At 29.4% G+C, this 228,087-nt stretch overlaps 1 protein-coding gene and 2 long non-coding RNA genes across 5 annotated transcripts; 2 read left to right on the forward strand and 1 right to left on the reverse strand.

Moving 5' to 3' along the window:
* Nucleotides 1–9,792: 9,792 nt before the first annotated feature.
* On the reverse strand, nt 9,793–209,661 carry LOC121121574 (acetylcholine receptor subunit alpha-like). 2 transcript variants are annotated; one of them, XM_040716538.2, is made up of 10 exons: nt 209,345–209,661; nt 171,277–171,747; nt 123,128–123,282; nt 103,313–103,493; nt 83,289–83,573; nt 62,879–63,015; nt 43,872–44,018; nt 32,180–32,461; nt 21,543–22,152; nt 9,793–10,617 (listed from the first exon to the last, which is right to left on the reverse strand). In XM_040716538.2, exons 2-10 carry the CDS (start codon nt 171,478–171,480, stop codon nt 10,417–10,419), a joined length of 2,202 nt encoding a protein of 733 aa, XP_040572472.1. In that variant the 5' UTR covers nt 171,481–171,747; nt 209,345–209,661; the 3' UTR covers nt 9,793–10,416. The 2 variants fall into 2 exon arrangements, with proteins under 2 accessions (XP_040572472.1, XP_071745953.1); XM_071889852.1 differs by having other exon boundaries at nt 209,075–209,647.
* Nucleotides 43,179–48,501, forward strand: LOC121121576 (uncharacterized). Of its 2 annotated transcripts, none has more exons than XR_011781055.1 (4): nt 43,179–43,220; nt 43,886–44,653; nt 45,415–45,760; nt 46,440–48,501. It is a non-coding gene; the product is annotated as an uncharacterized lncRNA (long non-coding RNA). The 2 variants fall into 2 exon arrangements; XR_011781056.1 differs by having other exon boundaries at nt 45,423–45,760.
* Nucleotides 91,236–92,753, forward strand: LOC121121577 (uncharacterized). Its single transcript, XR_005865529.2, has 3 exons — nt 91,236–91,701; nt 91,753–92,395; nt 92,454–92,753. It is a non-coding gene; the product is annotated as an uncharacterized lncRNA (long non-coding RNA).
* Nucleotides 209,662–228,087: the final 18,426 nt, after the last annotated feature.

Genomic DNA, 228,087 nt, shown 5'->3' on the forward strand with positions numbered 1-228,087 from the left:
ATTTGTTTTGAAAGTAATTAGCAAACTATGTAGAAATATTTAACAATTATAATAAATAAAAAAACAAACCCAAAGGGAAATAAAACTCATTTTACAAGAAGAAAAATGTTGAAACAAAAATATGAACTAGAAAGAATTTAGAAAAGAAAAAATTCTCTAATTTTTAATTTATTTTTGAAGAAGTAAAATAAATCATGCTACACTGATTTTAAACTTTATGTAAATTGAAAAGTTTCAAAAGAAATATTAATTATTTTTAGATCAAAGTAAAATTTTTATCTTCATCATCAAAGCATACGACATTAATATTGTCTTAAGCTCATCTGGTTTTGTAAGTTTTATTTAAATATTAAAAAAAAAAAAGATGCAGGGCGTGTAACTACTAGGATTTCTCTCTCGGTATCCTGTTTTGCCCAGATTTCGTAGGTTCTTCACCCATGATAAATTGACCAGAAATCCTACACTTAATAAAGTATAAAGTTCTTAACGTTTTTTTACTATATATCTTTAGTGAACTATATCTCATAATTAATACATTGCATCAAAAAAGGCTTAAATGTTATATACCACATAGTGTTTTGCTTTGAACATAAAAGGGACGGCTTCTTGATCAGTGATTACCATAAAGGGGTTTCCTAACAGAAAATGAGGCCCCTTACAAATTGCCTCTATGATGGCATAGGCTTCTTTTTCTATAGATGAATGTCTAATTTCACTTTAATTTTAAGTTCGTGAATAAAAAGCTACAGGTCTTCGTTTTTGATTTAGAGCCGCTTCGATTGCGAATTCTGAAGCAACAGTTCGACTGTCATTAACTCTTCCGGGTCTATGGGAGCAAGAATTGAATTTGCAATTTCTGTTTTTATTGTATTAAAGGCTTCATAGTCTTCTTTTCCTATCGGAAAACGATTGATATTTGTAAGTGGTCTTAGCTTTTCATAAAAATTATGTATACATTCGGAATAGTGAGCAAAAATTCATATTACTTGTCTTATTCTAAAAATATTTTTTGGGATGGGAGTACTCAATAACGGACGTATTCTATCGGCATCCCAGCAGATTTATTTTCGATAGATTATATTTCCTTTTTTCTTAATGAATTACCAGACTATACTTTTCAACGGCTTGTTTAAATTTAATTAACTTTTTTTCATGTTTTTCTTCACAATTTCCATTTAGAGTAATATCATCTATGTTTGTATACCTGTATTCCAATTTTTCAGTAGAAATGATATAATCTATAACGCTCTGGAAGCCAGACACTCCATTGGTAACACCAAAAGGAATTCTTGTGAATTGATAGAATTTCCCATAAGATTCAAAAGCTGTGAAAATATTCTCTTTTTTTTCAATGGCCATCTAATATGTGATAAATTATTCTATTGCTCAGGAACTGAAGATCAGCCAGAAAACCATTTGTAATAATCTCAAAATAAAGCGAAAAAAATTCTTAACTATATTAAATGTATGTATACAATTTACTATAACGTTGAAATAATTATATCATATCCAACGAATACTGTTTAAAAGATGAAACTTTACTAGGACATATATATATTAAATCTAGTCCAGTGAAACGTACAATAATTGAGGACTAAATCTTGATTAAACATTTTTTTTTCAAAATGTCTTTATTTGTAAAAATATAATAATCAATAAATTAAAAGAAAAAAAAACTAATGATAATGAGAAAAATTGGGAGTTGACGAAAAAGAGTTTTGATGTTTGGAAATACCATCGTGCAATAACGCTTAAAACCGAGGATATACTAAAATTTGGGTCGACAACGTACTCGGAAGAACTTATTCAACTGAAAATCTGGGTTATGAGCTCGAATCCTAGTCGGTCCTAAAGAAGAAAGTTTACATATTATGATAAAAGATGGTGATACTGTTACATTGCAGAGTGCGTAAATTAAAATAAATAAATTGATAACAGAAAAATTTAATTGACTTTATTAATTATTACAGCCTAAAACAATAATGAAAGTGGAAAAACATTGCAACGCTATTGGTATTTGTATTAGATTAAGGAAAAAGTAATTTTGTTTTTCCTCAACCTTTTTTAACTAAGAATATCTTCTTCAGTATTGGTCACATCGGATCATACGATAAAACGTTGCTAAAGTGTAAGTGTATAGGACAAACGCTTATTGGAAAGTAGTTCAGTTTGCAGGTTAATTCCTGAATTATCCTGGGTCGGTTATGGAGGTCTCAAAGGAAGAAATTTGCCATATTTCACATTTCTACTAGCTAAAAAAAACAAAAAAACGTGTCGATAGCGACCAAGAAATATTGCGATGAATACACTCTCCGGTTTTGTGTTACCAACAATGGTACGAGCAATTTCCCCCACCCTTCCCCACTCAATTCTGCATCTACTGTGAATAACTTCATCGTTTGAAGATAACGATCGAACAGAAGTGGCCTGAATTGGTGTATAGGAGACAACAAGGCATCATCAAGACAACACCAGGCCGCACACATCTTTGATGACGCTCCAGAAGCATCAGGAAATCGGATGGGAAATTCTTAAGGATCCACCCTAACGTCCGGACCCAGAGTCAAGTGACAACTACAAGTTCCTGTCTATGGACAACGCGCTTGGAAACACAAATTGGCTCTCAATAAGGGCCTGTGAAGATTGGTTTTCCATGTTGTTTTTTTCCAATAGGGACAAGGGCTTAATCAAAAAGGACCTTTTGATGTTAGACTCTTGTTGGACCATATTTATCGAACAGAATGGGACATACTTGGTGTAAATCCGATGATTGTAACTCTTCTTATAAAGCATTGAAATAAAGCGAAAAATACGAAATTACATTTTCCCCAACCTATTATATAATAATGGTCGTAGCGACATTTCTTTTTACCTCTAGCGGCCTCATTAATTAACTCTTTTAACTTAATATACAAGGTGAGTTTTGCTAAATGAAGGGAAAGTGGCATACATAATCAGAGGAAAGGTTAAAAAATGTGGAATCATCAAAAGCAACATCTAGTAGGGAAATATATTTTTACGACCACGAATATGCTTCAACTAACACTCGCGTTCCTCCACTTTGTTTCAAAACTTTATTCTTCCTTATTTTGAATATTCCATCGTATCATCAAGCAAGGAACACTATAGTTTATATAACCCCACACCAAGTTAATATATTTTATATGACATTATCTAAGGCATGATTTTTACCCTCACCACAATATTAACACAATTCCCATCCCTGAGTATAATATGTAAATTGATTTCAAAGTATATCCAGGTCCGATAGGGGGTGTAATATAAGAAAAACAAAATTGCTTTAGATCAAGTTGTTAGTAGCTCGAATTACACGCATATATCTATTTTTCAATATTTTAAAAGTTATACCATCACTAAAAAAAATACTTATTTTTGCAAATAATTTTTATATTTAATTTTTTAATGGAATAACTTGTTTTTGTAGGAAATATTCAAAAGAGTCAAAGTCTTATTTCCTTTAAATGATATAAAGTATACCATTAACAAAATGGCATAACCTTTTATCAAGTTACAAAAACAATATCTCAGTGTATCATATATAATAATGCCAATTATTTGCAAATCATGCCTATGCTCATTTGTGTACACACCATGACAACCAGAAATAATCCTTTTTATGAAAAGGTTCTCGAAAGTAATATTATCATATCAAATGAAATCATGAGGCATGTAAGATCATGTTACAAAAAATGTGAGAATATGTTTTGTTATTTTTAGAAATTTAAATGAGTTAACCTTAAAGATGAAATTGTCTTCCTTGTATTAAATATTACTTTTATATTGTCTTACGTTTAAGATATCAGAGCAAGAATAAAGATGACCTTTTTTACGTGTGATTGATCGAGTAATATTGTCAATACTTTTTACGTCCTTTTAAAGACTATTTATAATTGTAATAAAGTCATTAACGATTTGGATCGTCTTCTGAATAGAGTTAAAGTTAGTGCGCAAAAAAGAAAAAGAGATGATGGCTTCATTGACAGTTTGAATATTAAAATAAAGTCTGACCCAACCATCTCAATGCACTTCCTAGCTAAATAAATCAACGTCAGAGAAAAGCTTCATTAGAGTCTTTCAACGCATTTAAACAGCATCTGCGGTTTGAAAGATTTTATGAAGAACTTAAAATGCTTACCTTTTGCTGAGGTGAAGGTCATCATGAATGATATTGAAAACAAGACCACAGCAAAGGTCAAGGTAAGGGATAATCTCCCTAATTTTTACACACAAGTATGAGATATATCCTTCTGATTCCTTTTGTTTAGCTTAGAAGATTTTTATCAGTCATCTTCAATGCTCTCCTGGCTGTTTCAAAAATAAAATTTAATAGGAATAATTGAAAAAAATCTCCAAACCTATTGACTTACTAAAAATAAACAAACAATTAAACTGCTTTAACTTAATCACCCTCCCTATGTCGTAAATGAATCATTTCATCAGAATCAGAGTAAAATTGAGGATCGAGATAATTTCTGTCAATAGCATTCATAGATATGGAGTGTGTTTGCTTTAATGTTCTTCATCTCAATACTTATCGCAAACATTCTTCTATTTGTGATGGTAACCACGTTAATTTTTTTTTTTTTTTTGAAATACCAGTTTTTTCATGTTATTTGAATCTCTGTCGATTCCCATATCTGCCTCATCTCCGAACAGTTTCTAAAATTAGTGGCCAGCGTTTTTATTCGACAGCATGCCTGACATATTTCTTTCGTTCTTGTGAAGTACACCCGGAATAGGAGAGGTCAAAAAGCGGTTTTATCATGCTCACGTCTTCTTTCATATTATTTGAACCATGGTACACTTTCATTACTGATAGGTATTTAAAAAAAGAGGGACGGCTCTTATCTTTTTTCTCCCTTCACGTATTAAGTTGCTTGAACAACTGATCGATAAGAAGTTTTGTGATGCATAAAGTGCCATAATTAAATTCATTCAAATAATAAATTTGATGACTTTTTCTTGAAAACCTTACAAAAATTTACGCAAATAATGTTCTAGAGCGTTTAAACTATATTAGTATTGTAAAAATTCAAGAAAAAGTCGCAATATACAGCTTAATTTAATATCTTAAAATGACCTCTAAAATTGGCTTCGACGTTATGGACAAAAAATGACCTTCTAATTAATAGATAATTTATTTTTGAATACTAAAGTATCTTGAACATTTTTGTATTCATTAGTAAAAAAAATATAAAAATTGATAGACAGGGTCAGTTTTATGAGATGAAGCAGTTTGTAGTAACTAATTTATTGATGATGTAATTCACTACGGATTTGCATTGCAGTTGAGGGCAACAAATAACCCTTTCCAGTAGACAAATAAATTTTTTAAAACACCTATCAAGGCTTGAATATTTTTCTATTCATCGGTGAAAAAAATATAAAAGTTTATTCATGGAGTCAGTTTTTATAAGATGAAGAAGTGAGTAGTTGCTAATCAATAATAGACCTATTTTTTATCTTCCAATTGGCTACGACGTTTTTGGCCAAAAATAACCCTTATAATTAATAGATTTTTTTTTAAACCTAAGGAAGCTTGAAGATTTTTCCATTTATTAGTGAAAAAAAAATACAAAAATTAGAAGACGGAATCAGTGTATTTGAAATGAAGAAGTTTGTTGGCCCTTATAAATTATAAAAGGAGTGTCATGTTTGTATTATGATTATTCTTTTCTAGTCACTGAACTCCGAGCATTTCACATCTAGGAAAGTGAAGGTTCAGTGATTGCAACTACAACAGTCCTAAATGAGGAGAACCATAATTTGAGCGAAATGATAATAAACTAACTCCGTGCGTCATATTTAATACACCAGTCTTAAGAAACCAGCTCTTAGTACGTGCCATTGAAGGAGAAAAGGGATTTATTTTTCGACCACGAACCTCCGGATTTCTTAGTGAATAGCCAATGGATTTTAATAATTGAGGTAATTATAGGAAGAGTCATTCCATACACAACGTAAGAGCTCATTTTCAAATTCATATTTTGACTTTTTTGAGACTTTGCAACATACCATTAGTAAGCATAGATTATTGGAGTGGAGTTAAATATGAGTCATGTCCAGCCTCCCAGTGGATTCGGGAATATTTATTTTTTGCTGTCCAACTGACTTTGGAATTCCCACGAATTATATAACTCTTTTTGTCTATATCTCCACTTGTTTTTTTAGCTCCAATAAGGACCAATATATGTATGTTCTCATCTAATTTTCCAATGCTCTCCATTCTTCAATCGATGCTACGTTTCTAAGGACCATAACATCCGTTAGAAGAGATGAAGAAACGAAACGAAAAAAAAAAAAAAAAAATTAGTGGAATTATTGGATTCCCTTTAATGGCGTCTCTGAAAACTCTTGGAGATCCCATGTTTTTCATTTCTCTTAAGAATTAGAATACTTGATAGGAACAAATATACGTATGGATTAAAAGTGAAAAATGATACATAAATTAATAAAATTAATGATATCAATTCAGCATTTATTCATATTCACAAAAAAAAGACACTCTGCACCAAACATTTTCATTTTAAATGTGTTGCGTTGTCATATTTAGTTTGTATATAAAAAGTTGTATTTCAATTTAAAAGTTTTAAATTAAATTTATTATATAAAGAAGTTTGAAATTAAATTTGTTGGCATATTGTACCTCAGTAAAAAAGTATTTGATTGTGATAAAAATCAAATACAGCGGGGTTTTAAGTCATATTACTTACCCATTGTCTATTGGAATAATAAATGTCTCATTACTGATTGGTCCCTGAAAATTAGCAGTCTTCAAAAGCTGTAACAAGTCGATGCCTTTATTGTATTATGTAACCTTACCTCCAAAAAGTAACATAAAAAATGGCCCAAAATCACTTCATAGGAAGGTAAGTACTCGGCATTTCTCCACAATGGATATTATGGGGGGGGCTTGAGGGGGAAATGCTATTTTCTTCTCCAATTGATTTTTGTTCAAAATTGTTTTTATATTGACGTACCACTTATTCAAACTTTGATAATATTTTGTACATACTTGGTTGTGTGAGTAGTTATATTATGAAAGTTCCGTTGTTGTTTTTTTCCACCCATTTTCCATTGTCTTTGTGTGTACATTTTGAAAGTCTAAAACCAGTGAGAAAGACATTTATTTATAGACGAGACATAATAATTTTGATAGCAGTATAGTATTGTGTGGGGGAATTTGCTTTGAATACACAGCTCGAGTAAAAGAGAGTTCAGCTGCTATAAAAATAAAACGGCTAGGGATGTCCTAGGTTTGAAGAATAAGTTTGAACTAATTAACATTACCCCTCTTATTACTTTTTATTACATAAGCTGAGTTGATTGGATTGATGATGTGATTGGCCAAAACAATATTGCAAAAGAAGGAAATTTAAAAGTGTAGTTAGAGAAATGATTGTTTAAGAATAATTGATTATAAATTGGTGCATAGCTTTCCTCTGGCACCTCACTTCTCTCCTCAAGTCTGACGAAATTAATAATAAATATATTTGTTGTCATAAGTAAAGTCATCTTGAATATCTGTTTGAGTTTGTAGTCCTCCATCATCATTTAAGCAAATTACCAGAGCTGCTCATGGACCTATTTTTCGAAAAAATTCCGTATCCTTTCTCAGATAGTAGTTTCGTACTCCATATACCTCCACTTCCGTATCATTTTGCTCTGATCCGTCGTACAACACTTCAAAGTGATAGTTTGTACCAAATATCGGTCAAGTTTCTTCCGAGATTGTCAAAAAAAAAAGAAGTTTATTTTTTGTTCACTGTGAAGAAGGAAAATAAGACCAGCCTTTAGCTTGTGCCTGGATAGAGCTATTTACATATAGTTACTAAATCAGAATTCAATTCCCATTCCTAAATTAATGGATGATTTTGAATAATCAAGTTATTATTTCAATAAGCTACATTAGCTGTTAAACTTTTTGGTTCAAAATTAGAGATAGTAGATCTCAGGCTGTTTACATGTTGTCGCAACTTTTCTTTTAGAGCGATGCAGTGAACATGCTAGAAATTATCGGTCTTCAATGACGTCATTAATATTCACCCTCTTTTTTATCAGTGATGTGTCGTAAGTCAACTTGGCTCATGGATCTAAATAACGAGTTTTACTAAATAAAAACCTTAAATTGACGATTGCAAAAAGTTATGACCAATCACTACTTTTTATAATTCGAGGTTCCGAAAGATTAACCAATTACCGATATGAAGAGTACAATTTGATAAATAAAATGCAATACTCATAGTTTTGAAATGGACTTAATTTCCCTTTATTGTAAATCCATACCATACCATTTTATTTCAGATAGTTCCTTATTATTACGGTAGTGTGATCTTGATACGGAACCGTCATGTCCAGCAAATGACTTATTAGTTATTTGTCCTGCTATAAATACGATGGAACAAATTATTATCCATTGGTGAGACACGTATAGGCGATAATGAATACCACAATAGAATTTACTCAAATTATGGATCCATCAGTGATAAAATAATGAAAAAACTATATTATATGTATGAACAGCTGAGCCCCTTCTTGTAGCTCATGAGTCATGATACACCTCTTTTTATAAAGAGCTGAAATTTTTGACTCCCTATATTGTAGTTATTTTAAAGGTTTGCAATTTTCTTTGACCTCATTCCATTCCCTGCATACCAGTTTTAATACATATACCCACTTATGGAGAGTAGGTCCGGTACGAATGTTACACCACCTAGTCACTTATTCATTATGGTTCCTTACAATAACATGCCCTCGTCTTCTTATAATGAGGAACCAAAAGGTTGTGTACTTTTGTGCAACATAAATAGAAAAAAGAGACAACACATTTTTGGCTAAAGTGGTGAGGTGCACTACTCAATTCATTCAAAAAACGTGTTAAGCAGGACGGTGAGGACCTACTGACAATTATTTCCTAATAGCCTTTTCACCCGAAAGCGGCCAAAGTCGTCCAAAGTCCTGCTTACTTGAGCAAAATAAACAAAAAATTTGAGAAGAAATCCGGCTAATCGATGGATGTGATCGCTGACAGCATAAATGTAGCGTACTGCTCAACTGTCTATCGTATCATCAATGATGACCTATGGTACTACGGTTAAGGCTTTGATAAAACTAAAACAGAAGCCTCACAGAAAGTCTAGTCTAGTTCTTCTAAGACGATTTTTTATTAAACTCAGAAGCATAACTCAAGGAATAATAGATGGTTGGAATAAAAGTACTTCTAACGTCACTAGCATCCTTAAAGTTAAGTACCCTTAACTAATTATGGTTCTTGGCGTTTGAGAAGTGTGGATCACGTTATACTGCCCTTCATATTAAAGCATGGAATGAAGGTCAATGCCAAGGCTACATCAGTGTTCTTCACACTAAAGTCTTTTACAATATCTACAGTATCATGAATGACATACTTTATTTGTGGAAGCAAGACAGGTACTCTGTTAATCCACAAAAAGAGCACTCGATTTTCTTGATTATGGGAATGTGATATACGTCCTGCCGAGTTATTGGCCTCACTGGAATGAAATATTTTGAGTATTTTTTAATAATAATGTCACTCCAGTGTTTTACTTTTATTTCTCTGCTTGCAAACGTTAATATGATAAAAACGTTATACGTTATATATTTCTATCTCCATCCCTAAAAAGATAAATGAATAGATATATTTTGTAAATTAATATTTATATATTTTTTTAAAATATATTTATAATATATTCACATGTATTAAATATAAATATGGATCTAAGTATATAATAATTTTGGTCCTTCACTATATGAAAAGAAAATGAATATATTTCACGAATCCTTTTTTTCGTTCATTTCAAATACATGACGTTTAATAATAGGTTTATTATATAAATATAAAATAACATTGAAATACTAATCAAAGAACTGGGTAATGATAATGGTAAAATGCGATGGGTTGGTGGTTGGTATCATTGCTTTGAACTGGGTGCATCATGGATTTTTGTAATAATTAGAGATGTGTTTATATGTTGTATGTGTAAGGTTGTAATGTAAGTATATTCATTGCTAAAAATAAAAGGAAACCTTTCGAAAAACGGAAATATTCATGCAAAATACTCTATATATATAATTATAAACTGACTGAGTGAGTTGTTGTAAAAAAAAATCATAAAATCAATGTTAAAAAGGACCTCATTTATTCATTTCCTTCCATGAATGAACCTCAAAAACCGATTCATTCTATTATATTTCTTATTTAAGAATTGATTTCAAGGAAAAAGTTCTTTGATATCACTAAGAGAAAATGACATTGACATAGAATGACTAATAATATTATTATTTTAAAAAGGAACCAAAAAATTGACGAAAAATAGAAATGTATTTTTTGTTTGGGTGTATGTAGAGAAAAAATCTATTCATCATAATTATTTCTTAGTCTTTATTAACTCCAGCCATGGGTCTAGCCGTGGCCAATCCTATTTGCGAAAGACGAATATCCAGAGGTTGCCGGTCATCATAGAGTGTAGGAGCTTGCAAAATGATTCCAGCTGTTCCAACTAAGACCGCTACGGTAAATATCCAAAGGAATAAGCGATCTAGAACCATAGCCACGTATTTCCAATCCTCAATGACCTACAAATAAATTTAAAAAAATAAATAAATAAGTATTTGGGTTTATGAATTACTTAGGTACCATCTAAAGGAAAATGTAAAATATTTTACATCTTAAGATCAGTTAACGAATGACATAAGGAAATGTTAAATCGATAAATTGAAGAAACAGATTTTTAAATATCTTATTCGCCAGACTTGAACTCAATCTCACGTTACTCTTCCGATAATTTCTTTCCGTTCATTCATTCAACTTTGTTAAACAAAACGCGACCACGTGATCAATATTTGGCTAAATTAATTTTGTTATAAAAATATTTTTCTATACTAAAAGTCTGTTAGGAGGATCAACAAATGACGTCATTTAATCATTTGTCGTACGCAGTTTTTTGCCAAACTAACTTTCATGAATTTATGTAATTGCTTTCTTTAGAAATAGAGTAATTCATGATTTTCTTGGTACATCAAGCGGAGAAAAATATTCCCGTAGACAAACAATCTGGGCAAAATTGATCATGTAGTAGTCGTTTCGCTACTTTTTTTTTTAAATCTTGGGAAGGAGTATCTTTTTTGGAAAACAACTTTAAAAGTAAGTAGAAAAAAACTTTTTTAAGGCGTTCAAAAATGAACAGAAAGTATTTTCTTTTATATATTCAATATTTATGCCTGGTATAGTCAAACAAAGTAAATTTCTCATTGTTTTATTGAAAGAAATTCAATTCATATACCCTTTTGTACTTAAAGCTTGTATACTTTCGACCTAAAAAAACCCAACTGACAGATAACAGTAAAAAACTATAATGAAATTTTAATATTGCATAATTGTCGGAAGAAAAGACGTGTCAATTTGCAATATACATGAGCAAAGTTAATATATTGACTAATAGCGGTAACACACGTAATTGCATGGAGTATTAGCTGTCAACGAACAAACAAACTTTGATTTCTAGAAGATAATTGTAGCTATTTATAGCTAGGATAGCTAGGATTGAATAATATTTTTTTTTTAAACAAATATAATACTAAACGATAATTGGAATCTAACACATCGTTAAATAAGTCCCGAGGCTAACTAAGTAAAACTCAATATTTTTAGCAAAATTCAACTTTATTCATTTACATAGTCTCCTTCAAGCATGATAAAATTTGTATTTTTATTTTATAAAAATTTGTGTGCTTTTTGACATATTTTTGACATAATGCGTCGAAACAGCTCAAAATAACACTCTGAGTCCTTGATACGTTGCGGTTTTTGGTTGACTCTGAGCTAACGCAGCATCGACTTTGAGATTACCTTTTTCATACACATTTTTTCATGCATAATAGTAAACAAACTATCATTTAATATCTTTAGGATGTCAGCTATTTTGTGCACCTTCATTTTACGATCAGACATAAACATTTTGTAAACTTTTTGTATGTTTTCAGGAACAACTTCAGAATTTGTGCAACAAGAGCATTCAGCATCATCGGTGTCTGTTGGCCACATTTAAACTCAGTATATCAACGTTCCACAGTAGCTTTCGATGGACAGTTCGGATAATACTTATCATGCCAGTCTTTTCCGTTGCGGTATTTTTTCCCATCTAGAAGCAGTGATATATGAATAAACGTAATTGGTTTGAATCTATTTCTTTACAACCACCATAAGTAGTGTCACTTCAAGCACTGTAACTTGTAAGCAAATAGTGCGACTGTTATAAAAGTTTAATATATTTCGTTGGAAGGCTAGTTCTACGTAAAAAAATATAGATTTGGCAATTGTGGCCCCATCTGTAAGAAAACCTTGGGACTTATTGAACGATGTAATATAATAATAAGTTCTAGCCAGACCCCTTCTTCTTTAAGCTTAAGCTATCTTGTCTTTTACAACGCCCACTTTGGACAACAAAACACAAATATAGTGGATTTTCGTTTTAATTGTTTTAAATAATTTTCCCAATTTGACTCTTGTATGGTATTAAGCAGTTGTCTCTACCTAATATGAAATCAACTAAAGTATGAGATAGAGTATTTATTCGTATATTAATTTATGTCAATCATGGATCTTCGTTTAGAATTCGTGTCATTTGATACTCAGTGCTATAAGATTATCAAATAATGTTAAATAATAATCAATAACTATTTTCTAAATGATCTTTAATAGTTGCCAACAAAAAAATTCCAGAAGACTAGCCACCATTTGTTTTTTAATTTTTCCTTTTCTTTTTGACAGTGGAGGTTAAGTGTTGATCAAAAAGTTATTCATATTAAGAACAGTTGGAAGGACATATATACTAACTACGCCATTTAAGCTGTTGTAACTAACATAAAAGATAGATCAGGACCAGTTCTAGGACTGATAAATTTTATTTGGACCGAACTGATATGACTGAAGTCTTTTTAGGTTTTTAACAGGTCCAACAATACATATTATTCCTTACATTCTGTAAAAAGTTTGTTGAATCAAATAAATGAAAATCTGAAATAGCCTTTTTTTATATTAATAAAAGTATCAAAAGAATAGAAATGAAATCATATCTTTATTATGTTCATCAAGTTTTGTTCCCCGGAGGTGTAAAACCGATAAATCCCGAGAAAAGGGATCATGAAAGAAAAATCATAATATGAATTTAATGTAAAGACAAGCAATTTTATGAATATATGTTTAAATTAAATTTTTTTAACTAAATAGATAAATAATCATTTCGTGTTTTTGAACTTTTACATTATGTAATTTTTTTTACTGCTTTATTATGTATTTTTTTTCATTTTTCCGAATACGTTTTTGTAGTTTTTGTAGGTAATAAAGTTCTTCAATGCAACTATCTAGCTCATAAGAAACAGAGGAATATTAAGATTAATGGCACATGATAAAAGGATCTTCTCAAAAAAAACTATTTTTCTTTGAAACTTTTTTTTTCTTTTATTTAAATACCTGCATGTGCCTAAAAGGCATTATTAAGTCAACAAAGATTTACCTTCTTTTTCGTAAAGACAAAAGGTTTCATTTCTAATTTATTTTTAATTACATTTTGCGTTGATCCATAACCGGTTCAAGTTTTTTTTTTTTTTTTTTTGTATTAAAACTGACTTTTGAGTATTCCTGTTAATTTTTTTAATATTGAATTATTTATATATATTTAGCCAATTTTTGATTTGTTATTACTAATTTTTGTAAAATAGTTTGTAAACAAATGTTTACAACTCCTGCAGGATCACCCAATGCTAAGGGATCCAACCAAAATTGTTGATGCTTTTGAGTAATTCTACTCCTTTGACTTTTCTCCTTTAGCATTGACACCTTCTGACACAGTAAAGCGGTTTTTTTCCGAATTTGGTCATGGATACGGCTGGGTTGGCCTCCAAAGAGTGTATGGAACTTGGGGGGGGGGGTGAAGGATCTTCTCTGAAATACTATTTCTTATGGTTTTAATAAGAAAATTGATATAATATCGTCAATTTCACGCAAGTTCAAAATTTTAGACTCTGCATTTAATTAATCTAAACAAGAATCAACCGTCAATTACTCTAAGGCAGGATTTCTGGTCATATTCATACCGATAAAAAACGTGTCCCTTTTAAAGTCAATAATTATAATCATTGTGATGAACGTCCTGCCGTGTTATTGACCTCCTTGCTCAACGGAATCGAATCATTTCGACTATTTTGTCTAGGGCAATGATGAATGGATTTCCAAAGAAGGTCTCCATAGCACCACTAGATACCTAAGAGCTGGGATAAGGAAGTCTTTCCCGACTTTATTTATTGGGACTGCCAAAAAGGTAGTGGGGCGTTTCCAGGAATGTTGAGAAAGTATGATCCAATCTAATGGGGATTTTATTAAGTTATGTTTTCATACATAGCCTAAATTAATTTATATTTAAATAATAAAAAAAGTAAATCATTTTATATTTAGTTAATATAGTTAAAAATAATTAATGAGTATAGAACATTTTATTAATAACATAGTGAGTTATAATCTAATAAGCTATTCAATTTTTGAAGATTATTTTATTAAATTTCTTACTAAATATTAAAAACTAAATTGACAAAATCAATAGAAAAAAAAACCTTCCTTTAGTTAATTTAAAAAAATTGAAATGTAAGGTCTATTCTATAACGTCAGCACGGATGAAAAGCACTTGGCGAAAAAGTTAAAAAGATATTAGTTGCTATGTAAGTTCCTCGATTTTTCCGTGGCTACATACATTTTTATTTTTATTTCTGTAGTTTTTTCATGACTAAATATGACATTGAATAATAGTTAAACCCTACAAACTTGATTTAAAAAAACAACTTTAAAGGCCAAACCTGCAGTGTTTAATGTAATGCAAAAAAATTTATAGGACATTTTCGTGTTCTACGGCTTAAATAACAATAATTAATGTGGGGTTCAGCATGCAGGCGCTCTATTTTTCATTTTTCATTTTGTTACATAGCGTAATGGAAAAATTCTGGAAATAATGTTCGAATTTAAAAACTTTTAACTAAGATTGTCATAAATACATAATTTAACAGTAAAATTACTTTGATCTATGTATTTTTTAAAATAAATATTAATTGAATATTTAAAATATAGTTAAATATTTGTACTATATAAGTCTCAAGAATTTAATTTTCAAGTATATATAAATCTTCAAAGAGTAAATAAATTTTTTTCATCATGCGTGAAAGAAAAAAATTCTCTTTTACAATGTGGACGTATTTATGCTTGAATATTTATTTTTTCATACAATAAGAAACTAGAACGGGCACTTGGAAGTGCCAAAATCTCTGCCTAAAGTCATCTTCCCTACAAATTAACATTAGTTTCTGCTATATGTTAGTAATAAAAAGTTTGCAATGTTGAAATTTTTTGTCTATCTAAAAAAAAACAATTATTTGAGTGATGTACAGGGGGTGGACTGGAGGGAGTGTACCCCCCCCCCTCCCCAAATTATTTATTTATTTTTTACTAGTAACTTTTTTCGTCATTCGAATAAATTATGCAGCAGAGCAAAATCATTAATATATATACATTTTTTTTTACAAAATTTAATTTTTTTTCGAGTAATTATGAATTTTTATACTTATTTAGAAATAATGATTTTTTATTTGTTTTAAAAAGATTAAAAAAAAATATTTTGTTTAAATTGTTTTTCCAAAAATTCAATTTTCTATAAAAATCTCTGGATTTTGAAAAAATTTCCCAAAAATTTTAAATTTAAATTTCAATATTAAAATATTTTAATACAAAACATTAAATTTTAAATTAAAAAAGAAGTTAATTTTCTCTGAATAGCTAAAGATTATTGGAGTATTTTTTTCCAAAAATTAAAATTTTTGTGAATAGCTATGAATTTATAAAACTTTTGGATTTTTTTTTCAAAAAACAAGCCCCTTGTAAAATATAATCTTCCGGACACTATTGATGTCTTTCTCAATATTTGCTGAAGTTATGATCGATTATGCGATTTAAATGTTCTGTGTGACCTTGGCGTCTAAAAAGGTGATAACCTCTAACATAAATAATCTTCCTTCCAAGTTAACCAAAATCGGTCAGCAACTTTTTCCTGAAATCCTGCTTACAAATAGAAAAACAAACAGAAGCGAATGCATAGCCTCCTTTCAACTTTGTTTCCGGACGGAAATATAATTTGAGATTCAATAAATACAAAACGCCGGTATGTTATAAAAAAAATCAAACATTTATGTGATCTCCAATTATAACTAGTGTTGGATCCGAGTAAAACAACTATACAAACATAAGTCTTCTTGGTCCAATTCTGGTTAATTTTGTCAGTCAATCCTATGGACCGATCTTCATCGGTCTTTTAGTACTACGCCATTTCAACTATGATCATAAATCCTAACATTGCAACTAAATTTATATCAACTTCATGACTTGTAATTTTGCTGCAAATATTTTTTATCCTTGGAATTTTTTATGAATAGTTATAGATTTATCCTGTATCATGTCGTAGAAGATATAACTTATAGCTGAGATTCATTCTATCCAATTACTCTTAGTATTTAAAATAATTTAAATTTATGAAGAGTCTGAGGATTAGGATATTATCCTAAATTTATGTGATTCTTAGGTTAGAATAAAATCATTATAATATTATCTAAATATAAAATAAACTAATAAAATTAATTTAAAATCATTTGATATGTAATCCCGTTAAATATCAGAGCTCATTGAAACTTTTCATAAAACTAATCTGAAAATAATTAAGAGGATGTAAAAATATATCATCCTTATCTACATATTTTATTAATCAACACAAGAACGATTAGGACATTTGACGCCTCACACTCAAATGCAGAAAAAAAACCCACTTATTATTAGCACCTTCTAATTATATTGACGTATCCCCTATGTTTACAGTAGATTAATATTGTGCCATCTTTATTTAGGATCGTGGTACATCCGCTGAGATACGTGCCTTTTTCAAAGATGATGTGTGAGAGCATATATAAATTAAGGGAAGATTTATTATGGGGGCTTGTAAGAGCAGCATACGTTACAACAACCCCCTGGGGCTTTGGTTCAACAAACATAGAAGGTATGGGGAAGGTGCTGAATCTCTCATGGTTAAAACAACTCATCATAGGAGGAAGATTTGCTCAGTATACAGCTCTATCATTGAGAATGTCCTCCCTTTAATAGGTACAAATGAGCCACTTAATTATAATCCTCGACTGAACAGTATGAGTGAGTTCCTTAGTAATGCAGGGTTTACTTCTGCAAGCCAAGGAATAACTTCCTTTCTCCCATAGAACAAGGCGGTTGTTCTTTGTACGAGATTTCAAAAGTAATTATCTCAGTCCTCCAATCCATGTATTCATTCCATTAGAAGTTGTTCTTACTAAAGTGATAAGGCAATCTTCAACTGTTAATATTACTTGTGAAGAGAAGTACACTTCATCGATCACAAGGCGAAGGTTTGAACGGCTTGTTATTAGCAATGGCATGGAACATGCAGATCCAAACGTCATTTTGAAGATCCCATTCACTGAGAAACATCAAAAATGGCTGAGTTACAGACTAGGGTTCCTCTGTACTTTTACAAACAAGTCCCGGGAAGATCCTAAGGAGATAAATGTTATTTTTGCCAAAAAGAATTGGAGACGTCTTTTCATATGTTCTACCAATATTTAAAAATTAACCCAATCCTTAGGATTGTGGAGGAAGAAGTCTGGATACACTTTAATGTGAGATACAGTCCCTCATATTGGCTCATTGTAACATCCTCATAATATAAGGATCTCCAAAATACAATGTATGCAAGTACCAAGATCTCCCTTCATGGCTCCATGATTACGTCTCTAAGGCAATATTTATCAACAATTTTTATATAAAAGATTTTGAGTATAAACATATCTCCATTTTAAAAGATTTTGTGATCTCATACAGGACCACCAGTAGAGAATAACTTAAGGACAGACAGTCCTAAGGATAAAGTAAGGACCGACTCAAAACTACTAGGTTATTCTATGTGAAGTGTACACGCTATTACAACATCATCGTCATTGATTTTGATCATTATTCTTTAGGGTACTTAAACCAAAAAAAAAAACTATCGGACAATGTAACTTGTGAGAGTACGAGCCCCGTGGCCCGTTTAGGAGTCCCTTTTCTAAGGATCCCGAATTTTAGTGGGACATATCTCAGCTGAGAGTCTACTGATTTCAAAAGTAGTTACTTTAAAATACTCATAAGATGACCAAGTGATTAAATTTAAATTATATTACAAAACATCATTTGTGCTAAAAATACATTGAAAAAAATCATTGCGCAATATTTAGTATGACACAAATTTTCTCAAAAAATTTGTGTCCTACTAATGGAATCAATATGTACAAAAAAAATGTCTTTTTGCACATACATGTACGTATAAAAGTATTTTTCTCGCATGGACATACTTAAAAATTGACCTTTTCTCAAAATACAAATTCATTTTGTATATGTTTGTGAACATTTAAAAACAAAGCCCATTAATTATAAGTATACACATGTAAATAATGACTTAATGTTTTTTTATACTACAAACATACTATTTAAGGAGTTCTCATTAACACCAGCTGTTTTTGAGACTTTTATTATGTTGTTTGTTTTGTATTCTTAGTAAGAAATAATATGTAATATATTTAATCTCCTTTTTTTAGTAGATAATAGTTTAGTTTGTTATGTGGTGTATCTTTTAAAATTAAAGTAACATGAATGGCAGTCATAATTGCAAAGTGTTTCACCATAAATCTTCATAAAAAATTCGGGAAATAGCCTCTGCAAAGATGTTTTCTGGAAAGTTTCCTAGAACCGTTATGTGAATATAAGTATAAAAAGAGAGTTTGTGTGTCCACACCATTTATCCGAGGAGGCTAAAATTTTGTATGGACACCCCCTCTGAACCTGCCCAGGCATAGATGGAGTTTACGATTTTTTTCTTTAAAGTCTTTTAAAAAAAATATAAAAAAGAATGACATTTTCTAATTTTATTCAAAATCAAAACGTCAATTTTGAATTTTTAAGAAGAAAAACCACAAAACAATCCATTTTGGACTTAAAATTAAATTTTCTCTGTCTTATTAAGTATTTGCGATTTCCAGAATATTTAATTAAATATTTTTTGGAATATTTGCATAAACAAATCAGTTATCAAGTGTTATTTCTTCAACAACATTATTCTCCATTCCTTTTTTTTTCTAAGTAGGAAAAAAATCTTGGTAGGTTTGAGTTCCTCCTCTCTACAATTCCAATAAATACTATTTTTTTAGCAAAATAAATGTAGGAAAGTTTTTGGAATTTTATTCGCGAATTTTGATTTAGCAATTTTTTGACAGGAATATTAGATGGACTTCTCACCTAGACAATTTCTTTTGATGCTTGTTGAATTCAAAATAGAACGTTTATTATTATGCTCTCCCGCACGGAGGGGTGTCTAAAAATTGAAAATAAATAATTCTGACCATATTCAATGTGAATTCCCGCTCGCTCCAATGTCCGAGAAACACCGCATAATCCTTTGTTAATATATGTATCCTTTAATTGCATACAGTCACTTTTTAGTACATAACGGCTTATGCATGACAGGAAATTTTACTGCAAAGAGATTTTGCCACATTACATATTAACCGTCTTTTTATATTATTAGTTCAAACTTTCACTTTCATCTTGCTACATAATTTGTTTGAATGACCTTTTTTTCGAAAATAAATCCTTATAAAAATTTTCTACTCACCGAAATTTGTTTTTAGGATGTAACAAAAAATCCTTTATTTCCTTGGTGCTACAGACGGCAATACCAAGGGTTATTGAAGCCCTTGCTAATATATTTCATATTGAAAGATTATATTGATCTATGAAATAGTGATCGTTTCTTGATAAAGTGGAATCTGAAATATCCTGTACTGTCTCCCTCACACTAATCCTAAAAAAATCTTTAAATTGGTAACCTGTCACACGTCAACTGGATGACATCAATAAATGTATGACCCCAATCGACAAATATGTTTACGGGAAAAATACCTAGAACCCGGGTTATGATGGATAAATACCGAACGAACTGACTCTATCAATTTGATAACTGATATGACATATTGTTTTACTTTTGAAAACGGCCCCACATAGTTTGACCGGGCCAACCCAACTATTAACTACGTTATAAATTAAAATGTCACTCAAAGTACGTAGTTTAACGCCCCGGTTGTTCCTAGAGAAGTAAATTTACTTTATGTATTTGGACTTCCAAGCAGATTCTAAGGTGAGATTGAGTAAATGTAATACTAAAATATGTACTCATACATAATCAGTGCAACTCCATCTGAGGAAGGTAAATTATTCTGATACTGGTTACTTTTATAGTTTTAATGCCTTATGACAGGAAAAAATGAGTAACAATTAAATATGGAATAAGTACTTTGCTTCTGTGTTTTCTGTATGTTTTCACTTTATAAACGTTCTCCCATATATTGGAGAAACCTAGTTTTGCCTTAATAATTTTTATTTATGTTAATCCCAATTTTATATCGCTTATGTAGAATTTCTTGAAAAAAATTGAGATTTTTTTTGTTCGAAAAATTAATCATGGATTTCTGGGAGTCAGGCTGCGAAGTTGGTGCCTGAATAAAAATCACCACATTACTTGCCATTATTATGCACTTACTATTAATAAAACATATAATTATGTGAACAAAGCCTCCACGTGAAGTCTCTTTTAAAATGGAGCTCAACTCCCTTCAGGATTGATTCTCAATTAAATAACCTGTAAGGCTCCCAGTTAAAGTTATATAATTCTTCAGTGCTTTTTTTTTGGTAGAGTCAGAAAAATTATACTGAGACCACTCCGGCTACAAAATATTATTATGATTTATGTAAATAAAACTTATTTATAATCTAACTCTTAGATTGAGTGTTCGTAAAATGTTTTCCTAAATGGTTATAAGTTTTACATATTAAGTACCATTAATTTATGAAACTTGAAATTTAATTCTTTCTTAAGTTTACATCACAAATTTCGAACGTTCTCTATGCTCTATACAATCACAATTCCAGAACTTCTTTAAAGTCTAAATTCTTATGTTTGGTAGAGCATAGCTACAATCCATGCTAGTTCATTACTTAGCCATTGTGAATAGTCAATGTCATCAGAGTAAAGAGTAATGTTGCATTAATTTGGTTACGAGTACATATATTTTGTTCTGAAACTTATGAATGTATTGCATTTGTTGTTTATCTGATTAAATATCTTATATTTTAAATATTTACTTTATATCTGGCATAGTTATTTAGTACATAACACCAATAACTACCTATAGCTAGAAATTAGATCTAAATTTATAGCCTGTAGACTCAAATGACTTATAAACTATAAAATATATTATAATTTTTTTTTGTTGGAGTCTGTGACATTCAAAATACTTGAGTTACTGACTAACTCCACTACCATTATTTTAGGGGTAGTATACATTATATTTCTCACCTTTGTACTTTCTTCAAGGCGTTTTTTCTGCTCTGCTATAAGCATAACACCAGAGAGAGCCTTGCTAACCTCTGGACAAACATCACTAATTCGATTGTTCGTCTTGTTTAAATGATTATTATTGTTGTTGGAGGAGGAGTGCTTCCAATTTTCTCCCATTTCCGAGTCAGCAGTTGGAGATCCTGCTGATTTAAAATTATTCATCCTATCAAAACTATTGAACTTTATACGCTGTTGATTATTTGATCGAAGAGGTAAATGGTCTGCGGATTGACCATGAAGACGGCAACTACCGTTCAACGGTAGTCCTTGTAATTCGTTTTGATCATCATGAAAACTTCTAGAGGATTTAAAGCTATGATGAGACATCGAGGACTTGGCTCTGGGTGGGAGCTCCACAAAAGGGGGTATGATATCGTCAAAGGAGGATGACGTTTTGTTAAACTGCTGAAAGACGTTGCCTCGGTTAATGGCATTATTCGTTGTTGTTGTTGTAAGGTAGCCACCTCCGCCACCACTGGAGTTTGGGATGTAGGGAGGGTCTCTTAGCTCCAGGCCGTTGCATGTTCGTACGAGTATTCGATTATGTGTTTGTGGAGGGGATGTAATGCTAGAAAAAGAAAGAAAGATAATGTAATCAAACAGTTAATCTTATAAAAAAGTTATGATTTTTTTTTTGCTCTAAGGAATTGTGTGACTGTTTTGCAGATACTAATAAAATATGAATGATTTTCTACATTTAAGACTTATATTATTGAAAAAATATATTTGGGAAAAACACCTGGTTTATGTGATTTCTTCATGAAGATTATCACTATGAAAATTGATTTTTTCCTAAAAATTTTTGAGCCCTAAGTTGTCAAATTACTCAAATTGAGGATTCAAAACTCATATATCAAATTTCATAGCTTTTGCTCTATAGGTTGGAGGGAGATACAGATGGCAGCATTTTATAGATTGGTAGTATATGTTTTACAGTAGTGGTTCAATTATGGTACAAAATACATCTGTATTGGTAATTTAAGATAGACGTAACGAGATTCGTACAATTTTTATCATTTAGTCACTTGGATTTTTGGCTTGAATCATTTCTATGTCAAAAATACTATTAAAATATTCTGAAATTGAAATATTCATACCCTAATTTGAATTTCAATATTTATATACGAGCTAAGAATCAATTTATAGTAAAGACAATACTTAATATGATTTACCCACTTCTGAAATAAAAAGTTGGTCACTACATATAGCATAGGTGTACACTATACACATTTTTGTGTATTTGATATTTCTCTACTGCTTTAAGATCTAAGAAGCTTAGAAATCATTTTTTAAGGTATTGAATCATGTCCTATACCCTGCTTCATAGTCCTTAAAATTTTTCCAAAATGGCATATTTTTTGTATAGTTTTTAAACAAAAAGAATAGATAAAACTTAAAATTGAATGCCAAAATAAACATAAAAATAAAAAATGACTATTTTCGAATAATAATTTATATATATACATTATAATTCTTGACTATCAGGATTGCCCAAATTAATGATGGTAAAGAAAAATATTTAGGTGAGCGGTTGGCAGTTCTAAAAATATTTATTTATCAATGGTATTTTCTCTTATATTTACCCATTTTTCGGGGAGAAAATATTAATGTGCAGTTCTAAAAATGTTTATTTATCAATGTTATTTTCTGTTATATTTACCCATTTTTCGGGGATAAAATATTAATGTTTTGAAAGATTATGCTTTCAACTCAGTTTCTTATTTTCGGATATCAAAAAGTACTTTACAAACCTTTCAGTATTATAATCTTCAAACATCAACCACGTGTAATAATACCAGGATAAATTAATTTAGAAGCATTAAAGTAATCATTTTGAGGTTTGAAGATTATAATACTTAAAGGCTTATAAAATAAATAGCGTGTACACGTATAATGGTTGTAGTAAGCATATTCATTTATGGAATTAATGGTGTTGTGTCGGTCACTATTTATTCGGTCCAGTCATTAATAGTCGTAGTATCAGTCCATGGAACTGCCAGAACTTAAAAAAAAAAAAAAAAAAAAAAAGAATCGAGTGATGTAGTCAAGGACCAAATTTGATAAGTTTTTAGGGCACTAATATGCAGTACTGAACTGAAATGCAATCTTTCGTCCTAAATACATACCAACAGTTTTACAAGCTATAAAAAAATAACAGTACTGGTGTTAAAAAATGAATTACGGTTAAGTTTTTGTGATTTTTTTAATAGTCTGTTCTTTAATAGATAGTCGTGGTGTTTTCAATGATGGATTCCTTCCAACTTTTGCTATTATTTTTTTAATGGTATAATCAAATGATAATATATTTATTTAAATATTGTTTTAAATTATTTCCTTCCTAATGCTACAATTAATGTTGAAAATCTTTCTCATTGTAGTAGTAGTATATTTTCTTCCTCCAGAATAAGTGGTAGCTGATGTGAACTTGGGTATTTATTCAGTTGTAACATATATTCCTCCCCATCCACCCGTACTCTCCGAAATGCCCAACCTTACTAATTATTGAACAATGTTTATACTTAACTCATTTAAATCAACAGATCTTGATTTAAAACAGAGGATCGTTTTTATGTCATGAAATATATTTACTATGCAGGGAACCAAAACTTGCAGTAGTATTCATACTATTGCTGAATAAGTGTTTTCGGGGGGTTTGTATGGAGCTGTAATGTATTTCTTGATGTTGTAGGTAGTCTGGATGGAGATACTGACAGTATTAGCATTCTTGAAAGAGGCACGGGTACGGAGGAGATTGCGAACGTATCACCTTTTTTGTTATTCCTCCATCATGTCCACACTTAAACTTTGTCGGACTGAATGGGTACAATTGTTCCCAATTTATTATTAAAGTATGTCTTACTTTTTTTCAAGACATCTGAGACCTCTAAGATTTCTTGCTATCTCTACATTTTTTAATTAAAATATGCAAATATCTGGTAAGTTACGGAGACTAGACTGTTTTAAAATTTATACCCACAGCTTTGGTTTCTGAATGTTCGTCACAAATACAAATAACGCAGGTTTTCCTGGTCTTACGACGATTCTGTTTCTGATCTCAGCAAATATGACAATTGCCAACAATTGGCTTAGCTCCACGATTTCCATAGAGTACTTTTGACTTAGCTGTTGCCCCTTCTGGCGGTATGATAGTGTGCTGATATAAGACCATTTCCACAGCAAATTGAAAATAACAGTTTCTCATACACATCCGGTTACTACAACAATTTTACATAGCGCAATGTATAGCTGATTTTGAAGATCCTTTAGGAACTTTCTCCGTTAGTCTTTTTTCTTAAGCCCTGGGGGTTCCCCCCTGTAAATTTCGATCATGTTACAGAAAAATGTCAAAACCCAACTCATTGTACGGTGTACTCGCCCGGTATTTTGTCTATTGTGTCCAAACCGCTTATGGGTTTGTTATAATACATGATAATCTTTGGCTTTCTTGATTGTGTGGTATCAACTTCTCCAGTTATTTATATTCATGATAAAAGAACAACAGATTTGTACAAATAAACAAACAATTTCCTTTTATGGTAGGAAAAATTGGTTAAGGAAACTACCCTTTCTTTTATTGATTGCAAATTACATGGTAGGAATCTTCTTGTTATAACTGTTCCAACTAAAGTAGTATACCAGCTGTTCAATACTTTAGTCAGCTCCATACGTGTAAAAAAACTGTCGGTGGTTGAGTTTCTTCCAGACCCTTTATAAATTTTATAGATAAAAAACTGTTTTCTCACCAACATTCACTTGTTGGGGGCATTCTACTGGTTTTCCAGTATAAAGTTTAGAATGTAGAGGATCCATCACAAGCCAGAAAATCTTAATACCATACTTAGCCAATTTAGATTGTATAATTTGCGCAAATTTTGAATGCCCTCGAAAGGGAAATAATTGTTTATCAATGGTCATATATTCATAAGGTCATACATAGGCTGTATACACATTTTTATTTAGTATAAGTCAAACATCTCGTATTGGTGCATCTCTATCACTATGAGCACGCTATGCACGGGTATTTTAGTTGCCAAAATTAATAAATCTGAGCATATTCTTGAAGCATGCACAAGACATAGTTACACGTAACAGGTGGATCATCTATTTTCCGCTTATCTTCAAGATTCTCTTTATTATTTTAATCTAGAACATCAGTAATAAGAATACCACAAAATGAGCTGTTATCTTATTAGGAGGCATAAAGAAAAGAAGAACGATGGTCGTACATGACAAAAATTAGCAAAAACTAGTACTTTTTTTTATAAAAAAATATTGAAAAAAAACCCAGCTATTTCAACAAAAATAAGTGTGGGTAACATTGCACCAATGCCGTTTGTTAAAGATGTAAAATTATGCAGTCTGACTGAGGTTAAAGACATTGGAAAAAAACAAAACTTATTCATCCTTGTTTTAGTTTGTCGTTTGGTTGCAATTTATAACATTGTAATTATTAATAACCTTTATCAAAGTTTTTATAAATTTCTACTGAATGTTTTGGGTCCCCACTTTGTAGTTTGAAAAATGAATGAGTTCATTAAATTTGATTAAAGACAACCTAAAAACATAGTCAGTTAATTTTTTCCCCTTATATTTTAAGATACATTGTGTATTTTTTGTTATTGTTTTAAACGTATAGTTTTTCTTCTTAAGAACTTTCTCTTTTTTCATTCCTTTAGGCGTTTTAATTAAAGAGATAGATTAAACTTTTTTTCCCTTTACTTTTTTAGTTCTCATCTGAATAAATTTGTAAGAAGTTAGTTTCATACTTTGTTCAATTATATTGTTGTTATTTTTACTTCAACATTTTGCCCTGAGGAAACAAAATAATGAACTTGTTCCCCTGATGTTCCATCATTGTTCAATTTCTCATTCCTTCTTAGTTAAACAATGTATAAAGTCAATGTGGATCGAAAATCGAAAAATCAATACATTGGGGCAAATATCCAATGACTGCATAAAATTCTTTTGAATTTCGAGATGTTCTCCGATATTTTATATGATGTAATCAGAAAAAAAGAAGGCAATTTGGAAAACAATATTTGTTAAATTTTCGTAGAAACTTGTGTTTAATACACACAAGTTTCATTCATAGACGTGTATAAAAATATTCCCTATGAAGGAAAAGGGGCCCTAATTTGGACCAATGGGACTGCAAATGGAAATAAATATAAGCAGAACCGTAGCCCCCACTATAAGTACTATCCCTAACAGCTACTTTGTGTGGGTGAGTAGATCCAGACTCAAGATGGAGCCCCTTCTGAGAATGAGTGAAACTCTATTTGAACAATTGAAGAAACATATGGGAAATTGGGAAATATTTTATTCACCCCATGTTTTGTAGAAAGTTTTCTAAATTTGTAACACATTTGGTAATAAATTATCATAAAAAAGGCTCTACGCATAGTTTTTAAAATTGTTTTTTTCTGCTATGTGTCGACTCTGCAGCAGAGATGGAAAAGGAGAAGAAAATGAATGAAACTTATTTTTCCTCCGTTAGATGCCACTAAGATATTTTAAATTAATCTTTTATTTATTATAACCCAAATGAGAAAACTCATTGTTAACCTTTCAATATGTGTGCTTTTGATATATAAATATACACTACGCTAAGTATTGATATCAGTAGGTTGTCAGTTCTATTTAATCATGTCATATTTATTAAGACATGATTGCAAGAAATTATACAAAAATCAATATTTAATCTTCAATTTTCTCCCCTCTTTTAAAACCCATACTACCTTGACCAAATGTCCTTTTTTTGAAAAACAAATATCCAAGCACAATAACAGAGTTTAAGATTAAATTTTTATAACCAAATTGGGAAGAAGACTAGAAAGATCTTTGCTAAAATTTGAATATTGTCATTGCAGAAATGTAATCTGATAATTGTACATTGTCAAAAAATTAAAATGGCCATTTTTTTCTTAGGCCTTCTATTATATGGTCACTGAAATAACCTTTTCAAAATAGAGTTGCATAAAGAAAAAAAATCTAATATCACTACCTTTTCCAATTTTGAACGTTATTTATTTATGTATTAATAGGTTTTTTTTTTGCAAATAAATTGCTTTTATGGTTCTATTATGTGTGTGGGAGAGGAGGGGGGGGGGATCGTTAATCGATATTTTAATGCATATTTATTCAAAGAATGTAGTTTTGCAATATTTTTTTTTTCCCCCAAAAAGTAGAACTTACCACAAAAAATAATATATAAGTACATACAAAACCATGAATGGAAAATTGCATTTATTCTTTTTCCATACGATTTCATCGTTTAAAAAAAAACATATAAAAAACTGCTTCACAATGTTTGTGTAGACTGTTTAATTAGTGCATATACATATTATTAAGCCTTTTCATGTTAAATATAAAATACATAGTTGGTGTTTCTATAAGATTATACATTTTTAGCAAAAATACTATACTTTTGGTTTCTCATGATGCCAATATTCTTAAACTGGTTCCCGTACAATGCTTTCACTAAAAATCCCTAAATTTTTATGGTCTCAAAATTAGCCAACAATACGTTTTGAACTTGTACATCTATCGATGACGTAAATAAACTACTTAGATGAAATATTTATTTGAATATATACGTATTTATTGTAACAATAGATGCAGTTGCATTTATCCAAGTTTTGTCAAAACAATCCATTTAAATCATGGAAAAATCAGAACTGTCATCCACTAAATTAAAAATCATCGCCCCCGCCATCACTTTTTTTTTTTTACAGGACGAAGTTTTTGGTACTATTGATATTCCTAATTACTAAGATATTATTGGTTCAAACAGTTTCCTTTTAGAAAAGAGTACAAATAAAAAAATTCTTATAAGGGATAAGCGTAAAGAATTCTTTTTCATTAAAAATATTATTTATCCCTACAGCAGATTAAATTCCCCTTTAGTGGTAGTCTGTTTCATTACTTAAATAAGTATCGTTATTTGAGAACCATTTTTGACTAAAAATGTTGCTATAGGATAACTAATAAGCTCTTGAGGAGGAGTCCACAGGATTTTTGATTGAAATAGACGGTTTATTGATTACTTTTTTGTTATATAAGACAATTTTACTCCTTAGTTTTTTATTATGGTATATAAGGACACCGTCGTGTAGGGCATATGTCATTAACAGACCAATTTTTATATGGTAAATTGGCTATGCATGCACCTACTGGTCCCAATATCAATTTGGTATAATAACACTTTAGAAAAGTAACTACAGTATTACCACTATTGGGTGGTCCATTGAAATCTAAACACATTCAATTCAGTAATTAATTAAGGTTGAGTGATTTGAATTAATTCATATTTCGAAATATTAAAGCATAGACAAATAATTACAAAACAAAAAAAAAAAACATGACCTCTCTAGCTTACGTACAAATCGATAAAATGACACATGAACGTGATCAGCGAATATCCATTCGCGCACCCCCAGCAGTTGGGCGGCTCAAGGATAATCTTTTACGGCGCCACCAAGGTAAAAAAAATTGGAGAAGAAGAAGGGCTCTGTCAAAAGGGCCCAACTGGACACTGAAGAGTGAAAGAAAACAGCCTTGGCCAATCAAACTCAAGTCCATGAGGGACCATAAAGGGTAACTCGGGGTTTTACTCAAGAATGCCTACAAATCTTTGGAAAAGTAGGTGGAAAGAGCCTTATCAGGGCGGAGATGCCCCTTTTTGACATCATCAATGAAATAAATCCGTATTTTCCACTGCAAGACTAATTTGAATGAGTCTTTTCAGTTCTTTTGAACTTTTTTGACTCTTTTGGCACCCTATAGCCTGATACTAATCCCGGTTGAGTATACTATTTGGGTGCGTCATCCAAACTCAGAGACCCTCAAAGCCACCCTAAGCCAGCATTGGGATGCTGTGACATTGGACTCCGTCTGCAGTGGTGCCAGGCTTTCTGCCTCCACCTGCAAGCCGTCTGGGACTAGATTAATGATTAAGAGAACTCAGACAAATATATATTTATAATGTTAAGTTTGTTGAAATTCTATTTTTAATTAATTAATTATATCTTGTTGAAGTTTAAAATTCAAAGTGTTCAGATTTTAATGAACAACTAAGTGTATTTAATAGTCGTTGAAATATGTTCATTGGTAAATAAAAAATCATTCGAGTTTAAAAGATCCAGGTTCAAAACACAAATACAGAGAGAGAAATGAATTTGTCCACAGATGAATACAATACATTGTAAATTTTCCAGTTCATGAGATAACTCCGTGGGATAATAATAAACAATGAAACAGCTGACAACAAAATAGTATTGAATAAATAATATACTCCTGTGTATCCTTCCGAATCGTGAACAAAGTTTCCCAAGCTCAAATTTATCAAGATTCTCAATAAGTACAAGTTGTAAGACAATGAGGCTCTGTTATATTTATTTTAATTTACAGAGTGTTCCATTCAAATCTGAAAATTTTGAATTTTAAACTTCAACAAGATATATTTTATTAATTAAGAATAATATTTCTACAAAATGAATGGCTTGGGGTGTTTCTTTAACTCTTCCAGGTACAGTTTGATTTTTTGACAGAGCACTTCCTTCTTTTCAACTTTTTGGACTTGTTGATGGTGTAAACGGTGATCCTGGAGACAGCCATCTGCTTGGAATGAGGAAATGGAAATTTGTCATTGCGTTAAAGTATCATCTCCTTAACTTGTACGTAAGCTAAAGAGCTCTGGTTTGTTTTGTTTTGTAACTAATTGTTTATACTTTAATATATCGAAATATGAAATTATTTCAATCTCTCAACCCTAACTAATTATTGAATTCGTATGTGTTCAGATTCAATAGAAAACAATGTATGTAAACTAATAAATATCAAAATGACCATTCTTGGCCTTCACCATGGCCAGCTGAAAGCCTATCAAGTGACCTTCACGTATTCCTCCCACATGTCAGCCCACTCCTTGGCATTCTTTAGCACATTCCCATTAATAGAGGGTTTTGCACATCATTCTTCTAGATTACATAGTCAAGAGGGTTTTATTCTGGTGAGGATAGAGGCCTCAATGACTGGGCCATAAATTAACCAAGTTGTATTTTCCCAGCTTTTAAGTTTTTCAGCCTTACTCAAAAGGAGCTATCTCTAGTCGTTGCCCTGCAACTTTTTAATCTTCGTAATAAGACCATTGGAGGAGGGGATGATAAAGGAAATTTTCGTCATCACTCATTCTTGAATCAAGAAGCGCCAACACGGGACTTCTCTGGCCTCCATCTCCATTGTACTTTGTCTCATGAAGAAATCTGGTTCTCATTAATTCTTAGGTTAGATTGCTACACTTTATGATATTCCAAGAAAAAATCAGTAAATTATTTGGTAAGTCAATGAAACCTTTTAAAAGTTTCATTCATGGTTCGTTTAGACGTGCTGTGTGTGTTTTTATACAAAAAAGTCATCAAATATCTTAATCTATTGTCCCTTCATCATCAAATCCAGCTAACAGCCATGTACTAGAATTTCTGTTTTTTTTTGTGATATAGTATCAAAATATCAATTTTAATACCTGATCTCCTACAAAAATATTGATATCGTCACAATTCTAGAAAAACATTGCATGACAGATTTGTGTATTAGTGGGAGCTCTTAACTTTGCACAGAGTAATTAGGCATTGACAAAAAGAGGGACAAATTCTGCTTAGAAAATCTAGTCAAATAAATGGACTTACCTTTTCCGTTTAAAAATGAAGTGCAATGGATGCTTGTTGCTTAATTATTAAATTTTTAGATGAAGCAGTCAATAAGTCTTTATAAGAGGGGGTTACTCAAAATCAAAATGAGGTCTCCACAGACAGATAGACAAACTTTTTTTCCCTACAAGATCTGGATTTGCACTTTGAAATCATGTGTAGTCCTAGATTAATCTTGAACACCAAAAATTTGTGTCCAACCTTACTAATTCTGTGATGGTCTCAAAGTACTTTTCGTTCTTAACCAAAAAAATGTTCTAGGATCGATTCCTCAAAATAAAAATAAAGTTGTTTTTAGAATAAATATTTGATAAAGAATATAATCAATTTTTTGTTGTGAATGACATTTTTTTTTACATTTTTTCCCCAGTTACCTCGTTTAAATTTTATTTCACTTCATTAAGATATTGACCAAAATGTTTTTACAGAAAAAATCACTCAATACCGAAACAGAGAAAAAATCGGTTTCCATCCATTTCTCAACACTCGTACTAACTAGGGTTTCTCTCTCACAATCCTGTTTTACCAGGATTTTATACCTACGGAAAATTCCCAGAAAATCCACCATTTCACAATATAAGTATCCTTTCGTGGGGTTTCAACGTCATTTACTTATTTTCGTATTTAAACTAAGAGACTGAGAGTGCTGCCATTTTGCGTAAAGTAATAATTATCCTTGAATGATAGTATTATATAATTAAATATATAGATATTTATTACAAAGATAGAGTTTGCAGTCAAAATTCTTCTCTTCATTTGTCATTTTTTTAAAGAACAATCTACATATCGCAGCTACACTTTGCGTATAATATATTTTTTTTTGGTATGATAATTATCTGTTGATCCTCATAAAATTGACTTATTCGTAAAAATATTCAAAGTACTTACCCTTCTCCCTTCCTTGACAACTGATGATTCCCATACCTAGAATAGTTTCGATTATGTAATGAAGAATTATTCATCCGCGTATTGTTTGGCACAAGATTTTGTTTTGAGGTTTGATAATGATGATGATACTGGCGATTCGAGGACATTTTCTGATATTGACGTTGTTGATGAAGATAGTCTTGCATGTCTGATGAATTGAGGAGCTCTGCAACCTGATGTTCATCCAAATATTCATTGTCTGGCGTCATAAATGTATAGCGGGGATTTTTCATTACCTCGGATCTATATATCATATTATATAAAAAGAAATATTTAAACAATTTAGTCACATACAAAAATGTCTTTTAAGACAAAATAAATACATTTTATTATGTGTATAGATATAAGATTTCAAAGAAATGGGATATTATGTATAAGGTTTTAACTGAGATGGGGAAGAATGCATTAAAAGGGTAAAAAGCTGTTTCAAATATAGTTTTGATTGGTATTTGACATAAATTATTGCTTATAAACTGACTTTTCTACCCTCCTGTTACTATTAAACATACAACAGTTTTTTGAAATGTTTTTTTTTATATAACATTTCAAATTAATGTAAGGATCTATTATACTGAAAACAAATAATTTAATAATAAACAAACAAAACTGGTTCCTATCCTCAAATATAGTAACTAAATTATGGCCAATATACAATTAAAATTTCTTCCCAAAGAGTTGAATTGATTCGGATGGATACATCCATGTTCTCCAGACGTTGTAAATTCCTGGATAGATGATAATTACACAAATGGGAACTATATTTTGTGGCCAAAGGGAGTAGTTCTATGCCATACCAGCAAACAAATCACAAAAATAGTATTCGGACAACTTTGGGAGATTTTGTCAAAGATAAATAGCTGCCCAAATATTTAAGTTTATAATAATACATATATATATATATATTAAATATTGGCGTCATATTTATGTTATTATAATGCTCACCCCAAACAAAAGGGGTTAAACATTAAGAAGAAGTGACATTGATCATTGAGTACACATCTCCAGTATTTAGTGGTGGTTTGTACAAGTTCACCGATGAACAATTTCATTGAGGAGGAGGCAATAAGTAAGCTTTATGATCTCTACCGTACAAATTTACAAAACTAAGAATAATTAATAATTATTAAAATAAATCTAAATCATTTTTTTTTCTGGGAATTTCGAAAATAAAAGTAAATATCTCTCTGCAACTGTACGGCTTATTTTTTTAAGATCATAGTTGCTTTCTCTTTTTTAATTGAAAACAAATTTGTGTGTATTTATAACGGTTCAAGGATGTTTTGCCAAAGAGATTTTCATACTGCCAATATTCGCTATGCAGAAGTTTTGCCCTGGGTACTTTCACCTACATTTGTATATGTATTAAGGAAAAAAATTTAAGGTTTATAATGGGTCTCTTTCCAATTGAGGCATTTGTGATGCTAATTTTGCATTCATCTTAAAATATACCTTGCTAACCAAAGGAGAAAACTTCTTGCTATTTGACAGCCAGCTGTTGGATTAATATCATATATTAATTTTTGGATATATTATCAGCTTTTTACAATAATTGCAGTTATATGACGAAAATTTATAGTAGTATTACTATTTTCGCGTTACTTTCATCTAAATTGTTGGAGACATGCTACCACCTTATCCTAACATTGAAGAGACTAAATGAAGCTCTATAATCGGAATACTTAATGTTAGATTATTAGAAGGACATTTTAATTAATTCAGCAAAGTTTTTCTTGTAAAAAATTAAATTACAAAGGACTTCAATGGAATGAAGACCCATTTCTAGACCGAAAAAAATAAATGCAAGGATACATTTACACTATCATACACGTATACTGGGTGGTCCATTGAAATCTGGAAACTTATTTGTTCAATTTTTAATGGGGGTTGATAGTTTGAAATTAATTGATATTTCGATAAATTAAAGCATACACAATTAGTTAACAAGCAAAGAAACTGGAGCTCTCTAGATTGCGTAGAAGTCGAGAGAATAACACTTGAAAGTGATCGATAAATTTCCATTCACACAATCCAAGCAGTTGGGTGTCTCCAGGACATCCTTCTACACCGTCATCAGGTCCCAAACGTTCTAGAGGAAGAAGGACTCTGTTAAAAGGCCTAACTGGACCTGCAGGAGTTAAATAAACAGTCCAACCCAATCCTTTCAAGTCTATAAGGGCCCTTTTGAAACTGTAGAATGTTCAAATACCACGAATCAAATGTTTCATCCATCCCATTTTCTCATCATTATCGGTTTTTGAGAAGCCATAGAAAATATCCAGATCTCTTATTTTTTCAGTTTCCTTGTGATTCCCTTCAAAGGCTGTAAAATGCGTATTAGAGATAGAATAGATATGCAGTTTCCAAAGTTTCTTTTGCAAACCACTATTCTCTGGGTAAGGAAATCTTCTTATATAGGACTCCTGCAGTAATTATTATTTCTTCTTATCGTCACACTATATATGGAACATGTACATAGCTTCACATGCAGTGACAAGTCTCTTTGACAGATCCAGAAAATGTTCGATCCCATCAATTTCGTCCATAGAGTCCAATCAATTTCTTATAACTATTCTTGTATTCAGACAGCCATGTAAAAACCTTTTTTAAATATCTCTACAACTTAGGATAATAATTAAAGAAAATAGATTTTTTATTAATCGTTGAGATGCAATTGCGAATCTGCTGCACCTTCCAATCACCAAATTCGGTTTGTGGGCATTATATGGCGAGTACCTTGACCTTGGAACATCTCTTTGATCCTTCCTTGTTGACCATTGATATTAGATAATATGCTATTAGCTGTATCATAGTCCTGACTCCTAATATCATCAATTTTCAGACCCAGTGAAATTAACTTTAATATATCTCATCCTGATATTCTCTCCGGTTATTCTCTCCACATATGATTAATCTAGGAATTTTTCATCAACTTTTATTTCATTATATCCCTAACAATATTGTGAGTCAAAAGATGTTCATAGCTCAAGTAGAAAATTGTATTCCTATTAATAATCAATGTGATCGTTTGATTTTTCTATTGATGTGTATGTTGTCTCTCTCCTTAAACTATCTTTAGAGATCACGATCTACGGTAGTAGATTTTATATTTACTTTATCTCTTTCAAGGGTGAAGATTCAAAATAATATACTATATAAATGAATGGCCTACCGTTGTATATGATTAATTCCATGTAAAGTGGTCATACTTTGTACAATTTACAGCATGAGAAAATTTTCTTTCAAAACAAAAATTTTTTTTACTTAAATTAGTATATCCTAATTCTACTCAAAATTCATTAAGTGAGTTGCTTTGCTTATTTTTGACTTGAATCTTCCTATTTTTTGGAAGGAGTTTCAGCTTCCCCAGTCTCTCTCTGCGCACGTCCCGCTCTATCCAACACATAGTAGTCCAAGGGGTTCAGATCCGGTGAACTAAAAGGCCCCTTTTCCTTTGTCCAGAACAAAAAAAGTCTTAAGAATGTTGGATTTTTGGGAATAAAACCGGTTTCATTTACCCGATTTAAACAAGTTGCACCAATTTAAAATTTTAACGTGAAACTAGATCTTTTACAATTTGATAAAACTATCAAACATAATTATTTATGAAGTTTATTATATATTTTGGCGTACTGCACGGGACTCGTATCTGTGTACATCTCAAGGATTTTGTAGTTTTTCTAATACAGTTTTGTCAGATAAATCTGAGAAGCACACTTTTATAAACATAGAAATCAGGGTTACGCAGATATTGATATCAAAACCTTTTCCGGATCTAAAATCCTCACCCTGTATATGTATAATATATAACTGCTTAGAAATGTCGTGATGAAGAAAGGTATATCCATATTTCTATATTTTTATATCTGTACACATATGGGGAAAAATAAGTTTAAGCTCGGTGTATTATGAAATGGGTTTTTTCTTCAATAAAATAAACCAACAGTCTTTGCTATAGTTGTGTGTCGTTTGATTAATTAATTAATGAACATTCTCTCTAAGCATGGTATATAACGCTGTTTTTATATTTTATTAATGATGCCAAAAATACTTTAGAGGAGAAGAAAGTTTGTTATACCTACCAACCTATGGGATAGAAAAACGTCTTAAGGGCATTTTCAATCGAAATTTTTTGTAAAGCTTAGTAAGTTTGTATATAAAGTTTTCGTCACATCACTAAAAACTTTGATTCTCGGCTTTCATCTATATAGAATGAACCAAACAATATAGAAGAGACACGAAACCTCATATTGCGTTTTAGTACGCACTGACATGAATATGTCAGATATCCTGAATAAAATAAAGGTCAATAAAGGCAATGTCTGTCGACTCATAAATATTTCGCCGTTGGGAACAACCTTAAGGAAACCTTAATTATGATAGACCAACATGTTTAAGGCCAAGCAGGTAATGTTGGCTTTTCATACGATCCTGACTATAAATCCTTCTAAGTATGCCAAGAAAAAAAGATTGACCGGAACTCATTTGGTAAGGCTTTTAAAAAGGCTGGCAAAGTCATTCTAAAGAATTGAGGACCCTTTTCTTTCACCACAACAGCCAAAGCCAGGTAACTGGCGTTGTTAGCGACTTCTGAATGACTTAAAGCACAATGGAAATTGGATAATTGTTTTTATTATGAAAATAAATTCACTGTGAACTCTTTTTAAAACTAGAAAAATGATCTGTAGGTTAATTTCGGTAATCTTAACAGCAATGTTAGAACTCTCACTCTATTTGTGTGATTATAATAGAGTGTAGAGACTCAATAGGTGAATAAATATCGATCTTGCCAGTGTGGAATAGAATATTATTTAAAGTACTTTTTTTCTTTCGTCGTGGTTATCTTGCTTATTTTTTTATGTGATCTATATATCACATGAGAACCAAGGACTTTAGCTTTTAGTTAAGTGACTGAAACTTTTTAATTAAACTAATTAAACTTATCCAAAAATGCGAATTAAAGTTTTCTCAATACTTTTTTCTATCCCAGTACAACTTTAAGCCTAGCATAATTCAAGCTTATACTTTTGTAAACCCCTCTATATATTTGCCAAAAGATACATTACAATGAATGTTGAATTTGCATTCGTTTTGGAATTGAGGATAATCTTATTGACAAGCCTAAGTGTTGTAGACTTACGACGAAAATGAAGCCTAAGGGAGTAAGGAACGATTTAACATAAGAACTAGCGTTGAAGTTTGCCAAGTGCGTCATGAACAAATTGATGTACCTGTTCGTAGTTGGCAATGCCATGAAAAAGTATCCTAGTAAGTCACTCAAGATAATCTAGAGTCATCTTAAGTCAGCAGTAACATAATCACTGTTCCTAAGACCAAGAAGCCTACCCATGTGATGAGCCTAAACTTGACACTAAATTGTAATAAAAATATTTATCTTGCAAACGATTATTATAGTGTTAATACAAATTTCTATTAAAATAGTCAAAAATAACACGAATAATACATATATGGTCATCTAGATGTGTATTAACAACGGTTCTTGATAACCCCCATGAGCAAACACTATGACAGACAAAAACAGTTCAACAATTTCATCAACAATATTTTAGTCCTAATTTGGTTTACCTTTATCTTTGCTAATTTTTCTAGAAGGATGTGACCTAATTATTTTTAGTTGGATTGCCATTTCAGAAGTTAATTTTCTCGAAATTTATAGAATAGTAACACGTATTATTAGATGTCTATTTGATATAATCTTTCCTATAATTAGCAACATCCACAAATGTTTGATAAAATAAATTAATATTTTATCTGAAGAAGCTTTATTTTGAATTGAAGACAATATATAAATCCCTGAGATATCTAATATACATTCCATCCAGCTAGTCTTTCAACTAACTCAAACATAATTGTAAATGTGATTGCTTTCTTCAACAGCTCACAAGTACATATTTTCTATCAATTTTCGTGTTAGTTTAATAACTTTGTAATGTTTGATTTCAATAACTTCTTAAGTGCAATCGGACATTTTTATGGTATTCATAGCTATAATACAATTGATTTTCTTTAATAACTTTTGTTTACTTTGACTCAGTCCTTTTTTTTTTTTTTTTCAAGAGTAATTTAAAATTAGTTATTTATATACATACATATATGGCCATTGAATAACGTATTAAAGGCACAACTAGTTTGATATTCTATTTTCGAACACAAATATTTACATAATATTTATTCCATCTTATATCTATTAGACTCTGTTTACATTAAATAACCCATATGTGTCTTACATATTATGTATATAATCTCCGATGATCTAGGTCAACAGGTTGAGAAGTATAAGCTTTAATCCTCGAAGGAGATAAAAAAAAAAAAAACACCTTCACCTTAAGAACTATGAAGGGCCCTCTTAATTTTCCAAATACTTTTTACAATAAAAACTTTGACGGCTCCAATCTACATTGTGGGAGGTAAAATTGTGGATTTTTGATAACAAACAAATATGATAAACTTTTTTGAGAATGAAAAGGGGTACAACATTCTTTATTGATATAACGTATTATTTAATAAAAAAAATTTCTTTGGCTGCTACAATGACCTCCAACATAAGCTTAAAGACCACTGCTGCTCCATAGAGGCTTTGACGTTGCCCAAATTTTGATGAGGGATATTATAGGCTCTTTTTTGACAAAGTCCACTACAGCATAGTCGAAAGAGAGAACAATTTTGAGAGGAGATTTGCCAAACCGACCCATATTGCTTTAACCAAGACAACAATTTATGCCCTCTCTTGACTCAGTTGGCCTTGGTTGCTATTTAAAGCAGTTGATGATGTCGTCGTATATTAGAGGCCTTCTCTAAATTCTTCACATAGCTTTCACAGTCCAATCACTGAAATTGAGAGTCTTGGCTGAACTTCTGATAATTGGGGTCTCCACATCCAGCATGATCCCGATTTTCCAGCGTCTACCGCTGTCAGGGTATATCATAAGCGTCAGAACTCTATCCACTATGCTTTTAATCTTGTAAAAAAGACTTCAAGGGCACTCTCGAATATTATTTTTCTAAATTGAATTAAAATATGCAATCGCATATAATAAATATAATTTTTCGCCTGAATGTTCAAAATGGTCTTTTGATAATATAAACATTATGCAAATTGTCCTTTGGCAAAATTTATGTTTTTCAAATTGTCCTTTGAGAGAAAAATCCCCAAATTATCCTAAAATTGATCCCATAATAATTATATTGGTTTGTGACATTGATTGTAACTTAGCTTAATATGATTTAACTGAGAGCAAACTTCTTAGAACGCTTTAATCAGGTGACAACTAAAATAGGCATGACTATATTTCAATATATTAAAAAAATGAAGGTTGCTATTATATTTTACATTCATTTTTTTGATCATCTAGTAACTATGTAATAATAATAACCCTTTCCATTGTAATGATATATAATTTAATTAAAACAATGCCTTCATAGATTTGTTTTGCAAAAAGAAAAGTTACACAATTTTTATTTGCACAATATATATAAATTTATGTTATAATGTTTGTTTTCTGGGATTCAGTTTTTCAGAACTTCTAGGAATTTACAGTTACGGGAATCCAACATTTAAATTTATTATATAAATAACTTTATTTATTTATATATTATTAATTAAATTACACATTAAATAAGTGTTCAATAATTAATAATTCGGTGTTTTACTTTGCAAATAAAGCCGTATTTACCTACGTAATATATTATTCCCAACGAAGTGAGTTCTATCGGATCTAACAAAAAATAAGCCACACCTTATTAGTTATATTCTTATGTCGACACAATCACAGCTTTATTAAAATTTTACATGAACATATTATATACAAATTCAGTCAATTTGATCGTGTCGTATTTGAACTTTAAATCGAATTTTGATATAATCAATTTCGGTTGCCGAGTCTTGTCCTCAACAAAAGCTAATCCTTTTGTTATTTTTATTATTCTGACAACGGGATTGCTTATACACTCTTTGTTACAAATAGTTTTGACGTCATGACATCTCCGTATCTTTTATGATCAGTGTTACCAAATGAATAAATTTTACCAGGTTCAGTACTTATACCAACAGATACGTTTATCACACTGTCGCAATATTGAGCAAAATTATTCCAGCTTGCTTTTATGTTATAGCTTCACAAATACTGTGACAACTGTATTAGAAGACGTACAAAACAAAATCCAAAGCCATCTTGGGCACTTTTCTGCAGATATGGCCTCTACGACTGTCTGTAACTCTTTCCCTTCCGTGGATACACTCCACAAATGTATATTTTGTCTTTCAGGAAGGAAGCCGTTAGAGTGTGCTCCTCCTATTTTGCAGAATACCTTGTGACGAGACTCCTGCTGTTTTCTCGAGTCTTCTGCATTCCCTAAAGTCGTGTTCTAATGTCTGTGTACATTACAATGCCTTCAGAGCCTCGTGGAATACCCTTTGTGTGAAGTAGAGACCCAATACCATTTTGCATTTCATATCTATTATTTACTAACGGGATTCCTATTATTTTTCAGTATCTGGAAATGATAAAAAATATTTCCCGGGATTTCGTTCAACGAAAACTTCCCGGAAAATATGAAATCCTACTCCATATTTATGTATTTATCAAGGAAAGTATAATATCACCTAACAACAACAATGAATGTTGCTATGATATTAATTACATTTTATATTAATGATAAAATATTTATCATTTATTTGTAAGTAGGAGCTCAATTATTATTACTAAGAGATGGTACTTCTAAGACACGCCAAAAGTATTACAACATATTTTCATTTTCTTGTTAGTAGATTAAATTTTTTACAGATAGTTCCAATTATTTGTATTTTCTATAAGTTAGATTAGAGGCAATCTATTAAATGCAAGCTTATCAACAGGAAATTAAAGTGTTCTCAATATTTTTATATAATAGTAAAAAATTCAACAGTGAACAAGGAAATACAGAATAAACTTTACTTTTCAAATTAAACGTTTTGAAAGATCGAAAATCAGGAAAAATCTACATCTCCATAGATTCAGAATGAAAAACATAAAAAAGTTGCTCCTTAAGTACATACGTAGCTTAGCTTGAAAATATTGTTTCATTTTGAAAACGTCCCTTTCCTACATAATTCTATCGACCAAAATCTATTCTTCTCGGAGGTCTGCTGTACTTTTGAGTTCGAGCTAATGCAACTCTACCATAACCCTCTTTATAATTTAGTAGGTCCCATAAAACACCATTATACCAATTGGTTACTCAGTTTACAATTTGGAAACGCTTTAGGTTTGAAATTACGGTCTAGACAGAAATATCTGTCAAAATCGGGTTATAGAGTTGTGACCCAAAACTTTCAGTAGCATTTATTTACAATTGTATCCCTATCATTTTAATTTACAATGTTTCATGACACAACCAAGGAACAGTTGAAACAAAAAAGTTTATTTTTTATCTATTGTTCCTCGTCTAAAAAATGTTGGAGAAGTAGCAAAGAGGGCAAACTGTGTGCGACCTTGTCCGTACCAGTGGCACTGCGTAGAAAGCTGCAGATACAGTTAAAAACTTCATCCAGACTGCCTACAATATTAAAAATTATATTTCAGCCCCATACAGTCAATCAGAACCAAAATTTCTGCAGTAAAAATATGGCTAACTTCTGGCCTACTTCGATGTGTCCCTACTTTAGTGCTGACCTCAACCCCTGACTCTACAGTTTGGAGCTTCTTGGGAAATAATATCAGTTGCACCTCTCATTGCAATTTGGATTAGCTAAGAGCAGACATCATGACAGCATGATACTCCGTGAATTTTTATTGTCTAGATCTACTCATCTCTTGGCTGCACTGTGAAGGCTTTTATTGCTTTTAAAGGAAGACAAATGGAATTAAAAAAAAAAACTATTTATGGTATTTTAACATCTCACAAATTAGGGTTGAGCTGTTTTTTTGTCTTGATTCCATAAAAGTCACGATTTTGTAACTAATTAGGTGGTGGTCCATTAAAATCTGAGCACTGGATTTTAAAATTCCACAAGATATAATTTATTAATTAACAATGAATTTCAACAATATTGATTGTATAAATGAATGTGTGTCAGAGGTCTCTTAATCATTCATGTAGCCTTACGTAGCAGTAATGATGACTTCCAGGCGCAGTAGATGCCCTGCTGCAGATGTAGTCCGCTATCATGGCGCCCAAGTGCTGGATGATAATTAATTTGAGTGCTTCGGTGTTTGTATCACGGACACTACAAGACTTCACCTTGACATGTATTCAAAAGGTCTAATTTCTGGTATCAAAAGTGGCCTTTCCACCCTCACAAGACTCTTGCCTCCCACTTTTTTGATAGCACTTTAGACCGTATGATGTGAAACCTCAAGATATCTTGCATGGACCCTCATGGGTTGAGGAGATTGGCTTAGGCTGTTTTCTTTAACTCCTCTGGGCACAGTTTGGCCTTTTTGAGAGATCCCTTATTCCTCTCAAACGTTTCATACTTGTGTTTGGGCATAGACGGTGTTGCTTGTGACCCCCAATTGCTTGGAGTGGGCAATTAGAAATTCGTCGATCACGTTCACGTTATTTTCTCGACTTGTACGTAAGCTAAAGAGCTCAGATTTGTTTTGGTTTGCAACTAATTGTGTATGCTTAAAAATATCGAAATATGAATTAAGTTCAATCACACGATCCTCTTTAATTATTGAATTAGAATGTGTTTAGATTTAAATGGAGCACTCGTGCTTTTGCAAATTTTGGTTTCCAACTCTGTAAAAAAAATTACTTAAGACCGAATTGAAAAAAATTTCGGCTCAACACTAATAATACATATATTCTTTTTTATATGGAGTAGTTGTGGGTATAATGATAATAAAATAAAAAAACGGAAAAGGGAGTTTCATTGATAGCGAAATACGGAAATGATAATCTATATATTATACATACAATAAATTGGTAAAAAAAAGTTAATAGGTTAATTTTTTATTATATTCAGAATGAAAGGATGTGTAGTAGTGCGGCTCATTTCACTGTAAGTTGTATTTCAGCCAGATTTTATAAATATAAATGTATAATGTTTGTTGGAGTGATCAATTTTGGAAGCACAATAGTGACTAACTTGACATTTTTTCATACCAAGCAAGAAACATTTTAAAACACATTTTAAACCACAGAACATTAGCTACCAATTTTTTGGTGTGTGACCCGTACTCAGGAAGATTTTATGCCCTAAGCCTAGAATCTCGCTGCGAGTCTATCAAAAAGCAGCAATTGCTTGATATATTTTTAAAAGTTCATAACAGTAGTTACTTTTATAATTCCAGTTGATCATAATTTTATAATTCCAATTAATTATAACTTTTGGTACGTAACTATTAACATGTAAATATATTCTGTAATTTAATGTACTTGCTTCAAGGCATGTTAATTAATTAAATTTGTATTAAAGGAATTTATTTAATTTTCATGACTAGATAAAATGAATTATATATAAAAAAGTAAAATATATCATTGAAAAGCTATTAAAGGTATTTTTGATTTGTGTTATGGAAAAAATAAATTAAACATGACCGTATTATTTGAATTTAAATATTGTAAGGTCTTTGATTTCTTTTAAATTCAATTAAAAACTTTCTAGTCACAACATACATTTTTTTTAAAAGAATGTACTGTCAATACATACCTATGTTTATCCAGGTCATAATGTGGTCTTCTCATGACGAGAAGTCGTGGTAGTATATGAATAAAGACTCTGCGTATCCATGGTGCCATGGTATGCGTTTGAGGTGTTCGAAAATGGACGTTAAGGACTACCACTGTTACGCATATACTGTGAAAAAATAGATAAAAATGCAAGCTTTATGTTAATTTATTGATAAGAGACTTTGTGAAAATATAAAAATATTCTCTGCAAAAGAAGATAAGAGATATTTGTATTAATTTTTTGAAAAAAAAAAAAAAAAAAAAAAGTAGCAGAACAAGAGCTTATTCCCAAAAAAATATTGTATATTTTATGATAATCCATAATTTATACATAAACCGTGTTGTAGAAAAGTTTTAAGAGTAAAATGAAACAATAATGTATATTTTTGGTACATATTCAATATCCTAAAAAGTTTATGAATATAATTGATATTAAGTATAATTAATATTGAATATGGCACACATAGCCAGTGCTAACTGCATCCAGGTGGCAGCGTCGGAAATTACTGCAAGTCTCTAACATGGAAGCTTACTCCTCATTAAAAAAGTCATTTAAGGCCTCAACATTTGGGTGTTACATTCTTCAAGTTAAACACTCTAAAATCCACAAGTTACTATAATCCTACAAATCCTTATTTCGTGATTTTAGAGGCCTAGAGTTCTTGCGTGAGACTTTGACTACAACTTCAGTAGTTTTTCTTTGAAAAAGCACTCTATAAGCTTCTCCGTGATCATCATCCTTATCAAGATGCTACTTAACAGGTTAGATAATTGCCTTTGCACAATTGTAAAAACATAATATTTTTTGTTGAAATCGTTACCAAAATTTTTGAAAGCGTTCAAAAAATGTCTATATTAATCGATTTTGAAACAAAAAAAAAAAAATTATCAGACCGTTTTTGATCAAATCGATGTTTTTTGTTGAATTTACTATTTTTATTGTATATAAAAAAAGGCGTTTGAGCTGTAATAAGTCCTCAAGAATTCCAATTCTAGACAAATTTGTATGATTTCAAAAGTGTAGTTCTGCATTATTACTAATAAATATTAAAGTTTCAATAATTCAAAATGTAAATTTCATTAAGGTTGTTGAATGTAATTTTTTTAGTTAAAATTAGTTACTTTTCTTGAAAAGTAATGTATTAATAAAGTACAAGGAACTCAATTTTACTTTTGAAAAAATAAATATTACTGAACTTGACCTAATCTGTCATTAATATATTTATGTTATCCCTGAAAAATGGCTTCTTCTTATTCAAAATAGGATAAGAATTATGTAGACGTTGTTTTTGTACTGCGTATAGCGCTCACTTTTTTGTAAGCTACACATATATATCAGCATATTTTTCGATTTAGTCAATACAATAAATATAATATATATAAAAGTTCGAATTTAAAATTTAATCTAATAGGGGTAAAAAATATTGATATTTTTAATCTCATTTTTATTAACTTTAAAAACTTTTTTTCACTTTTATGTCTATGACGTCACTATTGCTATAATTTTCCAACTGATGGGCAAGAAAAACAGATTTTGAGAAAATAAGCAACCCCTCATCTACTATGACGTCAATATTAAAGGCGTGGTGGAAGTCAAACATCAATGTACACGCGTTATGGTATAACCTTATATTTTATCAACCTTTGGGAGTATATGTAGTATAAAATATGGGATGCCCTAAACGCCTTGAAGATTTTATTCATTTTGAAACAACAGCAGTTATATGTAAAATTCAAGATCTAGGGAAAAATCCAAGAACTGTTAAGCCCCGGTACAACAAGTCTAAAAATGGTAAATATCGGCCCAAAATCCAATTTTTCAAATTCAAAACGTCAAAAATGGCTTGAAAAGTTTCAAACTTTTCCAAAGTGAGTTTTTTTTATTATCCTCTATAGAATTTTTTTTTGTACAGGGATAAACAATATTAACCCGCCAAAAGGACATTGAAATATACATAATTTATATTAAGTAGCTATTAATGTATTATATACACATAGTGTATACCTATTCATAAGTTTATTAAATTGTATATATAAATATTAAGTAGATACTTTCACATGATGTACAACCCTTATTTAACATATTTGTAGATACAAGTGTACATATTTACAGTAAATGTAATAACAACTCACTTCTATTTGAGATATGTGGCTCGTCTACACATAATCAAGCTAGAAGGATTTTTATAAAAATTGAGCGTAAATTGCTTTTGTATTCTTTCAAAAACTATCTTCGATTTCTATCAACAAACTAGTTTTTCTAACCACTTAAGTGTTCCGTAAATGTCAATATATGTAGTTTGATATGATAAATTTTATATGAAATGCCATCTTGAAAATAACTCAATTCAATCACATAGAGGTTCTAAACTATATTAACAGTTTATGGGTACCTTAGATCATCCAAGAAATTTGAAAAGGAAGTCTATAATTGACTAAATTATTTTTTTTAAATTTTGGGGTAAATATATAAATTCATGTGTGCACGTCTAAAACTGAATACTCTGAAACTTTTAAAAATAGTTTAATAATTATGTAATTATTAAAGGGGTGGACGAATTAATTTATTTAACATGAAAGATGAGAGTCTTGGACAAATGTCTTTTCAATATGGCCGCCCATGTTCTCCACTACCAACTCCAGCCTGGACCGGAACTTGCTGCATGACTTGGCGATGAAGCTCTGGTCGAAGTTGGATCAAGCATTCTTGAGCAAAGTCAAGCGGCAACAATCAGGTTAGTGAGGCGGCTTTCTTAAGCTTGTTGAGAAGAATCTTTGACCTTGCGAGGCGTTCTTCCTTGTCTACATGCTTAAGAGCTTGACGAGGGGTTCTCTTATAGACCTTAAGGACAAGATCTTTCATAACTAGCGGGTCCATGGTCCTTCTGCTGACGTGGAACTCCCGGAGAGGCCACTGACGGTGACCTTGCCTCTCTTGTCCTCGACAGTCTTTTTCACGACAGCAACCATTTCGTCCTACATTCGAGGCCTTGACTTAGATCTTGTGGTCGCCTCAGAAGTCCCTTTGGCTACCACGCTGTAAACGGTGGCTGCAGTTCAGAACCTTGGCAATTTTAGTGGGATTTTTCCCGCGCGGAAAGTTCAAAAATTACGACTCGACGTATCTCCATATAATCGGCTGTTGTTTCAGTGTTACTATTTAGATCTTGCTGGAGTTTTGTTTATAAGTAGTCAAGACTCTTGCCTCGAAGTATAAACAGGTTTCAACTCAATAAAATCACAAATATGTGCATGGCGTAAAATTTAAAGGAGTGTTCAGTTTTAGAAGCGAACACTTGTATATTAGGTACAAAATTAGTATCATATTACCTGCCGACATGTAAAAATAACAAAAAACCGTTGAAAATTATTGTTGGAACCTTAACAAGAAAAATAATGATATGGAGGAAATTAGCCTACTTTCCAAGGGCTTTTTTTTTAGATTTGCTAAGAATATCTATGAGATGAAGGACTTAAATACAAATTACTCGCAACAAATGGTCTAAAAGAACTGAAAATGACTACAATAGCATAAAATAAGCTTAAAAAGGTGGACCTTTTTTCATATTTGTTTTGAACAAAAAATTAAAAGAATGTAAAAATTAGTCCTGTAAAATTCATTAATCTAATTTTTAAGAAATTATTTTAATTCAATATCAAGCCTATCAGAGGCCTATTTTTTAATAAATGTATACATTCGACTATTTCAATCTAATAAATATGAGTATTTTTTGATAAAAATATGGCAAATAGTTGACAAATAGCCTTATGAAATTATGTTATGTCGTTTTTGTAATTTCTCAGTTATTCTATCGCATATTAAACGGGCATGCTTGAACCTTCAGTTACAGGAGGATTGTAGTATCATATGCAGAGTGAAAAATAATGCTATCCACTGGTATGCTAAAAACAAAAGAAATCGAAAATTAACGTGGTACCCCTGACAATTGAAAAATGTTGGGGAGAAAGATCAGCTTAGGTTTCATGACCTATACTGTGAACAGAAAGAAAGTAAATACAAATCCTTCTCTGGATCTACAAAAAACAATACCAAAAATTACTTTGGAGTCGATCCTAAACTTTAATCTCTGTCCAACTGGGATTTTTTATCATAACCATAATTATAACTTCCTCAATAATGTTGTATAGTTAAGAATGTTTATAATATTGATCCATTATGTAACTCAATATTTTTCAAGGTTGTTTAAATTTGATCATTTGTGTCCTAAGATGGTCAAACTCTCAATAAAGGTATGAGAAGAGTTGAAAATATGGACCCTTGATATTATAATATTTGAGTGCCATGTCCTCTAAATATTGAAATCATATTAGCTTCTGAATTACAAAATTATTATTGGCTAAAATCGGATTCAATATAGGACGTCAAAAAAAAAAAAAAATCAATCGTCATCAGTAAAACCCAAAAAAAAGGACAACTCAAATTGTTTTAATGTATAATTGTAATCAATATTACCGAAATTGAAAAAAATAAATGTAATGATGTCAAATTTAAAAATAAAAATCTATGTTAACTTTATAGAATATGTATAACATTATATTAATGTAAGATCACATTTATCAACATTTCCATTTGTATAAAATATAACGCGTATATTATAGGTAATTTAATTTTTTGAGGCGTATTTATTCTACAATGGATTGGACCTACAACTTTAATATGACATACTTTTCTTATGAAGAATTCTAACAGATTTTAAAATAATATTTTGCATGTCACAAGAAAAAATAAATATAATTAATATATTTTATTTTATAACATTAAAATAAATTAATTTTCAGCGTATAATTGTTTTATATAATTTTAAATCCTTTTTTTTTGATAAAAAAGGAGATAAAGTATAAATTTATGGCAAGATTTAAATATTTTTGTCATGTATCCATGGTGGTTTTGGGATGCAATCCCTATGAAATTTGGCATTTCAACAGCATAAAAAAGTGTATTGACGATAATAATTATTCAAGGAATATAATTGAATCAACTCCTGCTGTTTTTAATTTTATGTCAGATATGAAGAAGATGCATGTCTCCTGCAATGCTTCACTTCATATTGATAGCCGTCCAAATGTTGTAAAATTTATGAAACTGTTTACCGGCAATGCCATTCCTTTTCGCTACACCATCTCAAAGTCATTTGATTCCAAAAGCTAATTATTTTCGTCGAATATTACGAAAGAACCTGTAGGAAGTAATAATCTTCTTTGCCTTGGACGAAAATAAGATCAAAATAAAGTATTGATTGGTCCTCTGTATGGTCATTGTCCCTTATTTAATAATCGAAAATACCAATTAAAGTAAACATTTTGTTTCTTAATTCTGGTGATCGAAAACGATCGATTACTATGCCAAGCACTTCATTTCAGTCTCAATGGCATGCAGGAAAAAAGTGATACAATCAATAAATCAACAACAATAACGTTATCCATGCACTGCATATAAAACATTTTTTTATAGTGCCACTTGTAAGCTGCACAACTTAAATATGAACTGATGTCTGAGCCTCTAAAATTATCGTCAAGGTTATCATCAATAAAACCTACATAATACAATCAATATAAGAGAGTAAATATTAAGATATAAAATATACTCTTATCTACCTAAATTCATAATACTTCTCATTAGTTATTTTGCATCTTCATTATAGATGCTCTTCATACTCAATAAATAATAATTAATTACTCATTCTAAATAGTAAATACGTAATATAATAAAAGAAAATAGTAAAGATCCAATATTTAGAGCTGTATTTGAGTCCATATATTCAGTATTACTTAGGGTTGTTTTGGCCTGGATTTATTATGGCCTAGGCTTTTTGAGGTCCAACTACAAGTCCTCAAGCTCCGTGTTGATAGAAAAATTAGAAATGGCTGGATCTACCTGCAGTTTCGTCTAAGACAAGATATAATTTCCCAAGTTCTTCCATAATCTTTGACAACCATAATTTACTATTGGACTCCATTGACTTTGATTTGTCATGGGGTGGATGAAAAAGAATAATGATGACAGCTTTCGTAAATAAGCACATATATTAAGGCAGGGACCACTTTCTCTGATTCAGGTACATCTATTAAAAAACAATGTAGTTCCTCTCTATGTTCTTGATTATTTATTAGGTATAATTTCTGTTGATTCCCTTTTCTTTTCATAACTGTTTGCAGCTTATCTAATACAACTTAAAGACAGATAATATGTTCTCCTCTAAAACATTATTCGAATTGTCAGGGTTACAATGTTAATACTTTTTATAAAAATTTAAATATCCCAAATCCTTACGATTTTACAATTACATTAAAACAGCACGAATAAAAACAAAGATTTACGGACGTGTGAGGTCAAATATTGCAGGATCCAATGTTACAACATTTTGAAATCACTTATGTTGAAACAAAACAAAAAAATAAATAATATTATTTCAATTCTTATAGAATTTAAATAAACTACAGTGCAGTGTTCATCATTTGACTAAAATCATTGTTAATTATTTTGAAAGAGTGAACATAATTTATACACGTGTTTTTTTTTCATTATTATTAATACTATGTTGTGGCCAAATAATTGTCAAATTGAGCCTAGCGTCTTCACTTTTTTAATGAATAATTTCAAAATGAAAGGACAATAAATTAAATTTACAACCAATGGGAATTAAGGGGTCATCAATGCGAAAGCAAAGATATTGAAGTTGAAATGAAGAGAAAAAAGTTACCAAGTACTATAATTAGGATTATAAATATAGTTATTTTTAGCGTGTGAGTTATGTTTCTGTTGGTTAGTTAAAGAGTGTTGCTTTTTCCAACACTGTTATAATTAGTCCTTAATTGATTGATTTGATTTAATGATGAAGAGTAAGACTGGAGATCAAGAGGAGGTTGTGGAATATAAGTGTGAGTCCTTATTGGACTCAGAGTAAAATTGAGCATTGGAAACGGGGTTGGACTTGTCTTTAGTTCCTTACTCTCATAGATGCTAGCAGCTAATAATAGGTTCGGAAAAAAGTAATTTCGTATTTGTCTCTTTATTTCAATACTTGATAAGAAGTGTTACAATCCTCCGGGTGTCAACGAGAATCCCACTTCAACATGCCCTTCTCGTAGAAGACCTTTTCTCTCTCAGCAAAAAAACTCGCACCATCAACTTTTACTAGCCTCCATTCAGGCCAAATTTGTACCTCCAAGCCTATTGGCCATATATAGGAACAGATGGTAATCACTTGGTGTCATGTCTGGACTCTAAGGCGGATCCAGAAAAACTTCCCATCTAAGCTCCCAGAGCTTCTGACGCTATCATCTAAATAATGTGTGGCCTGGCATTGTCTTGACGATGTGTTATTGTCTCTTATTTGCCAATGCTGGCCACTATTTTTAGATCGCCACCTTCAAACGGTTGAGTTGTTCACAGTAGGGGGCAAAATTGATTGAAAAAAAAATAAAATTGCTTTAACCACGGTTGTGGAAGACGAACTGAAAGAGTCTGGATCCTGAATACATTGAAAATTGTTTTGGACTCTTAGGACCCGTTTTTTCTTTTCGTATAGTAAAATTTAAAATATGGTGAATTTCTTTCTTTAAGGCCTTTATACTCATTGCACAATCATTCATGACTGAACTAGACAAGCACAATATTGTCAGAAAAGAGTTTGTGCTATAAAATTATGCCTTTACAACATCGTACACGATGATACGATCAGACCAATAATGCACCAGATATACTTAGTTTAAAAAGAAGTGCGGGAAATACGAAATTACTTTTGTCCTAACCAAATATAAGGAAATGTCATGTCAGCTAAGCTGCTCTCCTGCAAATATTCTTCAAATTAACTGGGTTATCATGTTAAATTTCCGGGATTATTTGATAGACTGAAAATGCTTACGAATACTATCCCTAATCATAATTGCTATAGGGGAAAAAGGCTGATCGCAGTAAAAAAAAAATTATTTTTGTAGATCCTCAGTAAAAATAAATATTTTAACCAATTAAACTGATTTAAAGAAGTTCTTTTCCAAATTTTATGGCTTTTTTTTTCATATGAGAGAGGAGGAAACATTTTTAATTGACAATTTATGAAAAAATAAAAGAATAATTTTTTAAATTATTCAATTTCACTAATTATCTCTTTTCTTTACTTCTTTTGTAACAAGATTAATTACTTTTATATGCACTCCCCTCTCTTTACTTTTTCATTTTTTGTTCATTGCTTCCTAACTGCACATATGGTTTCATTGTTAAAGGTGGTTCCTTTATGTATGATCAAAAGAAAATAAATTTAAAAAATACCCGTCAAAAGAGACTGTACAGTATTATATTATATATAACCTTGGATTTTGTAATTCTCCTTGTATAATGTGACACTTGAATTAAGTAATGAGATGTTAAATCATTATCAACCTTTTAAATTGATTATTTCCTTCTAAATATAACAGCAATTACACAAGTAACTAATAATAGTATCCTGAGTTATTCGGCGTAGTTGAACAGACACAAAATGCAGAAGAAAACTTCTCAAAAAAACCGTTTTCATTAGCCCACAAATACGTAGTTACTTAATTACTCGGACCAGGGGCTTTGCTATTTTTCATCATTGCGAGGCAAAAATTATCAAAGCTTTTAAATAATTACTAATATAAATAGGTTTAATTTATATCTACGGTGTAGGTAAGCAAAACATGGATTGTTAATTAATTTTCTCATAACTATGAAAAGGTTTAGTAATTATATTTTGATATTCTGTTCCTACCGTTCTTTTGAAATAAGCAAACAATACTAATCATTTAGTCATTTTATCATCATGAGCATAATTTAAAGAGAGATACGAAGTGTTTGTTAAGTTTTGAGAAAAATATAAAGGAGGAATTCATTAAATCGATAAATCGCCTCCCTAACGACTTCTCTATGGCTATTTGGACAATCAGGAGGGCTATAAATCCCCACCTTGGGATTTGTTTCTTTCACAATGACCCATGCTACCTTCTGACAGAGGGCATGAAAGCCAGGAGGCTCGAGAGTTGCAAGAAAACCCTCACATGGATCAATTGTGAAAATTTTCTGAGACACGAAGATTTTCACGGTTGATCAATTCCACAGCCCCCAGTACAACATCTGGGTTGCAGAAACAAAATAAAAGGTCCAAGAGGTTTACTACCCCAAACATCCAGCCTAAGCAATAGTCCTTGGCGTTGTGGCCTCTGATGGAAAGAAGATGCTTCCGTTCTTTTCAAAGCTTTACATAAAATTGCCCAGTAGGCTTACTATAAGGTGCTTTAAACTTCAGACGGATTTGTACGATCATTTTGGATTCTATGTGTGATAAAACCAAAAATATACTTATAAATATATATTTGACAGGGTACTAGGAAAGTTATCCTGGAGAAAATTGCCAGTATTTTGTTCAAACTTTACAATTTATTTTCCATATTAAATTAAGCAATTTACAAGTCTTTTGTTCTTACATATAGAGGTCCATACAAGTGAAGTCAATCACTCAAACCAACCATCTCCAGCTTCAACCACTGTCTTAAACCTGGCCTTGAACCCAACACAAGCCAAGAAGTACAAGTACATTCATTTTTATCGCATTAAATTATTAAATATGATGATCACACTTTTATAAACATAAATTTTCGGGTTGGGCCAAGATATTGAGGTCTAAAGTAGTTACAGATTTACATTCACCACCATTTATACATATGATTAATATTATCATAGAATTATAATTTTATTTGGTTATAAGTCTAATGTACATATATAAATGAAAAAAATAGAATTTTTTCCAGTGGTAAAGTATCATCATTAGGAATGACTAATGACAATGTCTAAATGTGATGGATGAACATAGTCTCGAAATGGAAAAATAATTAATTAGAAACTAATTTATTATTATTATTGTTATAAGAAGAAGAGTGGTTATTTGTTGTTTTGTATTTGACTTTATAATGGCAAAAATATATTATACAACATTTGACTTATTATCAGCTTTCTAAAAGAATTAATTTTAATGTATATAAATCACAATCAGATCTGTATGGGATCTCTAAACCTTTCCTACACCAAAAAGAGTTAGAATACGTTTATAAATTCTTACCAAATTTTAGACTATTCGTACTATATAAATATTTAGTAGTAGGGAGCGTCTGCAGATTAGTATTCGGGGCGGGGGGTGTCGATTTTTTGTTGAAAACAAATTCAAAAATCCCTTGAAATGCACAAAAAATTTTAAAAATCCTAAATTATTCACAAAATTTTAATCATTTAGTAAAAAACGTTTCGAATGTTAAATGTCAAATGTTCATTTTTCTGAAAAAAGTTCAAAATCTACAGCTTTTCACAACAAATAAAAAAAAAATTCCAACAAAATTCAAATATCGACAACTATTCACCAAAAATTAAATTTATTGGAAAAAAGTTTCAAAAATCCATAGTTATTCAGAAAAATTAAATTTTTGGAAAAAAAAATTCAAAAATCAATAGTTAATTACAAAAAATTAAATTTTTCCATATCTAAAATTTAATTTTTAGTGGGAAAAATTTAAACATGAATTTTTTTGCCCCCAATAACAAAAGTATTATAGTAAAATACCCAAATTCGTTATTTTTTTTATTTGATGACTGTCTCCTGTAGGAGATTTTGGAAATCTTACCGGATTCTAGACATCAGCCGGGATTTTGTATTACTGAAGGATATGTATCGCTCAACTCTACTTCACACAAATTAGTGCACGATGTTGAGGTCCAGTGAGCTTGGAGTCCAAACAATACGTTCAACAAAAAATTCGAACAACCACGTCTACAAGTTTTGTCATCAGGTGTTGATTCATAATCACCTTCAGACTCTTCTAGTTCCAGTTGACTACTCAAACAATGGACCTGCCCAGGTTTAATAAGTTAGCAAGGTCAACATATTCTAGTCCAGCGCTGATCACAACAAGGCCTTTTTCAGTATTTTTAAATAAATACTTTGCTGATCGATGCCTTTTTCTTTATGCTGACACCAAACACAAGCGGCTGGGTGGCAAAAAAAAAAAAACGTGCTACCTTCGCATACACTTAAAGATCGTATACAAACAACAGCTGCATGTTGTATAATATGTCTAGTAAAAATAAATCAATTACATTTCTAATAGATGGCTTTAGTAATGTGTATATCGCGCTGTGTAAGTGAAATCGGTTTACATTAGAAATTGTTATAAATATAATATTTCATATTAAAAATACTTTTTAGATAGTTTTGTGATTGTTTGACTCAGTATTGTTAGAGCGTGTTTCAAAGATGGACACCAGCAAATAAATTACGCTATATTTCACAGTTTTTCTTCAGGTGAAGAAAGAAGCTAGGGAGCTAAAAATATGTATAGTGTTTATGTTTCTGATACTATAAGAGCCAATCACGGGCAATTTTGGTTTCATCATTCCCTTCTGGTAATTTTTAAGTAAAGTATGTACCACTTTATGGAAGGCAATTGTCAAAAAATGTGGATAAAATAGTGGAAACTGTCTAGTCTGACCGGTATGTAAGCACTGTTTTGATTACTTGGGAGATAAACATTTATGAAAAAAAATATGTATATAATAATCAAAAATAATGGTTGATAATTTAAGACTGAGTTACTAATTACGCCCTTGCAGCTTTTCAGAAGCACCTGTTTCAAAGGGATAAGTTAAGGGATGGTTAAAACATATATTATTAAAGTGTTGGACATTTTAGCTATCAAATTTATTATATTCTTCGTAATTATATTCATCAATCCTAGTCTGTAGAGAAAAAAATAAAAAGGTAGCTAGGACTGTAGGATATAAGTACCGACTAATGGATCCTTAGGACTGTAGATTAGAAAAAAGATAGGACCGATAAAAATCAAGACTGAAAAGAGTGAGAGATAAAAAACCAAAAAAAAAAACAGATAAGGAAATCAGTCCAAAAATCAATCCAACACAACATACAACCCGATATCTAATAGAATATTTATGTCAAAAAAAGGTTTTGTATTCAAATAAATAGGATGAATTGTATGTAAATAGTTTTAAGGTTTTTGTGTTTAATTTGACTGTGTCTATAAAATTTAAGAACAAAACTGGATTGTACGTCAAAGATTAGAACCAAAGTTAATTCTAATTTCTATGTACAAATTAAAAAATATATTAAGCTATTAACATTATTTATAATTTAATAAAGAATAAATTTTATTTGAAGCTAATAAAATTATTCATTTCCAGACGTTTTAATACTTTATCATTGTTATAATCAAAAGAAAACAAAAAAAGGATATAAATTGTTTTTTCGGCTGTTTTATTAAAATAATAAATATTTAATGCATTGCTGCTTTTAATGTATGTATGTATTTGAGTGAGTCCCTTAGTACTTATTTCAGATATTAAAATAAAAAAATCATCCAATAAATATAGTTTTTTTTTTTAAACTTTTGAAAAAAAAAACTTTTTATAAGAGCAAATATAATATAAACTAAATTTACAACACGACGTAAGAAGAGATGTTGCATAGAAAATCTTCTACAGACGTCATCTGGCTGATTTGCGCAATTAAAAACTATGGGTATGCAACTATTTTACTCTTGTAGCTATGTAAAAACAAAAATACTCCTTCTTTTTCTCGTCCATAAACATATACAGGGTAGATCTTATCTAGTGGTATACTTAATTTAAATTTAATACTACTATAACTAGGCGCGTATGGAGCAGAGGGTCTGTACTACTTCTCGCATTGGAGTGCCCAGTTTTTAAAATCTTCCACCAAGAAGGAGTGTACCAAACAAAAAACAAAGTAGTCATCACAAAACCTCTGGTTATAATTTTTACTGTTGAACAATAAAAAAAAATAATGGGTACTAATATTTTAAGATGAACCCTATATTTGTACATAATCAAAGAAAGAAGCATTGACTATGTATACAGGGTACACTGTATATAGTACTCCCTGATGTAAATCATATAAATATTTTGGATCTTAAATGATTTTTATTTTTTTTTATTTGAGAACTCTAAAAACTAAAGTACTCATAGTATATATATTTTTATCAATCTCCTAATATTATTTTTTGATTCCAGAGGAGATATATATGTAATTAATATAAGTTTTGAGTAGATACGTGTGAGTGTGCTCATCAAAAATAGAGAAAAACTCTGAGGGTATCTGGGGAACTTATCTTCTACACTTTTAAAGCAAAATTTGTCTTTTTGTTTATTATTTTGATACATGCTGAGTCCTACTGCTAGTTATTTAATGAAATACAGATATAAGTTAGGACAAATAAACAAAAAAAAAAGTTTGTAAGATATGAAATAAAGTTTATAAAATGTTCAGTTCTCACTTTGCTAATGTACACTAATTGTTCACTCCACAACGGGTATTAAAGCTTCTCTTTTTAAAGCTCTCTGACGTAACGGCCTTTCTTTCGTCGTATCGAAAACCATAAATATAACTGTTTTGATAAAAATATACTTTTAAAAAATGGATATGCCAGTGACTATACCTTTAAAAAAGAAACCTATTAGTTTCCTAATAATTTAAGTGTAATCTTTTCCTCCTTTTTTATTAATAAACTTTTTTTAATAGTTTAATCCATACTTAGTTCGTTTTTTTAAGTAGTACATTTATTTAATTCCACTTTATTTTTCAAATTTTCTTTTTTCAACATTTTTTGGACATTTCCCATATATTTTTAATCTTTGTCATCATGTTAACTGCAAGCATAAAAATCACTTACCCACCAATCTGAGTACGTTTTCACTCTGACTAATACAATTTAACAGTCCCTATCCAATGGGCAACCTAACAATACATGTATACCTAGGTTTGTAAATAGTTGGCAGCCTCAACAGTGATTTTTAGTTTCTAAAGCTGTTACAATTGTAAATCCCAAACAAATCATCCACGTTGCTCTCCATCATTCATGAGCACACACAAAATTGAGGTAACAGTTTATGACTAGATGTATCTCATCAAGAATTAAATAATAATTATAAGACCTAGTTTGACACAGAATAGAACTAAGAATCCACATTGGAGTACTTTTTATCTATAACTTTGTTTGATGCAGAGTGGGACTTGTTGTCTATCTTCATCTCCAATTTGATTAAGGCTAATCTAATAAAAAATGCTTCATATCAGCTAAGCTGCTCACCTCTCAAATATTAATCAAATAGATTAGCATGTTAATTTTTTTTTGGCATACAAACAGCTTTTCTTTGTTAGTTAAAAATCGATCTTTAAACTCAATAAAAAACGTTACAGGTAATTGATACGTTCTACTTTCCCCGTTGGCCAATAAAAATCAACCTATTTTATACAGGTGCTCCTTGGTCGTTGTTAAGTTATAATATTTAAATTAGACAGGAATAACAGAAGAAAACAATTAGGGTGGAGGAATGAGTTTTGAACAAATAAATTGAAGACAATAATCGATGAATCTATGAGTGCAGATCTTACTTTTATTTTCAGTTATCTGAATTCTAAATTATCTAAAATTATAGTAATTCGAGACTATTATCATTCTGAGTAATTTTTTTCCCTCAAACGATCCCCGAATTAAAAGTAGGGGTTATAAAACTTATCTAAAAGTTTTCTTATGATAAAAAAGTGTTGTTATTGATTCTGTATCTTGTTAAAACCTGGATATTTTTCCATTTTTAGGCTGAAAAATGATTAAAACCAACACTCTTCTTTAGACCCCTATAACTTATTTATAATACATACTGATGAAAAATATATTATATTATAGAAAAATCTTCCATGTATAAATCAAACATAGATCTTGTTAAAAAATGTACATCCCTAATTTTATAGTGATTCCATTTGTAAGGGATGTACTAGCAAATTTTCAACATTATCATCAAAAAAAAAAAAAAATAATAATAATACCAATTTCATGAAGTCATGCCCTGTAAAACGAAGATAGAGGCAGCCATCGAAGCAAGATACTTCTAATTTGATCATCCATCTCAAGAAAATTTCGCAGGAGGATTCCAAAATCCTCCCAAAGGACGGAGGAGAATTCATCCGAGGAAAACTCCAGGACCTCATAAGGGAGTAAAGTGAACTCCTTCCTTGAAAATTATATTCTTCAGTACGGAGAGTAACAATGATGGGTTACTTGATAGTTATGAGTAAAATTCCTTCCTGGACTAGGAGTGAAATGGAGTATCAACATCGTCTTTTAGTCTTTCCTTTGTCATTTCTAGATACAGAGTGATGCTAGTGTATATTTTCTTCATCTCATAACTGCTTACAGCTAATTACATGAAACTTCATGACAGCTAAGCTGATTTTACAAATTGTCAGGGTGACCACGTTAATCTTTGTTTTTTTTAATTTTTACATACTGGGAGGGCATATTTTATGCATTACTCTCGCAACAAAGACGTTGTTTGCAATTCAAGGAACTATTATACATTATTTAGATCTTTTTATCAGTATGCGATAAGATATTTTTAACAAATCACTTTCATCGAAAAAGTTCTTTTGTACAAAGTTTTACTTTTGAATGACTTTTCTCAAACACTTTTTTTCGCTTCTTATTGTTAATCGTTAATTGATTGGAAGGAAATTAGAACACATTAAGAATGATTTTTAATGAAAAAGTAATGTTTCACCGATTTTTTTCAATGGGAGTTTTTGATATATATATTTGTGACTTTGATTTGTTGATTAGTTGTTGTTATTCTGAATACTAGTTTATATATCGAGTAGTCAAATATAACTTGAGCCTGAGATATTTGGAAAAGAAAAGTTAATTTTTTTGCTTTTATTTCAAAGAGAAAAGGAAGACATAAAAATATTTTTTTTTTAATTTTGCAGATTATTTTATGAAGTATAAAACAAAAAATATTCCATTCTAATTTTAAAATTTAATTATAATTTAATTATTAATTTTAATTAATTATTTTTACTAATATTTTGAAAGGTAAAATGAAATTATATTTAAATCTTAAAATTAGAATGGAATATTTTTTGTTATATACTTCATAAAATAATCTATTAAAAAAATTGTAAGCCTATTGATATCATTAAATGCATATGATTATGTTAATACATTATTACAATAAACAATTTAGTAAATAATAAGTTTTCTTTATAATCATAAACATTTTGACAACCGGGTGATTTTCTTCTCCGATGAAAAGTTTACGGAATGTGTAGTTACTTCACCAATAAATTATCTATAATTCATAATTGCAATAGAAGGAAGTTTGTTGTACAGATGATTTATGTGTATATATAAGATATTTTAAGAGTTTGGGTCGTTTCTTGATTGTTTTTTCTAAAATGGTTCACTATATTGTAAAAGTTAGGACCTACTTGTCATGATAAACTTTCTGTGCCATGTGAAACTTTATTTTCTCTGCCGCTCTGAATTAAAAAAAAATGTTCTGATGTCTTCCTTTTCTCTTTGAAATAAAAGCAAAAAAAAAATTAACTCTTCTTTTCCAAAAACATCAGGGTCAAGATATATGTATGAAGAGGGGTGACTACTTTTCATATATTTTGGGCACTGTGATCCTTTTATGGTTTGAAGCCAATTCATATAAAACGATTAAGGTGACCTCTCAGCAAAATGAAGCTCCAATACATACCAACGTTCAATGCCAAGTGAAGTGTAAAGCAAATAATTCTTTGAGGACAAATCCATGTGGCCCCTTCGAGTCCCGATCTTAACCCCTCAACTACTTTATTGTGGGTTATCTCGAGTCGAAGGTAGGACCTCGTTAATATCTAAATTTTAAAGAGTTCCATACCTCAATTTAGATGGAATGGGCGAAACTTGCCAAATCTAAGGTACATGCAACAAGGTTAGCATTCAATCACATATAAGGGAGGTAATTGATAAAGTAGGCAGTTTTTTTGAATAATTTATAAAATATGGAATGAAAATTGATAGATTTTCTAAAATATTTAATTCAAGTGTTTTTCTCTATAACCAATTAATAAAAATTAAAAAGGTTTAAAACTTATGGTCGCCCCTCTAAGTAGGTAAAAATAAAGTCATGCTACGTTTCTACAACAAAAACAAAAAAACCTACAAACAATTTATCTTGTGTACACATATTGGCATATTTTTAATGCTAGTTGGATGTTTCCAAGACTACAAGAAAAGTAACTGTAAGCTTATTTGAAGTCATTCATTCAAACGAAAATTAATATTATTTTTATGTATTAAAAAAAAGAACACAGAGACTCCGATTAAATATTCATAGGTTGAAATAGCAAAAATTGCTATGAATAATTAATTAACATCACCAAGTTGCTTTTACTCTCTGAATTAAAGTAGTTTTTGACATTTTCACAATATATTACCTTATGTAATACTAACAAAAAATGAAATTTTATTTTATACTAGCAGAGTTTTTTTCATTTTATTTAATTAAATTTTGTGGCCCATTTTGAGAACATAATTAATCCCAAAAAAAATATTAACAGACACAAAAGTTGTTTATTTTTTCACACCTTAATTTTGTAAGTTAAATATATATATGAACTTTTCATTTCAGGATATTTTTGCCCCTTACAATCTTATGGGGGAATTTGGATCGATTAATATGTTTATTAGACTTATAGTTATACACTATTTCAGTCTTAATTTTATTAAAAAATTCGTTCAAATGCAAAAAGTAAGACAAATTTAGTTGACTGGGCTACAAATGATTCATTAAAGTATTTACTTTCAGAATTTAAGCCTGATAAGGAATCCCGTTTGCTATTTTACCCAAAAAATATTTAGACCGTGATACAAAAATACACAATTTTTATTTATAGAAATATAATTTAATTTCTTGATATTTTGTGATTGTTGTGAATAAAAAAATTGCTGGATTTAAAATAATTGATTTTTTTTTAATAAATCTATTTTAAAACCGTTGGGTATATACAACTTACAATTTTTCCCTGATTTTTACCCCCATTTTTTCAAGTTTATATACTTTAATAAACTATAATTCTTATTTTTCAATGCTGTGTCAAAGATTATATAATATATCCTATGTTCCATAATAGAAACAACTCTTAAATAATATTTCTAAATTATTTGAAATTTTGAAGGGGCCGCATAAGGCATCATCACCATGTTGGAAAATGTGTGGATTATTCTGGAATTATTTTTTTTTATCCACGACCACTTTCATTCCTTAATAATACCAATATACACATCACTGCTTTTTTTCATAGTTTTTGAAAAAGATAGGTGCATAGACTTTGTTCATTTGAAGCAAGGATCCCCAAGACCATGATTGAAGCAGCATGTTTATTTTGAAAGTGAATTATATTTTGCCCAGCTCAATAGTGGTTATATACCCGTTTCTCCTAATGACTATGTCAACACTGAATAACTTATTGTCATAAAAAAACGTCACAGGGGATCTTTCCTTCCTGTCTTTTTGATCTGGCTATCCTTTGTATTGCCAAAAATAAAATAATTTTTCTTCTACGTCTTAACTTAGTTTCAAGGTCCACTCCTATGATTCTATGTATGGTTGTTGGTATAATACTCATTTCTCAGGAATTTGTCTCATCATACATTTAGATTTCGTACAATCCGATCTTTGATGTCCTTAACGACAGCCTTACTATAAATATTTAGCTTTCTTCTTCGGCCAGATTCTATACATTTCAAAGAGTTTTATTGTGGCTTATAATTCAGTAAACTAACGGTTTGAGGATAGAAAAATCCCAGCTAAGGTCCATGCCAGATATACCGCGGTAGAACATTTCCACAACTTGTTTTAATTTAGTTTTTATTTCGACTGTGTAGTCGATAGAATAAAAAAAAAGAGTAAACCTTAACCTAAGACATTATCACGTAATCCCATCAATAAAAAAATCTATTTCCAGTTATGCAACTATTTTACTTTCAATATACATAGAAGATGGTGTACCTATATAAACCCTTATTATTGTTATATATGTTCTCTTTTGATAAAATATGTTTGTTTATGGTAGAATAAAGAAAAACCTTTCAGCTCTTACTTACCTGAAAGTATCTAAAATCATTGTAAACAGTACAAATTTCCCTAGTAGTGGCACCACGAGTGAAGTCGGAGGGATGATTTCTGCCAGCAGGAGGAAGAACACAGTCAGAGACAGAAGAATGGAGATACTTAAGCTCACCTAAAAATAGAACGATTTTTATTTTAATGTTTTTGAATGTTGTATAAATTTTGCACATAGATGACAGATTGTACTTTATCAAAGGATAATTAAAAACGCTTGACATCATTCTCTGTTTTTGAGTAAAGCTTTAACAAAAGGGTCATTATTTTTAATTGAATAATTCTTTATACCAACATATAAACAGTATTATATTAGTATAATTTGTAAATATGAGAAAATAAGTCAGTTCAAATATTTGCCTTTATTTTTTACTTATACAGAGTGCATAAGTGCTTATTACAAAATATAGGTATATAAATAATCTTTCTGAAATTTTTTAGTAAATAAATTTAAAAAAAATATTGTCAATAATTTATAATTTAATTTTTTCATATTAACTCTCCTCGCAATGATAACTGTCTCAATATACGGACAAAAACAACTAAACTCATTTTTATAATTTCATCTGGAACCTTGTCCTAAGCACGGGTAATGTACAGGGTTGTCCAGATAAAATTTTTAAGGGCTTATAACAAACGAACTAGATATGTTGAAACCCTTTTTGTTTTATTTGAATGCTATACTTAATGAAAATTAATTATCCATAATGAGATAATCGTGATAACCTCAAGCACATAACGTCGGATGTTTCGACATGCCCAGGCGAGATCTAGTGCAGATCAAGATTTGCCATTGTACTGGTTTTTGCACTTTTAATTTGCATTCCCGGGATAGATGAAATAGCCCAAGTAAAAAATTAAACCTTCCACCAAAACAGTGCACCGGCTCACAAAGCCAAAAAAGTGCAGGATGTCTTGCTACCAAAATTTCTTCACATTTGGAGCCTGTAGTTTTGGCCAGCCAAAGCTTTCACCACCTTGTTGCCGAGGATATCAAGAGAAGCAGATTTCTTTAAATGTAGCTTTTAAATAATAAAAAAAGTATATGTCTCTATCTCATCTAGTTTGTTTGTTATAAGCCTTTATATATTTCTGCAATTTATCCTTACCAACCTGTATTCTTTGAGATAATCTAAATTTTGGACTCCCTCTCGACAACTATATATATTTAGGTCAAGGAAAGATAGATTCAAACTAGATCCAATATTTTCTAGACTTTTTCAATCATTTTTCTTATTGCTGATGTATGACTCGAACAATGCATGCAGATAATTGAGATGTTTTGGAAAGACTCTACGAATTGTGATGAAGGTCGACATATCTCTTTCTGTTTTGCACTCTCAGTCCAAATTGACTCAGAAGATAGGCCAAAGTATGGATAATATGATTAGGTTGACTCAAAACATGCAATAGCATGAATACATTAGGACAAATGTGATTATCATTCAATTAATAAAATACAACTCAAAATACATTTATGATACGTGTAAATAATATATTTGGCTATAATTTTTATTTAAATGTCTTTCTTAGCATGCTATAACAGCCTGGACATCCCCATTTGGCAGCTTTTGACGATAAAGAGTGTATTGATGGTGTACCATGCTGTCATGCTAACAGGCTTGAAGCGAATCCAAATTTGTTTGAGAGATGCAGAAAACATCATATTTCAAGACACTCTAAACTAAAATGTTCAAGAAGTTGAGGTTAGTGCAGGAGAAGGACATATGGAACAAAGCCGAGTTCAACTATGTTGTTAATGCAGAAGTTTTGAGTTTCCTTGACTGAAACGATAACTTACCAACCATGCATTTGAAGTGTACAAGTTGTAAATGTAGCTTATTGCATTTCGGAGATGAAATATTTTGAATACATAATTTGAGGTATTCGTACATGCAATATGTATACAGTTACTGTTTGATGTACAGTAATAGCCAGTTGGGTACCCTCTATACAATAAAAACATGAAAGAATCTCAAATTTTAAACACTGAGAGAAAGTATAAATTCAATCAAAATTTCAAATTATTCCAAAGCATCATTTTCTTATGATATAAACTTTACATTGAGGTAAAATTTTTCAAATATTATAATGTTTTCAGTCATAATTATCATTAAAATCTTTTGGAGTTATGCAAAGATACTCCTACTAACGCCTAGAATCTGCAGAATAATTACATAATGAAAAAGGTTACTACGAAAATAAAAATTATTTCATTACAATACCAGTGCAGTTGATCTATTTTAATAATTACGCCATTTAATGTTTGATCATTTAAAAAAAAATATTCATTCATTTTGCTGTTTTAAATATCTATTAAGATGATAAAATATTTGACTGATTCTAAGAAACGATACAAATGAAATCTAAGAAATTATCAGAAAAAACAAATCTATAAATAAATCCTAAATAAGGCATTATCAAGATAAATAAAGGCTGGTATATAACCAAATTTAATATTTCAGGACCATACTGAAAATTATTGGCAATATATTTTTTAGATTCAACTGAATTATATTTATTTCTGTTAACCTTGGTGTCTGCAAAATTACAGTTTACTCACGCAGGGTTATGTGTTTACAGTGGTAACCTTGATAATTGAAAATTACATGCCTTTATATTTTTACCCAGGGTGGCTGCAGGAGGGGAGGCGGGTGTTGGAGTGTGTTCTTTTTCCATCAAGGAAAACTTGTTGTTTTGAAAGAAATTTTTATATGTATATATTATCCAGCGGACGCCCCTGTTAATTTATACAAAAATACTACACAGTTTTACTAAAATTGGGTCAAAGCATTTTCTGCTTACAAACAAAACGAACCAAGGCAAAAACAAAATTGCTTACTGAATCAAAATGAAATAAAATTATCAATAAGTAGCTGATAACTAAAACATTTTTTGTGTATACTTAAAGTGCTTTAAGACATAAATTGAAGCATCTACAATCTCCTTTCACAAGTTACAAATTAATAAATAAAATAGGTAATTATAAATGATATTATTTTGCCAAAATGAGTTTCTTATGGACACATTTGTTTCATACCTTTAATAAAAAATTGTGTTCGAAAATATTGGCAATGACTTATTAATTTAAAGACAAATACACATCCGCTTATGCTAGATAGTAACAATATAATACAATTAATACAACAGTTATCATTAGTAATTTGATAGATTACAAATATTCTGTGTGTCTGAAATGTTTTTTAATCGGATATTATATTATTTTTGTTACTACAGTAATTATTTACATATTTACTAAATTCAACAATTATCTCAAAATTAACTGAATACTTCAAAAAAACCATGTTTCCTTTTTGAAATTATTTGAGAAGGAGAAACATTCACCATGGAGCATATAATGCATCAAAGTGATTAAGAGTAAATACTTTACATCTTCTGAAATATGCTTCAAACATTGCTTACTCTCGGGAACGTTGGAGATTGGGTCCAAATCCATTAATGACCAATGGAGTACTTACTCACTTTGCAATGTAGCGAAGCTAGATGACTGGTCATCTCTTCTTGTGCTGTAGGCTTTTATGATAAACTTCTCGAGAATTTCGGTTGAAACAGCTGATAGATATATATTTTTAAGACACTTTTGGAAGCCCAAGTCAACAAATAATCCTCACATATTTTATATTTGAATTATATCAAAGTGTAAATATTTATAAATTTACGTCAGCTGGCCAAAAAATATCCAAGAAATCTGGAAGAGATCAGGGGAACACGGGAGATAAATCAAAATAAGTGCTGATATACATATGTTAATCAATTTCAAAATTGAAAGCTATTTAGAACTTTACTCATTGTTTTAGTGGCATTCATCTATCTCTTCTTTTACTTTTTATTTATTCTTCTTTAAATGTAAGATAGAAAATTATACTCATTTACTGAGTTTATTTTTACTAAAAAAGAAAACGAACAATGGAAAAGAACAATAAGAACAAAAACGAGAAAAAAGAGTATTCAAGGCTCTAGATACAATTATAATCAAATGTTTTGCTTTTCTCAATATATTAATATTACTTTACAGAGAAATACAATTTCCTATTATGTAGCTAATTGATTTTACAGGATTCTGAATACACTATATATATCGGGTGCAGCGAAAAAATCTATACACTTCGTTTATGCTACATAAATAAAGGTTTTTGTAAATGCCCTCAAATTTTTCTGGCCAAATATTTAAAAAAAGCTTAAAAAACAACTAAATGATCTTCCTAAGTTTCGTAGAATCCGAGAAAATGCCATCTAAACAAGGACACCGTCAACCAAGACTGGGATGCCATCCCTGAAGACTACATTTGCAATGGGTGCAAGGCTTTTTGTGGCCGACATAATTACTGCCAAGGGGGGGCTAAACCAATGATTAGGGTAGCAATCATATTAGTTAATTTTATTTAATTGACATACCTTATTACAACTAGTTGCTGAAATATATCTTGATAAAGTTCTAGATTGAAACTCTAAAGATTTTTGCCACACCTGGTATATATACTGTAGTGTTCAAACTCAGTCCAATATTGAATTTTACACCGGTTCGGTCTTAAGGGATTTTTTTTCCTATATTAATTTGAAACAATGACCAGGATCTTTGACTGTAGATCGATATTCATTTGTTTTCTAATCATTAATCATTTTTTTAGTCTCAATTTATTGGACTGTTTTCTCCCTTAGCCGCCTGGATATTGGGATGTTCAAATTTATTAATACAAAACATTTAACTTTATATGAAGTGCTAATGCTCACAATTTTGATACATGCATGACATTATGAACAATTCATCTATAGAATCACTCTAGAGCGTATTTTAAATGAAACCGAATTTGTCTTTGGAACTGATCTAGACCTTTTTTTTTTAAGATCGAATTTATAAAAATAACCGATTGACTTTGGTCCACCAAGATAATTATATATTTTTAGAGTATTTGAGTAGTTTATTTTGATAAATGATTGCTCAACTTTTTCGAATTTGATAAACGAGATATCGGAAAAAGTTGTAATTTTTTTATGTTTTATATGAGTTCAATTAAGTAGAAATTCAGACTGTTGCACGGCTTATTTGACACTTTTTAGTTAGAAAATTAATTGGAGTCCCAGGAGATGCCTTCATGGGGCGTTTCAGACCTATAAGGAATCTTGTAGTGCATTTTTTTATCACTCTGAGACTTGTTGGATTTTCTATGATATTTCAATTTCTCTTTTCATCGGTCATAGACTGTATCTTTGGATATGCCTCCTCTACCTGCACAACTTGTTTTGAATCAGGATTGTTCAGGTAAATCCAGAACAACCATTTACTGCATCCTGATTTTCAGCCCATCAGTACGTCCGCTGGGGATACTTTGTCCCAGTATTTGATGATGGAGGCCTTCCAGGAGTCGATAATGTTGTGCGAATTGGCAAACATCTTCCTCTCTAACTCCACATAAAAGAAGTAATCCATGGGATTTATATCTTGTGAAATAGAAGGGCAGGCCTGGGGGTCCCAAAATAGCACCTTTTCTTTTGTCAACAAGTTTTTGGTCTTGCTGAATTTGTAATAGGAGACTAAGTCTTGTTAAAAAAAGTAACTTAAAAGCATTAGCTTAAGTTTGTTTTCATCCAATGCATAACTCGATCAGACAATTTTCTTCCTTAGCAGTCTGGGTGGACCAGACGGTAGGGCAGTATGACTTCTTCCTCAGGTCAGTATTTATGACCTTGGAGACTGTTGCACGGCTTATTTGACACTTTTTAGTTAGAACATTAATTGGAGTCCCAGGAGATGCCTTCATGGGGCGTTTCAGACCTATAAGGAATCTTCTAGTGCATTTTTTTATCACTCTGAGACTTGTTGGATTTTCTATGATATTTCAATTTCTCTTTTCATCGGTCATAGACTGTATCTTTGGATACGCCTCCTCTACCTGCACAACTTGTTTTGGATATAAAGTTGTGCAGCTAACTTAAGCTAACGCTCAATTTCTCACTTTAAAATTTAAATAATCTAGTTAAATACTTTTATTATTGTTAAGGATGTAGTTATCGTATTGAAAGTAAAGACTCTTGATATCACCCTAATGCAATGGGGAGATGGTAGATTACTAAATTAAAGGTATGCCAAAAATAACTTTTCAGGCTTAAGTAAACTCAAGCTTCCTCTCCTAAATAAACAGCACAATGAAATGCGGCTTTTGAGACTAGAAAAATGTTCATTCAATGTAAAGAAATTTAAATTAAATCAGAATATGTACATAATTCAGATATGATGTCATTATGTGTTTTTTTAGTGTTGATACTCGGTTCATGACAGAATATTTTTTTTTGATACTGTCCTAATTTTGTTTTTTTGTAATAGATGCAATTTTTACAAATATTTCGGTATACACCGTGATTTTTAAAAATTTTAGCAAAATTTAATCGTTTTCATATCGTAAACTGTGTTTTTTTAAATCTCAATCTATGGACTGATTTATTCCCTATACTGATTAATGAATATACTTAAATTAATATGATAATATTGTAGGTTGGTTTTGATCAATTAGAGAAACAAATAATACCTGCAATCCAGATCAGTTTCGGTCCGATTCAGTTCACTCATGCACATTAGTCCTAAAAACGGGTAAAGTTCCAGTTTTGAGATGACATCACTCAACTATTTATTTAATTTCAAATCATTTCAAGTACTGACAGTGAGGGACCTGTACCAAGGACAAATAGAACTGGTTCGAAGACTGGAGTGCGCCAAAATAGAAAAGAAATGACACAACTCTACCAATGTCTTCATCAACAATTCCTCTATAAAATTGGTCTAGTAGTTTTTTAAATGAGATCGATCCAGATCGGCTTTTTTTTGGGGGTTGAACCGATCTAAAATGATTTTTTTTAAATTCCGGTCCAGATCGAAATTCTTTAACAGATCTTTAAAATCCCAACGATCTCAGACCGGTCTTGGATTTTCAGACTGAGAGCCAACACGAAAATATAGATATATACATAATACACTTTTCAGTACGCGTGGAGTAATAATGTTATTATTATTCTTTTGTGAATTCACTAGAGACCTTTATTTTTTTATTTTCCTATGAGGAAACTTTATACCTTAATATAATGAACACTTGTTCAACAAATTAAAGTAGACGCACACATTGAACGAATCTCGTTTTTTCTTTTTTTTATTTAAAAAACAAAAACAAAAAAAAACTTCCCTTATCTGGTAATGGAAAAGTAAAGCTTATCAGTTTCCAAAGTTTGACGTTTTGTACTACTCATATCTTAAGAACACCTCGAACTTACACGAAAATCCGTCCTACGAATTAAAATTTCCTTACTTACTACTGGTAGAAAAAGTAATTAAACCGTTTATGAAGCTATTTTTCAATATGTAGTATTGATCAAAGTGTTAAAGAAGTTGCTGCATTTGAAGACTTTTGGTTCTAAGCATTTGATTGCTATGCATATTGTAAGGAATCAGATCATAAAATCATAGCAAGAAGACCCTATAATGTACCAAGCGGAATGATTGCGTTGAATAGTTTGGTAAGGCTGACAACAGCATCCAGACAGTTTATAAAATGAACAATCCCTCATCCGTCTATATCTAAACGGAGCCGACACTATGATAATATTAAAATACAAAGTGGTCCTATAGATCGTGTTGACTATTAATTTAAAATTTTTTTCCAATTCGAGTTTGCAATATGGATTTGAATTCCAGTATATGGTTGATCATTAAGTAATTGAAACTCTATCCTGTCGTTTCATCTATTATTTACTATTCTCAGCTCTATTTTTATTCATAACTAGGTGAAGTACCTGGTATTGCACGGAATAATTACGCGTCGGCTATATGGCAAATTTTCCTCCAATAATATAAGAGATAACTCCTTACAACTTTTTAAGTGTTACTCTCTGTTTTTAATGCCCACACTCGCACTCAGTATATAAATCAATTAGTATATGTTCTGTCCTCGAAAATGAAAGAATAATAATAAGTAAAAAACAAAATTTAATATGATCTGATGACTCAGAAGTAGAGTTTACTATTTTGTAATGAAAAAAGAATATTAGGACAAGAGCGCACGCAAAAACCGTTTTTCCTTTTCTAATTTTTAAAAGTAACTTTTTCTTTACAAACTACTCAACTCTATTGGTGAGTACTTTAGTCTATCGAGAGCTCAATAACAAAAGACAAACTAATGTGTGTTCCCCGTATTCTACATACAAAACGCCTGCAAGAGATAATTCATTTTTACAAACCAGACTTTATATTTTATTCAAGTCAGTAAGAAAAACAAAAAAATACATATGTGTAGTGATAACATAACAGCAAGCCTGGATACAATTTCTAAATATTGCGACAGTATGATAAAGGTATCTGTTGATATGAGTACTATAATCTATATTAATTCAAAAAAGTGATAAAGTCCTTAGGAGCCGGGGTTTTTAAGGGTAACTGAGCCTGATAAAAATCGTTTATTTGGTAATACTGGTCATAAACAAAACGGAAACGTCATGACATGAAAATTATTTTAAGGAAAGGTGTATAACTATTCACGTTGCAAGAATAACGAAAAGAAGAAAGATACTCACTGATTAAAAACAAGCCTCAATAACTGAAATTAAAAAGTATTAATGATATCAAAATTCGATTTAGAGCTCAAATTTCGTGCTATCAAATTCACTGAACTTGTATATAATATGTTCATATAAACATTGAGAGTTTTTCCGTGGTTTAACATTTGAATCGTTAAAAATTTTTCTAAAGTTTTTTGTTTAAATAAAAAACTTTTAATGCATTTTTCTCTGTTTGATCAAAAAATTACCAGCTTGCTTTTATGCTATCGCATCACATATGATATACATAAGATGTCAAAATTAAGACATTATTTAATACGAATAACTGGGGAATACATGGGACTGATTTTAGTCCCAAATACTCAAACGATACAACATAAGTTACGGAAATTGGATTCCATAATATTTATTTTGCAATAATTTATTGTTATTTCTTTTGTGAGTGTTTCATTTTGCTTAAAATAAGGAAGTAACAAAAAACCTTTCTAATATTCGAGTTTTTTTATTATTGAATACCATTTGGACATTAAATGGTACAAAATATTAAATTACAAATGTCGACAAAAATATCAATTTACTTCATTTATGAGAGGAAGTGAAAGATGAGTCTACTTCTTGTATAAAAGAAGATAAAGGAAAATAAATACATAAATTTATGGCCATGCACACATTTTGCAATGAACTTTGGTCGTATATCCTTAAAAATATTACGTGTTTAATTAAGAAAATGGTTTGTTTTAACAAAATAGTTCACTAAATTTATCAAATCCGCGCTAGAGTCAGATTTTGAGTACCACTGAATTCTCTGCATGGTTGATTTTATCTAGTAGTTAACATTTTATTATTTTCAATCCAGTATGACATTGGTACAAAATCATAGAAGAGGATAAAGGGAATTTAACTCTGAATAGAGGAATCTGAGACATTTGGAAAGACAAAAGAATATTCTAATTTTTATCAGGGCAAATAAAATCCATACAAAGTTTTGCTTTTCTCTGATTTAAAAAAATTTACTGTTGATGCCACTATTAATAGCAAAGCAGCTGCTATATCACTACTGAAAATGTCTCAGCATCATTGAGACATGTGTTCAGAACAAAAAATCTAGTGTCTGCATAGGCTAAGTCTACCCTCCTATTTTTGTAGAGAGGAAGGAGCGGCTCAAGGAAGATGCTTAAATCGAAATTCTATAGAAGAAAGTTCTCCTTTGGGCCAGACAATAATTCCGTAACATTTTTTTTCCATCAAGATATCGCACTACTAAGACCAAGACCTTCCTGAGAGTCACATTTCCAGACTTTTGGGACCTCAAAATGGGGACACCCTCCTCTCCAGACCCACAATTCTTATACCACACTATCTAGGTGCGTCTGGAGGAGAGGGGTTATGCTACTCCTTGCAAGAGAGTCCAGTCTCTAGAGACTGTCATCAGGAAGGATCGGACCAATCATGAGTTTGGCTACATTTTTAAAGGTCTGCATGAGATTTAGGTCTCGAATCGAATTATTATTATAGTGAGGAGACACACATTGATAAAAAGTTATGCCAAACAATTTTTTCAGTATATTTTGTTAAATTACTATCCAAACAAAAACTTTTACTGTAATCTTACTACAGAAAAATTGAAACTAATATTCTGTGTACTACTAGATAAGATCACCCTGTACTTGTGTTGTTCAATTTAGCGATTTTAATTGGAATTTCGGCATAGTAAGGATTAAGTTGATTAAAATCTTCAATCTGCAGCAATAAATATCATCCATAAAAAAAAGAAGGAGGATTACCTTAAGAACTAAGTGTCACAAAATACTAAAAATTTTTGATGATTCTAGCTGGTCGTAAGTTGACAACAGAATGCGAACTTTAAGTTAATTTTTTTATAATTATTATGGGATAAACTGCTCTGATCTATGAGCTCCATCAATTATGGAATTAAACTCGTATGCCATGGTATTATTAAATACCATTTTATCTCTAAGTTATTACAATTGTAAAGTCAGCTAAAGGAAAACAGTTGATTGAATATTTTTTTATTTCACTGTCAGAGGAATCTATCAGAGTTTGTCTAGTAACAATTACCAATAATGAAATGATAGCATATCAAGCAAATGCTAAGGTGAATTCAAATAAGCTGTGAGCAATCCATTTTTGCAGCTATCTTGTATCTAGTTTTCCATCTTGTAGGTATGACTTGTACTAGATGTCCTCGGTCATATAGTTTCTGATAGTCTTCTCATTGATGTTCATCAATTTGGACAGGGCTCTCTTGGGCCACTCAGCCGTTGTTTTTCATCATCTTTTGAAGCTTATCAATGAATCCATCCCTTTTCTTCAGGTCAAACCTTCTGGAATGTTATTTTCTACAACTTTAGTTCAATGATTTATCTCTTATTTCCGTCGGATATCATCAAAAGCACTGGGTGGCGATTCTATTCATAGGGGATGGTAAGAAGGCTAGGCTTTCTTTAAAAGACTGAAAGTTTCGGAATTGATACGCTGATTTGGTTCAGGGTTAATATTCAATCCTATTTTCGAAATATAAGCTGCTACACTCACGACTCAAACACCTTTCCTACCTTTTAGATGTATTTTATTTAATGTTGGAGTAAATTTCATGAAATAATGAAAAAATAACCTTTTTGTTAGAACGATAAAGTTGCTCCTCCTCCAAAAGATTTAAAAAAAGTACTTTAAAAATATATATTTATATTTTTTCCTTATGGAAAAAAGTTAAAAAATAAATTATTTCTCTCCTTCCAAAAAAAAATCTTCCCTTAATCCTTCCATAGATAATTACGACCTCATTGAAAGAAAATTACCTTCCAACATACTATTAAATCCATACTATAGTAAGCCAAAACTACTGTGTATTATATAATGACTTCATATTTGGGTTGGAATATACATAGACAAAAAGTTTAATAAGTTTATTTAAGTTGTTACTTTAACCAACTTGTAAATTAAAAAGAAAAGAATCCCTATAGTTTAATCCCTTATTCAAAATAATATGGGTAAAAATAAATAAAAATGAAAAAAGCTTATAGCATTTTTATCTGGCAGTTATCTAATTTTATATGTTTACTTACAAGGGGATTTGAAAATTTCATATAAAATTCCGAATTAAAGTTAAGGAATATCTAGAAAGTGATTTATGTACATATATTTTTGAAACAAATTATTTGGTTTTATTGATGTGAAAATATCAAAAATAGACCAAGTTTAATAGAAATACAAAGTTATACTATCATACAATCGGCTTGCCAGAATTTTGAATTGTATTTACCGCTCCGACAGCTTAGCAAGACAGACTTGACGTTTGAATTAAGATCTCTGCATTTTTCCGGGCAAGAATAACTCACATTGAGAGTTAGGAGTAGCTAAATGTGTTCTAAAACACAGTCTTCCGGGTTAAGAAGTGTCTAGCCGAAAGGAAGAATGAAGAGGAAGCTAGCTTTTAGATGCTAAAAATGGAAGTGGGGGTAGGAAAAAGATGACATGATTTCAGGATCAATTTGATGTGGCCCTACCCTCCATCACTCAACAAGGTGAGGGTATGATCAAGGAGACTATTACCAACGGTTGTGCAGGCTTTAGACGCCTTCTAAACGTTGTCATCATTGACAAGAGTGCCTGCATTATAAAGTAATGTTCTCAAGGAATGTTTGAAGAAAATTGAAAACTACAAAGTTGCACAGATTAAATTTAGTAAAACATTTTTGAATTACAATTGTTCCATCTGCCCTTGGAATTTTCTTTGAAGTACATATACATATTTTTGTCTCTAGGAACAACCTAGGCAAAATTTACGCAAATTCAGTTGAAGAGAATAATTTCTCTTGAGTGCGTTGTTCATTCAGCTATTTTTTATTGAATTTGTAGTTAAAAATGTTATCATTTCCATGCTACATTACGTAAAATATAATAATATATAACAGATCATGTTTGTAAAATAAATTGAAAAGTATATTAAAATAATACTTTGTTTTATTTGTCAAAAAGGGGAGAAACGTTCACATTACTCAAAGTTTTGCGTTTGATAAAAAAATGTTTTATATTCTGCCTTTTTATCAAATATGTCTAGAAAGAGTTTCATATACAGAATAAATAAAAGCTCTGAAATTTATACTTTTTTCATCTTAATTTAATGTATTTTTTTTTCGTTACAAATGCCATCATTAAAGTTGAATAAAATATTACCTTAGATAAACGTGATACTTTTTGTAATTGCTTCTTGAACAGTGTTATTTTTTTAATGCTATATAATTAGCCAGATGGAGTGGCACTGATCAAATATAATTAGACATTATAGAATTACATTTTTTTCCATCTGATCTGCAAAATTTCTTTAAAGTCCATATACATAAAGTATATTTATGTCTCTAGGAACGATCGGGGTGCGAATTTACACAAATTGAGTTCAATAGAATAATTTCTCCTAAGTATATGCCCATTGAGCTACTTTGTTTGATTATTCGTTTCTTTTCAAAGAAGGAACATCTACGTCTAAAGTAATCACGTGTACATTAAAGAAGAACTGTCACGTTGAGCTTTTTTATCAACTTGTAATCTCGAAAGACAAAAGGGAATGGAAAAATTAGAAAATACATATTGTCTATCATAATGTGTTCAAAAATGAATTTACAGGTTTTCATTTAATTATTACTGGCTATTTATTGATTTTTTTTTCATTTTTCTATCTTGATAAATTGTTAAACATGTTGTGCTAATTTGATTTTCCTCATATTGTTAGTGTTTGAGTTATTGAGTAGATCAAAAATTACACTATTTCGATATCATTATATTTTATTAAATGAATATCTCTCATTTTTTTATTATTTTTTTACTTGTGCTAGATTTTACTATTCTAACCACTTCTTTAATTTGTATTTGTGTCTTTAAACCGAATAAAATATTTGTAAGTAGCTGACAATTTAACCAAATATGTAAAGCTTGATAACTGCACCAAACAAATATTAAGTAACATCACATAATAATAAAGTTTTTTTTTTTTTTACATTAAAAACATATATAAATTTGGTGTTAACTTAATGGGCCAAAAGAATTTACATGCATCGTGCGGTATTTGTTTATTTGTTTTATTTTTAAATCTTGTAAAATATGTGTATAATGGAGTCTCAATTTAACAAATCGACATGTAGAAATGAAATAGAGACGATACGTCAGGAAATATCTTGATCGAAATTGGAGCTGTTTATGAATGGAATCAAATAGAATGTACAGAGTGGGGACCCAAATTTGAAGTAGCATTTGATTACATGATTTCATTACGCACCAAAACCGCAATTGTGAAAAAAAAATTAACTGTTTTGTTTTTATCGAATATATCCAATTGTAAAATTGTCCAAGGAATAATAAAAAGGCAATGTGTATGGGATCTCAGTGCTGAAAAAGCTGCAAATACCATTGGCATTCAAGACTGCCTACAACATTGAAAAGTTGATTACAACCCCATACTATCAAGAAGATCCAAAAATATAAAATGACATAGCCCAAAAAGACAATACAGTTGGGATAACTTATTCTCTTAAACTCAATTTACGTGGGTTTGCACACCGGTCGTTCCTAGAGAATATAGTGTACATTATGTATATGGACTTGAAATAAAATTCTTAAGTTAGATCGAATAATTATAGTAAAATGTTTACTTATAATTAATCGATGCAACTCCATCTGACCAATTAAGTGAACATTAAAAAAAAATAAAAAATGGAGAGACGTTGCTAAATGGACAACGCCTAGTGGAAAATCTATTCTCTTAAACTCAATGTCTGTTGGTTCACGCCCGGGTGTTCTTAGAGAAGAAAATACTTCATGTATGTATATGAACTTTAACAATGATTCTTAGGTCAAATGTAGTAAAGGCAATACTAAAATATTTCCTAATACTAAAGCCTTGCATTTCAATCTAACCAATTATGAAACAAAAAAAAAACCCTTTAACAATCTTTATGCTATACCTTGTGACAAAGTATGTTGAAAAAAAAGGGAAACTACAAATCATTACAACCTAAACAGCAATGATATGGCCGACGCCTAGCCTGCCTCTATATAACCCTCCTCCAGCTCTGACCATCAACCCCTGGGCTTTGCAGAGTGGGGTGTGTCAGAGAAAAAACTTTACCACACCTTGCATACACATTTGGATTCATTGCAAGCTGCTATCATGACGGGGGTAGGGGTACACCATGGAAACAGCCTTCATGGTCAAGATATTCCAATATGTTGGCCGACGTATTGACTGTTGGTATCTCCATTCGGATTGCATAAAAGATAGAGAAGCCCATTACATCCTTATACATCCAAGAAGAATCAAAAATTCTGAAGCAACAATATGGCTAACTTTGGGCCTGTCTCAATGTAGTACTCCGCCAGGAATGAGCTGAGCTTTTTAAAGTCAAAATCTGTTAGCCGGCGTCTTGATGCTGTTATTGCTTCTAAAATAGGACATAAAGAATAAACATTATGTTTAAATATAGTATATAAGCATTTCCTATATTGGTTTTGAGTTGTCTCGCTTGATTCCATAAAAATCACGTTTATCGTAATTTAATAATGCTACACAAAATTTTAGGTCCCATTCTTTTGTGAAGAAGAAACTGAGAAAGAGAAGTTTAAGAGAAGAGGAGAAAGTCACAGAGTTAATCATCTGAATGAATATTTTTTCCCCTTCCTTTTTGTTTATTGTTTTGTTCATAGTTTAATCAATTTAAAAAACTCTGCGCATGTAAAACAACCAAAAAAGTGTAGGGTTAATTTTGAAACGTCCCTGATTGTTTGCCAAACCAACCACATCCTTACCCATTCTATTATTGAAGGAGGTGAGTTTTTCTACATGATCTTATTATTGAAAAGTTTATGCCTTACAATTACAATTTGCCATCAAAAAATAACTTTTCGACTATACAAATATAAATTAATAACTTTTTTGAAACTAATTTTACATTAGTTTTAAATTAAAACTTATGCATAAAACAAAATATACAGCGTTCACCCAATGTCTAATAACGAACTTTGAGTGTATACGTCGGTAGGACGTTCCTTCTTGTTTTAGTGGTTTGTGAAAAGTCTTTGGCGTCTGTAAAAAAGAAGAATCAATCAATGTATTTATTCCATAATCGTTGAAAAGGCAGATTATCCATGTTGTGATCCAGGCCGGACAAGGCAATGGTGAGATTAGAAACTTCGGAAAAATGGACAATACCTTTTTCTGGAGTGTCAAAAAGGAACTAAAAGAGTCTGCGGATGACTACAAGACTCTGCGCCACGCCATACTGCAGAGAATACGTTGACTTGGCCTTGATAATATTTTTTGGACTTTGTTGCACCCAGTGTTCACCTCCATGCTGACCAAACTTCAACCCATAGACTTTTGTGTGTGGGCTACAATTAAGTAACACAACAACATATCGTTTTGCCAAGAATCCATGAGGAATTTGGGAATATACCAAAGGGGACTATCATCAAAAACTGCTTTAGTTTTAGAGGTCGAGTCAAGGGCAGTATTTACGTCGAGGGGATTAACAATAACTTTTTTTTAAAACTTCCATTGGCAATGGATTTTATTAAAATCGGATTATTGTGTTAGAAGAGTATCATAAAACAAAAACCGCGTTGGCTGTTAAAAATAGTTCGAACCCTATATTCACAAAAATTCCGCCATTTACATAAGTACACCTCTTTTTTTTAAACCTTCGGCAGAATAATTTTACGTTAGACTCTGTCACTATAGAACAATGCCCCTTTTCAGAGTTCTTCAAGTTGGTGTCATTATGGTATCACATGTACTTTTCTCCATTGCGCTCCACACATCCAACGTAATAGTTCTAAGTAATGAGTGAACCCTAATTAAAGTGGACTTTCAAAGTGTGGCATTATATACCATGATGAGTCAATACCCAACTCCCAACCCGTTAAGAAATGTTGAGAGAAGATAAAAAAACTGGCCAATATATATGTATTAGTATTTGATAATATCCGTTTAACTATTTACTCAGATTGGACCAAAGGCTTTTTCATCATTTCAAATAACTCACAATATTATGATTGATTGATGATACTTTAAACTGCCTACACATCTAATATTTGGGCCAATATTTTTTTGATTCCTGGTAATGCCCCTAGTTCTCCTAGAATTTAAGACACAGTTCACAGTTAACATATTATATTTGGTCAACAAACACCAAATAAACTGAGCATATATTTTATTCTGTAGCTCAATTTTTTAAAAACAAATTTAATATTTTATGACATAAAATAATAGTTAAAGCAAATTATTAAACCTATTGAGTCAACTAAACGTCCCTAAGCAGTTTATTATAAATATATGTATGAACTAATACAGAAATTGCTGTTGGTTCAAAAGTATCAGAGCAATTTTGAGACATACTGTACACCATAGCCTGGTCTAACAGTTACCGGGGTTAAGCTTGTCAATGTGGCCATAACTAGTTTCCCTGCAAGATTTTCATATTGTAACAAAGCTGTATTACATATGTCCCTGCAATGCCCGGGTAGCGTTCTCACAAATCATTTCATAGATGTTACTGAGGTTCATGGATGCTTTTAAATGCCACTTTTTTTAAGGTAATGAAACTGTTGAGTAACAAAAAATTGTGATTGACAATCAACTGATAGTTAGACCCTTTTTTTTATGAGAAAATAAATATAATGTGTATGCATGAATATGGTTTTAAAAAATATGACCTGTCGTTATGTTTTATTTTATCAGTTGCACAGTCTACTTTTTTAACCAGTTTTTCCCAATTTTGAATTGTTCCGAAACACCAAACTACTTAATATATGTGGGCACCCTGTATTATTTTTCAGTATAAGTTGAATTTAAATTAGTTTCATGGTATACGTCATAATGGGCTTGTATATTTCCCTACATATTTATACTATGTAAGACCTATGGGAAAAATTCACTTACTATAATAAATAAAGATTTGTTTAATATATATTTATTGAAAATTCCTTTCAAGCACTTCTAAAAATGTGAAATATTTATTGAATTTTCCAATGAATTAAATCACCCTTAACAAAGATATTTATTTGTACATAAAATCCCCATGGAAAAATTTAAAATTATATATATATATAGTCTACTTATTTAACAAACATATAATATATATACTGTGTAATACATGCTATTTGTATTTGCAAATTAAAAAATGGAATGTCTGGGGAAAAAGTAGTCAAAAGTATTTTGATTATATTTTTTAATGATATTTTATATGTATACATATAAATATTTTATTTTCAAAACGTCATTATCGTATAAATCAACTTTATCAAGAGCGAAAAAAATGAAGTATAAGGTCCTTAGTAACCTTTGCATAATTTAATGCATATACATAAGTTTTTACATTTCGTTGATGTTGCAAAAAAAAAAAAAAAAAATGCAGACACCACACGTTTTTAATGGCTATGTATGTACATTATTCAGTGTGGAAAATGAATTTTTTTATTCATTTTCTAGAAAATAAAGCACTCATCAGATCACAAGCCAAATTTGAACCTTGTGATTTATATTTTATGGACCGTATATTTTATGTTTGTTTGTGCATTAATTATAATGCACATATTGATGCTTGCAAAAAGAAATAACTTTCAATGGGATTTATTAAAGGATACAATTTGATTTTGCGTGGATTAATGCATTTTCAATTACTCCAAGGCCATTTTGAAGACAGATACTATACTAAATTGAGCACCTTGTAGATCGTAAAGCCTCTGCTTAAAATCAAATTGAATTATGTTTCTCAATTTGTTTCGAAGTTATGGTCGATAATACATTTCTTATGTTATTTGTAACTTTGCCCTCTTACTTTGATAGTATATAAGCTTTGTATCATGTTTGATCAAAATCGATCCGTAACTTTTACCATAATACAGGTAATTAACAAACAAATAAGAAAATAACAGAGTCAAAAACATAACCTCTGTTCAACTTTTTTGCGGAGGGGGTGATAAAGGAAAATAAGTTGATAGAGTGGAAACCTATGTCCAAAAATTATTTTTCCTAATTGCAATTCATCAAACGTTTGTAAGCTTATGTGTAACACTGACATATTACAGCTTATTTTGAGTAATTTATCTCAATTTGCTCAAAAGTTATTGTCAATTTTGCGTTTATAACAATTTGTTTAACTTAAAATAGACTTTTCAAAATTTCATTGCTTAATGTTAACATACGGATGTATAATTGCCCTACAAAGTTGTATGAAAATTATCCGGTACTTTTTCCGTAATCCCTCTTACGAATCGAAACTATAGTTTGTTGCAAAGTTATGCCATAATATTTGTTACTTACAAAAATATTGTTGTATATTTTTTAAAAGAATTCAACATACTGCTAGAAAATAAAATTTTGCTTTCTTTTATGCCACAAAATTAGAAATTTTGGGTTATTCAGATCATTTTCATTCACAAGATACAAACAATTTAAGAAACCATTATCTTTATTCAAGGGAGTAAATTTTTGTTTAATAAATTGTAATATTCTTTATATATTCATCTTATAAACCATTAATTCCAATGATGTCACATTTTAAATAAACTAAATCTTTATTGAACCATATTGTATTGTAATATGTATGTCTCAAATAGTTTATTCAATAGAATTATCATAAATGATAAGCATTTATGATTATAAAAAAAGATTGACAAAGGAGCCAAGAAACAGAGCAAATGGAAATTTAATGAGATACGTTCATTTTCCTAAAAGAATCCTTTGCATCGGATAATAAATCAACAATAATTACCTACTCAATAATTCCAATTTGTGGGAAATAAATAAACTTAGACACATATTTAGTTCAATGCACTTAGAATCATTTTCAAGTGATTGCAAGAATAAATAATAAAAACTGTTTTGCACAAAATTTCATTTCAATAAATAACAATTATATTTGAAATTATGGATCTTGAAGTAAGCGTGGATTTTTAGCCAAAAAAATAGCTATTTCCTCAACTGATTGCAATCCCCTAAACTTTGCTATTCAGGGGATGGTGGAGAGAAAGACCAATGTTGTACACAAGGCTAATAAGGACCAGCTAAGAGTGCAGCTTAGGCTACACGAAGGGATATACAGAGGACATGGTGTGTGCAAGCTACGTTCATTTGGGCCTTGGTTTGAGAGAGTAGAGATACATTTGAGAAGCTTTTTATCTGTTCTACTATAAAATATTTACACTATACTAACTGTAGTAAAATAAAGTGGATTATGTGTTAAATACATATATTTAACTATATGTATTTCAAGCTGTTTAAGTGCAACTGGTTATCTATAGTTGACATTTGAAAGATAAGATTTCGAGCTAAAAAACTTTTTTGACAGTTTCGTGATGGTTTGACTAAGTATAAGATTGACACTAGCCAAGAGAAAGTAAACTATATTTTACAGGTTTTCCATAATGGAAAAAATGTAAGCCAAATAACTGAAAATGTGATTAGTATATGTGGTCCTGATGGTGTAACAGGTAAGGGGGCAATTTTGTTTTCGTAATTTTGATGCAAAAGATATAAGATCAATTTCGAAAATTTGTATAAGCTTATTAAAATGAGCACCGTTTTGATTACCAGGGGGATAAAGATTAAAGTTAAAAAATCCATTAAAAATTAAAGATATCGTTCTAATACACCTATTTATATATTATTATTTTTATCGCATATATTATAAAATTTAACAATATTAAATGTTTTACTAATTGAGAACTACCCAGTATTCACTATTTTTAATGTAAATAACATTTATAATATAAGAAAATTGTCTTAAAAGCGTATGATCATCTGATACATCGTCTTACCTTTTCTCCCGAATCCGACGGAAGGTAAAAAACTAAAACAGTAAGAAAGGAGATACCCATGCAAGGAATAATAAGGTTGACTGTATAGAAAAGAGTTTTTCTTCTCATGGTTACATTAAACGTAATGTCTAGATAAGGCTCGTCACAGCAGGTATAGTATTTGACGTTCCGTATTGCTGGAACCTCCAATATATCCCATTCTACTGACATATAAAACTCTGTCAAGTCCACTCCAATCTCGACTTCAGGCTTACCCATCACCTCATCGATATGGCGGAGATCAACCTATAACAGAGAAGATATAATTAGTGTTTATATATTGTACAAGAGGCCTTTCTAATTTGTTTTTTGGAGATGAAATAATAATTATGGTTTAGGGACACTAAAGAATATCTAGGAGACCATGAAACACTCAATATTTTGAACACGTACTGTTCTGAATATTAATAAGAAAACTGAAGTAGTTGTTTTCTTCTCCACCATATAGCTAATCAGATAAAACCCCAACATTTTTACAATAATATTATAATTTTATTTTTATATCCTTATTGACATTACTCCAAATATATTTTTTTCTATATAAGATTGTACAAAATAATGTATGGAACATATCTTGAGTAGGAGGTCTCCCTTATCTAAAACGACAAATAGCTTTTTCTAGAGTTCATATTTTTTGGATAATAATATTAACAGATATGTTCATAGATATATATAGTGTAAGCCTTAGTTAATAGATTTTGATATTCCAAAGGGCTGGAAATATAGAGTGAGAGGACTCAAAAATTAGGAAATATTAAAAGACATTTTCATTTCGCCATATTTACGGCAAACTTTTGAAGCAAAAGTTGGTAATTTGACGAATAACTGGGCTTAAGAAAGTACGAAGACATGTTTTTCCACTCCTCCGTGACCATGGCCTTCAGGGCATCGATATTTGGGTGAGTAGACTTGTACATCTTCCCTCCAAAAAGCACCAAACAATGAAGTTAAGGGAGTTCACATCAAATAAGGAAAAAATACTAAAGTCTTCTGCCAAAAAGGCAGTCATGTTTTCCCAGCAGAAATTTTGCACCTTCCTGGACGTGTGTGCCATGGCACGTTTTTGGGTATAGATATAGTTGCCCTTGATGAATATGCTCTCCAACCATGGCAAGACATGGTACCTGAAATATTTGTTAACTTTCTCGTTGGCTTTGAAGAAATAGGGAGGCATCTCACTTCCGTCAGACACCACGACCCCGAGGACCATAATATTCAGCCTAAAATAAATTATTTGTCCAATTGTCGCTTTGTGTGTGAAGGAGATCGCAGACCGTCTGCTATTTTGCTTCTTGTTCAGACATTTTTTATCGCACAAAACAAAATAAACATCAAATTGTAGCTTTTAGTAAGTTCTTTTGAATATTGACAAGTACAATATTGTCAGACTTTTATAACTGAGGCTAGAGGACCTCAAAGAGGATTCTAATTTTTGATTCCTCACCCAATAGGGTGTGTTAGAGTTATATAAATAAGACCACGTACATATTTCTGGTAATTGCAACCTAAACAATTTTTATTCTAAGTTATTGTTATTAAATAGTCCAATAACAGCTTACATTATATTTGAATTTTCTCTCCTACATTATAATAGAGAAAATTCAAATATATTGTAAACTATTATTGGGAGAGCATCAACACAACACAAACAGAGTTCTTGCCTACGGATAGCACCCAAAGTAACTACAAAGTTCTAGACTATGGTGGCGAAGATGGCATATCTAGGATCCAATATCTCAAGAAAAATATCCAGATTGCAATACAGGAGTTTACTTTTTTTTTAAATGCTTTGCCAGAGAACATATTGAGATTGATGCAGTGTTTGTTTTTATTAGGTTGTTATTGTTTATTTATACTTTTATTAATTTATAATTTTCTTATTAATTCCTCGAAATAATTTTTGTAATCGACGAAACCTTGAATATTTACAAATACTTTATCATTCCTAAAGTGGTTTTATTTTTTTTAACAAACTTAATTAATTTATAGTGTGTGTTGATCTATTTATTGTATTTAGAATTGAAATTGGTGCGGAATAAAATAAGAATTACTTAAGTGCTAATTCTTCAGAAATTAATTAAATGAAATACCTATTTTTAAACATTAAAGAGTTGATTGTTAACAAAATTGTTATCACTAGTACTCGTTTTAATAGAAGACAAAGATGAAATTTGATGGTATTGTGGGGAGATATAAGTTTGAGGGTTCGTTAGACTCAGAATTGAGGATTGAAATTAATAATTGCCGTCTATCCATTAAATAAGATAAGGAGTAAGATGTGTGTTTACTTCCTTTCTTCTACAGCTGATTGCAGTTGATCTAATCAAACTTGATGGCAGCTCCTCGTAAACAACATTCAAATGGAATTTTGAGTTTATTTATTTTTTGCGTAGGTATTGCGTATTATTTTTTAAAAACAAAAAATTTAAAGATTTTTTTGAAAATACAGACAGTAGCTTTAATGCTTTGAAGTAGTTAAGAAAGTGTATTTGCAACAAAAAAATTACAAAAAATGGTTTGACATAACATTAGGTTTGGAAAATAGTATTTCGTAGTGCCCACCCTTTTATTAAATAAGGATATCTTGTTCACACGATAGAACGTATTAAAGGTGTGAGTGTATACAACAAACGCTTCATTTTTACTACACGACAGAAACGACACAGAAAATTTGCAATGTATACGCCGATACTTGTCCAGTGGTTAGATTAATTTTTTTCACTTAATTGTGCATCTCCTGTGAGCAACACGACCGTTTAAAGCCCGTGATCGAACATAAGCGGCCAGCATAAACAAATAGGAGACAAGAAGACATCATCAAACAACGCCAGGCCGCACACACCTTTGATGAAGTGCAAAAAGCTCCAGGAGATCGAATGGGAAGTTCCTTCTCTGCACCCATCCTACATTGAATATCTGGTAATAAGTGACTACCAACTGTTCCTTGGGAGGTCATTGTTGACTTCAATTGAGGGCCGTTAAAATTGGTTGACCCAGTTTTTTGCCCATAGGGATAAGGGCTTCAGTAAGAAGATTATTATGAAGTTGGGTTCTCGTTGGAAACAAGATATCAAACATAATATGGCATACTGTTCTTAAATTGGATCTTTATAACACTTTCTATAAAGCATTCAAATAAAGTGAAAAATAAAAAGTTACCTCCTCCCCCCAGCCAATTATTTAATTAAATTAATCTAGTATCAATTTAGCTCCTGAGTTTTTATTATTGCGATTTATGACAAATGACTTTTTTCAATTATTTTTATGATTTGAAATTTATGATATTCTTTAAAGGTAAATATCTTCAAGGCTAATACCCCCAAGGTAGCTAAAACTTGTGCCATTAGATGAGACATAACATACTTCCCAATATTTTTTATCATTAAAGCTTATAAAGTTTCTTAAACTGAGATTTTTGACCCACTTTTGTATAAAGGTCGATTAAGAAGGTGATAAGTATAAATGCATTTTCAGATTTCAAATTTGCTTAAAATATCATTACTTTGACTTTTTATTTTTTGGACAAAATATATCTGCATTCATATAATACATTTATGTCTTAATATTGTACTAATGGAAGTACATGAATATATTTTTTAGTAAATGGCATTTCCTCAATCTATGTATGTTGTTCAAAGTGCATAAAAAAGTTTGAAAAACAGCAATAATAATAACCATAAAATGCATAAAAACTTAACTTTAACATACGCAAAAAAAATTATGTGCATTACACTTTTATAGAAAAGTCTAATTTTCTATGATCATAAATTTAGTTCATTTTTTTTAAATGTATCGAGGGACTTGCATTAAATTTGATGTATTTTTTTTGCTTGCTTTGAAGTTTTTTTTTATAAAGAGGTTATTGCATCGATATAAAATACTTATATTTATATGAAAGGAATATTAATAAAATCATAAGTAAAATCCAAGCTGTTTTTACATTGAGTATACAATGTTTACAACTCATGAAAAAAGTCCATTAGAAAAGCAAAAAAGCCGCTTATTTTAATGAAATTAAATTGACATAACAGCTGAAATTACATTTGTAGTATCATTTTTACCTTAAATTGAAAACAGAGAAATCGATAAGTGCAAAAGACCGACTAAAAGTAAAAAAAACAAAAACACAATACCCTGATTTAAAATTGCAAAATTTGAAAAAAGTTCAAAGAAAATACATTTTTCCAAAAATAAAAGTTACATTTATTCTAAAAATTTATTTCAGGTTAATATTAATCATCCAATAGAGAAAACATTCTTTTTAATACGCGCTTAGTGAACTAGGAAAAATAGAAACCCTCAATAAAATACGAATATAATTACCTAATTTAAATTTATTATAATTTTTTACTGTTTCATCCGTTTTCCATGGGTTCCATCTATTAAAATGTTAAAAATACTTTCAAAAATGTAAAACATGGATAATAAATTAACTCTGATTTTAAAATAATCTTACAAAAATGAGTTTGAGGATGTTACAAAAATAACTTACTATTATTTTAATATTGAAATTGAGAGAAAATTAGAATCCAAGAAAAATAATGACTTGTATTTACTAAACCTAGTTTAAACATTCATCAACATCATTATAAATCTTAATCACTAAAATTTTTAGATGAATAAATAATTGTACATACATATCTTATTAAATTTGATATTTCTGGATCAAACCGAAGAGTATAGGCGATTAAATATAGATTCAAAAGAATGTAGATTAGTTTTTTAAAGGATCGGAGTGTATTATATCCCAGTTCACTAATGGTGGATTAGTGCTGTTTCTAGCATTAAAGTCTTAAATATATGATTTAATGTAATTGAAAGCAATTTGAGGTGCAGAAAATCCGAATTCACAAACGATTGGTTAAAAAGATATCTGATAAAAATAAATAAGCTTAAAATGAAAAAAAGTTTATACTTCATTTTCGTAGCCATATGTAAAAACAGGTAAAATAATAATTTATTTATGAGGAAACAGCGAAAGGATGACAGCTGTGTGGTATTCGATCCTTTCTAAAAATTAATCATTGTATACTTAGATGTATGTATTATATCATATAATGCTAATCAAGAGCCTTTTGAGCCTGTTAAAGAAAAGAAACCTAAAATCAACCCTGATAATTTGAAGAAAGTGGAGAGTAGGTTAACTGACATGACGTTTCATTAGATCAGTTACAAATAACTCTGACGTGGGAGAAGAAAATAAAAAAAGAACATTGACAAGAATGTGGATCCACATTCATCCGGCCAGCCTAGTTTCTCATAGAGATGATTTTGTCGTTGTATATTATTTCTTGCAGGGCCTGAAGCAAGTCTGGTGTGCATTTTTTTGCTCTCGGAACAATCATGAGTCATCCTAGCAGGTGTTTTTGAGCCATAAAACTTATTGAAATCCTAGGCAATACTGTTATCTGTTGATTTCGACAGGTGTTTAAACTTAAACTTTTGGGGGTGCGCCCGGTATGGATGAACCCAAAACTTGATGCAATACGTTCGTATTAGGAGTGCATACCATAGATTTTGTAATATTTATTATTATACACCAGGTTTTATTATTTCCCAGAAAATGGCCTTTGAGTGGGATGCCAGCACAAATCGGTATCCCATTCCTAATTAATAAATACTGTTAAATTTAAGTATTTTTTATATTTTAGAAGCAAATCCTTATCATATATTCTTATTTGTCAATTATCACTTGTTGTTTTTGAGACTCTGCAGGTACGTCTGTAAAAAAATAATAAGTGATTAATGGCTAATTTTTGAAAAGCATGGGGCTGTATAATTGTGAAAAAAGCAACTTGCACAGAGAATTAAAACTCTGTTCACGAATACACGAGAAAAACTAATACACAAATTAATATAAATAAATGTATTCTAAGAAAAACATACTGCTAATTAATTATGTTGATATAACAAATAATAAATCATTTCAGATCCTCTCAAAAATCCACAGCTAATAAAAATAAATATTTAAAATATGTATGTGGGCCGTCAACACATGAAAATGTTGAAATGATTTTTTTCGAAATTGACTCTAGATTGTATTTTTATTTTTCAATGAACTATCGTCAATATGCATCAACAATATATTCTTTCTTATACATAGTTTGAGTGTGTTGCAAATTTCACTTAAAAAACCAAAATGGATCATCACAATTCTATAATGATATATAATAATATATGTAAATCTGGGATTTTCTGTCTACCTATTTTTTATTCAAGATTGTTTTATTATGACGCACCACATGGAACAAACAGTTTTACCTATGCATCAAACTAATTTAAAATTATATACAGCCTTGCTTTTATTTTTCCCAAATAATAAAATATTCTAATTTGAAAACTTTTTACTTAATCCATGTAAAGAAAAAATAACTTTTTTTTCATAGTAAACTTATGTATATTAATTAAGAGATTATCTTTTAATTACCCTTTAAGAGATTAAGCTATTATTGTATATCAACAGTGTCATTTTTTAGATCACTAAATAAAAAAAAAAGGTTGAATACATTTTCTGTTTGTTAGTATGTCGGAATAAAAACAGTTTTGAACAAGAATCAAGAAAGGAAGAAAGTGCAATTTTTTTCTGACTGCATATACTTAATGCCAATTATTTAATAAAAATATTTGAGTTAGTTTGAGGCCTTGTATAAAAAACTTGTGGGAAAGTAAAGATACTCAAGGATTTTAATTACGTCTTAGAACCTATATTTGATAATGATAACTTATTTTGGGCCTCGTGTTGCTTTTCAAATACAACAAATCTATTAATTTATCATTTTTATTATTTTTTTAACATAAAAAGAAAAAACGACAACTACATGTTTAATTAATATTAGGTCAACGAAACAGGGATAAAAAACCAAAACAAAAAATCGGCAAATCTAGAGGTCTGATAAATAAATCATATCATGAAAAGGATATTGAGCTAGTTAGTATTTCCCCCATCGATGGAGTTCTTCTGCTTCACTGCGTATATTGCGTATATTATAGATTGTATTTTGGAGAGGAGCCACTCAATCTTCCACCAACCTAATATCGAGAAGATGTTACAATGAGCAAATCCCAGATACTCAATCTCACATAAAAATTTCTCCTGTCTTCTTCTTCAACCATCCTAAGGATCGAGGTAATTTTTAAACATTGTTTGGATAAATTGAAAAGAGATCTCCACTTCTTTTTGGCAAAAATAACAATTTATCTCATTATGATCTTCCTGGGACTTGTTTGTAAAAATACAGAATGTCCCAGTCTGTATCTCAGCCATTTTTGACGTGTTCAAAATAACTTTTGGATCGGCATGCCCCATGCCAACTCTACTACCAAGCAGTTTAAAATTTCGCTTTATAATTGATGAAGGGTCATCACGACCAATATTAACACTCGAAGCTTGCCTTATCATTTTGTTAGGAACGACTTCTAATGCAATGAATGGATTGATTTGAGGACCGAGATAATTACTTTTGATATCTTGTCCAGAGAACATCCACCGTGTTTTATGGGATAGAAAGAAGATATTTAACAAGGGGCTTATATCTGATATATATATTTGCCTGCAGAAGTAGTCCCTGCACTTCCCAGGAACTCACTCCTACTGTTCAGTCGAAGATTATAATTAAGTCTTTCATTTGCCCCTAGTAAAAAGAGGATATTCTCAATGATGGAGATACATACTGAGCACATCTTCCTCCAATGATGAACCAATCTTTTCACCACTCCAAACATTTCAGATGGACTCATACAGATCGGATCAGCAAATTGAAAACCAATCCGTTGATAGAATTTTTTTATTTTTTTTTATTGCCCAAAAATCACTAGAGGTTCTGAGTTGTTTTAACCACAAAAGATTCAGCGCTTTCCATATACTTCCATGTATGTAGAACCAACACCTCTGAGAGATGTTGGAGATTTAATCCTCGACTTTGAAACTTATGCTCTTGCATGCCCCCATACTAAATCTTCCCTTAATTTATATTTGCTCTCACATATTATCTTTGAAAAATGCACATATCTCAGCAGATGGAATGTTTTTGAGAGGATATTGATATCCCAGGCCTTCAATTTTTTTTATATAGTAAGTGGGGTATTAGTGAAAAATCTGACTCTTTTCTCTATAATAGATTAAAATTATAAATCATTTCTTCTGTCAGTATTGGCATTGCAGCTAGAAACTTCAAGCTCTAGAAGTGAGAAAGACTAAACAAATAATAGCTCGCTAAGACCATCATATCTCTTAAGATAGTCGTCATGGTTGGATAAAATCCTAGTCTTCTCGATATTGATGGAGATATTAGAATTATTTTGGGTATCCTTATTGACTTTAATGGCTTGGAAGATGGAATATGCCAGCTCTTCCTTTGGTCCCGTTAGAAATAAGGTAAGGTCGTCAGCATATAAAGCACTTCAGTGATTTTTCATTTATTTTCAGACCTTCAAGGCTGGAGTTATAAATAGTAATATCGTTCAATCCATTCATTGCGATGAGATAGAGGGACGGGGTAGCAAATCTCCTTGGCAAGCTCCACGCTGAATGACAATGCTCGATGATGAGTTCCTAAGGATGGCCGAAACCATGTTAACAAACACATCCAGCAGTTATTAATTATATAGCTGTCCAGTAATGAACTTGTGTGAGACAGTATTGACTGCCTTTTCGAAGTCGACAAAAATTGTAACGTACTTGGAAGATGTACATAAGTCTATACCATTGTATAGAACCTAGTATGTATATCCTCTATCAGGCATGATGCCATAAATCCTTTCTAATTTCCGTTGATATAATGCGTGGGAAAATCCGGGAAAGGCTTCGATTCAATATTACGGTGAGTACTTTAAATGAGGTATTCAAGAGGATAATGGATCTGTAATTTTTTATATCATACTTTGACTTGTTCTTCTTTTGGGCTAAAACAAACTCTTCTACAATATTTCCTTAAACACTTCATCGAGGATTGGCGAAAGTAAATTTTTAAACCTTTTGAAAAATTCAAAAGGCAACTCCAATGGTCCAGGGCTATTAAACTTTTTGTCAAAATCTTGGATGAACTTTATAATTTCTTTTTCAGTGATGGGTGAGTCTATATCTAAAAATATATCACGATTTAAATAATTTTGATCAGTTTCTTTCAGTTCTATCAGAATCCCAATTTTGAAATAACAACGGTTTCCATTTTGTTGGATCTTTCAAAAACCTCCAGTTCAAACAGAAATCACTTAGTCTATTCGACCTAAAGCCCGAATATCTACATAATTTAGAATAAAATCTGTATACCTCTTCGGATGTTTTCTCGGGATCCTCCGATATTTCGCCTGAGGCAAGTTTTATGGATTTTATTTTCTCTTTTGTTTATTGTGACGACATTAACACTTTTTCAAAATGTTATTAAATATTGTTGAACATAAAATTTGAATAAACAATTGTAGAACTTGTCAGTAATCCTTCTAAAAAAAATTATATTTATACTTAATAAATTTTAAATATATTAAATTTCAACATAGAGAATAACATTCTTTTTATTAGAAAAATGAATGAAATAAAAAACATTTATAGTTAATTTCTTTCAAAACACATTTTCACAACGTTTGTGAGACGTGTAAGTTTCTTATAGAAAACTTATTGCCAACGTTAACGACGCAAGAAACATTTAAATACGCTTTTTATATGTAATTTTTCAGGATATTAATAATTTGTCCATTCCAGTTTCCTCAACTATATCATAATAAGGGACCCTGTTTTTTTGCTCATAACGGTTTGAATTGAAAAAAAATAAAAATGAATTATATTTAATGACATAACCAATTGCTTATCATGACAGGATGTCAATCCCTGTTATAGAGTATAAGTTAAATTGATAAGATGCTCTTTGATTCTGATATGGCCTTCAAATACAATTGATCAATATAAGAAATAAATTTAGATTATTTTGATGCCAATTTACGACAACTTATAACTATTTTTTTATGGTTTGGTTAAATCAAACAAATATGGAACTGTTAGTTTTTTTATTTTCTAGTTCTCATTTAGATTTATTGAACAATGAACTCACTACGATAAAATAGAAAACAATACAATAATTCCAAGTATATTTTTCTAAAATTATTTGCATCGGATAAACCTATATCTATTTCATATCCCGACCTCAATCCTCTTAAATATCATTAATGATGCAAAGTAGAGCACACAACAACATTGTCCACATCAAGTCAGATATCTGGAAGGCATTGCAGGTCCTGTCTACAGAAGAGCATATGATTGTTTCTCATTTGGGTGACTTCTACTGCGTGGACAATTAAAATCTGAACACTTTTAATTTTAAACTTCAATAATATATAATTGATTAATTATCAATATAATTTTAACAAAGTTAATACCATAAATAAATGTGGGTCAGAGTTCTACTAAATATAAATTTATCCAGCTTTAGCATGAATAATGGCTTCCAAGTGGAGGCGAAAGACATGGCACCTGCTGCCGATGTCGATGTTGGTCCTAGAGACGTCTAGTGTGAAGGGAAATTCGCCTATTACGTTCATTTTCTTGACTTGTACGTGAGCTACAGAGCTCAGTTTTGATTTGATTTGTAACTAACCTTTTATGCTTTAATTGATATAAATAATTTCAATCACTCAACTTTAATTAATTATCAAATTAGTCAGTGTTCAGTTTTTATTGAACCCTTTAGTGGAAAATTTCATTGTAAGAAAGTGAAAATACTTTAAATACCTCAAATAGAAGTTATTGAACTCTCGATTTTCAATTCAAATGTCTAATAAATAATAAAATTATGGCTGTGATTCCATTCCTTGATTTTTTAAAGTTCATTTCAAGCCTCTTTGTATGTAGTTTTTTTATTAATTTTATAATTTCTGGGTATAATTCAATTTTCTTCGCCAGATCTGAATATACATTGTCTGAATATAATGAATGCAAATATTTGGCCGAAAAATTTCACAAATAGATATTTTGTTTTAAAAAAAATATCATGGGGCTTTTGTTTAACAAATAACTTTGAGCAGGTTTGACAGCTTTGCAAGCCAAGGTCAGACTTAGTTTGTTATTTGGGGAGCAAGCTGGGAGTGTTCGACAGCAGTTACAAAAAATGCATCCATCAACAATGTATTTATTCCACAATCGGGGAAAAGGCATAGTATCCTTTTTGCACTCCACGCTGGAGAAGACAATATTTAGATTGCAAAATCATAAAACCTGGACAGGTCCTTTGTCTAGCGAGTCAGCAAGGAACTGGAAGGTTCAGAATGTGTCCAAGACTCTGGGTAATGCCATACATCAAAGAAAACGTTGACTTGTTGGTGATATTTTTTTTGAGCGATTTATCGGCCTTCAAACTCACCAGACCTCATCCCAATGAACTTCTTTGGGGGCGAAGTTGAGCGATATCTTCCTGGAACACAAAAACGAGCTGACGTCCAGTATCGGGGAGAAGTTCTGACATCTACTAAATAAGACTCGCGAAACTCTGCTTCCCGTTTCCGTGATCGAATCGAGGTTGTTATTGCAGAAAAATGCAATTATATTGAAAAATAATTTAATTAATGCTTGTTCAGCTGTCTTTTTGTATTGGTTTTTATTAAAAAATCGATAATTCGTTTTCGAGAATATCATAAGAAAAGGAATTATATTTGCTGTTAAATAGTGGTTGCACCCTCTACAAAGAATACTTATGGCAAAAAAAAATAATCTTTAGTATTTCCACTTCATTTAAGTGTAAATGAGAAAATAACAAACATGGAAAATGAAAATATTCTTTAATTATACATTTAACAAAAATCTTTTTATCTTTTTCGTTTAAATGCCATATAAAGATTTTCTGCGGCAAACAGATGAAGACAACCTCTTTCAAAAGAGTTGCAAGAATTGTGAATCAAGATTAGATCCTTGGCAAACCATTCGTCGTCGACGGAGTACTTTATGGCTTTAACGCTCAGGTGACAAATGAAACAGGTCCTCCTGTCAATGCACGGCCAAAAAGAAAATTCGAGGGGATTGACATCAGGACTCCATGATGCCACATTCTCTTGTCTCATAATATGATGTTGTTGTTTTTTTACGAAGGTCTGAGTATTTTTGGCAGTTAGAGCAAGGCCCAATCTTTATGTACATAGCTGCTGTGATCCTATTAACCTCTGGGTCCTTTTTGATGGCGTACGTGATGGTTTTTTTTCTAGAATCTTCTTTTATCTCTATGGTTTCTTTGTGTTTTAGACTTTTTTATTATTGGAGATGGTCTTACAAGCTTTACCCATGGCTTACAAATACTTAAATACAAAAAAAAAAAAAACCTCCGTATTTACTTTTTCATTGATTAACCGAAAATATTTTACTTTCAATATTTTTCTACGTCTTCACTTTGTACAAATAAAAATGATATGTCACAGGAAAACATTTTTTTCTTTTGTCACAAATGTTGTACATATTTATAAAGACGCAAAAATCTTCTATTGAAAAAGCAAATATATATTCAAATCCTTAATAAAATACTTTTCTTAGAAAAAATATGTAGGGAGAAAACAGAAAATACTGTCAGACTAAATGAAAACTGTATTTTTCTATTTTATTAATAAATAAAAGGAAAATATAAATTGATGAAAAAATATATTTGACATAAAAAAAGAAAAATTGACAGATCATAATTTAACCTTTTTACAAGAGAGAGAGAAAAAAGAGGTTCTATTTACTTCCAAAAAAGTCTATGTGGGATTTTTAGCTGTGAGCAAAAGAAATTAACCAATATTATGAATTGTTTCTTTTATTAACGTTGATGATGTTTTTTTACAAAGATGAATTGTTCAAGAAAGAGGAAATTAATTCAGTGAGAGCTTTCATAACAATCTAAAAACTCATAATTTATATATTAATTATATAAGGGGTAGTGCTTTCATTCCCCCAGTAATTAAGGGATCCCGAAATCATCAGCTAATATTAACATTCGTATGAACTCAGCAACTCTTCCATTTTGGAGTATAAAAATGATGTATCGACTGAATATATATAATTTAAAATCAAAGTCGAACATGGCTGACTAATAAATACATTGCATGAAAAGACTTATGTCAAGTGGGAAAATCTCCTCGAGTCAAAATTACTAGCAACAAAACTATAGGCGTCAAAAGTATCGACGTCGAAAATATTCGCAACAAAATTACCAAAAACTAACGTCCTCAATCTTCAAAAATTAATGAGTAATCATTAGAGTTTGAAAACAAAATAATGAATGTTTTTGGATTTTGGCTGTTTAGCTGTAAAGACGGTTCATTAGATGCGCTAGAATCAGCTGTGACAAGGGAGAAGAAAGAAAAGGAAATATACAAGTACATTGGAAAGTATTACTCAATTGTCCATCCTCTATTCTACTCAGAGTCCAAGAAGAACTTGCAATTTTTACTCTCCATAAATCTACACGAATATTAAATCAGGCTTTTGAATTCAATTAAATGTAATACTCAAGGTGGTTTTCTACTCAGGGTTTAAATAACAATTCGGGCGGATCTAAAAAATACAGCCGTTTTCAATATTAAGTATATGTTTTGATTTGATATTGGGAGAGAAGTTGCATTTCCGAAGACTTCATTTTATCAATTAACAAGATGAAATCGCTGTATAAATATCTATATATAAAAAGTAATTTGTAATGAAAAAACTACTTTTAAAAATTAGAAAAGGAAAAAATGTTGACCCGTGTGCTCTTTCTTCTATTTTGTTCAATATTTAATGCGTTGTAGGCGTGGTAACATCTCTCCCAAAAGTAACCATTCTCGCTTATCTTTGGTGTAAATTATTTTGAAAATGCATGATAAAATATATAATATATATATGTATTAATTTGTATCAAGTTATTCTATTTTTCCTACACGAATGATGTTTTATTTGTTGAAAGTTCTCCTCTTTGTAACAGTAATTCTTTTTCCCCAAAATATCTTTAGAGAAAATGATTTTATGTGGTGCTGTGCAGTCTACCGAGTGCCCATTCACGTTATTAATGTATTTTTGATAAAAAGCTATATAATATACTTTACGTAAACAGATAATTTGATACCTAAAAGTGATATCCAGCATTCATATGCAAGTATGAACGTTAGAAAAATATGAGGTTCTATAAATCAAAGTATAAATTGATTTATGTTTAGCCTTTTAGCATTTTTTAGTGTTCCATTGATATATTTATATATATCCTGTATAAAAATTTTTATAGCGTCATTGTAACTTACATAAAATATTACTATCAAAAGATGGAAAAAAAAATATTATAAAGAAATAACATTGGTATCTTTTTCATATTTTTATTACTAAAAAACACAAACAATTATGTAATTGATCTAGATTCTTAAAAATATAAAATCCTTTCTTAATTTTGCAATTAAAAATACGTTTATTCAATTTACAAAATTATAATAATAACTTGATTGAAATAAATTGTGTTTTTCAAATTATCTATTATTTTGTTTAAGCAAAAATAGTCAACATCGCCAATGTTACCTTCAAAACATTTTTTTATATATTGAGATATAAGTTTGATTTTGTTCTTATAGAAATTATATGCTTGAGATATTTAAGGTCAAACCTATGGTCGCGCAAACCATATTTTAGTAACATAATTTAAATAATTCTTAAAATTAATCATTACATAGCTCAATAGTTATCTAATGATAACTTATATTAATCCTCAGCTAAGTAACTTACAAACTACTATACCAAATGTAAATGATTTCAAGAACTTTTTAATTAAATTTTCATGACAAGGAGCTCACAACTCAAAGTTAGATTGAGTTACAAATCTGAAATTTTATTTTTAATTTCCCCAATATTAAGTAATTTCACAGACATAATTTTATTTATATTGGATGGGAAAAACATCGAGTGTAAATTTTCCATTGAATGACCAAACTATTTATGTAATACATGGTTACACAATTTGTTTTAGGCCATATAATCAAGAATAGAGTATATTAACTGATGTCACAGACTAAATAAGCAATCAAAAAAGACGTCTCATTGAGAGATGGCCAACCATAATTATTTACGCATTTTAACAAACAAAATATTGAAATATAGGGCAGAATTCTGGGTAAATTAAAAACCCAGGTTTATGAATTTTTATTGAAACCCAAAGTACATTTTTTAGTCAAAGTATTCGCCTTCAGTATTGAAAGTGAGGTCCAGGTGGTGGAAGCTGTTGTAGACCCTATGGCGTAGCTTAGTTCTCATGGAGATCAAGGGCTTGGTTATGGAGGTCTTTAGGGCACGGGTGCTGTTGTGGTGTCTCCTGTAGGTCTTGGACTTTGCGTCTGTCTGGATGTCTAGATAAAATGTCAAGGGGTTGAGCTGATGGCTCTGCGGCAGAAAAAACTAGTCTAAAAATATTTTTTACTATATATCTAAAAAAATAAATGTCCACTAAAAAATTTAAAGTAACTGAACGCACTAAGCACAGAACGTTATAAAATTTTAAAACTTTCCTACTGCCTTTTTAAGAGCCGCGTACACCAATGATGGGGACTTGTTCATTTTCCTGGCCCTGTCAGCCTTTGAGGGATTTGGTCTTTTCTTGCATTAATAAATGCTAAAAAACCAAGCATATATATTGCAAAAACTCGAGCACCATTTTTAGTGTATTAGTACTGTCGTTGTATGTACTGTTGTACTTATTCTGTCCAAAACGGTATTAAACTAAATTTGTATTGATATAGGTACATGCAGCTACAGTGAGTAAAAAAAAAAATTGACCTGTCAATGATATAATCCCTCAATTTATGTAAATTGTTAATATTATTCTCAACAATACAAAGCAAGAATAAAATTTATCTTTTTTCAGGTAACATTTTTGATACTTTTAATCGAAAAAGTATCGGTAACGATCAAAAAACTTTTACTAATTTTAGCACCAGTTCTGTTCCTAAAATTTGCATTCCTCCTTTCATTTTGTACAGTGTCTGTATACTAAAACAAGTGAAAAAATACGCATTTTTTAGCGTGCGATGATACAAAAGTTAGACTGTATACAGTGGTGGGAGCACAAGGAGAAGGGGGAGGTGGCTGAAAAAAAGGATAACCTTCTAAATTTTAAATAGCATTAGTACAGGGACAATATTAAAATTTTATGCAAATTCATACCTATTTATTTTATTATGGATTTTTAAATCTATTTACACCAAATATAGGGGATAATTCTTCTTTTAGAGGGAGATGTCAACACACCCACAAGTAATTCAATAATAAACAAAAAAGAAAAAAAGACCCCACCCATGAATTGTTTTTCCTTTTCAAATGTCTACACTTAGTTTTTTTCTTTACACACATCCCATCTTTAATTATCACCTACATAAGAAAAAAATCAGATACAGTACTTTTGATATACATGCCCACACCAGCAATATTTAATTCAGATGACTACATTATTTTTGTTATATGAAAAATGTTCTTATGATTTACATACAGAGAGCTTTTTTACAGTGCACCCGGTGAATTGTTTTACTTTAATCATATATCCAAATATTCAAACATTTATATAGACAGAAAAAAAAGTTAACATTGCTGTATTACTTTAGATGTAAGCTTTATGGGTTAAAAGCAAATCGTACCTTGGAAGAAAAGGAATTAACTTCTATATCTCGAATGCACTTATTTTTTCTTATCTACCGAGTGGTCAGTTAAAATATAAACACTTTGAATTTTAGACTTGAACAAGATGTAATTTATTTTATTAATAACATAATTTAAACAAAATCAATACTATAAATAGAAATGTGTCTGAGTTCTTTTAATAATTAATGTAGCCCCGTTAGCGTCAATTATGCCTTCCATGCGGCAGCAGACATCCTGGAACCCACTGAGGATGCAGTCTTATGACATGACATACAAATACTGGCTGACTGTGGCTTTAAGGGTCTCTGTATTTGGATTATAGACACAGCAGGCCTTCTCCTCGACATGTACCCAAAAGGTCTAGTCAAGGGGCTTGCTTCAGAGCTGTAGGGGGCCAACAGTATCAAAAAGAATCTCGATACTGCAGATATAGGTTTCTTTCATTGCTTGTGTCAAAAGTGGCATCTCACCCCTCACAAGGCTGCTTCCACACATCTTTTGTAGCTCTCTGAACACTCTGTTCTGAAATCCCGAGATATCTTACATGGCCCTCAGGGACTTGAGGGGATTGGCCTGGATTGTTTTTTTTTTAACTCCACCGGATCCAGTTTGGCCTTTTGGCATAACCTTTCTTTGTCTCCAACGTTTTGGGCTTGCTGACGGCGTAGAAGGTGATCCTGGAGATACCCAACTACTTGGAGTGCGCAAATGGAAATTCGTCAAAAACGTTCAAGTGTCATTTTTCCACTTGTACGCAAGCTTATGCTCTAATATGTTGAAATATAATTTAATTTCATTCACTCAACCTTCATTCATTATTGAATTAATAAGTGTTTACATTTCAATGTACCAACCCGTATGTAGTAATTAGTTTACATGATTGAGGTTTCAATGTGTTAGCAAAAACTTTAAGATTTCTTTATAATACTATATAAACAATATTAATTAATTACTTATTTTTCTAATTTTACAATTTGATGAATGAATTGATTAAGTATATTTTTATTTTATGAATAATTCATTTACTAAGAATGAATTAATGGAAAGTAATTCTACGTATTTTTAAAAAAAGAGAAAGTTGATTGACATTATATAATTTAATTATTTTTATACTTTTCATATTAATGTAAACTTCAAAAATATTTTCCAATAGGTGGATAATTTCATTTTTAAAGTTATTGTTTGATTGTTTTTATTGGTTAGTAAATTAATTGATGAAAAAAAAGTATTGAATAAAAATAAAACAGTTTTTGAATATAACTACTAAATGTAAGTAAAATAATATTTTGAATTATGTACAGTTTTAGGCAGCAACACGTGGACTGTTAGTAAATATAATTTTTTATTCATAAAAGAAGGTTTGGTTAATATTTTTTGACAGTCTGGTTCAGCTATTCGTTATACCTAGACTTACTATTACAAACATTTCGTAATCTCGTCACCATGTGTGTGAAAAAAAAAAAAAAACCAAAAGGCAGCTCATCTAAGATCTCTTAGATGCTGATATGGGAGTGACAAGGATTATGAACATTATGAGATGCACCAGGAGCCTATTTTTTAAGGAGGCCAAGATGAAGAAAGATTAAGAAGACCTCACATAAACAGCAAAAATTGGAGGACAATTGGAAATCTGGAGTTCCTGTCGAGCACGGAGAAGATTATGAAGGAAAATACAAAATCGTTGAATCACCTCGCCAACAACTACTCCGTGTCTGCTAAAAACATCAGGATGTAATTGAAGGACCACTTTGAATTGTCTTAATATAAGGACTCATTAAATGAGTAATAGGCATATTTGCTCTTGCGAATAATCATAGTGACTAAATTATCCACTTTATTTATACGATTTCAATGTCTCCTAATGACATCATATGAATTGTGCATACACATACTCAAAAAGAATAAAATATAAGGGCTCCTCTTTACTGGTAGATCAATTTGTTTGTAACTAATTTAGTAAAAGGAAGATACCGATTAAAGTCTTTCTAAAAATATCTCATTTGCTAATGAAAAAAGACCATTATAATATAATTATAAGTTATTTAATTATTGGACTAGTATTTTTCATTTCATTAAAATAAGAGTTTTTGTAACTTTGTCTTTAGAAGAATAGTCTTTCTTAGTATTTGACATAGTTGTCCATTTGTAAATAGATACCCATATTTATGTAAATATTTCGAATTCAAATATGAAATTACCAATCATGCTTTTTTAAAAGTAAAAAAAAGAATACAACAGAAACTTGGGTTTAAATGTTTACATTCAGTATCGAATTTTAATACTCTTTTCCAATGTTTAGGTGGATGTAGTTTTTGTTGTTGTAAAGTTAAATTTAATTTTTAAGGCCATCAAAGCAAATATTGTCTTTCTTTTAAAAATACCAACAACAAAAAATGGGAATTAAATATTTGTTCAATTCCATTACTGTTTGTATACTTTTAAACCTTAGCCTTTTTGGTATAAGAGAAATAAAAACAAAACAAACTTTCCATTAAAAGTCTTTTTACCATGAAAATGCCCTAAATAATGTGTCTCTGTTGGATATGGTTTAGCTATGTTTAGACTAATGAGACAAGGCAATTTTTTTTTATGTTCTCTTAATTGGTCAGAATTAATTGCTCTGATTAAGTATGAGTAAACATTACAAAATAGCCCTAAAAATGATCAACACTGTTATATAACAGCTTAAATAAATAGATTTATACTATACATATGCTAGAAAAGGGTACCTGCGTTACAGGTGTGAATAGAAAGAAAAAATGAAGGAAAAAGAAAGGAAGACAAAAGACAGATGTTTAAAGATACAAAGAAATAAGAAAAAGAGAAGAGATATATAAAAAGAAAAAAGAAAAAGAGGTTCTATTTTGGTCAAAAATGGGGGATTAATGCCCTTGGAGACTCAAAAAAATATCATAGGAAAATGCTTGATTATTTTATATGTCTACTTGCTAAATTTCGGAATAATTTGTTTGACGAAATTTGGATTCCATTTGTGATAACATCAAAATTAGAGATATCAGATATGATTTTTAAGGTGGTGGTGGGGGTGGGGGGTTGGACTAGCAACGCCATTGCTAGTGATTATGAAAGCCCTGTACGTATAACAAAAATGTCACTTTTCAAAAATTTATTAACTTTTTTATAACTAATTTTAGTAGTCATTGACGTGCAAATTACAATTTTGAAATTCGTTGTTTTTTTTAAAAACAAAAACTGTTTAGGAGATATTCCAATTTGAATTTTGTAAGTATTTTTTCCCTATCGAAAGGTTTAACACATTTATAGAATAACTATTTTTAAAAAAAGGTTTTTGTTTGGAATTAAATTAAGTTTTGGGGACCATTTCAAAGATAAACCACACATATATCATGGGCTGAAATAATCTTACCTGATAGCCGTCATAGGTCCACGAACCGAATTTCATGACGCATGTCTGCTCGTCAAATGGAAAATATTCAACGTCCATTTCACAAGAGGAATGGTAAATGGCAGGGGGCTTCCACTCCACTTTTCCTGAGGCCATGAGTGTGGCCTTTGTGGCTAGTGTCACCTCAAAATTTCCATCAGCACTGCGTGGAAATAAATAAAAGTTATAAACATGGTTTCTAAGAAAAATATGTATATACTTGTATTTCAATGAAAAAATAAACTAATTAGTACTTAAGTTGTCAAACTAAGTTGCATACTTATTTTTAACATTATTATTATTTATATATAAAGATTTCAATTGGTTATTACTTTCATCAAAATATCAAAGCAGTGGTTACAAAAGTCATCACATAATATTTCATAATTATACCCCTATTTATAAAATTGATAATGTCAAAAAAAAAAAATTATTAAAAAAATAAATGTATATTATTATGACTCAAACGTGCCTTGAAAAAGGCCTTATCATACATGAAAAACTGAGATATTTGCTTTAATATGTGTATATTATATATAACAACATATGTTTTAATAAATGTGATTTTGCACTTAAAAAAATTATCCTACAACTATTTTTCACAAAGAAGAAGCAAAATATGTTTTTATTTGCCAAACTTTATCCAATTTTGGAACAACACTTCATTAAATAATTCATTTTTGTAATAAAAAATAGCTCATTCAAATTGAGCCTATTTGTGTTTATAACATTGTTAAAAGGTATGAATAAGACATTTTTAAATAAAAAACACAAAAGTAGTAACATGATGCTCTTTAGAACAAATAAATGATCTTTTCATTAAATAAATATGTGGTTTTATCATTTACACTAATCTAAATTCAAATTTCTTTTTTGGCCTTGAATTTAAAGGATATCTTCCTTTTTGTAAATACGTCGAAAATATGAAAATGACCATTACAACTATTTATTTTTTTTTCTTAGCAAAAAATTGTTTTTATATACTTTTTTACAACATCTTTAAAATTTTGTGTTATTTTTCACCTTGAAGGATCAAAATAAAATTTAAAAAAATCAAAAATAAAGTTTGTAGTTTCATTTTTCCAAATTCACCAACATTTTTGTTATTCTTTTATTGTTTTGTGAATCCAAGAAAATGTCTTGTTAACAAGAAAAAATGACTTTTTTTTTTTCATGTTTGATAATAATGACTGCTAATTGGGCACTCAGTAGAGTGTATATCTCTCCCTATGACCATTTTTTCTAGTTGTACAATCTTTTTGTAGCATAGACTATATAATATTTAAGTATTGTATCCTTTATTTATAAAATTAATCCAGAAATTTTAAATTAAGAATGCATGGGTTTTAAAATTTTTGACGTTGACAAACATACACATTTTGTTAAACATGCAAAATAAAAATAACAAAATTTAAAATTTGAGGGTTCCTTACAAAAGTAAATAGATTTAAATTACATATAAAAATTGCAATATTTGTAAAAAATAAATTAGAATACAATACTATTATATAAATACTTTAATATGTTCGTATGTAGGCCTGTGAATAATAATAAAACCTTAGAAAAACTACAATAACAAATGCTATTTCCGCCATCAATAAAGATTTTTTTAAATTTATTATTTGCTTTATATACACAATAGGAACTATTATTGTACTTTTAATAATTATACATATAAATGATTCTTTAGTTTATAACATATTTATGTGTTTACATAGCCTTTAAAACATCTTCATGTGACGTCACCTTTGTTTATATTGACCATTTTGAAAGGCCAAAACAACTGTGTTTTGTAATATCAAAAATACTTTTTCATAAAAAGTAAAAAAAACTATTGAATGTAAAAATTGGACGCACAAATAAAAATCCTAACTGTCAATGAAAAATCTATCCCTCTATTGCCAAATTTTATTATCGATCAGACTATAGCATGTAATAAAAATGTACTATTTCATCGTTTTACAACGTTATTTCTATATCGTAGACAATAAATTAAGTATTACAGAGGAAATAAATTTATATTTGTATTTAATTATCCTACTTTTTTTGTCCCTAATCGATATAAAAATTATAATTAATTGAACAAATCCAGCCATTTTAATGTACTTTGATAACAATAGCTTTTATCCAATTGAATATAAAATCATTGGTAATCATTGGCATCAAGAATTGTTCAGCATTTTTTATTTTTAACGCCATTGTATAAAGCTTTATCTTGTTTTGAATCGAATTTGTTTACTTTATGTAGTAAAAATATTAGGTATGACCTCCCTATATACCGTTGCTTTTAATTATGATGCAAAACATGACACAAGTAAAAATATTTTATTATTCTAAACATAGTGCTGTGTTGGTCTTTATTTAGGACTCCCGTTCAGTCTCGGTACAGTCCATTTCATTGTTATATATCAGTATTAAAAATTGAAACGTTTTATCCTTGATGACATCACTCAACTTTATTTTTTCCTATTTTAACCAGTTTTATAACTTTAAGACAAGTATTAACACTAGAATGGACTTGATCACTGTATCACAACAAAAATTGTCTAAGGATCTTTTGAAAGGTCAGTTTTTTATTGCCTTGTACAGAAAATATATTTTGAGGAGGAGGGCATTATAATGCTTAAAAAAGATTTATTTTTTTGTTGATTTTTCTGTACTTTTTTAGTTATCCCTCTCAAAAATATGATTTTGTACTGGGGTTAGAGTTTTTAGAAACCCTGCCTCATGGGCCTTGAAGATGTTAAAAATCCTTATTTTTAAAGTTATTCCCTAGTTTTGAAATTTTTACAAAATGAAAGTAAAAATAAAACATGTACTTGTCTGAACAATATTGTAAGTTTTATATATACAGAATTAAATCACTATAAAACTACAATATAAAAAATGTTTTTTTTGAATAGGATAATGTACACTAAAGGACATGATGACGATTAAAATCTGATTTTCACAAGGTTAAAGACTCCTTAAGAAATTTTTGTAGGCATACAAGACATTTAAATTTAAAAAAAATTGAGCTTTAGGGTTCAAATTGGCCCTTGTCTACTAACCCAAATATAATAAAACGAGGCAAAAAAATATAATTTCATAATTTTTAAACTTGATTTTTTTTTCAGCTATCCTTTGGTTGCTTTATAAAACCTTGTAAACGACAAATAACAGGGATAAAATTGTAATTAATTTCTCTTATAAGTTTTGGTTACCCTTTTTTGTTCACAAAACATATATTAAACCAGGAATACTTTTTAATATCTTATTTTTTATACAAAAATACCATTAAAAAAAAAATATATTCTCTACCACGTCAAAAATATCTTAAGAAGCATTTGTGAAGAACAGTTTTTTTATTATCCTAAGCACAAAAGGTTTTTTCTTCACAGAAAAAATATCATTTTTTTAAGTACAGTAGAGTCTACCCTTCTCGAATACACCTCTATTAAACATTTATTTTGTAGAAGAAAATGCAGTTTTTTTATCGTCCCCCCAGAGAACTGAGGGGAGTAGTAAATTAAACGATTATCTTTTTTTATTGACATTAACCTGTGTTTTATCCAAACATGCAACAAATTAAATCCCATAGGACGACAAAATAACAAAACCCCCTACTTTCTTTTTACTCAATATGTAATTTCCTTCTACGTAGAAAAAAACTAATTACTCGTTGCAAAATACACATATTTCTTATGTTTCTCTGCAAAAATACTTTAAATTGTATTTTTAAATGGGTAAACATCTGGTGGGGGCTTATGAGTGGCTATGCTGTAAAAAGAGAGGCAAAGTATTAAGTTAGTTATCAGTCCTTGAAACTCAAGTAAGTTTTTTAACCCCTGAATTTTTTTTTTAATTGGTCTGATGGAGTTACACTAATTAAGTACATTGAAGGTTATATCAATCCTGATGATCTTAAATCACCATTTGAAATCATCATCATGACTCAAATCAATAACTAAGATATTTTAAGATTTTTATCTTAATGTGATTTTTTTAGTAAACAGTTGATAAATATGTATAAGAGCAAAGAAACATGCCATTATTACTTTCTTCCAATATACAGTTGAACTTGCCAACGTATTACAGACAGATTGAAATAATCTGGCAATACTACCAGAAAGAAACATAAGCCTCAGAATGATGAGAAACGCACCATACGATTCTTGACTGTGTTCTAACGATCGGTAACAACATCTTCAGGCTCTCCAATGACTAAGGTGGAAAAAGATCACCAGGTAATTAAAGTAACCATTTACCAAGATATTTCTGATGTTCTTGGCGTTACATCTTATTGCCTAGAGCTTCCTCATCTCCTCACTGATACATTGAGGGACAAAAAAGTTATCCATGGGAAGATAATTATTACTTCTCTAAAATCCCCTGGTGGTTATCTTTGTTTCTTTTCCAATGAAAAATATTACTGTACATTGATCATTTAGCAGCCAAATTCATAGGTGAACCTGCCAAGATGTTCCCTACTGTCTTCAAAAGCAAAAATCATTTCTTCTAATATGACATAGGGTGTCATCAGTAGTGAATGCCATGTAATGAATCCTTATGTATTGAGTGTTGGGCTCAAATCACCCATGATGTTCATGATGTACTATGGTACTCTGTAAAAAGACTGTGGCTCTTAGCAGGCCTTGAACATTCCAGCAAGACACTACACTAACACACAAAGGCCGTAGAACATTTGAATGGTTGAAGACCAATGTACATCATTTTTGGCTACCTGACATATGGCCTCCAGAATCCCCCAGATTAAAATCCATATGCTTACTATCTATAAAGAGTGTTGGAAGCCAGTGTCTACTGGACTCACCATAGTAACTTTACTCAACTATAGCAATAGTAACTTTGAGTAGACAGGAATCTTGATCCCATGGAGGTAAGGCATGTTCCTCTTTCCAGGATCGTATGGACAAAGTACTTTACCAAAATGGAGGACACAATAAATAAAAGTTTTTTGTCTATATCTCTATTTTAAGTTTTATGAGTAATTTTTAAAACAAATAATAAAAAAATTTAGAAGGGTTCTTCTCTGAGGAAAATTAATCTCTAAGAGTTTGTATTGTAAACATTATAGTGATAAAATTACTTCATCTGACCAAGGAATTGTCTTTGAAGTCCACATACATTAAGTCTATTTTCCTTCTCCAGTTAACTATAATAATTTCTCCCAAGCGCGTTGTTCACTTCTCAATTCTTAAAGTAGTACCCTCTTAACATTTTTGTAGTTGTGTTTTATTCATTGTACCCCAAAAAGGAAATGGTTTTAGAATTGTTCTATGTGTCTCATTTTTATAATATTTTAAAGGCACTATTGAAATTCTATGGCCTTTTTGTTTATGTAAATATAATATAAATATGATTAAATATAAACACAAGCGTACATCAATATAATTTTAACAAGAGATGGGCTGCATTTTAAAATATGCATGATGTTTATAAATACAAAAATGTATATTCTTTGCAAAGTTTTACCAGCATATGATAAATGGTACAAAATATGAATTGAAAAACAGAATATATATATTAGAGTGGGTTGAAAATAAGTATTTGAAAAATTGGTCAGAAGTATTGTTGGGGAACTTGTCATGGCATAAAATAAAATTTTATGCCCAATTTTCCAGACAATAGAATGTACTTTGGAGATTCCTTAATTTATTTGAAATTATAATTGTATAGACTAAGTGGATTTATTTAATATTATTTCCAAGTATGGTCAGAAATTTGATTCATGGAGAAATTTGAAAAGTATTTTTAACCTATAAGAAAAAAGGTCCAAGTTGGTATCTTATAATTTTTTTTTATAGATCTAAGGGTTTGAGGACATTTTGCAAATTACCTTCTTGCCATAAGCCAGTTTGACAAATCCTATTTTTCTTTACGGACACTCTACCCAATCACCACAATGCAGAAACAAATAAAAACTATAATTAAGGCTCCGATAATATGTAACTTTCTATTAAACTACTCCAAAGACAAATACATCCTGATTATTATAGAGTTTGAGATGAACTCGGGATGGAGAAGTGATCAGGACTTGACCAGGTACATAACAGCTCCAACAAACTTGATTAATTCACATCGTCCATTGAATCTCAATAATTAGCTGATTGACTCCTTCCATTCGTCAAAAATATTTTCTTTTTCTAATTTATTTATGGTGCCACTGTCTCAATTTTTGTTAAAACGGTGAAAATATCAGTTTGAGGTAATTTTTAAAGCATTTTCATAATGAAGGGAATTAAATACTAATAAATCAATAATTAATCATTTTAGTTCGTAGCAAATAAGTAAAGATTTTATTTCCTAAAGTTATTATTGGGAATCATCTCAAAAAATATTTTGAATATTTTCGCCATGGTTTTATTCTAAAAAGTATCCTTTCAGCAAAATGGCATAAGGAAATATGACCGTGCACGAGATCTGACCTATAAATTTTTGAATACTCTGTCAAATATAGTGTTATTTTCATCTTGATGCATCAAGAGCTAAACAAAAAAAATTCTATTTTTTTATTAAATAATAAATATTTATAATCTTCAATACCTTAGAAAAAGTTCATCTTCCTAAAAATTATTTAGGTAATTTTGTTTTTACGATACAGGGAACGGATAAGTAAATCATCGTCACAAAAGAAATTATTTACAGGGTGTTAACATCAAATTGGGGAATAACTCCCCGACAACTTTTTTATGATACAGCTGTCTGATGGTGCCTTTTTTTGCCAGAAGAAACGTTGTTGTATCAACAAACTTGATCAATTTTTTGGAATCATGGCAACAGCTCCATTAAATATAAGAAAAACTATATTTAAATAGTTGGAATGGTGTTGCACCACGACACCATCTACTTGAAGGTGATAGAGGAAATTGTACTGCCTTGGATCCAAAAAATCAGAGGAAATCGCCCTTGTATCTAGCAACAAATTCAGAACCTCGTTATTTTTCAGAGAGGTAGTTAAAGTGCGGAGTGAGTATTGCAATGACTTAATTTGTAAGGAAAAATGGCCCCCATCAGACTAAATTATTAATCAAATAATAATTTGATCATTAGATTAGTTTTTCTGTGATAAGTGAGAAGCTAAAATAGATCTAACATATCATGTCATCAACGACTCTCTGATTACCTCCCTCAATAAGAAAATAACCAATATGCCAAAGAACTACCTGGTCCACACTTGCTCCTCCTTCAAGACCTAGATGCAGACCAGGACTGATGCTGGAGGCAAATACACCAAATAGCTATTTCCTAACATTCATATGTACAATTTAAGCTCATTTCAAGTAAGTCTCCCCAAAAAATGGGCTCAATAACAATTTCAAGATTTTTTTTTCAACACACCGATTTGGATATGAAAAAATACATATTAAAATTGTTCATTACGTATTCAGAAACATCTTTTACCGAGATTGGGATTTCAAAATTCAAAAAAGTTGATTAAACCCCCTCAAAACGATTCACCCTCATTTTTATTGTACACAAGGTCATTATATAAAAAATATTCTAAAAAAATATTATTTTTTTAGAATAAAAATGGCCCTTATACATACATATGCACAAATTTTTTTATGTCCATCATTTTTTTAAATTGCTATTTTATTAAATTTGCTAATGAGTTTTCAATACTATTAATAACTCATAACCCTTTAATGCAACATGCTGTGGTTATATACATACAACAAGGCAATACCTCTTTGCATTTTGTTATCAACTTTCGATTCCCTCATTTCACTTGTTACGTCATAGCTATTTCATAATTTAATATTTTTTATAAATAAACTAATTAATACATTTTAATACTAGATAGTGATTTTAAATCCTGAAATTTTTTAGATCAAGTAAAGAACCATTTATTTCCCCAATCAAATTGAGCAATTTACAAATATATTGCTCTTACACAACAGGGTCCATTTTGAAGTCAATCACTCAAACAAACCACGCCCAGCTTCAACCACAGCCTCCAACCTGTCAACAGAAACCTTGCACAAGTATTGATGAAGATTTCTTTCTTCATGTTGGCCACTTAATGAAAGCCCTTAAGGAGTCAATCATGTTAAGTGCACTTTTATTGGACTATCTTTCCATGTTGCTAATACAAAGTTGCTCTAAGGGGCCATATCCTGCGAGCTAGCAGCTCTCATTTACTTTACCTAAACATTATTTATATCATAAAAATGTTGGTTATTCCTGAATAAATCCAGTCCCAATTACCCTAATTAGACAACCCGTACCAATTTAAAATTCACGCATTAGTACAAATTTGTTTACATCATATTCAGCTCTGTAGAATAAATATATATTGAGTTATTTGTGTCCTTGAGCCTACACCTGGCACGGAGATAAAAATAATGGCTGTACTGTGTCGGTATCCAGAAGACAGCTCCTGGATTTTGTAATTTTTGGTATAGTTTTCTAAATTAATTCTTATGAGTACACTTTCCTCAATATAAATCTCATTGTTTCCAAGATATAAATATCTAAACTTGTCATAGATTCCGTTTACAAAAGAACAGGAATACAATTTCTTGTTTATCCCTCGTCATATATATATATATTGGACCAATTTAATTACTTCTATGAATAAATAATGGGTATCCTATATCAATACAAATGTAAAACTACGATTAAAATATTAAATAGCAATAATGTTATACAGTATTGAATAAATTACTATGAAGGATTTTAGTATTGCTTAAATTAAAAATTCTGAGAGTTTTTCGTTAGATGTCTTTTTTGAGCTATATCTCACCATTAATAAATTGTATAAAAAACCTTTAAGTATGCTTCAAGGTTATGCATACATTAAAAAAATTTTAAAATACAGTTTTTTGTTTGGAGAATCCAGATGAGTGTTACAGCGTTCCAAAATGGAAGTAAAAAAATAGAAAAATTCATTTAAATTAAATAAATCCCCCTCCAATGTGAATGATGTTTTCAATACGATGACAAACAGAAGCACATCAAGCCTTTATGAAGTCTGAAGACAAGTTGTTTCACTCTTCTGTGATCATGTCCTTCAGGGTATCGACATTCGACTGAGAAGTCTTGTTTGTTTTTCCCTCCAAGACACACCAAACAACAAAGTCCAAGGATTCATGCTGGGTGAGGACGAAGGCCCGAAGCCTACCTGCCAGAAAGCAACCACATTCTCCTTTCAGAAATGCTGCATCTTCTTGGACAAGTGTGACTAAGGTGCCGTCTTTGGTAAACACATGGTTATCACTGGAGAACGTGCTCTTCATCCTTGGCAAGACATGCTATATGAGGTCCTTGTATTAGACGTACGTGTTGACTTTTTCGTTGGCCTTGAAGAAGTAGAGAGATATCTTGCTACGGTTGGAAGCCACTACGCCGGAACATGACCTGAGCAGTGTATTTGGAAGGTTCCCTCAACCTGAGCTTTTGATACAGCCAAAACAAATCATCATTTCCCCTGTTTAGAACAGGGTCCACTTGTCGACTAATGTGTGGAGGAGATACCACACTCTTTGCCGTTTTGCTTGTTGTTTGCAAAGTTTTGATCGAACAAAAAAACAACAACAATATCAAATTATAGCTTTTTGTCAGCTCTTTTGATTAACGTCAGGTACACCATTGTCAGACTTTTAGAACTGAGGCTAGAGAACCTCAAAGATGATTCTAATTTTTGAGTCATCATCCTTTCATCGTAATTATTCACGACTTTGCTTCACTAAAACGGTTAAAAGTTTTTTTATGTATATGATGCATAGGGTTTCTCTCCATTGAAAACGGTCAACTTCTAGAAAGATCATGTCACGTAACACACATTTTACTCATGGACAGCTATATTTTATTTAGTTTGGCTTTAATAATATATTTTACCCTTTCTTTAACTTTCAATAAAAGCTGAGAGAGTAGCAAGTTGAAAGAAACAAAAGTAGGTTACAAAGTACATCAACAATAACATCGCTCTTTCTCTTCGACTCTTTTCCTTTCCTGAACGATGTTTGAAGGTATAAAAGTTGTGCATAATATATTTAGGTACATTATCACTTCTAGGCTTTATTAAATAGCAAAGATAGTAGTAGTAAATTAATATGCAATATAACTTACAGTGCCCTAATTCACTATCGTTATTATCCCACAATGTATCAATTTTACTTCATAATTCAAAATATTAATCTTTCATAAATTCTCCTAGGGTTGGTACTATTGATGTTACTGTCATATTATAGTTTGAGCATTAACTGATCGCTTTGAATAAATACTGTTGTGAAAAAAACAAAACAAAAAAACAACTTTGCATTATTTAGCTTAGCTGTGTAAAGCTTTTCAAGGAAAATACGTTATATGAAAAAATATCAAAACTGAATTAGAATATTTGATTATAATCACCAGAGTGATATAATCTTGGAGGAACGAAGGGAACTCTTGGCTCTTGTGCTTCTCTGCGTATATTATAATTTGTACTTTGGATCACTCAATCTTCCACCTATCCTTACATTGTGGGGGTGTTACAATTAGCTAATCTGAGGAACTCAGACTCGCTTCAAAGTTCAATTTGGAATCTTTAAATAACGGATATTAGTTGTTATCAATACTAAGACTTTTGCATAAATATTTCAGGAGTTATTGAGGTTCAAGTAACATTGAAAATTTCAAATTAGCAAAAAACTACTTGAGGAGTGATGTTGTTTCTCCATCTTGACAACTGACAAAAATTGAAAAGAATCAAAATTAATTTTTAAAATGAACTAACTTCTTTTATGAGGAAAAAAGACTAAGCCGTGATGCATTCGTACGTACTCCGAATGATGTCAAAGTTCGTTCTTAATGAAGAGTATGACTTAATATATATACATATTAGGATTATTTCAATTACCTGGAAATTGTCCTTAATCATAAGTACTTTTAAATTTCATTATTTGTTATGATATTTTAAGGAGAAAAAATAAATGATTTTTCATTTTTATCATTATTACTGAAAGTGCACAGGCAGTATTTTACAGATTGAAAGTCGACGTTTTTTGAAACTCCTTAATCCAATCTAAACCAAAATTTAATTTATAACAATTAAGTAATAAACTATCTTTTCTTGGTAGATTTATTTAACTAAATGAAACTTAGTAAAATGGAGGATTTTCTATGAGTTTCTGTATATGTAAAATCCCTATAAATCCCAAAATCCCAAGAACGACACCCTCGTAGGCATGTGTGAACTGGTTAACAAGAAAATTATATATATTTGAATTCAATATTCAGAAGATTTATAAACGTTCAAAGTGGATACATCAAAAGCTGAAAAGTTAATACATAACCGGGTGTATCAAAACCTTTTTCTAACACTTAAAATACTAATATCACGAGGTTGTTGACTGATTCCTTTGAAAAGGCGAGGACTAAGAATCTTAGATGTTGATAATAACATAATAACAAAAAACAACAAGCAGAGAGAGTATATCCTTCAACCCATAGAATATAATAGGCAATGATTTGATTGTTTAAAAAAGAATGTCTTCAATAAATAAATGGATAATAAAAATAATCACTTTTTGTGATTTTTACGTTTTTTTTATAGAAGAAGTCTAAGAAAATATATAAAATATATATAATTCTGATTTTCAAATCGGTATTAGAAAAATTATTCTAACATAAGAATCATTTTTGTAGAGTATAATTTTTCTAAATATTATTATCTTTTCCGCAAAAAGTGGCTAAATATAAGAGAAAATAACTTTTCCAGTATTGAAGACCGAGTTACTATTTAGATCATGGAGTGTTAGAAAGTTATCCTGAATATTTTCCAACTCTACTGGATCACTCAAATTCTTTAAAAAAAGTTTCTTGTTAGAGTGTTGTCGAATAATGAATACTATTAGAGTCAAACAAAGGTATTTTAATCCATATTATTCTATGAACAGCTGCCCATTCACAAGAAAAAATCATAATTGCGTCATTTGAAATAGATCTGAATAGTAAGATATCCTGAGACTATGTTTTAGTTATAGTTTATACTATTCTAGATCCATGATTCATTTAGGGATCCTTAGACTTCTATTTACAGGAGTTGTGAAAAATGCTAAATTTATCATTTTGTGATCGGAAGAAGGTTCAAATACATATGAAGCTTTCTAGGTCAAAGATAGACAACGATTAGAGACCAGAGCAAGATCGATCCTCGAGGACAGCTTACAACTTCTCCATGAATAGGAATCCCTTTCCTCATTCGATATCCTCATCACATCATACAGTTTCAGTTCATGAATTAATTGTATTAATACAGAGGTATTCGGATGTGTGAAATATTTCTTAGAAATATCAACACTAAGATCACCAATCAAAATGAAAGGGAGGTAATCATTTTTTCGGTTATTAATAATAGACTGGAAAAAAGAGAGGTTGATTTCTTATTAGGTCCATATGCGTTGATAACGAGAAAATCCGAGACATGAGAAGATATTTTAATCCTGTGCCACTCAGTTTCATTGGAATAATGCTTAAACATGCCGCATTTCTAATTGACTTAGCTACAATGGTGAGGACCCCTCTAAAGGGACTGACTCCAGTATAGAAATAAACATATTTAGCAGGAAGGCATAAAGGATAGGAGCTAGTGCAAGTAGATGCCATTTTAGATCTGATATGTTGCAGACAAATTATGTCTAGTTTTAAAGAGATTAATCTTTTCATCATTGCATGTCTGGATCTACGTTCTCTTGGCCCTTTAGTATTATGAGAGACGATTCTTCTCATACCTATATTTCTTTTAATATTATCCAACCTCCTTTTCTCGAAGAAGTGGTCTAATTTGATCTGATCCTCCCTATCATTAATATTACTTTTAGACGACATGTTATAGGTTTAGAAAAACCACTTTGATACTGATATACCTATTTTTTTTTTTTTTTGCAGTTTGAGCGGATTTTACTTGGCATCAGGTGACAGCCACTAGTCTGAAGTGGACCTCTTAGAAGAAAATCCTGACCTGCTTCTTGTAGCTATAACGTAGTCACTTATTTTGACATGTTTTTCTTTATTGGGGTTTTGTCAGTTCCTCAGCCCTATCTTTCACCCTATTAGAAGGCAGAATTTCACATTCAGTATCGGTAAGAAGGATATATTTCTCATCCATTTGTGGAATAGAACATGCAGGAATATCCTTTTCCTTCCGTTGCGTATTTTTTTCCCCGTCTTTATTTGACACGTTTGCCGAAGACTGTTCGTCTATATTAGACACATCTTTATTCATAATATTCTGTCCTTTTTCATTATTGTTCTCAGTTGTTTCAGTTGAGGTAGCCTTTAGCATAAAATTATCGTTCCTCACACCTTTAAGTCTCCCGTCCTGGTAGCAACATTCCCTAGGTGGTACAACTATCTATCCAAAAAATTTAATAACATCTCCAATATCCCCCGGAGTAACATCTTCAAGTGGAGAATGTATGTATGTAAATACTTTTATTAAAAATAATTGGATTTCCATCCTCGTTCTTACTTTGTGCCTTTAGACCCCTATCAGTCCCTTTAAGTCTATTAAAATTTCCTCTCTCTTTTCTAATAACGAATTCATCTACACAATGTCCCAAAGCCACTCCAACATCAATCGCCTATTTTAGTTCTAAAAAAAACAATCTTTTTATACACAGGGCATACTAGAATTAACCTGGACATTTCCCCCCTCTAATTTAGGATTTCTAAAAAAGATAATTTCAATGTCAGTGTTAGTAGGTCTTTTAGGAAACTGACCATAGACTTCAGGTCTATAAAAAGCCTGTTTTTACTGTCTTTAGATGCCAATTTATTTTTCAGAGCTGGGAGATAGATATCTCAGACTGTATTTCCATCTGAAGACATACTCATATTAGCAGTTATATTTATTTATATTTTTTTCCTTTTCATAATTTTTTTATCTCACAAATATACAACTCTACAACAAAGGCATAGGGGAGTTGATCCTATTCATCAAAGGACTGCTTCATACCATCTAGATTGCAAGTAACTAACATGATTTTATCAAAGAATCTTTTTTGATTTTTCAGAAATAACATGTGCAAATAGGAATCTCGTTTGTATGATTAAATATCAGTTCCTGACTTCTTGACTACAATTTCAATTGCCAAGAGTCTGATCAAAAATTATAAAGGGCTTCAAAGGGCAACCCAATCACCTAGACCAACAAAAGGAAAAAAATGTATATGTTATAATGGAGAATCATGGTGGACATTTACCGGTGTTTGAAGAAAAAATAAAAAGGTATTCCTACTGGGTAAGCAAAAATATAGAAAATCGAGCTTTGGTTATTATTATGCTTTGTTATCTTGCATAATGCTTTGTAAGATATAAAAATCGCTTCTTTATGTTTTACATGTAAAGCATTTATTACATTAATATTAATTAATTTCCAATGTTACAATTATTACTTGTTTCAATTAGAGATACAAATTATATCAAAATAATTAATAAATGTAAAGAATTCAACTCCATAGTGTAACTTTATATTTTGTTTATACATAACAAACAATTACCGTTCACCAGTGCCCAATCAAATTCGGCCAAACCTGTTGCAGTTATCAAAAAAATATTCCTAATTCCTAATTAGTTCTAATATGATCTCGAAGATCAAGAATTGATTATACTTTTCTTTGGATTTCTTTTCAAATCGCTATGGGTCTGAAATGAAGGTCATATTGAGCTGTAATAAACCTAAACTCTAAGTCAAAAAGTACGATAGTACAAAAAGGTGTAACAACAGTCGATTCATGAAGTACATTGTTCTTAATTGAGTTCGGGGTTCTAATCGGGAAATATTTTTGATATATCTGGAATAGTTTTTCATGATTGTTGTTTGTGTTTTTGTATACTATTATCTCTTAGTATTTTCTCCGGAATCCCGTTTCCCGGGATATCGGAGATTAACCTTAGACCGAATATTATGTCGAATAGACCTCCTATATTTATTTAAATATCTTTTACAAGAAAGAGGTTTCATGTAAAAGCATGGTGGTTTCCCAGAAACCTGAGCTATTTTTTGTAATACTTTGTGTCTAAATATTATTTACATCTATCAATATACATAGTGCCTACAAGGTATTTAAGTGTACATATGTTATGTAATATTTCAGTAATGAATCAGCTTCGTTATCCATTCAGTCATATACTTAAGCAAAGCCATATTCAAAAAATGTCTTCCATCATTATACTTAAACATGATTTATTCAAAAGCTTCATCCAATGAGAACCCATTAAACATAATAGATCATCTTCCCCCCCTCTCCCACACACAAAATATGCACATTGATTTAAAAGAGATCTCATTAGCATCTAAGAAGAGAGTCTTTTCAGCAAATACATTCAAGCCATTGATGTTCTATAAATTAAGTTATTTCATAATTTTGTCGATTATTATAATTATAAGAATACAAGTCGTGCATGAACTTAAAAACTTGCATATATGAACAATCAAATCATTTTCGTTGTCATTTATTTTTTGAGTACTTTAATTAGGGATAAAATATGCTATAAGTAAAGTATTCACGAATTTTGAACATAAAAAAATATACATTGAGCAAGTTATTGGTGTGGATGTGAGATTTTAATTACATTAAGGGGCTTTTTTGAATTACAAAATGTATACCTTTTTTCTAACTCTGGATTAACGAATTAACGTTACGGATTTTCTAACCTTAGTAATATTTACATTTTATTAAAAAAAATAAAAAGAAGCGATTTCTGATATATTTGGTTATGTTTTTTGAAATTTATTGGACGTTTTCAAGTTTAATGGATTAAATATATTTTTGAAGTACAATACTTTTTTTTTTCTAGACAATCATTTATTCAAATCTACAAAATTGTAAGTCCTTTATGCTATAATGCAAAATATTTTTGTCTTATTTTTGCATAGATTATAATCTACAAATATATCTTGACTTGATGAATGCAAGGTATGAAATAAGTTTTTGCATCATACGAGCGTGGTCTGAAAAGTTTCTGAGTGTGAATATGACAGCACTTATAAAAAAGCTAGTTACATCTATTCATCAAATTGCGAAAGTTAATCACCAAAGTTTTATTTTTTTTGGAAACAGTTGTTATCAAACAGTCGTTTGAATAAGTTGATGTGAGTGTTTTTGTGAAAATGGAAAATATTGAGTATTGAGATAGCAGTAAATAATTGTTTTGAAAGTCTAACCTTGAAATATATTTATACAATAACTGACATATAAAGGCTTGTTGTGTTAAAATTGACGCCTCTAAGTCAATCCAACTAGGAGTAATTGCGTTATAAACAAAACTAAGGAAAACACCGAGCACTTTTTGTGAGTTCACTGAGATGGGAATGTCGCTGGAAGACGTGTGTAGGTGACAAGGAGACTACATATTGAAAAAACTAAATACAGAATTTTTTTTATTATATCTTTGTTTGATCGAAAACTTTGCAAACCACCCTCGTATGTTGCTTAAAAAGACATTAAATATAATATTTCCAGCTGTTTTCCCATTATATATTTCTATAAAATTAGTATTTTGTTAACTGAACAAATATAACAAGGAAATTGTTTCCATTAAACCCCATCGCGCTGCACCTCTCAAACAAATACTTATAAGTATAATTGACAAATTAAATTAAATGTTTAGATAGGTATAGAGATGAAAGTAATCTCATTTTTCGTCTCCAAATGGAATAGTCATAAGTGATGCAATTAAGAAGGATAGAGAAAAAATTTCGGAAAACCAAGGAACAAAATAATTTATTTTGTATGTGTACATTAGTCTCCCCCTCTCGCTATATCATTATGTATATATTTTTTTATTATTTCCTTGGTTCTTTGATTGAAGGCTCAATCTATGTATTCAGAGAAAGATCGACTATTAGATTATAATCAAGGTATACAAAGGACAGCACTTCCTTTTTCATTAAGGACAATCTTATTTTCTGCATGTCAATAATTATATATATGTACGATACTGTTCATATGTAAATACCAAAAATTTGTATATAATTATTTTGTACGCCATTATGTTGTTTTACCGGGTGTAAACTAAGAATTTGCCAACTCTTACAATTCAAAATTCTAAAGTTGTAAGTGACTGATTTAAAAAATGTGTTTGGTGTATTGTATCTATAAAATATCAGTTGTTATCGAACTTTTTTGTTATTTTTTAACCTTTGGTTTTTGATTTGCAGTATTATACACACTAGAATTTATAAAAAATACTAATTATTCTTTGGAATTTAACTTATATCGCCAATATTTTTTAGTATGGTCCTGAAATATTAAATCGAATTATATACAATTATTTATTGTTTTAATAATGCCTTCTTTACCATTTTTCAGTACATTACCAACTTTTATTTGAGATTAAATGAATTTCATTAACAGTTTTGCTTGAAAACTACTTTTTCTTTTGAATTCTAATGCTTCTCATTGTATTGCGGGAGGCGTATAGCTGTAACTACAAAATTATAATATTGAATCTATTATGTTAAGGTATAAAATCAACCTCATAAAAACGCATGAGTACTGATTAAATTCTTGGAAATTCGCTTGAAGTATTATTTATTTCTAGAAATGTAATTTAAGACTTTTACCATAAAAATAACAAATTATATTTTCTTAAAACCCAAAATTCATGTTGTTCGGATTATTTTAAAATAAAGATTAATTTTTTCTCAAAATCTTAAATTCATATAAATATTTTAAGTATTTTAATTGATATTTACGGGTGCAAAATAGATCTAATAAAAAAATAAATATTAAATTTAAATGATTTTAATGCAATAATCGTTCAACTGTGTATAATCTAATTAAATACTTTCTAATTTTTATACAGTTCTGCGTCATAAAAAGGATATTCACCAACAGGGGGTTAATTGACCTAAGAATAACGTCAGAATTGGAGATACTACTCAGGGTCAAAACTTCACTTCCTGCAGGTCACATTCCAACGGAGATCTCAAAGCTAATTTGAGTGGCCATGAAGGCTGTTTTTAATGTTAAAACGAAATTGAAAGGGGATGAAAACATTAAATGAAAGAATGGAATTAGCAGAAGCCCCAATATTAATACAAATAACATTAAGAATATCATTGAGGTCAATACAAAAAAGTATGTTCGCAACTATTTTGAAGATATTGACCGAAAACAGGAATAGGATCATTTTTGAGTTCCAATTACGGAATGATAAAATCCTAAATAGTAATTGGACGATTATCCAGAATTGGAGAATCGGGTAATTTGTCTTGGATCGGAATCACGAAAATAATGTTTAATTTTCTATTTCGCTTCTTTAATTGTTATGTATTAAAGATATTTAACTATTAATTACTTTTAATGTTAGAAAAAAGAAATAAAAAATATATCCGTCAAGATGCATAAAACAACCTGTTGAATTTATGACTTAGTTTTATAATTTGATAAAATATCAGTATTAAGTAATCTATGATTTTAAATGCTCAAAACTGAAAAGAAAGATATTGAACACAAACTGAAGCACAAATGGGGTTTAAACGCATGCGGTTGGGGCAACAATTGTTATTTTTAGAAATTTACGACAAAATGGTGTGTTTAACTATTTTTTAATCTATTAAAGAATCGGCACTGGAATTTTTACAAGAATGACATTGAAATCGTGATTTTTTTGGAATTGTCTAATGACTCATTTTAAAACTGTGGACTCCAATTATGATAACAAAAAGTCCATAAAATAGTATTTTTTAGATAGTTTATGCCACGCACACTCTTTTTTTTTGTTCCTCTTCTTCGACCAACTAAAGACTATTTTTCTATAAGTAAGATATTACATATGAAATTAACAAGAAAATAATGTCTAAATGAAATAAAATAACATTTTTTTATGAAATATTATTTTGATGATATAAGATAGACATAACCCAAAAATAATATTTTACTTTAAAAGAACTTATTATAAACGAGATTTTAAATTCAATTCTCTTTTTCATTACGTATATATTATACTCGAAGTAAAATAGAAAAAAGGCGTATTTGGTAAAAAAAAAAAAAAACGTAAGAAAGAGTGAATTTATAGTGCAATCTATTAATCTGAGCAATGAATGTACAACTTTTGGAGGCTCTAATGTGATGGTTAAAATATGGTTAATTTTTATTTTCCATTCTATTTATATAAATATAACCAACTTAATTATGAATATTATTATTGTGGAAAAACATGAAATATTAGTGTTTTTTTCTTGATGAATAAAATTAAACTAGCACAATCTTTAAGAGGAAATATAAAATTAGATTATTGGAAAAAAAAAAAAATATTTCCTTCAAGTATGAAATTGAAGCATTTGATTATTACTTCTATGCATGATGTCCCATATATGGAACAAACCAAATTTTGGAAAATTATGTCTTAGTTAGTTTATTTTTTCTTTAAAAATATTAAATTATAATTATAAGAGCCTGCATATTTTCAGTCCTATGGATTACGTTTTCCCTCATAGCAGAATAAATAAATTTAAATGCTTTAATTTTTCACCTATAAATTTAAAATTATTCATTAAAGGACAAAAACTATCAGTCATGTTTCTCCAGAAATCACATTTCTGACTATAATTGATAATATGAATAGAAATATTATTTTATAAAGTTCCGTAAAAAGTTCAAATTTAGTTTCAAAGGAATTGGATAACTTTTAAAATACGGTCATATTCACCCTAAGATTTAGTATGGAATAGTCGTATAGGGTATTAAAAGTTTACAAAATACCCTACATCATCAATATTTTCAGTTTGATTTTAAAACCAACTGTAATTCCCATAAAAGATAACTTATAATATAATTAAAAGTCGTATAAAAATAATCTTACTTATTGTAAAGAACAATATCCGGTCTCCAAATATGATCTGATGGAACATGAAGCATGTCCACTCCCCCATACTCTGTTGGATCCCATTGAAGCTTATAATCATACCAATACTGCTCCACCCAAAGGTTTGTTGTCATGATTTGATTCTTCAAATTCTGGAAAAAAGTATATATAAATATTAATTAATTCATGGTGGTTTAATTTTGTGATTATTTAAACTTTAAATTAATAGAAATTATACTAGGACTAGATTTTATCACGCGGGAAATATTTCAGTTCTCCTACACTTTTTAGGGATTTAAATCGAGGGGAAATTATAATTTCGTTTAAAAAACCTTTTTATTGACAGTTTTGTGATTATTTAACTCAGTATTCTTTGAGTGCACGTTAAAAATGGACAACATCAAAGACAAAATATGGCATATTTAGGGCTGTTCTTCGAACATGGCGAAAGCGTATGTCAGGCAGCTGTGAAAGGGAATAGTGTGTATGATCATGATACTTTAACAACCAATTATGCAGTATTTTTTTTACGTCAATTCTACTCCAATAATTTTGATGTCAAAGATGCACCACACTCTGGAAGTCTAATTGTCAAAAATGTGAATGAGGTTAAAGGATATCGTCGAGTCCAACCCTCGTGTAAACATATTTTCAAATTTTTTCCTTGAGATATACATTAATGGAATAACAATAATTGATTTTTTTAATACATCTTATAAAAACTCAGTTAACTTTTTATGAAATTTCCTTTTATAAAGATTAGTGATATTTTATTGTTTTATTCGAGACATGAAGAAAAAATAATAAACGCTATTATTACAGAAACTCATATTGTTTTATAGAATGCAGAGCAAAGTTTCTCTAATTGTTTATACTTCAAGTGTGCATATTATGGATTGTGAAACTTCACTTGAATGTTTTGAAAGTGATAACTCCTCCTAATTTAAATTTGTTTTTTGAATAATTTTTTGACTGTTTTGACGTTTTTTTTCATTATAAATTTTATGTAATTTATTTAATACTTTAACTCGAAAACAGTTGCACTGTATTTTTTACGTTATTTTGTTTTTTATTATATTGTTCTTATTTTTCATATTACTTAATTATTTTATTTGATATTATTTTTCCTGTAGATCATGTAAGATAAAAATTTTATTCTGGCTTTACTCAATAATGAAATAAAGTTTAATTTATCGACCATTAGTATACAAATATTCTACGTTTGTATTTATAGTCATTCGAATCTTCTAGATGTGATATTTTACAGAACTGACATTAAATGAAGGTCTTAAAATCAAACATATTTGGTGCAGTGATTTATTACAGTTTTTCTTAGAATATGCATCTCCACACATATAAATAACTTTCATTCTATTCGTTTTATACTAGCAGAGAAGTATTGACCTCAGATTAAGTTAGAACCAATTAAATTGAAGATACATTTCTACCAATATATTGCGCATCAAATCTTAAAGGCTAAAAATATTTTGACAATACTGTATGTATATCTGTACAATCATCACAGTTTAAGTATTGTATTAAAAATTACTTATTATCAGTCAGGGGCGTTCCCTAGATTTTTTTTAATTTTAGTTTTTTAATAAGGAGAGAGGGGGGAAAAAAAGTTTGAATTTTTTTAAATGTTGCTAATTGCAATTTTTTAAATAAACCAATATTTATTGTTAGAAAAGAACGATAAATATTTCTCAATTTCTTTTACTATGATTCAATCTCTTACAAAATTAGATTAATTCACTAATATTTAATTTTTTGTGTCAAATCCAAGTTTGAAAGGGATGGAAGGCAAAAAGATTATTTGTACCTCTGTACTTTTGATGTCGTTTTGGTAAAAATTGCAGACTCACTGAAAACTTAGTTCTAAAATTTCCCCTTTGATAGATTTCAATATACTTTTTTGAGGCGGATATCAATTTTATAATCTACTTTATCAAATCTTTAATTAACAAAATTGACCATGATATCAATAGTTTTGTCATTTATGTTTTTGATAAAGATGTGTGTTTATTGTTAATCATTAAATGAAAAATATCTTCTTAATTTATTACTTCATTAGAATAGTTATCTCAAGAGAAAGTACATTTTTCTGCTTGGTATTCCGCTACGACAGTAATGACTTGTTTTGCAAAAAAATTCTTGTCAATAGCAGAAAATACCCTGGTACTAAAGACTCTCGCCCAAATTCTTCCTTCGTTTGAAAAAAACTTATATTAAGGCTACAGCTATAATTTTCTGAGAATGAATTCAAATTTCATCTTACACAGTCCACCTGGTAGGACAAAATTGTTTTCTTTTAATTCCTTGATAGAGCTTAACTTGGTCTATATATGGAATATTCTTAAGACTTTGCATATTTCATTAAAGTACCGAAAGCATCAGAAAGACTGCAAATATTTTTTTACAACATTACCTAAGTTTAGAGAATTTCTATGAAAGGGAGTATATAAGCATTTAGTATATTATGACTGGATTTTAGTGGCAACTTAATGCTTTAGACGGGGCATAGATTAAGCTCATTTATAGCATTATCTTCTAGCACTTTCTATACTTAAATTAATTTCTCGGTTAATTTATTCCGACGATGTGTTTGGTAATGGATGTGAATCAATGAATTCGTTCTGTGCCTGTAAGGTAACAACAACCCATCTAATGCAGACGACCAATTGCTTATTTTTTTAGAAAAATCCCTTGTTTCATTTGCAAAGATAATGAAAAAAAATATATTATGTAAAATTTGCATAACTATAATTTAAAGAATTTCATTTTATATTACTCGTGAATCAAATTGAATTGATTCTATTGAAGGAATATTTTCTTAAAGAGAAAGGAAGAAAATCAAATTGAATAAAAAATGTTCATTCATAGAAAATATAGTCATGCTATATTTTTTTTTTTTCTCTGAATATATTATTACTAAAAAAATTATTATATAATGATGGTATTATTGGTTTTCAGAAGATTTATATAACTACAACATTTCAATTTTTAGAAAATACAATTGTATCACAAAATAGTTGTAATGTACTCCAGCTGAAAAATAGAGGCTGGTTCAATTTCATTTATAAAAAAAAGTCATTAAATGGTGTTATAAATAGTTTGTTTGCCTTGACAACTCACGAAGTCAAAAAATAATTCATTTTTCAGTAAATATGAAATTGTATGAATATGAATTGACACTATGGGTCATTTCAGTTGATTTAATAAATTGATGTCACATTTCAAAATTTTAGATAAGAAAAAGTTGTTAATTTAAAAAACAATCAATATAAATAAAAGTATTCAAAATAATTTGTTTATTTCATAGATATACGCATGAAACAGATTGGCTTTAAAAGTTGGTTGACATAAATAGTAAACACATCAATTCAACAATTATAGCGGTCATACAATTTTCAAATTACATTTTTATAGTACGATTCCTCTGTAGTCTCAAAAATTGTCCCCTCAGTTTCAGCTACTACATTTTCATTACTTCTGAATTTTTTCGAGTGAGTATTCTTTTTAGCAAATAAGAAAAACTCACTGGGAATACAGTGGATGAAAAGTTAATTTGTAGCCTAATCCGTGAAATTTTGCTATCGGGTTCAAAGATTTGTGACACAATGGTTTGTTTTGATGAAGCGGAACATTTTTATTATTCAAATATAGCTTTTTTTGTGTGATTTTATCCTTCATACGCTTCAACAATACGTAGTTATAAACGCGAAGTTAATCATTTGGCTTTTTTTGAGGTAACGATACCGCCCCAAATAACTAATGCCATAAACTTGCCAGCCTAATGTTGCATCTTTCCATTCTTTGAATTAGGTTAATTGTGTGTTGTACACTCAGCTGACTGTCAATTGGACTTTTGAGCGAAATGATGGTATATATAGTATAAAAAGTTGTAATTATTATTGTTGAATTATGCTAAAAATTACTCCGAATCTTAAACACCTACCTACTTTTGATCGATTGTGAGGTTGTGTGGCACTAATTCTGCATACAGCTTTGGAATATCCAAATATTTATACAAGATTTGTCCAACATGTTTCTTTGATATCGGTATAGTCTGAACTATTGCAATGAACTGTATTTTACGATCCTTCAAAATTATTTATGTGAACTTTTATTATGTTTCCCTCGGTATCTGCTTCTTTCAGATATAAGCTACATGTATTGTCTTTGACGCTCATTACGTCTTGTTTTTAATTGTTGTAAATCATTTTTAAACGGTTAATTTTACGGAAAGAAATTCCTAATTATATTTATTGCCCTAATTTTTGGATTTCACAGCATTTTTTCACAAAAAAGAAATGCAAAATTCATTTTTTTAACAATTTACTCACAATGCTTTTTCTTAAAAATAAATTCTCCGAAAGCTGACTAACTTGTACATGTATTGTTGGAAAATTAATTTAAACTAAACATTAGGTAATTAAACTACTAGTAGCACCATCTATGTTTTATACTACTAACTTTTCAGCCAACCACATATAAGCATTTTATTTACACACTTGGTCAAATTTGAGGTTGGACATTTTAACCTTTCAGATGATTTGATATAATCAGAAATCTTAGCAGTTGTCTAAAGATTTTTAGTGAATCAAAAAATTTAATCTTGCCCAAATGTGGCCTTTTAAGTATAATCCACTTAACTTTATTTTTAATTGTAGCCAGAAATCAATGTGAATTTTAAGATCAATGTCCGCCACTTAAAAAGAATTAATTATAAAATAGTTGGTTAAAAGAAATAGAAGTTAAATTAGTTGGAATCTGTAGTTTAGACCAAAGATGCCACTCATTGAAATATATCCAGAGATCTCAGGATTTTATATGTAGGACTATGACGGATTACTTTCGTTTGATTATAATTATTAGATCCACAAACTTTATTTTTCATAAGCATTTATAGTTTCCTTCCCGTTTAGTCCTTTTCAACTGGTTCTCTGCTCGTTTTCGTTTTGTTTGATTTTAACAGCAGCAAAAGAATATATTTTAAAGAAAGGGGGAATATACAGTTGTGTCAGTCCTTATTTATTTGGGTCAGGCAAGTCTTAGGGCCGGTCTTTCAGACTTTCAGTACTATAAGTGAAGCAAAAAAAAAAAAAAAGAATAAAAGTTTAGTGACTTCATCAAAGACCAAACTTAATCATTTTTACGAGTTATATACAGGACTGAACTTTCTGGACCAAGACTAACTGGATTGGACTGCAGTCTTCTGTTCTAAATAAGGATCAACGCAACGCTAGAGGAACATGTTCTAACTGGCATTGATAGCCATACTAACAGAATTTAAACAAGGGGATGTTCATCAATGATACAAAGATAGGCGTAAACACATAACAAAAATGATTTGATACACTTATGTATTTGATAATCAAAAATCTACTGATTATTATAAGAAGTATACTTTTGTAAAAAAGGAAAAGGGCATATCAAGGTGTGAAGTCTTTCATGGTGCATAATTAAATCTGAAAAATTAAATTAAAGTTGTTTTATAATTGAAAGAGTAAATATTTGGAATCCTTAATTTATAAGCGATTCAATTAGTGCTGACATGTAGTGTATTTTATTATTTGTGGTAATGGGAATGGTGGAAGATATATAATGCAGATTGGTCAAGTCTTCCATATTTTCCCCCTTATCCGTGGCTTTAGGGGGGAGGTGGCTATCCCGTCTATACCCCTAAGGGGTGTAATAGTAAAAAAATCTAATGATTATATTTTGGATTAATAATAAGAAAAAGGTGAAATGAGGAACTCGGTCAAATCAAACATCAGCAGTATTTATTTTTGAGGTTTTAATGGAAAAAACTGGAAATATTATAAAATTATGAATGAAATCCCTACTTCAGACTCATTTTTGAGAAAAATCCTCCTTGATTGCCTTTGTGTTTAGGGATCAACTGCGTCAATTTTTAAAACACTTATATTAGCAAAATATTATTAAAGCCTTTTCTATTTCCAGAAATTGAATCACTATATTTTTAACTAATTTTGAAGGGAAGGATAAAATATATTGCTTATAAAATAACTCCATCATTCGACTATAAACAAAACCCAACATCAAGTTTGAACATCTCTAAACAATGGAGAAAATCATATCACAATTTTTTCTATTAAAATGCTTAAGCATTTATACGTATATTTACATGTGTTAAAATGATATTCAAGTACTCACATATGCCAGTATTTTTTCTCCTCCAAATATATTTTTGAAATGTGTCAAATCAATTGAAACTACGTTTCTAGCGTTAGTTGGAACAAAAAAAGGTTGACATTTTTTATTATAAAGAATATGTACACATATTTGAAAAATATATTTTTTGACAAAATAAAGATTTTATGTAATTTTTACTTGAACATTTTCACGGCCAATAATTTTGCTGCATACATTTTCCCCTCTTAAAGATTTGGCTTCATGATAGATGCACCGTCTTTTTATGATGCACCGTCTTTTTATGTTTAAATATTAATGGTTCGAACTTTGGCCTCAGTTTTTACTGTTGAAGCATTGTTTTCTTTCTATTGGTGGGATTTCTTACATTTCTGCAAGCCCCAACTAAGATCATGAATATGAATATTGTTTCACTTGTCGATGTGCACTTTCCAAATAGACTCATGATCTCCCTGATCCGTGATTCATTACTCACCCATCATTATAAACCCTATTTCTTCTTTATTTCCCGATAATTTTTATTTTGTCTTATTCTATGAAACATAGCAGAGATCAAAGCATTATCTCAATACTGAGTGGTCCATCAAAATCTATACACTTTGAATTTTAAACTACAAGAAGAGATAATATTTTAATTATCAATAGAATTTCATCAAAATTAATATTATAAAAAGATGTACTTTTCAGCTCTGTTAATCATTAATGTAGCCACCGTTAGCTTTAATGATGGCTTACAGGTGCCGGCAGAAGGCCTGGAACTGGTTTTGATGTAGTACTTTAGCATGGTGTCCCAGTGTTAACTGACAGTGGCATTGAGGGCCTCGGTGTTTGGATGCCAGAAACTGCAGTCCTTTCACTCGACATGCACCTAAAAGGTTAAATCGAGGGGGTTGCCATTAGAAATTCGTCGATCACGTTCTAGTGTCATTTTATTGACTTGTACGTATGTTAGAGTGGTCAAGTTTGCTTTTCTTTATAACCAATTGGTATTGTTTTAATATACATTGAAATATCAATTTATATCAATACATCAACCTTAATTAATGATCGAATTAGTGTTTTTTAGATTTCAATGGACCACCCAGTATATTATAAAATATGATTTTTACAAGAATGATGAGGTACACATATTAAAAAAATGAAACATAATTGGTTGATAGAGTTGTGAGATTCTATTGTATGTATTTAAGCCTCATCTCATCTTACATGTCAAATTGGCTCCTTTTTCAGTTTAAATTACGAATAATACCTCTTTTTGATATTTTTCAGACTTTATTTTATACTTACTTTCCCAAAATTGATTTAAAATTAGCGAAAGTAAAAGAAAACCAGTTTTGTCATTTCATCTTCTCGAGAAAAATGACTTTTCTACAAAAATGATCTTATTTAATATAATTATCCTATAAAGAATGCCAAATGCCATTTGATTATCCTTTCAAGGGTTTGTTAATTCACTACGCTAAAGACAAATTGAGAATGTTTTGACATATATTAGGACGATTTAAAATTTGGCATATGACTGACTTCCAAAAAATTTTGAGATGTTGATACTGAGAGCCGTTGATAGGTCTTGTGATGAGGTAACATCCAAGCATAGAGACGCCGAGAGTAAAAGGTCTTTTTTTATACTATTATCGTGTAAGTTATATAACAGGATAATATATATATTTTTTTACATATGTGACTTAGATTTATATTGGATATTGTTTAAAAATAATTTTACATTTTATATAAAAAATTAATACAGGTTTTTCCTTACATCCTTACACTTTTTTTGGCCAAAAACAACAATACAATCATGCTTCAGCCACCATATTCACCAGATGTGACTTTTTTTGTTCCAAAAACTGAAAAGACCTATTGGTATTTTTAATGATTGAGGATATAAAGACGACATCGCTGGAAGAGCTCAAATCTTTAACAAAAAGTGCTTATGAGAAGTGCATCCAGGATTGGAAAAAGACTTGGTACAAGTTCTTTGTATCCAAGGGAGATTATTTTTTCCTAAAAAAATACAAAGTCCTCTTACTTTTTGAAAACACCTCGTACAAATTGTTTCCGGCATATTTTTATAAGCGTGTCATTTTGACCCTTAAAACAACGACTGGTCATAAAAAGTACTTACTAAACTAGAGTTAAGAGCCTTTTGATGATATTATAAGCATACATTCTCCTTGGAATGACAAATGTTCATTACTCATTTCAGAAAGCTTTTTTAAGACAAATGAAAGCATGATTTATATTTAGTAAAATGTATAAGCCTACATACATCTATCCAAACTTTGTTTTTTCTTTTCCAGTTCTTATCGTTAATGTATGCTAAAGATATGTATGAGCATTCGTACATTGATGTTGTATGTTTATAAATTTGGAACATACATACCTACAAACCCATATGGGACTTGAGTTTATAAGCTATAAATCTTTCATTTCATTTATAGAAAAAATTAATGCTTTAGTCTCATAACTCAAATAAAAGGGATAAACACTTTTATACTTCTGTGTATGGAAAATGAGAGCGAAGGAGAAAAAAATAATAATAATTCATACATTGTGAGTAAGCACTAGTTAAAAAATATTAAACTTTTTATTCTACTTATATACAGGGGCGTCAAGGTGGGCTGAAGGGGCAGTATCCCTCCCTAAATTTTGGAATTTCTGCTCTTACTATAACTTTTTTAGGTGGAGATGAAAACTTTTTTTAGAAAAATTAAGGTAAAATTATTTTTTTAAAGATATGATTTCTTAAAAAAAGTTTATTCAGGGAAATTATGCAGAAAAGCATAAAAATATATTTTTTTGTGAATGAGCGGGAAAATTACAAAGATCTTGTATGGTGTCAGTCCTTTTATTTTCATTCCAGTCTTAGGACCGGTCCTTAAGACCGTCATTTCTGTCTGTCAGTACTATAATTGATTTAAAATAAGAAATAAAGTTGAGTGACGTTATTAAGGACCGAACTTTTTAAGTTTTGGGACTAAACTGGAGTAAGTTTTGGGGAAAAGTAAACCATTTTTTTGTCTACTCATAGACTCAAAGAATAACCTGCGGCATAGTCCTCTCTCTTACTCTGTATAAGATGTTTTATCTAGTTTTTATGAATTATCTACAGCTAATCATGTTTTCCTTATATAGTATTGCTTTTTTGAAGAAACAATGGTAAGTCCTGTGATTTTAAGCATTTTTTGATATGTTTAGAAGTGTTAAAATATATTATTATTAATAGAAACAAAAATATATTTTCTTTGTTAAATTTTTTTAATTATCACATTTATAATTAAACTCCAAATGAGGGCAAACTATTAATATTTGGCCAAGTAATATGGTACATTCAGGTAATATATGACCTTTGTATTATTATTTGCTAAGATATGTCAAATATCTGACTGTAAAAAAATCTAGTCTAAAATATAGCTACAAATTTTTTTATCCCCTCTCCTGCAAAAAAAATAAGAATTCGTCTCTTAAGCCATTGGATTAACATACTGTCCGCGTTGTTAGTCGTAAGGAAATTTAAAATCAAATCAATATTTCCATTCAACAATTTTTTTTTTAATCTAATAATTATTTTGTTAGTAAAATATGTAAACATTTTATTTTAAAAAACTCTCTCCTTAAAATATAAGCCATTGACATTCATTTTTTAGATTCGTTTTTTTTTAATGAGAGAACTGAGGTAAACAAAACAGGTGCAAAAATATGTTACTGTTAAGAAAATGATACCAAATTCAAATGATGTTCTTAAAATAATATTTATCATGTAGTTGAGTTCATTTTATTTTAGGAGACTAAAGAATAGTAAAAAAATTCTGATTTTCAGGATTTTGATGACTTACAAAAAACAAATTTGAAAAATCATTAGACTTTGCAAAAAAAAAAAATATTATTTAAATCTAAGAATGGGATTGAAAAGTGTTAAAATAGTAATCTAAATATCAATGAAAAACATTTGATCAATATACAACTAATTGTTCTCAACTTTAGGCATCAATGTATCATCGTCCCTATGATAAATCGAATTTCAAATTTTGTCTTTCGATATTGAACAATAAAGTATATAACATTAATGATTAATTGTTTCATAGTTGTACACATTAATCGTTTAATTCTCCTAAGTTTATAAAAGTATTCTTTATAAAGTGGAAAATAAGTATTATAGAAAAAAGTATTTATAAGTGATTAATTGTTGTTGTAATAACAGTTCAAATGATTTACTATAAATAGAACTTTCTCATAAAAAAAAGGTTTAAAAAAGAACAGAAGATAAAGTTTATTAAAACACTGGGATGTATAGAAAAAGTTAAGAAAACATTTTATCTTAATACTTTAGGAAAAACCACAAAGAATATCAGCTTAAAATGAAGTAAAGTAACATGGGTATAGAGCTTTTTAATCGTTTAAGCCAATTTGGATAATTTGTTAAATAAGTGAACTAAAGTTACAAATATAAATGCAAAATTTTTATATAACAAATTCAGTTATAAAATTTAAAAGAAAAACTTTACATATAGAAGATTTGTTCCAATGTCCTTCTAAAAGTGATTTATTACACTGTTACACTGAATTATGTCTACTTATTGATTATAGGTATTAAAAACGACTAATTCAGCACAAAGGTGAAATCTTGAAATCTTTTAAATTGTGTGCCCTAAGACTCTTATGGATTGACGACCTAGTGTTTGATATTCAAGCTCAACAGATTTCAATCCCATAGGATTATTTTTGTGGCGTGAAGTTGAGTGAAACACCAATATATCATCATAAAGTTCCAAAATTAGAGACGATATCCAGGTTCCTGGAAGAGTTCCAGGATTCCTTATTAAAATCAGATGACTAGTTTAGGAGAAAATCTATTTTGTTAAATAAAGATATTTATATATATGAGACTTTAATTGACATAAGTGATGGGGAAAACTCTATGGTAATAAATATTGAATACAAAATAAGGCTCAACAAATTATGTTGATGCTCCAACAATGTGAAAGCATATGCGAGAAAAAGAAAGTACCATGTTCTTCCATATAAACACATCATTGCTCATACATACTATATATAATAATATAAAAAGGAAATTAAACTGATTAAAAGGAAGTTAGTTCATATTTATAGCACAAAAATAGGAAGAAAAAAAATGTAGTTTAAATGATATTTTTTTACACATTAATTTCAAAAGAAGTTATTACTTCTGACAAACTTTTCATTTTCTTTAAAAGTAATAAAGTAATTACCGTCCCAACAATGTTCAAGAGAAGTTATGTTTTAGGTAATGTTTGTTAATTTGTTTCTTTTGTTAGTCACCAGGATTTATGCAAAAGTTAGAAATCGAAAATGTAACAAGTACCACATAATGTAAAAATATATATTTTACTATAACTTTGGATCATATTGAGCTACATAGCTCAATTTTATTAAAGAGGAAAGCTTTGCCCTTTAGTGAGTATTTTCTTCAGTTATTTTATGTATTTCGGAAGAAAAAATATTTATTTTTGTACTAAAGTTTATAATTTCCCCTAAAATATCAGGATCCCACAACTAAATAATAATTACAGTATTATTTAATTTTTTTTATTAGTTCAAGTAAAAAGTTATGCGCATTTTTTGCAAGGTGTCTTTAGTGAGTACTACCTCTAGATTAATTTATTGCATCAAAATAAAACTTAATGTATGCTTAAAGATTATATGTAAAATTAAAAAAAGTTCTTTACAAATTTGCCTTTGGTAAAACCGGTTGTGTGTTACAGTGCAGCGTTCCAAAATCGAAGAAAAAAAAAGATACATTCGTCTATATCACTACGACCAAGTTGAAAGGCAGAACAGGTGGCAAACAAAAAAATATTGCTGGTGATAAAACCAATACAGTATTGAATACAACAGCAATGCAGTGGTTCAAATGATTTCGTTCTGGTAATATGGACGTCAAAGACAAAACTCGATCTCGTAGGCCAATCATCGAAAATGTTAATAGAATAATGGAAAACGTCGAGTTTGACTGGTACATTAATGTTATTTTTTATTTATTTTTTGTCAAAATAAAGGAGAAAACGCTCTGATTTTTTTTTTTTTACTTGTTGGCTTGAGCAATGAGGGTATTGCAAACCCTCTGCCGTTCTCCTTGTTGCTCAAACATTTTTAACTACTCAAAAACAAGACAAACATAAAATTGTAGTTTTTGGTCCGTTCTTCCTAATGCCGTCACGTACACAATTATCATACTTTTAGAACGGAAGCAAGACGACCTCAAAGTTTATTTTAATTTTTGAGTCCTCACCCTGTAGGTAAATAGGAAATCCTTGGAAGTATACATTTGGGGTACCTGAGCACATCAGGTTGATCGTCTTAGCTTCCACGAAACAAATCTGATGGATTATTCTGTCTCAAACTATCTTGAATCACAAAAGAGGTCATCACAACACCCAAAAGTCTCCCTAATTGACTTCTTCGTTTTGGAATGCAATAATTTAGATCAATTTATAGTTTTTAGAGCACACATACAGGTCAGGGATCGAACTGATGCTGGTATTGAATCCAACGGAGACTGCATTGAATGAAATATATTCTCAATGATTGAATTTGCAGCTCAGTTTTTTTTAATAAAAATATCTGAAAAATGCATATGTTATCTTAATTTTATGCAGACCCATCAAAAGCTCCCAGTCCATAACCCGAACTGCATGTGAGATCTTGGGAGATAAACCAAAATAGTTACTACCTCTTCATAAAATAAAGTATTTGACTATTTGAAATGTAATCTCTTATATGGAAGATTAGTAATAACTTATAATTCTATTTCTAAATAAAAATACAAATATAAATCATTTGCACAAAAAAAAAAAATCATTTCATGTTAATTGTTTTGGTGGATGCAAATGGTTTTGAAACTGACTGTCTATATGCTTTAAATTATAATACTTCTATTGTATATTTTGAAGCATGAGTTTTATTTTTTTTTATTTTAAAAACTTCACATTTTTGTGGTATACCTACTATCGAATGGTTACATGTATAAATTGTAAAATGAAAATCTTTTTTTTTCCCTTTGTGCAGATATAATTATGAGATAAAACTCCAAAAAATCTTAGTAATTCATACAAAATCATATAAAGTAGTTTAGGAGAAATTATTAAAACAATGATATCTTCTTCTTCATTGATCTACAACTAAAATACTATTAATATTTGAAATATCTAACACGTGGTTATGAACCTCCTTTTTTATTAAATTTATATTCGTCAAAGGAGTTTATTTGACGACAAAATAATTAAGGTTTCATTTGCGAAGACAATTTGCTTGTAACAGGTATATATATCTTAGTGTACCCGTCTAGATATAGTGGTCCAAGGGGTTCGTGTTTAGAGAGGAGGTCACCCACAAGTGGTCTCCGAGGAAGCCCTGGGTCTTAGGAGGCCTTGACACGGAGTTCCATCCTGTGTGAAAAAAAAGTTGTCTCACTGAATGGGAAACATTGTTTAGATATTTGTTTGTGATGTAGCGGCTGTTTTGCTTATTCACAGTGGCATAACTTTGCCCAAATTTTTGTCGCCCTTACGAAAATATAGAATCTTTATTGCTATTTCCAATCGTCTCAGCTGGCTTTGTTCAGAGATAAGATGAGTTAATGCCCTCCTACCTGATTTTACGCCCCTTGTTATTCCAGACTGAAACTAATGAAATGTGTTCCTCTAGATAAGATCAACTTTGTACAAATATTATCTCCAGTATGCTTTTGTGTTGACGTCTCACATTTATAAAAGAAGCAAGTTGTCAATTGAAATATATATTAAGATTTTAAGTGCACCTTTTTTATGTACTTTTTAGAGCTTTATTCATAATTTTATATCTACTTATATTGTACCTTGTGTTTTTCTTTAAATTTTCAAGTTGAAGAAATCTCTCTCTATATATATACTTGGCTATATAAAGTGCGTGGGTATGCATATTTATACATACTATTTTCAAATTTTAAGCCCTTTATTTTATGGCCTCTATATTTCTTTCCGATGAACAAATATACATATGAATTATGTAAATTTTTTTTTGCTTATTTTTGACATAAAATATTAAAAATAAAATAGAATATTATTTCTTATTTGATTTTATGTAGGGTTTTTGATCCAAATTTATGGTTCTAAAAATCCCGTAAGCCGTTATGATACAATAAAGTAAACCGCCGAAATGTACAGGGTTTGTTTTTTACATTGTCCCAGAAATAACTCGTTCTAAACCAAAAACTACAATTCCAATTTTTTTGAAAACTATTAAAGTATTTAATTTAAATATTTCAACTATTTAAATATTAATTTATTCAATTTGGTAACCTTTGGCCTTTTTTACGGTGACCAAACTCTTTCAGCCCGTATTACATTTGGCACATATTATTTCATCTTAAAATTTAGTTTCATTTCTCCCCAAAAGTTGCCATGAGAGTATCCTTATTTCATGAATGATAAGTATTGACGTCACTCTCCAACATTCCCTGAATGGAAAAGTCAAGAAGATTTAAATTAGGTGAAGAGATAGGCAACATAGACTTGCCCCCAAAATGCCAGAATTTTTTTCTTACACCAGTTTTGAAATTTGTTTGCAATACGAGCATTAGTTTTTGGAACTTTGTAAGCAAATTTGTGGCTGGAAGCAATTCTGTCATACGTCTTTGCCAAAACTCTGTCATTTTACTTTTTGAATTTCCGGCTTAGATTAATTATTTTTTCGTTAGAATAAATCATGATGATGTTTGGTATAGAGAAATGAAAATCGGATGCATTTGTTAGCTGAGCTGTTTTTTTAAAGTTGGCTAACGGAATATAACATTTTATTTTCTTAAGCAATTCTCATTTGTGGCCTCGAACTTCTGAATCTACTTGAAAATGAAGAGCAACATAATGTAAAACTTGCTTCTTACAATTGCAAAAACCAGGAATGTTTGTGGGTACTTAGCTTTGATTACCCTAGGGGCCTTATATGGACTTATTGCCATACCTATATTTTTTCTTAAGTTATGCTTCTTTGTTTGACTGAACTTTTTTCATATTGGAAGGATCAGACAAAATCTTTCGCGGGAGGCTACTTTTTTACCTTGATCACAACTTATGTTTGGTGACTCCTTTTTAGCTGTTTGACAGGATTAGTAGCTGTCCCTTCCAATATACATAGCTTTAGTACTGTAGGTTTAATTGATACCTCGATGGAAAGTTAAGAGGGAAAACACGTTGTTATTCTTCGATTTTGTTTATTTTCCTCCACAAAGCAGGAATTTGGTCAATTTTGGCCACTTCCAGCTCAAACAGCTTCAAGTAATTCAACGTAAGTGGGTCTTCTTCAATCTACTTAACATGTTTTCTTAATTTTTGAACGAATTGAGTCACACACCCGACCTGGACACGTTGCATAATTTATCATTAAATTGCACAATATACAAAAATGAGTAAAATGTAAAAAATGGCGTTTTCCTTTTTGCCGGTGTCCATCTTTGACGCCTGCTCAAAAATACGGAGTCAAACAATCACAAATCTGTCTGAAAAGTATTTTTAGCGTGATATCTTATCTTTCTAATGTCATGAAGGGACAACAGACCATACTTAAACACCACGAGACATACCTTACTATAACCATTTATTAGGAAAATAATGAATTTATTTATTCTACAATTATTACTATATTTATTGAACAATTGATAGTAATGTAACAAAATCCCTTAAAAGAGGACAATGACTTGTAGTAAGTTTTATAAAACATAAATTGCTTATTATTTTTACTATCTTGACAATAACATTACATCAATATATTTTTAATTTACAGATATTAGGAAAAAGCGGAATTATATATTATTGGCTTATAATTTATTTTTTGTTTGACTTAATGAATGTTATCATTTTATATATATATAATGATATGTGTATAAACGTTTTACTCCGATATTAAATATGTATTTAAAAGAATTTATCTTCGTAAATTGGAAATACTCCAAAAATGAATAATTCAAACTTATTATATATGTTTCATATAAGTTTATAATAGAGTTTCTCATTTCTTGGGAAATTGTCGAGATCCCAGGAAATATTGTGATACTGTTAGTAATTACCTCCGTAACAAAGTTGAATGGAGGGGATGTTTTTTTCTTCACTTTTGTTTTGTTAATCACCAGCATTACGGCTAAAGTTAAGGATCAATTTTGATCAACCTATGTACAAGCATCAAATATGTTCACAGTAAGACGCAATTAAATTTTGAGAAGTCAAGCTAAGAAAAAAGGTAAACTAAAATGGGAAATCGGTAGATTACTGAACCTCCAAAGTTTATGATGCATTAAGCATTTTCTACATTGTGTGCTATATTGACCCTTACCTCTCAAAATTTAATAGGAAGTTACTGTTTTTGAAATATAATCTCACTACCAAGTTTGTTCAAAACGGATTGAACGGTATTTCTTGCCGTAATCCTAGTGACCAACAAACAAAGGTAAAAAACTAGAATAAGCACTCGGTAGAGCACTAAATCTCCACCTAAAATCAAATTGAGTGATGTATCTCAATTAAATTTCAAAATTATGGTCAACTATGCATTTTGACTGTTCCTTTTACATGCCCTTCCAAAGTTTAATGGTATTTCACTGTGACTATATATAATCTTGGTAAGATATAGAATCAAATCAATCGATTACTTTTGTCGTAATCCTGATACTAACAAAATAATTAACCAACAAAGACAAAAACATAACATCTATTTAACTTTGTTGCGTTGGTAAAAATACATAATCAAATATAACTTTGAAAATAATTAAGATACATTATTCAATTTTATTTTAGGAATAGGTTTTGTGCTCTTCCGTTGTCCATTCTAGTTACTCAATGCATTTAAAAATCCCACATTCTTCCTTTGTATTGTTATCACTGATATTGTACTGGCATTAAGAATGTTTCTATTTATATGATACTCCTTTCTTTCTTATTTAAAATTCTTTTTAGAGAACCGTCTCTTTCGTCTCAATTTACTCCATTTTTTAGTCGTTGAATACATTTTTTTTAAAATTCTCATTAAGTCAAAGTAATAAATAATTCATTATTCAAATGGTGAATGTTGGTATAATTTTTTAATGTCGAAATATGACACTGAATGGTAGTTACACCCTCACAACTTGATTTTTTGTAAAAACCATAAAACACTAAATCTTTAAAGTTTGAATGGTTATTTAAGTGTTATAAGGCTTAAATAACAAAAATAATTTTGGGTTTCAGCATTCCAATATCTTCATTTTTTTGCATAGTGCAATATATTATGCATAAACTAGGCAAAAACATCCATAATTTCATTTGTACTTTAATATAATTAAAGTGACGCATTTTCTGTGAAAGTTACTGAATTTACCTCTTTTAATAATATGAAATTATATTTTCTGTTTTTAAGCATATATATATATTTTTGAACATTCCTATGTAAGTATGTTTCAAGACAATTATTTATTAATTGAGGGTTTTTGTTGAATTATGCATTTTTTGTGCATGAAAGTGATTTTTGTAATGATATATTAAAAGTACTTTTAAACATTTCGTTTTAGGAAAATTACCATTTGCAATGTTGTATGTGGAAAGTTTCTATCGAGTATATTGCCAGTGTGGCACACAATCATTTAGATAACTTGCCTCACATACTTCAATATACTATTCTAATCATAATAATTCCAATTTCCTAATTTTTCATTCATTAATCTTCTGATTCTTTTAATAACTTTTGTATTTTATAGGTATACACGCCCGCAAATAATTATGTTAATATAAAATATTTTTCAATGTTAGTTTGTTTATTTCTGATACAAAGGTTATACGATTTTTGATGGTCTCTGCAATTTTCTATTATAGTCTAGCACAAAAACTCCAGCTAAAATCAAATTGAGTTAGGTATATTAATTTATTCCAAATTTATGAACTATTTGGATTTATTATATTTTGTGTTATAATGAGCTTGACCTTTCAAAATTTAATGGTCTCTTACTGAAACCATGTATAATTTTACTCTCAAAATCGATTTGTAAATTTTGGCTTAATCCTTGTGATTAAATTTTGAAAATTCGAGGTCAAAGTAACCAAAATATAAAAATGCATAATCAGCCATATTGTTTGTATAAATTGAAATAATTACTCAATTTGTTTTAGTGGGAATTTTTTGTCTATTTCGTACTATTACCATGTGTTATCTTCTTCCCAAATTTGATCAAAATAGATTTGTTACTTTTGGCTTTATTTTGGCGAATAACAAACTAACAGGGGCAAAAATAAAAACTTCTTTCAACTTTGTTTACCCTTTCATTGATGTTTTGCTGTGGGTGTTTTAGAATTTGTGACTTTTTCAGGAACTTATAACAGCATTAATTTACTCACTGTCTCCATTCTTTTTTTATTTTGGACAATCATATCAAAAATAATAAGGGACACAGTGAAAAAGTCAAAATCTCAGAGGTTGGACAATGGTGCATCATTTTACTGGGGAGGGGGGACTGCCGTAAGTAAACTGGGGATATTAGGCCTTAACGGGACCCAAAAACAGTCTCGGGAAACGCTTTTACTTCTTATGAACGAAAGTGTTTCTGACATCAAATGGCTACAACCTCACTCAACACTCATGACTCAGAATTGCATTATAAATACTACACTGTCTGTCCCTTGAAAATTGTGGTAATCAGTACCCAATTGCCACTCATTGTCCGTATGTGTGGCAATTAATTGACAGGTGTAGAAGATAGTGAAGAAAAAATTGAACTAAAGAATTTCAAAGAGAGTTTGGCTGGTGTCAAAGCAAAAAATATAGTAAGTCATGTACGTGGAAAGGACCTATATAAAGATCATTCCTTAGGCGATGGAGAAGATGGTAAAGAGATCAATATCAATGATGAACAGTTTGGATGAGGATGGTATATATGTATAATTAAAGTGTTGAAATTTTTGAATGGAACTTTTTTTTTCTTCATAGTTTTTCAAATAGTGATCCAATTAGCATTTTTATTTGTTGAAAAAAACAAACAAACTAATCAGAGGGACAAGATTTTATTGATTTTAAGTCCTCTATTAAGGCATGATACATCCTATTTTAAATAACTACTCGTTTATGGACAATTCCCCGTTACTTTATTATTTTTACTTATACCTATATATCTATTGTGTAAGAAAGTAACTGATTTAGAGAAAAAATAGGTTGCTTTTTCGCTCGGCTGGATAAAGGGCTATTGAGATGTAATATCAACATTATATGTAATTATATTTTTGGGCAATTTTTTTTTTGTCATAGTTACGTAGAAAATTATTTTTTAATTATGAATTGTTACTATGTACACGTTATACACCTCCTCGTTTAGTATTAATGCTCATAGTATAAATTCTACATAAAATATATTTAATTTTCCGCGTCATAAACTACCAATATAAGAAAAAAAATCTCTGAAATAGATGTATAATACACATTGATTACATATTTCAGTCCTTTTTTTCTCCCTTTCTTTAAATTTACTTGCCTATAAAATGGATATAAAATATGATTACGAAGGAGTATCATAACTTTTAGAAACACATACCGTTTTCACGTAATATAGTAACATTGAAAGTAAATAATTTTAAGGGAGGCGTAATCAACTAAACTGTATAAATATAACCTCTTCTTTCTTTCACACTTTCATCATCAAGGCTTTAACAAGGGCTTTCCTTAAGATTATATAGCTATTCGACCATTTTATTTAATAACTACAGGACACGTAAGTAAATTTATGAGGGTATTTTCTTGCTACTTTTTTTATGTTGTAACGGATCGAAATAAACTTTGTATTATTAGGAAATTGTCTTTTTTTCATTTATTTTGATAGATACTAACTAAGTTGTTTGGAGGTTATATTTTTGGCTTTGTATGTCAATTGGTCACAGAGATTATGGCTAAAGTTACTGATCGATTTGGATCTAACTAGGTACGAAGATTATATATCCTAACAGTATGAGACTTTTGAGTTTTGAGAGGTGAAAGTAAAAGTTCAAGGTGGCATAAAATATGAAATTATATTATCGAAAAAAACTTTAGTACATGCCGAGACACAGTGCTGAAATTGGAACCAAAATGGAGGTTTAATATGAATGCTTCAAAGAGCACCAAATTCATGGACAAGTTTAAAGGTAAATGTTACACTAATGGTCAAAAATGCATAATCGACCTTCACTTTTGAACAAATTGATATACAAAATTCAACATACTCACTACGTAGACTTTCTTCGAGAGGGAGTAATAAAATAATACAAAGACTATTTAGAGTTTGGATAGTTGCAACCAACACTTTAAGTTATTTTTAGAGTCAAGTAAGAGATGGTGGACAAAACAAAAAACAGAGATGTTGACTTCAGTGCCCATTAGAAGACTTAAACATGCGCTGACAAGGTAAATAAGTAAAGGTGGGCGTGGGTACTGTTAAGAAGGCTGTAAGCTGAGATATTGACCTTTAAAGCTTTGATTAAGTCCCACATAACCTTATAACATTATTAGTGGGAATAAAAATTCATTATTTTTCTTTTATTAATCAAAATTTTTGGGAAGAGTAAAATCAGACTGCCTTTTGATAACGCTTCAACAGAAATAATCAAGTACATTGAGATCCTTATCCTCTGATCTCAATGTACTTGATTATTTCTGTTGAAGCGTTATCAAAAGGCAGTCTGATTTTACTCTTCCCAAAAATTTTGATTCTCACATAGAAGACATTACCCGTGCATGGAACCAGGTTCTTAGGGGGAAGTAGCATGAAAGTTTTTTTCTATAATTCGGTAGCTCATATCCAGATATCGCTACAAGGAGATATTAAAAAAATAATAATAATTATATTACTTTGCCTAATTGTCACTAATTTTTTTGAATTTATAAAGTAAACAAGTTTCAGAAAGCTTCTTTATTTAGATAAGTATATATTTTGTAACAAGGGTTGTACATTTACTCACAAGTAAACATCCAACATGGCTGATTATTTGATCTATGGCGTCATTAAATAGGTTTTATTTTAAATATACTTGGAATATTAAATATAATACTTTAAGAAAAAAAAAGTTGAATATATTCCTTGTCAATCTTTTAATTGAATTAAATCACTTCAACGATTTTTGTAGTATTGATAAGTTTACGAGTAGGAAATATATATTTTTTATTTAAAACTTATATATATGCTAGAGCAAGATTACATAAATTACTACTTGCTTTCCAATTTATAACGCCTGGTCAGCAACGTGGGGGAAACGAATGAATATTTTGATGGTTTTATGTTACTCTCATTTTTAAACATTTGTTGATACAAAACAACGGTCATCTATTGATAATGACAAGATATAAATAAGCAATTAAATTTTTAATTTTTTTATATTTTTGAAGATAAATAGATTATTAATAATAACCCTAGTCCTTTTCAGTCACACATTTGTGCCCCCAAATATAAGAAAAATAAATGATTGATTGCTTTATTTTTAATGCATTTTCTCAATTTTTTATAATATCAACTAAATTTCAATGAATTGTCTGATATATATTTTTTAAAACTTTAAATTTACTAGAGACAAAACATTATTTATGTGTAGCATCTAAACTCCTACAATTAAAACGACATTTTGTCGTTCTTAGTCTAAAATATCAAAACTATTTAAATAGTATCAAAAATATATTTTACAAATTATGGATTTTCTAATTAAATGACTCTTCTTTTTTTCAATTTCATACTTATATACGTGCTAAATTGACTTATATAAAGTGAATCGAGACTTTGCAGGAATGCTAAAAGCATTAATCATTCTAAATTCAGTTTATTTTAAAACCTTATGTACAAAAATACTTTGAATGCATTTGATTTTAAATTTATTGAATGAACATTTGTGCATTTAAATTATATTTCCTTACTTTGTGAACAAGTATGTTTTTTTGCCAAAAATATAAAAATCCCTCTCTTTCTTTGGATAATTTGTTTAATGCAATGTTAATATTTATAACATTTGCGAAGTGATTTATGTGAGAAATTTTAGCTTCATACAGATTTATTAAGCATTCAACTTATGGTGTTTTTTTTTGGCATTAAAGAAGGGCTTTGTAAAATATTCTTCTTATAAATTTTTCTTTTTCTAAATATACAAGTATTAAATTCAGATGGTTTTTCACAGTAAATATATACACACATTTTTAAATGTTTTTCTCTAATTGGTCGGATTGAGTTTTTTGGATGAAATATAAGTAAACATTATAGTATACCAATAACTCAATCTAACGTACCTAGGAATCTTCTTTGTGATTCGTATACATAATGTATATTTCTTTCTCTGGGAACGACAGAGATACAAACATTGAGTTAGGGAGAATAATTACTCCTGAGCGCGTTTCCATTGAACTACGTCATTTTTTTAATATTTTTTATTTTAAACAATTAAATATATATTTTTTTAATCGAAGTTATTTGAAAAATGAAATTAAATCGACAATAAGTTGCAATAATTTTTTTTTTATATTGGAAATATCGTTTCTGAAATATTTATATGTTTGGAATTGGATTGAATCACTAATATGCATGCTGAATTGTGGATTAAAACATATTGTTGGTTGTTGTAATCACCATAGTGTTATAAATTTATACATAATTTTTCAGTTATAATTGTAAATTTTTTGGATTTCAGGTGAGTGTAATTTTTCAAAAATTGTAGTTTTTTTTTAACGTATAAAATATTTTAACTTTTTAATTATTTAATAAAGGGTAAAATAAGGCTACGGAGTAATATTAAAGAAGAGGGATAGTTTTTCTTGATCCGTAAGGAAGTTCACGAAGAGATATAAATAGACGCAATTGTTACAAGAAATCTTTTCAATGAATTTCAAATAGGTTAAATATTTTTTTTTCCAAAAAAAATATAAATAATTTTAATTTGATATTATCAAAAGTTAAAGTTTTTGTGAGTTTTAAGTGGGCAAATTTGAATTTTTATTATTTATCATTAAACTTAAAAGCATCATCCTCCTTCAAAAATTTCTTAATACCTTTTAAATCCAAATTTAGAGTGCTTAGACATTTTAACATTAATTTGCGTTAATGATTACTTTTTTTATCTTAATAGTTGTAATATATTAAACTGTGAAGTAAAAAAAAAACATAATTTTTCCTATAGATAGATTTGGTAATGTATATCTCGTGTTGTATATATACAATCAAATTAAACTCTATGGTGTTAGGAAGATAGGATTGTGTTTTAAAATTAATTTTTTGACAGTTAGGTCATTATTTGACTTCGTATTTTTGAGTAAATGTGAATAATGGATACCAACAAAGAGAAAATACAATACATTTGATATTTTTTCATCAAGAAAGGCACAAATATAAGCTAGAGGGCTAAAATTTTAAATAACGTTTGGAGTTTTGATACTTTAACAGTTAATCTAATAATAAACACAATATATTAAATTAGATATTTTAGTCTTTGAGGAAAATAAACACTGCAGAGCAGATATAAAGTTGTACTGATACGTAAATGCTGAAAAATACCTTATTTGAAACAGTTGTGTACCTTTTAATATCAGATCAATGCCTGCTTAGCATGAAAAGGGATATAATCAATGGGAGTTATTTCATAAAAAGAAATATGGGAAGAAAACTTACTCTTTATCATATTAAAAATGAGAACTCATTGTTCAAAATACTCACAATCGCATTCCTTGTTGTTGTTACCTATTTTAAAGATAATCCTAGTTAAAAAAATGTCAATCTTTTCTCTCTTGGGATAAGATGTTTTTTTATTACCCAAAGTTACCAATTTTTTTCTATAAAAAGTTTTTTGTTTTTTGAACAATATGTTTTTTTTCAACATCTACTTGATTTAACGTTATTTTTTGCCTTGAAAAATATAAATACTCGACAAAAATCTTAAAATATATTGTTAATAGATTTTTTTCTAATTAAAAATAAGTTTTAATTATTTATGTGTCTGTTTTTAACTGACACATAAATAATTGTAAACACATTGTAAATACAAAAAAAAAAATTAGGATAATTTCTTATTTTAGATCACAATTATAAAAATCATACTTCTTCATTAATTATAGTTTATAATTTACTAGTTTCAATATTTAAATTTGATGAACTTATAGTTTTGCAAACGATGCTAATTATAATATTGATAATACCCTTTTTTGATACTTTTAGATTTGAAGTAAACTTTCTTAAAAATATGCATTTGAACTATATGCATAAAAACAAAAATATATGTGCTCTTTAAGTTTTAAAGGTGAATAACGACATTTTCTACTCTTTTTTATGTAATACGTAGTGTTGAAATGTTTATGATGAAAAAAAAAACAACCTTTAACAATTATAAAAGGAAAAACGGTTCTTTTTTTTCTTTATATGAAGCATTCGTGTTGATCTTTTGTGTAAAATAAATTTATATAAACTTAAATCATGAAAATATTTCTTGCACTAATCATATTTTAAATGCTGAAGGTTCTCCTCTTTATAGAAGAAACTGATTATGTCTCCCTAAAATAATTTAATAGGTACCCGATATTGAAAAGGGTATAAATGATGTAATGGTGCGCTCCTACCTTCTCCTTGCTATTTTTTTCCTTCATAAAACGACAACACCAGTTATACAATAAATTAAAAGATATATTTAATAATTTTGCACCTCATGGATTCAATTTTATTTAAAAATATATAATAATTTCGTTATAAGGCAGGCTTTTCAAATTTAAGCAACTATTTTGAGTCATTTTTTTTAAAGCATATATTTTTGTATGTCTAGGATTAACTATTGAGTAATAGTTAAGAATATATGTATAGATTTTGAGACTTATTAATTGAATTCAATAAAAAAGATATTATGGTTATAATATATGTTTCTTAGTTTTTGTGAATGTTATTAGAAAAAAAGGGCCTTTGAGTTAAAATCTGTAAGCCATTACCACAAGAGAAGTAAAAAATGATTAAGAAAATATATATATGGACTAAATTTATAATTTTTTTCTTAAACTCGGAACTAGTGTTGTGTCATTCCTTATTTGGAACTGAAGACTGCAGTTCCGTCCAATTTAGTCCTAAAAACTTATAAAATTCATTACCAGATGACGTCACTTATCTTTATCTATTATTTTTTAATCAGTTCTGGTAGTAACAGTGATAACAGCCGATTGACCGAAAAAATAAGGACTGACATACGACTATTTCTTATAATAAGAAATTATTCACTTCCATTCTATGAAGATAGAAATACAAAATTAGTTTACATCTTCAGACAAAATCCTACTAACAATTAAATAAATATAATATGATGGACGATCATAAATATTAAGGTCATGTCAACAGCAAAATTATTTATCATAAATCAAAGGAAAGCTTCAATCAAATACTGACTCAGAAGCAAATCTAATGAGGCTCTGTTCAGGAGGATTCAATAAGATGTTTAATTACACTTTATTGTTTTTTTTAGTGTTGGTTTGTACCTAAAAGGTTCATAATTTTAATTGCATCAGCTTAAGGCCTTGGTTAGAAAATTTTGCCATCCTTAGATGCAATGAAATAGTTTTGATTTAGATTATAGTGAACCATCCAAAAAATGTAATCCATTCCCTATATTTATATAATGGTTATTAAACCAAAATATGCCACATGAGAAAAACAAGTTTTGCATAATTTGCTGAATTTTTTACAGGATATAAATACAACTAATTAATGAAAATACTTCAAATTTAAAATCTATTAGGGCATTAGTTTAAGAGATATAGGCCCCTAAAACTAAGACAATTATTTTTGCATTTTTTTCATTAAAAATAAATTAAAATTTTACTACACTCTACTTTTACAAAGCAAACTTGCTTAATTTTTATCCAATTATGTTCAAAAATGGTGTATGAATTAATTAAAACATATTAATTTAACAAATGTATATTTTTATATATCTAAATAAAAAAAAAAGGATTCATTCCTAGGGTATTTATAAAAACATCAATTTTCCTTCAATCTAAAAGAATGTTCCATTATGGGATTTAAAATATTTCATTAAATTACCATAAGATATAATGTGAGCATTTAGTGTGTTGGTATAAATTGACTGAATTGAGTATTCTTTTGTACAAAATCTTGCTAATTGTTTCTAAGAAATATATATAATATAAAGATCACTGATGTACATCTTATTCATATTTTGATCCATAAAATAATAATTTAGTCATTTTAATGAAATTTCGCAGGTGTTTTGCATTTATTATTGAGCTTATGTTGCTAATGCTCAGCCAGGTTTTGCTCTAGAGACTAAACTACGCCCTGGAATATCCCTCATAACGTCATATTTTTTTTTTAAAGCTATAATTATTTTTATTTTTTTTATTCTTGAGGAGAAACCATCCATGTATTGAGAACTACGTGTGAGTGAACTCATTAAAAACGGTGAGTAACACTGAAGATTCTTTGGGTAATTATCTTTTTTGTCTTTTGAGGGAAGGTTTGTCTATGCAATGAAGCCTAACAACTTCGAGCAATACTGAATACTACAGCTAGTCTTAAATAATATTATCAATGTATGGCCCATCAATAAAATATTTAGCTGTTATTTCGAGATTAAGTCCTGTACAAATTTAACTCTACCACGTTAGTTGCTTATAATACTTACATACAAAATTCTTCTTTTAATAAGGAACAAAAAATCTTTTTGCATTTTTTTCATGTTTTGTGAAATTGAAATGGTAATATAGAACACAGATTTTTGGTAAATTGTAGTCGGGTGCAATACTTGATTCCTCTAAAAATTGAGAAAAATTAATCATCAAGATGATAAAGACATATAGACGATTATTTCCGGGACACTTGGCCACCTGGAAGTGGCAAAAATCGTCTGAAATAGTGCTTTTTTTTAAACATTAATGTTCCTATTGCATTGTATACGATAACAATATGCAACAAAATGAAGGTCATGGAACACCCACAGACGGAAACCCACATTTATTAATGTTATTTAAGCCGTAGAACACGAACATGACCATTAACACATTCAATCAATGAAGGTTTGGCCTTTACAGCCTTTTATTGAAAATTAAGTTTTTAAAGTATAACTAAGATTCAGTGCCATATTTCGACATGAAAAAACGATATATATGAAAATCAAAGAAAATAATAAATTGATAAAAACTTTTCAGCATTTAAAAAATGATTTTTTTTTTTACGTTATCTTGATTACATTTAATAAAAAATGTATATAAACACCGAAAAATCGTGTAAAATAGAGGGCCTTACTTAGATGCTAATATATTTTTTTCTTCTTCAAATGCTTTATATTATCGCTGAATTGATAGAATAGACCTTCATTTTCGATTTAAAAAAAAATTAGTTAAAAAATGTCAATTTTGATTGATTTATGATCAATCAAGTTTATAATATTTATTGAAAAATTTAAACCCCTTACAATTCAATTATGCAGTTATATAGACTCGTAAGCAAATTAAATAGAGCTTCTAATATCGTCAAACATGGGCAATAGTATCACCCAAACCAAAGCTTTGATTAAGCTAAAGCAGAAACTTCCTATGAAAGATCTTGTCTGGTTCTTGTCAATTTAGAAAAACTTTTTTCAAACCCAGAAGTATAACTATAAAAAAAATATATGTTATGGTTGGGAAAGAAGTCATTTTTACATCTTTGGCGTCACAAAGGACAAGTTTCCATACTTAGTTATAGTTCTTGGAGTTGTTAGTAGCCAATGTCATTTAATACCACCCATCATCTTCAAGCAGGTCCTGAAAGGCAATTTCAAGGTCTAAATTAGTTTTCTACACATCAAAGTATTCATCTGGATCTGCAACATCATGAAAGAAGTACTTTAAACCTCATAGTAAAAGGAGACACCCTATCACAACCACCAAAAATACCCGATTTTTATAATTATGAGAATTTGATGTACGTCCTGCCGAGTTCTGGCACTCCTTACTGACTGGAATTGAGCCCTCTCTACTATTTTGTTGGGGGTAATGTTGAAAGGGTTTCCAATGAAAGTCCTCAAAGCACCACAAGATTCCTTAGAGCTGGGATAATAAGGGCATTTTGGATTATACCCAGTAGCCCGGTCAAAAAGGCAGTAGAACTTTTCCAGGGATATATTGAATGTGTGGTCCGAGCTAACAGGAATTTTATTTTGAATCTCAAATTTATACAAAAAGTATTAATTTTTTAGAAATTTTTAATAAAATCTGCAAAAAATTAAGTAACGGGTGGATTATACCTTTTTTGGGGGGATGCAAACGTATAAAAAACCACCATTTTTTGGAATTGAACATGTTCTTGATATTTGTGTTAGATTGCTTTTTGTTGACTTTCAAGTTAATGGGGAGTTTTTGCTCTATCTATGTATCAACATATTACATTTTTATTTTCATTCAGTTCCCTATGGACTAAAGCTTAGAAATTTTCAATAATAAACAGGTCAGGACAATTGACAGTCCATGTACCTTTACCAAAGAAAGAATCCAAATTTATTGAACCCAATTCTAGTGGCTTTTTTGAGTCGTAACCTGGAACATTTTCTTGTTGAAAAAATGTTCACAGTTTGTTTTGCAGAATCAAGTACAGTTCTGATACTGCCTGATGGCTAATAACTCACAAATTTGTAACATAGCTGTTTTTGTGTCCAAGATTATAAAATAATAACAGAAACTTGACCTGTAAATACTCCATACATCTTGTTAAGTAGTTTCTGGAAGGATTTCAGCTCTTTGAACTGTACATTAAAATTGGCATGACATTAGATATGTTAAGTTTTACCATTAATAGAGGATGACAGGTTTTGTGACTTTTTTATTATAACAAGGTGTACAAAATTATTTTTTTAATTATTTGATAATCATTATCAAATAACCTTTTTTAGAACACCAAATGAATCATATCTAATTTACAGTGGGTTTTTCTTATTACGTAAAAAAGTACTTACTGAAAAAAACAACTATCAATTTATTTAACTAAACACCTATTTAAGAAATTATTATTATACATACATCTTATAACATGTTTTTCGTATTAGACATAAGTTTAAGTATGCTCTAAGTCTGTCAAACTTTTAAAAAGAAAAAAAAAAGAGAAGAAATAATCTCAAGTTTTCTCTTATTAAAATGAAATAAAAATAAGAATGTCATAAAAATATTTTCACTAAAGAAGCTGAGAATTAATATTTTCTTTTATACAAATAAAAATTTTATGCCGAAGAATAGTACTATAGAGCTTACATATACTTTAAAGAATTAGTAACATAAATTAACCATGACTTTGTATTATATTTTCTTCGACATTTAAAAAAAATAAAATCACATACTTCGTCTGTTTAAATGGTAAAAACAAAAACTGAAAGAAGTTGAACAAAAAAGTACCTGTAACTACTCTAATGAAAGTTGTTTCAAAGTTCAAGTGCTGTCTCCTAACCTTTACATATAAGTACTAATGATGTCTCTAAACCAATACTAAAGTACATGTTCTTGGACTTAACTACTGGTCCATTAAAATCCGAACACTTTGAATTTAAAACTTCAACAAGATATAATTTATTAATGAACAATATAATTTAAACAAAATTAATACTGTAAATAGATATTTGTCTGCACTCACATAATCAGTAATGTAACCGCCCGTAGTGGTAATAGAGTTTTGAGGCTTCGGCAAAATGATTAGCACCCGTTACAGATTAATCCTTTTTTATGGAATCCCAGTGCTGGTAGGTAGTGGGTTTGAGGGCCTCAGTGTTTGGATGAATGACGCTTCAAGGCTTCCTCTCGACATTGAATCCAAAAATGTGTAGTTGGCATTAGGGCTGTAGGGGTGGTCAAAAGTGTGAAATGAGAACTCAAAATACTCATTCTAAAGAGTCTTGCAACAAAATAGATGGGTTTCTTTCATTGATGGTATCAAAAGTGTTCTCTTCAACCTCACAAGGCTCTATCTACCCATATTTTTGATAGTTCTCAGGACAGACTGGTGTTAAACCCTGTGATCTTTTGCATTGCCCCTCATGAACTAGAGGATATATGCATGGGTTGTTTTCTTTAAATCCTCCAGATTCTGTTTGGCCTATTTGACAAAACCTTTCTTTCTCTACAAGATTTTGGACTTGCTGACGGTGCAGACGGTGGTCCTTGAGATGCCTAACTGCTTTGACTGAAAAATGTAAATTTTTGGATCGCGTTTAAGTGTCTTTTTCTGGACTTGTATATAAACTAGAGTACTCTAGCTTTTTTTTTGTTCATAAAAAGAAAGTTGGTGATCAATTATAATTTACTCATAATTCTTGGTATAAGCCGTAGCTATATAATTTAAAATATCAGATTTGACTTTATGGCACTTATTATATGAGTAATGTTTGATATATATACTGATGAAAATATTATTATGATTTTATCCTAAAGATGAAATCGAATATATTTAGAGAATAGACATACAAAGTTTTTATTTTCTTAAATAAAGCAATAATAGTTGATTTGATTTTTGATAAGTCTAACAAAAAATATTACATCTATATATAATGTTCATATTTTTATATATTGTATGAACAAATATCTGAAAAAGACATGAAAAATCGTATTCCAATCTGGGAACAATTGGAATTCCTAAGTGATAAGAAAACATTCGTTGTATAATATCTTTGTACATCTTTCTCCTACGATGGTGTACCTAGAATCTTTCTCTGCCAATAGCATTATTTTAAAAACCTTAATGTATTGTACATACATAAGTCCAAAATAAAGTAAAGTTAAAATTTATTAAAAAAATGAATATTTTTAGGGGGAAGTTCAAATCCTTTTATTTTTAACTTTTCAAATTCAATCATTATATAAAATATTTTATTTGGAATATAAACTTTTCCATATTAGTTTATTTATTATTATATATACCTATTTTTTTTTAGATTTCAAGACGGGATATTTCGAAAAGCTGTGGTTTAGTATAAAAATCATATGTGTTTATAATAAGCTCCAGGGAGTAAGTTTCAGAGGTTCCCAAGTACCTTAACAAATCTTGTTGATACTCTGTCTAAAACCAAATATTTTCTTCCGTTTTGGTTTTAAGTAATTTTATCTTCACCGATTGGAACCGATATTTTGGTCCAAATTGTGATGTAGGCCCGTTGATCAAAGGTTAATCGTCTTCAAATTGTAAATTGATTTTTTGCTCTCAATGGATACTACATTTTTTTTGCTCTCAATTTATAGACTGATCTTGTTCTGATTCATGGAACTCTAAACAGCTGGAGAAAAGATGGCCTTTTTCCAATTGAGTCATTTTTAGTTTTATTAATTACAATAATATATAATAGTAAAATTGGGGCCTAATAAAATATGGCTGATTACACCTTATTTTCGGATTCGATACCAATCCTATAAGATTTAAAAAATATTTTCTGATATACCGATCCAATATTCTGTAAATGGTTCAATGCTTATTTAGTTTTTTTTTTTTTCACATTGGGTTTTTTTCGTTTACAAAAAATTCATTTCCTTACATCCAATATTCTTAAAAAAGTCATTATAAATATATATTATTTGTAATTCAGTAACAAGACATATATTAGGCCCTCTGACTGTTTATGTCGAAGCTTTAATAATTTAAGAACATATTGCTTAATCATCTTGTTTTATCCCTTGTTGTTCAATGATTTACTGGATTTAATATACAGATATGTGAGGGACAAATTTCTTGTGAGTTATTAGTGACGGATATATCCATTTTATCTCTTTTTTGTAATGTTAGTCTGATGACTGTTTATAAAAATAAGATTGTTTTTTTTTATGTAAGACAAACTTGACAAACCGTGTTAACAAATAAATCTTATCGTAGGTTTCTTTAGTTATGTATTGACAAGAGAGGTAAAATTTGTGCTGCAATCTTTTAAAGAGTGAGTTAAGGCAAGATACCGAAACAGATGAATTCATTTAGTGTACTAAAAGTTCCAGAAAAATAAAGAAATTGAACAACAATTTATTTATAGTTTTGTGCCAGTTTTTATATTGGTCTAAAGACTGCAGTTCTGTGGAGTTCAGTCTCAGTAGTGCAAATCAGTCCTTAAAATGATACAGTTTAGTCTTTGATGTCGTCCATCAACTTTCTTTTTTTAATCTGTGCAAATAAACAAAGGTCGAAAGCTGACAGTCCTTCGATCTTTATTCATTTGAACAAGGATCGAAGGATGAACTGGACTGTACCAAATAAATAAGGACTGACACTAAGTATATGTTTATGTAAAGTATATATAAGAAAAATAATAAATGACTCAAGTGGCAAAAAAAAAAAAAAAAAAAAATGACGTCGATATTCCTCCATGTATGTAAAATTATATGCCTGATTTATGAGTGATACAAAGATGATTTATGAAAGACTGTATAGTTTATATAACGAAATTGAATGGTAACAATATTTACCATTTTGAAACACACATAAGAGCATCAATAATTAATCTATAAATTCAGTCAAGACCAAATTTTAAATCGAACTGATCCAGACTGATAATTTTGGCAGACCGATCAAGATATAATTGTTCTTTTAAATTTCTTTAAAGAACAGAATTCGATCGTTCTATTAAAAATCACAACCGTAAAAGATTTTTTTTTTTTGTGTAAGTGTCTATGTTGAACGTAACAACATTTTGAGTGTATATTAGTACTGTATAGATAATTGATCTAGAAAATTACTATATGATAATGTGTGCAATCATATTCAAAAAGAGTATTGTATTGAAAGAGTTGTATATAAACAGTACATAAAAAAGAAAAGAATTCCCTCAAGTGCTTAGGTCAAAAATGAAAAAAAAGTACATTTTATAAAATATAAATAAGAATGAAAATATCAATAAGGCTTAATAAACAGCATATGAAGCTAAAGCTAAGTCATGTAAAATTCTATAGACTACAATACTTCCTTGCTCATGATGTCATATTAATAATTTGTCAAGATTTTACACTTGTTCGCGTGGAGAGAATATGTAAGTATTGAGTAACTGAGTGTTTTTTGTTCTCATTAAAAATGAAAGGTATAACTGATGATTTGATAGAAAGTTATCTTTTATATTAATATAATAACGTTAGTCTGTTCGTCGATGCCTCATAACGCCATACATTGTAGAGTACTCTTACTAGTTAATTAATTAACTTAGAATTGAGAAACTATTTAGAAAACAAGAATAAATACTTACAAAGATTGAAAAAAAGAGAAAGTGGATGAGTAAGCTCTTATCTCTTCCTTAAAACTCCAGTTTTTAAGGTTAGACTCTGAAACAAAATTATAGTCTAAACTGCGTCTTCTTTGACCACTACTAATAAGTCCAATGTTTCATCAATATTTATTTTTTTCAAAAAATTTTATATATCAATTTCTTTTCTGGAAAATTTAACTATTTAATTTTTTTCAAAAAACATTATATTTTCTATGAATAGCCATGAATTTTTGATTTTTTTTTTTCAAAAATATCAGAAAAATCAAGCCCCTAAATATTATTAGTCTGGGAACGCCCCTGCACTAGTTTGGGATAAATTAATTTTCCCACAAATTCCTTTGGGAAAACAATAAAAAAAGTTATCAGGCCTCTGTTCTACAGTTATGCTTCTGTCTATCTTGTGTCCATTTTCCAAGATTGGTGTCATTATCCATAAACAATACTAATGCTAAAATATATAGGGAATCCCGTTTCCTCTTTATTTAAGGGACCCTCATAATATGTACATTAATTTTACTATAATTTAAATGTTGTAATAATTAATTAAAAAACATTACAATTAACGCTCTCTCCAACGATAAACATATTATGATTTTCCATTTTACCTCCCATTCATGAATATTTTTTTTTATTTGTGTAAAAAGAAAATATATACATTACTACATTTTTTCAAATAAAGAACAAGGTTCATCAATCAAGAAGAATTATTTTTTCTGCCTTCCTGTGAATAAAAAATATATAAAAGGAGTCATCATTAATCAGGTAACATGAGACAACTAAGTTATTTCATAGTTGTACAATGTTGCTGGTGAGAAAATTTATTTTGTCCATATTTTAAATTATTTTTAGATGTGTACAATACATGTCAAATCAATAGAACAATATTTTTAAATATAAACACAACAAAAAATATAGAATCATGTTTTAACAAAATTTAATATTGGTGATAGGCTCCTCAGTCATAAATGCAACGCTTTTGTGAAAAATACGATAACTATTACATTACAAAAATACGATAAAATTTGGAAAATTATACATACAGATATGCGCGTCTAAAACGGATCACTACTTTAAATTTTACGACCTGCACATATTCGTGATTTTATTGAGTTGAAGCCGGTGTATACTTCGGGGCAAGGGTCTTGACTAGTTATAAACAAAACTCCAGCAAAATCTAACTAGCAATAGTGAAACAACAGCCGATAATATGGAGAGACGTCGAGTCAAAATTTCGGAACTTCCATCGCCCAAGGAAAAACTTTCACTGAAATTGCCAGGGTTCTGAACTGCAGCCGCAACACCGTTTACAGCTAGGTAGCAAAAGGGACTCCTGAGGCGACTACAAGATCTATGTCAAAGCATCTGACGAAATGGTTGCTGCCATGAAAAAGTATGTCGAGGACAAGAGAAGCAAGGTCACTCTTGCGGCCTCTCCAGGGAGTTCAACGTCAGCAGAAGAACCATGGACGGGCTAGTTAAGAAAGATCTTGACCTTAAGGTCTACAAGAGAACCCTTTGTTGAGCCCTCAATCCTGTAGACAAGGATAAACGGCTCGCAAGGTCGAAGATTCTTCTCAACAAGTTTAAGAAAAGCCGCCTCACTCGCCTGATTGTTCGCTCATTGACTTTGCAGTGCTTGGGCGTTTAAAGGGGATGCTGTCGGGAGTCCAATACAAGTCCAAGAAACAGCTGAAGTCTGTCCTCAAAAAATGCGTGAGCCAACCTCGTCCAGAGCTTCATTGCCAGGTCGTGCAGCAAGTTCCAGTACAGGCTGGAGTTTGTAGTGGAGAGCATGGGGGGCCCTATTGAATAGACGTATGTCTAAGACTCTCATCTTTCATGTTAAATAATTTAATTTGTCAATTTTCAGAGTGTTCATTTTTAGACGTGCACCTATGTACAATAAAGTGACAACCTTATGTACATTCTAAATCAATAAAGCCGTCTTTTGCCTTTATTGACCAGTTTCAGTCTGAATAGAAACTTTGCACAGCAGTTCTTTACAAGGCTTGGCTTTAAGTCAAGAGTTGATTTCGGCCATCAGTTGGTCTTCTGTTGTGTATTGGACCGAAATCATTTTTTTAATAAGATATAAATAAACCATTGGATTTATTTTTAGTATTCAACTGAAATGATTAGTCATTGCAAAAAAAAGAAAATTTATCTTAAATTTGTTCGTAATTATTGGATAAATTCGAATCTTTTTGATAAAAATTGTATTGTATTTCTGTATCATAAGTTTAAATGATTGTTAAATTAAAATCCATTGCAAATTTATCGTAACAGAACCATTTCTTTTAAGTATAAAGAGTAATTTATAAATAAATTGCAATGCACAAAATCACTTGGATAGTCAATATAATTAACTCGTCTATGTAAGGCATCAACTTCAAAATTAATTTGAACAAAAGTTAAGGAAAGATAATATTCAAATATTATTTTTTCTATATATATATATACAACCTATTATTTTATAGACATATTTGAGTACATAAAATGCTTTGTATTCAAGTTTGTTTAAACAAGTTAAGATTTCCAAGAAATTTTACAATATTTTTCAACCTCTATTCAATATAAGAAACTTACTTGTATATAGGCCTTAATATAAAACTATTCAATTTCAACTATAAAATCTATCAATTTTTCATTCTTATATTGTGGCGATAATTTTTTTCAACTTTAATTGCAATTTGCGTTTTGCTTTTGTGTTGGCAGGCTGCATACGTAAACTAATCGAATTAGCAATTGTTGAATAAATCCCTTTAGAGAAATATTTGATTTTTGGATACAAATTTTCTTTAATTTTTTAGAGAATATACTAATTGTTTGTAAAGAAAACAACACATAGTTTTTTTGTTTTTTTTTTCAAATTAACTCTTTAAAACCTAGAAAATATCATTATTCATAAGCCATTCATGAGCACTTTAGTCATTGTAAAAATTTATTTATCACTAAAACATAAGAAAGCGGCTCCTCTTCTAAGATCTTCAAAATTACATATCAAATATTTTCTCTTGATATTTTATAAATTACAGATAGCATTTATATATATATTAGTATGTTAGAAAAATTATATTATTGACGACTAGAAATTTCCAATTTAGAATCTTTTGCAAGTTTTTGTATATTTAAAAAAATTATACTTTGATGAAATAGTTTCCAAAAAATCATCCAAAAATGTAATGTTGGACATAAACCGTCTTAAATTAAAAATGTAGGTAGTTAGAGTGAAACATAATACTTTAAGACGATAAATGATAATGAAACTTGATAAATTACTACTTTATGTTCGCGAATTCTCTTTCAATTTAATTTTAGCTAATCAATTTGTTGCAAAATCAATGTTTAAATTTTAAAACTTTTCCACTTTTATAGGTAACTCTGATCCGTGGTTTTGTTGCCTATTGACGACATTCAAATGTTGATATAAAATATACAGATTTTGTAATGTAAAATTGTATGGCCTTCTTTACATTTTAGAAAACAAATTTACTGTAATTGTCAAATGTTGATCTATTACAATTGACAAACATCAATTATACTCAATATGATTAATATATTTAACCTACTTTATCGATATATTAGTGAGACTTTACGTAATATATTCCCTACACTGCCTTAAGTAGCTTTAGATTCGGGTATTATAATTAGATATTTCCTCTTTTTCTTCTTGAAAAAGCTTAAAAACTGCACTAATGCAACTTTAATTGGCTAAGTCAAGCTTCTAAATCCCTTCAAGGATATTGTATATAAAATTTTACATTTATGTAAGGTTGCTATTTTGGATATTCTTAATAATTGAACATACGTAAATCATAGCATATTTAATTTAATTTGACGGCATTAGAAAAACAAATTTAATCATAAAAAACTACTATAATTTTCGTGAGACTTGATATATCTACTTACTAAACAACTACATGTCCCACATACACTTGCCTCCTAAGGCACCAAAGACCAAATACAAGAAGAAAGAAAAATATGCAATAGAGGGAGATATTTTTGGTCCCAATTTTCAAATCAAGTACATAAATCAAGCAACACCAATGTTTTGCCTCCTTCTTCACCTGACACTATTCTTTGACTTTCAAATGTAGAGTATAGTCGATAAAAAGGCTTTTGGGTGTATGTGCATTGGGAGACAAAGTTGTTCAGAAAAAAAGGAAACCCATTGAATGAAATTATAGTTAATTGTTGGACATTAACCAACCTATTTTTATTGCATTTCATGATCAGTGATCAATTTGATTTGATTAAAGGACTCTAATTATGTAATTTTTTTTTTTTACTCCATCATTTATATTATTTCCTTAAAAATTGTTTTTTAAATTAGGGCTAATTTTGAAAATAAAGTAATAGAGGGTTTGTCAAAATAAATTACTTTAATAAATGTAATAAAAAATAATAATTTATTTCATACAACTTTATTGTTGTCCTATTATTAAGCAATTTCTTACTATATCGCCTTATTCAAATAACCTTTTAAAGTACAAAATAATATAATAATGAAATTAAGAAATACACCTAATTTACTGATAAGTTGTAGGAACTCAAAAGAAGGGGTGCAGGGGTCTATTGACCAACAAACTTTGGAATGACAAAAAAAAAAAACGTCAAAATGTTTTTTATTAATTTATAACTTCATATCCCAAAAACAACTTTCACCTCCTCACTTTTCCATTGGTTTCCAGACCCCTGGTGATGATGAGTGCAAGGTCAGTGAACAAAAGAGTGTTCATTTTATTATATAAGGGATGATTTATAACTTTTGTACATGAGTACTCTTTCAATAGAGTAAGACTCAAAACTAAAAAAAAAAAAAATATAAGAAAATTGAGACTAGGTTTTTTTTACGTGTCGGGATACAATTGTACAATTTCCCTGTACATGATAATAAGAAAAAGTTAATTTTTACATGTCAAATGCGCTCATTTTCCCTTTTTTCTAAAAATAAATTGATATGAAATAGGAATAGAACCGTAAAAATATGAGTATTTTCATGAGTGAATTGATAAAATTGTACAATTTGCTTATAGATTTGTTATATCTTAAATGTAACCTGTGTAAGAAAGTTGTAACGATTAGAACATTTGTAATCTTAGTTTTCAATTTCTATATCGTACAAATTTATTTTTAAGGATGAAGAAATGAGCGCATTTTGAGTGTAAAAATTGACTCCTCCTTTTAATTTGTACAAATTGTAGCATGTATAAGCAAATTATCATAATCATTTATCATTATTATTGGATTCTTGAGGACTGAACTTTCTTTTCTATTACATACAATTATTTACAAACCCAGATTGAACATTTTTGTATGCTCATAACAGACGCTTTTAAGGAGAGTCTTCACTATAATTTCTTGTCGGACTCAGAGAAGAGTTGGAGTTATTGTTTCTGATATCGTTGAATATTTCCTTTCTCCCTCTTAACAGCTGTTTGTAGATAATAAAATGAAACGTAAGAAAAGCCATGCTGCTCTCCTTTCAAAGAAACTCCCAAATGTTAGGAATACCATGTTGATTTTCAGAGTTTTTCATACCAAAAAACCAAACGATTTTCATCAATACATATAATTTTAAAAATCGATATAGCATAATATTTATCGTTCGCTACTTAATATCATTTTATGGTAAAATACAGATATTGTGACAGCCATAATAATACTCTGCTAAAAATAAAACCATCTTCTTAAATCAAAATCCCCAAACATCAAAACATACGTTCATATATAGAAATAAACTTTGCTTTATAAATATAAGATAACTGACGAGTGAATTTCCATTTCTACTACAAATACAATTGAATTCAATTCTGTAATAAACAATTTTGTATTCTCATATAAGATTGAGGATTTGTGGCAGATTTATAATTATAAGTCCTTGTTGGACTCAGAGTAGGATGGAAGAATGATATAAGACGAATTATTGTCCAACTCCTGGTTAATTTCGTTCTTCCGTTTGTGGCAGAAGTTTGTAGCTGATATGATGTAACATTAAGGTAGCTAAGCTTGTCTCCTTCAAATTATCATGGTCCCCCCCAAAAAAAAAAAAAAATTGATTTTTGATTTCTTTTTTCTATATTGCCAAATATATACATAGCCTGTTAAAATTGTTATAATGGTTATCTGCTAAAAAAATAATAGACTAATATTTTTTTTTGAAAATTTTATTCGTTGGAACCACACTTTTGCAGGTAATATAAGGGTGATAGTAACCGTTCTTATCACAATTTTCTACCTTGTAAGATCAATTTTGAATAACACATCATTTCACACAAAGAATATAAACTAACAAAATTGAAGGAGTTTATAACAATTACCTACCAGATATTCCTAAAGTATCAACATTTATCATTTTTCTATTTGTTTACTTTACATTATACATCATACTAATGTTTATTTTGTATCTTTTCTTTGTTTTTCAAAACATTTCACTTATTTTTCTCCTCTTGTATAAATATAAAAAAATGTACACACATATATACAAACATGAATAAATGAAAAATAAGTACAGACCATCTTCATAAAAAAAGACTGTTAATGTTTTTTCCTCTGCACATAGGCATTTTCTGCTAGTCACAACCAAATAAATTAACTTGGCAAAGTTTGAGGCTTCCCAGGGCATCTTTAGTGCGATACAGGGCATTATAGTTAGAAAATATCAATATTTTTTGTCTAAATTGGCAATTTTACAATATAACTTAGGACATGGGCAAAATAGTCCATGGCTTAATAAATACAACACAGTTTTTATTTTTATTTTAAATTGATTATTTTTGTTTTAAAAAAATTTAATTTATGAAGCAAAGTCCTTGTAACACTTTTCAAGCCATTGCTTATCTTGAACATTATTTTCCCATCAAGAAGCAATACAAAATTAAAACACAAAATATCAAAATTAGCGTCCCATTTACCACAATAACTCACCAATTACACAAGAGATTGATATGAAATTGGCAAACTGTCTTTTGAATGTTTAATTAAAAAAATAATTGAGCTATCGTTATTTGTTAAACAAAGTGGAGATACATTATTTTTGTGCTATATTTTGATAAAACAAAGAAACAGCAAATCAGTTATTGATCAATATTTTTAAACTATTCCGTGTTGAATGAAAGGGATTGAATGAGGAATCGATATGTAGCTTTATTCTATTTTAGACATGAGTGTGTGTAAATTTCTATAAGACAACTAATTGCTGACATTTTAATAGTTAAATAAAAACAATGTTTAAATAGAGAGATCAAAATTTACAGATGATAAAAAACAGTTATAAATGATTTTTAATTAAAAAAAAAAAAAAACGAAACTGGTCATTGTTACTAAATAACATATTACTTTTTGATTTAAGACATAAGAATTTTCTGTTTCATAATATTATGCTGAACCTCCTATAACCTCTTATTATGTTTTGATATTATTATTAACTCTTTATTATATTGTTTTTTTCAAATGATTTTGCACTAGTACAGATGATCCAACTCCGAGTTTATTGACCAGTTGCTTTTTTTTTTCAATAGTAAACATGCCACAAACTTTTACCACATAATCAAATCGTCCAAACTTTGTTCATTTCTTCCCAAACGCAGGGACCTTCTCCTTTGACAAATCCATTAAAACCACGTTTCCCGTACTTTATTGATCCATTTTGTTTCTTATTATTCATGCCCTTTAATCATTTATCTGTCTTGCATTGTAGGACGAACCATCAGTCTTGGCTGTTCGAACTGAATCCTACTTCATTGATCTTGAAATTGATGCAGGTTGCCATATTTTTGCAATAGCAACAAGGTAAAATAAATTCATATCTTTTTCCTTTAAAAAGTGAGCTTGGAGGTTATCGTCTACCATTTCCAGAAAAATAATTTCATTCCTAGTGATTTTGTTCAGATCACACTCTCTCAAATTTTATAAATTGACAGCTACATTTCAAAAAATCTTAACCACATGAGTTTGGGAATTCAACAAAATATATTTAGGTATTTTATTAAAAAACATTTTTTTTTATCGTTATTAAAAAATTACATAAATTATATATTACATCTTCTAAATTTTGGGAATTCAATCCTCATAGAAAAATAAAAAATCTAAGAAATAAAAAGGAAAAACAGAGGAAGGACATTAAAAGTAAAACCATTAATTAAATTAACTAAACTTTGATTACAAATAATTAAATATACAAAAAATCCTTACAAGGGATGATTCAGATAAATAAATAATTATAAATATTCCGATTTTATGTTTTATCAGCATACTGAAAAACTATTGGCGATAAAATGTCTATCCAAAGGAATTATATGCATTTATATTAATCTCAGTTTTTATAATATCCCAGTCCACTTAGGGTTGGTGAATGGTTAAAAACAATGAAGCTGCATAGATTAATGGATAATGTATCTTGGAGAAGTTATTCTATGGAATTCAAGGTGCGTTGGTTCGATACTCGCTCGCTCCTTGAGAAGCAAATATGCCTAATGTAAAGAGACTTCAAAGATGGGTGAAGAAATTGTTATATTTTAACGTTTACTTATTCTCAAACAGTGCAATTCCATCAATCCCATAAAATGAACAGTAAAAAAAATGTGGCGGTGTTATCGAATTGCAACGTCATCCCTATTTACTAACACGTTGTGCACTGAAATAAGTAGCAAAACTTTTTCCTTCCGTCAAAAAGTTTTGAACACATTCTGTATCACTGTTCCAAATTAACGCCAGTCGTACAAATATGTAGTTATATGTACAGGAAATATTAAAAGCTAGGATAACAGAAGTTGATGTGGTCATAGGATCCAGTCTAATTTTATTCAAGTATTTTTTAAATAGTGGCGATTATAAAATGTTGAAAATAATGAACTATGCATGTGAGAGCTCAACATTTTGACAAAGGACAAGATTTCCTTCTTACCTAACATTTTCAACATATAAAAGCTAAGAAATATAATGAAGATTTTTAGAGCTTTAATAACTAAAAGTTAACTTATACTCAATCAGTGCAACGCCCTCGGGTCATTTAAAAATGTAAACAATAATTTCCAGAACAAATTAACCAAATACCTAAAAAGAATGTACACTATTTTAACGCATACATATTTGGGACAGTACAAGAGGCTGAAAAAAGGCCTAGTTAAGCTGAAAAATACTATTTTTTATCACTTACGTACTCAATACAATATAAAATATTGCTTGAGAGGCCTCAAAACATTGCCAAAGTCGGTTTCTTGATATTCCCCTGTGGAAAAGATCTTCATACACTAAGAGGAAAATATCAACCGAAAACGAGAAAGTCTAATATATGTACACAAACGGAAAAAATCATTCTTTTTCTGAAAAATAAAATTCAGATATACCACATACACACTTAAGAAAAAAATTCCCAGAAAGAAGAAAAACGTTAAAAATAAAAGAACAAAATATTTTTCTCTAAACTTTTTATTTTCCTACAATTTCTCTTTTTCTTTGATTGTTGACTCGATGGTCCTATTTTGCTCTTATTACATATATACCTATATATATATATGGGAAAGTCACTAAGCTTATTCATCAAGGGTAAAAATAGTTGAAAAGAAAAAAAAGGATCTATAAAACTTAAGACACACATATTTTTGTGACATAATGTTAAGTGTTTTGAGGTAGAAAATTATATTAATAGGAGAAAGCTCAACTTTTTATTGATTCAACATGTTTTGTTTTTTCTGTGTTTCGCTTGGTTTATTAAATACTAAATGATTCTTTATAATATAGTAAAGATTTGCTTCAAACTAATTTGTATGTAGTGTTATTTGTATAAATACTACGATTTCTCTCTCGGAATTTTTTTCACTTTCCCCCAAGTTCTTACACGTAACTATTGAAACAGTTACGTGTTGGGTGAACTGTGTGCGTGTAAAAATTGTAGTGTCACTTTTTATCAATCTAGATTGTTTTAGAATGAATATTTTAAAATACTAGGATACGTTATTAAATGTTTGGACCATTCCCTTTATTTTACAATAATTTTTTTTTTCAAAGATCAACAGTTGTCATTTTGTAAGTGAAAATACAAAGTTTGTCTGATTTTCTCCACTCCCAAGTGAGTATCGAAGAGATAATTAAGGACTTTAGGTGATCAAAAAGTATTCTTTACAAGATAAAAAAATAGTGGTTTCAAGTCAGAGCCTTAAGTGGTCTCCTGGCAAAATTTGGCCTCTTGAAAATCGGGATCATGGAGGACATGGACAACATAAACACCAGAAGTACGGCCATGTTAATAAGTTAGCTGTGAAGACGTATGTAAATGATTTGGAGGAGGCTTCTTATGTATGAAGACATTGGCAACTGCTTTCAATAGCAACGAAGGCCAACTAGATCAAGAAAGGCCAAAAATTGACTGTTGCTCCCTCCACTATTCCATTAAGGGCGTAGTCGAAAGAGAACCTGTGATACCCATCATCTCAATTTGTATGAACTCAAGCTCTCCTTCGAGAAGCAGTGGGCAGTCTTGTCCGAGGCCTTCATCAAGAAATACTGCGATGCCTATATACCCAGGTTGGAGGCGATGCTAGGTAGCAGTCAAGATAAATCATTTAAAAGAAGAAAGAAAGATATACCTAGTAATAAATATGATAAAGTCTGAACATTGTACTCCTTTTCATTTTAGAAAAAAGGTTAATCCATTTGATCTTAATCAAAATTTTCACAATTTGTACTTGCACACTTTAAGTATAAAAATACAAGACAGGTGTAAGACTGTGGGATGCAATATTCATTATCAATAAGTGAAATAAAAATTATTATTTTTTAAATCTTCTTATTGAGAATTATGAGAAATGAACAGAAAATAAAAAAAATGTTAGGAAATAAAGACAATATCAAACAATTTATTTAAGTATCTCCCTCAAAAAGTTTTGTTTTTGCATCTGTTTTTTTGGCGGTCGGTCAATAATATTACGGCAAAAGTTACAAATAGATATGTAGATATATGACTTGGTACGAATATTATTTATGTTCAAAGTAAAAGGTCTTTAAATTTTAAGAACTCAAGGCAGTACAGAACGTAAAAATACATACTCGACTATAACTTTGGACCAAAAGCTCAAATTGATGTTTTTATATAGGTTCAATAAATATATTTTATTATCCGAAAAATTCAATTTAGGAAAAATGAAAAATGGAGTTAGTTTTCATTCTACTTAGTTCCCATTCTATAACCTGTCACAACCATTCAACAATCCTTTATTGGTAGTAGTATCGTTTCCCGGTATCAATGTCGAGGGATTAAGATAATATCAGTGGATAATCTGTAATATTGATTTCTTTGCTCTTGATTGGGTAATTTAGATTGACTACTTATTTGGTTTGTTTAATCCGTTATGTCCAATTATCTAAATCCTATCACAAAGAAGAAATTTAGATAACTACCACTACCACCAATTATAGTGTGGTTGTAGTAATTAAATAACGAGATATTCTCAAGAAATGTGGATGAATATAACTCTTTTTTCTTGTTGATTCTCAAAAAGAAGATATACAAAATTAAATATTCTAGGTACACTTAATGATAATTAATGTTGTATACCACAAGACCATTAAAATTTTTAGTGGATTGAACTCATTCAAACAGGGTAGAATATCAGTTCACATATATGTTACGTGACCATCAAAGTTTGACAATATTTGGAGACTAAAAAAACTTAGTTTGTACACTATTAAATTTTGGTATAAGGTCTGAGATTTAGATTAAATGTCAGTTTTAATTGGTCTATGAAAAAGCCCATTCAGACCGAATTAATTAACAATTATGTGTTCTAAAGAATCACAATACAAATTCATATTTTAAGATTTTATTGTAAAATAAAAGTTCGGGATAGGATTACATTGCAGTATTTCTAAAATTTACAATAAAAAATCTTTATTACAATTTTATAGGAAGTAAAAAAACGGCAAATAAAAGCAAACTAAACTATTGGTCAAATTGTTTACTAAACAAGCTTCAAATTGAAATCCTAAATTATCTTAAAATTCTTTATAACTGTGCAAAAGGTACATAATTTATTCTTAACCAAAAGTATAATAATCATACAACAAAAACATAAATTGAATGAGGAGAGTTGCACATCCTACAAATAACAACATCTGTATCCTCCTGAAAATGTAAGACATCAATCATGTAATTTAATTATTTCATAATATGAGCTTAATTTAGTTATATATTTAAATCATTAAATTAATAATAAGATGGATATTGATGAATTACACACTATAAAGTTGTACCTTCTTACTTAGCAAATGATGCAGTATATACATCAATAATTCTAATTAAAATGTCTCAACTATATATACAAATAACTAACTTGTTATAACCTGCTATTAAATTTTTTCCAGTACCGGATTTTTAAAAAAGCGGGACTTAAGGGCTTTAGGAAAACAACCCACATAAAATTAATATTATTCAAAAATGTGAAAATATAGATTGCAATATTCAAAAATTTGTTTCTCAGGATTTCACTCTTAGACACTTTCCCCTAGAAAAAAAAACACTAGAACTCTTTGAACCAGAAGTGCCAAATATACGGCTCGGATCTGAGATCTATTTAAAAGTTTACATCTCTATTTCAAAACAAATACTTGACCCTAAGCTGATAAAATAGAAGAGATTTCACTTTTTGAACATTGTCTGGCCCTGTTGAGATCACAGATATAAATATGATATTGAGAAACCCCTAAATAACATAAGATACCTCCCAATGTTCATGCAGACTGTTCAAGTACTGAATAATTCGACTAAGAGACTGATAAATAATAAATCTAAAGTCGTATAGTAAAATGTATCTGATCATACACCAAGGTCATGTCCAATGTATGGCCCCACCTAGAGAGAGAAATATATATTATGTTTATTGATTTCAAAGATAATTCAGAGCACATATGTAATTTTAATACTATAATATTTAATAGTACTTAATCAGTGCAACTCCATCAAATAAATAATTAATTCTGGAAAATAAACTAAAAAGTCCAAAGATTCATTCGTTCGAAGAACAGTTATTGCCAATAATTATTTTTCGTAACTCCACTCCAATGGGGTTTTCTATGTACCTAATGCGTACTGCTAGCTATGGCTTACAAGGGGTCAGCCAATACAAATATATATGGCGCTTGTTGGGAAAGTCTCTGTTTTTACATGTCAAGATGTTGAGTAAAACTTTAAATATGCAACTAAATGTTGGTGGTGAGGCCAGTAAACGGATTTATAAGCTTATCTTTAATTAGAACAACATTCCAAAAATGGTTTGAAAACAAGCATGTAATTTGTTTAGCTCTTATATTTGTTTACAAGTAAAATAAGTTTATACCCATCAAGTTTCAGGATGTTTATTATTTACGTAGAAAACAGAGAAAGGTCTTATTTTGAAAATAAGTTTTTGGAGTCAAGCTTAGGAACAAAGTAGAAAGTTTCAAAAATATATTTTGATTATAAAATTAGGGTGTACTGTAATGACAAAATTAGGAAATTTGGGATCACAAAATATTTTTTATTTAGTATTTTATTCCTCTAAACAAGAAAATAACCATCAAACGTCCAAATAAAAGGCTCTTTATGGATGTGTTTTGATTTGAAAAATTTGTTGAATGTCAAAAAAAAGGAAATTTTGATGTTGTTTCATTAAAATTATATATTTGGACTTAGTAAGAGTATTTTAACTTTTGTAAGTATTATAGATAAAATATATTTTTTGCTACAATATTAATGCAATATTTCTCTAACTTGCCTTGAAGAGTGATTATTTTAGTTCCAAACTTGCTGCCAATATATAAACATTATCTTTTGGTACGGCGTATAACGCGTATTTATTTTGATATTTATCTTCATTTTTATTAATAAAATCTCTTTTTTTGATACTAAGCGTCTGATATATTATTATCAAATATACTTTTGTCGTTCATTTATGTCAAATTATTCATTCTAATTTACTGATTTATAATTTTGAAAAGAAAAAGGTCTTAAAAATATTGTTGCAAAATATACGTTTTATTTATAATACTTAATAAAATGAAAATTATGTTACTGGATTAGAATCTATAATTTCAATGGAACAACACCAAAATTTCCTATTTTTCGACATTTTACAGATTTTCAAATCAAAACGCGTCCATTAAGGACAATTTTTGTTGTAAGTTTGATAGTTGTTTTCTTGTTTAGAAGAAAAAAATAAAAAATATCCGGTTTTGTTATTTTGGTACAGTCTAATATATATATATATATATATTAGGTAATAAATGTTTTTATTATGTCAATAATTTTTTTATATTTTCTACTTAATATCTGCCTTAATATAAGCCACATTCCCATTTTGAAAGCATATAAAATTTAAGATTTATCTATTTTTTATTTCATTGTGTGGTGTTTGTTATAGCTTTACAAAAAAAAGCGGGTTTCTTCAAGTAGCCGTCACTAAATGATTAAAGTTTCGACTAAAACTTAAGGTTCATCTTTTGAGTATTAAAATTTTTATACCAAAAATTTATAATTTTTTAAAATATATGTATGTATAAAAGCTTTGATAAGAATGAAACTTGAAAATCATGTGGTAATAGAAAAACACCCTATTTTACTACAAAATATTGTCCACACAAAACGTTTTATTTTTAAATGAAATAAATTGGCATAAATTATAATGTTATGTCCATAGAATAGTTAAAAAATATTAAAATACGCCCCAAATCCTTGATAACAAGAGAAAATTTACAAATACTTATTAATAAACATTCAGCTCTTACCACATCAATCAGCTGTGAAAGCTTTAGTTTTAGGCGAACAGTGACAGCTTCTGAGACATTAACGACGGGTCTAACTAATTTATTATAATTAGATAAGAGGTCGTCATAAAGTCTTTTTGCATCCGGGTTTCCAGCTCTGACTGAGGTACAAATGAGTACAAAGATTGTTAAGGAAAATGTTTGGCTCATGGAAGAGATCCGCATGTTGTTCTTATTTATCTGATTTTATGATAGATAATTCAGGGCAGATTTTTCGTAATACAAATAGTTGTTTTTTTAGTGCTCAAGGAATATGAGGCAGTGACCTTCAAATGCTGTGATGTGGCTCATGATGTTGTCGCTGGTTTGAGGTGATGAGGAGAGGACTACAAATAGAGTTTAAATCGGTCATTCCAAAAGGGTGCAGGCTTGCTAGTCGAAGATATAAGATATAGAAATTGGGGGTGAGTGCCATTGTATGCTCAGTGAGATCTGAAATAAATGAAGGGAAAAATATATAATTGGGAATATTGAGAAACCGAAAAATTATAACCCATTAAAACAGTCAGTATATTAATGGGAAATTACCATTAAGTAATTATGACAATAATTATGAATAAATTTCTCTACCAGATATATAAAAAAAATGAAAGCCATTTCTTTTTTAATTTCTTACTCTTAACCATACAAATCTCATTTTAAGTTTTTTTTTTAAACATAAAATTATGAGTTAAATTAAAATAGCAAAATGGACTATAAAAAATGTATACAAATCAGTAATCAATTTTGGAGTCAATCAGTCCTGGTTGTATTTCATGACCTTTTTAAGTAATAAAATCCACCGATAGCATATAAAATGCTAAGTTTCTAGTTTTTAGCACAAACTTACATATTGTATCTAGATCGATTTTGAATAAAAAAAAATACAATATACTTATTAAACGAATGCTCTTAACTGATTATGTCAATAATGAAGAGTAATTATATGTTTTGAAGAGCGATTATTTGTTTTGAGCGTTCATTTGGATGGAAGAAAAATTATGGATCATATTACACATTAAACAATTGCTTATCACACTATTGAGTGCGTTCCATGAGGGAAGTTTTTGGAAAGATTTTCAATAAAAATACCTTTTAAAAAATCAAAATTTTATTATCTAATAGTAGGTTTTTTTGTCAAACTATTAATGTTCGGAATATTTCATAAAAGAAAGTATAGGTGACAAATCTACAGCTAATATGAAAATACTAAATGCATTTTCATATCAGTGCGAGAATGTTGAGTATTAGACTCAGGCGTTAAAGTATAGTTATTCAACTTTTTGTACCTAGAATCTTTATAAATGTAGATATAATCAAACCCGTAATAAGAAGTCTGGCAAGAAAAACTGAAATAGTGACCGCCTAGTGCAGGTGACCTATTAAATTAGGTTTTGTGCTTTGGAACATTCTCAAGTTGAAAATAGTTAATAAAATAACAAAATAGATAATAAAATCTCCATCTGGGCAGTAATGGGATAATATTTATTCTTAGATAGAAAATAAAGTCAGAAATTTAGGGAAAACTTTTATTTAAGCTGGGATGTCTGTGCAAGTTGCAACTCGTATAAGGAATTTGTATAAGTTTCAAGTTTTTATTTATTTCGTTCTTACACTAAACACGAAAGCAGTTACGTAAAATATATACAAAAATAGACATATTAGTTTAAAATTAAAGCTTCGGGGTAAGACACAAACAATACGAAAATAAAACTGATAAAATTAATACTATTGGAGGTAAACATTTTTGGCCTTCTCAATAAAACAAAGATAATTTATGAAAATACCAAAAAAAAAAAGTCTCAATTTAAATATTTATATAAATATATTATTGTTTATAGTCTTAGGGACAACCTTACTTATGTAATTTTAAGTTTTATAGGTCGTTTAATTTACCCATTATCAGTCCCAAATTCTGAACTTACAAGGATTCCCTACACCAAATAATTCATTGTATGAGACACATAGTTCAAAAAAGTGCTTGTATAATTATAAGCTCTTCAATATTTCTATATATTGATGAGTTGTCCTACTAAAATTATGCCAATATTAAATGAGCCAATTTTATATTTTATGTGTATATTTTTGCTCTGTTCATATTTCTATTCTCAATACTTCATTTTATTTCCTTTATGTGATTTATATATAACTATGACAAGATTAATGTGCGAATCTTTGTATATAGATGTAGTATTGTACATGTAGCCTGTTTTGTTGGTTAGATGTTTTAGATACATAAATATATTTCAATAACTTTTCTCTAAAAAATATCCCTTCAGAATAATCGTAAATATATATCTTTGTGAAAAAATGAAAGTTTTCATTATTGTTATTTATTAGATTCTTATGACTATTTATAATGTTTTTTTTAAAAATGATTGACCTTCGATTTTTCATTATTGTTATTTATTGGATTCTTATGCCTATTTATAATGTTGTAAAAAGAATTGACCTTCGATGATAAATGGAATTTTTAAATTTGGAACTTGAACAATGTTCTTTTATTTTCACAACCTGTATCATTTTTTTATTCTTGAAAAAGAAACATGTGCTCACTTATTACAAAGAGTGACATTGAAAAGGTTTATCGAAATTCATGGGCATATAATGTACACACACAAAAAAAAATACTACTAATCTAGAGTTTATTAGATTAACTAACTGTCTTTTTTAATACTTTTTACTCTCCTTGTCCATACCTGTGAAAGAATATAAAAAAGTGTTATGATTTTATTTCTGTTTTTGTTTCTCACAAATAAGTTTCCTTTCATTTTATTGTTTTAATGCGTTACTTTTTTATTTTAAGAAATAATTATTTTTTCATTTCAAAATCCATATTCATTCAAAACATTCTGTTTTACACTTGTCCAGAAAATTAATGCTTTTTTTAGTTTGTTTTTTGATATTAATAAAGATTATACGTTTTTTGGTGTGCTCTGTAGTTTTCAATTATTGAAAAATTTGTAAAAAAGTAGTTTAGAAAGAAGTTCTTTAACCATTTTTGAAATATTGTTTATTTTTTCAAAATATTGCATTTTATAAATAAACTATTTTAGGAAAATAAAAAATGTACTAAGAATTATAAAATGATTTTCCCTCAATATACCTTTTCCTTCCATTTTTTTTTTTTTTTAAATCTGTGACATTTATTGATTAATAAATTGACATATTTTATTTAAAAGATAGTATCAGGCCAAATTTCTTATACTCAAAAAGAATCAAAAATTGAGACCTCCAACCCTTGACTTGTGGGTGACATTGCAATCAACTTAATGCTTAAATGTGGTGCACTACTCAGTTTCACTTCAATTAGTTTATTTTCGTAAAATTCTCATAGTACGTACACACATTACTAAATATTTATCAAATAAAGGAATTTTAGAAAACTTATCCCACTGGGAGTAAAATTTTTATTAAGGAAATAGGGGTTTTAACTGATTTCTTTTCTTAAAGAGGTCATTAGATCAAATTTTGCAAAAGACTAAAATTTTTAATATATTTTCATGTTATTGTTTTTTTTTTTCAAGATTGTTTTTATGTTTAGGTACAACATTTACTCACATGTATATAAATACATTTGGATACAATATAGGCATTTCAGTATTCGAAGAGAATTATGATATACTACATAGAGTTTTAAAAAAAAGAAGATTTATTCACTTTATCCACTTCTATCATAAATATAATCCATCCCACCTCTATCTTTTCAGAGTATCTAAAAAGATAAATCTTTTTAACATTCCCTTGAATTATGTATAGTCAATATTTAATTTAACTTTTTTTCATCCACCAGGATTTTATTTATATTAGAGGGGTTCGAAAATCAGATTCCGAGAAATCGGTATGGGGGATAGAGGTATTTGCATATTTATATAGTAGTATGGATAGTAATGAAAAACTTGTGTAATTTTGGTATACTAAAAAATGAAACGGAAATTCAACATATTAATGACCCTTACAATTTGAATAATCTTTCGCAGAAGAGTAGCTTGGCTGTCATGATGTTTCATTAGATCAGCTACAATCAGCTGTAACAAGAGAGGAGGGTAAAAATAAAATAAAAAAGGATGTTGTCAAGAATTACTACGACGTCGATCCTCAATTCTACTCTGAATCCAACAACGACTATCAATTATATCTCTGTAACAAATCCTGAAGGTTACTCTATGTTTTTATGTGTACAAATGAATGTTCAATTAGGTTTTGAATGTAATTAAATCTATTTAGGAAAGGATGTTCACTACTCAGGAGTTAAATAATAAAGACAACATGTGTGAAAAAGAAAATCTATTTTTGATATTATCCTTTCGATTCACATCCATAACGATTGAAAACTCTTCCTCACCAAATTTAATAGGATGAAACGTATTTGCAAAGTTCCTTTACAATCAGTGATGGTAAGAAATTGCATTTGAGCTTGACTTGTTATTTTTAATTTATATAATGACATTATTCAAATTAATTTCTACAAAAAAATATTCTGGTTCAACGAATTAAATTTCGTATTTTCGGTTAAGCATTGTATTATTTTCATCTTTTTGCACTAAGAGCGATATGATATATATTTCTATTTTTTCTAACGAAATAGTTAAATTTCAATCAGACAATATATCAATAGCTAACTTTGGTAATTTTGTTTTTGAAGAGAATCAGCATCACTAAAGAAATCAATTATGTATATGTAAAAAAAGATAAACCCTGGAGCTCATATTTTTCACAATTTATTCTTCTACCAATACAAAAGGATCGGAAAAATGTAAATAAAAATAACTGTTTTGAGAAGAGGAAAGGAAAAAATGTTTTCTTTTTTCTGTGTTTCTTTAATAGATCGTTGTTGCGTTAACATCTGCCTCTGTTTGATAAATTCCCGCCTACTTTTGTTATAATTATTTAAAAGAAAAAGGTGTATTTTTCTTGTAGTAAATAGACTTCTTTTCATATACCTAAGGCGTAATTAAAAAAAAAGTTATTGGATAATTTTTTTCAATGTCATTGTTTTTTATCTCCCTTGCTATCAAAACAATATTTACATGATTCTCAACTTAACGATTTATGTTATTTTGTCCACATTTTCAAAAATTGGCTTTCTTAAGAAGGTGCATTTTAGACATCAAAATTGGCAAATTTCTCTTTTGGTTTTCTCAAAAAAATATTTTGTTAGTACAAAATCTTATTTATATTAATATTAACTGATATAATTAATACAACGGAAGGTAAACATTACTAAATGTATCCATTTAAAAAAAAAGTACATTTATGTTTACTACAAATATTATAACATCTAGCCAATGTAAACAGATATCTTAATTTACTATTATCATAAGTATCGCTCCTATATTTTCTCGCAGGATGTGTAAGCCCTATCCATACCAATACAATAATTTTCATGTTTCTCTGTTATCAATATTCAAAAACGTTGATGAAAACCTTCACCCTATTGTCCAAAAACGTATTAGCATATTTGGACAAAGAGAGTTGAAAAAGAAGTAGAAAATAAGAAATTTTTGCTTTTTTTATACATATGGTAAGAGAAGAAAGGCATTCATTATTCACAGTGCACATACCTACGTAGTTAATTTATTATTGAAGTATGTACTGTGCAGGCACACACACAAAATATATTCAACAGTTGTCAGGACCGTATTTTCCCCTTTTTGAGGAATTAATTTACATACTTTGCATAGCACCATCTGATCTTTACTCTGTTCAAGATGTAAATAAGAACATCCTCCTGGTGCTTGCTAAGTAATATTAAATTTTTATTCGTCAATTAAGAAAAGTAGTCAACTATTGGTTGAAGCAATACTCTCTTCTTGGCCAAATGTAGCCGTTTTTGCTTGATTTCTTCACTCAAACGTTGCAATTAATTTCTGCCGTATATAGTTTTTCCTTTTCAAAATAGACAATCAAAACTATACGACCGTTTCATTTACTGGCTAGGTAATGGTGTTGATTTTTTTTTTTTCGTTAAAGCCAGTGCTCCCTTTTAAGCGGATCATTTTGATTGTTCTTTTGTCTCAGGTGTGAAGTGGATGAACACATGTTTAATTTATTATTACGAAAAGGGGCAATAATTATCAATTGTTACTGTGTAGCTTATTTAAACACTCAATGGAAATTTTTTCAGCCCACAATTTTGCTAGAGTGATTGAGCTGTACCAATCTTCCATTCAGCTTTAACAAGCCAAATTTTTCAGATAATATGCCATTTACTCAAATTTTTTAAATATCCACAATGTTTGCATTTTTCAACGATTCAGCATTGCCATTTTGTGGTTTTTTCTTCAGAATTCTAGAGTTGTCATCTCATTTTGTTGAACACTGTGATGCTTGTCTAGTCTGCTCGTACGACGTCGTTTTGATAATTTTGTATTTATGATGTCCTTCCACTTCATTTATTTGCTTATATATATCGGCAGAGCATACTTTATAATTCTCACAGGTCATTTTTACTCATTCCTTATTTATTCGGTCCATTCCATACTTAGGATCAGTCCTTCAGACTTTCAGAACTAGAAAAGACGTCATTTAGGACCGAATTTTATATAGTAAAACTACCCCACTCCTTAAGAATTTGCCACTTTTTATAGCTATAATTTTGTTACTTTTCTCATTTTTTTTTCCCAATGAAGCATTTACAATATAAAAATATTTTGTCAAAACTGTCAAAGATTTTTTAACTTACACGATAGGAAAAATCGTAGTCACAGCCCTACTAAACAATACAGCCTAATGGCAGCAGCTGAAACATCATGAAATAAAAATAACTTTGACACAGTTAGAGAGGAACTTCAAGCTTTAATTAAGAGTAAAACTAGTCAAACTTTTGAATATATCCAGTACTATTACAATGCTTTTAAAAGTTACTTTCCATTGAATTATTGACCACTCTGTATGTAAATAAAAAAATGATATTGATACCATAATGTGTGTAACTGAACAATCAATCATTGAAGATTTTATAAGTATTTTATTATTTATCCATATAAATATATGTGGGTATTTGTAGGGTTATTAAAAAAGAATATACACAAAAATATGGGGGAATATTGTTCCTGTTTTATGCGTCAAATTATCTCACTTGATAAGGCCTATATAAAGAAGCAAATACATGCTATATATATATTCAAAAACGCACTTGAGCAATAGGCTGAACCCTCCCTTAGTAAATATTTCTGTATAACGCGGTTAGTGAACCCCAAGAATAAAATGTTTTTAACTACCCACAGTTGAACGATTATAATAATTACACCATTTAAATTTTGCATATTTTTTTTTAACTTTTTCATCTAATTTGCATACATGTATCAATTTAAATGCTGAAAAAGCTTGTATGACATAGAAAAAAATAAAACTAATTTTTTGAATCATCTTAAAAACATAAGTTTTGGCTTTCATCAAAATATATAGAGTCCTGTCCGAATTACCTTTCTGTATCGTACGAGACTCTTTGAGTACGACTGAGACGAAGAGAAATCCAGACAAACAAAAGTTACATCTCTCTGGTCCTCTTACACTCCGTAAGCCAGGTCAGTCTAACTCAGAACCTGAGAAATTGAAATAGATATCTGTCGTGAGAAACATGTTCACCAACTCCAGGAAGAAAAGGATTACATACCAAGTGGTCCATTACAGTATGAATATATTGAAATTCAATCTTCAACAAGATATAATTTATTAATTAAAAATAGACTCTTTGTGGCAATGATGGCTTCCAGGCAGCGGTGTGGAAGTAGTGCTTTGAGGATCATATTGTTTGGTTGACGGACATTGCAGGCATTACCTTCGACAACCTTCGACTAACAAAAAGTTAGTTAAGGTGTTGAAATCAGGGCTGTAGGGGGCCTAAAAGTGTGAAAAATCGTTCAAAAGAAATCAAAACACTCATTCAAGGAAGTGCTGTCATGATTTTCCCTCCACCCTCACAAGGCTCAGTCACCCACTTTTCTGGTACCTCTCTGGATAGTATGGTGTGAAACACCGAGATCTCTTGCATAATGGACTTGAGGGGATAGGCCTAGGCTGTTTTCTTTAAATTGTCCTGGTGCAGTTTAGACTTTTTAACGCAGCACATCAGCCTCTTCAACGTTTGGACTTGCTGACGGCGTAGACAGTGGTACTGGAGATGATGCACAACTGAAATGCATACGTATGGAAATTCATAGATCACTTTAAAGTGCCATTTTCTTGGCTTGTACGTAAACTAAAGAGCCTAGTGCTTTCTTTTTGCAACTAATTGTTTATAATTTTATACATTGAAATATTAATTAATTCAAATCTCTCAAAATTTATTAATTATGGAAATACATAGTTATTGTTCAGATTTCAATGGAATAGCCAGTATCGTTTTTCAACCTCTATTAATCTTCACAAATAAATCTAAAAAGAACAAAAAAACTGACAAGTTTTTTTCATTTGGTAAAGAGTATATAGAGTCTTCCTTCTATTTATTATTTGAATAAATAAGAGTTGATATATCTATAAAATATTTCAAAAGAAAAAAAAAAGAATTAGGTTAAATAAATTAAGAAGGAAGATTGGATTGTGTTCAAGTAATGCTACCAAATCCTTTAGTCCACCAATAAGCAGACCCACTATTAACGAAAAATTGGTACATTTTTGGTGAAACCACATGAACTATAGCCTATCAACCTTTCCTTATTTCCTGTATTGTTTTTCTTTGAGTATTCAGGTCGTTTCCTGGTAGACTATGAAACGAAGAAGCTTTGTCAAACTATGAATGAATACTCCAAAAATCAACAAAAAACAATATGAAAAATAAAAAAGGCCCATTGAGCAATGAGGAAGAGTTCAGTTTGGCCGTTGCCCTATTAAAAATCGACCTTAAATCTCAAACCTAAGCAATAGGCTTAGTTATAAAAATTCTTGCCTCGATGACTATAAAAATAGAGCATTGAAAAATTTACATTTGTTTAAATAAAATAAAAAGAACTTGGACTTTCTGTATGAATCAAAGACTCACAAAAATGATTAAGTTAATTTACAAAAAATTTGGCAGTCAGCGTCACCCTAATTAGGTTTTAAAAACTTATTTTTCATCATTTTATAAACAAAAGAAGATAATATCTACTGAATGCTCCTTATTATTATATAGGTTGTAATTATGGCCGTCGACTTCATCATTGCTCATATAATTAGTACTTATATTTTTATGGCTTGGTAGATAGAAAAGTTTAGAATGAACGACAGAGAAATATATCCCAAAACAAAACATATGAAAATGATATTTTTAGTATCACTTATTATATTTTTATTATGTGTTGAGTGCCAAGTTTTATTTCCCATATTTGGGACGATGATGTGTTCAGTTTTTAATGACAAAGAACAAAAACTTTTTTATTTTTATGGAATGTCTCGATATTTAGATGGCACATGTTTGGAGCTTATTTGAACAGAAATATTAGTTATACAGCAATTTATAAAATGCAAATAAAGCTCAAGCATACATTGCGGTCCAGATAAATGGGAAAAATTTCTAAAGTCTTTTAAAGAACGAACAAAGTACGTTTGAACTATATTTTTTGTAATATTTCGTATTATTAAATGATATTCAATGCGTTATAATGAAATTCAGATTTATTCAGAACCTCGGCTACACGGCAAGGCAAGCATTGGCAAGCCAAGTCGACCTCATGAAGATCCAGCTTTACCATTGTAGAGGTAATGGACTACTTCAAAGCCAAATTAGACAAGGATACACGCCTCAGTTTTGACCCTCTCCCAGATATATAATTGATATGGAGTCAGATCCCGGCTGATTTCAGGCCTAAAATCTGGGCTTCAAAAGTGAGGACTTTTCGTGGCCGAGACATGCTGCACTTTTTTTTCGCCATGTACGTCGATGTCTTGTCTAGTTGAAAGATGTAATTTCTTATTTCGGCAACTTCATCTATCCGTGGAATGTTGATTAAAAGTGCAAAACTAGAACCAGTACAATGCCAAAAATGAATCAACGCAAAGCTTCTGGCGCTGATTGACTGAGATGATCAAGAATAACGAATCTCATTATGAATAATTAAACTTCATTTAATTTAGCTTTGAAATAATACAAAAATTAAGATTTTACCCATATAGTTCGTTTGTTATATCCCTTTACATATTTTCATAATTTATGTGGACCACTCTGTGTTTATGGGATAGTGCAGATTGGGTATAGTTGCAACACTTTTTTATACAGTTGTTTTGATTTACCCCCAAACTTTGACACTTTATAACCTGCTGTCCTGAAAACTGTCATGATATGTGAAGTAGTCTGGGTGCCTCAGAGCCGACTAAGTTTAAAAAATATTATTTATCAATTTTATGAGCGTTTTGGCCAGTGAGTTCGAGTTGTGAAAATTATATTAAATCTTCGTCCATGTGAATTTAAAAGGAAAATATAATGTTAAATATCACGCTATTTGTTCTCTTATTGAACTGATTCTTCCTAATTTTAAAAATCCAAACGTATGAGCAAGTAGAAAGCACAAATATATTTATTAAGGGATCTCTATGAGCATCTATCACATTACTGAAAACTCCCAGGCTTCAAACATTTGTTTTTAATTCACCTCATTTTTAGTGATTACCCATCTTCAATAGAAGTCAAAATTGATTTACATTATGCTTGAGTTTGTGAGCTATTCTGCTAAGTGTGACGTTACTTTTGTTATTTCTAAAATAATCTATAAAAAAAAATAATAATTTAAAAGAAAAAATATTATTCATGCTATGCAATCACTTGAAAAGTGTGAAATGTATTTGTTCCATGAGGTAAATAAAAAACATTATTTAAAAAAGTAAAATTTTGAACGAAAAAATAACATATTTTCTGTGTTAAAACCGATACTGTTCAGACAATCTTTTATCATGATAATCAGAATTAACAGTATATACCTTTTGTTACACGTGCAAAGATTTTGACCATTTTCGAACCCCTAATCGTTATTTATATTTTACCTCAAACATTTTTTTCGAATATTGATAAAATATCAAAAAAAGCTGAGGCAGCTGCAACTTTTCAAATCGTATATACGGCATTTTTATCTAAGGATATTTATTGGACATCTTTCATCACGAAAATAAAAGAATCTCGTATTTGTTAAATATATATATATTTTTTTTTCACAATTTTGTAGTTTTTTTACAAATTGCAATTGAATTCAACCTGTCCATACAATTACCGTATCAAATTATCATAAATATTGCATAATTTAGTTTGAAATTAAAAAAGAAAAGACTAAATAATATTTTTTAATCCGTCCATAAATATAATTTTTTTTGATGTTGAATGATTAAATTTCAATTTATGTATTATCCAATCAAATTTCGTAAAACAGCTCTTGCTTTTTGGGTGTCGGAGGACATAGCGGTGTTATCTAGTTTTCAAGTTACAAGTTGTAAAAAAAAAAAAAAAAAAAATTTGAAAAAATGATCTCCACTGGTCTGTTTTAATATATGCTTGATATGAAGTGTAATTGTATAGCAAAATAAAAAAGAATTTAAAAAAAAAAAATTATAAGACTTCGTCGAATTTATTTTCTTTGTACAGATTGTAAAAATATCTCAAATTTTTCTTCAATGAGGAGAATTATTTTTTTAAATAATTATATCTGCACCAACAAGCTATCTTAAAGATAGCTAATGAAAAATTAAAAATATATTATTTATATTTTATTTGTCTATGTTAAAATTCTAAACTAAAACGGTTGCTATTAAACTATGATATATAATAGGTATTATAAAACCTCCTTCAATTTAATATTTTTTTTTGTCCATTTGATGTAATTTTTTCAAATGTTTGACCTAGGGATTTATTTATTGTTATTGGCGTTTCTAACGTGCCATGTTTCTTTTTTTTAACCATAATGAAGATACACGCTCAAACTAACTCGCTAATCCTCTTCTTCCTTCAATTACCTAATCCGTCTATTAATTCATAAATTTAATATACATTCTTTTTTCTTCCGTTGGTAAAATAGTTTGTTTTTTGAATTTGTTTTTATGAATTTTCGAATCGACAGCTCATATTTAAAAAATTTATGGACACAAGGAATCGATCTTTTTTTATAAAAAAATTTAACTTGTGTGTTAAAAATACAACTTGCTTTGAAGAGCCCATAAATTGGGTCTGATTAGAATGAAACATAGCTCTACGTTCTAAAATCAGATATTTGAACAACTTTTAATGGTTGGCTAAACCCTATATCTATCTCCGTTGTTGAAGTTTTTATCATTGTTTTTCCAAGGGAGATGAACAAAATCAGTCACGAAAATAAATTGTTTGAACACAATGTAAGACTAAATGTTAGGAAAAAAAAATTAATAACTCAAAAAATTTATGTCAGTACTTACAAAATAAAACAACAACAATTAAATCTGATTACACGCTCTTACAAAAGTGTAAGCCTACAAAAAACTTAATTTTATCTATAAAAAAGAGAAAACTTTATTCAATTTTTGAAGACAAGTTACCTTAAATGATTGGTTCTTTACAATATATTCAGTAAATATGGCGATTTTAATGTGAATTTTATGACTACTGCTTTTTCATGTGTGAGAATAAAGGGATAGTCTTTCCTACTTGACACCTAATTGCACTTCCAATTACTTGTAGAAAATTACTGATAATAAAGTCTACTTAACATAAGAGGATATAGTACTGTGTGTTTTTTAATATAAGAAAATTCCCACATAATGCAGGTTCAGGCACTGCCGATTTCACTTAAGATGGTATTTGTAATTATTCTGACTCCTGGTTTATTGTAATGTTGTGTTTTTTTTTATATTATGGTAATAAATAATAAAAAATAGATGCTAATGTTAGCTATAATTTTTGTAGTTGTGTTCATTGAGCTCATTTATGGTATGCCTTATTATATTCATATATTAGTTAGTTAGTTAAATATTTATTACTGCTTGTATACATACAAATATAAGGCAACGAACATGAACACACCACGGAGTATTTGTGCTACTAGAACCGATTCTTAAACATAGTACTACATTAAAATTTTGTACAGTAATATTACTTTATTTTTTTTATATTTCATAAATTTTAAAATACAAATGTCTTCGGTTTTTCTCATTTATGAGGCTAATGATGGGGCATGTCCAGTGTGGGGTTGTACAATAAATGCCAATTTTTATCTTCTGAGCTTGATATACTTCTACTTCGAATTTGAATCTTTAATATTTTCATCTTTTTATACCGATCACACTAATATTGATAGAAGAAACCATGATTTCCTGTAACATCAGAATGTCTTTGGCACCATTTTAGGTGTATATTTTTCCCACTCACTCCATTGATGACGGTTTCTTTACATTTTCAAGCTTCTTTAGTGTAGGATGTGGTTTAAAGATTGCAAAAATAGCTTCATGGGAGTCTGATCTGAGTATTACATTGTTCAGTGTTTTTTGGTACGTGAGAAGAGCTTTTACATCTTGTTTTAGAAAGAAAATCTCTGCATGAAACACAAAAGCTTCTTTATTTAATGAAGCCATTGAATGACAAAAGTTGAGGCAATGAAAATCCCCTAGAGCTTGGTCTTTTTAACGATCTCGAATTCAGGAAAGTACATTTAAATGTATGATTTGAGGGATGTAATTTTTTTGCTTTTTGTTTCTATTTTTTCTTAAGACCAATCATTTCCTAAAATTGTCCTTGGCCTTTATTATCTATGTATTTCTGGAGGACATCCTGTGAGAAATAATGTCAAGTCAAACGCATAAAGATGTATTTCCTCTAATCGTCTTGGAAAAGGACAGGGTCTCATTGAGACCATTTATAGCCACTAAAAAGAGAGACAAACTAAAAGGACGACATTACATGAAGTATCCATCCCTTTTGAAGGTATCTTCCCTACTGCTGGAATCCACTATTCATGATTCTTAGAACAGATGATATTATTTAATTATCTAATTACTTTAATTAAAATATATACGACAAAAATTATTTGAAGAAAGGAAAATAACAAGTATGTAATAAAGAAATGTTTTTTCAACAATTAAGCTATCATAAGGATTATTTTATCTAATATATAAAAAAATATATATAAATCTATACGAAAGCATTCCTTTTTAATAGGTTTTTTTAAAATGTTTTCGTTTCTTTTCTTGTGATTAAGATCGAGAAGAGATATTGTAAATTACTTTTTAAAATCTAAAATCTTCAACCATTATGAAATAAATACTTAATACATTTTCTACTTATTTGTGTACATTGAAGTTAAAAGTTACTATGGAACTATATTCATTCTGTAAATTATCATTTTAAACATCTAATACACCAGATAACTCATAATATAATTTACAGTAAGCGGCTATTAAACTTTGAGAGGTTGAATCCACACAATACGTTATAAAAGTATGATTGACCAAATTTTGAGAAAAAATTGAGATATCGAACTCAAATTTTTGTAATTTTGTAGGTAAGATTGAGGCACTCAGACTGAGTTTACACTTTACCGAGTCCCCCTTCTGGTTTCTTTTATTGTTTGAAGGTTTCAATCGTAAACAAACTGTAAATCCTTGATATAATATATGAACCTTTATCATCCTGCACTCAACTATATTTATTTATAACAAAAAACAACATGAACCTTAAATTCTCTTCAAGCGTCAATTGCAAACATGGACAGTTCAATAAACATTACAGATTTTTCCTATGATATTTTCTTAATAACAAGTCTTGGTCATCTTCCTTTATAATTTACTATACAATCGTATCTGTCTAAGTACTTGCATTGTGAGCACATTTATTAGCATATTTTTAATTCAATAACTTTATGAACCCTTGAAATATAAACACGTAACCACTTTTCTTCAATTAAATTTGTTGCAATAAGACTTTCATCAAGGGGCATGTTTTCAATAAATACCATTACTTTAATTAACTTAATTTTTTAACAAAAATTATTTCACCATAGTATGGCGACTTTGAGCTTCTTAATAAATAAATCGAGCCCAGAAAAGGATTCACAGAGTTGCTTTTTTTAAGGAAGGAAAATAAACTAGCCAGCTACTTTTCTATGAATGTTCGAAGATCTTGGGAATCTGTACCAAAAATTATAAGAGAATCTTAGACTCTCAATGAATACGCACCCTTTTTTCTCAATACTTTTGTCTGCAATACATATTATATTTTGCTGTTATTTGCATAAATAGATTTTGTGAATTATTGAGTGCTTAGTGATTATGTGATAACAAACCATATGTGACCTCTTAACTTGTGTAAGCTTATATTGGAAAATCTTAATATAATAAATATTAATAAAAAAATCATGATTGTAATTGATTTAAAAGTAAATTGTTGTGTTTTAATTTGTACATAAAAGGAAATTTTATTAACACAAATCATTTTTGATTTCTACTCTAATGTTATATCATAACCTTACATTTATGTACAAACATTCGTATGAACAACATATCCATCAAAACAATCTCAAAAACTACAAAAATAAAGCATTTGATATTCCTTGAAGCGTGAGTAGTTTTGTTTGTACAACATATGTATACAAGCATTTACGTTAATATTATTAAAAATGTTCAAAGTGAATGTATATACGTTTAAGTAAATCACTGAGTATCTCATTAATTGGACGAAATACAAACATATATTTTATAAATTTACATGTTACTGCATTTTGTTTACTCAGACCATATACATTATAAAAAAATATGTGAATATTTTATCAAAGATATACTTTGGGCTTCATCAAGTTTCAGTCCCATACGAACGACGTTTAAAAAATACGTGTATAGTCCGAGAAATGCCACTAATGGCACGTATTGAGGTTATATTTAGTTAGTAGCATCAAATGGGTCTATTTATTTCTGTTTGGCATTCGTTTGAACCGTGAAATCGACCAGAAAGATTATGATGACTGTGTTTCGGATTCCCAAATCTGCAGAAGCATAAAAATATTACAGGTGCATATTATTCATCGTTATTGGACTGTATGAAAACAGAGCTGTAAAAAAACGCTCATGATTGGCCAACAAAAAGTATTTTTCCATCATGCACCAGCTCACACCTCATTAGTTGTGGTTGCAAATTAAAAGAGATAGGGTTCCAACTCGAGGTGCCTATAGCAACAGGAATCTCATGCAATTTCACTCTTTCGTTCATCCATCATTAAATCCTGGATTTGATCTATGATCTATAGAGCTACAGCTTTAACAAGACGTTTTGAACATTCAGCATCGCTTTTGCTCATATGACCACTCTAAAAATTTTAAAACCACTTATAAACTGTTGTAATCGAAGGTGCAGAGTCCCTGCAAGGTTTATCGAGATTATTTTTAGTCCTCTGGTGCGTTTTGCCTTTCATAAAGTGATGTTTAATCAACACAGGAAATTAATTTGTACATTTTTTGAAAATCGCTCTTCTTCCTCGATTGTAACGAATACCAAACAGAAAAAACATACTGATCTGGCTAAGAGTTGGTGTATGTTCTTCCAAGCGAGGCTTCTAACTAAACATGAACTCGAAACGCACCACAAATGCTATCTCTTGAACTTTGTACATAATTTCCAAATTTTTAATAGTTTAAGACGCCCACCGATATTTTCTTATTTATAGAAGAAAATGAATTTTAGAAATTTCGTTTTAAGTCAAATTCATGGCGCATACGAAGTGCTGACACTAAATTCACAACCTTTTCTTATGAAATTAGACAATTTTTTTTTTTTTTGCAGGAATTAGAGGAAAATCTTCAAACAGTCAACTTTATCTTGGCATCATCTTTCGTGGACATTTTCCTTGTGCGCCCTGTCGGTTATTCCCGAACTTAGCAAAATGACTATTAACAGTGTGAACAGTTTCTTGCTACATCACATCTTTACGGGAATTTTGCATAAGAATAGCTTTTTTGTACAACATTACTATTTTAGCCCTTTGAGATAGCTTTTTGCCTATTTTTGAAGAATATCAATTACAGCTAATATGCAAGCACAACCTTCTCCTGCTAGGGTCATTAGGAAACAGGTTAATAAATACACTTGTTATACCCAGTGGAACATGACAAGTACCATAATTGTATAGAACGCATTCATACACGTCAAGAAAAGGTTTTTGTAAAATTAGGGGAAATATTAGAGGTAACTTTGGCAGATGACTGTATTCTGATAAAACAAAAACTGATATTTTTTAATTCTAAATTATTTTTGTACTATTTCTGGTACATATGTTGACAAGGTATATTGACACTTTCAGCCATTTTGTTCTTTTAATGATATATATGTAGTTGCACGAGTGAGTATAAGTAAATCATATATTTACTCCATCTGACATCTGAACTATCTTTGTAGTTCTTATTTATAAAGATATTTTTTGTTTTAGGAAAGACAGAGCCGCAAACCTACGTACATTGAGTATTTGGGTATATAAATTTCTCCAGAGAACGTTGTCCACTGAGCTACGTTGCTATATGCTATTTTGCACTATAAGTCTGTTTTTGAGAAACTTTAAAAAACTATAAATATTCTTCCAAATAGGTATTTTCTATTTAATTTTTAGAATTTCCCCCAAAATTGATTTTTTTACATATTTTTTTTTAAAAGTAGAAAGTAAATATAAAGCAGCTGATATCTTGGAGGGCCGGGAACTTTTCCCAACTCTACGTACCACAATGAAGAACATTATATAATTACATGAAGTGTCGAATAAAATTTCTTTAGATGAGGTTTCTGTTGTCACTAAATGTATATTTACGTTTATTAAAATAAATAAATAAATTATTGGAATAAAATAATAACAAATGAGTGGTTATTAATATTAGTTATTTACTTTAAAGAAGGGGGAGCTGGATTTTCATTCTCAATTGAAGATACAAAGTTGTATTATTAATATTCTTTAATAAATATGACTGAAAGATACTATTACAAATGAAGTTACATATTCAAATGTCACTGTATCATAATATGAAAATACAATCAAAAATTAGTTGAAGGTGTCTAAAAGTCCATGTTCTCATAACTTGGCTTAAGATCCATTTGAGGTATGAATTCCCAGTTCTGGATATATAACTACAACGATTCAAGTCCCTAGAGTACATAATGCAGTCTGCTTCCTACTCTTCAAATAAAAAAGAAGAGACGAAGAACATCGTTTTCATCTCTCTATTCCAACCCTAGGTTGCTCCAAATGTAGGTACTGAGCTGCACAGTTTTCTCCGTTCACATCTCTCATGTCCTCCTGCTCTCTTACGATCCGAACTTTCAATGACTCCTCGAATCCTTTAAGTGATTTTCCTCACCACATCCAGCTACTTCTTCCACAGATAGATACTCGTTCGAAACAAAGAGGAAATTACTGCTCTTGCCTAATCTGATGTTATACTTGTTCGTCCATCCATAAGTCTTTCCAATATGAATAACCTATCATATCAAGTGTTAATCACTTAATTATCCAATGATAATTGATAACGGATAATTATGTGCTTAACAATGTTCCCAGTGGAACTACTGTTGTGTTTGTTTATTTTTCTTTAATCTTATATTTATCTATATTACTTATTTTGTCTCTTGTTCGAACACATTAGTCCTTACGTAAGTGAGATTATTATTTACATTTAAATAAAGGAAGAGGAATGTTCCTCCCGGCGAGCTTTATCCTATACGAAATTTGCCAGTGCAAGTAATCCCAGAATAAACTTTCCCAATATAAATTTTCATTCAGGGAGCTTTCCTAGATCCATAAACGTAATATAGACAAATGAACTTTTGTTGTAATTTTTTTATATTTTGATGGTTTAAGCTTTTGTATGCTCTTGGTGTTGAAAATAATAATCAATTTCTATTAAAAATTTTCAAAATTAACTACAAACTATTGATAATTTAAAAAAAAACAGTTTAGAACTTCAAATTTCTATGTTCTGTTTTGAATAAGAGTCGTATTTATTTCAAGGCTTAAAGTTTCAAGAGGAATACATCCAGAGAGTGTAAAAAATTTATAATTTGATAAATGAAAGACATCACTTTAATTTTAAAAAGACCCTTTAAAAAAAAAAATGTAAATAGAAAAAAAGGCCATCATAATATTTGAAAAATAAAGGTTTGTTTGAATGGATCTTCTAACAAAAAGCCATATATTAGCAGACCATAGGAAGAGAAAAGAAGAGATAAATAAAAAAAAAGGAAAAAAAAAAAACTCAAATAATTTGAGTTTCTAAATAAAATAAAAACATTATACAAATGGTTTTTGAATCTATTAACACTATACTTTAAAATATATTTCAATAACTGATCCCCATCTTTTTTTTTAATTATCAAGTTATTTATTCTTTTATATATAATATTGCAAAATATGAGTTTATAAATTTTTTGTAAAAGGGTTAAAACCACTTAGAAAGAAAATCTAACATCCATAAAACAATTAAAAGTATTCATTTTCCCTCCCTTCTCCTCCTTGAATATATATAGATATATAACAATATACTAGTATTTTAATTATTGAAGAACTTACTACTACATTTTATCCAACTTATAAAGAGGAAATATATTAATAACGGTATCGACGATCCAGTTCTCATCAATCATTACTTAAAAAATCATAGTTCAAAACGGTTGAAGAAACCCTAATTGTACATTAATAAAATCATCGAGTCCTGAAGTCTTTATTATAGAACCCATAGTCCAGATTTTGTGATGACTGCGTTAGTCTTTAGATACTCCCAAGTCCTTGGTTGTATAGCTGCTAGGCAAGTTTCTTCTTTAGTCTATTCTGACTTCATCCTTAATTTTCTGTTCCACGATTTCCCTTACAGGTATCAACATACTACATGCATAAAAAGATAAAATGATGATTCCTTGTAGTCCTTGGAGAAAGAGCAGCCCTCTCCGTTTCATAGACTGTTGACATAGCGAGAAAATAACGTAGCCATCTTTCTCATTAAATAGTTAATGATTTGTCATGACCGATTCCCATCCCACTTGATTTATCCTCCCTGTCCGTTCTATTCAGCTGTTGGAGTTGTTTGGAAACTAAAAGAATTACATTTATTCCTATTTTGACCATCTAATGTATAAATTAGTTTTGAATCTTAAAAATGCATTTTTCTGAAGGCCCAAAGGATGATAAAGAATAACTAAGGGCCTATTTGGAAACAATAGATTAAAATTTACGAAGATAAGTAAATCTGTTTACTTTTCAACCAAAAAAGTTTGACTGTTAGCTAGTTGTTGAGGGAGAGGACAATAACTAGTTTGGGTACTTTTTTTCTCATTTATTACGAAAAGGTTGCAAAATGATATAAGTAACCCATAATATAGGATGTGATCAATTTTAACCCTCCATTAGTGAACTGTGAAATTATATGTACATCTCCGAGATGAATAAAAATGCTCCTCATTACATTGAATTTACAATTTATCGGCAACCCTTTTCAGTATAGATCTTAAACATTAAATCAGACAGTATAATTTCTATATTTATCTGCATAATGTCTTTTTTGGAAATTATTCATATATTTAGCAATTTTTAATCCACGTTTAATAAGTTTAAGATTAAATAATTTGATTTCCAAAAATATAATAAACATTTGTTAGAATTTTTTAACAAAAATACAAATTTAATGTTTATATCTAAGAAAAACCAATTATATCTTGTTGAAACTCCTAACCCATGTTGTTTATATTATTTTTAAAAAAGGATTAATTTCTCTCAATGTCTTATATATATTTATGCACGTAATTGCAGCACTTTAATTGATGTTTACGAGTACAAAAATACGGGAATAGTTAGAAAAATAATACAATTCTCAAGTGACGTAATTATTATAATCGTTTACTTGTTTTTCATGTATATGACACTTAGGTTGATCAATCCATCTACCAATCATCGATGTTATTGAAAAATGAAGCAAAGGTGTTTTAAGCTGAGATTTTTGCAATATTAAAATCTTAGGAGGCCCTAATCAAGCAAGAAAAACCATACAAAAATAAGATAATTCATTCAGATTCTCAATCATTAATTGCTGCTATCTTTAAATTTCTTAATAACACCTAAGAAGTAAGAACGTTTAACGAAATCTTAAGGAAAGGGAGTAAAGAGACAAATATATATCTTGATTGATGCAAAAGTCATTCTGGTATTACAAGCCGATCACCTTGCAAAGAGTGGTACTGAGAGTAAAAATCGTAACTTTGTGGGAGTGCCACCAAGCTACGTAAAAAAGAAAAATACATAACTTCTTTTATGAAGTTTGGTGCAATAAATACAAAAAAAGATCAAGGCATGAAGAATAGACATGCCATGCTAATACAAAAGAAATCGAAGGCTATCAACCTTGGACGTGAAGGTATGCGAATAATGGTTCGAGCTAACACTGGTTACAGACTTTTCTTAGGTCACCTCAGAAAATGGAAGAGCACAAGTGCAACATGGAATGTGTTTATCGAAGAGCCAAGAAGTACAGACCACCTCATCAATAAATGTCCCTGCTCTATCATATCCGATACATCAAACAATGGATTAAGAAAACGAACAACTTCGTATTTTAAAATTAATGTAATGTACATTGAAGAAAAACATACTAAAAGTAATTTTAACATCAAATAGCCTTAAGGAACTGCTGTAGAACAAATATACCTGTTTGTGTGGTTGTGTTCATTGATTTATGGTTTTATAGTTTTATTATAGTGCATGTATATGGTAAATTGCTAATAGTTGTTTAACTAACTAACTAACTCATATCATGTAAAGGAATACGTTTGATTTAGGGAGTTTCTTTTTTAACCAGTTTATTGATTGTCTAATTAAAAGAATGTTCACTGACAAAGGGGTAAGTCCTATTTAAGGACCAGTACTTTTCTAATATGATCAAGTATGGGAAAGTTAAATTATCGATTCGTTTTTAACTGTACATTTTTATTAAAGATAAGTACAAGGCTTGGGAAAAAGTTCAAACAGTTCCACAAACTTTTTTATGGAACTCAAATTAATAAATAATACATTATAAATTTTTATTTTCATTTTAAACAATGCTATTATTGTTACAAATGTTGTAAAGTACAGATTGAACTTGATGTTGAAACATTTAATCTCAATATGAATAGCGATTAAGAACTCAATTGTTGTAATTCACAGCAAATAACATTTTTTTTTTTTTTCAAAATCTGAGCGACTTAAATGGGAGCCATAGTTTTTCTTTGTAATTTATAAACCATGGTTTCTGGCTTTTGATGTATATAGCGATGATTAAACGAAACAAAAAACATTTCATTCGAAAAAGAAGTCATCCAATGATCATTACTCTTTGTCAAAGTGAAGCAAAAAAAAAAAAATAAACAACTGTGACATGATTTTGTTAGTAGCCTCATTGTATTTATAAAAGATCATTCACCCTACGTTACTTTTCTTCAAAACCTAATAGGAGTTCTTCCATGGGGGTGTTTAAGTACCACAATCTTAGAATGTACAGGATAGGGCAGTAAAACGTGGACTCTTTTTGCCCTTGGCAGAGGTGTGAGAAAGTCCCCACATAGTTACCATTCGGATGGTTTGCCTCTAGCTATGGCAAGATAGTGTATACACTTTGTAGTAGGCCTCTTTGGCGATTTTTGCCTGTCCTAGACGAAGAACCTGGAAACATCTTGCCATCAGATACCCACGATATTGTTTGGGATGGCTTTTTGGTGTGGTAAAACTTCAAAACCATACTCCTGGAGCACATCAAAATGTAGATAATGCTTGCCACCTCCATTTCAGCATCTAGGAGATCTGAGATGTGCTGACTTTTGGCTTCCTGCTCACTTAACATGACAAGTGAAGAAATGTTTATCAATGTATTTTCATGTACAAAGGATGACTGAACAAGTCATGTTAAAAAATAATCACTAAACCTTTCTATATTAATGAGAAAAGTAGTATTAATTAACATATTGCTACCCAATCCTATATACATTTTTTTATTCGTATTCGATAGGACACTTATTATAATTAACAGTAAAAAATTAATTACTTTACTACAAAAAAATTTCAATGCCTGTGAATTTATAATTAAAAAATATTTTTAAAGAAGAAAATGATGGAGTTTATTGAATTTCGTGGGTAAATTATTTTTAAATTAACTAATTAATATCATATAAGATATGATCTGTATGAAATAAGACATCTCCCAACCCATTTTCCTATTTTTATATTCATCGTTGGAATTAGAAATAACATTCTTTAAAACTAGAAACATTTATTCCAGAATTTGTGTTTAATTCAAAGTTTTATACAAAGTATTATTCTCCCTAATAAATTGAATACGTAAATATATATGACAAACTCTTTTCAGAAAATAAAAAAGGTTTATATACAAACATTTGGTAAATTTATGATATGATTTTTCTTTCTGAAATGTGATTGAAAAATTCAACTTCACAATTTTAATTTATTGTACTGTTTTGTTCCTATGATAGACACGTTACAAGGATACGAAAAAATTCTTTCAATAATTATCTTTATACATACAAAGTAAATGAAAATAATCCTTCTCAAAATATAGGAAAAATATTTTATCTGAAACAGGTTTAAATAATGACAAATTTGGACCAAGAGATTGTTTTTACATTTACTTTAAAAAAATGTGTAATTGTTGCCTGAATTTTTTTTTCTGTTTTTTTAAATTGTGAAATACACATTCTTTATCTGATTGAAAAAAATAAATGTGGTTGTAGAAAAGAAATTAAGGGGATTATAAAACATTTATTAAGTGGTATTTTTTCATTGGTTGAAATACAAGATTGTAACCCAGAGCCGTCCTCAAAAAATATCATTACTGTTTACAATGTAAAAATACAATAGAACCGTTAATTCATTTTATTTTTTTATGTAAACTTACAAAAGTAAATTTGCCGTCACATCACTAATAGATTTATTATATGTAGTTAAAATTGTATTTAAAAGTTTAAAAAATCAGTTTTAAATATACTATACTAATGAAAAAAAAGTTGAAATCATAGTAATTATAATTTAAAGCATTTTTCAAAGATTAAAATAAATAACCCCATTACCCTACAATTTTTTCTTATATGTAAATAACATTATTAATTAATAAACTTATTTTATCGAATGTTTTAGTATAAAAGATTGTTTTTTTTATTAAAAAATAAGTAAACATCTGACTGTTTTGTACAAAAGAAAATTAACTTCTATAAAAATATTCAAATCTTTTTAGTATAATTTAGAATTATTTAGTAAAACAAACAAAAGGGGTTTTATGCGGTTACAGTTGAATATAAAATTAAAGACATTTTGATTTTTATATCTTGTTAAAAGACGGTAGAAAAATACTGTAAAATATAATTAACTAGTCTATAATGCTCATAAAACGCCCAATCATTTCCTCCAATCCAGCTGGAAAGGTAATTTCTTTAGATCTACATGTGTAGATTAGGGAAGAATATTTATCAAGTGTTGACGCAATTTTTAAATTTTACTTTTCCTCTGATATAGGGTGTGCAAGAGTTTCTTTCCAACCTTTTGAGGTTGCACGTCTTTTTTGGAACCGTTCTCTGCCCAAGTTGTGCAGGGACAGATATCTTGTGAAATATCAACGAGATTTTCAAGTCATCTGTTCAATATTCTTTAAAGCACCATTTTTATCTTTCTTTGAATTAAGAAGTTTTTAATTTTCCTATGTTCAAACATACGTTTTTTCCCTTGAAAAATGGAACATGTTTATCATTCATGTTCCTACCAAATACTTCTACTGCTGGCTAGAGGATCTAGTTATTGATTGATGGTGTTAGTATTTTTCAAAAATTATAGAATTAAGATTGCATAACAATGTTCTTTTCATACAATAGTCTATATTTCCTTTAGTTCTTCAGTAAAGTTGTAAAAGGTATGACCTACTGATGTCCTATATCCTATATCTTTTTAAAAGAAACTTCAAAATACATCTTTTAAGGAGAGCAGCTTAGCTGCCGTCACATTTTATTAGATTTGCTGGGAGCAGCAATGAGATAAAGGAAATAAAAACAAATATCATTATGTATCTTACATGACAATAGTCAATAGTTTCCTCGCTGTCTATCCACCATTTTAGTCCTAGTCCTGTAGAACTTAGATGTATAACTCCACAACAAATCCTGGGCGTTACTCTCTGTTATGCTTGAGCACAAGCACTAGTGGTCATAAATAAATGCAAAATAATAATTACAGCTTTTAAAAATACAATTAATATTTCAGATTGAAATTAAAAGAAGTAGCACGCTTGTCTAAAGTAATATTTTTTACAATTCTATAATGCATAGTCTAAAGAACATTAGTTGCAATTTTTTTTGTAAGCCTTTCAGAAGGCTTCTTTTATTATGTTAAACTCGTACTTCAGTTGGAATGACTGAGATGTCGATCGAATAATGACTTCTTTCCTGTCTGAAAAGGAAACAATTAAGGGGCTTTTATGTTAAGAATGTGTTATTTATTTAAAGAGAAATGATAAAAAAATATTTTGTCCATGTCAATATTTAATCATAGTCTAACTTTTTCAACCATAATGGAGCACCATTTATAAGTATCTTTTTTCCTCCTTCTGTATTTCTTCAGCATTTATTACGATGACAAAATAAACAACAGATGTTCTTATGATGAGTAGTTAATATTTAATATGTTGTACAACGGAGTACTTTTGTTCACGACAATAAGTATCATTATTACAGTAAGAAGTGGGGTATTTGATTACATTTCCTTTTTTAACGTTTGGTCACTAATAAAAACTTCTATGGAGTTGAGGTTGGGGGACTGGCTTGACCATCGCATGCCCCTAATATGGTTCTTCTAAAATCACTCTTTTGTTGCTATTGACATTGTTTCTGTTAATTTTCCTTCGGCAAGATCATTATATAACCCATTTTAATTGCCCTATCTTGAGGGAAAGAGGATGTCGCACACAATTTCCTGGACATTTTGTGAATGGGAAAGTAATCCTGAGTTTATAATCAGCAGTTTTCTTCTTCAAATAGCTTAATTTTCATGTAATGTATCTCACTGTAAAAATAAGCCTACAATTAAAATTATAAACCTTATTCTATTCTTTGTCAGCTGGCAATCTTATAAAATTGTCAAAAGATACATTTTACTGTATATTAGTATTCAAAGGTGAAAGACATATTCAAGATTCTTTTAGATTCTAGGAAACAAAAGTTAAAGCAAATAAAGTTTTCTTTAATAACTTTTTTTGTTCAACAGTTTTTTCTTTAAAAAAAAAAAAAACACGTTATAAATTAGAACTGGAATGACAATATATAAAATATAGATAGAACCTCCAATCCTAAGTAAAGTGAGAACTATGCAGCAGGTTGATCTTTGAGTCTATACATAAACAAAATAAATGTTCACTTTCCCCTTAACTTTTACAAAAGATTAAATTATTCTTGATAAACTTATTGAGTCCTAGACTCATTTGAACGTGCTGAGTAAAGTAAAAGTAGGAATTTAATAATGATTAGTTCGAATTTGTGTTTAATTGGATAAGGATGATATCACACAATAATGAGTCATGGAAATCGATTTTTGTAAGGAAGCTTCCAAGAGACCTACAGTCGACTTTAACACGTGATTTAGCTTTTGGACAATTAGAACTAATATGGAGAAAATTGAAGGACTACTCAAGTAAGAATTAAAGTTTTTATTATCTTATTAATACTTTTAAGTTGTGTAAACTTTTTGGAGGGGCTCTTTAAAGTTATCTGTAATATTTTTCTTTTTTTAAGGAAGGAATCAAAATATTTTTTTCCATGCTCTTATAATTAATAATACCAACTTTAAGTAAATATGAAAAAACATTTATTTGAAGATTATATTCCAAATATTACTGTAGATAGAACTCTTCGATCGCTATTAACATTTTTTTGAACTTAGTGGTATAAAAGTAAAACAATCTTGCCAATATCCTTTATTTTCGACATCATTGTTTGATCACCAGGAACATAAAAATCTTTATTTATCTTCAAATAAGAAAATATATATCTTTACTGCAGTTAATGTGTACAATGCGAGGGAACCCAATTAATTAACCTTAAGTTAATTGGGGTGTTTATTTACCCCAGAAAAAAAGTATAATTATAAAATCTTTCGTCATATTTTTTTATTGTTTTCTATAACGATTTTTTTTGGATTGTTGCTTCATTTATTTCTGAGTAATTAAAAAACTATATAATTTATTATCAAGTTAAAAAAACAACAACATTGATACATAATTATTTAAACACTCAAATGATATGGAAGAAAAAGGGAGATTGAATTGGATATGGCTAGTTATTTACACTCGAGACTCATTATATAGTTTTACTTATATGAAAAACCCTTATTGGACTCAGAGAAGAATCGAGGAACGACATTTGAATTTGAATTTATTTGTATCCTCTCATGGCTTCCTTAAAAAAGTGTCTTGATAGATTAGGTGGCCCCTCACTTAGACATTCCTCAAATTGTTAAGATTACTTTATCTTTTTTTTGGTATCTTGTATTAATTTATTTTTAATGTTATTTTCATTGGTCAGTGTGAGTTGCACTTATAGAGTGTAAGTAAACATTTAACTCCATTTGACATTGGAATTGTATTTGAAGTCCATATACTTGTATATACGAGGGTGGTTAGAAAATTCCGTGCAAAGTCCTAGAGATAGCATTACTGGCGTGTATCGAGGTTATATTTAGTGAGTAGCATCTGTTGGAAGAAGACACACCAACTTTCAGCCAAATCAATAGATATCTTTATGTTTGGCATTCGGTTGAATCAAGAAAGCGGATGAATTTTGTGTGTTGATTAAACATTACTTTTTTGAAAGACAAAATGCCTCAAAAGATAAAATAAAAGCTGGATAAACATTAGTTGGACTCTGCACCTTCGATTAGAACAGTTGGTTACGAAATTTTCGGAATGGCCATATTGGAACATGTGATGTTGAACGTTCTTGACGCTCTATTGTGGTTACTTCTCCGAGAAAATCATTCATAAAATCTATAATATGGTGATAGATAACAGAAGAATGAAGGTGAATGAGATTACAAGGGCTGTGGGAATCTCGATTTGGAACTCTATTTCTATTAATTTTTTGACCAAAACTGCTGAAGTGTGAGCTGGGGCCTTTTCGTGATTTAAAGGGCTTGTTTTGTGGGCTGATCTTGGTCATTTTTCTTGAATTTTAGAACGGTCCAATAACTATGAATAGTATGCACATTTAATAGTTTTACCTATTCCAGATAATCAATTAAAATTATTATTTTCAAATCCAAAAGACAGTTGCTATAACCTTTCCAGCCGCTTGCTCTCTTTAAACGAATGCCAAGCAGATTGAATTAGACTGATCTAGCTGAAAGATGGTGTGTGTTCTTTCAAGAGATGCTACTTACTAAACATAACCTAGATAAGTGCCAGTAGTGCCAGTCCTTGTACTTTGTATGGAGTTTTCTAACGACACCCGTACATTAAGTATATTTATTTCTTTATGAACGACAGGGGTGCGAACCAATGCACAAGTTCAATTTCTTCCGGGTACATTGTCCATTGAGCTATGTCGTTCCATTGTGTATTTATATATACCAAAACCTGATGACAACACTATTTTCATTCAATTCTCTTATTTACTTCATTCATATTCTACTCTATGTAAAGAAAAAAAAAAACCATAGTTGGTCAACAAAACATGATGAAAAAGGATTGCATGGATCACGTATAAAGTAGTTCTTGCTTAATATCATAATTATATTATTTTATTTCGTAGATATAATGGACATGCAACCCTGTTTTATGAAATATACATTTCTATATAGTGTAAAAGCTTTAATTGAATATATACATACATATTTATCAATATGTTATACTTAAAAACCAAAGTTAGGTAGTTTACATGCTTTAAAATTTTTAGATATTAGAGAGAAGAGAAAAACTTTACACAATGATACCATCATATAAATAAAGTTTACTTCGTAGCCACTTGTATGGCTGTAATATGAAACCTTAAAAAGAAAAAAGAAAATTATCTTTGGTATTCTTAACTTATGAATACACCTTTTATAAAACAAATTAATTTATCTGGATTTTTTGTCGATATGTTCTGTTTGTATACTAAGTTGGATTGATTTAAAGGGTTTGATTTTTTACATTTTGGAAATAGAGTATCTGAAAAGTTGTGTTTTGCTTGGAAAATATTATACATAATATATAAGGTCGAAAGAGTGCTTTTGGATGTTTCCAAAACATTTAACACATTTGCAAATAACAAACTTAACTAAGAAATTACGTTTTTATTATTGTTTCTTTTTCATTTAAATTTTTTTTTCTTGAATTATTTGTTTTAGAGAATTGAGTCCCTATAACATTTTTCAAGCCAGTACATAGATTGAAATGTATTTTTACAATCAAGAAGAAGTATAAATACAAAGTACATATTGTTTGAAAATAACTAAAGTAGTGTCACAGTTATCACCATAACTAACAAACTAAAGACCTGATTGTCATGTAAATTTGACTGCTTTCTTTTGAAAGTTAGTAATAGCAGACTATGAGGTGGATAAAAAAATATCACCATCTATTTGGGAAGCCCGGGACTTGTAAATCCTTATGTTATATGTTTTTAATGTCATTGATTTCTTTAGTGTGGATGATTCACACACAGTGTTCCTTCTATTGTAAAGACAAGATCACCCTAAATAACTTTATAATGTAATAATATAGATGTTATCTTATCAAATAATCACGAAAATGATTAATTGGTTTCATAGGGATATTGAAGAAGGACAATTTCTCAAAATATGATAAATCTAAATATGTCCAAATGATAAAAGTTGATATTTAGCTAATAGTATTGTCTAATATTTACTTTCTATCAGCTTTTTTCAGAGTATAATGCAGCTCCTTTGAAAAAAATTTATTAACATATAATCAATATATAGCCTACTTGCTGATTTACAAATCAATCCATGTACATATTGTATCGCACCGAATATTAATCATTTGAAGTAATAAAATGGGAAATAATGTCAGTATGTAATTTAACTAATCAACTGTGACACTTTATCCACAAAACATTTTATTAAACTGTCAAAAATTGTTTGGGTTAATGATTAATATTATATGTGTTGCCGTCTCAAATATTTATTAAAAATGCATTATTTTATACAATATGTACATTCATTATGATAATATATATTAAAATGGTAAGAATATAGGGTTACAATTGTATTACTGGCACAGGTAGACATCAAAACATACGTTATTTTTTTATGCGTATCTGCATATAATTGCCAAAGAGAAATTGCCAGTGCAGAAAATTACCCGTTATTTTATTAATGTTCTTTTAATTAGTCAGGTGGAGTTGCACTGATTAAGTATATAGGTAATCATTATAATATAACTTTATCTATATCTAACCTATGAATTGTCTTTTAAAGTCCTTATCGATTAAGTATATATCCTTCTCTTGAAAAGACAAAAAAAACCCTACACTTTCTGTTCAAGAGAATAATTATGTGGATGTCCTAAGAGCTGCTGAGGAGAAGGGGGAGCTAAAATGTCGGAGGGGTACGTGAAGGATGCGTAGGACCGAGGTCATGATAAAGGGCAAGGGTGGCCAGATTCAAGATTAATCTTTTATATATAGACTCTTTTATTTTGGTTAATCTTGATCAAGTAACGGTCAGGAAAAATCTTTTACGGTTGGCAAAGACACACTGTATGAATTAATTTCTACGTGATTGAATTAAAACTAGCCATTCTAAAATTACACTACTAATATATAAGTATAGATTGACCAATATAGGTATACATTTTTTCTTTTTTTAAATAATCATGTCTTACAAATTTGAGTTTGGACATAAAACACAAAGGTTAAATTTTATAAAAAGAGCTATGATTTATGAATTATGATTGAATGTAAGTAATGAGTTATTTATTATTTACAGAGTAATAGAGTAATTCTAAATGGAGCATTTTGAAGATATTAAAAAATGAAACCGAATATTGACATAGTAACCATTATAATTTGAAGAATATTTTGAAGGAGAGTAGCTTAGTGGTGAACACGTTTCATTAGATCAGCTACTAGCAGGTGGGACAAAGGGAGAGGGGATGAATAAATTAACAACGACATAGGCCAAAATTACTCTGACGTCGATGCTCAATTTTACTTAGAGTTCAACAACTACTGCAGCACCCACTCTGGGTTATTCTTTGTTGTTTTTATGAGCACACGTTAATCTTCCATACGGTTTTGTATTCATCAATGATATGTTTTATGTAATTGTAAAGGAAATTCCCTCTTCATGAATTAGATAGCAATAGCAACACCTTAAGGAAAAGAAAATTGAGTCTTGAGTTTGGCAACTACAAAAAAAAAAAAAAAAAAAAGCGGGCAACCTAAAAAATACCAACAATTTTTTATCACTAATAATGTAACCTTCCTACTTTTATTCTTTTCCCCGTCCTACTGTTCCCATGGCACTTAGTAATATTCAAAGATAAAAATAATAATAAATTAAAAAAATCCATAACCCTTCGCATAAAAACCAATTAAGAACACACGATTTCAAAAAACTACTGTAAAGCTTTAAATCAATTTTTTAATAAAGTCATCGAGTCCAAACGATCTTTTGACTAACTATTGAGCCTATTGTTCAGTTGAAATATTACACGACTTTTATCAATGATCCAAGACTTTTTTTAATATTATGTTAAAAAACCAAAAATAAGAAAATAAAAATAGCAAGTCTCTCTAGAACTCAAATTACGCCTGTTGCAACCATTTTAATGATTTGGGTCATTTGTAGTACACCTCCTTTGACCCCCAACATCTGAAAGGCCAGAGGCAAAAAAAGAAAAGCCATGTGCAATCATCTTTGCAATAGTATCATTGCCGAGAAAGCGCAAAGACCATCTACATCTGGGCTGGACTGCCTACTATATCAAGAAGTCCATTAAAGGTTGTGCCCCCCTGCCACACAGCTGCTAAAAACAATTTTTTTGCAAGAATAATATGACTAACTTCTTGCTTGTCTCCAAGTTGCCTTTCTCCACCCCTGACCTCAACACCCTAGACTTCACAGTTTCGAGTGTTTTAGTGAAAAACATCGGCCGTACTTCTCATCATAATTTTGATTACATCCAAGCTGTCATCATGACCTGCCATCGATTGGTGCGATCTTCACTGTCACTATCTCTCAATTAGTTTGTCGGAGTGCCAATACTGTTATTGCTTGTGATGTAGGACATACTATATATAAAAAACCTTAATATATAAGTGAAAACTTATCACTAATGGATTTTGAATTGTCTTTTGTTTAAAGCAAAAAAATAACAACTATAATATATGCCACCTTTTTTTGTATTTTAGGTATTCCTACTGAAAGTTTTGGGTCCCAATTCTATAGATTCAAATTTTATACTATTAGAGGTATGACTACTTAGAACAAACGTTTTCAAGTTCAAATTTCATTAACTTTATACAGCTTTTTGACTAGTCTTTGAAGATAAAAAACGTCAATGTCCTATCATTATGGGTTAACAAAAATCTTTTAGATTATAGTTATAAAATTGAATAGTACTTAATGTGGCGATTAAATCGATATTTTTGCTGAACTTCATCTTATATAAATAATATACACTTATGACAAAGAAATATTAATTGCTTACGTTTCAAAAGAGTCAATTTATTCTTTAATAGATAAGATATGGATGAATTATTCCTCACTAAGGAAAAACCCTTTAAAAATAGAGTTTTTATACAATTACATTGCTTTTTATTTAAATTGGGTGGGCTCATATAAAATATGGGGGGGATCAGAAAGCAAAATTAAATTTTGAATGAATTAAACTTATTTTCATGTGGATTTATGTTTGTTTTTTTCGTATTAAAAAGTTGGCTGAAAACTTACAAAAATATTAAATTTATTCAAAAAAACTCAGAAAAATAGAAAATACTGTAAAATCAGATGTGGTATTAAAAAACTAATTACAGAGTCGTTATCAACGCGTCAAGTACAAAGTAAATTAGAATTTGAATCAAAATGATTTATTAAGAAATAAATTAATTTTACTTTCATTTATATTTCATCTTAGAAGAAACAAGAATTGTGATATTTGCTAAAAAATAATTTTGAACTTTGATTACATATGCTTAGAAATGTATATTAACATTAGAGTCGGTTGAAAATCAGAGTTTCAGAAATCAATGATAATGTAAAATTTAGAATAACATGATAATAGATTTTGAGATTACAGGTCTTTGAAATTACAAAATAACATATATGTAAGATCAATAAACGACAAACTTTAAGCTATGAGCCAAAATATTTAGTTAAAGGGAATATTGTTTTAAATTGTAAAGTACTACTGGACTTTTTTTATGAATTGCTTTATTTACAAAACCAAAAAATTTACTTTAACCTTACAAAAAAAATAAAAATATGAAATTAAAACGAAAACATATTTTCTCAAAATAAAAGAAAATTAGTGAAATTGATACTCGATGACAGATACAAATTTACAATAAAAGAGGCAAGTCCTTTGAATTTTATCTATATTAGAATATATCAATAAATGATTCACACTTTTTTTTTTTTCAAATGGCTTTATAAATTTAGATGTACGAGGACTTTGTCACCAGACGATATATTAGTTTTAATATATAAGATTTATGGTATGTATTTAATTGACAATTCTATGATTTTCCAAATTTTTATATTGAATATTTAAGAAAAGATAAAAAAAAATTAAAGTTGAATCAAGTTACAAAAAAATCAGCAGCATAAAAACTATGACAATCAAAAGTTAAGGCAATTGAGCATAATTTAGAGATATACTTCTAAATTTTATGTGATATTTACGCATATATTGTAGATTATTTACATTATTAGTGACTTTAGTAATAAATTAAATTCAGGGAGAAACTAGCCTGGTATTTTTAAGCTATTAAAATAACACACTTTAAGTTTTTTTTTTTTGTGTTTTTTTTTAAATATATTGGATGAACTTCGAAATTTATAAAAACGCTTTGGCTTCCTTCGAATATAGATTTTATTGTTAACACTTTTCAATATGCTACTCAAAAATGCAATCAGATTACAAAAAACTCTTTATTAATCTTATTAATGCATTTTTTATATTTTTTTTTTATATTAAGACATTCTTTTGAATTAAGATTAAGCAAATATAATAAACTGTTTGCTTAAAAGTATTTCCTATATTTTCCTTACGATATTTTGGTTCGTTTTTTTCCAAAATTATAATTTTGTAGCATTTTATTACATTTAATAACTCAACCTCATCAGAGCCAATGGGTACTCATTTGATTATCAAAATACGCATAAAGTAATGTATATTTAGTAGAAATTGAATGTAATGTTTTTACTATAAGATTAAAAAATTTAAATGACGTAATTATTATAATTGTTTACCTGTTTATGATTTAAGACTAATTTATTTCAGGGTTTCTTCTTTATTTAGTTCACTTACCACCTTAATACGAGGATGTTAAATAACTTTTTTTAAATTCGTAGAGCAACCTTTCCTTAACGATAAAGTGAGTTAATGAGTGAGTAATCCTTAAAATATAAATTATTAAAAAAAAAAAATAGATATTTGGAAGTGTACATTTATGAAAATCACTACCATGATCTCATATCTTAAATAAATAAATTAATTCTGTAGCCATGTACAATTTTCTGCAATACCCCGATTTTAAAATTCCAAAAATACGATCAAGCCCCCAAAGTAGTGACCCACATCAAGAAAAATTTAATGCTCACAATTCTACAAGATTAAAAACAAATTTCCCGTCATATATTAACAATTTGAAAAGATGAATTGATTTAGCCTCTTTAGAGTACATTGTATATTTGATGATTGATATAACTGAAATTATAAAGTACATTTTTTTCTTATAATGAATAAAAAATGTATTATATTATCATTTAATATAATTTTTTTTTTCTATTCATTAATAAGATTTTGATAAGTTTTTACCATTTATTTAATGTAACTCAGTAAATGAAGTACATATACATTTTTATGTAATATTAGGAACATTACTATAATATTCAACTGTAGAAAATTACCTCTTGCAGTAATGATTAATACAGCTAAAACATTAGCAATTTTTGAAAAAACTTTCTAATTAGTCAAGGATATTTTTACATTTTTTGCAAGTGGTACAATACAAAATACACACTGAACGGTGAAAATAATTCAAAAAATTGCATATATATTTTTTACGAATTAATTTGGAATTTTAATTAAATAAAGATCGATTTATTTGTTGTTGGGAATTATCATTCCATAGTCATAATTATGTAAATATGTATTCTTATTTGAAATATTGATTACGTAAGTTCTAAATAGGAATAGTTAATATTATGGTAAAAATCATATATATATCGTTTTACCATCTCAATTAAAAAGAAACAATCTAATTCGAATAAACTTTAATGGGCATCAGGAAATTATATGTATAAATGAAAATACATCAAAAATATTGTTAATAAGAATAATATATTAGTTGTGATATATTGTGAAGACTTGGTTACATGGCATATTTATGTACCATGTCTTGGAAAGATATTTTTAATACTATTCACATGTTTCTTTAAAATGAGACTTTGAAGTACGTCCAAGCGGTAAAGGGATATGACAATGGAAAACTTTTCTACATAAATCTTTATATTTTCGTCCACAAATTTTTTCATTTGAATCTAATAAATTTAAATTTATTAGATAAAGTATGCATTATAATATAACTTTCTCAAATATTCTGAAAACTATGATAATTTTATTTATTAATAATTGTAAACAAAAATTTATTAAAACTTAGCAACTTTTTCATATAGAATATTAGCATAGTATTACCAATAACATATTATTAACTAACAACCAAAACACATAATATTATAAAATAAATATGAAGAAAATTCAAAAAACTAGTATTTTAAATTTCAAGTAGTTTAATTTATTTATTAAAAGGTTACTTTTATTTTTTGTGAATTTAAGTATAATTAATTACTTAAAAATGATTAATTTGATTTTAAGTGAAATTATTTTTTATCATAAAATTTTTATAAGAAGTTATCCAATTATCTTTTTCTCCTTGATAAAAAATACAATGAAATTTTGTAGTTTAAGTAATATCAGTTAATTTTTTCAGAAAAACGAAAATATTCAAAATTTAAAGGGATTTTAATGATGATGCTTATTAAATAGAGTTGATCTATGTTTATATAAATATTTTGATCCTAAAAAAGATGAAATAAAAATGTTAAAAATGTACCATTCATTCAAATACTAGAATACAGTGTATGTAAAATACTTTTAACAAAGACAAAACTACCGACAATTTTATCACATTTGAATTTGAAGGAAAAGTATGATTAGTGTAAATATTAGTTCATTACCAAAACACATTATCTATGTAATTTAAATGAGTATTTTTTCATAGATTAGTTATTGAAAGATGATAAAAAAAAATGTTTTATTCTCAAATAAATTTGAGACACAAGATAAAAAGTTTTTAACTTTTTTGCTTAAATAAAGAAATTATTTAAAAAAAAAGTAATGTGCATATATTTTTAATTTTAATGAGGAGCTTCTTTATAATGTCAATGTTATTTATAAAAAAAAGAATTATATATAGTGAAAAAAAGAGTTTCTTTACGTGTCAAACTTTATATTTGTGTAGCCATGGGTGTAAGTCTTTAGAACTTACGTTTTGACTTAGATTCAAGTTCATATTTTAAAAATATAATAAAAGATTCACTTCTCAATTTAGATATGTAAGTGTCTTTTTTTTTTTTTTTTTCACGATATAAGTAATTTTTCAAGTATTGTATATTTTCTGTCTACTTGAACTGAACTCCATGAAAGTATTTAAAGACTTGAACTTTTGAACCAAGTTGAGTCTTGAAATGAAAAGCATGGTTTGATTGAACGTTGGCAAAATTTAATTTTGCTATATTTAAATATATATAAAAAACAAAAAAGTAGGAGATAATATGATTTTTTTTTTTTTGCAACTTTAAAAATATAATAACCATTACAAACTTTGAATCTAAAATATTAAAACGAAGGTCAAAATTTTATAAAAGATATTTCAAGGTTTTTATAAGAACTGAAATCTATTTTCCAGAGCAACTTGTTGCCTCAATAGTTGGTTCATTTACTTTTGAAAATCTTATAAAGATTTTGTATTTGATATCTAAATTGTTTGATTAACTACGAATAAAAATAAAAATTGCATTTCAAATTATTTTTCCAAAAAATGTATGCTACATAATGTTCAAGTGTACAATATCTCATTAAAAAAGTTCTCAAATTTTATAGATATACTCTATAGGTTAGTTTTATGATGTAGTACCATATATCATGTAGGAATATATCTGTTAAAAATACTTCTATATGTTTATCTTTTTTTCATTATGTAATATGCATAAGGAATATTGATACTGTCAATTAATCATTTTATACAATACATAACAATTTATTTTGATACTTTAAAAGTTTCTTTTCAAACACTTTTGTATGAAAACAGCTTATCAAAGATTGGTTGAAGCATAATAAAAATTTTCTGTTCTTTTCTTTTTTTGCAAATATATTCATTAAAAGAAGGATAAACAGTATTATTTTAAATCGATAAATTTTGCATATGCAAAAAGAAAAGTCGTTAAGGGAGTATATTTATCATAAAGAAAATATATATTCTCTCAAATAAGCTTTTTGAAAAAATAGTATTAATTTCAATTCAAGATTTATGTCGTTTCAAAATTAGTAACTTTTGTTCATATCTAAATACTTTTCTTACCTTGGGGTGAAATTTGATGGGTTTTTTTTTTCCAGTTATGAATTTATATTTATGTCAAAAGAACTAATGTGTTACAAAAAGTCAATTTTTTTTTGTAGGAACTCTTGGTTTAGATTATTTAAGATAATGTATAACAGTTTTCTCCCTGGTTTCTGTGAGTAAAGTATTAATGTTAAAGAGGTACAGATAAGTTTTTGAATTATACATATCAACTTGTTGCTTATATATTTTTCGACTTTTATGCACACGAAATATCTCTCACATTCTTACCGTTTTAAATATGATCGTTCTTAAAAGTCATGTCCAAAATTTCATTATTTCACTAACACAGTTATTTCCCAGTAAAAAATCAAGAGAGTATCACGTATTCTTTAAAAAATGATAATGATTGATTAAAATAACTACAGATAGAGTCCAGATATTATATCAGATGAACAAAGATTTGGCAATGTTAAAGTTGAAGTTAACGATACTCTAACTTGATCACAGAGTACTTAATCAATTTATTAGTATACTTATTCCTGAAACCACTCACTACAAAACCATTTACTTTACTTGTAATGGAAGAAAACTAAACGAAATTGAATGAATATGAAGGAATCGTAGAGCGCTCTCTACTTTTTTCGAAAGCGTAGATCTCTTTCTCAAAATTATGGTATCGGCAGAAATAGAGAACGAGAAAGGGAGAAAAAAAAGCAAATAAAGACATACATCTAAATAGATGGATATATATATTTGAGTTTTTATCAATCCTTAAAAATCACAAATAGCCTATTTTTTCATTCATATACTCATTATATTCAAAATTTATATAGTTTTATTTATAGATAAAAATCTATCTAAAAATAACTACAAAATCAGGAATTTCCTTGAGTAACCCATGACTACAAAAAAATGCTTCTTCAATTCTTGTAGTACGTTATATGCTCATAACGAATCTATAATTAGTTTTTTTGTATCAATGCAATTTAAAATTTCGAGTGTTGTAACTTTTTTGTGGTTTGAGCGCTCCAATTAGGTAAGAAAATAATGAATAATCACATAAAATTTTATACAAATTGACACTGATTTTAAATAGGTATTTATTTTGTTTTCCTTCAATTCTGGGGAAATACGACAAAAAAATTATAAAAAATTCTACATTTTAAGGGTTTGTATAAAAAAGAAAAACACCCAAATTTTTAATTGTTTTTACGCCTAAGAAACTTGGATTTAAATTCTAAATATTTTGGGTTTAATTTACATAAGTTATTTGGTTTGTAAAAACATCTTCAACCACAACAAGGTTTTAAATTTAGTTTCATAACAGGCGATAGGAAATACATTTATAAAAATGATTTTTTAAATCTAAATGTAACCTTTACTTATTTATTTTTGTTTATCTGTCGTCTTGAATAAAGTCAACAACAACTCTATATGTAAGGATAATGAGATTAGGGAAAGGGCAGTGGACAATATGTAACAATTAAGTAGTGACTCTACTGTTCAGGGTTGTAAACTAATGAAAGCTAGAACAAATTTTTATATCACTTGTTCATAATTTTTTTAGGAAGATTGCCTGCAAGAGAAATTGTCATCGGAAAACTTTTTTTTAGAAAATTGCCATCGGTATAAAATTGACAAAAATTATATTTTATATTTTAGTGATTTATCTGCCAATCTTTGATATCAAAGTCGGGACTGACTTATCTAAGGATCTGCAAATAGTTTTCCAATCTATAGAAAAGCCGTTGAATATAGATAGCAACTATCGAAGTTGCCACGGTAAAAAAGTATTCGGAAATTATAAGAGCTATTGATGAACTGTTAGAATTTGGTTTTCCCGTCGGTCCTTCCTTTATTAGGTACACACGAGTCTCTAAATTATAATATCAGGATACATAGTAATGAAGAAGTATACATATCAGATCCACTCACCTCATTCCGACAACTAAAGGGTATGAAGCCTAAACTTCCAACAGCTTCCTGCTGAGACGTCGTGCGATTACGTGACACACATCAGGACTACCTGAAATTGGAATCATGCATGTTGGAATTTATTGCTATGTCAACAGTGAGCATCAGCAGATTCAGGAGAGCCTTTTCTTGAGGAGTACGAGAGAAAAACCAAAGATATTTGAATGAAAGATGTGTGGACCAGTTAGGTATCTCCCCCAATCACCCAATTCAAAATAATGCAGAATGCATTCTTCTAAATTCCTTCACAAATTTGAAACAAAAGTGGGTTGGTTATAAATTAGCTACTGGGTCATTATTTACATATAATAAGACCTCTAAACCATTGGGAAAACATTATACATTTTTTAAAAACGAATTAAAGTCTTCTCCCCATTTATTATATAGTTGTTGGTCCCCTTCCTTCATGCAGTGGAAGGTTTAGTGTTCAGCACTTTTGCCAGTGATGATTTCGGAGAACCACTGGCTCATAATGATGAACCCGGCATTGGAAGAAAATATGAAGTTGGTGTGCATCATAACAAACTTCCTACTATCAATTTTTAGCATAAACAGTGAAGTAGCTGTCCGTCGCCACTCTGAGTTAATACATTTGAAAATTATATTAAATGATGACCCTCCTTTTATGCAAATTGTTTGTTATATCATCTGATAAATTTATAATATTTGTTTTATAGACAGACGCTAGCCTTTTTGTGCGTTACCTGTTGTTTCTTGCTTGTTTTTTTATTATATCACATAAGAGTCTTTGAATTTTTGAAGGTAATGGTGCATCAAATGATTATTATTTTCCACTTTTAATTTAATTAGAGTTGTTCTATTCTTACTTTATAATGTTTAATTTATTATAACTGTTTTGTATCAAGTTAAAGATGTACCTAAATAAATTGTAATTATAAAAAAAAAAAAAAAAAAAAAAATTTATGTGATTGTCTCCAATCTGCAGATGAGAAAACTACCAACGGATCGGTAGATAGGACAGGCAACTTCCATGATAATGACGTCCAAAACTTTTCCGGCACTATTATTAGAGGGTCACATTTCTATTTTTTTCTTTTGTTTTTTGATAATTTTAATTATTATAAATTATTATTGATCTATTTGCCAGATGCTCTGAGTAAAGACAAGGGCTGTACGCAGCCCCCAGCCACCATTTGTCTATCATTTGATAAATCACAATAAATGTAGAAAAATTGCAACATTTTTTCAGTGGCAAACCAACGCTCACATTGTGTTTTATTTCTTACTAATCAACTTAAGCTTATTTAAAATTAACAAAGCTCGATTTTATTTTTATTCAGCCTTTTTGTTACCATAAGACCATTTTGTTACAAATACATATTTATTTTTCAAGAAAAAAAAATTAAATATTATAGACCCATTCTTCGTTTTAATCTTTTTTTGGAAATAGATTAAATTGAAAAATAATAATACAAATTTCAGAATCAAAATTATATATATATTTTTATATTTATATACAACTTTTTAGAAAAAAAACACAGTTGTAGATAGTCACAGAGTTATAAAATTTATTGCTTATCTAATTAAGTTTTAATGTCTTCTTTCCTGTCTTTTTAAGATTATAGGAAAGTGTTTTACCGAATCTTTTTAGGGAGAAGTTTAAAATTATGTAGATTTAATTTTTTAAAGTAAACATTTATTGTCTAAAATATTTTGTGAAGATGTAATTATATATAGGGCAGTGAAGTTTGTTAGTTGTCAGTGAAGGTGATTTTATTTGGGATTTAGATCCTTTGAAAGGCAGTTAAAATAAAATCAATATCGGTTAGCATCTCATTTCTAAAAATGTTTCGAAATTTTCTTTGGATCTGAAGATTTTTTTTTTCCCCTCGTCTCTTAATTTTTAAGAAGTGATTGTAATGATTAAATTAAGTATAAGCTAAGAATAATTAAGTTGGATTTTTTTATTAAATTAAGAATTAGTTAATAATAATTTAGTTGGATTTTTTTGATAATTTTTTTGAATTTAATGTATAAGGTAAGTTACGCATCGTCGGACGTTGCAAATTGTAGGACATTTAACGGTTAATTCGCAACAATGCTTCAGTACTTTCACCAAGAATATAAAAAAAAAGATTGTTATGTAACCATCACACATTTTTAAATAATCCTGTAAAATTTTGAATCGATTGATTGTATAGATTTTGAGAAGCAAAAGTTTAAAGTTCGAGATTCTAATTATTTATTGCTAAAATTCAACACTTTTATAATTTATGATGTATGATAATGGGAAGATATTTCCTCTCCATTTGGTTATATTAGAACGAAATTCCCATGTTCCAGTTTAATAGGAGTTTTGACATTATGTAGCTTTTTATTTATTTGCTGGATTTTGAAATATTATTTGCAAAATAATCACTGCCTGATAATATGAACAAATAAGTGACAAATTAATATTATCGGACAGTGTTTTTAATTGAATAAAATTACAAATAGCTCACTAAATATCGAAATAAATAGCTAGATATCGAAGAAAAAATCATTCAAATAGCTGTTAATCAGAAAGAAAAAAAGGAAGAAGAGACGTACGGTACATTCAACTACCTCACGCCTCACATCAATGATATCAATAATTAATAAAAGGGATAATGTTTGTATACGTACATCCAACTCCGTCTCGGAAGGAATGTAACGGATCCACTTCGACAACTGTCCAAGTATCGTATGGAGTCTCAGAGTTTGAATCGCTTTACTGCTACTCATCACCTTGGAAAATTATCAACATTTCGTTTTCAAGCATTAATAATTGTTATGGGTCCCGTAACAGGTGCTCATACCAACATTAGGCTTAACTGGATTAACACGGCAATTCCCCTTGAAGCATTTTCAATGTGGGGCGTAGAATCTTGAAGTCATTTAGATTAATACTTGTTACTGAGGGAAAAATATGAGAAGACGACAGAAGAATCTTTAGCCAATATTATGCTCCGCCTTTCCCAATGGTGCATTACCCAAGTAAGGCGATATATTCGAACAAATTAATCAATAAAGAACTCAAATTAATTTATTTATGAATTGTATATTGTAATATTAAATTAATTGATTAATAAAACAATCAATTGGACAATATGAAAATAATCTTTAATAATTGAATCAATGAGAAACTGAATTTAGCAATAACGAAGTGGCAAATTGTAATTTATTTGTTCCTTAATCCTGTAGGACCTCAGCTTCATTTAGTGTTCTTAAATACATTAGAGTTACCGAGGTGCAAATTAGTCCATTGAGTTCCTAGCTTTTTAATAGATCGAACATGAATCTTCCATGTTAGTGAATGAAGCCTTTCTCAACAAAGAGGATCACTTGGATTTTATAGAACGGTAATGAAAAGATGTCTGAAGGTGATGAAATAATTGATAATCAATATTGATAAATGAAACCAAAGAATGTAAAAGGCTATAACATAAACATCATCTATCGGAATACAAATGATACCACTCGATTGTTGAAATAAATGAATGATTTAGAGTGAGAGACAATTCCTCTTCATAATTGATCCAACATAGTATGAGGATGGTAATTAATATACATTTTGACGTGGAATAGTCTCAATGAAATTTAAAATCGTATTGGACATCAGGATTTAACTTTCTGGAGTTGCCGATAGGAGCAAACAAGACACGATAATTATTTCACATCTTTGCAAAGTTGATTATTTCCCGATGTTCCTTGAGTTAAAGTGCCGCGATTTGGACTCCAAAAGACTCCATAGATACTTGGCTAAAGTTAGAATCCGAGTAGAGATTTAACTATGCATCGAATATTGGATGTTTCCATGGAATAAATGGCATCATATCCCAAAACTGGTTCAACTATATTTTTTCCAGAGACGGAGTTGGAAACACAGACATGATCTTTTATCTGATGATTATTCTTTTTCTAGTTTATTCTTCTAATTTATGTACCGTGTGTCTGATCCTCCCTCTATTCCTTCTCATAAAATAATATGAGATCCTTCATCTAAACGATTCCCAAATAATGAAAGATTTCCCTCCGTACAAGAGTAAGTTGTATTTTGAATTTTATCCACCCAAGGGATAAATATTCAAACAGTATTTGCACTCCTATGTATATTTTTGTCCTATATTGTTGCTATTTATGGCGTTTGAAATTAAGAAAAATGATTGGAATAACGTTCGAAATTAAAATTTTTGATTTCAAACCTTTCCGAATTCATGAATTTTTGGGCATTTTTTGATATAGTTTTTAAATCTTTACTAACCTCTTTTTCGATATTTAATTAAAAATATTTTGATACAAAACTTCTTACTAACAAATTTATTATTGTATTTAATTAAATAATCTCAAATAAAACGAACAATGTCTATATAAAGTATTTGAACATAAACACCTGTTTGATGTGTCCGACGATGCGTAACTTACACTATGCCGATAATTATTGTAAAAAGTAGAAAGTATATGGATTCTAAAAAAATATTATTTTGTCTGTATTCGGTAGCAAATAAGAGTTTACAACATTAAAAACTAATACGTATATACGTTTTTGTTATTTACCATTTATGATATTCAATCCGTTGTTTGTACTGTAAAAAAACATATAAATTCTTATTTTTGCATATTTATCTAGAAATAAAACTATTTTATTTGAATTTTTAATTTGGCATGCTGTTACGTTTATTTTTAATTTATATATTAAAAAATATTAATTTTTTTTTCTATCTATAATGTATATTGAAAGAACATTCTATTAAAAAGAGGTATCCATATCTATACATAGGTTGTTATTTATATTTGTGCCGTAGTATTAAGAAAAACAAATAGTTAAATGCGAAATTGACATAATTGCTGTTCAACATATACTTCGTGAAGATCAAGACAATTTTGCATACATTTGAACCAATTTTGATTTTTTTTTTCATTCTGATTAAGGTAACTCCTAACAAAGGCATTGAAGCTATCTGTGGCTTCTTTTGGTGATGAAAACTGCTGATTAGGTAATTTATTTTTTATATATGGGAATAGAAAAATGTCAGTGGGGCCTGAATCAGAGCAGTACAGCCAATTATACATCATTTTAATATTTTGAATAGCCCAGAAGCTCTTCGTTTGAGTCGATGTATGCCCAATAGCATTGCCAATATAAAGAATGATTAGCCACTTTTTCGGAATAACTTCTGGCAGACAAATAGTTGTGTGCCATTCAAAATTATTTGTTTTTTGTTGATCCAATGCCACTGAAGCTACTTGACATGCCCAACTGAAGAAAACCTGCAACCATTTTCTAGGTATTTTTATATGCTTTTACAATTAACAACTTTTGTAGGATTTGGTTCATCTTGAAAAACCCATGTAGTTGATTGCTGTTTTTTTTTAAGGATAATTTGCATTGATCTATTTTTCGTGACCTGTGTAATTGTTATTGACAGCTTTTGATGGACATCAAACAACTTTTTCCAGTATTTGCTTGCACCATTTGATACGAGTGTCAGATTACAAAACGGATCAAATTTTCTTTAAAGACAAATTTTTATGCAATATCCTGTAGATGCCGGTCACATTGATCACCAAAGATGCCTTGGTCTCCCGGTAAGTTACATGATGATCTTGTTTCATTAGCTCATGCCCAGCATTAATGTATTGTTGCACAACAACCGACTTTTGACAACATTCATGAAATTTGTCGTGGAGCGAACTCCGTCCTCGCTTGCATTTATTATACCAGTTTTTAGTGTACTATACGATGGTGCATGATTACCCTATAAAGAATTAGGTTAATCTATGCACTGTTGCCTTCATAAACTACGTATAAAGTTATAAAATAAATGTACCCGAGTTATTTTTTTTAAAATTTGTATTAATATTTCAAATTACTATACAATACTCAAATCCCGTGTAAATAACAAAACGTTATTATAAAGTTAATTTTTGTAAATATCAAGCTATCAACTGGATACAATAGATGGAACTTACAAAAAATCGATTTTTATAGGCTTGAAATATTTTAGTAGCAACCTACATTATTGTGTCCTTACCCAAATAACATAATTTTTAAATGCATGCACGTCTTTTTGTTTTTTTTTTTATCTCAGTTACTCAAATGTGAAAAAAAATATCTAAAACATCGATAAATGGTGTCAACAAGATCTTAAATTCTATAAGATGAATTGATTGTAGGGTGGAAATTTACATTCAAATGAAGAATACACAAAAAGTAAATATCATTAATGTATTTAAACTCGATTAATTATTAGTAAATACATGTATGTCTGCTATTTGAAACTTTGGTCTTTCTAATTGGAAGTATCTAAAATTAATTCAATTAAACATTTTTCAACTTTTCCCAGTCACCCTACTCTATCTATGTTAATTTTATTTTTAGAATGGATGAAAAATAGTTTTTTATTTAGCACAATAGTATTATAATAAGTCTTAGTATATTTTTGAAGACATTGAGGTTTTACATATTACATTTCAAATTAGAGAAATATTGTTACCTTGTTTTATTTTAACTTCAAAGGCAATTCCAGACAAAGAGCTCTAAGATAATATACAATCTGTTTGAATTTTTTTCTTATTTATATCTTAACAAGTTGAACCTAATTTCAAATTAATTTGAGTATGGTAACTTGCGTTTAAACATGGGATAACTTGAATAATTAAAAAGTACTCTCCAATGTCTAGTGTATTATTTATAATTTGGATTATACATAATTTCAAATGTGTTCTGTCCCCTCCTCTCCCCCTTCCATCAACAAATATGGATGTGCAATAACATAGTTTCAAAAAAATGATTTATTTAATTGGGGTGATGAAAACATCAAGTAATGGGTTCGAAACTTTTCTCTGATATATAAGTTGTTGAAGCTTTATTTAATAACATTCGTGAAGTCAATTATGTCTGTGAATCAAAGCGCTAATTTGACTGTTCGTGATTGTGTTTATTTCAAAGAAAAGCAAGAATACTAACCAATTTATTCATTTTTGTGAAAAAATTAGTTGAGTTGTATCAATATTGGAGATGCATATAAAAAAATTCTTAGCAATTAGAGGGCATCCTTGATCGGTGTGGGGAGGAGTTCATTAATGATATGGATAATTAATATGACATATTACATATTGGTAAATATTATTTAATATAAATTGAAGAAAACAAGTTCTTCTTGCAACAACAAAGAAAACCAGGATGACTACGTCACTTGTTTTGAGTAAGTACAAAAATGTCGGACAAAGAGGAAAGGTCATAGTAGATGATAAAAAAGATTAATAAAATATATTTTGTCATCTAATTCATCTGCTGGGAACAAAAAGTTCTTAGTGATTTGAATCTTGAGTTATTTGAATCTGAAAATTTCAAAGGTCTTTAACCTACAAGGGAAAGTACAGTGATTTAATAACAACCCAAAAAATGATTCAGAAAGATATTGTCACTCCAAAGCTCGTAACTGTGTTACATAGGTGTCAATTAAATATGAGAGATAGAGTCTTTATTCTTGAAACAACTATGGATTCATTTGGGTTGAATATTGATATTTTTTTATTTATTAGTAAGTATTCTATCCAAGTGATACGGAATGATTGAAGAAAAGATCAGGCGAACGCCATAAAAAATGATTTTAGAGACCAAGTACTAAATGTTGTAGATTTACATAACAACGGAAAATTACTGCTTGCCTTTAATAAATAGAAAATGAAAGATGAATTTTATCCCATTATCATTACATATAGAAATAAAAAACCATGTATTGATATTCCAAGGTTGGACATGAAAAGAACACACTCGAGCTGTTTGGAAAACTATCCTAGACTGGGAACACAAAGAAAATGTGGAAGTTCGCTCTTGCGATACCACAACTTAATTTACTGTTCATATTAATGTAACGTTAATCTGCTGGAGTAAAAAATTAAAAAAGAAATGCTTTTATTTGCTTAAAGCCATCATCTTCATGAATTGAGTAATTTTTAAGGGAAAATCAAACATGTAACAATAATTCCAAGTATTCATCTATTTCAAAAAATTAAAAGATTATTGAAAAAATATATATTCCTTCAAAATTTGTGCAGTTAATAATGATACGTCTGAGGAACATATGTTGACGAAATACTTTTATGATTTATTTACAGCGGATTAGGAGCAAAAGCAAATTCTACTACATTGCACTAATGAAGACAAAAAGATATATCCTAACTGTTAAATATAAACATTTAAAAGAAAATAAATCTAATAACATCAATTTATTGTGTTATTAAGGAAAAATAATCCAAATATAAGGAATAGAATCCTATTATTTATCAATTCTGAAAGATAAACTCAACATCATCATTTTATATGGAGTAGGGTATACCGGGAAAAGTTGAAACATGTTTTACTAAATTTCTTGAGGATATTTCACATTTGACATACCAAAGTTTTAACCAACAGATATATGTACTTCTATTTATTGACAGTCAAACAAGTTAAAATATATTTATAATTCGATCTTTTTGTGTAATCTTTATTTGAATGTAAATTTACGATCCACCCTACAGCCAAGTCATCAAATTGACTTTAAGCTCTCTTTGGCACCTGTTTTCGATGTCCTAGATAATATTTTTTTTTACATATTTGAGAAGCAGAGATCAAATAGAAAAAAAAAATGAGTGGTATGCTTCTTTGAAAAAATAATTTTTATTTTGGGGGGGCACATTGACCTACGTATTTACATTATCACAAATAGTATGCAGGTCCTACTTTTTGAATTCCATAACACGATCCAAACAACAAAGAGCTTTTTATAAAATCTCTCCTCCTTCACAAGTAATAAAAGTCTTGACACTCCGGTGAACAGATTGACAGCTCTTGAAGGTTGTGTTTATGGTGTATCATACTTTTATAATACTAACCCGTAGCAAATGTAAATATGGAATAGAATTATGGCATATATTCTTCTCCAAGACGGCCCAAACTTCCAATTTTAGAATTTCAGGGCTGGAAGAGGGCTGCATTGAGGCAGGACCGAATTCAGTCATATGTTTGCTGCAAAAGTTTGGTTTCTTCTTGGCTGTATGGGTTGTCATGGACTTTTTGGTGTTTTAGACAGTCTGGATAGAGATGCCAACTGTCTTTGTAACTTTCTCGGCGGAATTAACATATGTATTTATATTTAATCATTCTTTGTCTACTACTTTATAAAATTAACCCATCAATGTCTCTCGTGATTATATGAACATGGCAATTCTCAGTACACTTAAATAAATGATAGATTATACTAATCTTCTTAAAATGAAAATATGCTGTACTATCATACTTATTCTATCAAAGAGTATCTTTTATAAATTTCTACAGTTTATAATATTATCTTTTTAAGTTAATTTCGATTTTTCTCTCTTTAATATTTAAAAAATAAAAAAAGAAGTATTATTCAAGAATGAAGATTGATTTATTCACAAATTGTCACAAAAGAAACTGAAATACGTGTTAATTTTTTGTTCTGTTGGTTGAACGTTTGTTATTGAGAAATTAATTATTACTGAAAGTATGGTTAAAATGTTTTAAGATTTGCCTGATCATAAAAACACAGATCTTTTTTTCCAAGAAAGTACGTTCAATCATGAGGTTAAGTATAATTCTTTCACGTTTGCTTATGTAAAAAGTTTCATTCAAAAATATCTCAAAAATATTTCTCGGTATTATTGGATGAACATATTTAAACTTCAAACAGGATACATAAAAACTGTTATCAAGTAGAGCAAATGTTCCATTGAGGTAGATGATGCAGTTTACACCGTATGTAATATACATATATGCACATCCATAAATACAGTATATAGCCTCATTTTCATTATCGCATTTTCCCAATATTTCAATGATTAATAGGGTCTTACATATGAAAAAGAAAAATCTCCAACATAATTTATTTGAAGATATGATATTGTCAAAATTCAATTTTTTAGCCTTTTCTACTAAATTTGCCTTTCATTTTGATTATTCTTTATTATCTTTTTTACACAGTTTGTGCATAAAATAATATATATTATATATTTACACAAATCATATTTAATTATCTTCATAAGAAACAATGGGTAAAATAAATAGGATTTAGATGGATTTTTCTTCTTGGACAGTCTGTAGCTTTATTTTTTTTTGTAGTGTGGGAATATTTTCGGAGAAATAAAAAAAATTATACGTGGTATTTGTTTATAAAAAAGCAAAATATGAGTGCATTAAGAACTATACTCGCCCCTAATTAATCCAATGTCAAATAAATCAAGATGCTGGTAATATTTGAGTACAGACTTAAATAACAACTACATCCCGGTGCATGCAAAATAACCATAACATCATTTGGAATCCTGATTCTAGCAGTGTTTCTCAGCCTCTCCAATACAACAACACAATTTAGAACAAACAATCAAGAAACGACCCCATTCTGAAAATATTTTAAAAATACATTCATTTTGTTACAACAAATTTCAAAAACTACCTCAATACGAGACCTAAATACTTTATAGACCTTCACTATGTAGTCAAACTCGAGCTTGATTAACTCCTTCTTTATAGAAGCCTCTAGAAAATTGAAACACCTGTGAGGAGTAGGACACACTCACTCCTCCGGACACAGATAGATGGAGTAGTCCAAGGGGTTTGCGTCTGGAGAGGAGGTTGGCCACATGTTGAAGTCCCAAAGGAAGGCTTTAAAAAGGCATGGGTCTTAGTGTCGTGATTACAAGATCTTGGGTGAAAACAAAGCTTTTAAAAAACTTTTTCTGCCTCGAGGTAGCATTTGCTTTTCTAGAAGTTCGATGTAAGCATCTAGAGGGCGCTGCTCTTTTCTCTCTACAAAAATAGGAGAGCAGACTGAATGTTTCATTTAGTCTGTAAAATGATAGAATTGTCTCCATGAATTGCTATGAAGTTGGATCGTATATGATCAATTCAGACGCAACTTGGACAAGATAGTAAAAAGATAAAGCATGATTACTTGGAGTAGTCTAGAAAACTTTAAAATAACTTAAAACTTAAACTCGGGAAAGATGGATACGACTACATTATAGTTAAATGTGTTCTAGTAATATTAGGATTTATGTGTATTAAGTACCAAAAATAATAATGAATTCATAATATATTTTAATAATAAAAATTAAATATTTTAAAGAAATCACATATCAAATATTTATTCAAGAGTTTATACGGACAATTTAGTTATTCTTCTTTTGCTAGGTGGATCATTGCAATCGAAGTCATTGTTCCCCAACAAAATTGGACAATAAGTATTCGAAAATAGTAAAATCAATATTCTTAATTTCTTATTTAAGAAATCATTGTCATCCTAAACATGTCATGACATAAGGAAGGACTTTTCTATCTTAGTGATTTAATATCTATTATTTGTTTTAGTCACGAAACTTGAAATTGAATTTGGGAGAATTCAATTTTAGCTTTAACTGGATGTCTAGAAAACCTATGAAAACTTTGTCCAGTTGATAAACCCTTATTTAAATTGGATCAAACGTAAACAGCATCATATTTTGACATTTTAGTAAACATATCTAACCATAATTTAAGAACAAATAAACTATATAAAGTTTGTCAATTGAGATCTATAATCCCAACTGTGGAAAGTATATTGAAATATTATGACGTATTTAAAAGGTTAATTTAATCTATAGAAGTTCATTGTGTTACTATTTAATAACATTTTTTTATTACATTTTGAGGTCAGATATATAATAAAACTTTCCGTACTTTATTTTTGGGTTCCATTTCATATCCAATATTTCATAATTTTCCTTAAAAATGAATTAAACAAATGTTTCATTAGTAAAAACCTTGGATGTTTAGTCTCTCAATATGGTCAATATCCTAAAAGCTGAGTCCCTTAAAAACAATCTTTAGCAAACATATGGAATTATTCTTCCTAAAAATATGAATTAATTAAGACAATATGAAAAAACTAACGATGTTGTTATGACAGAAACTCCTTTTTTTCTCTCACCCAACAAATATCCAAACATAACTATCAAAATGATGTTTATTATTAATGAATACGGTTTCTCTATCAATAAATATAAAATAATTTTTTTGTTTATGAAAGAGTATTTTGAAATATATTAGATATGGGACCTCAAAAATGTAATGGAATGACTAAACTACAAAAACTTGATTTTTATGTAATCAAGAAAAGAAAAATTAAAAAATAAATTTGTGTTATGGTGAATTACTATATTTTGGTTAATTTTTTGTTCAATATATCGTCCTTCACATGCAATAACAGTCTCAAAAATATGTTGAAGAAATTAGTACCTTATGCTTATGAAGTCCGTGTCCACGGCGTATCACCCTGTTATGATGACATCTAGGAGCAAATTCAATTTTGGATAAGAAATACCGTAGACATTATTCTCTAAGACTCCCTAAACTGCTATGTCCAGAAGGTTGTGATTATATTTTATAGACCTCTATCTCAACAATTTCTATTGCTCGTCAATCACAATACTTCTCTTTCAGACAGTCTTGGATTTAAATTATACCTTAGCCATTTTTATGTAGCCTTAGTAACTTTACTCTTCTGTAGATTGGGCTCTCCTGCTTCAGATCCTCAAAATATACTTTTTCGCGGTCTTTGTTTTTTTTCCCTAGATCTATACTTCCTAGAGAAATGTGTGTATTTGTGCTGGAGGTCATAAAGTGTGCTTGTCGGATCATTTGCATTGCCTTTTTCATTTTATTATTGCACAGAAAGGTTTTTACATTCATATGAATTGTGTATAATTTTAATTAATGATAAAAAAAAAAATTATGGTAAATAAAGTTTTGGTCATCTGTCCCTTTTCTCGGATTAAAGATAAGTAGTGAATATGATCAAAGGAGTTAAGGAATAAGCTTACTTTTCAATAGTCAGAAGACAATCATTTATGCCTAATATTTCCTCATTTGTTTGAAGTTCTGAAAAACATATGACAGCCAATGCCCAAAAGTACTTGCTTTATCTTAGCATAGGTAGCCAACAAAACCTCAACTGGTTCATTACTTTCTGAACAAATGCCCATTCACATTTACAATGCATAGACATAGTTATATTGACTAATCTACACTTTAGCACTCAATAAATTAATGAGGCCCTGGAACAGGGGGAGCCAAGGAGCTATGGCTTAAACAATTTTTGATTATTTGTAAATATCATATACCTAGGATGACAATATTGTGATTTTCAAAAAAGAAATAACCTTAAGTGAAAGTTGTTTTTTTTTGGGGGGGAACTATTAATATTTTTAGTTAGTTAAAATTATGAATACATTAAAATTCTTGTTTATTATCTTCCATTTGAAATAAAAGGATTTTGATATTTCTTTAGAGATAAATTAACTTTTACTTATTATGAAAATAGACACTCCCTATGTTTTAATCAAATAGGGAGGTCAATCCTACTCTTCTACACAAACATGTCCTCTATTAATATTCTTAAAATGGATTTAAACCATAAGACCCATAGACATATTCTGGTAATTTTGTAAAAAATTTCCCAAGACACTCTAGACTCTAGACAGGTGGTAAAAAGAGTAACATGTCTGGGAAAATGAGAACGGGTAATCATCCTTTAAATAGGAGTATTTTTTTAATATAAAAATTATTACTTGTTCCATTTTAAAAAAAAAATCACTTTCATTTTCACAGCCCGTGATATTATGGATGCCCATTTTGTAGAGTAAGAGGAAAAAGCTGGAGCAAACCTACGGTATTAAAAATTAAAACCTATAATATGACTTTAAGGGAAGAAAATGTAATACTGCTTTTCAAAGTAAATCATTCAACATTTAAAAAAAAATAACATTAGTTCAGGGGGAAGTGCTGTTAAGTTATATATATATATATATAGAGAGAGAGGAGTTTTTGAATCTAGAAAATTTAAGGATAATGTAAATTATAGTTTATTTCCCAAATTAATTAACCAATTCACAATTATTTTCCTTTGACATGTAGGTGTCTATAGAGAAGTCAATCACTCAAAATAACCACTTCTAGAGAAAATAAGCTTGAAATGAGTCAACAGTCCCCAAAACATAATAGTTTTAAACTTTTTGTGTTTTTCGGGAATAATCCAGTTCCAACTATCCAATTTGGACAAACTTTGCTAATTACAACTTATAGCACGACACCAGATCTGTTACATCATATAAAAGTCTCTAGTATAATTATATACATAGATATTTGCGTCCTTGGATATACACTCGGCACGGAGGCACACAATAATGGTCGCACAGTAAAATGTAAAAACGATTACCATTTTTGCCTGTCTAACCGGAAAACCATTATTTTTCTGAACATTTTGCCCATTATTATGAATCATCTAACTTTCTTTCATATGGACAAGTTTGATTAAAACATAAAAATAAATATGGTTTTTTTAAAACAGTAGTATACAAAGTTGAAATATGGTCAAAAAGAATATAGGTTAATCATACAATAGCTATTTATATAAATATATGTTTATTCAAAAGAAACAATTCAAATATTAGTAAAAAAATTGTAATTAAAACATAAAAAGACTTTGATAAGACTTTTCAATTCTAGTGCAAAAGTCTACACATATTGCTTTATTGAAAAAGAAAACTTAAAAAGAGAAGCTCAATATTTTTGACACTTTTTCTATGTTTACATTTATTATATTTTTTTTAATATTTCTGAACATTAGGGTAATGACGTTTTGGAAATAAAATTAAAATACGATTCCTATAATGAAAATTGATATGTTTTATACTTCCAAATAACTGAGATTATGTTAATAAAAATAAAAAAGTAATATAATTTACGCATAAGTTAATTCAGAGATGATTAATATAAAAGTATTACTATTACCGTGAACATTTTCGCTGTTAAAAGTTTTGCCTCTTATAGATTTTAGTGTATGCCATATTGTGTTTTCATGTGTACGAATTTTATATTTTGTCTCTACAGTTGTTACAATTATAGATCTGAAGAATAAAGAAAAAAGGTAAAAAGTCATAAGATAAGTAAGAAAAAGTATTTGTAAGTAATGTTGTGTCAGTGGGCATTTAATCAGCCCAATTCAGTACTGTATTATTACCAGTCCTTAGGACTGTCAGTAGTAGAACGGATTAAACAAAAAGGTGAATGACGTCATCAAGGACTAAACTATATAAGCTTTGAGGACGGATAAACAAATTTGAACTGGAATGGACCGTAGTGAACTGGAAAGAATTGCAGTCTTCAGTCCTAAATAAGAATTTATACAACACTATTTCTAAGGATAATGGGAAAAAAATTCATGCATTTGCGATCATGAGTTTATTTCAAAAGGAATAATTCATTAATGATACCTGACTCATGGTCCTAATCTAATTTGTGGCTTGCAAAAGGTAAGGAACTTTACGGATATAAATAAATTAATGTTTCAACAGTAAAAAATTAAAGTAAATTACAAAAAAAAAAGACGAATTTGTCTACCAAGAAAATCTCTAAGAGGCACATATAAACATAAACATTATGTAAATTTTTTATTTAATTACAAAAACTAATAACGTTTTCAGCTAAATTATCTAAATAATGAGTGTGATACTGTAACGTGTAGATTTTATATCTTTGCGGACAGATGTTTTTAATTTAGTTGTTTCACAAAAATGCCTTAAGCCTGGTCGCCCTCTGTCACAACATATAATATCCCTTATATTTAGATTGTAGATAATTGATTAAAATTGTAAAAAATATATTTTGTACACTCTTTGCTGTATATTTCAAGGTATTAAATTCATTCACGAACATTAATGATTATTTTGATAGATAGATAGCTTATCGCTGAGATCGATAATACCCGATGACTGTATTACAACGAGTTTGACTTTTATGGGTCTAAAGATTTCTTATTTGTTTTTTGTTTATGTTATTCTTATGTTGTTATTAAATAATTAGAATATAATTTGTATATCTGCAATTATATATATATATATATATAAGCGTATAACATAAGTTTTAAATCATATTATGCGTGACATTTTTTGCAAACATTTCACATATATTGAAATTTTATTAAACATAACATTAACATAATTTGAAAAACAAAAAATAAAATAATGTTTTTATAAAGGTATAACTCTCTTGTGATTATGTAACTTCCATTTTGAGAATATAAATAGTAACATGATAATGTATTGTATAAATTTATATATCATTGAGACATACATGTTGTTCGTGAAAAGTTTTCCAAAAAAGTGTACATATTATAACCTAGTTAATATTTTAATGGTACGGTGGATAAAAATATTTATGATATTTTTTTTATGAAAATTATTCAAATTACATCATAAATTCAGTTAGAAATGAAATTTACTATTTTAATTGATCTTCTACGACATGTTTATGTACTAGATATTATCTTAAGCCCTATTGTCTTAATAAACAATAAGTGTTTGTATAATTTAAATTACCATATATTTTCTTATATTTCATTTTTACTATTTCGGGGGATTTTTGTTACCCAATTTAAAAAGAAAGAAAAAAAAATTGTCAGTTACAAATGCGTACAAGATATTACAACAAAATTTGGCACTTTTGATCCATCTACTATAAATAAAATGTGTTCTTTTTAATAAAGTCTAACATCAAATTAAATTATAATTATAAGGACTATTATGCCAAGTTTATTAAATTTTGATTTATTTTTAATTAAAGTACATCTAGTAAAATAATTTTTGCATTTCTATTTGTTTTAAATAATAGATATGTCAAAAGCTAGAAAAAAACTGCCCCAAATTTTAAAGTTTTTATGTTGAATTGAATAAAGAAATTGAAAAACAACGAACCAAATTCATCAAGTATCTTATGGTTCCAAAAGGGTTGCACAGTTTATTTGGGTTTCATAAAAAAAAAAAAAAATCGCAGGAAATATTTCGGTTAATTGGAATTCCACCACTTAATTTTTTTTAAATTTATGCTTTATTTAAATATATTTAATTAATTGAATTCAGTGTTAAATACCTACAAAATAAAAAAAAATTACACAATTTAATAGTTTTATAAAAACAAACATCTTTTTACATTCCTAGTAACTTTTTTTAATTTTATACCCCATCAACAGAGTGAT

This window comes from Lepeophtheirus salmonis, chromosome 7 (genome assembly GCF_016086655.4).
Source record: "Lepeophtheirus salmonis chromosome 7, UVic_Lsal_1.4, whole genome shotgun sequence".
Lineage (NCBI taxonomy): Eukaryota > Metazoa > Arthropoda > Copepoda > Siphonostomatoida > Caligidae > Lepeophtheirus > Lepeophtheirus salmonis.

What these genes read in the sequence shown, in the direction of transcription:
- LOC121121574 (XM_040716538.2), bottom strand. Translation starts at nt 171,480, where the DNA reads ATGCGGATCTCTTCCATGAGCCAAACATTTTCCTTAACAATCTTTGTA. An exon ending in GGACCTATGACGGCTATCAG is followed by an intron (nt 83,574 to 103,312) that starts GTAAGATTATTT and finishes TCTCTGTTATAG; the next exon opens with GTTGATCTCCGCCATATCGA. An exon ending in CGTCGGATTCGGGAGAAAAG is followed by an intron (nt 63,016 to 83,288) that starts GTAAGACGATGT and finishes TTCTATTTTTAG; the next exon opens with GTGAGCTTAAGTATCTCCAT.